This window comes from Ascidia mentula, chromosome 6, assembly GCF_947561715.1.
Source record: "Ascidia mentula chromosome 6, kaAscMent1.1, whole genome shotgun sequence".
Classification (NCBI taxonomy): domain Eukaryota; kingdom Metazoa; phylum Chordata; class Ascidiacea; order Phlebobranchia; family Ascidiidae; genus Ascidia; species Ascidia mentula.
The window spans coordinates 12,869,713-13,104,855 of record NC_138571.1 but is presented as its reverse complement, the minus strand read 5'-3'; the positions used below and the strand labels follow the sequence as shown (position 1 = coordinate 13,104,855).

The window sequence follows — 235,143 nt, the reverse complement described above, 5'->3', positions numbered from 1 at the left end:
TTACGGACTACGAATTATCCACCCGTAGTGGAAACTCTGAGCGAATAGGCCAACGCTTATATCCTCAGTTACCCGGATGTAGTTAATTAATAAATCGGACATTCTTGTAAATATGCATGCGTTCCTTTTGAACATTTTACTGCCAGTTTTTCATTTTACACAGAAAAAGAAACCGCCGTGACGGCTTGCGAACACGATGAAAAAAAATACAGACGATGATCAGTTAAACAATCAGCCGACTCAACTCGATTCACAGCACAACAATTTAACGACAAGACGACATTGGATTTCGGATAGAAACTATCAATCTTTACAAGGAAGGGACATGCGTGGCAACACGCATGTTTTCCCTGGCCTAGTTCTGAACACGCCGCATGTTTCCTGAAATTCAACACTGGAACACTAGACGGAAAGGATGCAGGCGGAGCTAAGCCTTCCTGCAGAGTTAAAATCAACCTGCTGATACCCTGCTGGACACCCACGTTTTTCCTCTCTCGTCCCTGTTGTTATTCTCGCCATCGCGCTGTAAACGTTCGCATGTGCTTTTAATAGTTAATTCGCTGCAATTCAGTCACGTGTTAAACGCGCTTGAAACAAATTAAACTTACGCCATCTGGTATTGCAATCGTGTCTTTCAATTAATAACAAGTCTGCCACGGAGTCGAACTTAGTAACCTATACAGCAAGAACACTGTTGCGACCTACTATGCCAAATATGAGTCTCAATCCGGGTCTTAACAATTATTTATGATTGATGGGAAATCCTATTTGATTAACGCATTTGACATAAGATCGCACGTGAGTTCTAATTGTTGTGTTTTCCTAACCTGACTTTAATTAACTCTCGATGCAAGCACTACACCAATATTTATTTACCATGAACAATTTTGGATATGAGATTAACACACGCAATTATACCAACGCCAAACTGAGTGAATTTACGCCCAAACGTCCAGACAGAGTTGAACAAAACCGAATCACAAAATAGTAACTACTAACTCACACTGCAAACCACGCACACCCATTATATGAAGCGAGAATACAAAAGACCAACGGTCAGCGGACAGTTTAACAAAGACAGGTCGTTTGAAAGACGATACAGGACAGTCACACAAGAAAAACGTCTAACGTCTCTAAGCTACCAAACCAAACACTTCAAACTAGCCAATGAAATCACTTGACAACGCAACAGTTGCTTGGAAACTACACATTAATATGACACCAAAACAGTTGAGAAACAGTTGGAAAGGACACATAGGACACAAATCACGTGAATACACAACCGTTGCTATCGCTACACTTTGAAATGAACACGCCTGGCAAGACGACCTACTTATGACTTTACCCAAACCAAATGATGAGAAATTCCGAACAATGACATACTGGCCATGCAACCTACTTCCATAAATGCAACGTTGATATGTAACGTAAAATTACGTTACAAACCCGCAAGCAGACTTCAGCTTTAGCACAGCAGCAAGCCGAAGGAATCAATTGGTACGCTGCACCCCCCATGTCCTGTATGTTTTAGAACAAACTGTCGCATTGTGCCATTGTCATGCCGGCTTTGATGATTTGTGCTGCTTTACCCAGCAATTGCTCCACATTAACACACGTTTTATGTTTGATCCGATGTTTATTATATCACGCAAGCACAACTACTTCACTATTGGTGTTTCTGCAAGGCCTCAAGAGCTAAATGTGTGCAGCCGATGTGACCATCGCATATTAGTCGCCCACGAACACCAATGTTTGCTTTATAACTAAGAAGGGGTTTCCATCGGAAAGGCTGGAAAAGATGTTACTCATTTGTACCATAATTTGTGTTTAATTAAATGAATAGGTGGCTCGTGGCAACTGTACATGACTTTGAAGTATTACTCAACAGAATTTAGGTTGGGAACCATTGATATAAACAAAACAACGACGCTGCGCGCCAACGTGCAAACAGCGTCAAACATTAAGCTTTTCTAACCTCGCCACAATATGTCCACATTGGTGCCTGTTATTTTGCGGTACAAAGACTTAGTTTGAAGAGACGACAACATTTATTTGCGGCAGATAAAAAAGGCGGCAAAGGCAATGAACCATCGCTGAATGTCACGTCAGTAGCTTTGCATCAGTAGCTTTTGCTATGTAGCGTGCACAAAAGTGTTTGAGGCGTGCTGAAAGTTAGTCAGTTGAACATGGACGCCGACACCAAAGCAAACATCCAAGAAGGCAGCAAACTAACCGAAGCAAATGACGTCACCGTCGAATACGCCGTTAATCTTGAGGCCAAAAACGATGTAAGCATGTTTTTTTACCTCTTAAAGCCAAGTAGTTTTGAAACGGTTGGGTTTTACAGGGATGTTACTTGAAAGTGCGACACGTGCTAGCCGTCATGTGCTTTTCAGCCATGTTCAATGTCTACGCCGTCCGCAGCTGCTTGAGTGTGGCCATTGTAGCCATGGTAAACTCGACAACGCACGAAGCCAAGGAACACCAGCAGAATTTAACCTCGGAATGCCCGAACCGAGGACAAAACGCAAGCAGAGGCGAGTCGTTTTCTGTAAGAATGCTTTTGCATTTGATCTCAATTTTAGAATATTGAAAGTATTGTATAGCTGACGGGCGCATAGATTAAACGAGAATTAATGATTTCTTATAACTGTATGCAAGGTTGTTGGCAGTGTATTTTTTGCTTGTGTTAAGGCAAATGCCTTTGGTTCTTTACCCATTTTGAACGAAATATTCGCGCTTGCATGCCAGCATACGTATCGTACTGGGTCGATATAATATAACTACAGACCAAACATAAAAAGTAGTGTTTGTAAAAGCAGATGCTAGGCAAAGCGACCTATTCGTTAGAGCTGCCATGTCGCACCATACTTTCCTTTGTTCATTGATGCAAGGAAATGATGAAGGGAAGTAACAACAGAAGGGCAGAAAGGCGGCTCTCTCTCCCTCTTTCAGTTGCAGTGCCGTCGCATTGTTTAATTGCACTACACCAATGTATACTTACTCTATACCGCCCCGTTGGGAAAAAATTGCTATGACGTAAAGGAAAAATATGTCGATGACATAAGTTAGTTGCATACAAAAAGTAGATGTTTTAATTATCAGCACTGTATTTTGGCCAATATACGTTTCAGGTTTGCCAAGTACACATATTCAGTTTGATTTTTACACCTAGCAAAAGGTGTTACTTATATCAAGCATATATATTTCTACACCTAAAATCGACGAATCCGCATTGAATTTAAGTATGGTTCATCTGTTCTGCTGGGTTTGTTTCATGCCTTTCAATTCATTAAGGAAAGTACGTATGGTACAAAATGTCAACAGTTTCGATAGTGAAAGTATCAACATTGAATTGAACTGGTTTGTGGTGCAATATACAACCGAACCTACTGCATGATATTTTTAGAACGGCATTTTCAATTGGGACGCAGCACAACAAGGACTTCTGCTCGGCTGCTTCTTCTACGGTCCATGGATGTCAACTTAAATTCCTGCAACAACATCCTCGGTCCATGGATGTCAAGGCGCTTCGGGTTTAAACGAGTTATGGGTTTAGCCATGATGTTTTCAGGATTATTCACGGTCTGCATTCCCCCAGCAGCTCACTCTAGTTTCGGCCTCCTTGTGGTCCTGAGGACCTTAACCGGATTTTTCCAGGTATTTATGTGATTGTTGTGTTTATTCGTCTCTTCAATGGGTGACATTGTACGCATATGCATATGAACGTGATGTCTGAAATACGGAAACTGCATAAACCTTTTGCCGCTGGGCGTTATTTTTTGGACTTTAATGTTGTGATCTTTCGGTTTTCGAATTTTGAATGTAAACAATGGATTGGAATTTTGTTTGCACCAAATTTGTCAACGTCATTAAGCGTCTTTTCGACTAATAGATAAAATTTTAAAAATATTTTTGGTTATTACAGATTAACAATGTTTAATATTTTTCACCTGAATTGCAAAACGCTGCTGGGCCTACCTGTTACTGCCTCTGTCCGCTGCTATTCCGGTACTTACTTATGTACTTATCACGTAAACTTAAAGGAACAATACAAACACGCCTTAGCTTGTTATTCCGATGGCTTCTTTACGTAGAGAGGAAGTAGCCTAACGTTACATTAATATCCATAAATTCAAGATAGAAGTGTCCAAGATCCAATTATTTACCAAGCTAAATTTCAAGCAAATCCTGTTTCCCATGTGAACCGTCAATAGTTCATAAGATAGTGTGAATCGTTTCCTCTGCTCTTGGCTGTCTGCGTTGCAGTCTGGTGTTTTGGTCATTCTAGTCCGATTCTATTTCATGCGAATTCCATGTGATGCTCAATACAATGCTAACTCTGTAACGTATACTGTTTGGATTCACAAGGCTTCAAGAAATTCACATATTTTGATCAGAACGACTAAGAATATTATATTACCGAAGAAAGTACCATTTAGCCGGGTCTGTTGGCCCGAGGCTAATTTTCCTTAAAGGCAGAAAATAAACTCTAAAGTGTGGTCCACTAAGCAACTCTAGGCCTAAGCTAGTTAAGCGCGACCTATTGCATTTATCGCTGCAAGGGCGGGTGGCGCCAGAGAGCGTTTACCATTTTGGTTTATTTGTTGCGTAGCAATGACAAGTGAAATACATGTGCAAAAAAGCCATAATATTGGCGAGCTGCAGACAGGGTGTGTACACGCACTGTTTCGACCTGTGTGTTTTCAAACGCGCGGGTGCAACACTCCAGTGTCCAGAGAAATTTTAAATACCTAATTGTGCTGGAGCAGAGCTTCATTTGCAAAACACTAAAGTGTTACTTACTACATACGAAAGCACTTCAGTGATCTTTAAATTTTATTATTCTGTGACCAAAATTAGTTTGTTTTTAAATATGGGCTCCAAAAGTTTCACTGCGTGCTCCAAAGTTTCAAGAAAAAGTTGTAGCTAATTTAAGATCACAACACATTTTTTATACCATACTGTAACACGAGAGATTAAAATTAAGGTTGTAATTTTAAAACCAGTATAGGACCTATATGGGTATTAGATTGGGGAATCCTGTGTTCAAGGCCCTCGGCTGTAATGCATCTAGCGACTGTTCCGCTTGTTTCCCAATGACCGTTGATGGGTCTTGTGACTTACATAGGGACCTAAAATTCTACAAAGTTGAAAAAAAAAATTTGCTCCTGGATGAGACTGTACAGAGTAAGGACTTGTTGGGCCTCCTGGAAGATCATATGACCAACAGGGGAGTATACCCAGCCCTTGGGGGAGGGCTTTGACACTTTTTCAGCAACTAAATTTGATGCCATCGCATAGAGAAGAGTTGGAACTTACAAAAAAATGCAAATGAGTGGGTTGTTGAACGATTCATTTTTCTGCAAAATCCAGTTCCATTTTTTGTTGCTCTTTTAACCAAAATACTGAGTAACTAGGGGGGCAAATGGCCCTAGGGGGTTGGCTAAACCTTTTTTTCGGAGACTAATTTTAATCAAACTTTGTAGATATGAAATGGATCTTTCATAAAATCACAAATGATTGGACACTTAAACGATTCATTTTTCCATAAATACAGCCTGATTTTTTTGCTCCATTTTCAACATAATTTTCAGCAGCACCCACCAGCAAGTTACTACCTAATTGGAATAGCCCAAAACCCCACTAAAACTGCCCCAAACACCTTAAAATTCGCCATGACAACAGCACGCACATGTGCGCTCATTCAACCGTAAATTTAACTCAATTGCGTCACTGCTTTGCTTGGTGATGCATAACTTTGCATTGTGACACAGGTCTACACGGTGGGCATTTCCCAGCACCAAAACTAATTTTCATAGAAAAACCAATATGCGTCCTATAGAGTAACGGTTAACCTCCGTGGCCGGATAAAAAAGTTCATGTCCCACAGTTTGTGTACCAATGAATTATACTAAAGCTTTCGAAACCTTTTTTCATGTAACCCATTAGATTTATTGTGGTGTAAGCTGCGTGATTCATTATCATATGTTGTGTAAATCTAAGTATGAAAAATGTTATGTAAGCGCCTGTATGTTACCTCCGCAATTATGACTGTAATCGTTTTTGTCTTTTTAGAAAAGTTCAATATTTGGTGGACGGTTGGTGCGTATTGTGTACATGATGCATTGGATGTCCTGACAACTTTTTCCAGGAAATGTGATCAAAGCCAATGTGCACTTGTGGGAAACTACATCACTCGAATATTGTGAACATTCAGTTACTAACATTGGCAGTGGCGCACTATAGTGTTGATTTGGACCCAACAAAAATGTCGAGTTGGTTAATAAAACAACTCAATGCAAGTCACTTGCCTAAAGTATTGTGTTTTTTGGAGGAGTTTTATACGAAGAAGGAAGTGGTTCATAAACTAGCCGCAATACCGTACGAAGTTTATGTTCCTTATCATAGAGAAATCGCAAAATCTTCCATTAAACAAGAAACTTGTCTGGGATGTTTTGATAAAAACGGTTCATTAGTTGGAGTTACAATGGGACGGATTTTCGAAAAATATGTATCAGAAACTGAGTCTGTAGTCGTTCCTGCAAATATAGACAATGGAACATTGAAAAGATTAATGGGAGCTGCAAAGTTTTTCGACAGTTTGGATGAAGAATTCTGTGTGAAGTTAAAGGTACCGTCGTTTGCTGTGGTTGGCCCCATCTGTATTGCACCAGACTATCATAACTTAGGCATTGGGCGCCAGTTGATCTTACAATTGGAAGATTTATTACGAAGCAAAGATTGTGACCTTGCTGTTTGTATTACAATAACCGACATATCTGCGCGTTTGATGCAGTTGTCGGGCTACAAGCTGGTAAAGTCAAGAAAATACAAGGATTGCTTCACTGCAGGAAATCTCAAAGTGTTTCCGAATGCAGTTGAACACGCCACAGAAGCTGGTTTCTATTACAAAATACTGAATCGTGGCAAGCAATCACAGGAAGATATATCTTCCTATTTCTAAAAAACTTTGGCAATTTGTGATTTGATAGTGGAACATAAAACTGATCAATTCTTGGTGCGTATTGTGTGCCATGGTGTTATTGTTATGTGTATAGTTAGGATTCCCTTACGCGTGCTCATGTTTTCGAGAAATGTAAAATAAAAGTGTGTTTGTTTTAGACTTGCGTGCTTTCTTGTTTAAATGTTTTACAACGAGTTAAGAACTATAACTTGAAGCAACACTGCAGGCAATTATCGATGCAGTCAAGCAACAGCGTTTAATGTAAAGTATGGGCTTGTTTAGGTTAAAAACTAGAGACTGATTGTCCGATGGCCGAAATTTAGCATCCAGTAATAAAGTCGATGACAATAGACAACGCTTATACGTAATGTATAGATTTATGAAACACCCGTTTAATGCACATCAGTGTGCCGCGCGTTTCAGGCAGTTTAGAAAACCCTGTGCTAAATGATTTCCACCCCGAAGGTTTCGTCATTACTTTTGAAGAGGGAATATAAAAAGCAGAAGGTTCTGAAAGTATATACGATAAACTATATCTTGCAGATCAAGTGAAGTTTTCTCCCGTTTTGTTTCTCGTGCGATCCATAACTAAACCACAAATTGCCAGCGATCCTTTGTAAAGTAATTTCCAACCTTTCTGTATTCACAAACCCCTGTTAAAAAACCATCACCTGTAGTTCTGATGATAAAGGCTACTAAGGTGTTTAAATGAAGAAATGGGTGTGAAACAACACATACAAAAAATCAGCAACCAAAATTTACTTAACATTACCAATCAAATTACACAACAAACAAAAAACAACAAAAAAAGGCTACAGAAAACGGAAAGTTATGTTTACATGTAAATAAGCAGGTAGTTCGTACTCATTCCCGCCCGTGGCATACAATGCGGAACAAGAATGGATCAGTTTTGTATTTCACTATCAAATGACAAATTGGCAAAGTTTTTTAGAAATATGAAGATATATCTTCTTGTGATTGCTTGCCACGATTCAGTATTTTGTAAAAAAACCTAGCTTCTGTGGCGTGTTCAACTGCATTCGGAAACACTTTGAGATTTCCTGCAGTGAAGCAATCCTTCAATTTTCTTGACTTTACCAGATTGTAGCCCGACAACTGCACCAAACGAGCAGATTTGTCGATTATTGTAGTTAAAACAGCAAGGTCACAATCTTTGCTTCGTAATAAGTCTTCCAATTGTGAAACTAAGTGGGGACTAATACCTAAGTTTTGATGGTCTGGTGCAATACAGGTGGGGCCAACCACAGCAAACGAAGGTGCCTTTAACTTCGAGAAAAATTCTTCTTCCAGGCTGTCCAAAAACTTTGCAACTCCCATTAATCTTATCAACGTTCCTTTCTCCATATTTGCAGGAACAATTGTAGACTCTGTTTTTGATACATATTTTTCGAAAATCCGTCCCATTGTCACTCCAACCAATGAACCGTTTTTATCAAAACATCCCAGACAAGTTTCTTGTTTAATAGAAGATTTTGCGATTTCGCCATGATAAGGAACATAAACTTCGTACGGTATTGCGGCAAGTTTATGAATCACTTCCTTCTTCGTATAAAACTCCTCCAAAAAACACAATACTTTAGGCAAGTGACTTGCATTGAGTTGTTTTATTAACCAACTCGACATTTTTGTGTGGTCCAAATCAACAACACAGTGCTGCACTGAACACGCCGCATGTTTCCTGAAATTTCAACACTGGAACACTAGACGGAAAGGATGCAGGCGGAGGTAAGCCTTCCTGCAGAGTTAAAAATAAGCTGCTGATTCCAATCGCGCTGTAAACGTTCGTACGTTCTTTTAATAGTTAATTCGCTGCAATTCAGTCACGTGTTAAACGCGCTTGAAACAAATTAAACTTAAGCCACCTGGTATTGCAACCGTGCCTTTCAATTAATAAACAAGTCTACCACGGAGGCAAACTTAGTAACCTATACAACAAGAACACGCAAGCAGACTTCAGCTTTAGCACAGCAGCAAGCCGAAGGAATCAATTGGTACGCTGCACTGGTGAACTTGCCCGACGTGATCACAATTGCTCTTACCAGGTTGGTTTGTTCCGTTTATTTCTGTAATGTTCTATTGCATTGTATTGTGTGGTTCTCACGAAATTTTACTTGTTTAGGAGAAAATTTCGTGGTGGATAATAGAGAATGAATCTTTGCTCTATAACCACGACTGACGCACGACAAGTTGTATCATTTTATTAATTCTAATCTTAAGTCTAACGTAGACGCCGACATGGGTTACGTTGCCAAGACTGCACAGAACGTGGTAACAAATGTTTTTATCTCAGCCATCAGTGAGATTACAAACCCCATCCTATGTGGTATTTTTACGATATTCTTCTTTTTAGCTTTGATATGGGGTGGAGTTTTGACATTCTGGGCATCTAAGTATTATGTTCCCATAGTTTGGAATGCCATTGGAGATAAAGTCCGCAATTATAGAACTGCACCTAACCAACCGCCTGAGGAGTCGGACAATGCTGTAAATGATATTACGGACTACGAATTATCCACCCGTAGTGGAAACTCTAAGCGAATAGGCCAACGCTTATATCCTCAGTTACCCGGACGTGGTTAATTAATAAATCGGACATTCTTGTAAATATGCATGCGTTCCTTTTGAACATTTTACTGCCAGTTTTTCATTTTACACAGAAAAAGAAACCACCGTGACGGCTTGAGAACACGACGAAAAAAAAAACAGACGATAATCAGTTAAACAATCAGCCGACTCAACTCGATTCACAGCACAACAATTTAACGCCAAGACGACATTGGATTTCGGATAGAAACTATCAATCTTTACAAGGAAGGGACATGCGTGGCAACACGCATGTTTTCCCTGGCCTAGTTCTGAACACGCCGCATGTTTCCTGAAATTCAACACTGGAACACTAGACGGAAAGGATGCAGGCGGAGCTAAGCCTTCCTGCAGAGTTAAAATCAACCTGCTGATACCCTGCTGGACACCCACGTTTTTCCTCTCTCGTCCCTGTTGTTATTCTCGCCATCGCGCTGTAAACGTTCGCATGTGCTTTTAATAGTTAATTCGCTGCAATTCAGTCACGTGTTAAACGCGCTTGAAACAAATTAAACTTACGCCATCTGGTATTGCAATCGTGTCTTTCAATTAATAACAAGTCTGCCACAGAGTCGAACTTAGTAACCTATACAGCAAGAACACTGTTGCGACCTACTATGCCAAATATGAGTCTCAATCCGGGTCTTAACAATTATTTATGATTGATGGGAAATCCTATTTGATTAACGCATTTGACATAAGATCGCACGTGAGTTCTAATTGTTGTGTTTTCCTAACCTGACTTTAATTAACTCTCGATGCAAGCACTACACCAATATTTATTTACCATGAACAATTTTGGATATGAGATTAACACACGCAATTATACCAACGCCAAACTGAGTGAATTTACGCCCAAACGTCCAGACAGAGTTGAACAAAACCGAATCACAAAATAGTAACTACTAACTCACACTGCAAACCACGCACACCCATTATATGAAGCGAGAATACAAAAGACCAACGGTCAGCGGACAGTTTAACAAAGACAGGTCGTTTGAAAGACGATACAGGACAGTCACACAAGAAAAACGTCAAACGTCTCTAAGCTACCAAACCAAACACTTCAAACTAGCCAATGAAATCACTTGACAACGCAACAGTTGCTTGGAAACTACACATTAATATGACACCAAAACAGTTGAGAAACAGTTGGAAAGGACACATAGGACACAAATCACGTGAATACACAACCGTTGCTATCGCTACACTTTGAAATGAACACGCCTGGCAAGACGACCTACTTATGACTTTACCCAAACCAAATGATGAGAAATTCCGAACAATGACATACTGGCCATGCAACCTACTTCCATAAATGCAACGTTGATATGTAACGTAAAATTACGTTACAAACCCGCAAGCAGACTTCAGCTTTAGCACAGCAGCAAGCCGAAGGAATCAATTGGTACGCTGCACCCCCCATGTCCTGTATGTTTTAGAACAAACTGTCGCATTGTGCCATTGTCATGCCGGCTTTGATGATTTGTGCTGCTTTACCCAGCAATTGCTCCACATTAACACACGTTTTATGTTTGATCCGATGTTTATTATATCACGCAAGCACAACTACTTCACTATTGGTGTTTCTGCAAGGCCTCAAGAGCTAAATGTGTGCAGCCGATGTGACCATCGCATATTAGTCGCCCACGAACACCAATGTTTGCTTTAAAACTAAGAAGGGGTTTCCATCGGAAAGGCTGGAAAAGATGTTACTCATTTGTACCATAATTTGTGTTTAATTAAATGAATAGGTGGCTCGTGGCAACTGTACATGACTTTGAAGTATTACTCAACAGAATTTAGGTTGGGAACCATTGATATAAACAAAACAACGACGCTGCGCGCCAACGTGCAAACAGCGTCAAACATTAAGCTTTTCTAACCTCTCCACAATATGTCCACATTGGTGCCTGTTATTTTGCGGTACAAAGACTTAGTTTGAAGAGACGACAACATTTATTTGCGGCAGATAAAAAAGGCGGCAAAGGCAATGAACCATCGCTGAATGTCACGTCAGTAGCTTTGCATCAGTAGCTTTTGCTATGTAGCGTGCACAAAAGTGTTTGAGGCGTGCTGAAAGTTAGTCAGTTGAACATGGACGCCGACACCAAAGCAAACATCCAAGAAGGCAGCAAACTAACCGAAGCAAATGACGTCACCGTCGAATACGCCGTTAATCTTGAGGCCAAAAACGATGTAAGCATGTTTTTTTACCTCTTAAAGCCAAGTAGTTTTGAAACGGTTGGGTTTTACAGGGATGTTACTTGAAAGTGCGACACGTGCTAGCCGTCATGTGCTTTTCAGCCATGTTCAATGTCTACGCCGTCCGCAGCTGCTTGAGTGTGGCCATTGTAGCCATGGTAAACTCGACAACGCACGAAGCCAAGGAACACCAGCAGAATTTAACCTCGGAATGCCCGAACCGAGGACAAAACGCAAGCAGAGGCGAGTCGTTTTCTGTAAGAATGCTTTTGCATTTGATCTCAATTTTAGAATATTGAAAGTATTGTATAGCTGACGGGCGCATAGATTAAACGAGAATTAATGATTTCTTATAACTGTATGCAAGGTTGTTGGCAGTGCATTTTTTGCTTGTGTTAAGGCAAATGCCTTTGGTTCTTTACCCATTTTGAACGAAATATTCGCGCTTGCATGCCAGCATACGTATCGTACTGGGTCGATATAATATAACTACAGACCAAACATAAAAAGTAGTGTTTGTAAAAGCAGATGCTAGGCAAAGCGACCTATTCGTTAGAGCTGCCATGTCGCACCATACTTTCCTTTGTTCATTGATGCAAGGAAATGATGAAGGGAAGTAACAACAGAAGGGCAGAAAGGCGGCTCTCTCTCCCTCTTTCAGTTGCAGTGCCGTCGCATTGTTTAATTGCACTACACCAATGTATACTTACTCTATACCGCCCCGTTGGGAAAAAATTGCTATAACGTAAAGGAAAAATATGTCGATGACATAAGTTAGTTGCATACAAAAAGTAGATGTTTTAATTATCAGCACTGTATTTTGGCCATTATACGTTTCAGGTTTGCCAAGTACACATATTCAGTTTGATTTTTACACCTAGCAAAAGGTGTTACTTATATCAAGCATATATATTTCTACACCTAAAATCGACGAATCCGCATTGAATTTAAGTATGGTTCATCTGTTCTGCTGGGTTTGTTTCATGCCTTTCAATTCATTAAGGAAAGTACGTATGGTACAAAATGTCAACAGTTTCGATAGTGAAAGTATCAACATTGAATTGAACTGGTTTGTGGTGCAATATACAACCGAACCTACTGCATGATATTTTTAGAACGGCATTTTCAATTGGGACGCAGCACAACAAGGACTTCTGCTCGGCTGCTTCTTCTACGGTCCATGGATGTCAACTTAAATTCCTGCAACAACATCCTCGGTCCATGGATGTCAAAACGTTTCGGGTTTAAACGAGTTATGGGTTTAGCCATGATGTTTTCAGGATTATTCACGGTCTGCATTCCCCCAGCAGCTCACTCTAGTTTCGGCCTCCTTGTGGTCCTGAGGACCTTAACCGGATTTTTCCAGGTATTTATGTGATTGTTGTGTTTATTCGTCTCTTCAATGGGTGACATTGTACGCATATGCATATGAACGTGATGTCTGAAATACGGAAACTGCATACACCTTTTGCCGCTGGGCGTTATTTTTTGGACTTTAATGTTGTGATCTTTCGGTTTTCGAATTTTGAATGTAAACAATGGATTGGAATTTTGTTTGCACCAAATTTGTCAACGTCATTAAGCGTCTTTTCGACTAATAGATAAAATTTTAAAAATATTTTTGGTTATTACAGATTAACAATGTTTAATATTTTTCACCTGAATTGCAAAACGCTGCTGGGCCTACCTGTTACTGCCTCTGTCCGCTGCTATTCCGGTACTTACTTATGTACTTATCACGTAAACTTAAAGGAACAATACAAACACGCCTTAGCTTGTTATTCCGATGGCTTCTTTACGTAGAGAGGAAGTAGCCTAACGTTACATTAATATCCATAAATTCAAGATAGAAGTGTCCAAGATCCAATTATTTACCAAGCTAAATTTCAAGCAAATCCTGTTTCCCATGTGAACCGTCAATAGTTCATAAGATAGTGTGAATCGTTTCCTCTGCTCTTGGCTGTCTGCGTTGCAGTCTGGTGTTTTGGTCATTCTAGTCCGATTCTATTTCATGCGAATTCCATGTGATGCTCAATACAATGCTAACTCTGTAACGTATACTGTTTGGATTCACAAGGCTTCAAGAAATTCACATATTTTGATCAGAACGACTAAGAATATTATATTACCGAAGAAAGTACCATTTAGCCGGGTCTGTTGGCCCGAGGCTAATTTTCCTTAAAGGCAGAAAATAAACTCTAAAGTGTGGTCCACTAAGCAACTCTAGGCCTAAGCTAGTTAAGCGCGACCTATTGCATTTATCGCTGCAAGGGCGGGTGGCGCCAGAGAGCGTTTACCATTTTGGTTTATTTGTTGCGTAGCAATGACAAGTGAAATACATGTGCAAAAAAGCCATAATATTGGCGAGCTGCAGACAGGGTGTGTACACGCACTGTTTCGACCTGTGTGTTTTCAAACGCGCGGGTGCAACACTCCAGTGTCCAGAGAAATTTTAAATACCTAATTGTGCTGGAGCAGAGCTTCATTTGCAAAACACTAAAGTGTTACTTACTACATACGAAAGCACTTCAGTGATCTTTAAATTTTATTATTCTGTGACCAAAATTAGTTTGTTTTTAAATATGGGCTCCAAAAGTTTCACTGCGTGCTCCAAAGTTTCAAGAAAAAGTTGTAGCTAATTTAAGATCACAACACATTTTTTATACCATACTGTAACACGAGAGATTAAAATTAAGGTTGTAATTTTAAAACCAGTATAGGACCTATATGGGTATTAGATTGGGGAATCCTGTGTTCAAGGCCCTCGGCTGTAATGCATCTAGCGACTGTTCCGCTTGTTTCCCAATGACCGTTGATGGGTCTTGTGACTTACATAGGGACCTAAAATTCTACAAAGTTGAAAAAAAAAATTTGCTCCTGGATGAGACTGTACAGAGTAAGGACTTGTTGGGCCTCCTGGAAGATCATATGACCAACAGGGGAGTATACCCAGCCCTTGGGGGAGGGCTTTGACACTTTTTCAGCAACTAAATTTGATGCCATCGCATAGAGAAGAGTTGGAACTTACAAAAAAATGCAAATGAGTGGGTTGTTGAACGATTCATTTTTCTGCAAAATCCAGTTCCATTTTTTGTTGCTCTTTTAACCAAAATACTGAGTAACCAGGGGGGCAAATGGCCCTAGGGGGTTGGCTAAACCTTTTTTTCGGAGACTAATTTTAATCAAACTTTGTAGATATGAAATGGATCTTTCATAAAATCACAAATGATTGGACACTTAAACGATTCATTTTTCCATAAATACAGCCTGATTTTTTTGCTCCATTTTCAACATAATTTTCAGCAGCACCCACCAGCAAGTTACTACCTAATTGGAATAGCCCAAAACCCCACTAAAACTGCCCCAAACACCTTAAAATTCGCCATGACAACAGCACGCACATGTGCGCTCATTCAACCGTAAATTTAACTCAATTGCGTCACTGCTTTGCTTGGTGATGCATAACTTTGCATTGTGACACAGGTCTACACGGTGGGCATTTCCCAGCACCAAAACTAATTTTCATAGAAAAACCAATATGCGTCCTATAGAGTAACGGTTAACCTCCGTGGCCGGATAAAAAAGTTCATGTCCCACAGTTTGTGTACCAATGAATTATACTAAAGCTTTCGAAACCTTTTTTCATGTAACCCATTAGATTTATTGTGGTGTAAGCTGCGTGATTCATTATCATATGTTGTGTAAATCTAAGTATGAAAAATGTTATGTAAGCGCCTGTATGTTACCTCCGCAATTATGACTGTAATCGTTTTTGTCTTTTTAGAAAAGTTCAATATTTGGTGGACGGTTGGTGCGTATTGTGTACATGATGCATTGGATGTCCTGACAACTTTTTCCAGGAAATGTGATCAAAGCCAATGTGCACTTGTGGGAAACTACATCACTCGAATATTGTGAACATTCAGTTACTAACATTGGCAGTGGCGCACTATAGTGTTGATTTGGACCCAACAAAAATGTCAAGTTGGTTGATAAAAGAACTCAATGCAAGTCACTTGCCTAAAGTATTGTCTTTTTTGGAGGAGTTTTATACGAAGAAGGAAGTGGTTCATAAACTAGCCGCAATACCGTACGAAGTTTATGTTCCTTATCATAGAGAAATCGCAAAATCTTCCATTAAACAAGAAACTTGTCTGGGATGTTTTGATAAAAACGGTTCATTAGTTGGAGTTACAATGGGACGGATTTTCGAAAAATATGTATCAGAAACTGAGTCTGTAGTCGTTCCTGCAAATATAGACAATGGAACATTGAAAAGATTAATGGGAGCTGCAAAGTTTTTCGACAGTTTGGATGAAGAATTCTGTGTGAAGTTAAAGGTACCGTCGTTTGCTGTGGTTGGCCCCATCTGTATTGCACCAGACTATCATAACTTAGGCATTGGGCGCCAGTTGATCTTACAATTGGAAGATTTATTACGAAGCAAAGATTGTGACCTTGCTGTTTGTATTACAATAACCAACATATCTGCGCGTTTGATGCAGTTGTCGGGCTACAATCTGGTAAAGTCAAGAAAATACAAGGATTGCTTCACTGCAGGAAATTTCGAAGTGTTTCCGAATGCAGTTGAACACGCCACAGAAGCTGGTTTCTACTACAAAATACTGAATCGTGACAAGCAATCACAGGAAGATATATCTTCCTATTTCTAAAAAACTTTGGCAATTTGTGATTTGATAGTGGAATATAAAACTGATCAATTCTTGGTGCGTATTGTGTGCCATGGTGTTATTGTTAAGTGTATAGTTAGGATTCCCTTACGCGTGCTCATGTTTTCGAGAAATGCAAAATAAAAGTGTGTTTGTTTTAGACTTGCGTGCTTTCTTGTTTAAACGTTTTTGGACGAGTTAAGAACTGTAACTTAAAGCAACACTGCAGGCAATTATCGATACAGTCAAGCAACAGAGCTTAATGTAAAGGATGGGGTTAATTAGGTTAAAAATTAGAGACTGATTGTCCGATGGCCGAAATCCAGCTTCTAGTAATAAAGTCGATGATAATAGACAACGCTTACGTAATGTATAGATTTATGAAACACCCGTTTAATGCACATCAGTGTGCCGCGCGTTTCACTTAGTATAGAAAACCCTGTGTTAAATGATTTCCACCCCCGAAGGTTTCGTCATTACTTTTGAAGAGGGAATATAAAAAGCAGAAGGTTCTGAAAGTATATACGATAACCTATATCTTGCAGATCAAGTGAAGTTTTCTCCCGTTTTGTTTCTCGTGCGATCCATAACTAAACCACAAATTCCCAGCGATCCTTTGTAAAGTAGTTCCCAAACCTTTCTGTATTCACAAACCCCTGTTAAAAAACCATCACCTGTAGTTCTGATGATAAAGGCTACTAAGGTGTTTAAATGAAGAAATGGGTGTGAAACAACACGTACGAAAGATCAGCTACCAAAATTTACTTAACATGACCAATCAAATTACACAACAAACAAAAAACAACAAAAACAAGGCTACAAAAAACGGAAAGTTATATTTACATGTAAATAAGCAGGTAGTTCGTACTCATTCCCGCCCGTGGCACAGCCTACAATGCGGAACAAGAATGGATCAGTTTTATATTTCACTATCAAATGACAAATTGGCAAAGTTTTTTAGAAATATGAAGATATATCTTCTTGTGATTGCTTGCCACGATTCAGTATTTTGTAAAAAAACCTAGCTTCTGTGGCGTGTTCAATTGCATTCGGAAACACTCTGAGATTTCCTGCAGTGAAGCAATCCTTCAATTTTCTTGACTTTACCAGATTGTAGCCCGACAACTGCACCAAACGAGCAGATTTGTCGATTATTGTAGTTAAAACAGCAAGGTCACAATCTTTGCTTCGTAATAAGTCTTCCAATTGTGAAACTAAGTGGGGACTAATACCTAAGTTTTGATAGTCTGGTGCAATACAGGTGGGGCCAACCACAGCAAACGAAGGTGCCTTTAACTTCAAGAAAAATTCTTCTTCCAGGCTGTCCAAAAACTTTGCAACTCCCATTAATCTTATCAACGTTCCTTTCTCCATATTTGGAGGAACAATTGTAGACTCTGTTTTTGATACATATTTTTCGAAAATCCGTCCCATTGTCACTCCAACCAATGAACCGTTTTTATCAAAACATCCCAGACAAGTTTCTTGTTTAATAGAAGATTTTGCGATTTCGCCATGATAAGGAACATAAACTTCGTACGGTATTGCGGCAAGTTTATGAATCACTTCCTTCTTCGTATAAAACTCCTCCAAAAAACACAATACTTTAGGCAAGTGACTTGCATTGAGTTGTTTTATTAACCAACTCGACATTTTTGTGTGGTCCAAATCAACAACACAGTGCTGCACTGAACACGCCGCATGTTTCCTGAAATTTCAACACTGGAACACTAGACGGAAAGGATGCAGGCGGAGGTAAGCCTTCCTGCAGAGTTAAAAATAAGCTGCTGATTCCAATCGCGCTGTAAACGTTCGTACGTTCTTTTAATAGTTAATTCGCTGCAATTCAGTCACGTGTTAAACGCGCTTGAAACAAATTAAACTTAAGCCACCTGGTATTGCAACCGTGCCTTTCAATTAATAAACAAGTCTACCACGGAGGCAAACTTAGTAACCTATACAACAAGAACACGCAAGCAGACTTCAGCTTTAGCACAGCAGCAAGCCGAAGGAATCAATTGGTACGCTGCACTGGTGAACTTGCCCGACGTGATCACAATTGCTCTTACCAGGTTGGTTTGTTCCGTTTATTTCTGTAATGTTCTATTGCATTGTATTGTGTGGTTCTCACGAAATTTTACTTGTTTAGGAGAAAATTTCGTGGTGGATAATAGAGAATGAATCTTTGCTCTATAACCACGACTGACGCACGACAAGTTGTATCATTTTATTAATTCTAATCTTAAGTCTAACGTAGACGCCGACATGGGTTACGTTACCAAGACTGCACAGAACGTGGTAACAAATGTTTTTATCTCAGCCATCAGTGAGATTACTAACCCCATCCTATGTGGTATTTTTACGATATTCTTCTTTTTAGCTTTGATATGGGGTGGAGTTTTGACATTCTGGGCATCTAAGTATTATGTTCCCATAGTTTGGAATGCCATTGGAGATAAAGTCCGCAATTATAGAACTGCACCTAACCAACCGCCTGAGGAGTCGGACAATGCTGTAAATGATATTACGGACTACGAATTATCCACCCGTAGTGGAAACTCTGAGCGAATAGGCCAACGCTTATATCCTCAGTTACCCGGATGTAGTTAATTAATAAATCGGACATTCTTGTAAATATGCATGCGTTCCTTTTGAACATTTTACTGCCAGTTTTTCATTTTACACAGAAAAAGAAACCACCGTGACGGCTTGCGAACACGACGAAAAAAAATACAGACGATGATCAGTTAAACAATCAGCCGACTCAACTCGATTCACAGCACAACAATTTAACGACAAGACGACATTGGATTTCGGGTAGAAACTATCAATCTTTACAAGGATGGGACATGTGTGGCAACACGCATGTTTTCCCTGGCCTAGTTCTGAACACGCCGCATGTTTCCTGAAATTCAACACTGGAACACTAGACGGAAAGGATGCAGGCGGAGCTAAGCCTTCCTGCAGAGTTAAAATCAAGCTGCTGATACCCTGCTGGACACCCACGTTTTTCCTCTCTCGTCCCTGTTGTTATTCTCGCCATCGCGCTGTAAACGTTCGCATGTGCTTTTAATAGTTAATTCGCTGTAATTCAGTCACGTGTTAAACGCGCTTGAAACAAATTAAACTTACGCCATCTGGTATTGCAATCGTGTCTTTCAATTAATAACAAGTCTGCCACGGAGTCGAACTTAGTAACCTATACAGCAAGAACACTGTTGCGACCTACTATGCCAAATATGAGTCTCAATCCGGGTCTTAACAATTATTTATGATTGATGGGAAATCCTATTTGATTAACGCATTTGACATAAGATCGCACGTGAGTTCTAATTGTTGTGTTTTCCTAACCTGACTTTAATTAACTCTCGATGCAAACACTACACCAATATTTATTTACCATGAACAATTTTGGATATGAGATTAACACACGCAATTATACCAACGCCAAACTGAGTGAATTTACGCCCAAACGTCCAGACAGAGTTGAACAAAACCGAATCACAAAATAGTAACTACTAACTCACACTGCAAACCACGCACACCCATTATATGAAGCGAGAATACAAAAGACCAACGGTCAGCGGACAGTTTAACAAAGACAGGTCGTTTGAAAGACGATACAGGACAGTCACACAAGAAAAACGTCTAACGTCTCTAAGCTACCAAACCAAACACTTCAAACTAGCCAATGAAATCACTTGATAACGCAACAGTTGCTTGGAAACTACACATTAATATGACACCAAAACAGTTGAGAAACAGTTGGAAAGGACACATAGGACACAAATCACGTGAATACACAACCGTTGCTATCGCTACACTTTGAAATGAACACGCCTGGCAAGACGACCTACTTATGACTTTACCCAAACCAAATGATGAGAAATTCCGAACAATGACATACTGGCCATGCAACCTACTTCCATAAATGCAACGTTGATATGTAACGTAAAATTACGTTACAAACCCGCAAGCAGACTTCAGCTTTAGCACAGCAGCAAGCCGAAGGAATCAATTGGTACGCTGCACCCCCCATGTCCTGTATGTTTTAGAACAAACTGTCGCATTGTGCCATTGTCATGCCTGCTTTTATGATTTGTGCTGCTTTACCCAGCAATTGCTCCACATTAACACACGTTTTATGTTTGATCCGATGTTTATTATATCACGCAAGCACAACTACTTCACTATTGGTGTTTCTGCAAGGCCTCAAGAGCTAAATGTGTGCAGCCGATGTGACCATCGCATATTAGTCGCCCGCGAACACCAATGTTTGCTTTAAAACTAAGAAGGGGTTTCCATCGGAAAGGCTGGAAAAGATGTTACTCATTTGTACCATAATTTGTGTTTAATTAAATGAATAGGTGGCTCGTGGCAACTGTACATGACTTTGAAGTATTACGCAACAGAATTTAGGTTGGGAACCACTGATATAAACAAAACAACGACGCTGCGCGCCAACGTCCAAACAGCGTCAAACATCAAGCTTTTCTTACCTCGCCACAATATGTCCACATTGGTGCCTGTTATTTTGCGGCATAAAGTCTTAGTTTGAAGAGACGACAACATTTATTTGCGGCAGACAAAAAAGGCGGCAAAGGCAATGAACCATCGCTGAATGTCACGTCAGTAGCTTTGCATCAGTAGCTTTTGCTATGTAGCGTGCACAAAAGTGTTTGAGGCGTGCTGAATGTTAGTTAGTTGAACATGGACGCCGACACCAAAGCAAACATCCAAGAAGGCAGCAAACTAACCGAAGCAAATGACGTCACCGTCGAATACGCTGTTAATCTTGAGGCCAAAAGCGATGTAAGCATGTTTTTTTTACCTCTTAAAGCCAAGTAGTTTTGAAACGGTTGTGTTTTACAGGGATGTTATTTGAAAGTGCGTCACGTGCTAGCCGTCATGTGCTTTTCAGCCATGTTCAATGTCTACGCCGTCCGCAGCTGCTTGAGTGTGGCCATTGTAGCCATGGTAAACTCGACCACGCACGAAGCCAAGGACCACCAGCAGAATTTAACCTCGGAATGCCCGAACCGAGGACAAAACGCAAGCAGAGGCGAGTCGTTTTCTGTAAGAATGCTTTTGCATTTGATCTCAATTTTAGAATATCAAAAGTATTGTATAGCTGACGGGCGCATAGATTAAACGAGAATTAATGATTTCTTATAACTGTATGCAAGGTTGTTGGCAGTGTATTTTTTGCTTGTGTTAAGGCAAATGCCTTTGGTTCTTTACCCATTTTGAACGAAATATTCGCGCTTGCATGCCAGCATACGTATCGTACTGGGTCGATATAATATAACTACAGACCAAACATAAAATGTAGTGTTTGTAAAAGCAGATGCTAGGCAAAGCGACCAATTCGTTAGAGCTGCCATGTCGCACCATACTTTCCTTTGTTCATTGATGCAAGGAAATGATGAAGGGAAGTAACAACAGAAGGGCAGAAAGGCGGCTCTCTCTCCCTCTTTCAGTTGCAGTGCCGTCGCATTGTTTAATTGCACTACACCAATGTATACTTACTCTACCGCCCCCTTGGGAAAAAATTGCTATAACGTAAAGGAAAAATATGTCGATGACATAAGTTAGTTGCATACAAAAAGTAGATGTTTTTATTATCAGCACTATATTTTGGCCAATATACGTATCAGGTTTGCCAAGTACACATATTCAGTTTGATTTTTTCACCCAGCAAAAGGTGTTACTTATATCAAGCATATATATTTCTACACCTAAAATCGACGAATCCGCATTGAATTTAAGTATGGTTCATCTGTTCTGCTGGGTTTGTTTCATGCCTTTCAATTCATTAAGGAAAGTGCGTATGGTACAAAATGTCAACAGTTTCGATAGTGAAAGTATTAACATTGAATTGAACTGGTTTGTGGTGCAATATACAACCGAACCTACTGCATGATATGTTTAGAACGGCATTTTCAATTGGGACGCAGCACAACAAGGACTTCTGCTCGGCTGCTTCTTCTACGGTTACGCCTGCAACAACATCCTCGGTCCATGGATGTCAAAACGTTTCGGGTTTAAACGAGTTATGGGTTTAGCCATGATGTTTTCAGGATTATTCACGGTCTGCATTCCCCCAGCAGCTCACTCTAGTTTCGGCCTCCTTGTGGTCCTGAGGACCTTAACCGGATTTTTCCAGGTATTTATGTGACCGTTGTGTTTGTTCGTCTCTTCAATGGGTGACATTATACTCATATGTATATGAACGTGATGTCTAAAACAGGGAAACTGCATAAACCTTTTGCCGCTGGGCGTTATTTTTAGGACTTTAATGTTGTGATCTTTCGGTTTGTGAATCTTAAATGTAAACAATGGATTGGAATTTCGTTTGCACCAAATTTGTCAACGTCATTAAGCGTCTTTTCGACTATAACAGATAAAATTTTAAAATTATTTTTGGTTATTACAGATTAACAATGGTTAACGAATTTTAAAAATGTAGTCTACTGAAGCACTTGCAGGCTGAAATTTAGATTATAAATTGTAGCACATAATCACCTCCCGCCATTTCAATCGCAAATTAAAGAAAACTTTAAAAACTCATTTTAGGGGGTATTCTCCCCTTCGATAGTGGGGGTGTGGGGCGTTTGGGGGCCACAATTGGAGCGGAGCGCCTTAACTTCGTTCAGTTTGTCCGGCAGCTCTGCAGGAACTTTCGTCACAATGCCTTTGGCCGGGTTGATGGCAGAAAAACTTGGCTGGGAATCGGTTTTCTATGGAATAGGTTGGTTGTAGTTGAATCAATTTGTGATAATCAGCTAAGGAGCAGTTCTTTTATTGTTACACTTGTTATTGCCATCAACTTTTCATCATGGCCGCAATATATACCATTATCGTAATAGTTGGTTGCACATTGTGATTAGTGTTGTATTCTTCAGTCACAAACAGTTCAAGTGTATTGGTACAAAACGGTGCACAGGTTTTGCAGGCAAAGCCAACACGCAAATAACGCCAGGAACGCAATTATTAGCCACTGAGGTGCGCAGTAAATCCACAGGCGTAAGTCGCATTGCCAGACACGCTGATTGCGCGGCGAATCTAAAGCGCCGTTTTGTTAGGTCAACTTTAGGACACATAATGTTACAATTACACAACAAATAGAGTAAACAAACCGAACACCTCAAAATCATTGAATCTTTTGTGTATTTTATACCCAAACTGCTTTTCGCGTTTGTTTTACGGTTTGACAAGTTTTGACTAAATCTCTATGAAGAGTAATTCAACCACATTCTCTACAATACGCCCTACATAAGGCATTGGCGTCAATACTAAACTCTTGTAAACCTTATAAGGAGGATTATCGTTGCTGTGGTGTGTAATGTGGTTCGCTTTGGTCCACGATTCTCCCGAAAGTCACCCGAGAATATCAGAGCGAGAAAAACGCTACATTCTCGGAAGTGGGAGTGAAAACGATGGGAAACCTCCACTGTACAAAGTACGATATCTCGGTTACTGGATTTAATTGCGATTCAAACCACTTATGCTGGCGATTCTTATTTAAATACGGAAATTATGTTTCATACCACCTTTCGTTGTTCAGGAAAAACACTTAAAAACTCCGTGGAAATCAATACTGACTTCACCGGCGCTCCTGGCAATCCTTGCTGGCATTTTTGCAAGCGGTTGGGGAATATTTACGGCTCTTACACTGCTTCCAACCTACTTGGCCACAGTACTAAAGTTTGATGTTGCTACAGTAAGTACAGAGTAGGTGAAATATGATTGTCATCTAGGAAAATAGTGTCAAAAGTATCCGTTTTGACTCAAATACTCCTATATGCGTTGTATGTATACAACTAACATGACAAGCATATCGTAAACAGTCTTTCATTTCATAGTAAGAAGTTATGAGTCTTTAAAAGTTAAAAAGTTTACATACAATAATTAACCAATTTTGATACTTCTGCCTGTTAATTTTGTTTGAAAATAAACCTCTTGTTTAAATGCTTCCGATGAAGATCATAAAGTTACGTCAAGTAAGATAACGTTTTACCGCTCTAACAAAATCGCTGAATATACAGAGTGGTGCGATCGTTGCCCTACCCTATATTCTTCAATGGCTTCTCACAATGATCGGGGGATTCGTAACTGACGTCATCAGGTCCAAACGAGTGACGTCAACCATCGTCATTCGAAAGATCAACACGATTCTTGCGCTGGTTGCAAGCAGTTTGTTTTGTGTTCTGGCCTCTTACGTCGGATGTGACACAACGGCTGCAATCACCTTTTTCTCTGTTTCCGTGGCGTTGGCGGCACTTATTGGTATGTTATGCGTTTACTGTCCTAGGAATTACGAAAGATTTGTAAAATTAATTTTTACAACTCGTGGGACGATATGGACTATTGAGTTGTGGGCGAAAATATCTACAATATTTATAATTTTAAGTTTAAAGCGAGGCCAGAAATTCGTTTCTTTCATGGTCAGGACTGCAAAGTTATGTTTAGTAACTTCAACTAATAGGAAAGTACAGCTGATATGAATGTTCCAATCTTTAGTTCCAGGTTGCACTTCTAACGCGCATGACATCGCACCACAGTTTAGCGGAATAATATATGGAATCTCGAACACTCTCGGAGGTATCGCGGGTGTTCTGGCGCCGCAAGTGGCCGGCTTGTTGCTAGTCTCTGACGTAAGTAGAGGAATAGTGCCTGGTCTTCATTTGCGTGGTCAGTTAACAATGTTTTGGACATTTTTATGTTTAGAACTCAATAGGTCGGTGGCAAATAGTGTTCTGGATTTCGGCCGCGGTTCAGATTTTTTGCACTGTGATCTATTTGTTGTTCGCATCCGGGGAAGAACAGCCGTGGTCCAAAGGAAAAGTTGGAAAAGAATCCAATGGCGATCCCCTGAATGGCGATGAAACAGAATAACAACAATAATGCGCTTTATGGGGCGTGTTTATAGGGATGTTTCATTAAGTAGTCCTCTAGCTCCACCTCGCGGATTTTTTTTGATATAGTTCTATATCTCCACCACGTGGTTGTTATTTAAAACAGTCCTCTAGCTTCACCACGCGGTTGTTTCATAAAGTAGTCCTCTAGCTCCACCTCGCGGATGTTTTTTTTTAATCAGTCCTGTAGCTCCACCACACGATTGTTATTTAAAACAGTCCTTTTGCTCCACCCCCCCGAATGTTGTTAAAAATAGTCCTCTAGCTCCACCACACGGATGTTTTTGTTTAAATAGTCCTCTAGCTCCACCACACGGATGTTTTTGCAAATAACCGTAGGTGTTTGTTAACATTAATATAATGATTGTGAGAGAGAAAGCTATGCAATAAATGTTTTATCATATTTCGGCTCAAACACGCCCAATCCTAATGCATTTCCCTGAGTCTTCGTCTTGGTCCGAAATTTCCAGCACTATCCAAATCTCCAAATCAGTGCGTTACTACTCTTTACCCTATACGCCCAGACTTGGACCCTATACGCCACAACGTCACACATTTTTCTTGCTTTTGCTCAGTTGCCTTTACAACGGTTCTAACACAATTTTGATCACATGTCAAAAAACCTTGACCCTGTTAAACTACTTTGTTCGTCAATTTTTATTCAAAAAAAATCAGTTAGTTTTCTGCGCGATTTTGTTTATTTCGAATTTCCCCCGTCATAGTCGCCATAACAACACTCTGCTGCTCCACAGGTCATGGGAAAACTACACCAGAAGTTGCCTGATAAATTACAGCAGAAAAAGTCGTTAGGTCGGGTCCACACTCACGCTTTGCGCCGGCGGATTCTTTGTTTGTTTCATTATACGCCGGCGTGCGGGCGTACGCTCGGGACATTAAAACAAACAAAGAATCCGCCGGCGCAAAGCGTGAGTGTGGACCCGCCCATAGACTAATATTTTTGTAAGAACTTTCCGCCGGAATAAGATTTTTTTTCGTCAATGCAATTAAAATGCGCTGTGGAATAATTACACAAAATCATGACCCCTGTGTTTGATAAACCAATTAAAGTGTTGGTAATTCGTTACTTACAACACCCAAGGTCATTTGACCCTGATTCAAGTCGGTTTTAGCCACGAGTAAGGAGAATGTACGACTTGGTATCATCTAAGAACGAATGTCCAGCACCTGCCAGAGATTATTAGTTCACTGACATGTATACGACGCATTACAAACATGTTGTCCTTTTAACATTGTACTCGCTTTGCTTTGCCAAAACAATACAAAGAATTGACTTAAAACACTGTGGGCTCGTTTCATCGTTGCGGTAACGATATGTTGGTATGCTGCCTTAAATTATCACTGGCGTGCAATGATTTATCTTGATATTTCGTACCATTCGATTACGTGCTACAACTTTTGTTAAAAGAGTACCTTTTTTCTCAAAGCACCGGTTTTTAGGTTACGAAATTACTTTAAAATGTTTCCAAAGGAAGTTAAACTGCCGAAAAACAGAGGCTATATTATGAGGCGTGTCATCTTCTCAACATAAGGCGTGTTAAATTTGACATGCCTGAGCGATGTTATGCAGATTTCTTAATCAATCACCACTTAAAAATTTGCGTGAAAATAAGACAGAATTTAAACCAAACTGTATTTTTTTTTATTTTTAGATCACTAACAGGCAATAAAACAGTGCTTATACATAACCAAAAATAACAATATAGAAGCACACGCGTCAAAAACAAAAACATTTGCTACACTTGTATTTATAAACCACGCACCCTAATAATTATTCAGGTAGTGTTTTTACATCACTACCAACAGTCAACGGATTTTTTTATCGTCAGCACAAACATTCTACATTAAACTTGATAATCAGGAGAATATATTAACAGATCACGTCATGCCCTTTGGCTTGAAATATGGCAGAAAACCGTCATGGCAAGGCACTTGGTCTATACAAATGAAAACAATGTCTAAGTTGAGTGGCCTGAAATTATTGCAACAAGCAAAGGCATTTGTCTGGCTGCAAAGTAGTGGTGATACCTAGAGATATTCAAAACAGAATTTGTGAAACTATGTACCCTGGAAGACACATGAGTGAGCTCAAAATTGGGACACTCAACTAGTCTTACGCCTTTTAACAAAACTTCTGTTTTTCCAGGCTTTGCAATGAAACATTAAAGCTTAAGGTGCATATGAGCGGTAATGATATTATGCATAGCAATTTAAAAAAAAATGGCAAAATACATATCGACGACAAAAACAAAGTTGTTCCCAAGCTCAGACGAGTACAGGCAGACAGATAACAGGTTACATTCATGCATGAAGCAAATTCAAGTCAGACAAACAAGAGTTGTGTTGTTAATAGTTCGGAATACCGAGGCAGTGGGTCAAGTCAAAAATTATTATCAGAAACATACACCAATCTGTTTCGAAGGTAAAAGCTTAATTTTGTATGTATATATTTGTTCAAGGGGCTAAATTTCAGTGAAGCTGTCTTGATTGTAAATAAAACTTCCCTAAAACTAAAAAAACGATTAACAATCATATGTTTTTTTTTTAAAACCAATCGATTCCTAGTGGTTATGACCAGCTAAATAGTCACTGATCAATTCATATGTGAAAAATATTAAACCAGACGTTGCACAGGACTTAAGAATGGCAGCATTGAGGCCCTTGTAAAAACCTCTGACACCTTCTTGCCTCCAGATGCTTATGATGCAGTGACGAAAATTGTTGTAGTTTATCACATCACTAACTGTAGCCTTGCTAAACCCCTGGACCTGTTGAAGCAAAACTATGGTAAAGAAAAATGGAATTTGTAAACTGAAATTAACAAAATTTAACTGTACGCTACTTCTGTAGAGTCTGTATAGGCTTGTTTAACTGCTTTGCTAATATAATGGCACATTAAAAGCAAAAACAAAATAGAACATTACCTGTAGTCGCTTTTTGGTCACATCAAGGGGATAAACTGTACTTTTGCCAATAATTCCTGCTCCTGAGCCACAAAGCAGATTCGCAATTGCACCTGTAATTAACCCATTACCCATACAACAATTTTGGTGGCTATACATGTCAATCATATTTCAAAATATATGTGTATACCTTCTTTGAGCGATGATTTGCGCCACAGTGTTTGAAGCAGTGAATACGCAGCAAACTGAATTCCTGAGTACGGCATAACTTGGATCAGAGCAGGGGTAAGTCCCTTATAGAAACTTCTGGGGCCCTCATTGCGACACATGTCAGTGGCAGCAACCACAACGCTTTTGTAAACCTAAGCAACACAAAAAATACTAATAAAATAGATAATGGGTACCTTGATGGGTCATTTACATTGTTAATTCAGAGCAAGTTTGACATAATGCCATATTTAAATGAAAATTTTGTCATATGTCCTACATTACTTTGTTGTGAAAAAATTTTTGTCACATGTCCTGCAAAAAAAGTTGGCAAATACAATTCTTTTTATGGAATTTTACTTTATTAAAATATATTAGCAACTTGGGAGGTACAAAGTACCTTTGGTTCTTTTTGTGCAGCGAATCTTGTTCTCAAAACATCCACAGGGTGAGCGGTAAAAGTAGCTACTGCACCCGAGAGGCTGCCACAACCATAATGTATAACTGCTCGTTCAACATAATCCTCTTTGGTGTGTGGATAAACGGCATTTGCAAACTTCGTAAAGTATTGAAATGATCCAAACTACAAAAACACAGTTCAATTATTTAAACAAGTAGTAACGCAAAAGCTAATATTTTGATGATTACAATAACAAACCCAATTAAATAACCTTCTGCAAACAATTTAAATTAAAAAAACATGCATAATATCATGACATAATACCTGCATTCCACCATATATCATAGAAAGAAATTGTGCAGGAACATGTCCCTTCCAAAATGCAAACAACCCCTCTTCCTTCCATATTGTTTTGGTGGCTTGTGTTATTCCTGTATATTTTAGCTTATGGGCATGCTTTTCTGGTTGTAGCTACAAAAAGGTTTTTAGCTTTTTATCCAGCATAAATCCTGTTTTCCCAATTTGTGCAACATATTACTTGCAAATGAACTGCAGACAGTGCACACTCATTTTTATTACTTTTGAATGGTTTTGCTTGGTTATTACAAACACATATGAATTATCAAGGCCAACGTTTTTCAATTTACCTGAAATCTTATTTTCAGCACATCCAAGGGCGTTACAATTGCCCTGGTAACTATACCCCCAAGCACACCTGACAGAAATGACTGGGACAGGCCTATCTTCTTGTGTTCGTCATATCCAACCATAACGACTGTGTTTTCATCCCAGCAACAAAACTGGCTCTTGTCCCAGTTAAATAAACTACCACGATCTGTATGCTAGGGACAGTACTACCGTAACATCAAGTCATGGCTGTATTTGGCTGCTCTTGCCTGTCGTGAAATATGAACAATAAAATGTTAGTTAATGATACGAAGCAACTGTATGTCAATTCTGCGAGTCAGGCGCAGTAACAAGAGGGGCTGAGCAATTAGCAGCGTGTTGCGCAGGCGCTATTCATGTACACAGGGCGATGACACCAAGCGACCTTTCATTGTAAGTTTGTACAGTTCGTTACTATATCCGCTTACACACAAATCGTTTTCAGAATAATCTTATTTAAACTGGGCCACCTGTATTTCTGCTGATAAACCAAGGCTGTATTTGAACAAGGCGATTATTTGCGCGATTAGCGAAGCTAATCTAACCGGTCGACCAACAGTGTTGTATGTGGGAACTGGGAACTACAGCCTGCCATAAAAAGTTCTACAATCGTATTCGTATTTAATCAATACTAAACAGAATATACCACGATTTACGAATGCATGTTTGTTTTCACAGGAAGTGTTGTAATTACCAGTCAAGCGGAACGGGATAGTCGCCAGTTAAACAAGCAACGCAATGGCCGACATCGTTATGTTGCATCGATTGGGCTGCATCACAAATATCTAGTCTGTCCAGAGTTAAGTCAATGTCTTTATCGTCTCTCTCTTTATTTATAGGGCGTAGCGACTTCAAAAGTCCTTTCACCGATAGATAGGCGAGGGAATCAGCATCCAGAAATTTGCGTGTTTCTTCCAGCGACATTCTGTTTGCCAAGAGCTCGTCGCTTGTCGGTATGTTGATGCCCATGAAACAGGGATGTCGTACAGGGGGCGACGCAATGCGTATGTGCACTTCTCTGGCGCCACCTTCGCGCAGCATGCGAATAATTGAACCCATCGTGTTGCCACGTACGATGGAGTCGTCGACCACAACTATTCGCTTACCGCGGACGTTTTCGGCAAGGACGCCGAACTTCTTGGCCACTGCCAGCTTGCGAAGTCGGGTGCTAGGCTGAATAAACGTGCGGCCAATGTACCGGTTTTTGGCCAGCACTTCGTCGTAAGGTATTCCACTTTCAAGAGCAAAGCCGAATGCAGACGGCGTGGCGCTCTCGGGGACTGTGCTGATGATGTCTGCCTCGACGGGTGCTTCTTTTGCAAGTTGAACGCCGCATCGTTTACGTGCTGAATACACCATCTGCCCTTCGTGTATCGAATCGGGCCGAGAAAAGTAAATGTACTCAAACACACAGAAAGCCGGTTTCTTTGAATTTTCCCGCCTAACAACACCCATGGACGTGACGCTGTTGCGATCCACGCGTATAATTTCGCCAGGTCTAACTTCGCGAATTAATTCAGCCCCCATCGATTGGAATACGCACGACTCTGACGACACAGCCCAACCCTCAACCACTGATGAGTGCTTTTCGTCGGGATGTATTGACACCAACTGTCCGACACAGAGTGGACGGTTTCCGTAAGGGTCGCGGGCTGCGTACACAACGCCGTCATGCAGCATTACAAGGGAATAGGCCGTCTGAGTCCGTTCCATTAGTTTTCGTAATCGACCAGTCCAGTCCGGGCCGTCTTCTTCTCCTGATTCCAACGGCAGGCAAAGTAGCTGCGTTATGAGTTCACTGTCCGAACCGGTGGACAGACCAACACCGCGGTTTAATATCTGCCTTCTTAAACTTTTCTTATTGACAAGTTCGCCGTTGTGTGCCACTGCTATGTAGCCATGCTGGGTGTCGACCACGAACGGCTGACAATTTGCAATGGACGAGGCGCCATGGGTGGAGTACCGCGTGTGTCCGATGCCAGAATTTCCAGTCAGTTGCGAGAGAACTTGTGCGCTGAATACGTGACTCACTAAGCCCATTCCTTTGTGTGTTTTAAAGTGATCATCGTCACCACATATAACCATACCAGCACTTTCCTGTCCTCTGTGCTGAAGGCCGATTAGGCCCAGGGAAATTACGTTAGCTACGTCAAGTTCAGTCGGGCGTTTTCCCTTCGATACACAAGCGAACACGCCGCACTCGTCGTAAACCTTATCTTCAAACTCGCACATGGTTCAAGCAAGTCGGTTCGAACTTCTTTCTAATGTTCTGGCGGACTCACAAGCAGAATGAACACAATTTAAGATGGCGATGGAAAGGGCGCAAAAAAGGTCGAGGTGAAAACAACAGCTGCTGGTAACCTAATTGAATATCCGCAATGCCTGAAGAAAGCGTTTAGGTTAATTGTCAGTTGGATTGACTTGCAGTAGAGGAAATAGCCAGCAGTCAGCAATTCGACAGTTCTGCAGTAAATCTTTATAATTAGACCGGTATCTTTAGAAGCCGCTACCGCATGTAATTGAGTAGGCCAAGTTACCTGAAATTAAAACCAATGGCCTTCTGGGCATTAAACAATATTACAGCCAGGTTATTTCGCTACTTTTATCTGTCTGAAGTTCGTTAAAACCCTTAGCTAGCTGGCTGATCACTCGCTTTTCTTTCGAAACAATGCTGGTCACGTTGTGAAACATTCGATTTCTTCTTGTCCTGAAGGCGGCATGATCATTATGACGTCACTGTTGTGGTGTTTTGCGTTTTTCTTTTTATTGCAGTTGTTCAAGCGGAACAATAAAGTCGCGAGTTCATTTTGGGGCGTTTCAGGAATTTTGTAATTAATGAACCCTTGGTACGAACTGAAGGGTAAAGAACCGGAAGGAAATGGTGTAACGTTTTCTACAAGAGTCCTTATTACATGTACAAACAACATCAACAACATATAATGTACTCAATGGTATTGAGGTGCAAACTTGCAAGATCCAAAAGCAGTTTTTGGCAACTTCGCATATAATCACAGCAATACTTACGTTTGTTTTACTTTTAGAACAAGACCAGCGGACTGAATAGTTAGTTGCAAGTAATGAAATGCCCTAAACAAAACTGCTGACTGGCACAAGTGTAACTGTCCAAAATAAAAAGATGGCTGCAGGAGTTTTGCCATTTGTCAGAGGTGTGGACCTAACAAAGTATGATTTTAAGGTAATGTATTTATTATATATATTTTGTATAATTTCTAACTTTACAACATCATGTTGCTTGCCAATATATACTTATCATTTCAAATTCAGTCATACAGTAGTGATATTTGTTTGTTTTTCACAGGGCAAAGATAAAAACAACACTTTTGAAATCATTGATTTTATAATAATATATGTTAAAAATTTCAGGGTGGTCTCTTTCCCGATCGCACTCGAAACATGACTGGTTTGCGCTGGTTGAAACTGGATCATACTAGAATGTGCTACCTGCCCGAGGAACTGGGTGGCCTGAAAAAATTGGAAGAAGTATCAGTCGCACATAATGAGCTAACAACCCTGCATGGTGACCTGGGCTCCTTGCCTCGCTTAAAAGCGATTAATGCAAGCTATAATCGCTTGAAAGATGCATCCATACCTTCCAATATTTTCGGTCTGGAAGATTTGTCCACATTTGTGAGTTTTTACCACCATTACACATTTAAAGTCAAACTGTGATGTGTAAAATATTTGATTATGTAGCATAGTTAAATAAAATGGCATTTAAACATCATCAACCATAGTGTCATGTTGGCTTAAATGCAAGAGCTGGATAATTCCCAAAACAATTAGTATAGTAAGTCCCATCAAAATGATGTCATGCTTTTTAGGATATGAGCCACAACCAGTTGACAATCGTTCCGAGAGATCTTGAAACTTGCAAGACAGTGCTGGTGCTGAATCTAAGCCACAATCAGTAAGTGCTCATTATCATAGTTAAGTGTGGCCTGGTAAGCAGTTTGTGTAGTATAAATGCCATTTAATCAACAGTAATTCTAGAGTGACCAAAGTAACCTCAAAATTGCACATTGTTTCAGAATCGAGTTAATTCCACCGCAACTGTTCATCAATTTGACGGAGTTACTCCATCTTGACTTGAGTCACAACAAACTTGATTCTCTGCCTCCCCAACTAAGGAGATTAGTGCATTTAAAAACCCTCATTCTGAATGAAAACCCATTAATGCATGCCCAGATGAGGTATATATATATATTGATTCAATTCAATGCCTGTATGTTTGGCCGGATAAAATATTTTGGTGTTCGTTTTTTTGCAAAATATATACTTAAAGTGGGTATTTTTATTTTGTACTTACTGTTTGATTTTGTATGACTACTTAATATAGATAACTGTCTTGTTTTGGATCATTTTTGTGGCATTTTAAACAATTGTTTACAGTCAATATACATTTGTATTGTTTAATTTTGCTAACTTTGAGATTGACTTATTTTACTTCCAGTTTAGGTTTTCTTATCATATAAAATACCAGTGCAGGAAAATTCTTCTTGTAGTTTTAATAATAACATACAGAAAATACTTTGTTTGCAACAAAGGGTTTGCATACAGTGGGCCTGTTTTTTAAGGCTGAGCAAAGTCAATTTCATGTTGTATCACAAAATCACAAGTTATGTTTGTGTGAAGGCAACTCCCGTCCATGGTAGCATTGACCACCCTACATCTGCGCAATACACAAAGATCGGTGACAAACTTTCCCGCAAATCTGGAAAATCTTAAGTTTCTGACTGATGTTGATTTGTCATACAATGAACTGACCAGGGTGCCTGAATCTCTGTATTCCTTATCAACATTAGAGCGACTGAATCTATCCAATAATGAAATTCAAGAGCTGTCGCTTCTAATTGGTAAGTCACAACTAATATATGGGTGTTCAATATAGCTCTCGCAAAGCGGATGAAAACTGTATCGCAAGTTTTGTATTCAAGATTGAGAGCAAGTCATTGATTAATAATTAGGTCTATGGTACCAACCAACCACTTTTCTTGATATGTAATAAAATGATTAACAAGTTGTGTTCCTGTAATTTATGTAATTTATTGATATTTCGGTGGTTGGTTTGTATTGTGGGTAATCCGTTGTGTATATTACCCACAACTTTCTCCTATCGCGTAAGCCTAAATGAAATACACAATTATATGACACTCACCCACCTCTGCTGTGATTGCCACCAATTAGCCATAATTCACTTTGTCTGGCAAACGTTTGTGACGTTGTAAACTCCATTACCAAGCTTGTTGTGGTGGAACGGATGTATTTTAGTTCATTGCTGACCTTGTGTGCCCAGCAAACAGTAAAGACAGATCTTCATTAATTGTTTATTGCTGCTGTTTAAAGATACATGGACAAGAATGCAGTCGCTGAATTTGTCCAACAATCAGCTTACTTCTTTACCAGTGAGTGTTCAATTTTGTTTGCTAGGCCAGTTTTTCTTGCTACATGTATAGTCCTTATTTTTACTTGATGTGTAATAAGGTGTGTAATATATTCAGACAATACTATTGCCCATTTAAATAGGGTAATCATGTGTAGATGGTTGGCACTATTAGGCAGACCAGGCTAATTCATGTATTATCCTGACATTTTTACCCACTATAGATAGTTAAAAATACAAATAAAAGTTTTATCGTACCTAAAGAAGCGAGTATAGCTCGCAAACATTTGTACTTTAAAAATTGTTTAGAAATTCAGCCAGTCAAAGTGCACCAGAAACTATAGCAGGTAAGAAACCAAAGAGTGATATGGCTCACTGCAGAATTTTAAATAAAAGTTTGTAGATCAAAACACCACAGTAGGCAATAAAAATTTGCAGTAAAATTTCATAATTTTAACTTGTGTTATTTGTTGTAGACCTCATTGTGCAAACTACAGTCCCTGAGAAGATTGTTTGTAAACGACAACAAACTTGACTTCGAAGGAATCCCGGCCAGCATTGGTAAACTAGTCAACCTCGAATGTTTCTGTGCCTCCGATAACAATTTGGAATTGATACCAGAAAGCATGTGCAGGTATTGCATTGAGCAATTCTTTGGCTTTGTCATTGCCAGTTGTAATACAAATATGTTGCTGTTGTGTCAGGATAAAAGAAAGACATTATAATTGCTTGCACGTGGTGGTTTCAAACCAGGATGCAATTTATTCAGGTGTTTCTTGTAATCTATTGGTGTCAAATTTGTGAAGTAGTTCGATTTTTTCTACTTCACTTTTTTAGGTTCAGAAACAGAAATGCTAGTCTGTGTGACAGCTTTTTATTATGTAATAAATTATTACAACACTGTTTTATGCTCCTTCAAGAAACTGCACAAACTGCAACACATTAAAACATTGAAATTTTTTGAAACACCACCAACTACCACATTGTTCAATTTAAGTGTTCTTGGTTAGTTGGTATTCCGGTTTCTTAATGGTGTGATGTGTTTGATGTAGGTGCCTTAAACTGCGGAAATTGGTGTTGACTGACAACAGGCTTGTGACACTTCCAGACAGCGTCCACCTCCTGGCAAAACTGGAGTTACTGGATGTTAGGGGAAATCCCAATCTGGTCATGCCCCCAAAACCAAAGCTGTGTAAGTGACAATTTCCTTCATTTAGAAGTGCATGTTAAATACAATTACTTGCTATGATTTTCATGTTTCAAAAATCTACAGAAATAAAAATATTGATTATAATTTCTCAGAAACAAATAGAGTGTGTTTTGACCTCTTATGTAAAAAAGGGATTTTTTCTGCATAGTTTGCCTGAAACTGGCTTATTGAAAAGACAATGTTGATTGTTTTAGCTTCAGAGAAAGATGGTGACAAGTTGTACGACATCGACTTTTCCCTTTCCAACCAACTCCGCCGCATAGGTGTCGTTCCTCCAGGGAGTGAACAAAATGCTGCAAGTGAGAATGCATTTAAACGATCAAAATACTGTACAGTTTAAGAGCAAGTTTTGCACCGTAATTTGCCTTTTATCAGTTAAAAGAGGTGTCATTTTTATGGCAACAATAGTCTATAACGTTACTTGGCAAAATAATTTAACTGAATAACTCACAAATGAACATGTTTGCGTTCTCTCAGAGGACACGTCAAAGGATCCGATCGCACGTCGGTTACGTTTAAGGCGCCGTCGAGAACAGGAGGACTCCAAAGCGGAGACGGTGTTGAAGGCGATGTCTGACGTTACCCAAGATAAAAACAAACACGCCGATACTAGTTATGACGATGTAAGTTTACCAAATATGCCGTTTTTGTCGCCCAGAAAATCGATTTAAAGATTTCTTTCCAATTTTTTGAGTAGATAAAATCGTTACCGTTAACTGAACTCAGGTGTCCTAATTTAAGGCCAAACTTTAAATTTAACCCATAATTATGAAAACGTCACAATTTCGTCATAATTACTTCACATGAATTATACAGTATTAGTGTGGAAAGAACGGCATTGTCGCCAAATCAATTTTAATTATTTAAAGTAGAAGTTAACTTTCAGTTTAAATTTTATGAAATAAATTCGCAAAGCTAACGTAAACTGCGCAGATCAAATATATGTGTCCGTTTGGTGCTTTACTCGTCTAAGTATTTCAATCAACCGTCCACGTGTCATACGTAATCCCTTTCGCAGGAGGAAGAAAGTGACGTCACAAAGTCAGGAAAGCGATGGGATGAAACACTCCACAAACCTGACCTTAAATATGGAGAAATATTCAGCGAGGAGGTAAGTTGTGACCATTCGCCTTAGAATTTCAAAGATATTGTTTGGCTTCATTAAGTAACGTTAGAATTGTGCAACTGGCAACACTTTTCCAAAGCTACTGAAGTGGTTTCCATGCAAACAAAGTCCTGCGTGGCTTTTCTGTGGCAATTTTGTCTCGTTTTGGCGTGTGCGGAGTTTGGTATTCCCAATGCCACAGTATCATTATAAAACGAACTATAAATTCGACATTGCCAGAAAGGCCTTCGCGATTGGACGATTGCACATACAGACATGGTTATATAAAGAATAGACCTACCGTTGCACACTGTCTACAATGCTTTTGTTTATCGCCAGGTCGGCCATTTTCCTGGGCTCACCGTGTGGCAGATCGAGAACTTTTACCCCGTCTGCTTAGAGGACTCCACCTACTATGGAAAGTTCTACGTCGGCGATTGTTACATAGTTTTACACGTAAGTTTTTAAGACTTTTGGCGTCTGCGTTATACGCCAAAGTTTAGAGAGGTTGTTTTGCAAATTAACCTAAATGTTCTAAAGCTAAAGATTCACAATGATGCAAAACAGCAACCAAAATAGCGAATTAGTTACAAGTTAACTTAGGAACATAACTAACGGTTTTGTAAATCTTTAATATGAACAGAATAGCCAATACGGTGCTGGAAAACTTCATGTGAACGTTTCGATTGTTTCTACAACCATTATCAATACAAATGATACAAATCAATACATCTACATTTGTATTGATAATGGTTGTAGAAACAATCGAAACGTTTACATGAAGTTTTCCAGCACTGTATTGGCTATTCTGTTCATATTAAATAGTTACAAGTTCTGTCTATCGTAAATGAACCGTACATATCCGCCAATTGAGTTCCTGGTAATAATTGTGCCACGCAAGCGCGACAGTCAGTGAAGCAAAAAACAACATACGAAAAAGACATTCAGGAGAGTAATTCTCCCGAACAATATCAAAGCTACAATGTTGCTATTAACAGACATATGCAAAACAAAACGTCTCAAACACTCTTTCCCTGTGTTAATCAACACTGTAAAATAATACCTCACTGATTTAGCCAATCACATTAGCAACCATTCAGTCGCATTAGGTCCTAATGTTCAAAATTACGTTACCAGACGGAAATGGACGACTCCAGCAACCTATCGTGGAAGATATATTACTGGATCGGCGAGTCGACGTCTATAGATAAGAAAGCATGCGGCGCGATCCACGCCGTCAACCTCAGGAATATGTTGGGGGCGACCGGACGCACAATGCGTGAAGAAATGGGAGATGAGAGCGAAGAATTTCTCGCAGTAAGTTGTTGTTCTTGCAGGCTGTCGCTATGAAAGGCTGAATGAAATTGGTTTAGGGTTAGGTTACTTAAACAGTGTTTATTAAATTGATATACCAACGAGGCTATGGATGTTCCAAAACTGAAGAAAAATCGGATTCGAATACCCGAAATCGATATTTGACCGAATCTGAATGTTTGACGTCATAAATTTCATGTATTGAAATGTTTTTTTTTTTTAATTTGTATTCATTCAACAAAAATTTATTCGTTGTTTCGCGTAATCCGAATTTCATACGAAAGTCATTCCGTGCAACGACAATGTATAATTCCATAGGCGTTGTTAAAATTTTAGGTTTTAATCGCTTATTTTATTGTGGATTTTTTTGTCAAGATTCGGATTCGATCTGGTGTAAAATCCAAGCGTGGTCATAAGATGTTTTTAATGCAGCAATTGTGACCACCAACAAATCTCTTTTTCTTGTCTGTTACTGGGTCTTACAAAATCACAAATAATTTTCATTGCTTTTACTTTATATCCCTTTATGTGTTTGTTCGTAGTTATTCAACAACGACATCGCATACATTGAAGGCGGCAATGCGAGCGGTTTCTATTCGGTCGAACACAGAATCTACCCAATCAGGTGCGTTATTTATTATTTCTATTTATTGAATATTGTTTCTATGTAATATCGTTCAGCCGTTTTTATTTGTCACTACCTTGCTTTGTTGAACAATTGTGGTAGTCACTTAAACGTACAACACCCGACAGGTTGTACGGTCTTCACGGTGACCGCACGGTGACGCCCTTCCCCATACCCATCGATACCTCGTCTTTGAATCCACGCGAAGTTCTAATTCTCGACAACGGTATGACTATATTCGTGTGGGCTGGAGCTCACTCCAAGGGTGTGAAACGATCAAAAGCAAGGTGGGTGGAAATGTTCCGTGAATTTGATAATTCGAACACGAGTGCTTATAAAAGCCATCGTATATCCTAACGCATGCTTATTGCATTCTATATTGTTCAGTTCAAACATAATGTTCCGTTTTTTCTACACAAACAAGTACATTTAAACAAACAGTAAGCAGCAGTTTTAGATAGCGGTTACCTTTTCCCGAGTTGCAATAAACATATTTATGTGTATATTTTCTCCCTTCCAAAAAAAATGCTAAACTATGTATTAATTTATTACATTGACAAACTATCGCTATACGGCGTGTAGACAAACCAGTAAATTAAAACACTTTCCGTCAGACTCATCGCCGAAAAAATTAACAAGTACGAACGAAAAGACGAGGCGGAAATAGTAATGGCTTACCAGGGTTACGAAGAGGCAGATTTTTGGCAAATTTTCGGAGGTATTCCGGACGAGATTGAACCGCAAGATGTTTCAAAGTACATCGGCGGAAGACCCTGCCTCTATAAGGTAAACAAAGGCCATCCATCCACCGAGTACCTCAATTCAAATCCTTAGTTTACCTTCCCTCAATTTCCAACCTTTAAACATGTACTGCAAAGGCTTAATGTTTAATAACTTTGGAAAATAGATTAAGTTGCATTTCAGAAAAAAAATAAATGTTTTGCCTGAAAGCCAACCTTTGCTTTGTATGGCCTTTTAAGGTAAACTTGGGAATGGGTTACCTCGAATTGCCGCAAGTTAAATACCAGCTCCTTACCGAACATGTCACCAAACCTCCACCCGAGGTTCATCCGGCCAAGAGGTTGATGCCGACCCTGCTCGATACCAAGAACGTGTACATTCTCGACACCCACTCAGGTTGGTTTTTGCCGGTTCAAACCGGTTACGAATTCGTGGCATTGCTGAACTTGTACGTTTTGTGCTGCACTGCTTTGCTACCATGACTGTCACTTGGCAATATGGCACGTACAAGTTATTAGTTCCAAATTTAGCAACGGTAAACCAATACACCCGTCGTTCACATGCAGATGTTTTTGTGTGGGTTGGTCGAAAGTCTCCCCGTCTGGTCCGTGCGGCGGCGATGAAACTTGCCAACGAAGTTTCCGCCATGATTCATCGGCCAAGCTTCTCTATCGTCTCTAAACAATTGGAAGGAACCGAATCTGTGGTACGTACGTTCTGTAGTTGAAATCTCAACGTCCAGACACTGTTATTAGGAACCCATTGTGCCTGTTAGCCGCAAGTTGCCGTTTCGGGCGATTGGGAACATTGGTCAGTGCGCCCGACCCAGCATATACCAAGTAGGAAACCTGATATTCTTGTTTAGGATGAACCGGATAACGCGGGTTTGAATCCCGGTGTGGTAAAAAACAACTTACGGTTGTTGGTTGCGTCTTGGTTGTGTAGTTACTTAACACATAAAAGGCTGTTATGGCAATACTTATTGATATATTTCAACGTTTCAGTTATACAACAACCTTCATGGGGACGTACGACATGTACGTACTTACACATATGAGTAATACTTGCTGATGAAGGTTGTGTGACATCCGAAACGTCGTCATAGAATAAAGTATTGGCCGAGAGCCATTTTGTATAGGTTACTTCTTGCCACTGTCGGTACATAAAAAAACTTGCCACTGTTGGACGCAATTTGACGATGCAGGGTACATTATGACGTAGAGAACATCCGTTTGCCGTATTATGACGTTTAACCGTCGTGTAAGTTGCATATTGGCAAAGTCCACATTGCCTATCCATTCCAGGTCTTCAAGTCGTGGTTTAAGAACTGGACCGACGTGCTTAAAGTGGACTACACGAAGGCAGCCGAAAAGGTGCATAGCGTTGAAGTGAAGAAGGACGCCTCTGACAACAAGATCGACCTCTCGGCCATTTTTATGCCCAGACAACAACCCATGCCCGACAGCGAGGTGAGGGAAGTCCCCTTTAGGGGAAAGTTGCCTTTAGAAAAATATGAATGAAAAACTCAGGTTTTGAAATGCATCGCTTACGATTTTGCATGTGACTCGAAACTTTGTTGCAAACTAACTGTAGAGAAATGATTACAACAATGAATGGAAAAACTAGTCAATGCCTTAATACTCATAATATTCTGTTATTGGATGTATTTCTTAATCGCCGCATGAAAGCATGTCTGTTCAATTGAACGAAATGACGAGTACGTAACCCCATTTGCCAAAAGCAGTCAGCTGAAACTCTCGTATTGATGTAGGCCGTACAGTTGATGGAGGATTGGAACGAAGACCTCGACGTGATGCAGGGATTTGTGTTGGAAGGAAAGAAGTTTGTCTCCCTTCCACAGGAGGAGTTTGGGAAGTTCTACACCGGGGATTGCTATGTCTTCCTATGCAGGTTAGACTAAGAGATGTTTGAATGCTTTATTAATTGACGCATTATTACAACGTCAATTAATGGTCACACTTCGAAACCATGTCAACTGGTGCGTGCTATACGGTTAAAAATCGAGTTTAGAAAACTTGTTTTTGAACATCTGATTGAAAGAAAAGACATTGGCATTTAACTACAATGTGTTCATTCACTGAACTTCAGTACAATCTTAGAGTAAGATACTCCTCTAGGGTCCATTTTAACCCGACTATTTTTACCTTTCCAGATACTGGGCTCCTCCTGATGCAGACGAAGAGCCACCAGAAGACGAGGATGAGGATCAGATGGACGACACTCAGTGCATCGTCTACTTCTGGCAGGTTGATATTTTTCGATGTGGATTTTTTTCTTAACTTCAAAATCACTTCCGGTTACTTCTCTGTGCTCAGGGTAGGGACGCGACGAATATGGGATGGCTCACTTTTACATTCACACTGCAGAAGAAATTCGAAACTCTATTTCCGGGGAAGTTGGAAGTGGTGAAAATGAAACAACAGCAGGTATTGATCCCAATATTTGCTTCCGTGACGTTCTTGATGCTGCCAGGCAGATTCCCAATTCAAAAACGCTCTTCTGAAAAAAACTGTTTATTGCTACTGACGTTTCGATCGTCGGTGTTCTGAGTTGTTTTTGTAGCTCATAACAGTGGCGATGTCTGCAAGCTGGAGACGTGTATCGGTCGATTTAAGATACATTCTACCATTTTGCACAGAATGAAGTCTAATATAATTTTGCCTTACAGTAGTTATCGTTACTACACGCATTTGAATCGCAAACAATTCATTCGCATTTATTTAAAGGAAAACCTCAAGTTCCTGTCCCACTTTCACCAAAAGTTCGTCATTTCCAGCGGAAGCCGAAAGAAAGCCTCATCCGTCGATGACAGGATCACTGAGGTATGAGCATTTCTATACAAAGAAAACTATGTAAAACGCCACCGGCAGAAGTACGATCCGTCTAATACTCGTACTTTGACAGGACCCGACCCAGTTCTACCACGTACGTTCCAACGGTGGTCTACTGAGCACACGTTGCATTGAAATCGAGCCCGACGCCCGCCTATTGAACTCAGAATTCTGCTACATTCTAAAAGTGAGCATCTGCGGTTATGCCTTGATGGCGAAGTAGTCACTACAGACTTGATATCTATACAAAAACCGGTTGAAACCGGTTCGAACAAGAGACCACTTAAGTCTCAATTTGTTATGGTATCATTCAATCAAATTTTTAAGTCCTATAAAATTGCAGCACTATGCCACAATATTAAGTGTACTGTAGACAGTTTTGACCTATCCGGAAAGATTGAAATGCAATTTGGTTACCAATATATTCACGGAGGCTGCAAAGCCGCAAGGTTTGGCCAGGAAATGTGAACAACTGTCTGCAGCTCACTTGGCCTATTTAACAGCAACTGAATTGTAACGCCCATAACAGCTCATTTGTAAAGCGCAGAATAAAAACTGGTTCCTGTTTTAGGTCCCATTCAACAGTACGGACAGTGCTGGGATTGTGTACGGTTGGATTGGTCGCGTCGCTCATCCCAACGAAGCTAGACTGATGGAAGACCTCATCTCCTTTATGTTCGGTGACGAATTCAGTGTTCAGGTATTTTCCAAACAATTTCCATTGTGATCTGTAGCTTATGTTTGTATCTTAACAATCAAATGGTGCGTTTGGAATTTAGTTTAAAACTGTACTTGGCCAAAATTCCAAAGATTCCACTGTGCAAAAAAATCAAAGGTGATGATTGTTTAACGGAATAAGACATTCATATTTTTATTGCATTTTTACACCACCTATTTAATATTTCTATGAATGCGGTGTACACTACCAAATCTTCGCACATACGATCTTTTAGTGTCACAAACTCGGGTTGTTTCGCTTATTATCAAATTGAAACAAAAAGACATATCAAAAAGTCCGCTAAATTAGGGGCGTTCCTTTCAAAGCAGGCGACAGACCTATGCCCCGATAATCCAAAGCTATGCCCGGTCATCATGAAAACGCACATTCCCACGCTAGAGCCACGACCTCCAGTTTGCTATCAAACCCCTTGTGCGCAGATTCTTAACGAAGGCGAAGAACCGGAGAATTTCTTTTGGGTCGGTCTCGGCGAAAGATGTGATAATTACGACGAGGACGCCGACTTCCTTCGCCACGCACGACTTTTCCGCTGCTCCAACGAGAAAGGCTTCTTCTCAGTATCGGAAAAATGCGCTGATTTTTGTCAGGACGACCTCGCAGATGACGACATCATGGTGTTGGATAACGGCGAATTTGTGAGTGCTGTTAACGTACTGTGGTGGTTTAAAGGCCCTTTTTCGTGCCTTCAATAATGCTATGGATGTGAGACCGAAAATAAGGGCCTCTGTTGCTAAAATAGCTTGTAAGGACGACCTGTATAACACTTCCGTCTGCAACCTTCGTATTGAATTTTACGTTCAACACATTTGCAAACTTAGTTTTATTGCCATCAATTATTATAAAACACCAGCATATCTCTGCTTTGTTACTACATATTTCAAACCTCACCGGGAGCCTGATTTTTCAAATCTCGCTCCGACTTGTCAGGAAAAGGTGGCTGATCCAGCTAGGCTGCATTGCCTGGGCTGCCAAGCCCGAAAACCTCATGATCGCGATACGTTAGCTGTGATCGCCAAGGAAGGACCTGCGCAGTGGGGCGATCCTGCCAATCATGCCATGCATGAAATATTACTGCGTTATTTTCTGTTTGTTCCACAATCTCATAATACAACCAAGATTTCCACGTCGATTAAAATTGTTTTGTTGCAGGTTTACTTATGGGTTGGAACCCAGACGAGCCAAGTGGAAGTGAAGTTGGGTCTTAAAACAACCTCGGTAAGTTACGCCCCCTAGAGGGCACACTTTAAAAATAACATCTACGTGTATGAAAATAACAGCTTGGGCGTGGGGCAACTACTTCAACGTTTAATCTTTAATAACATTTTTTACCAGGTCGAGTAACGGCTGCAAAAAAATGAAAAAAATGCCCTCAAAAATTTGAAATTTGTACATGGTAAATTTTTCCATATGCGTCAAAAGCGATAAAGTTTGAAACCACTGGTCTACAGCATTAGGAATGGAATAAAGTTGTCGGAACAAAAGCTTTTTAATCAGTTCAAATACAACACACGTTTGACATCGATCAATACCGAGCGGGTTTAACGTTTGCAAACGAAAATGAAGCTGTTAAGTTTGAAACATCACACCAAGTGCATTATGTTTGTTGTTACAAACCTTACCCATTACGCCATCGCCTTTAAACATTTTTGTCCATCGTCAAACAATATGGTCGATATAGTGGCCCCTGTATGCATCTCACTTAAAACAACGGTGGTGTTTTTTTGCCAGGTCTACATACAACACCTAAAAAGCAAGGGAATAAAACGACGTCTCAAGCTCGTCCGCAAAGGCAACGAACCTCGCGCGTTTACAAGATGTTTTCACGCTTGGACGCCTTTCAAGAAATGATCGACTTTCGTGAAGTCACCAGTCACGTGAGAAATACGAGGTCCGACAACGTTTTTGCGATTTTTCCGCAAAGAAGTTGTCGTTCCGGGCATTCGGGTTCTACTGATGTAGTTTTTGTTTGTACTTTTTGATTGCGTTGTGTGTTTTTGCACCAGTCTTGTGAACGCCGTGAAAGCGAGAGAGTGTACTGTGTACGTTTAAAACAATCCAAAATGTCGCAAGCAGTAGCGCACAGTCCGCGCACACAAAATTTACAAACTATGTTAGCGACACTCTGCAGAAGCCATTGTATACAATGCAACGCGTGCAACTATCGCCCTAAATTCATCAGCTGCTACTATTTAGCACCGCGCCACGTAATTTGCTGCTGATATAGGAAATCGCATTAAGACGCCATGTATAACCACACGCTTTTTTGCTTTGTACTTGTGATCAAATTGTCTGCGGCTTTTTCTGTCTTAATTCCATGATGGGCGAAAACTCGGAACAGTATATCCACGGAACCTTTCTAGAATAGTATTTTCAAGACCTATTCTAATATTCGTTGATTTTTTTCGGATCCTAGGTCAAAAGGATTAATTCACAAACAACGCCAAAAACTGGTATGTTGTAGTGATGGGACTGAAATAAACTCATAGTATGTTCCCACCAAAATGATAATTAATTACGAAATTATTACGAGACAATAACTGGATTCTTAATTGCCCTGTCCCCAATTTAATTCCATTGCACCAATAATGGAAATCGTGATTCTTAAATCTACACAAGAAAATCAATTCTATAGGTCTGCCAGGTTAGGAGCATTTCGTCCAAAACACGCCTTTCCAATGCAGGCGAAATACGCTTGCCCTAATAATGCAAGTCATGCCCGGTAAGCAGTACAGCGTACGTTCCCGTCTCGCGCCATGTATTCTCTTCAAGTTGCTATTCAAATCTTCGTGTATTTCGCGGCGTCATTTATACCCTGTTTTCATGCGCGCTCACGTCTCGTGCCTCGCTATACGAATTCCTCTGTTGCATACTGTGATGCATTCGCCGCTATACCGCGTCAAGTAAAGATTATCTCATCCAATCAGCGGCCTGTCTCTTGTCACGTGACTTCGAATGGTTTATTGTTGATTACCAGGCAGTGGCAGATAGCCTTCAGTACGTTATGCTTCCCTTATATTAACGGTTTAATGAAAGAGGCGATTAAAAGTTACAGAGGAGGATTCAATACAAATAAAGGTGCAAGCATAATACAATGTGCTGACAACTAATTGTACCAATAAGCGAGCTGGCCAAGCGTTGAGATACAGTTTAAACTGATATTGTGATTATATTGTATTCATGATGTATAACACTCGGCAGAAAATCCCAAATACAGACGCTTAAACACCGTTTTTCAATATCTCACGCCGAAAATACTTGATCTCGAAATCACTTCGCAAGCCAAACACATCCCCCACAATGCCCTCAACCTCTTCGTCCGAAGTCACTTTGGCAGTGGCCACTATGCGGTCAGCGGCGGGCCCGCTCGGCACGGAAATGGACAACGTGCTCACCACGAACTTGAACGACATTTGGTCGGTGTTAAGCAACATACGCAGATTATTGCGAAGGTAACTGCGAGGGTTGTAGACCTGGGCACGGTAAGCCGACTCGAATGCCTCCATCGGGTGCGGAACTGGAGAGAAACGGAAAGCTGGAGTCCAGTGAGTCGTGTCTGGTTCGTAGCACTGGGAGTCGCATTTTCCTTCGGCCAATTGCTCACCACCGGGTCCTTTTTTCAGTATCTTACCTAGGTTAAAAAAGAATAGCCACGTTGATATAATGACCATAATATTGTTATTGCATGTCCCAACAGAACTAACCCAACTCTTAGAACATGTACCCACTGATAAAATGCTGCAGTTTAACTTTGATTAATATTCATCACACCAGCAGGCTTTTGTTCGGCACAAGGCCATTTTCGATTCTCGCGTTTAAAATCGCAATTAATGTGTCATTAAATAGTTAGATTTGGGTCGTAATTTTTGGAAGAATGGTCAAGCGCGATGTGTTGTAGTTCATAATTTCATGCCTTACTTGTTACAACTAAATATTTTGCCATTGTGTATTCAATATTAAAAAATAAACTATACAACCCTACTTCGCGTTTGAGTAATTGTGATCATTTGCATTCAACACAAAAAGCATATTTACGTCATTAAAGTGCCCTCGAAAACCATCTTGATCCAGTCAGTGTCTGACCAAAAACAAACCTGTCAATCCCAACACAGTCTTCTTGTGCCTTTCAACGTAGTAACAGTCCGAGTTTTCAGAATCCACTTTCACGCGAAAAACACCTTTGGGTTGAACTTGCATCGGTTTGTGGTCAATTTTTAACGGCAGTGCATCGGAATAAGCGAGGTTGACCACGTATTTGCCTTCATTCTGCGGCTCATCGATGGTAACCTATAAACCAATAATAAAGCATGCGTGTTAGTATGTTTAAATTGTATGTAGTTGTGTAATAGAAAAACCATTTTCCATTTTTTTTACCACACCGGGATTCGAACCCAGCAGATTATTCAGGTCTTATTGGAAAAGAATCCCTATTAGGTTTTCTACTTATGGGTCGGGCGCATTGATATTGGGTCGCTGGACAGCGGGTGATTCGCAACATCGGTCAAGCGTCTGACCCATACACCCAAAAGAAAACCTCATCGGGATTCGTGGCCAGAATGTCCTGGGTTTAAATTCCGGTGTGGTCAAAAAAATAAACTTTGTGGGTAGCGTCAAAAGGTATTTGTGGACTCCTGTTCTACAGTATGCGGGGTAAGGGTCGAGCCCTGACCGAAGTCCACTTAGCCTTCTCCTATCTAAAAGCAGAACTCACCAACAGCGCCATGTGGGTGAATTTCTCGCCGAACTTGTTGAGATCGCGAAAGAAAAATCCGCTCTGGATCATTTCGGAGTGGAATCCGAGCTCGTTGAGAAGCCAGTTGAACAGACTGTTCACCTCATAACATATCCCACCTCTGCCACGACGCACCACGAACTCGAAGATGTCATCCAAGGAGAAACGCCGCACAGGGCCCCCGAACGCGTCCACGTTGGTCGATGGAATGGCGCGTCTGTGGGCTCGAAACAATTGGTTCAGATTGGCCAATGTGGGCTCCGTGGAGCCGGTGTAGCTGATCCTCTGGAGATACTCTTCAGTATTCATTTCCAGAGTTTTGTAGTGTGCCTACTTGCTATATTCCTTTAAACAAGAAACTGTCACAGTTACCAACTGAAACTTAATGTGACGCAATAACATCGATTTTGGGCGCTCAGCAATTAAGTATACCCATTTCCAAGACAAAAGCACTCTTACGAAAAACAAATCAATTTTGACAAACAATTTTTTGTCTGCCACTTGCACCACAAAATCATTGCAATTTAACGGAAACACGTTTAAACTATTGTACTGAACATAAATTCCAAATGGACACTATTCGCAAATGCAGATGTAGGGTTGGTGAATTGCGGGAATTTAGGGCCAACGAGACACGCCCAAAATACGCAAAAGCGCGGAGTCATTCTTAATTTCCGCGTTCGTTACTTACTACTAGCTGCCGAAAGCTGAATCTCATAATGACTAGAGGTTTTGTTTTGCTGCCCGAAGCGATAATTTTGAAACAGAAATTACTTCATAATAAAACTTGTAAAATGTAACGTAAGTTTATAGTAAACTTGATATGTAGGCTACAAAGCATGGAACTGTAAAAGCAAGTTGTCAAATCAATTGTGTTTGTATATTTGTTTTGATTTTCAAAAAGTCACCTCTCAGCAAAAGTGTTTTTGCTCTCAGGAGCCAGAAACAATACAACCCTTGGCCAACATTTCACAACTGTATTATGCGTTGAACCTATTTTTCACATAACAACCTATTTATCACATTACAACCCATTTCGGAAAAAAGTGACCACTTATGTTTGTAATATACCATGACATTCATTTGGGCTGGACCTTTTCATTTTTTTATATTAAAGTTTTATAACTTGTTGCTTCGGTTTGTTTATGCTTAGCGTTAAGACTAGCGGCCCACTTAGAATAATAACTTCGTGGATGTACTGTGGGCAGCAGCCTACTTGTTAGGAAACACTAATTTAAACTGCAACATGTTAAATTTAGGTTGACTGACTACCACTCATTTGATGCAAGGAAACTACGAATGCGTACACCCGGTAAAACCTGCAGGACATTTTGGTGTGCGAATCATTTTTGCAAACTTGTAGATGCAGATGTATCGTATATGAAGGTAGAGAATGGACACCCCAAGAGAAGATTTGAGCATGCAATTTGAACAGGGTATGTTGTTTGACCTGGCTAACATTACATATCAAACTACTTGAACTATTGGTGAAAATGGTTATGCCCTTTTCCTGTTTGGCTGAACTTTCGTCTGCATCGCTAAATAAACGTTTTTGGTTTCAAAAGTTTAAATATGTTATATTTTGCCAAAAACATAAAATTGGCTTGAATACTCTTATCCGGACAAAAATTGTTTCATTATAGCATGCAAACATACGACCCAACCAACTGTTTCATATGAAATGCCCTAAATCTAAGTATTAAAATTTTTACCTCCATCGTGAGACTGCACCCTGGCCTAAATGCAACCACATCTGCAGAAACAAAAGTAAAACCGGTTTCAGTCAAAAAGATCTGCGTATATTTCACTCTTTTGCAAATCGTCTTGCTGGGTGCGTGTGCGCTCGGATTCTTCCTTGGCGTACACAGAGTCTACGAACCTGTGGTAAGCATTGCTGTTAAACGACTTTATAGGCAGAGGTATTTTTGCTTATTTTTTGCATTTGTTTTGCATTCCTGAAACTGAATGGATGAAAAAAAGTAGTCTTTTATTATGTCTGTGTTAAAAGAGCATTGAATGGTGCATTCGACAACACCATTATTTGAAAGATGGTTGCCTATATGCGGAGACATCGACATTTTGTCTCCTTCTGATCATTTATTTTTCTTGCTGTCGTTCCATAATTAAATTATTGTTTTTACACAGAAACAACCATTCAAATATTGTAACCAAACCAACTCGAAAGGTAAACGCTTATCTTTTGTGAATAAAAGCACTAGGTCGCTGTAGAGTTGTACAATAAAATAATACTGCTTTTGTGTTTAACCACGGTGTATTGCAGTTATATTATTTTTAGTTTGCTTTGCACCCGCTGCTCCGAATAATTCGAAGCTAAGTACGGAAACAAAAAGTAATTTTACCAACGTGGAAGAAACCAGTTTCCAGTGTAATCAGGGATTCCGTCTAATTGGTGACGGAAAATTATTGTGTGTAAATGGCAGTCAGTGGCGCCAAGTAGGGGTGTGCGTGGAAGGTAAGCAAGCAACTTAACTAAATAAAATAGGCAAAAACCACACGAATTGAATCTGGTCAACAGAACACGAGACTGAAAGTTGCAAATCACCCTTGCAAAATAGCACTCATTTATTTGAACTCACAAATAACACTTATGCCCTCGGTGATGAGATTGACTTCCAGTGTGTGGTTGGTTACCAATTAAACGGTGATGGAAAGATGGTTTGTGCTAGAAATGGAAGATGGCGGCTGGCGGGATATTGTCGTTTACAAAGTAAGTTACATACAGGTTGTTTTAAAATAGAGAAAGGGTACATAATTTTTTTTAAATCCACGTAAAAAGCCAATTTATTCAGGTGGAAATAATTCTTAGCATTAATTGATTTTTCCGGTGTTAGGTATCCAGTGCAATCCGCCCAATAACACACTAAATGGAAATTACCAGCCAGTGAAAGAGATATACAATGTAAATGATGCCGTTATTTTTGCTTGCAACAATGGATACGGAATTGAGGGCCATTACTTCCATACATGCCTACAAAACGGTTCATGGAGTCACCCAAAACCCAAGTGTGCCGAATTAGGTAAAACTAAACCTTATTTTCGTTCCCATACTTCTGTGTCTGAACCTCAACAATTCTGATAGGTTTACGAGCGACGGATAGAGTTGGTTACCAAATATAGTTTTCTTTAAGGATTTTGCATAAAATGTGTTGACATTATTGTTAGAGACTTTGTCATATGTTAATTAAGGTGAATTATGTTTCTTTTACCTTATATAAACACACGCCGAAAGTCACTTTGGCAAACTCAAACCAGTACTGCAGAATCGTTATCAGTTGGTCGTAATTTTTACAGCAAGCCATCAGCAGAAATGTGTTGCACCAATCGCACCAAACAACGCGAATTTTAACGGGATTTTGCAAACCAATTACACTCCGGGAGATGAAATAGACTACCAGTGTAACACTGGATATCAGCTAATTGGTGATGGAAAGATGGTTTGCGTTAAAGGCAGTTTGTGGAGACAAGTTGGCCACTGTGGCCCATCATCCGGTAAAGATTGTTTAGTAAACTTTGTACTCTGTATGTTAATCGCATTGGACACGTTTTATAATTTCGATATTATGGAATACTGTTGAGGTCATTTTAGTTTTATCTAATTGTAAATAGTTTTTCAGTAAAATGCAAGTAATTTTGCCTTTTTATTCTTTCTTTCTGCGGCTCTGCAATTTCCTCGCCCCGGCTCTCTTATTTGCAATATTCATTTAAATACGTTGCCACAATCCGGTATCTTACAACATAATATCAGTTCGGCAAATATAATTATTACTCTAACAGAATTAAATAGAAACCAAGAAAACAGGTAAGTTCGGTAAAAAAATATTAAATTCTAAGCGATCCAGAATTTTCCGGCTTTAGGTATTCGGTGCCAACCTCCCAACAACACAATAAACGGCAATTTCCAGCCAGTGAAAACGATGTACGATGTGAACGACACAGTGAGCTATTCCTGCAACTCTGGGTACGGAATTGAGGGCTACTATTTCCTTACCTGCCTCCAAAACGGTGCATGGAATTACCCAACCCCAAAGTGTATCGAATTAGGTAACGAAAACATTAAGTTCATGCTCGTAGTGTGCTTCAAGCACAGCCATGAAGCCTTGAACCTCAACGTTTCATATTGGTTCTAGCGTGATGAATTTAATTCTGTAAACATTATATTGTGCTACACGACTAAAATATGTTGACATCCCGTTCAGAGACTCCACAGTGCGTCAATGGAAGTTGGACGATGTATTTTTATCCTTTACTGAACGTACGCGAAGGAACCTTCGCCAATATTAACGAGTACTGCAGGAGTTTTCCGGACATGTGTCCTCAGAAATTGCCCAGCGCCGTTGACGTAGTTTACGAGGAAAATAAGCGACTACATCATTATCGCTTGAAAAAGCAGATCGTCCACCTTGACCCACAAAGAGGCCTCACTTGCTTGAATTCTGAGCAAATCGACGGTCGGCTGTGCTACCGTGCTTACGCCGTGCGGTTCTGCCTACCGGTTCCCGCAGGTAGTTTTGATGTAAAACAGTGAAGTGGAAGAATGAATCGCGTTAATATAAGCCAGCAAATAGTCCATAAAAACCTTCACAGTTTGAAAATGTTTTGTTTTTGTCGCGGTTTGTTTGGAATAAAACACATTAAAATATTCAATGCCAATATTATTTGTTGGGGGCTGGCGTTTAATATGTTGGGTCAACATTGGTTTTGAGCATCGCTCATCAACTTATGCTATAATATATTCCAGATGCTCCTTTATGCAGTCAACAGTGGACGCGATTTTTAAACCAAGATCATCCGAGCGGTAACGGCGATTTCGAAGGAATGATTTTCGGCGGACAAACCCTTTGCCAAAACTACCCAACCTCAATCGATGCTCGACTTGTCCATTCTAACGAAGATGTGCGAGAGAGTGGTCGAAAAAAAAAGACAACGGATATTGTCCTGACATGAAAGTGCGCTACTGTTGTCAAGGTAACTTTAAAATAGACATGACGTTACGGTAAAGGCAATGTTAGAAGAAATGTTTCGCAAAACGTATGTTTTTTCGTTAACGTTTTCAGAGATCACCTGCCCGTCAGGAAAGTGGACACAGTTCTTCAACCTCGACTCACCGGACGGAGAGGGAGATTACGAGATGATTGTTGACGCAAGGAGAAGGCATCCGACCCAAATGTGTAGCGGAAATGTAACGGCTATTGATGCTCGGAATGTTAATGGCGGTGGAGAGGGTTATTCACACCACGCACGACCGGTCCACATGGATACTAATGTTGGGTTTTGGTGCTTAAATAGTGAGCAACCCCTAGAACTTAAAGATTGTCGCGACTACCGCGTTCGCTTTTGCTGTTAATGATTTTCCCGAGCTTAATCGTTTACTTTCATGTTACTTTGGGTTATATAACTGTATTGAGAAGGTTTTTCGCACATGTAATGATATTTAATGGGGATAAAGGTTAGCACGTCGTGAAAATTGTGGGAGGACGCGCGGCGAATTATATGGGTGACAAAGCGTACATCAATAAAACACAAAAAACATTTCAACCTCCAAACACACATGGGCCACAATTCCAAAGTAAACCTTTATTGCCTTTTTTTTGTTTCTTTGTATTTGTTTTTCGAACGAAAATGATAAAATAAAAAAGGCATACGACAACACACGCACATTTACGGTGCAGTAGTAGTGATATAAGTGGTCGTACATAAAATACAACACAAAAGTACCAATAACGTTGGTAACCACGCTGGTGAGCTTGCGGCACATTTTACATAATTCATGCGGCTGCTCCATGCAAGCATGTCATCGAGACGTGATCACAACGATATTTTTTATAGGACTGTCGAACGCAAAAGGGTCTTTTTCGTGTTTAAAATTAGGAAAAGGAAGGTAGTGAAGTGGTATGTTGAACCTATACTGAACCGAGCATTTGCAAACAACTGCAATACAATCATAACCCAACATTTTTGTTATCTTTGATGTGATCACTTGGCGACAGAAATGTGGACTTTATTCATCAACCTTGAGATTACGATTTGTTTTTTCATACAGCGCAACGTCATTTTCGTGTCGTTCACAGTAATTTGTACATTGGTTGTATCTTCTTCTTACTACTGCTAAAATCATACGACAGTTAACTAAATCAAAAGTGTATTAAATAATGTAAGCATATACAACATATACGCCAAGTGTAACGTACATTAACACAAATACCCGCTTGTATTTGTATTTAATCCCTATCTAACTTGGCTGAAATGCCTTGTTAGTGATTGCCAGTGAGCCTTACACCAATTTAAAAGTAATTTCCAAATAAACAAGTGCATATAATAAATCTCCAAAAGGTAGTTGAATTTTCATCAAGAAGCTAAGAATCGATTTGCGGAAGACCATATTTGGAGGTTAATTTAGGTGCGGCAGCCTTGCAACGTTCGTGATAAACTCCAAAACAGTCTGACGTTGCACGTGCAATGGACCGAAAAAGTCTCAAAACAGTCTGAATTTGCACGTGCAATGGACAAAAAAAGTCTCAAAACCGTCTGACCTTGCAGTGGCAATGGACCGAAATAAGCTCAAAACAGTCTGACGTTGCAGTGGCAATGGACCGAAATAAGCTCAGCACAGTCTGACGTTGCAGTGGCAATGGACAGAAAAAAGTCTCGGAACGAGTTAAGTTACACAATTCGGCGAAAACTCTTGGGCAACTTAGAACCTCTACGTCGGTGGTAGTTGAAGTGGATTTTTAAGGTAAGCACGTTGTGAAACATATTTTTTTATTGTGAAACGCACGAAAGTCGCCAAATACTTTCGAACATTAGTGTGTGCAATGTACATATTGCTGGAAGCCAGTTCTCAGAGTGGATGCAATCTGACGTTCAGAACTAAATGAAATCAAAATACCTTCGCGTTTCTGCCAAAAATATCGGCTGAGGTTTAGCATGCTCCGAATCAGGAGGTTGCGACGTTACAGGAGGCCGCACATCGAATTTTTTTTTTTTTTTTTGAAATTGTGCATTAATGTCGCATAAAATACATTTTAACCTCCAAACACATGTACCTACATTGTATTTGTAGCTCATATATATTTATAATATTCGTATGTAACATACCGCACAAAAGTAATAATAACGTGGTCAGCCACACTGGTGAGCTTGTGGCACGTTTCACGAATCGCGGGGCCGTTACAAGCAAGCACGTCATTTAGGCGTGACCACGTGCAGAGAGTAACTCAGAACTTACTCGGATTGTAATAAGGTGAAGAACAGTGTTTTGTCTCATACATGAATCGTGATATAGACCTGAGCATTAAGCCTTGCATTTGCTCTGCAGTCGCCAGTTCACTGAAACATATACGTTTGCAAGACAACATCTCTCGCGCGTGTTTGAACCCAGAAGCTAAGAAAGCCATTTCAGTTAATACCAACGGAAAATAAGTACAATGTCTAGAAATAAATACGATCAGATTCTCTGAGACACTACTGGTTAAAATATAAGAACATATGATAGCATTGAACAGAAACAGACAACCTCGGATTTTCTTCAGCAGTCATTTGTTTGTTAAAGTTTTTTCGAAATGTTTTGTATTTTCCAAGGGTGAAACTTAGAACAACAAAATGGTTACAACCCTCCGACTGTTGACGGCTAAGGACGAGGCAAATATACGGAAAATACTACTTGTGTATTTACAAGTAGAACCAACTTCGAAATGCGTCGGATTGTCACCTCGAGAAAAAGAAAAGTTTATTCAAGCCTACTTGAAGGTATATACATTACAGGTGCTTATATTGAAAGCGAAGTAGAATATTATACCCAGTTAACATTCTCAGATATGCACACGAAGTAATGTTTCATGCAATGGCATGGCTGGAAGGATCGCCCCACTGCGCAGGTCTTTACTTGGCGATCACAGCTATAGTATCGAGATCATTAGGTTTACAGGCTTTGCAGCCAAGGCATTGCATCCTATAGCTGGATTGACCGCTTATTCCTGAAAAGTCGAAGCGAGATTGAAAAATCTCCCAGTGAGGTTTGAACGCACGATCCTGGGATAACCAGGCCTAACGCTCTACCAACTGAGCTACAGGAGCTCAGTGGCTTCACGGGGTGTATTGTGGCCAAGGTACACAAGCGCACAACTTGTCAGGCAACTTTTATACACGTAGGGGATCTTTACCATAATAAGACTCAGTAATGTCTCGCTCTCAGGAAAAACCTAATGGTCCAATATGATAGCTGTGATATCCAAGTAAAGACCTGCGCAGTAAGGCGATCCTGCCAATCATGCTATTGCATAAAACATTACTGCATATATAAAGATTAATTTTCTCACCTGAGAATAATTACCATAGTGTTTGCAAGTCAGAATAAATCAGCTTCACGTCTGTAAACGCACCCAAAAACAGACCGACGAAAATTCGTATAAAACAGTATGTTAAAAAGTGCTGCACACAGAATCCGTCATCGCACAAACGAATAACATTATTCAAAGGGATATATGACCAATGTTGTTAATAGTACAAACAAACAAGTTTATATCCATACTTAACTGCATTAGCATCAGCAATTGCTTAATGGCATGCACTGACATAGCCTTTCCGAAATTTCAAAATTGGAGAATTCTTAAATGTCTTCTACCTTCGTTTGCAGAAAGTTGTTCCACAAGGTTTATCATGGGGTATATTCGAGACAGAATCGGATGAGCTGTGTGCGTGTCTTTTTGTTTCTGACGGGATGAAAATCGTAGCTCCCGGTGACCTTGGATTGGATGAAAGTACTCCAGCACTGAATAAATTGGCCACGGTAAAGTTAAACTCTCCATATCAAACATTACATGATGTTTACTATCAAAGCTAATAACGCAAGAAATTCTTTGGGGCTTGTATTCTTGAAGAATAAAAACTAGGCAATGATTATAGCGACAATTCAATTTCGTGTTTTAACCAAAGCAATAAATAAAATGACTTAGCCAACTTTGTCAGGCCAAATTCTACGTGATCTCTGAACAACATTCGTATTTGACAACAAGAGAGATTCTTGTTTCCAACTTTTCCAACCACTCTAAACAAATTTAATTGACCAATATTGAACTCAATCAACTTATTTATGACAAAAAATGCACAGTTTGATGCATTTATGGAAAAGGAAGTGCCACAAATAGTTCAGAATCAACGATTCCGCCTATTGGAAACTTGCATGGTTCTTCCCCAGTATCAGAGATTGGGATTTGCCTCCGCATTAGTGGAGAGGTATGTTTCTAACTACTTACTGTTTGCTTTATTTTTTGTAAACCAAAAACTTAATGTCTAAGATGTTGTTCAGAAAACAATTACCAAACTCCTTCTGAGAAAATTGTCGGTCCACATTGGTTAGTTTGAGGCACGTTGGTCCCAATTTGACCCAGGGGGTTTTGGGGGGCACACGCGCATACATTTTTATCTATTTTGGTGAAATATAGGCCCTATATACTACTTTCTAGTCGAGTCACGCGTTTCGTAGCACCAGCCCTGATTGTGTTTTTTTACCTGGGACCGTTCTGGATAGGACATTGTACTTCACCACTGTGGTTTTTTATTCAACTAAACTACCGCAAATGGGTTTTTCTTTTCATTCAATCGTTTCCTGTCATCCAAATTTTAACACATTGTTTCTTTTCGTGGTTTATAGAGTTTTTTATATTTATTAAAGGATGGATAGAAATTGCAGCCCTAATTTTTCCCCGTCTCATTCACCCATTATGTTTTACATTAGGCAATAATAACTTGTTTCAACAGAAGCGAAGAAATGGCCATTGAAGACAATTACACGATGTTAGTGCTGGTTGCAACCACTTGCGAGACAATGTTGATCCTTCACAGAAAGTGCGGGTTTAACTTTTACAGTGAGGTTGCGTACAAGGATTATGAAGATCCAGTGAGCGGTGAACGAATTTTCAAGAATATTGGAGCTTCGTACATCAGCGCTGTTGTCGGTTATAAACAACTACCAGTGAAGCACTAACTATAACAGACCAAAAATGTATTGTTGCAATCACCTATTGACCCCAAAACAAAAAATACCGTTCTGTGTTAAACATTGCTGTCGTACAAATTATGACAACAAGGGAAAACAGCAACAAATTTCCCCCCGGAATTTGAAATGAGATTGTATTTTATTGGTAAGCTGCAGACAGGGTGTGTACACGCACTGTTTCGACCTGTGAGGTCTCATCAGTGCAGCTGTTGCAGTGGCACTGTGCTAGGTTTTACACTAGCAGGCACACTAGATTCCACTTTGTGGTACCTGTCCGGTCAACGTCGATCTATTGGGTACCCTATACTGAGTACCAAACAACAGAGATTGTATTTTATTTGTAAAATATTGCCTGATCCATAAAAGAACAACCAGCAGATTACCGTTTAAAAATTGACTTAAGAACAAGTCATTCCTCAAAATTGGTTGCTGCAATTCAAATTGTAAGAGTTTAGGAAGTACAATTTAACATTGGTTCAAAGGTACTGTAAAGAAGTACTTTTCACCAATTATTGGCCTTTATCCTAAATCTGCAGTGATCATGCTATGAGAAGGGTTTTGGAAAATCCAAACCAGACTAAAATTTTCTTATCATTTCAAGTTTCACAGTGGTAATGTTTTTACTTTCAATTGCGATTAAAATATACATGTTCTGCTGATTTGTAACGATCAATGTTATGGTCTATATCCAGGTGACGTTTGTGAGCCAACTGCAGGCAAGTTTTTATGGGCAATGTTAGTCAAACAGTAGGTTTGTAACCCCCAAAAGGATGATAACAGTTTAGTGTTTGAAACGTTTGTACTAATAATTTCTTTACGAGCAGCTAGCTTTGGCCCTTATATTCAAGTGGACCAATATTTGGACATTATTTCAATGCGAGGCTAACATTTATCATTTGCCTAAGTGCACAAACCTAATTACAAACTATTATAACGCAGAAGTAATGCCATGCTTTCGCATAGCAAGGCTGATTACGGTGGTGGAGATCCTCTACGCATGTGAAGGTCACCTGACAAGTTGTGCGCTTGCGCACCAGTGTACCTTGGCCACAATATACCCCGTGAAGCCACTGAGCTCCTGTAGCTCAGTTGGTAGAACGTTGGGCCTGGTTAGCCCAGGGTCGTGAGTTCAAACCTCACCGGGAGCTTGATTTGATTGATGTAATTAATCTCCCAAAGGTAGTTGAATTATCATAAAGAAGCTAAGAATCGATTTGCGGAAGACGATATTTGGAGGTTAATTTAGGTGCGTCACCCTGGCAACGTTCGTGATAAACTCCAAAACTGTCTGACGTTGCATGTGCAATGGACCGAAAGAAGTCTCGGAACGAATCAAGTTACAAAATTCGGCGAAAACACTTGGGCAACTTAGAACCTCAATGTCAGAGGTATTGAAAGAAGTAATACCATGCTTTCGAGGTTTTACCAGGTATTGAAGTGGAATTTAAGATTGGCACGTTATGAAACCTCTTTTTTTGTTGTTTTTTATTGTTCTATTTTATCGCCAAATACCTTCGAACATTAGAGTGTTCAATGTAGATAATTGAAGCCAGTTTTCAGAGTGGGTGTATTCCGTCGTGCAAAACTAAATGAAATCAAAAAAACATAGCGTTTCTGTGCCAAAAATATCGGTTAATATTTAACATGCGCTGAAGCAGGACTTCACAAACTCTAGGTTGCGACCTTACGGGATGTCACACATCGATTTTTTTGGATTGGAAAATTGTACATCAATGTCGCCGAAAATACATTTTAACCACGTGTACCTACGTTACAATTGTGTTAGTTCTTCGTATGAAAACAATAGAACAAAAAGTTTGTCCAGCACACATACATTTATAGTATTTGTGTGTAACATACCGCACAAAAGTAATAATAACGTGGATAGCCACACTGGTGAGCTTGTGGCACGTTTCACGAATCGCGGGGCCGTTACAAGCAAGCGAGTCATTGAGGCGTGACCAGGTGCAGCAAGAAACTCGGAACTCGTAATGTAATAAGGCGAAGAACAGTGTTTAGCCTCATGCATGAATCGTGATATAGTCCTGAGCATTTAGTCTCGCACTTGCTCTGCAGTCGCCAGTTCACTGAGACGTAAACGCTTGTAAGACAACATCTCTCGCGTGTGTTTGAACTTAGAAGCTAAGAAAGCCGTTACAGCTAATACCAACGGAAAATTAATTCAATGTCTAGAAATAAATATGATCAGATTCTCGGCTATTCTTCAGCAGTCATTTGTTTGTTAACGTTTTTTCGAAATGTTTTATATTTCCCAAAGGTAAAACTTAGGACTGAAAAATGGTTAAAACCCTCCGACTGTTGACGGCGAAGGACGAGACAAATATACGGAAAATACTACTGGTGTATTTGGAGGTAGAACCAACTTCAAAATGCGTCGGATTGTCACCTCGAGAAAAAGGATAGTTTATTAAAGTCTACTTGAAGGTATATACATTACATTACATTACAGGTGCTTATCTTGAAAGCGAAGTAGAATATTAAATCCAACCAGTTAACAGATATTCACACAAAGCTTTTGTGCATGATAAATAAATAGGTTTGGTAAGACAACACAGTAATGTGTCATGCAATGGCACGATTGGCAGGATCGCCCCATTGCGCAGGTCCTTACTTGGCGATCACAGCTATCGTATCGAGATCATTAGGTTTACAGGCATTGCAGCCTAGCTGGATTAACCATTTTTTCCTAAAAGGTCGAAGCGATATTCCAAAAATCAATCTCCCAGTAAGGTTTGAACTCACGACCCTGTGCTAACCAGGCCTAAAGCTCTACCAACTGAACTACGGGAGCTCAGTGGCTTCACGGAATATATTGCAGGAAATGTACACTTGTGCGCACAACTTGTCAGGCAACTTTTATACACGTACAGGATCTCTACCATCATCAGACTCAGTATTGTCTCGCTCTGTCAGGAAAAACCTAATGGTCCTATATGATAGCTGTGATTGCCAAGTAAGGACCTGCGCAGTGGGGCGATCCTGCCAATCATGCCATTGCATGAAATATTACTGCATATATAAAGATTAATTTACTCGTTTGAGAATAATTACCATAGTGTTTGCAAGTCAGAATGCATCACGTCCATGTCTGTAAACGCACCCAAAAACAGACCGACGAATACTCGTATGAAAAAGTATGTTAAAAAGTGCTGTACACAGAATCCGTCATCGCACCAATGACGCCAAAGGGATAAATGACCAACGTTGTTGATAGTACAAACAAACACCAACACTTTACTGCATTAGCTGCAGTATTGAAATTCGTGCATCGGCGATTGCTTAATGACATGCACTGACATAGCCTTTCCGAAATTTCGAAATTGGAGAATTCTTAAATGTCTTCTACCTTCGTTTGCAGAAAGTTGTTCCACAGGGTTTATCATGGGGTATATTCGAGACAGAATCGGATGAGCTGTGTGCGTGTTTTTTTGTTTCTGACGGGATGAAAATCGTAGCTCCCGACGACCTTGGATTGGATGAAAGTACTCCAGCACTGAATAAATTGGCCACGGTAAAGTTAAACTCTCCATATCAAACATTACATCGTGGTAAGGATGTTTACTACCAAAACTAACGCAAGAAATTCTTTGGGGCTTGTGTTCTTGAAGAATAAAAACTAGGCGATGATTATAGCGACAATTCAATTTCGTGTTTTGCCAAAATGCAATAAATAAAATTGAACTATAGCCAACTCCGTCAGTCCAATTTCTACGTGATCTCACAACATGATTCGTATTTGGAGAGAAAAGAAATTCTTGTTCCAATTTGTACAACCACTCTAAACCAATTTAATTAACAAATTCTGAACTGAATCAACTTCTTTATGTCAAAAATGCACAGTTTGATGCCTTTACGGAAAAGGAAGTGCCACAAATAGTTCAGAATCAACGATTCCGCCTCTTGGAAACTTGCATGGTTCTTCCCCAGTACCAGAGCATGGGATTTGGCACCGTATTAACAGAAAGGTATTCTCATAACTTACCGTTCGTTTCATGTTTCACTGTAAACTAAAAGCTTGATGTCTAAGTTGTATTTCAGAAAACAATTACCAAAAACCTATCTGTAGATGTCAGTCTTGTTAGAAACTTGTTAAAAGAACCCTAAAACCGGTTTACCACGTTGGCTTACTAAAAAATTTGTCGGTCCAAATTTTTACAGAAAAAAAATAATTGTCTGCAGGGTCTGTCCCATACGCACATTTGATCGATTTGTCCCAATCTGACCCAGCGCATTTTTAGGGCACTCGCGCATCCATTTTATCTATGTAGATGAAACACAGGCCGTATATTATTTTTTAGTCGGGTCACGCGTTCCCTAGCACCGGCCTTGATTGCGTTCTTTTGCCTATGACCGCTCTGGATGGGGCATTGTTCTGCAGCACTTAGATTTTTTTAGTCAACTAAACTACCACAAATGGGATTATTTTCTTTTCATTCCATCATTTCCTGTCATCCAAATGTTATCACGTTTTCAAAAACAATTTTGCCATCGTCTCGTTGGGTCATTAGGTTTTACTTGGGGCAACAACAACAACATGTTTTTACAGAATCGGGGAAATGGCCATTGAAGACAATTGCACTATGTTGGTGCTGGTTGCAACCACTGGCGAGAATATGCTGTACCTTCACGAAAAGTGCGGGTTTAACTTTTACAGTGAGGTTTTGTACAAGGATTATAAAGATCCAGTGAGCGGTGAACGTATTTTCCAGAATATTGCAGCTTCGCACACTGGCGCTGTTCTCTGTTATAAACAACTACCAGTGAAACACAAACTATAGCAGACCAAAAATGTATTGTTGCAACCACCTATCGACCCCCCCCAAAAAAAATAAATACCGTTCTGTGTTAAAAATTGCTTTCGTACAAATTATGACAACAAGGGAAAACAGCAACAAATTTCCCCCCGGAATTGGAAATGAGATTGGATTTTTTTACGAAGTTAACTTATATTTGACACGCTCTTTTGCACACAATCTCACGTGCAACTGCAATAAAATGCCACTATCTGGGAAAGCTTTGTTTACTAATCTTAATTGTTTACTGACGCTTGAATCATATTGTTTCATTAACATGTGCGTTCAGTGTATGCCCAGCACGATTTTTTAATCTTTGAAAAATAAAGAATGACATTAAATATTTGTGCAAAAACAGCCATAATAATTTTATTGGTAAGCTGCAGACAGGGTGTGTACACGCACTGTTTCGACATGTGAGGTCTCATCAGTGCAGCTGTTGCAGTGGCACTGTGCTAGGTTTTACACTAGCAGGCACACTAGATTCCACTTTGTGGTACCTGTCCGGTCAACGTCCATCTGTTGGGTACCCTATGCTGAGTACCAAACAACAGAGATTGTGTTTTATTTGTAAAATATTGTCAGATCCATAAAAAAACAACCAGCAGATTACCGTTTAAAAATTGACTTGTCATTCCTCAAAAGTGGTTGCTGCAATTCAAATTGTAAGAGTTTAGGAGGTACAATTTAACATTGTTTCAAAGGTACTGTAAAGAAGTACTTTTCACCAATTATTGGCCTTTATCCTAAATCTGCAGTGATCATGCTATGAGAAGGGTTTTGTAAAATCCAAACCAGACTAAAATTTTCTTATCATTTCAAGTTTCATGGTGGTAGTTTTCCGGACATGTGTCCTCAGAAATTGCCAAGCGCCGTTGACGTAGTTTACGAGGAAAATAAGCGACTACATCATTATCGCTTGAAAAAGCAGATCGTCCACCTTGACCCGCAAAGAGGCCTCACTTGCTTGAATTCTGAGCAAATCGACGGCCGGCTGTGCTACCGTGTTTACGCCGTGCTGTTTTGCCTACCGGTTCCTGCAGGTAGTTTTGATGTAAAACAGTGAAGTAAAAGCACGAATCGCGATAATGTAAGCCAGCAAATAGTCCATAAAAACCTTCACAGTTTGAAAATGTTTTGTTTTTGTCGCGGTTTGTTTGGAATAAAACACATTAAAATAGTCAATGCCAATATTATTTGTTGGGGGCTGGCGTTTAATATGTTGGGTCAACATTGGTTTTGAGCATCGCTCATCAACTTATGCTATAATATATTCCAGATGCTCCTTCATGCAGTCAACAGTGGACGCGGTTTTTAAACCAAGATCATCCGAGCGGTAACGGCGATTTCGAAGGAATGATTTCCGGCGGACAAACCCTTTGCCAAAACTACCCAACCTCAATCGATGCTCGACTTGTCCATTCTAACGAAGATGTGCGAGAGAGTGGTCGAAAATTGCGACTTGTTGCAACCCTAGTATCTTGCTTCCATGCTGACGACAACGGATATTGTCCTGACATGAAAGTGCGCTACTGTTGTCAAGGTAACTTTAAAATAGACATGACGTTACGGTAACGGCAATGTTAGAAGAAATGTTTCGCAAAACGTATGTTTTTTCGTTAACGTTTTCAGAGATCACCTGCCCGTCAGGAAAGTGGACACAGTTCTTCAACCTCGACTCACCGGACGGAGAGGGAGATTACGAGATGATTGTTGACGCAAGGAGAAGGCATCCGACCCAAATGTGTAGCGGAAATGTAACGGCTATTGATGCTCGGAATGTTAATGGCGGTGGAGAGGGTTATTCACACCACGCACGACCGGTCCACATGGATACAAATGTTGGGTTTTGGTGCTTAAATAGTGAGCAGCCCCTAGAACTTAAAGATTGTCGCGACAACCGCGTGCGCTTTTGCTGTAAATGAAATTCCCGAGCTTAATCGTTTACTTTCATGTTACTTTGGGTCATATGACTGTATTGAGAAGCAATAAATCGTTTTACTACATGAAATCTACCTAACCAGCAGCATTTCTTTCACGTGACACAAGTTAACCATCAATTCAATTTTTAATGTTACCGTTCGGCAAGTTTTATCGTTTTTTCATTTTTTGCGTCTAACTATGTCTTTTCTGTTTATTTTGTTTGTAGAACTGAAGATGCTTTAATAAAAAGCGAAACATGTTTTATAAAACCAGAAGCGTGGACACAAAGTTGTTCCAGTAACATTTAAAATTGTATTGAAATGGTTTTTCGCACATGCATATATGTAATGATATTTAATGGGGATAAAGGTTGGCATGCCGTGAAAATTATGGGAGGACGCGCGGCGAATTATATGGGTGACAAAGCGTACATCAATATCACACAAAATACATTTCAACCTCCAAACACACACGCTGGGCCACAATTCCAAAGTAAACCTTTATTGCCTTTTTTTGTTTCTTTGTATTTGTTTTTCTAACGAAAATCATAAAATAAAAAAGGCCTACGGCAACACACGCACATTTACGGTGCAGTAGTATAGTGATATAAGTGGTCGTACATAAAATACAACACAAAAGTAACAATAACGTTGGTAACCACGCTGGTGAGCTTGCGGCACATTTTACATAATTCATGTGGCTTCTCCATGCAAGCGCGTCATGGAGACGTGATCACAACGATTTTTTTATAGGCTGTCGAACGCAAAAGGGTCTTTTTCGTGTTTAAAATTAGGAAAAGGAAGGTAGTGAAGTGGTATGCTGAACCTATACTGAACCGAGCATTTGCAAACAACTGCAACACAATCACAACCCAACATTATAGTCGTTGATGTGATCACTTGGCGTCAGAAATCGGGACTCATCAACCTTGAGATTACGTTTTGTTTTTTCATACAGCGCAACGTCATTTTCGTGTCGTTCACAGTAATTTGTACTTTGTTTGTATGTTCTTGTGAATATATCTTCTTCTTACTACTGCTGCAATCATACGACAGTTAACTATATCAAAAGTGTATTAAATAATGTAAGCATATACAACATACGCCAAGTGTAAGGTACATTAACACAAATACCCGCTTGTATTTGTATTTAATCCCTATCTAACTTGGCTGCAATGCCTTGTTAGTGATTGCCAGTGATTCATACACCAATTTAAAAGTAATCACCAGCAAAACAAGTGCACATAATAAATCTCCAAAAGGTAGTTGAATTTTCATCAAGAAGCTAAGAATCAATTTGCGGAAAGACCATATTTGGAGGTGGATTTAGGTGCGTCACCCTGGCAACGTTCGTGATAAACTCCAAAACAGTCTGACGTTGCACGTGCAATGGACAAAAAAAGTCTCAAAACAGTCTGACGTTGCACGTGCAATGAACAAAAAAAGTCTCAAAACAGTCCGACCTTGCACGTGCAATGAACAAAAAAAGTCTCCAAACAGTCTGACCTTGCACGTGCAATTGACTGAAATAATCTCAACACAGTCTGACGTTGCAGTGGCAATGGCAATGGACAGAAAAAAGTCTCGGAACGAATCAAGTTACAAAATTCGGCGAAAACACTTGGGCAACTTAGAACCTCAATGTCAGAGGTATTGAAAGAAGTAATACCATGCTTTCGAGGTTTTACCAGGTATTGAAGTCGTATTTAAGGTTGGCACGTTATGAAACCTCTTGTTTTGTTGTTTTTTATTGTTTTATTTTATCGCCAAATACCTTCGAACATTAGAGTGTTCAATGTATATACTTGAAGCTAGTTTGGGTGCATTCCGTCGTGCAAAACTAAATGAAATCAAAATACCTTCGCGTTTCTGACCCAAAAATATCGGTTAATATTTAACATGCTCTAAAGCAGGACTTCGCAAACTCTAGGTTGCGACCTTACGGGAAGTCACACATCGAATTTTTTGGATTGGAAAATTGTACATCAATGTCGCCGAAAATACATTTTAACCACGTGTACCTACGTTACAATTGTGTTAGTTCTTCGTATGAAAACAATAGAACAAAAAGTTTGTCCAGCACACATACATTTATAGTATTCGTGTGTAACATACCGCACAAAAGTAATAATAACGTGGATAGCCACCCTGGTGAGCTTGTGGCACGTTTCACGAATCGCGGGGCCGTTACAAGGAAGCGAGTCATTGAGGCGTGACCAGGTGCAGCAAGTAACTCGGAACTCGTAATGTAATAAGGCGAAGAACAGTGTTTAGCCTCATGCATGAATCGTGATATAGTCCTGAGCATTTAGTCTTCCACTTGCTCTGCAGTCGCCAGTTCACTGAGACGTAAACGCTTGTAAGACAACATCTCTCGCGTGTGTTTGAACTTAGAAGCCAAGAAAGCCGTTACAGCTAATAACAACGGAAAATTAATTCAATGTCTAGAAATAAATACGATCAGATTCTCGGCTATTTTTCAGCAGTCATTTGTTTGTTAACGTTTTTTCGAAATGTTTTATATTTCCCAAAGGTAAAACTTAGGACCAAAAAATGGTTAAAACCCTCCGACTGTTGACGGCGAAGGACGAGACAAATATATGTAAAATACTACTGGTGTATTTGGAGGTAGAACCAACTTCAAAATGCGTCGGATTGTCACCTCGAGAAAAAGGAAAGTTTATTAAAGCCTACTTGAAGGTATATACATTACAGGTGCTTATTTTGAAAGCAAAGTAGAATATTAAATCCAACCAGTTAACATTCACAGATATGCGCACGAAGTTTTTGTGCATGATCAATGAATAGGTTTGGTAAGACAACACAGTAGTGTTTCATGCAATGGCACGATTGGCAGGATCGCCCCATTGCGCAGGTCCTTACTTGGCGACTACAGCTATATCGTATCGAGATCATTAGGTTTACAGGCATGGCAGCCTAGCTGTATCAGCCATTTTTACCTAAAAAGTCAAAGCGAAATTTCAAAAATCAATCTCCCAGCAAGGTTTGAACTCACGACCCAGGGCTAACCGGGCCTTACGCTCTACCAACTGAGCTACAGGAGCTTATTAGCTTCACGGGATATATTGTGGCCAAGGTACACTGGTGCGCACAACTTCTCAGGCAACTTTTATACACGTCGGGGATCTTTACGTAGAGGATCGAATCTTTAGTAATGTCTCGCTCTGTCAGGAAAAACAGTAGGGCGATCCATCCAATCATGCCATTGCATGAAGCATTACTGCATTTCAAAAGATTAATTTATTCGTATGAGAATAATTACCATAATGTTTGCAAGTCAGAATAAATCACCTCCACGTCTGTAAACGCACCCAAAAACGGACCGACGAATATTCGTATGTTAAAAAGTGCTGTACACAGAATTCGTCATCGCACCAATGACACCAAAGGGATAAATGACCAATGTTGTTGATAGTACAAACAAACAGGTTTACACCCAAACTTAACTGCATTGACTGCAGTATTGAAATTCGTGCATCAGCGATTGCTTAATGACATGCACTGACACAGTATTTCCGAAATTTCAAAATTGGAGAATTTATAAATGTGTTCCTCCTTCTTTTACAGAAAGTCGTTCCACAAGGTTTATCATGGGGTATATTCGAGACAGAATCGGATGAGCTGTGTGCGTGTGTTTTTGTTTCTGACGGGGTAGAAATCATAGTTCCCGACGACCTTGGATTGGATGAAAGTACTCCTGCACTGAATAAATTGGCCACGGTAAAGTTAAACACTCCCTCCATATCAAACATCGTGGTAAGGATGTTTACTACCAAAACTAACGCAAGAAATTCTTTGGGGCTTGTGTTCTTGTAGAATAAAAGCTAGGCAATGATTATAGCGACAATTCAATTTTGTGTTTTAACTAAATGCCATAAATAAAATTGAACTATAGCCAACTCCGTCAGTCAAAATTCTACGTGATCTCACAACTAGATTCGTATTTGGAGACAAAAGAAATTCTTGTTCCAATTTGTACAACCACTCTAAACAAATTTAATTAACAAATACTGAACTGAATAACTTGTTTATGTCAAAACTGCACAGTTTGATGAATTTGTGGAGAAAGAAGTGCCACAAATAGTTCAGAATCAACGATTCCGCCTCTTGGAAACTTGCATGGTTCTTCCCCAGTACCAGAATATGGGATTTGCCACCGTATTAACAGAAAGGTATTCCCATAACTTACCGTTCGATTCATGTTTTACTGTAAACTAAAAGCTTGATGTCTAAGTTGTATTTCAGAAAACAATTACCAAAAACCTATCTGTAGATGTCAGTCTTGTTAGAAACTTGTTAAAAGATCCCTAAAACCGGTTTACCATATTGGTTTACTAAAAAAATTGTTGGTCCAAATTTTTACAGAAAAAAACTAATTGTGTGCAGGGTCTGTCCCATACGCACATTTGATCGATTTGTCCAAATCTGACCCAGTGCATTTTTTGGGCACTCGCGCATCCATTTTATCTATTTAGATGAAATACAGGCCTTATATTATTTTTTAGTCGGGTCACATTCCATCATTTCCTGTCATCCAAATGTTAACACGTTGGTTTTGGTTTATTTATGGATTTAATTTTGCCATCGTCTCGTTGGGTCATTAGGTTTTACTTGAGACAATAATAACATGTTTTTACAGAATCGAGGAAATGGCCATTGAAGACAATTGCACTATGTTGGTGCTGGTTGCAACCACTGGCGAGACTATGCTGAACCTTCACGAAATGTGCGGGTTTAACTTTTACAGTGAGGTTACGTACAAGGATTATGAAGATCCAGTGAGCGGTGAACGAATTTTCCAGAATATTGCAGCTTCGTACATCAGCGCTGTTGTCTGTTATAAACAACTACCAGTGAAGCACAAACTATAACAGATCAACAATGTATTGTTGCGACCACGTATCGACCCCAATACAAAAAAAAATACCGTTCTGTGTTAAACATTGCTGTCGTACAAATTATGAAGGGAAAACAGCAACAGAATCCCCCGGAAATGGAAATGAGTTTGTCTTTTATTTCTTTTATTATTGTCATATCCATAAAAGAACAGCAGATTACCGTTTAAAAGTTGACTTAAGAACAAGTCATTCCTCATATGTGGTTGCTGCAATTCAAATTGTAAGAATTTAGGAAGTACAAAGGTTGGTTCAAAGGTACTGTAAAGAAGAACTTTTCACCAATTATTAGCCTTTATCCCAAATCTGCAGTGATCATGCCATGGGAAGGGTTTTGGAAAATCCAAACCAGACTAAATTTTTCTATTTTGTATGACCAACGTACTTTTCATTACAGGTGTTGCAAAGTAAATGCTATAACTTGCACAAGTTAGATGTTGCGTTAATTTGTATTCTTTACCTGTTTTCGTCGTCAATGTTTTCCATGCAACAACCGTAGATTTATGGTTACCATGGTGTCCGCACATTGCGCACCATCTGCAAGAGTAACTGCCCGCGGGACTGCAGCGGTCTGTTTGCAATGCCAGTTGCCGGCAATTGGTCAGAATATTTCCCAAAGATGGCGGGGGTTTGTAAATAATTCTTGCTTGGTTTTTAAATTGTTTCTTTTTATGTGTTAGTTTAAGCACTTGAGAAAGGCGGTGCCCCAAGCAATCATTTCAGACTTTATCCTTTTCGGTGGGATTACGAAAGCGTTGTGTCCAAGTTCGTGCCTCTGCAATATTTGCATCAATTGCGTTCTTCGAGAAACCCGATTTTCTACACTTGGCCATGGCCACTTACCTGCAAAGCCTGAATAGACTTGTAGAAAATTCGAGAAGCCCGACTTGTGTTCACGTCATTCGCCCATGTTTTTTATTCAGGCGACGCAAACGACATGCTTCACCTAGGATAATAGATCTATAAACATGTCCGGGTTGGTAAGATATCCCATGAAGAAAACAGCGCTCTTCCTGAGGCAAATAATAAATAGACTTGTGATCGTTATTGTCATTCTGCCATAATTCAAACCAATTGCAAAGAAAATTCACTTTAGAGAAAGCTCATAAAGGATGACATACATACAGTTACGCATTACAAGATCTGTATCGTTTATATCTCAGCAGTTAAGCCAAGTTACATCCTTGTAAGGTTTTTTTTGACGGGACCGCTCTTACCCACTGCTGATTTGCTTTGCCTAGGACATAATGCCAGTTTTAATTTATCTGGGTCACATAAAATTGGTTAGTTTCATACGGATCTTGAATGCAAACAGGATATTATTTCATACACGTTAGCGAAGAAATACAGATAAGATTATTCAGGGCATCTTTGGGGCTATGCATACACAACAACAAGTCGGTAACTGCAAAATGTGCAATGCATCATGCGATAGGATGTGCAATACTCGTGCAATGTTGCCAATAAGGCATTGCGTCAAAATGTTCATGGTTTGTAATAGTGGGTGTTACATGTCCATCGTTTTGGAAATCTATTTTTAATCTGACCAACGTGCTGTTCATTACAGGTGTTGCAACGTAAATGTCATAACTTGCACAGGTTAAATGTTGCGTTAATTTGTATTCTTTACCTGTTTTCGTCGTCATTGTTTTCCATTCAACAACCATAGATTCATGGTTACCATGATGGTGTCCGCACATTGCGCACCATCTACAAGCGTAACTGCCCGCGGGACTGCTGCAGTCTATTTACAATTGCAGTTGCAGGTAATTGGTCAGAATATTTCCCAAAGACGGCGGTCAATTGTAAATACTTCTTGCATGGTTTTTCAATTGTTTCTTTTTTTGTGTTAGTTTAAGCACTTGAGAAAGGCGGTACCCCAAGCAATCATTGAGACTTTGCCCTTTGTGTTGGCATTGCGAAAGCGTTGTGTCCAAGTTCGTGCCTCTGCAATATTTGCAGTAATTGCGTTCTTTGAGAAGCCCGATTTTCTACACTTAGCTTGAAGTCTATCCAGGCTTTGTAGGTAGTGGTCATGTTTTTCATCCAGGCGACGCAAACGACATGCTTCACCTAGGATAATAGATCTATAAACATGTCCGGGTTGGTGAGATGTCCCATGAAGAAAACAGCACTCTTTTGCTTCTTCCTGAGGCAAATGATAAATGGACTTGTGATCGTTATTGTCATTCTGCCATAATTCAAACCAATTGCAAAGGAAATTCACTTTAGAGGAAGCCCATGAATGATGACATACATACAGTTGCGCATTATATAACACATGTATCGTTTATATCTCAGCAGTTAAGCCAAGTTACTTCCTTGCATGTTTGACGGGACCGCTGTTACTAACTGCTGATTTGCTTTGACTAGTACATAATGCCATGTTTTTTCGAGGATAGGTTGATGGCCTTTGGTTTCGGAAGACTGAGCACACCCAATAGACCAGGCTTACATGGCGGGGCATGGGCTATTAAAACCAGTATGTAAATGGGGAGAAAGGTTAACTGTATCTTTGACCATGTTATAACAACTTAGAAGCCATCATACAATGGATTCAAGTGGATTTGGACAGAGCGACTAAAGTAACTGGCGTCATAACGCAGGGAAACAACGGTTCTACTACAGGTGAATGGGTTACACAGTACCAGATTAAGTTATGGGTCCTTTCGACAGTGACTGGATAACAGTGACGGATTTTTCAGGGAGCAAAGCTGAGGTAGGATTCTTCGAAAGCTGTTGATTAATCACTATAGTTCTAACTGATATTACAGTTTTCTAGTTTTATTGAGTTTTGTCTTTAAGCTGGTACTGTCTGAAAACACTTGTTTTATTAAACACTTCAGGATTTCCAAGGCAACAGCGATACGGACACGAAGGTGACCAACATCTTTCACTCGCCGATGGTTGCAGTGAAACTTCGTCTGGTCCCTGTTGCGTGGAATAACCATTGTAGTTTGCGTCACGAATACTTGATATGTTCTGAAATGTAAAATGACAACAGGCTACCATTTATTTAAACGTAAGCGGAAAGTGTTATATTTACCATTGTGATATTGCAGTCATTTTGTTAATAGCGTATATTAAACTGTCAAGTCTGTCTTCGATGACTTTTATGTCAATCACACTCAAAGCAAGCCACTTGAGGCGTAAATGAGCATAGGATGATAACAGTAACAAAATATATTATGTTTGTCAATTGTTGTCTTGGCATTTTTAAATGTGACGTTATTTTGTGCCCACGTAACCATAATTGGCTGATTAACAAACATGATTGATAGACGAGGTAAGTACAGCGTTCCTATAAAACCAAAATCATTCGTAAACCACAATGAGTATGCCTGTTTCAGGCTCTCGCATACAACTTCCGTTTACAATTCGTTATTCTTTTGCATTTACGTGTGTGATATTGGTTGTTTTAAGTGAACGAAAACCTTGTGGTCGATGACACGGGAATGAAAACAAGAATGCCAGGGGTTTCAAATCAAATTTCTCCATGGGCCAAATTAAAACTTGCGAAGCAACTCCAGGGCTGCACTATGAATGTCAATAACAATAATATATACCAGGAATGCAGTTCGCAACGATTCATTCTGTCTCACTTCATATTATCACATCGTAAACCTGAACTCTAGCGGCATTGAGATTCTTGGTTGCACAAGCATTTTTGCTATTACTAAACCTTGCTGTGTACTAATTGCAACGGCAGCCAATTGATCCCTTTGAAAAATAATAGTTACAAGTGACCACAAATAATTCATTCTCCAGTAAATTTCTTATTTCCTTTTATACATCAAATCCCACTCAATCGTTTCACAATTTTCTAGTTCCTTTATTGCAAATTTTAACATGGAGCGGTGCATTTTGTTTTGAAGATCAATTGGTGGTCGACAATCCACGTAGATCTGTTATAATTTGTGCTTCACTGGTAGTTGTTTATAACCGAGAACAGCGCCAGTGCGCCAAGTTGCAATATTCTTGAATATTCGTTCACCGCTCACTGGATCTTCATAATCCTTGTACAAAACCTCGTTGTAAATGTTGAAACCCCATTTTTTTGTTGCTGGTCTTGATTTGTCAGTGTTTGCAACCAGCACCAACATCGTGCAATTGTCTTCAATAGCCATTTCTTCGATTCTGTAATAACGGTTTATTATTGCTTAATGTAAAACCTAATGAGGCAATGAGAGGATAGGAAGAACACGGCTGTAACTTTTTCCAAAACCATAATATCCACGAGGGCGTCAGCATGACGGATAAATCGTTCGAAAGAAAGTTTACAAATTTCTTGCAGCGCAATTTAGAATTGCTGAATATATTAAATTCAAATTAACCGAGGTTGAATCTATTTTGAAAATCTATATTTGACCGATCGTCTTTTATCCAAATAGTTTGATTTTACGGTGGTAAACGAGCGGACATTGTTCACAGCTTTTAGCCTTAACCCCACTAAGCTTACAAACATTAAATTTACAAAAAATCATCATTACCCAGCGAACGGTAAGTTATGAGAAATATACCTCTCCTCGAATGCGGTGGCAAATCCCAATCTCTGATACTGGGGAAGAACAATGCAAGTTTCCAAAAGACGGTATCGTTGATTCTGAACAATTTGTGGCACTTCTTTCTCCATAAACTCATCAAACTGTGTATTTGTCATATATTAGATAACTCAGTTCAGTATTGGTCAATTAAATTTGTTTGAAGTGGTTGCAAAGGTTGGAAACAAGAACCTCCCTTGCAAAAAATACGATTATAAACACACACAAGTTGTTTTGTTGCTGTGTTTTTCTAAATGAAAAAATTCTTCCAAAAGCAGAACATATGCATGAGCGTCAACAGAAACAAAATCAAGGATGCAAAAAATACTTTTTTGTGTTTTCTATTGTGTTTCCAACATCCCGCCCTGAAAACAATGCGTTACTTTTTTATTTTGCAGTTGAGGAGGAGCAAAATGCCCTCCCATGCCCCCAACTCCCTGTACGCCGAAGAACGCAATCCCCAAAGACATTCTTGCGTCAGTCCTAATGGTAAACATCTTTACCACGATGTAATCTTCGATATAGAGGGTTTAACTTTACCCTGGCTAATTTATTCAGTGCTGGAGTACTTTCATCCAATCCAAGGTCGTCAGGGACTACGATTTTCATCCCATCTGAAACAAAACCACATGCACACAGCTCATCCGATTCGGTCTCGAATATACCCCATGATAAACCTTGTGGAACAACTTTCTGCAAAAAAGGAGTAAAAAAAGCAGTACTTGTAAACGGCAATATTAATATCAGTATTCATATCATCAAATCAAATTAGTTCGGTTTGATGTTAAAAATTAAGTTCGGTTTGTTGTTAAAAAATATGAAAATATGTCGCAATATATTTATGTGAATTTTGCAGAAAACGGAATCATTAAAGTGGGCTTATACGCGAATTGAGGTTTAGCTTTTCTCATATCGAAATATGTCACTGGAAAGTTGCCGTGGCAACCCCAAAAGAGTTTTATTTTGCTGTTTGTACCTTTTAAAACAGCAGTCACTTTTTTTCCCATTTTGGACAATATTTGTCCTTACGCCCCATGAGTTACCGACTGAAAATATTGTTTTTGAACAGAGCAGCCAAACAATATATGAGCAATTGAATCAAGTTTTTGACTGACCGTTTGGCGAGCAAGATCATCATTATAGTCACCAAGCTGCACTGATGAAACATGATAGGTGAAACAGTGGATCTCCAGCTTTCCTCCAGACACACTTTCGCAATTGAAGTTAAGATACAAGTCTTTGCGCAGCTTACAAAATTCACACATCTAAATAAATCTTTCGCGACAACGCGTGGTCGGGTTTGGAACGAAGGTGGCTGTCCATAGGATCGGTTTCAGTCCGTATGAGCATACGCGCGTAAAAAAGTTGTTTGTTTCGACCCTTTGCGATGGCGTTGTTATGCACAGTGGTTAACGTCCGAAACGTCCGTTTTGTCTTTCAATACATGGAAAGCAATCATGAAAATAGGAAACAATTCGTTGTTAAAAAATATCCTCTGTTTAATATTTACTCTAGTTGGTTTGTAAGTGGAGCTGTGCGTTACATAAGTTAACCGCAGACTGCCAATGACGTGCGCAATCAAGCGGAACATCGTACCATGACAAATTCTGTGTGCTGTGCGTTACATAAGTTAGCCGCAGACTCCCACTGACGTGCGCAATCAAGCGGAACATCGTACCATGACAAATTATGTGTGTAGTGTCTTTTAACGGATGGTTCTGAATTACTGTACCTTTACCTGTATATTATCCGTTTTCTGTTGCGTTTAATGTACGTTAAAGCGCCACACACATATATGAACTTGATGTTATTACAGCACTAGCCTCTATTAACGCAAGTGCTGGCTTCTATACAGTATCTTTAATCTAACAACGAATCAAAGATAGATTAAATTGTACTGTTAATATTTCATTTAATTACCTTTTTCAACACGCTAATTCCTATGTACGTATTGCGTTAATAAAATAACAACCGGTTTGATTTGGTATTTGACTTCAAGTTCAACATAGGTGCAAGCGATATTTGTACCTTCAAGTAGGCTTGAACAAACTTTTCTTTTTCTCGAGGTGACAATCCGACGCATTTTGAAGTTGGTTCCGTCTCCAAATACACCAGTAGTATTTTCCGTATATTAACCTCGTCCTTAGCCGTCAACAGTCGGAGACTTAACACCATTTTTCTGTTCTAAGTTTCAACCTTCAAATACAAAGCATTTCGCAAAAATGTTAACGAACAAGTAAATGCTGGGTAAGTGTAAAACTAACTGCTTCAGACTTATATCATATTCCACACATGTGTCTAACACGATTCTCCGCATTATTATATTCCGCGTGAGATTTCTCGCAACATTAGAAAATACCCAGCTCGCATTGACCAAGTTCATTTCTGTGTGCAACCCAAATTGCTAGTTACAGCACTCTCGCGTGACCGCAACGCGCCTGTGAACAAATATTGACTTGCTCTTAGTTACGGTTCGAGCAGTAAAGTGCAAATTATTTATTTCTGTAACTTGATACAAATATAGGCGAAATTACATTACATTTAATCAAAATAAATAGTCCTTGGCTCATATGCAAAGGGCTCCGCATAACTTTACCATATAATGTGCCATCTTTTTTTCAAATGAACCGAAATAGCAAGTTACATTAAGCGAATTAAACTTGGTGATGCTCTGGTGAACCGCCAACCACACAGTCCACGAGTCGTCTGAAATTCGGCATGCAAACAGGGCGAGAACGCTGGAAGGCGTTTTTCTTATCAAAATAGGAAACGTAGTCCTAGTGGCGTGGGACAGTCTTTGGGTAAGGGGGAATGTGGCGAAAACGTCAAATTGCACTAATACTTTTTTGTTTTGTTTATTTAAGACAAACTTTATTAATATGCGCACAACACAACGCACCATTCATTTGCTTACATCGGTTTCCTGCACTACTGCACCTTTTATCAATTTCCTCTTCGTATTTATTTCCGCTCTGCAAGTCTTTTTCTATGTTATGCACTCCCTGCAACGTGCCATTGATTCGCGTGTCGTTCGCTGATTGGTTCACGGTTTTATTAACAAGACGCCCATTTAGTGAAAGCAGTTTGAGGTACTTTCGCTTAGTAGTAAGTCGTTATTACAGGGTCCAGGACCTTTTCCCAATTAGGGGATAGCGTTAGGGTAGGGATCATAATTGAGGTTCTAGTGTTGTGTTTTGTGGTGAGGGCAGAACCATGCATTAGGGTTATTTGTGTCGTATTATTAAAAGGTGAAATAATCGGATACTACAATTCATCGTTTGCTCTTGTGTTTTTATGTATATCGTGCTTCTGCTTTTAAACTTTTTGTTACACTTTGGTATCGTATACGCATGATTGTCCCGTCGCCAAATCTCTTGAATATAACCAAGCCTACTTGCTATTTCAGTTCGCAGAGCTAACTTGGGTCAAATGAACCAAGGACTTCAAACGATATACAATTAACATAGGCTTTGATGTTTTAGATGTAGGCTATGGATTTTGATTAAATGTAATGTATTTCATCACATGAAAATTAAATAGTCCCCTACTACATTACACCTATCATTACATGAAGCTGGCAAAGTTTGCAAAAAAAATATAATTTTCTCGTCACTGCTGGAACCGCACGTATTATTGCATTTCACTGCTTGTTCACCGGAGCGTTATTGTCACGCATGAGTGCTGTAACTAGAAGTTTGGGTTGCACACAGAAATAAACTTGGCCAATGCGAGCTTTAGTGGAACTTGTGTTGTTGGCGTATAAGTCACACTCTAAATAGGTGCAAATGCCAATTTTTTGATGAGGCGAGGAAACATACACAGAATATGATAATACGGTGAATCGTGTTAGACTCATGTGTGGAATATGACATAAGTCTGAAGCGGACAGTTTCACACTTGCCCAGCATTCACTTCTTCGCTATCATTTTTGCAAAAAGCTTAGTATTTGAATGTTGAAACTTAGAGCATAAAAATGGTGATAAGTCTCCGACTGTTGACGGCTAAGGACGAGGCAAATATACGGAAAATACTACTGGTGTATTTGGATGAAGAACCAACTTCGAAATGCGTCGGATTGTCACCTCGAGAAAAAGAAAAGTTTGTCCAAGCCTATTTGAAGGTATATACAACGCTTTCGCCTATGTTGAACTTGAAGTAAAATACTAAATCCAACCAGTTGTTATTTTATTAACGCACTACGTACATAGGAATTAGGAAACAGCGTGACAAAAACATAAAAAGGAAATTAAATGAGATAGTGACAGTGGAATTCAATCTTTGTCCTGGATTCACTGTGACATCCTACATACTTTATAAAAGCAAGCACTTGACTTAATAGAGGCTAGTGCTGTAATAACATCAAGTTCGTTTTGCGCGGCGCATAACGTACATGGAACGAGCTGAAAACGGACAGTATATATACAGGAAAGGGAACATTAATCCCAAACCATCCGTTGAAAGGCAATACGCACAGAATTCGTCACCGTACGAGAGTTGCGCTTGGTTACGTACGATAAATAAGAGTCTGCAGCCAACTGCTACAAACATGTGCTGCTCCACTTACAAACCAACCAGTGTAAAGATTTAAAAGAGTATATTTGATAGCAACCAAATGTTTCCTATTTGCATGATTGCTTTCCATGTGTTAAAAGAAGAAATAATTTACCGTTTGCCAGTACTCCTTTTTTGCAGAAAGTCGTTCCACAAGGTTTATCATGGGGTATATTCGAGACAGAATCGGATGAGCTGTGTGCGTGTGGTTTTGTTTCTGACGGAACGAAATTCATAGTTCACGGCGACCTTGGATTGGATGAAAGTACTCCAGTACTGAATAAATTGGCCACAGTAAAGTTAAACACTCTTTGTAGATTATAGTGATTATTTTGTTGTTGCTGGCAACGACGGCCGAGACCCCAGCTCACAGAGATTCCAAAGTTACATTAAAAAAAGTTTGTTCCCCTGCCTGTTTTTTGACGGGCCCCCTTGGGTATGTTGTGTTTTCAAAATGAGGATTGCTTTCTTCGATTTAAAAACGGAAAATCCAAAAAAAGCAAAACACTGCTATGAGTATACGTTAAAAAACACAATTTCGTGGTTTAATAAAATAGAATAAAACAAAAAGTATTTGTTAAACTCTTCCAGTCCAAGTTGATCATGATCTCGCAACAAGATTCGCATTGTAACTTATTTCTACTGCAAGAGATAAACTTAGTGTTTCCAACCTGTCCGACTACTTCAAACAAATTTATTTAACCAATACTGAACTGAATCAACTTTTATATATCACAAAAATGCACAGTTTGATGAATTTATGGAGAAAGAAGTGCCACAAATAGTTCAGAATCAACGATACCGTCTTTTGGAAACTTGCATTGTTCTTCCTCAGTATCAGAGGTCGGGATTCGCCACCGTATTAACAGAAAGGTATTTTGCTAATAACTTAATGTTTGTTCTTCGATGTTTTTTGCAAACTACATAGTCTTGGTTGGTTTTGAAAGCTTAAAGCTAATAACGATGTATTTTCGTTTACAAGTCTAAACACAAAAATTTGGCGTAAAATGTATTTTTGAAATAAGGAATACAGGAACCCCCGTTTAGTTAGAATTCGGTGAACCTTCGCCTAATATTGACGAATTTGGAATTAGGTTACAAAGGATTTGTGATCATTTCCTTCACTGAAACTCTGAGAAAATACATAATTATTTTTCTGGGTCTTTGCCGATTCCAGATAAAAGTTGCTCTTCTAACATCTCCTTATCCGTATTTCGGTTTTCCTGCTTCAACTTCGCATACGCACACCGTACCATGTTTCTGTTACAACCCATTACACGTTTTACAATGGTCAATAAAATCTTTTTTTCACAGAATCGAAGAAAGGGCCATTGAAGACAATTGCACGATGTTGGTGGTAGTTACAAACACTTACAAATTAAGATCATTGGCAAAAAAGTGCGGGTTTAAGTTTTACAGCGAGGTATTGTACAAGGATTATGAAGATCCAGTGAGCGGTGAACGAATTTTCAAGAATATTGAAATGTCACACACCAGCGCTGTTGTCTGGTATAAACAACTACCAGTGAAGCACAAACTATAATGGACCAACGTATGTTGTTGCGACGACCTATTGACCCCCAAAACAAAATGTATCGTTCCAAGGTAAGATTTGCTGTCGCACAATAACTACAATAATAAAGCAACTAGAAACGGTGAAATTGGATTTGATGAGTAAAGGAAATAGGGTATTTACAAGAGAATGATATATTTGTTGTCACTTACGTCACGGGCATTTTCTTTTCAGTTTGCGTCAAAGAAAACATTTTGTCGAAACTTTTCGGTAAAAAAGATATTGCAACTAATAGTTTTTAATGGTATAAAAGGTTTTGTGGAAAATATCTAGTCTATATATGGGGGCATAATAAACAGCCCATGTGCTCAAGCAATTTTCCAGCAATCAATTTCATGATCATCACTTTTAACAAATTTTGACAACAAAAGTAGCTTAAAGCGGACCCCGGCGAAAGCGATCGTGTGAAAGCGACATATTTGTTGCGTTACGTCACAGAAAGCGCTAACGTAGTCATGCAGGAACTGTCAACGAGCTATATGCTGGAATGGGAAGCATTGCGAAACTAACTCATAGCAGTTTTGCATTAAAACAAGGAACAGGGCAACAAGTAATAAAACTGTTACTGCGACATGATATTTTTCTGGTGAGACGAGGCATTTATAATTGGTAATGCTACGCATATCCTTTAAAAAAGACGACTCAACGAGATCACAGGGAGCAGTTATTGGTTTATTTATCACGCCACTTAGTTTTTATTGAAAGATTGTCGTTTTGTCTACTCCCGGAAAAAGATTAAAGTGATTATTTTTTTGTTGCTGGCAACGACGGCCGAGACCCCAGCTCACAGAGATTCCAATTACTACTTTGACAATATAGTCCCAACGGAGTGGGACTGTCTTTCAGTTGGGGAGAATGTGGCGAAAACGAAAAATTGCACTAATATTTTTTTTATGCTCTTCTTTATTATCTATCTTGTTTATTTAAAGCACTCTTTATTACATTTGCACACAACGCACAGCACCATTCATTTACTTACTTTGCTTTCCTGCACTCACGTTTGATCAAATTCCCTTCATATTTATTTCCACACTGCAGTCTTTTTCTATGTTTGCCACTTTCTGTAACGCGCCATTGATTTACGTGCCGTTCGCTGATTGGTTCACGTTTTTATCAACCAGACGCTCATTGAGCGAAGCCAGTGTGAGGTACCTTCGCTGTGAGCCGTTGTTGCATGGCCCAGGGCTTTTTCCAAATTAGGAAGACACCGTTAGGGTAGGGATCATAATTGAGGTTCTAGGGTTGTGTTTGGTGGTTTGGGAAGAACCATACAGTAAAGTTAGTTGAGTCCTTAATTGTCATCAGAAGGTGAAAGAATCAGAAACTACTTTTATCGTCTCCTCGTGGGTATTTATATAAACCGTGCCTTTGCAAGTCGTTTTAAGACTTTGGTATCGTTTACGTATGATTGGCCCATCGCCAAGTCTCCAGAATATAACCAAGTCTACTTGCTATTTCGGTTTATTTTGTGTGAAATAACACATTTTGTAGTATAATTTTGCGGGCATTTTGCAAGCGCAGAGCTAACTTGGGTCAAATGAACCAAGGACTTCAAACGATGAGCAATTAACATAGGTTTTGGTGTTTTAAATGTAGGCTATGGATTTTGATTAAATGTAATGTATTTCATCACATGAAAATTAAATAGTCCCCTACTACATTACACCTATCATTACATGAAGCTGGCAAAGTTTGCACAGAAAATATAATTTTCTCTTCACTGCTCGAACCGCACTCAATATTGCATTTCACTGCTTGATCACCGGAGCGTTACTGTCACGCATGAGTGCTGTAACTATAAGTTTGGGTTGCACACAGAAATGAACTTGGTCAATGCGAGCTTTAGTGGAACTTGTGTTGTTGGCGTATAAGTCACACTCTAAATAGGTGCAAATGCAATTTTTTGATGAGGCGAGGAAACATACACAGAATATGATAATACGGTGAATCGTGTTAGACTCATGTGTGGAATATGACATAAGTCTGAAGCGGACAGTTTCACACTTGCCCAGCATTCACTTCTTCGCTATCATTTTTGCAAAAAGCTTAGTATTTGAAGGTTGAAACTTAGAGCATAAAAATGGTGATAAGTCTCCGACTGTTGACAGCTAAGGACGAGGTTAATATACGGAAAATACTACTGGTGTATTTGGATGAAGAACCAACTTCGAAATGCGTCGGATTGTCACCTCGAGAAAAAGAAAAGTTTGTCCAAGCCTATTTGAAGGTATATACAACGCTTTCGCCTATGTTGAACTTGAAGTAAAATACTAAATCCAACCAGTTGTTATTTTATTAACGCAGTACGTACATAGGAATTAGGAAACAGCGTGACAAAAACATAAAAAGGAAATTAAATGAGATAGTGACAGTGGAATTCAATCTTTGTCCTGGATTCACTGTGACAACCTACATACTTTATGAAAGCAAACACTTGCCTTAATAGAGGCTAGTGCTGTAATAACATCAAGTTCGTTTTGCGCGGCGCATAACGTACATGGAACGAGCTGAAAACGGACAGTATACAGGAAAAGGAACATTAATCACAAACCATCCGTTGAAAGGCAATACGCACAGAATTCGTCATCGTACGAGGGTTGCGCTTGATTGCGCACGTCAGTGGGAGTCTGCGGTTAACTTATGTAACGTACAGTTCCACTTACAAACCAACAAGAATAAAGCTTAAAAAGAGGATATTTTATAACAACGAATTGTTTCCTATTTTCATGATTGCTTTCCATGTATTGAAAGACAAAACGGACGTTTCGGACGTTAACCACTGTGCATAACAACGCTATCGCAAAGGGTAGAAGCAAACGACTTTTTTACGCGCGTATGCTCATACGGACTGAAACGGATCCTATGGACAGCCACCTCCGTTCCAAACCTGACCACGCGTTGTCGCGAAAGATTTATGTAGATGTGTGAATTGTGTAAGCTGCGCAAAGATTTATATCTTAACTTTAATTGCGAAAGTGTGTCGGGAGGAAAGCTGGAGATCCACTGTTTTACCTATCAGGTTTCATCAGTGCAGCTTGGTGACTATAATGACGATCTTGCTCGCCAAATGGTCAGTTAAAAACTTGATTCAATTGCTCATATATTGTTTGGCTGCTCTGTTCAAAAACAATATTTTCAGTCGGTAACTCATGGGGCGTAAGGACAAATATTGTCCAAAATGGGAAAAAAGTGACTGCTGTTGGAAAAGGTACAAACAGCAAAATAAAACTCTTGTGGGGTTGCCACGGCAACTTTCCAGTAACAAATTTCGAAATGAGGAAAGATAAACCTCAATTCGCGTATAAGCCCACTTTAATGATTCCGTTTTCTGCCATATTCACATAAATATATTGCGGCATATTTTTATAAATTTTTAACAACAAACCGAACTAATTTGATTCGATGATATGAATACTGAAGTTGCCGTTTACAAGTACTTCTTTTTTGCAGAAAGTTGTTCCACAAGGTTTATCATGGGGTATATTCGAGACAGAATCGGAAGAGCTGTGTGCATGTGGTTTTGTTTCAGATGGTATGAAAATCGTAGTCCCTGACGACTTTGGATTGGATGAAAGTACTCCAGCACTGAATAAATTAGCCAAGGTAAAGTTAAACCTCTATATCGAACATTACATCGTGGTAAAGATGTTTACTATTAGGACTGACGCAAGAATGTCTTTAGGAATTGCGTTCTTGGGCGTCCAGGGGGTTGGGGGCATGGGAGGGCATTTGCTCCTCCTCAACTGCAAAATAAAAAAGTAACGTATTGTTTTCAGGGCGGGATGTTGGAAACACAATAGAAAACATAAAAAAAGTATTTTTGGCATCCTTGATTTTGTTTCGGCTGACGCTCATGCATATGTTCTGCTTTTGGAAGATTTTTTTCATTTAGAAAAACACAGCAACAAAACAACTTGTGTGTGTTTATAATCATATTTTTTACATGGGAGGTTCTTGTTTCCAACCTTTGCAACCACTTCAAACAAATTTAATTGACCAATACTGAACTGAGTTATCTAATATATGACAAATACACAGTTTGATGTCTTTATGGAGAAAGAAGTGCCACAAATTGTTCAGAATCAACGATACCGTCTTTTGGAAATTTGCATTGTCCTTCCTCAGTATCAGAGATTGGGATTTGCCACCGCATTAGTGGAGAGGTATATTTCTCATAACTTACTGTTCGCTGGTTAATGATGATTTTTTTGTAAATTTAATGTTTGTAAGGTTAGTTGGGTTAAGGCTAAAAGGTGTGAACGATGTCCGCTCGTTTACCACCGTAAAAACAAACAGTTTGGATAAAAGACGATCAGTCAAATATAGATTTTCAAAATAGTTTCAACCTCGGTTAATTTGAATTTAATATATTCAGCAATTCTAAATTGCGCTGCAAGAAATTTGTAAACTTTCTTTCGAATGATTTATCCGTCATGCTGACGCCCTCATGGATATTATGGCTTTGGAAAAAGTTACAGCCATGTTCTTTCCATCCTCTCATTGCCTCATTAGGTTTTACATTAAGCAATAGTAAACCGTTGTTACAGAAGCGAAGAAATGGCTATTGAAGATAATTGCACGATGTTGGTGTTGGTTGCAAACTCTGACAAATCAAGACCAGGAGCAAAAAAATGGGGTTTCAAATTTTACAACGAGGTTTTGTACAAAGATTATGAAGATCCTGTGAGCGGTGAACGAATTTTCAAGAATATTGCAGCTTCGCGCAATGTTCTCGGTTATAAACAACTACCAGTGAAGCACAAATTATAACAGATCTACGTGGATTGTCGACCACCAATTGACCTTCAAAGCAAAATGCACCGTTCCATGTTAAAATTTGCAATTAAGGAACTAAATAATTGTGAAACTATTGAGTGGGATTTGATGTATAAAAGGAAATAAGAAATTTACTGGAGAATAAATTATTTGTGGTCACTTGTAACTATTATTTTTCAAAGAGATAAAGTGACTGTCGTTGCAATTAGCACAAATGCTTGTGCAACCAGGAATCTCAATGCCGCTAGAGTTCAGGTTTACGATGTGATAATATGAAGTGAGACAGAATAAATCGTTGCGAACTGCATTCCTGGTATATATTATTGTTATTGACATTCACAGTGCAGCCCACGAGTTGCTACGCAAGTTTTAATTTGGCCCATGGAGAAATTTGATTTGAAACCCCTCGCATAAATTCTTGTTTTCATTTCCGTGCCATCGACCACAAAAGTTTTCGTTCACTTAAACAACCAATATCACACACATAAGTGCAAGAGAATAACAAATTGTAAACGGAAGTTGTTTGCGAGAGCCTGAAACAGGCATACTCATTGTGGTTTACGAATGATTTTGGTTTTATAGGAACGCTGTAATTATCTCGTCTATCAATCATGTTTATTAATCAGCCAATTGGTTACGTAGACACAAAATAACGTCACATTTAAAAATGCCAAGACAACAATTGACAAACATAATATAAATTGTTACTGATGCTGCCAGGCATATTTGTTGCTTAATACTGCTCTTCTGGCAAACTTTATTGTATTTACGTTTCTCGACGAAATCGTCCACTGTGGTAGACTTAGATACTTCCTCCTGATGAAGGCTGTTGCATAATAGCCGAAACGTCGAGAAACGTAAATACAATAAAGTTTGCCAGAAGAGCAGTATTAAGCAACAAACATAATATATTTTGTTACTGTTATCATCCTATGCTTATTTACGCCTCAAGTGGCTTGCTTTGAGTGTGATCAATATCAAAAGTCATCGAAGACAGACTTGGCAGTTTATTATACGTTTATAACAAAATGACTGCAATATCACAATGGTAAATATTACTTTCCGGCTTACGTTTAAATAAATGGTAGCCTGTTGTCATTTTACATTTCAGAACATATCAAGTATTCGTGACGCAAACTAATATGATTATTCCGAGCAACCGGGACCAGACGAAGTTTTACTGCAACCACCGGCGAGTGAAAGATGTTGGTCACCTTCGTGTCCGTATCGCTGTTGCCTTGGAAATCCTGAAGTGTTTAATAAAACAAGTGTTTTCAGACAGTACCAGCTTAAAGACAAAACTTAATAAAACTAGAAAACTGTAATATCAGTTAGAACTATAGTGATTAATCAACATCATAGGAAAGAATCCTACCTCAGCTTTGTTCCCTGAAAAATTTGTCACTGTTTTCCAGTCACTGTCGAAAGGACCCATATATTTAATCTGGTACTGTGTAAGCCATTCACCTGGAGTAGAACCGTTGATTCCCTGCGTTACGACACCGGTTACTTTAGTCGCTCTGTCCAAATCAACTTGGATCCATTGTATGATGGCTTCTAAGTTGCTATAACATGATCAAAGATACGGTTAACCCTTCTCCCTATTTACATACTGGTTGCAATAGACCAGGGGTGCACAACCTTTTTACTATTGCCGGCCGCAACACACACAATACTGTGTGCTAACGGCCGCCACTGAATATACTGCTTTTTCAACGATATACTACTGATAATTACGACAAGTTGACGTGAGCAATATAAGAAAGGAATGGAAATGATTCCATACCTGAAAAATGTGCACTATTTATTATTTACATTTGCCAAAAATTACGTATATTACAATGTAATGAAATGTCGAATTATTCAATGACTGCCTTGTTCTTGCACGCTACGTTCACGTCTCCATCATAAAATAATCCACTTCCCATTTGGGATTAAACGCCCTTTTCTCTTGTTTTAACAACGTTTTACGTTTCAGCGACATGACTGAGCGATTCCACTGATTAGCTTTTCGACAACTGTACATGCGTACATAACAATTCACCGATATACTATTGATGTTTTATGACGTCACCATCCATATTGTTGCGCTTTGTCTCGGTTGCGGTGGCTGCACCAGTTACTACTCGCTACAGCGAACGAATGTGTATGACGCGGAAATGGAAATGGGCCTAATTAAAAGCTTAACTCTTGAGACCGCTAGAAAAACAAGTTTCAGAAGCAACGACGGCCGCCAATGCTTATATTTTGATATAAATGTGCAAGGCCGCAAAAAATAGCGTCCGCGGCCGCATGCGGCCGTACGGCCGCAGGTTGTGCACCGCTGCAATAGACCATGCCCCGCTATGTAAGCGTGGTCTATTGGGTGTGCTCAGTCGTCCGAAACGCGGTTCATGTCCTCTTAAACTGCTTGAAGCTGTTATGGCGTGATTCGACACTTTTCCAGACTTCCCAGCGTTCTTGGTAATATTTAAGAGTTTATATCGCGTAACAATGCGACTACTTATGCATTTATTTTCAACACTCTTACCGATGTTTCCTGTCGTTGCCATGGTTAATGTTGATCCAGTAAGCAATTTTTATCTTTACAAGTTGCTTACAACTCCGGGTTAGGTCTTTCAGCGACAAAAAAAGCACTTTATACTTGTAAGCGATACAACAGTTAATTTTACTCCAGTAAAGCTAACTTATTTATTTGTATATGATACCAAAGGTCACCAACCTATCCTCGAAAAAACATGGCATTATATCCTAGGCAAAGCAAATCAGCAGTTAGTAACAGCAGTCCCGTCAAAAAAACCTTACAAGGAAGTAACTTGGTTTAACTGCAGAGATATAAACGATACAGGTCTTATATAATGCGCAGCTGTATGTATGTCATCATTTATGAGCTTCCTCTAAAGTGAGTTTCCTTTGCAATTGGTTTGAATTATGGCAGAATAACAATAACGATCACAAGTCCTTCATCTAACATTGTCATTTGCCTCAGGAAGAAGCAACATGGGCGAATGACGTGAAAACAAGTTGGGCTTTCCGAATTTTCTACAAGTCCATGCAGGCTTTGTAGGTAAGTGGCCATGGCCAGGTGTAGAAAATCGGGCTTCTCGAAGAACGCAATTGATGCAAATATTGCAGAGGCACGAAATTGGACACAACGCTTTCGTAATGCCACCGCAAAGGGCAAAGTCTCAATGATTGCTTGGGGTACCGCCTTTCTCAAGTGCTTAAACTAACACATAAAAAGAAACAATTGAAAAACCATGCAAGAAGTATTTACAAACGACCGCCATCTTTGGGAAATATTCTGGCCAATTGCCGGCAACTGGAATTGCAAACAGACTGCTGCAGTAGGCCCGTGGGGAGTTACTCTTGCAGATGGTGCGCAATGTGCAGACACCATGGTAACCATAAATCTATGGTTGTTGAATGGAAAACATTGACGACGAAAACAGGTAAAGAATACAAACTAACGCAACATCCAACCAGTGCAAGTTATGACATTTACGTTGCAACACCTGTAATGAAAAGTACGTTGGTCAGACAAAATAGAAAAATTTAGTCTGGTTTGGATTTTCCAAAACCCTTCTCATGGCATGATCACTGCGGATTTAGGATAAAGGCTAATAATTGGTGAAAAGTACTTCTTTACAGTACCTTTAAACCAACCTTTGTACTTCTTAAATTCTTACAATTTAAATTGCAGCAGCACTTATGAGGAATGACTTGTTCTTAAGTCAACTTTTAAACTCTGCGGTTCTTTTATGGATATGACAATAATATAAGAAATATCATTTCCATTTCCGAAGGACTGTTTTCCATCAATGTCATAATTTGTACGACAGCAATGTTTAACACAGAACGGTATTTTTTTTTTTTTGGGGGTCGATAGGTGGTTGCAAGAATACACGTTGCTCTATTATAGTTTGTGCTTCACTGGTAGTTGTTTATAGCAGAAAACAGCGCTTATATACGAAGCTGCAATATTCTGGAAAATTCGTTCACCGCTCACTGGATCTTCATAATCCTTGTACGTAACCTCACTGTAAAAGTTAAACCCGCACTTTTGGTGAAGGTTCAGCATAGTCTCGCCAGTGGTTGCAACCAGCACCAACATCGTGCAATTGTCTTCAATAGCCATTTTCTCGATTCTGTAAAAACATGTTGTTATTGCCTAATGTAAAACCTAATGACTCAACAAGACGATGGCAAAATTGTAGGGCTGTAATTTTGCCACGGCTCTCCTAATACCTAAGACAACGTTGGACATATATGATGTTTTATTACTATTAACCATTAATTGGATGACACGGAACGGTGGAAAGAAAAGAAAATAATCCCATTTGTGGTATTTTAGTTGACTGAAACTTCTGCGTTGAAGTACAATGACCAATCCCGGGCGGTCCTAAGTAAAAAAACACAATCAGGGAAATGCGTAGCACGACTAGAAAACAGTATATAGCCCCTGTATTTCACCAAAATCGATAAAAATATATGGGGCTGATTGGGACAAAACGGTCAAATGTGTAGAAAATGTGAACCGACAAATTTCTTAGCAGGCCAACATGATAAACTCTATTTGCGTCCGACATCTACAGATAGTAGGGTTCTGGTAATTGCTTTTTGAAATACTTTTTGGTATTTGTTTTCTGAATTACGTTACTTTTTGGTAAAAGTTTTTCGAATTAATTTTTAATAATTGTTTTCTGAAATATAACTTAGACATCAAATATTTAGTTTAAAAAAAATAAAACGAACAGTTAGTTATTAGAACATACCTTTCCGTTATTGCACTGGCGAATCCCATGCTATGATGCTGGGGAAGAACCATGCAAGTTTCGAAGAGGCGGAATCGTTGATTCTGAACAATTTGTGGCACTTCCTTTTCCATGAAGGCATCAAACTGTGCAGTTTTGACATAGAGAAGTTGATTCAGTTCAGAATTGATTAAATAAATTTTGTGGTTGTACAGATTGGAACAAGAATTTCTTTTGTCTCCAAATACGAATCTTGTTGTGAGATCACGTAGAATTTGGACTGACGGAGTTGGCTAACTCATTTTATTTATTGCATTTTGTTAAATCACGGAATTGTAATGTCGCTATAATCATTGCCTAGTTTTTGTTCTTCAAGAATGCAAGCCCCAAGGAATTTTTTTGCGTTAGCTGTGATAGTAAACATCTTTACCACGATGTAATGTTTGATATGGAGCGTTTAACTTTACCGTGGCCAATTTATTAAGTGCTGGTTACTTTCATCCAATCCAAGGTCGTCGGGAGCTATGATTTTCATCCTGACAGAAACAAAAAGACACGCACACAGCTCATCCGATTCTGTCTCGAATAGACCCAATGATAGGGCAGATGTATTGCAAAATAAAATTCAAATTTCCTATGCAACATCTTCGTTACATTTACCAAAGATTAAAGCAAGTCATGTTGGAATCATCGTCACGGATGTCATTAACTTTCTATCTGTCTGTCACATTTTTTTTTACTATGAAATGTTCGGTTCCCGAAAGCTCCGCAATCGTGGTGTTCGTCAGAACTGTTTTTAACAATCAATTTGTCCGTCACGTTTGAATAAGAACCAACCAAATTATTTCTGCCACGAATCATACCCGACGCTGCATAACAGATTGGTGGGTGTGCAAATTTTGTGCAGCTGAATATCAGTTGTACACACATTGTGTTCTAGTTTTTATTGAGAAACCGCCCCAGTTCCGGCGTGTTGGTGTCGCGACCCGATGGTTGACTTGTATGGAACACAATTGTGTGTTGTGTTTCATGAGATGGATGACGATCTGTGTAACATTTTGAACCTCTTTGCAAGTAATTTTGCGTGAAAAACAAGGGAAATACTATGTGACCTGTGTAGTTACCGAACCAACTAAAAGACTGTTTGTGACACATTATAATGTTGCAGTGTTCAAACAACCCGACTCACAGAGTTCATTTCAGCGACCCAAAATCCTTGCGTCGGCGAGAGACGTATCGTCTCCTGCTCATGGATTCACTGCACAAACAAACTTCTTGTAAACCTTGTTTCCTTGTAACATTGGTGCTCAATATTTGGTGGAAAGATGTCGAAAGAAATGTTTTTCCATGTTTGGCACAGCTTGAAGTTCGGTGCCCGTGCTATTTTTTGTGGTGTTTCTAATCGGCAGTACCTACATTGAGTTGCAATTTCAATTTTTCCGGTGCGTTGCTGTCGCTTCCTCCTTTATGTTCTATATTGGACACAGTTGTGTGTTGTGAAGGTCTGGGAGAAGTTTTGAAGCGCGTTTGCAAGTCATTTGCATTGAGACATAACGGAACTGCTGAATTCGCACGAATTCGGATCGCAGAACAGATTAGTGAGTGTGCAAATTTTGTGCAGCTTAATATTAGTTGTACACACATTGTGTTCTAGATTTTATTGAGAAACCGCCCCAGTTCCGGTGTGTTGGTGTCGCGACCCGATGGTTGACTTGTATGGAACACAATTGTGTGTTGTGTTTCATGAGATGGATGACAATATATGTGACATTTTGAACCTCTTTGCAAGCAATTTTGCGCGAAAAACAAGGGAAAATACTGTGTGACCTGTGTAGTTACCGAACCAACTAAAAGACTGTTTGTGACACATTATAATGTTGCAGTGTTCAAACTACCCGACTCACAGTGTTCAGTTCAGCGACCCAAAATCCTTGCGTCGGCGAGAGACGTATCGTCTCCTGCTCATGGATTCACTGCACAAACAACCTTTTTGTAAACCTTGTTTCCTTGTAACATTGGTGCTCAATATTTGGTGGAAAGATGTCGAAAGAAATGTTTTTCCATGTTTGGCACAGCTTAAAGTTCGGTGCCCGTGCAATTTTTGTGGTGTTTCTAATCGGCAGTACCTACATTGAGTTGCAATTTCAATTTTTCCGGTGCGTTGCTCTCGCGTCCATCCATTATGTCCTATATTGGACACAGTTGTGTGTTGTGAAGGTCAAGAAGAAGTTTTGAAACGCGTTTGCACGTCAATTGCATTGAAACATAACGGAACTGCTGAATTCGCACGAAATCGGATCGCAGAACAGATTGGTGGGTGTGCAAATTTGGTGCAGCTTTAATATCAGTTGTACACACATTGTGTTCTAGTTTTTATTGAGAAGCCGCCCCAGTTCCGGCGTGTTGGTGTCGCGACCCGATGGTTGACTTGTATGGAACACAATTGTGTGTTGTGTTTCATGAGCTGGATGACAATATATGTGACATTTTGAACCTCTTTGCAAGCAATTTTGCGTGAAAAACAAGGGAAATAATATGTGATCTGCGTAGTTACCGAATCAACTAAAAGACTGTTTGTAACACGGTATATAATGCAGTGTCCAAACTACCAGACTCACAGATATCAGTTCAGCGACCCAAAATCCTTGCGATGGCGAGAGACATGTTTCGTCTCCTGCGCAAGGATTCACTGCACAAACAACTGTTTGTAAACCTTGTTTCTGTGTAAAATTGGTGCTCAATTTTTGGTGGAGAGATGTCGAGTGGACAACTTTTGTGTAGCTTGCTATCAGTTGTACATTTGATTTGATTTGATTTGATTTTTGATTTGATTTTGTATCCTTAGAATTCGTTTTTAGTTGTAGCGTAGATAGATTCTAGACTTCTTGAAGTCATGTCGAAGTATTACTTGCAAGCTTTACAATTCCTGCTATTTTATGGGCAATATCCAAGTGAATGCAATTCGATGATAGGTAAGCTGTGTTTTTAAATTAACCGATTAAACAGAACTTTTCAAAAAGTTTAGCATTTTAATCTGTTACTTTTTTTGCAATGACGCAGCATCGTGTGCCACAATGTTGTCAGATTTAAATCACTCAATTTCAAAAGTAATCTGCCCACCGAACTGCAGGAAAAAATATTCGGATTTATGTGGAAGTGATGATTACGCAAAAGGTCCTCTTTGTCTAGCTGCAATACATGCAGGACTGATGGATAGTAAGTTTATCAAAAATAGTTGTCATTTCATTTACGCCACCTGATGAAGGTTGTACGGATTTTCTTTGATATAAGATGATACCAAATTTCATTTACATAGATGATGGAGGCTACTTTGAAATATATAAAAATGACCCAATACATGAATATAAAGGAATAACCAGGAACGGAGTGACGAGCGAATCTTGTTCGTTTGCAGGACCCTCTTATACATTTGAAAGTATGTGCATCGGGTAGCGGTTAAGTTTAAAAAATATTTAATGTTGTCATTACTATCAATTCAGTGAAATGCAGCACGAAAGGAAATACCGAGTTTTCTGTAACTGATGTATTTTGTCCATCTGGTTGTTCGACCAACTACGTTTGTGGGACAAATTCGTACAACATAAATTCATCCGTTTGTGCCTCTGCCATTCACTCTGGAATTTTGACGCGTAGGTTTTCGTATTCAACACGTTGTGGTTTGTTTGCATTAACAATAAATATCTCAGAGATTGGAGGTTATGTGACGGTTTATTTAAGAAACGGAAGACGCTCATTTAGTGGTTCGACCAACGGTGGTGTTACCAGTCAATCCTGTGGGTCATCAAATCAATATTTTTCGTTCAATCGTAAGTGAACAAAGCACTGCAAACGTGAAACATATCACGAGCCAAACAAAACTTGCTCACTAATTAATATCTCAGATGAAGATTGTTCGCGAACTTGTTCAAACAACGGTGAATGTTTGTCCGGAGTTAATGATCAGCATTGTTCTTGCAAAAGTGGATGGATCGGGCCGGATTGTGAAATAGGTGAGAAATTGGCGCACGGTCCATATTGATGGTTATATTTTGTTATGACATAGTAATTTCTGCTCAACTCCCAAAGACACCGTAACACTTATCTGTACTCACAAACAAAAAACAGATAAAATTGTTTTCTTCAAAAATTACGATGGTCCTTCCATAATGATAAATTCTCATTTTATATTTAGCGGTCGTTGACGGCTGTGCTGTAACTTTCGAACAAATTGCCGTTTTATGCGATAATCACGACCCGTGTTCACCAGACTTCCTTTTACAATATTACACACTGAAGAAGTTCAAAAATGTAAAAGTTGCAGATACGTCTCCAGGCGCTGTTTAGTTTATATTCCATGAATCTTATGTTGAGATGCAAATAAATGCGAAAAAGTTCTGTTATTAGGATGCAACTTACACAAACAATGTTTATCTTTGAACAAAAGCAACGCATTACTGAATAAAATAATCCATCACCAACACCAAAATTATCGATTTAACATTAATACGATATTACATTTTAAATAGAATGTCATTGATTTATACTAACAAGTTTCACGGTGTTCGAAACACAGGCAGTTTTTCATCTTGCAAGGACGCATTGCAACATGGTGTTACCAAGAGCGGAGTCTACAATTTGACGTCCCCTCGGCCTTACCAAGGATATTGCGACATGGAAACAGACGGTAGTGGTTGGCTGGTTAGTTTATGTCTGCAAAGCAAACAAATATCTCACGGATATGGCACTGGAACTCAATCATTTTCTTGTTATTGCCAAATATTTAACAGGAGTTAACTTTTAATTGAAAGAACGGGGTTTAAAGTTATGAAAAAGGGTTAATGGCACCGAAGCTGCAAAAATACGTTTTTTTAAATCGATTTGTATAAAAAGCTTGTCGGGAAAAAGTTGCTGATCAAGCTAAGCTGTAACGCTTTGGCAGCAAAGTGGGTAAATAATGTTGATACGATAGCTGATCGCCATGCAAAAACCTAGTAAAGGTTAATCCTGCCTGTAATACGGTTCATGAAACGTTTCCACAGTCGTCTGTTGTAATAGTGGAGATCCCCTACGCACATGTGAAGGTTACATGGCAAGTTGTGCGCTTGCTCACCAGAGTATTTCACCACAATGTGGACCTTTGGTAGAGCGTTGGGCCGTGTTTGCCAAGAGCTTGATTTTTCAAATCTCTCGCAGACTTGACGGAAAAAAGTGGCTGATCCAGCTAGACTCCAATGTCTTGGCTGCTAGGCCTGTAAATATTTGTTACTACTGCAAATGTACCTTACCAATTATATTGCGACACAATAAATAAAGGCGGTTAGCCGATGGAAATATTAAACAAAAACGCGCTTACTGACAAAACAAAACGTTAATTGGTTTTGATTTTCATTTTCAGGTTGTACAGAAAAGATTTAATGGTTCAATTGATTTCTATCGGGACTGGAGAGAGTATGAAAAGGGATTTGGTTCCTTGACTGGAGAGTTTTGGTTAGGTATTGCGACATGAGCATCATCCACATTAAAATCAATTGTTTCTTTTAATTATTTAGATTTTGCAAACTCCTAATTTGGTTTCGTTCTTTAGCGCCTTTAGCGGTAGTTTCATACACGAACAATGGTAGATAGGCTTGTGTGTTAGTATTTTATCGTCGTCACGATTGTGATATTTTGGGCTGCGCATTAGTGCAAGCAAAGCTACTCATTTTCAAACACCAACAACATTTGCAAAAACATAAACAAATAACACTTAACGATTGTTGATTTATTAAGGCTTGGAGTTGATGCACGAACTTACAAACTGGAAACGTCAAGAGCTTCGCGTTGACCTGCAAAATTTCGATAACACAACGTATTATGCAAAGTACAGGTAACTACATGCGTGTGTTGAATGCCAAGTTTTTGAGTTCCTATTTGTACCATCTTGACAGCAACTTCGGCATCGGTTCATCAGGGGAGAATTACCGTTTGACTGTTGGTGGGTACACTGGTGACGCAGGTAAGTGAGCAAACATGTTTAAATAAATTAGCTTAACACTAAGGAGGTTTAATAGATTCTCCAACTCAAAGGCGCACAACCATTTTATTAATATCAGCCGCACCACACATACCAGCCCAGTTAATTTTACCAACAGTCGCCAGTGAGTCCAAACTGATAATTTTGCGTTTATTTATGCTTAAAAGTGCAATAAAAGTGAAATTTTACATTTAACAATATTTCTTACGTAAAAATAAAAGATTTTATTCTGTTTTATAACAAAGACTTACCAATTCAATAAGCCAAACATCCAAGCAAACCTGTGAAGTTTTTAACAATACACAGCCGACATACAAATTTTCTATAAAGCATGTGTACGGCCGCAGGTTGTGCACCCCTGCTCTATCGTGGGTGAGTTACAAACCTCATTTAAGGATGCGTTCTAAAACATTTTATACTATCCTGTCGCGTGCCTCCTGACAAGATTTTTTCCTTATCTGGTGACCGTTCACATCCTACAAAAAACTGCGAGGTCTTTTTCAAGGCTTGTGTTGGTCAAATAAAAAAATATTTTACGCGTGCCATTTTCAAATTCATTACGTGCTAAATTTGAATCGTATGCCCTTTTTTATGCAAGACTTTTCCATAGCAGTCCGCGTACTTTTTTTTAAATATACAAGCCAATCACTTGTGTGGCGGTTGATCAACATTTTTATATCATTTGTAAAAATCGCTCGCCGCCAAAATCGAAAGTTTAAAATAAATCGATAAAAATGTCTCCAAGAACTAAAATTCCAATTATACGAAGTCTCAATGCGCAGTGATAAAATTTTGGAATTCAAAAATAATGTGTTTCGCAATTATATGTGTTATTTGCCCTTTAGTCTATGTTACTTACAAAATGCGTGAAACTTATATATATTAACATACACTGCTTTCATTTGTATGTCAGGTGATTGGCTGGTTAACATCTAAACCGCAAACTAAACTGTTAAAAAAAAATTATACTAATAGGTGATTGGTTGGATTATCACGATCAGATGCAATTCTCCACATACAACCAAGATCACGATCCATACTTTAGCGGAAACTGTGCTGTTAGTGCTCATGGAGCATGGTGGTATAAGAGTTGTCATCAATCCAACCTGAACGGAAGGTATTACAAGGATGAGTCAAGATCATACGATTCGAACCGTTGGCTTGCGGTATCACGTGAACGTTCGGAAATGAAAATAAGACCTGTGATGTAATAAAGGACAAAACAAATCAATGGAATTATTTGTTTGATTTAAAAAAAAATAATGCGAAATCATCGAAATTAATGGAAACGTTTTTTCGTTATTCTTACGCTTATTACCACCACGATTGCATCGAATTTACAAGTGTTTTGCTTGATGCTGTAAATATTTTGTAAATACCTTGCCTCACAAATCATCACATATACCATTTGCTTGTTGTGTCATTGTTCTGAAAAGCGGAAGAGACCTTCGGGTCACGGATTAGCGTTAAAGTGCATATGACATGAAAAATTAAAATCAAAAATAACTTAAGTAGAAATGATCAGAACTTCTACAATTTTTAGTGAAAAAGGTAGCTTGATACGGTCACAGGTTTCTAAGATACAGCCGATCACACTAGCGTTTAAACCGTTGCGAACGTAATCGTGCGAAAGCGAGATTATTGTTGCGTGACGTCATGCAAGGCGATTCATTCGTGCGGGAGCTGTCAGCGAGGTTTATGCGCACTAATGAAAAACATTGTTAAACTGCTAGTTTGGTAATTTTGCATTAAACAGGAGCACAACAAGTGAATAATGGGTTAGGGTTAGGCTACTGCCAGACGTCAAAGACCGCCGAGAAAAAGCCACAAAACTAAGATGTATGGAACACAGATATCTTATCGTAGAAATACTTTTTGTCTGGCAGAAGCGTTGCCTACGGGTTTGCGTAACATCTTAAATGATTCGATAAATTTATCCGAATAAATTCGTGGTGCTCAATAATCGGATTCGGTCACAACTTAGTTAAACGATGAGGTACTTTGCTGGTTATTGTTCAAGTTCATTATCACAACAAAATTCGCCGCAATCAACTATTAAATCACTTTTCGCAATGCAGTTTGTAGCTAGAAATGTTAAAAACATCAGATTACGTCATCACAAAGGTGAGGTTAAAGTTATGACATCACAATCCAAAATTATGTCATGTAATGTCTCTGAGCTAAGAAACGCACCATCCCCATGTTATTGAAGTAAAGAGTAATGACGTTGTTGCTATACCTTTCAATTTTCCGATATTCAGAGACAAATAAGCCTTGGGTTTGTAACGTAACAGTGACATAATCTTGTATGGTGTCCCAGCTTGCACCGACCTATGAGGTAACGTATTTTATAGGTTCTCCTATGTTTAAAATTATTCCATATCTACAATATGAGACTGCTACTTTTAGTGTAGTTTTCACTTTTTTGTTGAATTGCAGCAGTACTTTAGAGGAATGACTTGTAGGGTCGCAGATGATTGTCGGAAGGTTTAGACGGAATTGCATTACCGCGAAACAAACATCTGTCAAGAAAGTTTCAGTCTGACACCATGCTGACAGCAGTCCTGTCAGAACAAAACCGAGATCTGTGCTGGTCGATGAGACCAAAAGCCAAAATCTGTGAGATCACATTGTGATACCGCAAGCGAGATAACCAGCGATGGCATCAGAAAGACAGGGTGTAAATATAAAAGATTAGAAAGCAGTTTCAAAAGACCAATTTAAAACAAAATATTAAAAGGTTATGAATTATAAAACGCCAAATTCCCTACAGACTTGTTTTCAAGTTAGTTTTTAAACGATAATCTGCTGGTTGTTCTTCTATGGATCTGACAATAACATAAAGAAGAGAAAGGCAATCTCATTTCCATTTCTGGGGGAAGCTGTTGCTGTTATCCCTTCATAATTTGTACGACAGCAATGTTTAACGCAGAACGGTATTTATTTTTTTTGGGGGGGTCGATAGGTGGTCGCAACAATACATTGTTGATCTGTTATAGTTTGTGTTTCACTGGTAGTTGTTTATAACAGAGAACAGCGCCAGTGTGCGAAGCTGCAATATTCTGGAAAATACGTTCACCGCTCACTGGATCTTCATAATCCTTGTACAAAACCTCACTGTAAAAGTTAAACCCGCACTTTTCGTGAAGGTACAGCATATTCTCGCCAGTGGTTGCAACCAGCACCAACATCGTGCAATTGTCTTCAATGGCCATTTCCCCGATTCTGTAAAAACATGTTGTTGTTGCCCCAAGTAAAACCTAATGACCCAACGAGACGATGGCAAAATTGTTTTTAAAAACGTGTTAACATTTGGATGACAAGAAATGATGGAATGAAAAGAAAATAATCCCATTTGTGGTAGTTTAGTTGACTAAAAAAATCTAAGTGCTGCAGAACAATGCCCCATCCAGAGCGGTCATAGGCAAAAGAACGCAATCAAGGCCGGTGCTAGGAAACGCGTGACCCGACTAAAAAATAATATACGGCCTGTGTTTCATCTACATAGATAAAATGGATGCGCGAGTGCCCTAAAAATGCGCTGGTTCAGATTGGGACAAATCGATCAAATGTGCGTATGGGACAGACCCTGCAGACAATTATTTTTTTTCTGTAAAAATTTGGACCGACAAATTTTTTAGTAAGCCAACATGGTAAACCGGTTTTAGGGTTCTAACAAGACTGACATCTACAGATAGGTTTTTGGTAATTGTTTTCTGAAATACAACTTAGACATCAAGCTTTTAGTTTACAGTGAAACATGAGACGAACGGTAAGTTATGAGAATACCTTTCTGTTAATACGGTGCCAAATCCCATGCTCTGGTACTGGGGAAGAACCATGCAAGTTTCCAAGAGGAGGAATCGTTGATTCTGAACTATTTGTGGCACTTCCTTTTCCGTAAAGGCATCAAACTGTGCATTTTTGACATAAAGAAGTTGATTCAGTTCAGTATTTGTTAATTAAATTGGTTTAGAGTGGTTGTACAAATTGGAACAAGAATTTCTTTTGTCTCCAAATACGAATCATGTTGTGAGATCACGTAGAAATTGGACTGACGGAGTTGGCTATAGTTCAATTTAATTTATTGCATTTTGGCAAAACACGAAATTGAATTGTGGCTATAATCATCGCCTAGTTTTTATTCTTCAAGAACACAAGCCCCAAAGAATTTCTTGCGTTAGTTTTGATAGTAAACATCCTTACCACGATGTAATGTTTGATGTGGAGAGTTTAACTTTACCGTGGCCAATTTATTCAGTGCTGGAGTACTTTCATCCAATCCAAGGTCGTCGGGAGCTACGATTTTCATCCCGTCAGAAACAAAAAAACACGCACACAGCTCATCCGATTCTGTCTCGAATATACCCCATGATAAACCCTGTGGAACAACTTTCTGCAAACGAAGGTAGAAGACATTTAAGAATTCTCCAATTTCGAAATTTCGGAAAGGCTATGTCAGTGCATGTCATTAAGCAATCGCCGATGCACGAATTTCAATACTGCAGCTAATGCAGTAAAGTGTTGGTGTTTGTTTGTACTATCAACAACGTTGGTCATTTATCCCTTTGGCGTCATTGGTGCGATGACGGATTCTGTGTACAGCACTTTTTAACATACTTTTTCATACGAATATTCGTCGGTCTGTTTTTGGGTGCGTTTACAGACATGGAGGTGATGCATTCTGACTTGCAAACACTATGGTAATTATTCTCAAACGAGTAAATTAATCTTTATATATGCAGTAATATTTCATGCAATGGCATGATTGGCAGGATCGCCCCACTGCGCAGGTCCTTACTTGGCGATCACAGCTATCATATAGGACCATTAGGTTTTTCCTGACAGAGCGAGACAATACTGAGTCTGATGATGGTAGAGATCCTGTACGTGTATAAAAGTTGCCTGACAAGTTGTGCGCACAAGTGTACATTTCCTGCAATATATTCCGTGAAGCCACTAAGCTCCCGTAGTTCAGTTGGTAGAGCTTTAGGCCTGGTTAGCACAGGGTCGTGAGTTCAAACCTTACTGGGAGATTGATTTTTGGAATATCGCTTCGACATTTTAGGAAAAAAATGGTTAATCCAGCTAGGCTGCAATGCCTGTAAACCTAATGATCTCGATACGATAGCTGTGATCGCCAAGTAAGGACCTGCGCAATGCTGCCAATCGTGCCATTGCATGACACATTACTGTGTTGTCTTGCATGGAGCAGCCGCATGAATTATGTAAAATGTGCCGCAAGCTCACCAGCGTGGTTACCAACGTTATTTTTACTTTTGTGTGGTATTTTCTGTACGAATACTTATATCACTACTACTGCGCTATAAATGCGCGTGTGTTTTGGCATTTGACTTTTATTCTATGATTTCGTTCGAAACAACAAATACAAAGAAACTAAGTGGCAATAAAGGTTTAATTTGGAATTGTGGCCCAGCAGGTGTATTTGGAGGTTAAAATGTATTTTGTGTGATACTGGCATATATACACAAACGAAAAAACTTCTTTGTACAGTTACACGACCCAAAGTAACATTAAACTCGGGCAATCATTCACAGCAAAAGCGAACGCGGTAGTCGCGACAATCTTTAAATTCTAGGGGTTGCTCACTGTTTAAGCACCAAAACCCAACATTCGTATCTATGTGGACCGGACGTGCGTGCTGCGAATAACCCCAGCCACCGTCATTAACATTCCGAGCATCAATAGCTGTTACATTTCCGCTACACATTTGGGTCGGATGCCTTCTCCTTGCGTCAACAATCATCTCGTAATCTCCCTCTCCGTCCGGTGAGTCGAGGTTGAAGAAGTGTGTCCACTTTCCTGACGGGCAGGTGACCTCTGCAAAGGTTAACGAAAGAAAAAAGCATATGTATTGCGAAACATTTCTTCAAACATTGCCGTTACCGTAACGTCAACACTATTGAAAATTTACCTTTACAACAGTACCGCACTTTCATGTCAGGACAAGATCCGTTGTTGTCAGCATTTACGCAAGACACTTGGGCTCCAGTTTGTCGCAATTTTCGACCACTCGCTCGCACATCTTCGTTAGAATGTACAAGTCGAGCATCGATTGAGGTTGGGTAGTTTTGGCAAATAGTTTGTCCGCTAATTAAAACTATTCCTTCGTAATCGCCCGTGCCGCTCGGACGATCTTGGTTTAAAAACCGCGTCCACTGTTGACTGCATGAAGGAGCATCTGGAATATATTATAGCATGGGTTGATAAGAGATGCTTAAAACCAGTGTTTACCGAACATATTAAACGCCAACAAATATTGACATTGAATATTTTAATGTGTTTATTCTAAACCAGCACTCTGCTAGAAAACAAAACATTTTCAAACTGTGAAGGTTTTCATGGACTATTTGCTGGCTTATATTAACGCGATTCATTCTTCCACTTCACTGTTTTACATCAAAACTACCTGCAGGAACCGGTAGGCAGAACCGCACAGCATAAATACGGTAGCACAGCCGACCGTCGATTTGCTCAGAATTCAAGCAAGTGAGGCCTCTTTGCGGGTCAAGGTGGACGATCTGCTTTTTCAAGCGATAATGATGTAGTCGCCTATTTTCCTCGTAAACTACATCAACGGCGCTTGGCAATTTCTGAGGACACATGTCTGGATAACTCCTGCAGTACTCGTTAATATTGGCGAAGGTTCCCTCGCGTGCGTTCAGTAAAGGATAAAAATACGTCGTCCAACTTCCATTGATGCACTGTGGAGTCTCTGAATAAGACGTCAACATATTTTATAAAGTCGTTTAACAAAATATGACGTTTACTGAATTAAATCCATCACGCTGGAACCAATATGATTTTTTGAGGTTCAAGCACATTACGAGCACGTATGTATTTTTTTCGTTACCTAATTCGGTACACTTTGGGGTTGGGTAATTCCATGCACCGTTTTGGAGGCAGGTAAGGAAATAGTAGCCCTCTATTCCGTATCCAGAGTCGCAAGAATAGCTCACTGAGTCGTTTACATTGTACATCGCTTTCACTGGCTGGAAATTTCCGTTTACCGTGTCATTAGGAGGATTGCACTGAATACCTAAAGCCGGGAAATCCTACATTACCAAGAATTCTTTTATCTGGAATTTATTTCAATTTAAAACTTTTCTGTTTTTTTGTCTTCTGTTTATATTCAGGTAGAGTAAATTTGTTATTGCAGAAACTGATGGTGTGTGATGTAAGAAATAGGAGTGTTATAACGTATTTGCATCACATCTAGCAGGATGACCGGTACGGTGAAAATACTGAGCCACGTTCGAAAAAGGGGAATAAAAGTGCATGTATTTCACTAAAAAACTAATCTCAATTAACAAAAGCTAAGGTAACCTCATCAGTATTCGGTGATGTCCAAATAAGTACAAAGTTTATTTAACCATCTTTACCGGATGGGACACAGTGGCCAACTTGTCTCCACAAACTGCCTTTAACGCAAACCATCTTTCCATCACCCATTAGCTGATATCCAGTGTCACATTGGTAGTCTATTTCATCTCCTGGAGTGTAATTGGTTTGCAAAACCCCGTTAAAATTCGCGTTGTCTGGTTCAATCGGTTCACCGCATATCTCATTCCGAATCTCTGCAATACAAGACGTCTGCGTGAACAAGTAAAACCTTGTGTCGGCGTTCTTGGTGTCAATGGAGTTATGAGAAAATTATTTTTTAAACCTGCTGCCTTCCTATGTTCCAATGTTCGTATGGTTGCGAGTTGGTGTTCACAAACAAACATTTACCGCGGTACAACAAGAAACTTACTTTGTAAACGACAATATCCCGCCTGCCACCAACTTCCGTTTCTTGCACAAACCATCTTACCATCTCCCACTAATTGGTAACCAACCACACACTGGTAGTCGATCTCATCACCCAAAGAGTAAGTGTCATTTGAGTCTTGAAATAAGCGTGTGTTGTTTTTTTCCGAAGGGGCTTTGCAACGTTTAGTATGGTTTTCTGCGAATTAATATTTTTGCGTTGTTTTTGTGTGTAATTACCTTTTTCAATGAATTGTTACCAACAGGGATATTGTAATCGAACGTGTTAAATATAACAGAACAATACTTCAACTACATTTTGGACAACAAACCGTTTAAGCGACAGTGACCAAATTGTCTCCACTGGTTGCCTTTAGTGCAAACCATACTTCCATCACCAGTAGGATGATATCCAGTATCACACTGGTACTTTATTTCATCTCCCAGGGAATAGTTGGTTTGCAAAACCTCGCTTAAACCGCTTAACTCGGCATTGTCTGGTGCAACTGGTGCATCGCATTGCGCCGTATGATTTACTATGGAAAATACAACTTACTCATGACAAAATGCTAGCAAAGATGTTGGCGTTATGTTACTTAGAGTTGCTTTAATCCAAGTTTTTGAAACAGTGTTATCGTAATCCCAATTGTTTTTGCCTTGTTACGGTGTAAACAGCACATGTCTCATAAACAATTTTACAACTTACTTAGTAAACGACAATATCCCGTCTGACGCCATTTTCCGTTCCTTGCACAAACCATCTTACCATCTCCGATTAATTGGTAACCAACCATACAATGGTAGTCAATCTCATCACCAAGATTATAAGAATCATTTGGGAGTTTAGAAAAATACGTGTTGTTTCTTTCTAAAGGAGTTTTACATCTTTCCAACTCGTTTTCTGCAAAATAATAAGTTGAAGTTATTTTGTAATCGAGTTTATAGGCAATTGCCAAACAAAGCAGAAAAAAAAGTGTTTTGTAGTCTTGTCAAAAACATTTTTGTATAACGAGGTTGGCACAAATATGGCATAGTTATAATATGGTTTGATAACTTTTTGAATGGTTGGAACACCAAAATGTATACACTGACAGTAACCAACCGTTTGGACGACATCGACCAACTTGTCTCCACTGGTTGCCTTTGGTGCAAACCAATATTCCGTCACCAGTAATCTGATATCCTGTGTCACACTGGTAGTCTATTATATCTCCCAGGGTGTAGTAAGACCGCAAAACATCAAAGAAAGTTGCGTTGAGTGGTGTAACTGGTGTTGAGCATTTTTCCGAAATGTTAGCTGTAAAGGAAATAAATTTCAGTTATTGCAACACTCGGTCGTGAAAATCAGGCAATTCCACACACAATCACGAAGTCAGTCATTTATAATACAACAATACGCAAGTCAGGCAATAGCAACGCACATTTACGAATGTCAGGCAATTGCAACACACGAACACAAAAATTAGGCCTTCTAGCATTAATTCGCTATGTGCCTCACCTTTGTTAATGCAAAACCCTTTCTTGACCCACTGACCACCAGCCACGCACGTCAATTTCTCATCACCAAAAAGATGGTATCCGTAAACACATTGAAAACTGGTTTCTTCTCCCATTGTAAAGTTTCTATTCGTTTCTTCAATTAGCTTTGAGTTTTTCGGAGCCTCCGGAGCAAGGCAATGTATGGATAGTCGAACTGCAAAGTGATCAATTTATTGCCGTAAAATAAAAATCACTTAAATGAAATGTAATTATCCCTTCGTAGATTAAGATCAGCTTACAACCGAGACACCCGTGTATGGTAAACATAATTCACCTTTCGAATTTCTTGGGTCACAGTCTTGGTGAGAATGTTTCTGTTTGAAAACATTTTTTGAACACAGATGTTTTATGGAGGTTAAGGTTCAAAAATAAGTTAACATAATTTGCCTGTAGCCTATGGCTTAGGAAAAGAGACACTATTGCTAAAAACGTATTTGTGCTGAAACATTTTTCTAACCCATCAAAGTCTTGCTGGTTTAGGCATGTAAAAGTAACAAACTTTAATGCTTACCACAGGGCCGTAGACTCGGTAAGCACCGAAGAAGAGTCCAACCACACAAACTGATAGCAAGGTTGCTTGCCAAATAGTAAAATATAAGCAGACCCTTTTCATTGGCATTGGTCTCACACTTTTTCCTGAAATAAAATGTAAACCAAATTCAGTGTTTCCACCAAATTTTGCGTCTAAGGGATATCGGGCTTTGCGGAATTACAGGATTTGCAAGTTTTTTTTTAAATACAAATGTAGTTGCAAGCGTTATAAACATTTGCTGACAACATCCTAACTTGATAAACAACCTTAATTACACATTGTGATGCCAGAAATCCTAAAAAGAAATGTCGCCAGCTACTAAAAACAACACTTACATATATTTTTTGACATTATTGGCAAAGATAGGTCGGAAACAACTCAGTTAGTGTTTAAACAATGTTATTGTAAACATTTTTAACAATTAACCTTGTTGCAAATTTACGTTGAAATCTTGTCGGTTCATCTGAGCGTCCGCTACCGTGCTACAACCGGTAATTTTACTGTTTGTGTCTTGACGGTCCATCAAAACTGGTGACTTTGGGTCGTGAATAATCCGTATGAAATGCACTTTAGACAGGGGGCGAAACTATGGTTAATTAACGCTGAAAGACCAAACCATACAAACACAGTTACAATCCGCGTTGTACGAAAACTAAAGCACGTTAAATGAACAAAGAGTCATAACAGTCAATGAGAGCTGCAGTCAGGTGTACACACTGTGCGCTCCACGTGCTTCGTCTCTGTTGATTGGTATCTAGTTTCGTAGCAAACGGATCGACCATTGGCCGAAAGCTACCACAAAGTGGAAATCTGCGTGCCTGCTGGTCTACCAGCTTGCCTGTTCTAAAGCGCGTTGTTTTCCACACTTTTCGTAAAAGGTTGAACATCTTGCCCTGGAGAAAGTTGTACTGGCAGCATGATTAAGAAGTCAACATTTAAATGCGGTTTCGATAAAGGAATATTTTGGGAAAGCGAAAGTCCCTGTACGTGTTTCCCAAAACATTCTCGTACCCTATACAATGAAATGGAAACTGCTGTTACATTCAGCGCTTTGTTCAGTTTCTTCTTGCGGTTAGGATTAAGGGTGAGGCAATATATTCACTGCCATTCCTTCGACACGATAATGCGTCTAAATACCCCATCAGGGTTTTTTGCGGGATCTGTTAATATTCGTGTTGCACGCAAAGGTGTGTTAGACTGATGTATTACTGATCTACAGAACACATGTAATTTCGAGGATTTTCGATTGCATTGTAAAGATACACTGTTGAATCAATTGAAAAAAATACAGGCACCACTTGCTCTAATAAACCGATGTACATTTATTTGGTTTATAAAACATTCGTCGAACTGTGCCAAGTGATATACTCTGTTACAAGGACGCACTATTTACACCATGGGTTTCAGAAACGCTGCTTGACTCCGGCACGATACGGGGCTTATAGCTCGTGTCACTTAAGTTTCACTCATGCTTGAAGACCAAAGAATAACAAATTTATAGTAACTACCTCACTGGTAGATTACAATTTTATAATGTCATTGGGTGGCATAAAAGACGATAGCGCTACAAAAGAAATGTAAATAAAAACATTGATTATCGGGTCCCACGCAAAATCCATAAAGGTTATTAACTGGCCCTCAGCGCTGTATTAGTTTTACACCACAGATCAGCGCCATACATTTCAATTCACCTGAAACCGCACGATTCTGAACCTTAAAATATAGCTGTGAGCTCAGAAATCGGTTGAATGCCCAAACATGGGTGGCCAGAAATAGAATGTAATGACAGAAATAGGTCGAACTATATATATCGCAGGAATCAAAATAAGAATAACATCTATTTTCAACACGCATATGATTTATGTACGCCATAAAACCAGATAGAACCACCTTTTAATGCTAATGAAGGCATTAAGAATAATTTCATTTTGCTTTCCAAGTTTACAACAACTTTTTAGTGATCTAATCGATGGTTGTTTTGTTCAACTTGACGCAAAATGTGGTTATGACAAACAATATACGGAACCAATACATCATACCAGCAGTTCAACAATCAACAGCTTATGCATAAGTTTCAACATTTAATATAAGATTCAATGCTTTTCTTAAAGCAGACGGGCATGGTTAGTTTAACACATTTTCAGTGATAGTCAATTGGTACAGGCTGTTGGTAAATTTATTTTAAAATATGAAGCAAAAAGTCGATAAATTTTGCTGGAAAAAAATCGTGCACACGTATATGTAAATAAATGTATTAACTTCTTATGTCGAAATTGATTGCTGGAAAATTGCTCAAGCCTTTAATAACCCCAAGACCTAATTTCAACTCAGTCGTGTCGCCATTCCCTTCATTGTTGTAATTACTGTACGGCAACAAGTTATAACAAGAACGATAGATTTTGTTTTGAGGATCAATAGGTGGTCGTAACAATACACGTTGGTTTATTATAGTTTGTGCTTCACTGGTAGTTGTTTATAACCGAGAACAGCGCCAGTGTGCAAGGCTGCAATATTTTGGAAAATACGTTCACCGCTCACTCGATCTTTATAATCCTTGTACAAAACTTTGTTGCAAAAGTTGAAACCGCACTTTTTTGCCGTCGATCTTGATTGGCCAGAGTTTGCAACCAGCACCAACATCGTGCAATTGTCTTCAATAGCAGTTTCTTCGCTTCTGTTAAAACATGTCGTTATTGGCCAATGCAAAACATAATGGGTCAAAGAGGCGATGGGCCTGTGACTGCGTGGAACTGTATGATATTGTATTACTATTTATCTTTAGTGGACATAAACACTTTCAAAATATACCTTGTAATCACACAAAAAAGCAGTAGTTTTTACTACCGGATCAGCCTGGCTTTTTATTAGGAGTATATATTTTGCCCCACGGGCATTAGGAAACTGAAGTGGCCAGTTGGGCGAAATATATATTTCTAATAAAAAGCCAGGCTGATCCGGTAGTAACAACTACTGCTTTTTGTGTGCTGATAAGAAATATACCTTTTTACTAATGCGGTAGAGAATCCCAATCTCTGATACTGAGGAAGAACAATACAAGTTTCCAATAGGCGGAATCGTTGATTCTGAACTATTTGTGGCACTTCCTTTTCCATAAATTCATCAAACTGTGTATTTTTGTCATATTGAAGTTAATTCAGGTCACTTGGTAATTAAATTTGTTTGACGTGGTTGGAAAGATTGAAAGCCAATGCGAATCTTGCCGCGAGATCATGACCAATTGGGACCGGTAGATTTGACTGATTAATTTTTATGTATATTTCATTTTGTTGAAACACGAAATTGTATGGTCGCTTCCATCATAGCAAAGTTTTCGTTCTACTTTTTTTCTGTAATTTTAACGATAAAAGTAATCATCATTCTAATAACACAAAATATGTATTCGGCGTAAAAAATTTTTTGATTGTAAACATTTTTTCTACAATGTCATTTTTGACATGGAGTGTTTAAAACTTTACCGTGGCTAATTTATTCAGTGCTTGAGTACTTTCATCCAATCCAAGGTCGCCGGGAACTATGATTTTCGTTCCGTCAGAAACAAAGATACACGCACACAGCTCATCCGATTCTGTCTCGAATATACCCCATGATGAACCATGTGGAACGACTTTCTGCAAAATAAAGCCGATGACAAGTAATTTTAATTGTTATGCGCGTACTCCAAAAAACAATTGGCGATACAAGAGTTTAAATATTGTGGTTGGAGCTGTGTTGTCGCCGTTTTAAACAAGCCATGTTTCAATGGACTAGTAAATTCATACAGGTTGAAAATTGTTAAAACATGAAGCAAACGATTTGAATTATCAAGTAAATAAAATCGTTAAAGTGGACACGCATATGTGAATAAATTTGATGTTCATTTATCCCTCTTTCGAAATTTTTTGCCAGAAAATTCGCAACCCCACAAAAATTTTATTTATGTGCCGGATACAACAAATTTTTTTTTTCTCTACCAAACATTGCTGTTCGTACCATTTACAACAGTACTCATTTCTCCCTTTAATTAATGTTAGTCAATCTTGCGATGACGGATTCTCTGTTAAGCATCTTTTAACATATGGTTTTGTTTTCGTCGGTCTGTTTTCGGATGCGTTGTGCGTGCGTCGACGCAATACGCATTCTGTGGACCGTGGGAAGAAACTTAAACTCTACAGAACTACTGAATGGCAAACACCATGGCAATAATTGTTAGACGAATCAATTAATCTTTATATTAAACTGCAACTTTGTCAATTCTATGGAGTACACTTGTAAGTAGTCAAATTACCTCTATGGTATGGAATGTGAGGATAATATACACAAAGCACTTGCTTAAATAGAGGCTAATCCTGATGTAATAAAGCGAGTTCTTTATGAGTACATCTGTAAATGGTGCTTCAATAAGAAAACGACTGTTTGGATTTACGAATTTTTATTTCAAGTTTAAAACATGCGCAAGCAATGTATATACCTTCAAGTAGGCTTGAATAAACTTTTCTTTTTCTCGAGGTGACAATCCGACGCATTTCGAAGTTGGCTCTAACTCCAAATACACCAGTAGTATTTTCCGTATATTTGCCTCGTCCTTAGTCGTCAACAGTCGGACGGTTTTAAACATTTTGTTGATCTAAGTTTCATCCTTGGGAAATATAAAGCATTTCGCGAAAATGTCAACAAACAACTGACTGCTGAAGAAGAGCCAAGATTGCCTTTATAAGCTCATTTCTATAATATGTGCTTATTTTAACGATGTCTATTATACTTTTCTGTATTACCTAACATAGTTTTTTGAGTGAGCAACGATTTGCGTGCAAAATAATTATACGTCACCATAGCCAGCATGACCCGGCTAACACTAGCATAAGCGCAGTTTAGTCTTTTTGAACTGTGTCCCACGTCGCTACACATTTCCTTCCTTTCGATCGATTTGCAAGGTCCGCGCATGGTGCCTGCCTTGTGTTTGTTTGTTGATTCAGTGACTGTAGTAGGTTTCACACAACTAAACGTAGCGGAGTCTAAACACAAAGATATAAATTTGTTAGTTTCACCTACCGTTGAGTTTCAAAATACAACACAAGGCTGGAAATATCACATAGGATATGTTAAACAATACGTGATATTTACGGATAAGAAACACAAATGCAGTTTAATTTCATATATATTATGATTTCTAGTAGAGTTTAAATGTTGAAAAATTGTGATCTGAACCAAAAACTGCAAATGCTGGCCTAGAGATCGCTCTGTAACCTAATTCCGTAATGGTAATATGCACATAGCGCCCCAGTGTTTGACAACAGGATCAGCCTGGCTGTTGTTTCGAATATATTTCTCCCTGTGTGCATCTTCAGTTCCCTCGTTACACACAAACAGAGAACAGCGCCAGTGTGCGAAGCTGCAATATTCTGCAAAATTCGTTCACCGCTCACTGGATCTTCATAATCTTTGTACAAAACTTTGTTGTCAAATTTAAAACCGCACTTTTTTTGCTGTTGATCTTGATTTTCCAGAGTTTGCAACGAGCACCACATCGTACAATTGTCTTCAATAGCCATTTCTTCGCTTCTGTTAAAACAGTTTATTATTGCTTGATGTAAAACCTTATATGTCAATGAGTCGATGGAAAGAACGTGGCCGTAAGTTTACTGGTGTCATAATATCTATGACGGCGTCAGCATGACGGATAAAACATTCAAAAGAAAGATCACGAACTACATGCAACCTAATTCCAAATTCGTCCAATTTGGCGAAGATCCGGATTCACCGAATCAGAAATAACCGAAGTTTACTTTATTCATCGTTTCAAATAGACTGGTCGTCTTTTATCCAAACTGTTTGTTTTTACGGTGATAAACGCACGGATATCGTTGTCAGCTTTTAGCTCTAAACCAACTAAGTTTACAAGCATTAAATTGCCCAAAATCATTAAGCAACAAACAGTAGGTTATGATAAATATACCTCAATCTCTGATACTGGGGAAAGACAATTTAAGTTTCCAAGTGACGGTATCGTCGATTCTGAACAATTTGTGGCACTTTTTTTCGCTTCGCACCATTGTGTAGTTCCTATTGAAATCGAAATGACCAACATACCAAATTTTGCATCGTGTAAAACCACTCTACAGGTGCCAAATCAACTTAAATCCCAATGTAATATATGTGCAAAAAAAGCCATAATATTGCAAAGCTGCAGACAGGATGTGTACACGCACTGTTTCGACCTGTAAGGTCTCATCAGTGCAGCTGTTGAGTGGCACTGTGCTAGCTTTCACACTAGCAGGCATGAGACCTTACAGGTCGAAACTGTGCGTTTACACACCCTGTCTGCAGCTTTGCAATATTATGGCTTTTTTTGCACATATATTACATTGGTGTTTTTTGCCTTTTGCACTATCGGTTACCAAGCAGTTCCGTTTGGCCATAGTGCGCTCCACAGTGGTTCGTCGTCTCTGTTGTTCGGTACCTAGTATAGGGTACCCTGCAAATCGAAGTTGACCGAAAGGTACCACAAAGTGGAGATTAGTGTGCCTGCTAGTGTGAAAGCTAGCACAGTGCCACTCAACAGCTGCACTGATGAGACCTTACAGGTCGAAACAGTGCGTGTACACACCCTGTCTGCAGCTTTGCAACTTAAATCCGTTTGTTGATTTTTTGAGCAACTTGAATCGATTGGTTTGAATCATCTAAATTTTAACGATTAAAATTCTCACTTGTCAAAACAGTAATTGGAATGTTTCCCATTTACATACTGGTTTTAGCAGCCCATGCGCCGTATGTAGATCGGGTCTGTTGGGTGTGCTCAGTCGTCCGTAACGTGATTCATGTTGGCCGTTCGAGGTACGGTAGCCCACCACGAGCCGTCTGAAATTCACCCGAGTGGAATGAGCGTTTTTTTTTAAAAAAAAGGAAACGTAGTCCAAACGGAGTGGGCCATTCTTTAGGTTGGGGGGAATGTGGTGAAAACAACATATTGTACTAAAACATTTCTTGTGCTTTCCTTTATTATCTGTCTTGTTTATTTCAAACAAACTTTATTAATATGCGCACAACGCACCGCACCATTCCTTTGCTTACATCGGTTTCCTGCACTTACGTTCAAATTCACCTTTATGTTTATTTCCACTCTGCAGTCTTTTTCTATGTTTGCCACTTTCTGTAACGCGCCATTTACGTGCCGTTCGCTGATTGGTTCACGTTTTATTAACAAGACGCTCATTTAGTGAAACCAATGTTTGGTACTATCGCCTAAGGGTGAGCCGTTATTGCTTGGTCCGTGGCCTTTTCCAAATTAGTAAGGCAGCTTTGAGGAAGGGATCATAACTGAGGTTCAGGGTTGTGTTTGGTGGTTAGGGTCAAATTCTGACTAAACTCAATTCCCGAAACAATTCCGTTACAATAGCAATACAGATGTTTCGTGTAAAACAAAAGAACCATAATTAGGGTTAGTCCATGTCATACGAAGTTGAAATGATCAGAAACTACGTTCATCGTTTCTTCTGGTGTTTTTAAATACACCGTGCCTTTGCAAGCTTTTGGTCGGTATCGCATGTTAGACTGGTAGGTATCGCATATGGATATTTGGCATCAGACGTTCAAATATTGCGTCATGATAAGGAACTTTGCCAAGTCTCCTGAGTATAACCAAACCTAACTTGCTATTTCGGTTTATTTTGAGTGAAATAACACATGTTACGGTAAAGTTAGGCGGGGCCTTTTACACGCGCAGAGCCAACTTGGTCAAATGGGCCAAGGGCTTGAAAGGAGATGGGGTTGACATGGAGTATGATGTTTGAGGTGCATAGGCTATGGATTTTGATTAAATGTATTTCATTACATAAAAATTAAATAGTCCCCTACTGTATTTCACCTATATGATTACATGGAACTGGCAAAGTTTGCAAACACAAGAAAATATAATTTACTCTTGGATTCGCAAGTAATAGCTGTTTACTGCTTGATCATCAGGCGCGTAGGGGTAACGCATGAATGCTGTAATTAGCAGATGCACACAGATATGAACTTGGTCAATGCAAGCTTTTGTGGAACTTGTGTTGTTGGCGCATTAGTTATACTCGAAATAGGTGTAAATGCCACATTTTTTGGTTCTGATATAGCCAGAAAGCTTACACGGAATAAGATAATGCAGAGTATGCGTGTTAGAGTCATGTGTGGAACGTGATATACACCGGAAGTGATCAGTCTCGCACTTGCCAAGCAGTTATTTTTTCGTTAACACGTTTGCTTTGTATTTGAAGGTTGAACTCAGAACAGCAAAATGGTGATAAGTCTCCGACTGTTGACGGCTAAGGACGAGGCGAATATACGGAAAATACTACTGGTGTATTTGGAAGTGGAACCAACTTCGAAATGCGTCGGATTGTCAACTCGGGAAAAAGAAAAGTTTATTCAAGCCTACTTGAAGGTATATACATTACAGGTGCTTATTTTGAAAGCGGCTTAGAACAATAAATCCAACCAGTTGTTATTTTATTGACGTAAAACGTACATAGGAATTAGGAAATAGCGTTACAAAACATAAAAAGTAAATAAAATGAGACAGTGGCAGTGTATTTCAATCTTAGTCCTGGATTCACTGTAAGATCATAGCGTTAATATAGGTTAATCCTGTAATAATATCAAGCTCGTTCAACGATATCATCAAGTGCGCTTTAACGAACAAAAAAGGGCAACAGAAAGCTGACAATATACAGGAAAAGGATCATTAATTTCGAACCATCCGTTGAAAGACACTGCAAACAGAATCTCTTATAATACGGCATTACGCTTGGTTGCGCACGGTGGTTGGTGTCTGCGGGCAACTGCGGAAAATACAGCTCCACAAACTGGACATGGTCGTCCTATGGCCTTGCGTTTATTGCACGTAGTTTCGGACGTTTTGCATCGTGCATAGGAACGCCATCGCGAGGGGTTAGATCGATTTTTTACGCGCGTTTTCTCATACGGACTGAAACGGATCGTATACACTCACATTCGTTCCAAACCTGGCTTTGTCACGAATGATTTATTTAGATGTCGGAATTGTGCAAGCTGCGCATCTTAACACTTGAAATCTAATTTAACAGCAAGAGTGCAAACCTTCAGATCCACTGTTTCACCCATTAGGTCTCATTAGTACAGCTGGGTGACTACAGTCACGATCTTGATCGCCGAACAGCCAGGTGAAGGCTTAATTGCTCTCATATATTGTTTAGCTGCCCTGTACGAAAAACAATATAGTTACTGCCTGTAGCTCATGGGGCGAGAGGACCGATGTTATCGAAAAGGAAAAAAATGACTGCTGTTAAAAAAGGTATAAACAGCACAGTACAACTCTAGTGGGGCTGCTACGTCAACTTTCCAGCAATAAATTTCGAAATGAGGAAAGCTAAACCTTACTTCTTGTATGTCCATTTTAATGAATTTGTTTTATCCGAAATTCACATCAATTAATTGCTTGATAAATTTTGAACAACAATCCGAACCAATCGAATAGTTCAAGTAAATTACAATGACACTGAAATTCCCAATGCCTAGAGAGGTTCAATGATATAAATATTAAAATTGCCGTTACAAGTACTCCTTTTTTACTCCTTTTTTACAGAACGTCGTTCCGCAAGGTTTATCATTGGGTATATTCGAGACAGAATCGGATGAGCTGTGTGCGTGTATTTTTGTTTTTGACGGGGTAGAATTCATAGTTCCCGGCGACCTTGGATTGGATGAAAGTACTCCAGCACTGAATAAATTGGTCACGGTAAAGTTTTAAACATTCTACGTCGAATATAGGCCTAGATGTTGGCAGTCATGACTGACGCAAGAATATCTTATATCTTTTGGGTTGCTTTTTTGGTGTCCGCACCTGGAAAACCAAAAATTAGCCCATTGTTTTCAGGGCAGGGAGTTGGAAACACAACACAAAACATAGAAAAAAATATTTTTAACCTATGATTTTTTTCTGCTGGCGCTCATGCATATGCTTTTCTTTCAGAAAAATGGTAATTTTTTTCGTTTAATCAAACAACAACAAAACAACTCTGCTATGTATAAATAGACTGGCCCATATTGCTATTAACACTGTCATGTTAAAGACGTTTCGACAAAAACTTTTGTCATCATCAGTTTGACTGACGCGATTGGTAGAGCTCCATCAATATAAGGAGCTGACCTGACCGACAACTCTGCTATGATTATAACCACAATACAATTTCAAAATAAAATAAATTCAATTAAATTAGCAAACTCCGTCAGTCCGAATTGTACGTGATCTCACAACAAAATTCGTATATTATACAAGAGGGATTCTTGTTCCAATCTGTCCAACCAAGCAAATTTAATTAACCAATACTGAACTGAATCAAATCTTATTTACGATAAAAATGCACAGTTTGATGAATTTATGGAAAAAGAAGTGCCACAAATTGTTCAGAATCAACGATACCGTTGCTTGGAAACTGGCATTGTTCTTCCTCAGTACCAGAGATTTGGATTCGCTACCGCATTAGTAAAAAGGTATATTTCTAATAATTAACTGTTTGTTGGTTAATTATTTTTTGTAAATTTAATGTTTGTAAGCTTAGTTGATTTAAAGCTAAAAGCTGACAACAATGTCGGTGCGTTTACCACAATAAACAGTTTGAATAAAAGACGATCAGTCTAATTTAAATAATACAGTAAATCTCGGTTATTTCGGATTCGGTATATCCGGATCTTCGCCTAATTGGACGAATTTCGAATTAGATTGCAAGTAATTTGAGAACTTTTTTCAAATGTTTTATCCGGATAATTTGTTGCTGACTCCGTCATAGATATTATGACATCATTAAAGTTACAGGCATATTCTTCCCATCGCCTCTTTGACCCATTATGTTTTACATTAAGCAATAATAACATGTTTAAACAGAAGCGAGGAAATGGCCATTGAAGACAATTGCACGATGTTGGTGCTGGTTGCAAACTCTGACAAATCAAGATTTACAGCAAAAAAGTGCGGTTTTAAATTTTACAACAAAGTTTTGTACAAGGATTATGAAGATCCAGTGAGCGGTGAACGTATTTTCAAGAATATTGCAGCTTCGCACGCTGGCGCTGTTCTCTGTTATAAACAACTACCAGTGAAGCACAAACTATAATAGACCAACGCATATTGTTGCAACCACCTTGACAAAAAAATAATATTTAGTATTTGTCGCTGGCATTTTCTGTTTATTTTACGACAAACAAAACATTTCCTTTTTTCTGTTTTGAAAAAGGATATTGCAACTAATATTTTTTAAAGGTAAAAAAGTGACTGCTGTGAACACAGCAAAAGGTTATGTAATAGCAAAAATGCTTGGGCAACCAAGAATCTCAATGCCGGTGGTATGTTAAATATGTAAATATATATTATGTAGCGATTTTGTGCGTCATTATGCGTGTGTATTCATGTGTGTCCATGTGTCTAATGATGCATGTCGCTGTGTGTCGCGCTAATGATCAAGATCGGTCAGAATGTGGTTGAATAAAGTGGCGAGCTATTGCAAGGAGTATTTTGAGAGCAGTTATCAGCTACATTGGCGAGCACGCCAGGACAACGTGGGATTTTCTAATATGGACGTAACACATTGTGCCTTACAAAAGGAAATGATTTCTGTAAAATTGGAGAATCTAAACAGGCGAAGAATTGCAAGCTCGAGTTTCGGAGTTAGAAGAGATGTTTTCGATGCGAAACAGACTTCCAAAACCTAATCTTAACGTGACTGAGTTCTTTTCTAACGGTCCTGGAATATATTTTAAAAACTTATGTATGGTCAATGATAGGAATACAAACGAGAATTCATCTCTCCGCTTGTTTACGAGGCCCAGCATTCTTAATACAAGACCTAATAGCCACAGAGTTGCTATGAGGATCTTTGTGTCGCTTTCGACAATAATTTTCCGCATACAAATTCGCCACGAGCAAGAAGCTTGTTTCACGCGGCAGTGAGAAAACCTGACGAATTTGGCAAACGATTAAGACATTTACTTGAACAGGGAAATCCACAAGAGCCAGATACATGTGAAGAAGAACTTTTAGTTTAACGATTTATCGCCCGCTGCGATAAGCCTCATTTGCAAAGTAGTTTGCTAGTGAAAAACCCAAAGTCCAAGAAGCTGTGGATTTGCTAAGTGCTTCGGAAGCCTACAACAATAATACGTCTAATCAGCGGCAGACAGCCACGCCATGCAAGAGTTGCAGGAAGTTGGGCACCGTAAGTGGGATTTCAGCCAATGTTCGCTTCAACGTAGGAGTTTCCGGGCGAGTGATTGGAAACAAGGCGACTCGCAGCAACAACGACCTGCAAACCGCCGCTAGCTGGTGTTTTAACTGGCACACCAGTGATGACTGATGCGGCATTGGACAACAACAACGTATGGTACGCACACTTCTCTGTTGATAATTTCGTTATATCACAATCTTTTGTTACCGATAGAGGTTCAATGGTGTTGTTGTTAGATAAACATTATTGTAACATGTCAAATCTGTCGATATGTTCGACCAAATTAAATGCTGCACTGGGACTTGAAAATACTAAGCTGTTTTAATAGAAGCGAAAAAATGGCTATGGAAGACAATTGCACGATGTTGGTGCTGGTTGCAAACTCTGACAAATCAAGACCAGCAGCAAAAAATGCGGTTTTAACTTCCACAACAAAGTTTTGTACTAGGATTATGAAGATCCAGTGAGCGGTGAACGTATTTTCAAGAATATTGCAGCTTCGCACAATGAAACTTACTTAAAATTAACAGAACAAATTTATTTCTTTGTGTTCAGACCCCGCTACGTTTAGTGGTGTGAAACCAACTACATTCACTGAATTAATCAACAAACACAAGGCAGGCACGTTAACTTGTTACATGGCAATTGACGTGGCAAACACGGAGAATAGAAGGCCATGGACCTTGCAAATCGGTCGAAAGGAAGGAAATGATTAGCGACGTGGGACACAGTTTAAAAACACTAAACTGCGCTTAAGCTAGCGTTAGCCTGGCTATGGTGACGCATAATTAAAGCTATTTTGCTCGCAAATCGTTGCACACTCAAAAAACTATGTTAGGTACAGAAAAGAATAATAGATATCGTTAAAAAAGAACAACATATCATAGAAATGAGCTGATAAAGGCAATCTTGATTCTTCTTCAGCAGACATTTTGGCGAAATGCTTTAAATTTCCCAAGGGTGAAACTTAGAACAGCAAAATGGTTACAACTCTCCGGCTGTTGACGGCTGAGGACGAGGCAAATATACTTAAAATACTACTGGTGTATTTGGAGGTGGAACCAACTTCGAAATGCGTCGGATTGTCACCTCGAGAAAAAGAAAAGTTTGTTCAAGCCTACTTGATGGTATAAACTTTGCTTTCGCTTGTTTCAAACTTAAAGTAAAAATTAGTAAACCTAAACAGCTGTTTTTTTTACAAGCATTTACAAATTTACTCATAAAGAACTCGCTTTAATCCATCAGTATTAGCCTATATAATAAAGCAAGTGATTTGTGTATATTATTTTCACATTCCATAATAAAGGTAATTTTTTTTAAAGACGTAGACTACTTACGATTGTACTCAATAGAGTTGACAAAGTTACAGTATAAAATAAAGATTCGTCTAACAATGATTGTCATAGTGTTTGTCATTCAGTAGTTCAGTAGAGTTTCTTCCCACGGTATACAGAGTGGGTATTGCGTGAACGCACGCACAGACCGACGAATATCCGTATCAAACCGTATGTTAAACAATGCAGTACACAGAATCCTTCATTGTACGGATGACCAACATTATTCAATACTGTTGTAAATGAACAAACAAAAAAGTTAGGTGGAGAAAAAAAATGATTTTTGTAGCACATAAATACATTTTTTGTGGAGATGCGAAGGCAATTTTCTGGCAAAAAGTTTCAAAATAGAGATAAATGAACATTAGACTTATATATATTTGTCCATTTTAACAATTCTATTTACTTCACAATTCAAATTGTTGGCTTCATGTTTCAGCAATTTTTAATAACAACAACCTGTATAAACTTAATATCTCACCAAAGAATGACTTGTTTAAAACGGCAACAAAACTGCTCTAGCTACAATATTGAAACCCTTGTATTACTGATTGCTTTGTGGCGTGTCCAGGTACTGTCGAACCACGAGAACGCTTTAAAACTTAGAGAATTCTTAACGGTCGTCTGCCATATTTTGCAGAAAGTCGTTCCACAGGGTTTATCATGGGGTATATTCGAGACAGAATCGGATGAGCTGTGTGCGTGTGTATTTGTTTCTGACGGGGTAGAAATCATAGCTCCCGACGACCTTGGATTGGATGAAAGTACACCAGCACTGAATAAATTGGCCACGGTAAAGTTTTAAACATTCTATGTCGAAAATTTCGTTGTAGAAAAAACATTTACCATTAAGGCGCAAAGTTTTGTTTTGGGGTTGTGTCCATGGGCGTCCGCAGAGTGGGGTTGGGGAAAATAGGCGTTCGACCCTCTTGCCAGGAAAAAAAATAATGACAAATTGTTTTCATGGCGGGGAATTTGAAACACACAAAAAAAATTGCTCTCTTCTTGTTTTTTCTGCTGTCGCTCATACATGTTTTGTGTTGTAAAAATGATGATTAAGTTTTTTTGTTAAAATAACAGAAAAATTTAATCAGTCAACTCTGTCGGTTCAAATTGATCATGGCGTTGCAGCAAGATTATATTCTACTGCAAGAGAGACCAAGCAGGGGGCGATTGTTTGTGTGTGTTTAAAAGTTGGGATATGTTAATATAGTTCAGATTGTACTACTACTACTACAAGAGAGAATCTCAACCTGCCCAACCACTTCAAACAAATTTAATTGGCCAATACTGAACTGAATCAACTTTTAAATATGACAAAAATGCACAGTTTGATGAATTTATGGAAAAAGAAGTGGCACAAATTGTTTTGAATCAACGATACCGTCTTTTGGAAACTTGCATTGTTCTTCCTAAGTACCAGAGATTGGGATTCTCTACCGCATTAACAAAAAGGTATATTTCTCATAACTTACCGTTTGTTCGTTAATGTTTTTGCAAACTATTTAGTCTTAGTTGGTTTGAAGGTAAAGATGAGAGGCCCCCAAATTCAAAAATACCGCAAATGGGATTATTTTCTATTAGTGATGTCTTAGGCCGGATCCGGGTACCCGGCCAAATATTGACCAATTATCAATACCCGTACCCTGTCGGATATACTTCTTAATGTAACCGGATAGTTGGCAATGCAATTTTTGTCCTAAAAACAGACAAACATTTCGCAAATTACTCGTTTTGGGGACCCAGCTGTCATACTCGCCGACTACCGATTTTTCGGTTGTTTGTTATTAAGGTATTTCGTGATGTGTTATACCATAATTAATAAATATCCACGTTGATTTGTTCCACTCATGATAAGCTAAACTTAACATAGCATTCTGTTTAGCAATCAAACATTTTTGCCATACCGGTACAATAAACGCTTGAATTGGTGTTAACAAACTGCCGGATCCAAATTATCCGGCCCGATTTGATTAATAACTATCCGGATCCGGCCGGGCCGGATAATTTGGAACTGAGAACATCACTATTTTCCATTCATTCCATTGTTTCTTGTCATCGAAATTTCAACACCTTATTTCTGGAAGTTTTTATGTTCACTAAAGATGAATATAGTAATACAACATCATATAGTTCCAACGCAGTCATAGGTAGTATTAGGTAAGTTACAGCCATATTCTTCCCATCGCCTCATTCACCCATTGTGTTTTGCATTAGACAACAATGACTTGTTTCAACAGAAGCGAGAAAATGGCCATTGAAGACAATTGCACGATGTTGGTGCTGGTTGCAAACTCCGACAATTCAAGATCGACAGCAATAAAGTGCGGGTTTAAATTTTACGACAAAGTTTTGTACAAGGATTATGAAGATCCAGTGAGCGGTGAACGCATTTTCAAGAATATTGCAGCGTCGCACACTGGCGCTGTTCTCTGTTACAAGCAACTACCAGTGAAGCACAAACTATAATAGATTAACGTGTATTGTTGCGACCGCCTATTGACCCCCAAAACAAATTGTATCGTTCTTTGTTGTAATTTGCCGCCGTACAATAATTACAACACTGAAGGGAATGGGGAAACGACTGAGTTGGATTTAATAAGTGAAATGAAAAAAAGGGAAATTGCAAGAGAATAATATACATGTGTTGTTGTCATTTTTTGTCGCTGGCTTTCCTAAAAAAGAACCTGTAAAAAAAATAATGCAAGGTCTTTGGGGCCATTAAAACAGCCCATGTGCTTCAATTTCGAAGAAGAGATTACATTTATTCACATATACGTGTGCACTTTTCAAGCGCTGTGCCCAATTGAATAAAGGTGGTCACATAAGTCAAAGTTGGCTGGAGCATTTGTGCTTTTTATCAGATAGTTGTGAATCAACTTCTTAAGAATTGTGTTTGACAAATAGTTTGATGTACGTGTAGGCTATAGATTTTGATCGTATGTGACATAATTCATTACCAGCAGACCAAATAGTCACCCACTATATTCCACCTGTAATTGACACGAATAAGGAAAAAGGTTTGTAAACTCCTGGGGCAAACACAAGAAAATATAACACACGTTTCAACATCAGCAAGTTTTCACTGCTTGTTCACCGGCGCGTTGCGGTCACGCATGAGTGCTGTAACAAGCAGTTTTGGTTGCACACAGACATAAACTTGGTCAATACGAGCTTTGTTCTTGGCGTTTAAGTCATTGAACTACTTTCTCTCAATTGGTATAAATGCGACGTTAGTGTTGATATTTTCTGATGTAGCGAGGTAGCTTATACGGAATATGATAATGTGAATCGGGTTTAGCCTTATATGTGAAACGTGATCTAGTCCTAAAGCGTTTAGACTCTCACTGGTCTGGCAGTCGCCTGTTCAGGTTTCCAGCACCTTGCTCATTAAAATAAACACAAATCGTGGACATAAGCAGAAAAAGGCAAACTAGGCTAGTCATTAGCAAGACCAGCATTCATTTGTTTGTTAACATTTTTGCGAAATGTTTCGTATTTCCCAAGGTTGAAACTTAGAACAGCAAAATGTTGATAAGTTTTTGACTGTTTACAGCTAAGGACGAGGCAAACATACAAAATATTACTGTTGTATTTGGAGATGGAACCAACCTCGTAATGTGTCGGTTTGTCACCTCGAGAAAAAGAAAAGAATGTAAAGGCCTACCTGAAGGTAAATACATTGCTTTCGCTTACTTTAAACTTGAAATAAAAGGAATGGACCTTGTATAACACCACAATAAATAGGACACTCAAACGATTCATTTTTTGTAAAACCCAGTTACATTTTTTGTTGGTCTTGCACCCCAAATAATTTTCAGTGGGGATCAAATTCACCCAGGGGTCAAAAGTGGGTAAAACCCAAAATGACTGGGCCTTTAAAACATTCATTTTCTGTAAATCAAGTCTGAAGTTTGAGCTCAATTTTTAGTTAAATTTTCTACAGCACCAAATAACTACCTGATTTAAAACGCCCAAAACCTATTTTTGTTAAAGGTGCAATTATTGCATCTTATTGTGCAATTTGTTGTTTCGCAAAATGTCAAAAATTACCAAAAGTTTGTCAGGTTGGATACGTTTAATGGATAATGACTGAATGTCGCATACATCTGGTATCAACAATTGAACGTTTTGATCATTGCAAACGGTGCAAAACCCCAGCCGTATAACTATTAATACCGCATACAAAAGCAAAAAGACTTGTTGCAAATTCCTCCGAAACCGTCATTTCTCAGGTAATATGCCCAGTGCCATTTCTGCTGATATGTGCAAATTGTTTCTAGCTAGAATTAGGCAATGTTGTCATTCTTTGTATTCGTTGAACCATTGCAAAACAATGGAATGAAAAACAAAGCTTACGCCTTTAAAGGGTAGGTAATTGCACGAAAATAGCGCACACACAAATAGAATAGTTGCGCAGAATGCATTGCGGCACATTCCGCAAACCACGCGGCTGTGGCATGCAAGCGCAGCGTTGCTGTCGTGAATATGTAGTCAGGCGTGACCACAACAGGCTATTTCTAAGACTTTTTATTGGAAGGGATTGCGTTTTCCGACGGATTTTCTAGACTGCTATTTAAATCATAGGTCAAATTCTTCTGCGCGGTCAACTTGATTCAGTGAAGGTTTTGCAAAACAAACTTCTTTGACGGCGTGTTTCATCAGAAACTTTCCGTTATTTGCCTTTTCGTTACTACGGGTGAGTGACTTTGACATTTTACCTTTCACCATGCTTTTCGCATTGTCATCTAAGGGAGTTTGTCACGTATGCTGTGTGTTTGTCGCATCTAATTTTTAACACTAAAAATTACAAAACCAACTGTTTTTTGCGAGTTTAATACTTAAGCTTGTGTGTTTGGTGTTTACTTTTAAAATACTATTTTTATGGTTCCGACTTTCCGTCAACAATGAGTCTGACGTCACAATGCTGCAGGTCAAGATTGCCCAAAATGCATTGGTTTAGTTTAGATAGTTGTTCTCAAACCTATTGGTCGCGCCCTTCTGATGTTAATAACCAAATCGCAAAAAACATGGAAAAAATCGACGACAACTGTTTTGTCTAAACGTAAAATCTTCCCCAAAAAGCCGCGCTGCACGTGTTTTATTGAAGAACACTTGTCTAAATCAAGTTTCTGCGAATCTTTTTCTGCACCACTGTAATGTCCGGCCCATTGTTGACGCTTTCTTCAACCCATTTAAAAGTAAATTAAAGTTTCGACAATCGTTCGTTCAATCTTCGTCAAAACTGACGTTTCAAAAGATAAGAAGTATATAAATAAAGCGATGTTTTTCCCACCAGAAGTTGTGAACACGACGTGTTTATATCCATCACAAACATGGATTCATCACGCACGCACTTTGAGGTTTGGAGTTTCCCAAGCATTTCTGCCGAATCATGCACACTTTGCCCCCAAAAAGGGCACCAGGCATAAGGTTGAAACCCAAAACTTATTTTTAGATAAGGGTTGTTTTGAAGGGCTTGCTATAGGTCTGATATTTGCGTCACATTTTTTAGACTTGAAACGTAGGGTCGCGCAGCTAACCTGCTTTAGTTAAAGTGACGAACTAAAAACGCATTGCATAATTACACAAGAAAAACAATATATTACAATTCCTTATGCATTTGGAGGCTTGTGAACCATAAATTTAAAATAACCTATGAAAAACATTTATCTTTGTGCGTACAGGTTACTTATGATAAACATCCATGTAAATGCACAAACTTCCCTGTTGTGACAATGCTTTGAGTTTTGATATTGTTTTAAGGGTTTCTTACGCCAAACTGTTTGTGTTTGCTTACATCAGCCAAAGTCCTTGGAAAACCGCGAAACTTCATGCTTGCCGATACTGGCAGGGAATTTTCAAAGCTTTCATCAAACGTAGCCTTGTGAACCACAAGACTCTTGAACATCAGACAGTTTGTATCGTTGAAAACACCCACGCGGGTGTATAATTGGACATATAATACCTTTACGAAATCAAAATTAGTTTGCATTCTTTATTTCAATATATTATCTTTGTACAGTTGCACTTAACAAATTGACAAGAAGCGCATGATTTGTCACGACGGTAAGAGAAACTTACTTTCTTACGTTGCCAACACCTCGTTTAAAACGTCTGCTTCGTTAACAACACAAATAACTGTGTACACAGATTTTAGTTAAAGCCATGGGAAGAAATGCCGCTCAGGTTGCGTTTTTTCGTTAGTTTGCACCAAACTTTTTCCCTTTATGGGTTTAAAAGCGCGTGGAAGCTGTGTAAAATTTATTGGTGAAGAAATCTCGTGTGGGCGACTACGTTTGAAGCGATGTACGCTTTAGGAGCATTTGGGGCTTTGCTTTACATTTTAAAATTAAGCGGTAAGTCAGTTATACCTTTGAATTTATTAAAGTTGTTATTTTTCTATGAGGTGGACAACACAAGGCATGACAAATCCATCGCTTGGATTGCGTCAAAGCGTAAAATATTGCGCCACGCTTCACTTACATAGTTCGTTGAGTTTTTTACTGATGTTAAACACCGTAGCAATTTATGTTTTACTAATCTGTGCTTCTGGCGGAATTAACGTGACTTTTATTGTCAAACTTTTTACCTGCTGTTCTGTTAGGCTTGATCAGGGTATTGGTGTTTCACACAAACAAGCATCAAAAAGAGGAAGCCTAGCTGACGTCGGATAATAAAAAACTCGTTAATTGTGCCAGAAGGACACATTATTAACATAATAATATGCCTGGCAGTAATAGTAATATACTATAGTAACTACTTCAACAATATGGTTTCGCAAACAGCCGCGTAGTAAAAGATATTTCTGGCACGTTTCATCATTTGTGGTGTGCACCCCGACTTTATTTTATAAAGAGGCGACAACTAGTTTTTACTTACTGAAAAAAAGGCTTTTAAAGTTTTTTTTTTGCTCCTTGATTTTACGACAAATCGCTGCTGTAACCAACAGACAGCGTGAATTAAAAAAATGTTTCACTAACTTAAAATTATATTTCGCGACTTCCATTTGCAATAAATAAGTTAGGTCACCTTGTTGGAACCTAGTGTTTTCCAATCGTGATTCGTTTTTGAACTCCTGCAACGTTGCTGTCTATCACTTACATGTTTTTAGAAACGAATTAGAGCATCGGTTGCATTTTATTGGTACTGTAAGGGTTTAGCCGTGTAAATACATATGTATTCAAACTCTGTATTACTACTTACAATTTTCACAGCAAACAACCAGAAAAAATGCGATGCTCCGGCTGCACCAAATAACGCAAAGTTCGGCGTTGTTTTGCATAGCAATTATTCACTGGGAGATGAAATAAATTACCAGTGTAACCATGGATATCAGCTTACTGGTTATGGAATATTGGTTTGCACTAAAGGCCATCGGTGGAGGCAAATTGGTTGTTGTGGCCCATCCGGTAAGCTGTCAAAATTTTAAAAGCTTTATTTGCTAAGGTAGTTAACGTATGTTTTCTTTACTTACAGCTTAAGACACTTAACTTTAGTTTGGGTATTGACAATTTCCGCATTAATCGTCTTCTGTCACATTCATGTTTATTAAAATACATTGCAACAAAAACCTTACCCATTCCAACTAAATCAAAACTTAGATGTACTCAATGGCCAGTTTTCGTGTTCTTTTTAAACTTGCAACACCAACCTGCACAAAGACTATCCCACGTACAAATGCCCGGAAACAAACTACTTTTATGAAACCACACAAGCCATTTTTATTAAGGCGTTAAATTATAGCCAAACAAAGCATATAATTGATATTTAATCCTTGCTCATAATGATAAATCTTCCCATTTCAGGTATTCAGTGCAACCCTCCAAACAATACAACAAACGGGGTCTACCAGCCTGTGAAGGAGATGTACAATGTAAACGACTTAGTGAGCTATTCTTGCAACTCTGGATATGGAATAGAGGGATACTATTTCCTTACCTGCCTCCAAGATGGAGCTTGGAGTTACCCAACACCCAACTGTACAGTGCTGGGTAAAAATCGTTTTGGTTTAAAAACATGTGGTTAAGTTCAGTCTGAAATTTGCACGATATATTGATGTTGAACATCTGTAGTTTCATTTTCCGTCTGTTATGATACATCGAAAATTTATAACTCAAATTGTAATTCAAAAAAATACTTCGTCAATTCAACAATATGGTTTCACAATCAGCCGCATAGTAAAAGATATTTCTGGCACGTATCCTAATTCATGTTGAGCAGCCCGACTTTATTTCTTTTTACTTAATCCAAACCATGCTTTTAACGTTTTTTTTTGCTCTTCGATTTTATGAAAAATCGCTCCTGTAGACAACTGAAAGTCTGAAATTAAAAGTTGTTTCACGATCTTCGAATTATATTTCGCGATTTCCAATTGGTCAGCAATAAACAGGTTAGGTCACCTTGTTGAACCCAGTGTTTTCCAATCGTGATTCGTTTTTGCCTCCTGCAACGTTGCTGTCTATCACCTGCATGCTTTTAGAAACGAATTAGCGTTTCAGTCGCATTTTATTGGTACTGTAAGGGTTTGTCCGCGTAAATACATATGTTTTAAAACTCTGTACTTACCCTAACAGTTATGGCGGTTAGTTATAACATCATTTCCAATTACCATCATTAGTCACTTACAATTTTCACAGCAAACAACCAGAAACCATGTGATGCACCGGCTGCACCAAATAACGCGAAGTTCGACGTGGTTTTGCAAGGCAATTATTCACTGGGAGATGAAATAAATTACCAGTGTAACCATGGATATCAGCTTACTGGTTATGGAATATTGGTTTGCACTAAAGGACATCAGTGGAGGCAAATCGGTTATTGTGGCCCATCCGGTAAGCTGTTTATTTTAAAAGCTTTAGTTGCCAAGGTAATTACTATATGTTTTCTTTATTTATAGCTTAAGACACTTTATTTCAATTTGGGTATTGACAATTTCCGCAATAATCGTATTCTGTCACATCTTTATTAAAATACATTGCAACTAATTAATCAAAACTTAGATGTACTCAATGGCCGGTTTTGTGGCTTTTAAACTTGCAACACCAATCTGCAAGACTATCCCACAAATTCGAACGAATGCCCGGAAACAAACTACTTTTATGAAACCACACAAACCAATCATATTAAAGGCGTTAAATTACAGTCAAACAGAACATATAGGTTAAATTTTATCCTTGCTTATATTGATATGTTTTACCATTTTAGGTATTCAGTGCAACCCTCCCAACGACACAGTAAACGGAAATTTCCAACCAGTAAAGGAGATGTACAATGTAAACGACACAGTAAGCTATTCTTGCAATTCTGGATATGGAATAGAGGGATACTATTTGCTGACATGTCTCCAAAATGGAGCTTGGAGTTACCCAGCACCCAACTGTACAGTACTGGGTAAAAATCGTTTTGGTGTGGTTAAGTTTAGTCAAAAATTTGCACGATAGATTGATGGTGAACATCTGTAGTTTCATTTTCCGTCTGTTATATTACATCGAAAATTTATAACTCAAATTGTAATTCAAAGAAATGCTTCGTTACATTCCTAATTAATTTCAATGATGTTGAAACTAACGCAGTAATATTTCATGCAATGGCATGATTGGCAGGATCGCCCCACTGCGCAGGTCCTTGCTTGGCGATCACAGCTATTGTATCGCGATCATTAGGTTTGCAGGCTTGGCAGCCCAGGCATTTGCCACTTTTTGCTTACCAGTGAGGTTGATTTTTCAAATCTTGCTCCGACTTGTCAGTTAAAAGCTGATCCAGCTAGGCTGCAATGCCTGGGTTGCCAAGCCTGCAAACCTAATGTTCAAACTAACTTTTTATTGTTAATATCAGAGACCCCGCAATGTGTTAACGGCAGTTGGACGATGTACTTTTTTCCCTACATTCGATCAAGAGACGGGACTTTTGCCAACCTTAACCAATACTGCAGGAGTTATCCGGACATGTGTCCCAAGCAATTGCCCAGCGCCGTTGACATAATTTACGAGAATAATAGAATGGCGTACCATTATCGCTTGGATCGTCAGATTGTTCACGTTGATCCACAAAGAGGTCTCAGTTGTTTAAATTCTGAACAGATCGATGGTCGTGTATGCAACATACAATACGGCGTGCGATTTTGTCTTCCGATTCCAGAAGGTAAGGAATTAAATGTTTTAACTTAGCTCTTAAATATTGGCTCTAATGTGATTCAACCGGTACAAATGTTTTACGGGAACAAATTCTTTATAAAAACAGGTGTGAACTGGTACTGACAAATAAGGGAACAACCAAATACGCAGAGCCCCGGAGAGCAAAACATGTGCCGGTGCGATTGTTTGTGTTTTTAAAGATCATATAAATATTAGGCGAACACAGACTTTACAAACAAAATCCGTAAGTTTGTCGGCAAAAAAACGGTGTTCTAGGGCCTCGTTTTACTATTTCCACGCTCCCTGGTGCTCTGCAACCCTCTCTAGTGGGGCCTGTTGGTACAAATTAAGCAGTCTTCTCTAGAGACGTACATTAATTACAACTTTGAATCATCAGGCCCGCCGCCTTGTAGTCAGAAATGGACACGATTCTTAGAACAGGACAATCCAAGTGGCACTGGTGATTGGGAAGGAATGGTTTTATACTCTACCAGAGGAGCTCTTTGCCAAAACTACCCAACATCAATGGATGTCCGACTTGCTAATTCTAATGAAGATTACCGCGCGAGTGGTCGAAAGTTGAAACAAGTCGGAGCACACGCAATATGTATTAATGATTACGAAGGAAGACTTTGCCCGGACCTCAAAGTTCGATTCTGTTGTCAAGGTAACATCAAAAACGCTTTAATAGTTTGTTTTCGTATAATATACCCTTACTGTCTTGATCTTTTTTATAAATAAAGGTCGTGGAGAAGCATTCAGAGCACCGTTTCTGTACAACTGCTATACAATCATAGTATTTTGTGCCCATTTGTAGAGATCGCGTGCCCGTCAGGAAAGTGGACACAGTTCTTCAACCTCGACTCACCGGACGGAGATGGAGACTACGAAATGATTGTCGATGCAAGGACAATGTACCCGACCCAAATGTGCAGCGGAAATGTAACAGCTATTGATGCTCGGAATATTAATCTCGATGGCTGGGGTTATTCGTGGTATGCACGACCGGTCCACATGGATACGAATGTTGGGTTTTGGTGCATTAACGACGAACACCTTCATTTTTCACCGTGCCATGACTACCGTGTCCGCTTTTGTTGTGAATAATTTTTCCGAAATTCTGTACATAATAGTCGAACATTAATCCGGATCGTGTAAAGTCCTTTGTTGTTACGTATGCATATTTGAAATAAAGCGTGTTACCTAACCGCGTGCATTTTGAAGAGATAAACAAGAGTCACATTATTACGAGTTACCTGAGTTCAAGCGACAACTGCTTTTGCAAATTTACAAATCTACTCGTACAAGTGTACAAGCAAATTTCTGGTGCAAATTCAGTAGGGTTGAATGTTACCGAAAAATAATTAGGAAGCATGCCATATTTAAATGTTGCGTCGTTCTTTCGTTAAAAAAATTGAACGCTGATACTGGGGATGCGTGAAGAAAATTTGATAAACCTTTGTTCAATTTTCAAGAAAAAGGCTCTGTGAAATTGCATATGTTTTTGTCAGGTGCAACCTGGCACTAAACAAACACTTTTTACCCAGAAAAAGAAAAAAAGAAAATCAATGGGTGTGGAAAAAACCGACAGTAGTAATAAACGTGTCAGCAATACACTCAAGATTAAAAAACCTTCACAGCTGATAAAAATCCTTACAGATTTCATTTGAATCTTTATGTTGAAAATAGATATTAAAACATCAGTTTCACCAAAGATTCTGCCAAAATCTTTGAGCACCGTAAAATGTTGTGTTGAGAATGCAAGCAACAAATACATAATGTAAAGTTTTGAGGCGGGTGAGTAAAAGACGTTACGTGATGTTGCATAGCACTGTTTGTATTAAAAGCACGTGCAACTTGTATTAGTGGCTTTGCAAAACCCCTTTCTGGCTGACGTGCTCCATCGAAACTATTGTTTCCATTACTTCGGGTGCTTGAAATTCGCCGTCAGCGCATGCCTTTGGCAATTCGTAAACGTTAGTCCTATCAACAAATTTTCGGTCCATTGTTCGTAAAACGTCGAGGTATTATTGAGATACCTAAATCAGGGTTTAACTACAAAGGCAGAGTGCCTTAAAAAGCGATGGCTTCCACTTATGACCTTCCACAAACAGTCGGTAAAATGCAAGGAAAAACCATAGTGCCTTGACAAAGTTTGTTGCTGCGCTAAGTCGACCGCGCATGGGCAAGCGGGTAATTGTGCAATTATACGTTACACCTTAATTAAGGTGTTTAAGTATGTTATATACAATCTCTGCATTTTTTTAATCATAAAAGTATATTTTATTGCGATTGCTGTGTCATAGCGCACCTCTAAAGAAAATATTAAAAGTTATACATGGCGACAGGAATTTAAGAAACAGGCGCCGTTTACTTCGACGCAATGATAACTCTGTTGCTGCGCAAAAGGACCCGCCTTGATTTTTCCCGCTGTGTTTTAATGTGAAAAACAAAGTACTGTCTTCATGCACTGCACAAATCGACTCAAAAATATCATTCACTGCAATAGCGCACACGGTAATCGCTGCATTTCTGTCGTGTTGTTTGGAACTTAAGCACAGCAAAATTCAAGTTCCGCTGATTATAGGATATACATGTAGTAATATTTCATGCCCTCGCATGATTGGCAGGATTATTGTGGTAGAGATCCTTACATATATGTGATGGTTGTGCGCTTGCGCACCAGTGTACCTTGGCCACAATATACCCCGTGAAACCACTGAGCTCCCGTAGCTCAGTTGCAAGAGCGATGGGCCTGGTTAGCCCACGGTCGTGAGTTCAAGCCTGGCCGGGAGTTTCGACTTGTCAGGAAAAGTAGTTGATCTAACTTGGTTGCAATGTGATTCTGAGGATATACATGCGTTTAGGGAGCAGCATTTGTATAGTCGATCGGTTATCATGTTATTCGTTATTCCGATCGAAATAATTGATATAGTGTTGGGTTATGATTACATCATATTTGTTAGACATTTTCAGTTCAGTTTATATTTGCCATACTACGTAACTTTACCTTTTCTAATCATTTGCATAAAATAATTTTTCCGCGACCTTGTCGAGTTCGACAGCAAACAATTTTTAGATAGTTCATTAAAACAGAAATTAACGACGAAAAAATAACCGTGACTTGAAATTAATGTCGGTTTCAGGTGACTTGAAATAAATGTCGGTTTTGGGTGACTTGAAATGAATGTCGCTGATCTGGGCGGTAAATCTCATTTAGCGCTGAGGGCCAGTTAACAAATCTGTATGGATTTCGCGTGGACCCGAAAATCAATGTTTTTATTGGCATTTAATTTGTAGCGCTATACGTCCTTTATGCCACCAAAACGTCGATGTCAGACCGTGACCGCCAAATATAACGCCCGTGGTGCATATAGTGAGAATCCCAAGTGTTTAAAGGCCAACGAAGTCGGGCGATCCTTCCATATCATACCCTTTATTCATTAAACACTTCCGTGTTATAGTATAAACGCATGTCTCATTTCTTAAATTTCATTATGATGTAGTTTCTCTTTTAAATTGTCACCGAAAACCTTTAGTCATTGTGAAATTTTGCTTCCGGCAGCTAGTAGTAAGTAACGAATGCAGTAAAATCAAGAATGACTTCGCTCTACAATTTCTTAATGTATATTCCATCATTTTCAATGTTTTGCGGACATAAACATTGAGAGCAACAAGAGGAGACATGAAATTATAGCATGAACAAAGTTTAAGTAAATAATATGGTCTTACTGCATATATGCCATTTTATGTGTATAACCGTACACACCAACATTCATATTTCTTGCAGCTTTAGCCATTACGTTTTCGTATGGGACCGATGTCAGACCGTGACGGCCAATATAACGCCTGTGGTGTATATAGTGCATTATATTTATTTGGGATTTAACTTTTTCAAAAAAATGATGGCAACTGCACTGGTGTTAAAAAAAACTGCAAAAAATAACAAAACATTCAAAGTTAGCGACCAAAATTCCCTGTACATGATACTACTGTACAATTGATTGTAATGCTTTGTGCAAATTACGGCAACGAACTTTAAACACAGCAGAAGCGAACGCGGTAGTCGCGGCATTGTTCACCGTGGGGCTGTTCGGAGTTTTTGCACCAAAACCCAACATTTGTATCCATGTAGACTGGACGGTAAAATTGTGAATAACCCCATCCTCCAACCACATTTCGAGCATCAATAGCTGTTACATTTCCGCTGCACATTTGGGTCGGATGCAATCTCTTTGCATCAACAATCATTTCATAATCTCCGTCTCCTTCTGGTGAGTCGAGGTTGAAGAATGGAGTCCACGTTCCTGACGAGCAGCTGATCTCTGCAAATCACAAGACCCGTTAAGAAAAATAGCATTCAAACATTTTTTGACGCAACAGTTCACTTTTCAACACACAATACAACAAACAGATAGTATTGCTAACCAAATTATCTACTATAGTGCTAATACTGCAAAATGAATTACCGACACTCAAAAGACACTGGCATGACCGCTTTAAGAGATTTCTTTAAAATTACCTTGGCAACAGAAACGCACTTTGAAGTCCGGACAAATTCTACTTTCAAAAGATGTCACGCACGCTACGGAACCCCCCAATTGTCGCAGAATTCGGCCACTCGTACGATAATCTTCCCCGGAGCTAACAAGTCGGACATCCAATGATGTTGGATAATTTTGACAAAAGGTTTGCCCTCCACGAGAAACCATTCCTTCGTAATCGCCTGTACCACTTGGGCGATCTGAGTTGAAGTATGGGGTCCATTGCTGGCTGCAAGACGGGCCATCTAGTAATACACAACCAACTGAAAATTCAAAATCATTTGAAGGTTTAATAATAAGGCTGAATGGTTCACATGAATAGCTTTGCTTTAGTGAAGAATATCCTCCAAATAGCCTATATGTATATTCAACTAAATACAGATTTCGAAACTATCCCTGATGATATTACAGCTATAAGAGTAGGACTGTTGTGTCAACATAGAATTCATTAATCGTTGTGAAACGTAGAACCATGAATGTTTTCAGCTTTCGCGCCCAGGAAATTTTGTTGCTTCCAACTTTTGCAACATACATACCTGCGGGAATCGGAATACAGAACCGCACGGCGTAATGACGGTGACACGGTCGACCGTCGATTTGTTCTGAATTAAGACAGCTTAGACCTCTTTGTGGGTCAATGTGGACGATCTGTTTGGCCAAGCGATAATGGTAATGGATTTTGTTTTCCTCGTAAACTACGTCAACAGCGCTGGGTAATTGCTTGGGACACATGTCGGGATAAGTTGTACAATACTGGTCCAGATTGGCAGATACACCTTCTCGTTTATTCAAAAAAGGAAGAAAGTACATCGTCCAACTCCCATTAACGCACGATGGAGTCTCTAAATAAAAATGATGAATTCGCTGATGTACTTGGCAAAAATGTTTACACAAACCTAATACTGTACAGTCAGGGGCTGGGTAACTCCAAGTTCCATTTTGGAGGCAGGTAAGAAAATAGTAGCCCTCTATTCCATATCCAGAGTTGCAAGAATAGCTCACTGTGTCGTTTACATTGTACATCTCCTTCGCAGGCTGGTAGACCCCGTTTGTTGTGCTGTTGGGAGGATGGCACTGATTATCTAAAAATGGAATTCTTTTAACATCCTGAGCATTTTCCCAACATCGTAGCATTTTGTTCAGCGATTGTGCAGCCACAACGACAGACAAGCTGCACACATATTTTGTCTGGGATTTTTTTTTATCTAGGACCTTTGGCATTTCATGTTCTTCAAAATGCTTTTAAAACAAATCACTGACAGATCTTTGGGTGCAAAATGATTCTGTAGCCTATAGCTTACTCACTCATTACACTATTGGACGGACGTATTGCTTGTTCGTTCACATGCTGTTAGAGATAACGGCAGCAGTTTAACTGGACATGTTTTGTGAAGGGTTAAATATGTAGTAGGTACTTGAAAAGCATATGGTGCAGTATATATTTTAATTGTGTAGAATCGACCACTTACCAATTTGGCGGCATAAACCAACTCGTCTCCACATATTCCCTTTAACACAAACCATCTTTCCATCCCCAAAGAGTTGGTATCCAGTGTCACATTGGTAGTCTACCTCATCTCCCAACGAGTATGTGGTGTGCACAACCCCATCTAACTTTGCGTTGTCTGGTGCGATCGGGACAACACATTTCTCCTGATCGTTTGCTGTGAACATTAGAACTAGGTAATATTCATTTTTATTTAAGTCGGTCGAGGTGTTTAGCAATTGACATATTATAATTACTTGAGTTGAAACAGCGACCTTGAAACAAAACACCGACGTAACTTTCGTACAAATATGCGGATACATAAATTTAAACCTTCTTACCTTTTAATTTTAAAAGCCAAAGCAAAGCCCAAACTGACCCGGGATAATACATTGCTTTAGCGTTTTTGTAAACACTACTACTACCAAACAATAAATTGCATCCTACTTCCACGGGCTTTTTTATCAGGACATGATGCCGGGGTGGGGTAAACGAAAAAGGTAGAAGAAAACAGGGTAATTTCGTATCCAGAGTTGCCCTTATAGCTCACGGCATCATTCACATTTTACATCTCCTTCACAGACAGGTTCGTCCCTTGCATTGTTTGGGAGCTAATTTTCTGAAATTGGAGTTATTTTTGTATCCAGAGCCTCATTGTGCTTTCTTCGGTTGTGACTTTGTAGAGTTTTTCGTGTCCGGGCTTCCATTGAATTTTTGCAGAATGTGGGATAGTCTTTTTACGTTGTGGTGTTTTAAGGGTTTCTTATTATTCGTCCATTACGGTTAAAGTTTCGGGCCAAAAAGTCATATCTTCGGGAAGATATAAATGAATTTCAGAACCCGAGAAGAAAATAGCCTATAAACTATTCAAAGTGTTTGTGTGTGGGTGTGGATGTGTGTTTCTTAAAATCTGTCCTTTGGCCCCGTTTTTTTGAGATCCCGCTGATCAAAGCCACCGATCGTGATCGTGTGAAAGCGAGATAACTGTTGCGTGGCGTCATAGAAGGCGCTGTAATCGTGCTTTATGGTGGAATGGGTAGCAGTGTAAAACTAGATCATATAGTAGCTCTGCATTTCATCTGGGACACATCAAGAGGTTAAGTGTACATTCATCACGTCAATTAGTGGTTATTGAAAGATTGTCATTTCGTCCACTCCCAGCAAAAGATTAGTAATTAATTTTTTTGTTGGCAACGACAGCCGATGCCACTTTTAAACCCACTAAACTAAGATAGTTTCTTCAAAGCAAATTGAGCTTCCGCTTGCTGAAATGAAACGCGTGGCTGATTGCACTGACATCGTAGGAGAATTTCCTATACCAGACTCTTAAGCGAGTGGATAGCCACAGCGACGGACAAGCTCAACACATTTATTTGTTCTGGACTTAATTGTAATATTCGATAAATCAACTTTATTATCAATTTTTCGTGGTCATTTATGCAATTTGCGCAGTTTTTGTTGTGCAAATCTATACTCACTTGTATAGTTGTTGCAAGATGGTAACTTAACATTCCATTTTCCTGAGAAAAGACACTTCGCAGATGAGTTGCCTTGCAAAGCTTCGTTAGGTGGGCAAGTGAATGATACTGTTTGGTTCCAAGTGTATCTGTTTCTTGATGGATTGAACAGGGCGGTTGCATTACTTGGCGGTTCACATGCTGTTAAAGACAACGGACATTATCGTGGCAGGTTACAAATGCAATGCCTGAAAAACGTATGGTACAATCGGGTGTATAAAAATGACCTACTGATTTGGCGACAACGACCAACTTGTCTCCACTGGTCGCCTTTCGTGCAAACCATCTTTCCGTCACCAGTAATTTTATATCCAGTGTCACACTGGTAGTCTATTTCATCCCCCAAGGAGTAATTGGTTTGCGAATTCCCGATTAACTTCGCGTTGTTTGGTGCGATCAGTGGAAAACAATGCTTATTTCGGTTGGCTGCAAAAATCACAATCAGCCAATGGCGTTCTTTTATTGGAATGCCTACGAAAGTGTTAACTAACTTGTTGGGCAATATTAGAAAACAACCCTTAAACATGCTGCATTTAAACCAATAATTATACGTTTTTTAGTTGGTGTTGCCAAAGTTATTCACTCTGGTACAGCCAATAACTTACTTCGTAAACGACAATATCCTGCTTGTCGCCATCTTCCATTTCTCGCACAAACCATCTTACCATCTCCGATTAATTGGTAACCAACCATACAATGGTAGTCAATCTCATCACCGAGGGCGTAAATGTCATTTAAAACTTCAAATATATGAGTGTTGTTTTGCTTCAGAGGAGCTTTGCAACTTTCAGGTTGGTTTTCTGTGAAGCATTACATCCAATTTTATGACTTTCTGTTTGTTTGCGTTGTTCGTATTCGGCCACATAACCCATGACCAAGATAAACAGATGGCAGTAATCTTTAACTAACCTTTTGTTATTAAATTTCCGTGTACCAAAGTTGTCTAAACTATGTCATGATTTTTATCATGCAGAAAGACATTTTTTGGTTTGTTCACGTTTCTTTATTCCGTACTCAGTTGTAATAATCCAGAAGTCAACTTTATTTTCAATTTTCGTGGCTATTTTTACAATTTACTCAGTGTTTGTTGTTCAAATCTATTCTCACTTGTATAGTTGTTGCAAGATGGTAACTTAACATTCCATTTTCCTGAGAAAAGACACTTCGCAGATGAGTTGCCTTGCAAAGCTTCGTTAGGTGGGCAAGTGAATGATACTGTTTGGTTCCAAGTGTATCTGTTTCTTGATGGATTGAACAGGGCGGTTGCATTACTTGGCGGTTCACATGCTGTTAAAGACAACGGACATTATCGTGATAGGTTGCATATCCAATGCCTGAAAAACGTATGGTACAATCGGGTGTATAAAAATGACCTACTGATTTGGCGACAACGGCCAACTTGTCTCCACTGGTCGCCTTTCGTGCAAACCAACTTTCCGTCACCAGTAATTTTATATCCAGTGTCACACTGGTAGTCTATTTCATCTCCCAAAGTGTAATTGGTTTGCGAATTACCGCTTAACTTCGCGTTGTTTGGTGCGATCGGTGCAAAACATTGCTTATTTCGGTTGGCTGCAAAAATCACAATCAGCCAATGGCGTTCTTTTATTGGAATGCCGATGAAAGTGTTAACTAACTTGTGCAATATTGGAAACAACCCTTAAAACATGCTGCATTTAAACCAAAATTTATGCGATTTTTGGTCTGTGTTGCCAAAATTATTCACTCTAGTACAGCTAATAACTTACTTCGTAAACGACAATAACCCGCCCGACGCCATATTCCGTTTCTTGCACAAACCATCTTACCATCTCCGATTAATTGGTAACCAACCATACAATGGTGGTCAATCTCATCACCGAGGGCGTAAATGTCATTTAAAACTTCAAATATATGAGTGTTGTTTTGCTTCAGAGGAGCTTTGCAACTTTCAGGTTGGTTTTCTGTGAAGCATTTCATCCATTTTTGTAACTGTTTGTTTACTTAGGTGTTCGTATTCGGCCATATAACACATGGCCAAGATATGGTAGTAAATTCTAAAACCATTCATTTTTTGGGTTTTGTTGAAATACCACAACAATAACGCAACTTCATTGACTGCAACTAACCGTTTCGGCGACACCGACCAATTTGTCTCCACAAGTTGCCAGATATGCAAACCATCCTTCCTTCACCAGTAAGTTGATATCCCGCGTCACACTGGTAGTCTACTTCATCTCCCATTGAGTAATTGGTTTTCAAAACCTCGGTGAAATTCGCATTGTTTGGTGCGATCGGGGCAACACATTTCTCCAGCAGATGGTTTTCTGTGAAAATAACACCTGGTCAATGACTGTTTTAATATGTTGGTTGAGATGTTGACTATAATTTATCCATGCAGGCTGTTTTTTTTAAATCCTGGTTTATGTCACACACTTAACAACTTGGTGTAATTGGTTTGGCAAACTTAAATGAAAATTTATTTATTTAGCGCAAACAATATATCCAAACCAAAATTGTAATCAACTTTTTAGTGTCAACCAAGACGTAATAAATCAATTGACTTAACTGCGGCCTTTAAACCTATACTCATACATGTTATCTGCTGTTCACAAGAAACCACTTCTCCGAGCAATGCTCACATAGTCGAAGTGCAAATTAGTCATTTAGGTGCAATATATTTAGAAACAATTGAACGAAAAGTAGTTGCAAACCCACTACTCTGTAAATCAAATCTCCCACTTGTATTGTGCAAAGCAAAGTAACACGATTTTGAGGTAAACTTTATTTACCTTTTGAGTTTCTTTGGTCGCTGTCTTCATGGGAATGCTCCTGTGTGAAACAACAAAGTGTATTTCGTCTCATTGGCTGGTTGTGGAAGGTCAAAGTGCCAAACGCCAATGCTTACCACAGTGTCGTAGACTCGGTACGCACCGAAGAATAGACCGATCACACAAACAATGATCAAGGTAGCTTGCCAAATAGTAAAATATATGCAATACTTTTTCACTGGGAACGCTTTGACACTTCTTTCTGTAAATATGAAGCATGAGAGTGCAATCATACCACTTTACAACATAATAATACTTTTTTTAAATTCACCCTGGTTTCTGCAAATTTCTTTAATATTCTAACATGACAATGTAGGCAAATCATTTCAGTCTGCAGTATTGAACATCCATGTCAGTAAAACACTTGAGGCAAAAATATAAAACACTAGTTTTATTGTTACCAATATTTTACAAAACGACGTTTTTTTGACGAAGAATGGTCAGCCAAACTGCAACCGAAACTGTGGGACAACAATCTAGTTCACATTGTATTCAATTAACGAATAATTAACTTCTGATCATCTGAAACATACCTCGGTCTAAATGAACGTTAAAAGATTGCTCATGGCTGGTCCAAGAATCCGCAACTGTGCTGTATGTATTGGTCTCACTGTTTTCGTCTTGACTTTTCATCACGCGTTTAATCACTGTGGTTTTTGATGATACAGGTCGGTACAAACGGAGGTGTCAAATTCTGTTAACCTTAGCCTATAATACATAGTAATATAAACGACGTTTGTTTGTATCAAAATCACACGACTCTTAAACTGCATGCTATTGAACTAAATCAAGCATTCTGTATGTTTACGTCACGAACTTGCTCCAGTGGGGGTCATACTGGCCAACGGAATACAGAAGTCACCATTTAAATGTTGTTGAGATAATGAAGTATTTGTGGTAGCAGCGAAACCCCTTTTAAAGGTACCCACAACATTTCGTTCCTTTTTCGATTTCAATTGAATGGAAAACGCCGTTACTTTTAATGCTTTGTGTGGTTTCCTTTTATGATTGCGATCAAGGGCGAGGTAACACTCTTCCGTATAATCGTAATGCCTATCTGAAGGATTCTGCGGAGTTTTAATCTTCGCATGGCACGCCAAACAAACAATATACTCGTATGATATTAATCATCATTTTTGAAAGAAAAGATACCAGAGATGAGAGATTATCACGTGTAAAAGCGGCATCTCTTAAGATCATTTATTCCATCCTACAGTTTATCCATTTGCATAGTATTTACAATAAAGGACACGACGGTTTAAGAGGCAGTCAAACATGGACGGGGACCCTAATAAATCCGCAATGTTTTCATAAGGCGGTGCACAGTGATACATGTTGCACGATGTGGAGTGCTGCTCTCCTTTTCATATGAAATCACCCGCTTCCAGAGGTGTTCGACGCTAGAAATATCTTCGGGGATGAATAAGAAATTCTGAGCCGCAACTCGCGACGGATGGTAGAAAGAAAAGGATACAATAATCAGTAACGACTTGTTTCCATCTATTTTGGGCGCTCAATCTCCGTAAATCCGTAAACGCCTGCTACAAATTAAAACACGTCAGTTCGAAATGATATAGAGCATGTTTAGTGAAATATTTTGTGTGCCAAGTCGTGGTAACTATGTGTGACGTTTGATACACTAAAACGTCACAGCCGCTTTTATTTCAGTTTTTAAAACTCGAAGAGTCGATGTAAACGTTTGACGTGAAAACATTTCGCTTCCCAGTGTAAATAGTTATAGACTCTAGTCTGCGGAAGCAATCTCAACCAAAGTAAAAACTGTTGTTTGTCGAATGCCCGCATGTGTTTATGTAGATACATATGGATACAAGCATTGACGCAAGCAGGATTATCGGGCGGTTCTTCCATACCACGTTACACCATGCTCCCAAATAATTTAAATTATGAAAATTACTTCGCAATGCAGTGGTTTTTTTGAAGGAAAAAATGCAATTTCGCTGTAATTAAGTTACTGTGATATAAGACGAAAGTGATTGATTGTATACATTGACAAAAAATTTGCGATGTGAACGGACAATTTTTATCGCAAGTAAGTTTTGTGATCTCATCATGCGATACGGGTTGATGTCTTTGGCACAAAAAATATCAATAAATCGAGGACCCATTGACGAATATTTTAGTAAAGTATTTGTAAACTCTCGTTAAACCTATTATATGACAACGCAGTAATGTTTCTTGCAATCTCATGACTGACAGGATCGCCCCACTGCGCAAGTCTTACTTGGCGACCACAGATATCGTATCGGAATTGTAACGGTCGCTAGTTCAAACCTCACCTGGAGCTTGATATTTTAAAACGTGCCTTAACTTTTTAGGAATATGTGGCTGATCCAGCTAGGTTGCGAAGTCTGCAAACCTATTATTTGGTTATCACCATTCGCAACTCATGTTATCTTGATCCGCTATAATGCAATACCGACGGACAATGCAAAATTGTGCTTTTGGTTCAATATATAACAGGGTCTCTTACACTTGTTAAATAAAGATATTTGGAAAACTCTGTCTCTTCTGTATACGTTGTCCAACCATATCAGATTGTAAATAAAGTATACTACAAAATAAATTTTGTGATAAAAAGCGATTTGTGAAGCCCGATACGTTTTTGTGCGAAATCATATAGCGTTTGTAATTTGCAGCAAATGAAAACTAAATTCAATTCAAGTTGAACAAAACAATCATCGATTAGGCAACTAAAAGGTTGTAAACTTGGTAAACAAAAAAATTGTATTCTTAATACACTCTAAAACAGTAACATAGCCTGGTTCCATAGCCTACAAAAATCGTTTGCGTGTTGAAAATAGATGTTATTTTTATTTCGATTCCGACGATATATATAGTTCGACCTATTTCTGTCACTATATGTTCTATATCTGCCCACCTATGTTTGGACATCACAGCCGATTTCTGACATCACAGCTATATTTTAAGCGTCAGAAATCGTGTGGTTTCAGATGACTTGAAATGAATGTCGCGGATCTGTGGGCGAGTCAATAACCTGTATTTAGCGTGGACCCGACAATCAATGTTTTTTTTTACTTTTCATTTGTAGCCCTGCGTCCTTAATGCCACCCAATGAAATTATAAAAATTGTAATCTACTGCTAAGATAGTTACTATAAATTTGTTATTCTTTGGTCTTCAGGCATGAGTGAAACTCACGTGACACGGGCTATAAGCCCCGTGTGGGGCCGAAGTCACACCGTGACCGCCAATATAACGGCCGTGGTGTATACAATGCGACATCGTAACAGTGTATATATCATATGACACAGCTAGATTAATAATATGCAAACCAAATAAGTGGGGATCGTTTTAAAGGACCAAGTGGTGCCTGTATTTTTTTTGAATTGATTAAACAGTGTACAATGCAATCGATAAACCTAGAAATTACATGTGTTCTGTATATAATAGATCAGTCAAACACACTTTTGCGTGCAACACGAATATTAGCAGACCCCGCAAAAACCCCTGATGGGGTATTTAGACGTATTATCGTGTCGAAGGATTGGCAATGAATACATTGCCTCACCCCTAATCCTAACCGCAAGAAGAAACTGAACAAAGCGCTGAATGTTACAGCAGTTTCCTTTTCATTGTGTAGGGTACGAGAATATTTTGGGGAACACGTACAGGGACTTTCGATTTCCAAAAATATTCCTTTATCGAAACAGCATTTAAATGTTGACTTCTTAATCATGCTGCCAGTACAACTTTTTCCAGGACAAGTTGTTCAACCTTTTACGAAATTCAACCTTTTACGAAAAGTGTGGAAAACAATATATTTGAGCACAGGCAAGCTGGTAGACTAGCAGACACACAGATTTCCACTTTGTGGTACCTTTCGGTCAATCGTCGATAGGTTGGGTACCAAACTAGGCACCAATCAACAGAGACGAAGCACGTGGATCACACAGTGTGTACACCTGACTGCAGCTCTCCTTGACTATTATGACTCCTGATGAAGTCTCGCCACATGGCAGACGAAACGTCGTAAAAATACAGTAAAAATACTTTATGCCTGAAGATCAGTACATTTTAATTACAACGCGGATTGTAGTTTAATTTTTAAATGTGGTTATTTGGTTTGGTCTTTCAGCGGTATTTAACTTAGATTCGCTCTCTGTCCAAAGTGCATTTCATACGGATTAGTGACGACTCAAAGTCAACAGTTTTGATGGAACGTCAAGGCACAAACAGCAGTGAAATTACCGGGTATAGCACGGTAGCGGACGCTCAGATGAACCGACAAGATTTCAACGTAAATTTGGAACAAGGTTAATTGTTAAAAATGTTTACAATAACATTGTTTAAACACTAACTGAGTTGTTGACCACCTATCTTTGCCAATAATGTCCAAAAATATATGTAAGTGTTGTTTTTAGTAGCTGGCGCTATTTCTTTTTTAAGAATAAATGAATATTTAAAGGTTTCTGGAACCACGATGGGTAATTATAGTTTGATTTTATGTTTTCCGAGTTCGGATGTTGTCAGTAATTGTTAATAATGCTTGCAACTACATTTTTATTGAAAAAAAAAACTCGTAAAAATCACTAATTTGTGCTAAAGCCCGATATCCCTTAGACGCAAAATTTATTGTTTACATTTTCTTTCAGGAAAAAGAGCAAAACCAATGCCAGTGAAAAAGGTCTGCTTGTATTTTACTATTTGGCAAGCGGCCCTGCTATCAGTTTGTGTGGTTGGACTCTTTTTCGGTGCTTACCGAGTCTACGGCCCTGTGGTAAGCGTTAAAGTTTAGTACATTTACATAACCAGACAAAATTTGATTGGTTAGAAAAATGTGTTAGCACAATTACGTTTTTATCAATAGCGTCTCTTTTCCTAAGCCAGCGCCTTAGAAATTAATGTCTCCAGTTTACCAATAAACTATAGGCAAATGATGTTAACATATTTTTGAACCTCAACCTCCATGAAACATCTATGTTTAAAAAGTATTTCAAACAGGAACATTCTCATCAAGACTGCGACCCAAGAAATTCGAAAGGTAACTCTACGAAGGGATAATTACATATCGTTCAAGTGATTTTTATTTTACGTCAATAAATTGATCACTTTGCAGTTCGACTATCCATACATTGTCTTGTACCGGTTGCTCCGAATAACTCAAAGCTCATTGAAGAGACGAAAAGCAACTTTACCATAGGAGAAGAAACCAGTTTCCACTGTGTTCACGGATACCATCTTATTGGTAATGGGAAATTGACATGCGTGACAGGTGGTCAGTGGCTCCAAGAAGGGTTTTGCATTAACAAAGGTGAGGCACATAGCGAATTAATGCCAGTAGGAATTCTCATAATATTGGACTGGTTTTCAGAGAACCGGACGGACAGTTGCAAAGCTCCTCAGAGGCCAAACAACACTCATATATTTGAAGTCTTAAACGACAACAATGACGCTGGCGACGAGATTGACTTCCAGTGCATGGTTGGTTACCAATTAATCGGGGATGGAAAGATGGTTTGCGTTCGTAACGGAATATGGCGCCAGGCAGGATACTGTCGTTTACAAAGTAAGTTTCTGGCTATGCCAGAGTAAATCTCGTATTGAACACCAACTGATATAAGCACAAAAGCAATAGATTTGGTTAAGTTGACACAAATATTCATCATAGTCTAGCATATAACATCAGCTGTTTGAGACATGAAAGTAAGTTTACCATGAAAGTAAGTTATTGTTTGGTTTTATTTACATTCCTTTTAACAAATTCGTCTAAATGTCCATGCAAATGTGAATCGAGTGAAATAAAATAGCAGAAAGGGTTTCGTCACATATCCCCATTAACTGAAATTTAATTCGTCTACAGCCAACATTGCGGAAAAATGCTCAACACCTGCTACACCACATAACGCAACTTTCATTGAGGTTTTGCGAACTAACTACATCCTCGGAGATATAATAGAATACCAGTGTGACACTGGATATAAGGTTACTGGTGATGGAAAGATGGCTTGCACTGAAGGCAACCAGTGGAGACAATTTGGCCACTGTTGCTTAAACGGTTGGTTGACTGTTGTGTTGTTTTATCAATGCTTAGGGCATATTTGTCCTATATGTTAATGTTGCAAGAAAACGTTTCAAAAGGGAATGTTTTTAAGCTCAAGAGTTAAAACACAAAAACAAAATAACCCTGAATTCACAGAAAGTCATTCTGAAAATTGCAACGCTCCTTCGGAAGAAAACCACACACGCTTATTGCAACCCTCCAATGACACTTCATATGCTCTCGGTGATGAGATTGACTACCAGTGTATGGTTGGTTACCAATTAGTCGGAATCGGAAAGATGGTTTGTGCAAGAAACGGAATATGGCGTCTGGCGGGTTATTGTCGCATACAGAGTAAGTTACTGGTTGTAACTGAGTAAATGTTTTTCTGTGCACACCAACCAACAAACGCACAAACAATGATACGTATGAAAGCGGGATCGTTCAGGATTTGTATGGTTTGCAATTAACACAAGTACTGAGCAAATCTATCTTCGTGCTTGTGTAGTTTCCATTCCAATAATATGTTTCATACACTTCGTCAACAGTTCTTTGTGAATTTTACAGCAAACCCCCAGCAGAAATGTGTTGCACCAATTGCACCAAACAACGCGAATTTTACCGAGGTTTTGGAAACCAATTACACTCCGGGAGATGAAATAGACTACCATTGTAACACTGGATATCATCTTTCTGGATATGGAAAGATGGTTTGCACCAAAGACAACCAGTGGAGACAAGTTAGCCACTGTCAAAGAAACGGTTGGTTGCAGTCATTAGATAGCTACCAATGACTGTTCTTACTTTTCCAACAACAATTTCCAACGATTTATAAAAATATGGTGCTCCATGGTCATATAGTTACGCCAACCAAGCTATGCAAGATATTTTTTTTTAGAACTGGCAAAATCTTCCATTTTCTTGTCGGTTTAATTTTAACAATTTCATAACAAAAACAACAAAAATTTACGTAATGTAATTCGTAGAAAACAAGTCTGAAAGTTGCAAGACTCCTTTGGACAAAAACACCATGTATTTTTCCGAAGTCCTAAATGATACTTTCAATATCGGTGATGAGATTGACTTCCAGTGTGTGGTTGGTTACCAAATAATCGGGGATGGAAAGATGGTTTGCATTCGTAACGGAATATGGCGTCAGTCAGGATACTGTCGTTTACGAAGTAAGTTTCTGGCTATGCCAGAGTAAATCTCGTTTTGAACACCAACTGATGTAAATATAAAAGCAATAGATTGAAGAAAGTTTTCACAAATGTTCATAATCCAGCATATAACATGAGCTGTTATGCACCATAAAAAAACAAATTTATTGAAATTACACTTCCACTGGTTTATATGTGCCATAAACTTGGTTTCAAACAATCGTAAGTAAACTATAAAGCCAATATTTGTTTGTAAGCTGAAGACAGGGCCACCAAAGCTGTATTGATAAAACCTATTAGGCCGAAACAGTGGCCTTGTCTGCAATACTGAGTCGGTAATTTAGCGTGAACCTCTCCACTAACATTAAAAGATCGTCATGAGCAAGTTGTATCTTGTATAGCAAACCAAATGACGCAGTGCGATGCACCAATCGCACCAGACAACGCAAGGTTCAGCGAGATTTTGCAACCCAATTACTCTCCAGGAGATGAAATAGGTTACGAATGTGACACAGCATATCAGCCTACTGGTGATGGGAAGATGGTTTGCACTGGTTGCAACCGGTGGAGACAATTAGGCCGATGTCGACAAAACAGTAAGTTCAATATAGTTTTATATTATTGTTTGCATGTCACGTCTACGAAACTTGTTAATTTTACTCAAAATAAATATACGATTGTGATCCGGATATTAAATACTTACCCTTATAGATACATCGTGCCACCCTCCAAACGACACGGTAAGTGGGATTTACCAGCCAGTGAAGGAGCGGTACAACGAGTCTGACACAATATGGTACTCTTGCAAGAATGGATATGCAGTCGAAGGCAATTCTGTTCTTACCTGCCTCAAAAATGGAACATGGAATTCTCCAAGCCCCAACTGCACTGTAATAGGTGTGAAATCTGAATAAAGTTTACCTAAGCAACCTTTGCCACATTCGTGTCAGCATTTCATGCTTACATTCTTGCACTGTTGAAAAGAAACATATTTGCAAAATTCACTTGCAAAGCAAACACACCTAAAATTACAGTTAGAATCAAAACACGAACCAAAATTACAGATTGTTGACCATTTTAATGTCAATGCAAATATCATCGTCAATAACCATTGCTTGAAAATGAAAATTTTTCGCTCATACGTCTTTTTTATAGACAACGTATGTGAGTCAACAACGTGGACTCAGTTCTTCAACCTCCACTTACCGGACGAAGAAGGAGATTACGAGACGATTGCTGATGCAAAGAACTTGCATCCGACCCTAATGTGCAGCGGAAATGTAACAGCCATTGATGTCCGAAGTGTGGTTGGAGCGAAGGTACTTTTGGAAAGTTACGCTGCAGTCCGGATGGATAGAAATGTTGGATTTTGGTGCATAAACGCTGAGCAACCCCAAGGAGAATCATGCAGTGACTACAGTGTGCGCTTTTGTTGTGAATAATGTTTATTTTCCGCACTTTGATTCCGCAAAGGTTTTCTGTGTGTACGTGGGAATCTGCTTTTGTAACGTACCGTTTAAAGACATTAGTTTTAGTCATCAATATTGCATACAGGGTTACAACATTTAGTCATCAATATTGCATACAGGGTTACAACATTTAGTCATCAATTTTGCATACAGGGTTACAACCTGGGAAATTGGAGACAAAAAATCAGTTATTAATAAACAACGTCCAATGCCATATATCTGATCTTTGGGTTACTAAACTTATCCTATAACAATGTGCAAGGTGAAAGCGGCGTATTCGCAATCATTTCAAACTTTTGAATATCCTGTTTGTAAATATATTTAAATGCATGCACTCACATTTTATTTTGTTTGTAACAAAAACCTAAACTAACGCAATCAGTGTGTACAGTGATAAGGTCTGCAATAAAATCAGGCCACTTCTTATAACATATGACAGATGCTAAATATACATACCAATAAAAAAAAGATCTTTTTAGGCTATAATATGGAACTGTGTACATGCTTTTGATTAAATCGTCACACTGCCTAGAAAGTTACGCATTAATTTTTTCTACTTTCTCGCGACAAAATTACCAGAACAAATTTATGTCTTTCCTTCCATTTCTTCCAATAAAATTTTTTTCAGTACAACTAACTTTTACATAACGAATTGACATTGACTTGAAATAAAAGCATTTACTTCGTTAGCACGCCACATTGTACCGTATTTGTCGTTGTCCATCAGTTTTGTAGTCTTATAAGTATTATCAAGGCCATGATCCTAGAACTCAGTCAAAGGATTGGGCCCTGGAAGTTCCAATGTTGTGAGTTCAAACTGCACCGAGAGCTTGACTTTTATTATCTCCTTCTCCCTCGTCGGAATATGCGGCTTTGATCCAACTTGGCTTCGACTCCAGGAAACCTATTGTGACGATCAAGGTTTGGTAATTTTTTTACCGGTTTCCAAAAATATATCCTTTTCATATCAAATGAAATTCTCCAAGTAAAGTGAACGCTTTCGCCCCATTAAATATTTTATTTTATCAACATGATAACATAAATCACCGGACCGTGAAAGTTGTTTGAAACTTTACTGGCCGGCAAATGCAAAAAGGCTGAGAACCATACAATCTACATAAATTATCCTTCAAACTGATATATTTTATGTGGGTGATTAAGATTTATTAAGATTTTATCCCCGAAAAAAGCCCCAGAACCAGCACATAACGCCACACCTATTTGGACTATTGAAACGTGTCGTCGTTGTCAGAAGATTGCACACAAATGCGGACCTCGCCCGAAATCGCACCCACAGAAACCCCACAAAGATCCAGTTGTTGCTGCGTTCTTCATTCGAATGACATCAAATAGGAGATGGGTTTTATTTGGGGGATGAAGGGTTTCGCCTTTTTTCAATGGAATTTGTTATGGCGAATGCGTTTGAACGGCGACGTCCCTGTTGCCATTGCCAGAAAGATTACCACTAGAACAAGGCGTGACACTTGTTTTGAAAAAAAGTCTAGCGTGTTACAAAAAGGCCTTCGTATGCAATTCTAAATAGACAGTTAAACTGTAATTTAATTGTGTAAGCTGCAGACAGATGGCCACTGTTTCGACCTGAAAGGTCTCATCAGTGCAGCTGTAATTTAATTGAAATTTAAAAACGTAATCGGAATTGCTACGAGTTGAAATTAGGTTGGCAGGCATGTCAGTGCTTTGTATGCCGAATTTTATCAAGAAGGATAATCAAGACACTGCAGACAGTGAAAGTAATGTATATAGCACACTGGCTGACGTTCAGACCGACTATCAACGTTATTTCAACATACCGTTGAACCGAGGTTAGTTATATTGTGTGATTTATTGTTAGTTCTACTTGTCTTTAACCAAATTCTTGTCGAACTATGACCTTCTCGTGTAGGAGAAAGTGTGAAAGGAATGTCATTGAAAAAATTCTGGGTATATTTTACTATTTGGCAAGCAACCTTGCTATTTGTTTGTGTGATCGGACTCTTCTTCGGTGCTTACCGAGTCTACGGCTCTGTGGTAAGTATCGAGTTACAAATGCTTCGAAAATGCGCAACCAAGAACCTATTTCATAACTCCACGGATATTTTACGAAAATTGCCCGGATTCTCCTCGATTATTTTTGGTATTGACTAAAGGCGTTTTAATGATTCACACAGGAACAAGCTCATCACCAGCAAGACTGCGACCGAACAAAAGGTAAAATGTGTACGACTCAAAACCATACACTGTACAAGTTCAATAAATGTACAATCGTGAGTTGTAAAACACAACACCGTGAGAGGACTATCCCACATTCTGGCAAAAATTCAATGGAAGCCCGGACACGAAAAACTTTCCAAAGTCACAACCGAAAAAAGCACAATGATGCTCTGGACACAAAAATAACTCCAATTTCAGAACATTAGCTCCCAAACAATGAAAGGGACTAACCTGTCTGTGAAGGAGATGCAAAATGTAAATGATACCGTAAGCTATTATGGCAACTCTGGTTACGGAATTACCCTGTTTTCTTCTACCTTTTACGTTTAACCCCACCCCGGCATCATGTCCTGATAAAAAAGCCCGTGGAAGTTGGATGCAATTTATTGTGTGGTAGTGTAATAGCAGTGGTGTTTTCAAAATCGCCAAAGCGATGTATTATTCCGGTTCAGTTTGGGGTTTGCTTTGGCTTTTAAAATTAAAAGGTAAGAAGGTTTAAATTTATGTATCTGCATATATATACGAAAGTTAAGTCGGTATTTTGTTTCAAAGTCGCAGTTTCAACTCAAGTAATTATAACATGTCAAATTGGTAAGTGATCGATTCCAAAGAGTTTTTATTGCACCAAATGCTTTTCGAGTACTACATATTTAACCCTTCACGAAATATGTCCAGTTAAACTGCTGCCGTTATCTCATAACAGCATGTGAACGAACAAGCAATACGTCCGTCCTATAGTTAAATGAGTGAGCAAGCTTTACCGAAACCTTTTGCACCAAAAGATCTGTTAATGATTTGTTTCAAAAAAAAAAAACATGGAAAACATGAAATGCCAAGGTCCCAGATAAAAAATAGTTCCAGACAAAATATGTGTGCAGCGTGTCCGTCGTTGTGGCTGCACAATCGCTTAACGAAATGTTAAGATGTCGGGGAAATGCTCAGGATGTTAAAAGAATTCCATTTTTAGATAATCAGTGCCATCCTCCCATTAACACAACAAACGGGGCCTACCAGCCTGTGAAGGAGATGTACAATGTAAACGACACAGTGAGCTATTCTTGCAACTCTGGATATGGAATAGAGGGCTATTATTTCCTAACATGTCTCCGAAATGGAACTTGGAGTTACCCAGCCCCTGACTGTACAGTATTAGGTTTGTGTAAACATTTTTTCCAAGTACATCAGCGCATTCATCATTTTTATTTAGAGACTCCATCGTGCGTTAATGGGAGTTGGACGATGTACTTTCTACCTTTTCTGAATAAACGAGAAGGTGTATCTGCCAATCTGGACCAGTACTGTACAACTTATCCCGACATGTGTCCCAAGCAATTACCAAGCGCCGTTGACGTAGTTTACGAGGAAAACAAAATCCATTACCATTTTCGCTTGGCCAAACAGATCGTCCACATTGACCCACAAAGAGGTCTAAGCTGTCTTAATTCAGAACAAATCGACGGTCGACCGTGTCACCGTCATTACGCCGTGCGGTTCTGTCTTCCGATTCCCGCAGGTATGTATGTTGCAAAAGTTGGAAGCAAAGTTTTTTCCTGGGCCCAAAAGCTGAAAAAAAGGTTCTACGTTTCACAGTGGTTAATGAAATTCTATGTTAACACAACAGTCCAACTCTTATAGCTGTAATATGACCAGGGATAGTTTCAAAATCTGTATTTAGCATATACGTATAGTATATATATAGACTATTTGGAGGATGATCTTCACTATAGCAAAGCTATTGATGTTAACCATTCAGCCTTATTATTAAATCCTCAAATGATTTTGAATTTTCAGTTAGTTTTGTTTTACTAGATGGCCCGTCTTGCAGCCAGCAATGGACCCCATACTTCAACTTAGATCACCCAAGTGGTACAGGCGATTACGAAGGAATGGTTTCTCGTGGAGGGCAAACCTTTTGTCAAAATTATCCAACATCATTGGATGTTCGACTTGTTAGCTCCGGGGAAGATTATCGTACGAGTGGCCGAATTCTGCGACAATTGGGGGGTTCCGCAGTGTGCGCGACATCTTATGAAGGAAGAACTTGTCCGGACGTTAAAGTGCGTTTCTGTTGCCAAGGTAATTTTAAAAAAGATCTCTGAATTGTTCATCAGAGTGTATTTGAGTGGCGGTAATTCATAATACCGTAGTAGCACTAAAGTAGATAATTTGGTTAGCAATACTATCTTTTAATTGTATTGAGTGTTGAAAAGTAGACTGTTGCGTCAAAAAATGTTTGAATGCAATTTTTCTTAACGGGTCTTGTGATTTGCAGAGATCCGCTGCCCCTCAGGAACGTGGACTCAATTCTTCAACCTCGACTCACCAGAAGGAGACGGAGATTATGAAATGATTGTTGATGCAAGGAGATTGCATCCGACCCAAATGTGCAACGGAAATGTAACAGCTATTGATGCTCGAAATGTGGTTGGAGGATGGGGTTATTCACAGTTTTACCGTCCAGTCTACATGGATACAAATGTTGGGTTTTGGTGCAAAAACTCCGAACAACCCCACGGTGAACAATGCCGCGACTACCGCGTTCGCTTCTGCTGTGTGTAAAGTTTGTTGCCGTAATTTGCACAAATCGTTACAATCAATTGTACAGTAGTATCATGTACAGGGAATTTTGGTCGCTAACTTTGAATGTTATCATATTTTTTGCAATTTTTTTAACATCAGTGCAGTTGCCATCATTGTTTTGAAAAAGCGAGACCCCAATCAAATATAATGCACTATATACACCACAGGCGTTATATTGGCGGTTACGGTTTGACTTCAGCCCCATACGGGGCTTATAGCCCGTGTCAAGTGAGTTTCACTCAAGCCTGAGGCCCAAAGAATAACAAATTTATAGTAACTATCTCACCGGTAGATTGCAATTTCTATTATGCCATAAAGGACGATTTGCTGGCATATAGGACGTATAGCCCTGCAAATGAAATGCCAATAAAAACATTGATTGTCGGGTCCACGCGAAATCCATACAGGTTATTAACTGGCCCTCAGCGCTAAATTAGTTCAGCAGATCAGCGACATTCATTTCAAGTCACATGAAACCGCAGGATTCTTGATCATAACGGTTATTTTCGTCGTGTTTTAATGAACTATCTAAAAATGGTACGCTGTCGAACTCGACAGGTTCGCGAAAAAAATATTTCCTTTAAATGATTAGAAAAAGTAAGGTTACGTAGTATGGCAAATATAAACTGAACTGAAAACGTCTAACAAATATAATGTAATCAAAACCCAAAACTAGTTACTGTTTGAACAAATAAACTGTCCGTCTCGACTCGATGATCGCAGAGGGAGATTACGTTTGTTGATGCAAGAAAAATCCATGTGACCCAAATCCGAAGCGAAAATGTAACGGTTAAAGCTGCAAGAAATATGAATGTTGGTTTGTAGGGTTATACAGATAAAATGGCATATATACTGCAAGACCATATTAATTACTTTAATACTCTTAAGTCTACTCTTATTTTTGAAATGCAATACTCTTATTTTTATAATGCATTAAAAGCATCGAAATGTTTTACCATGGGATGGTTTTAATAAAGGTAAACGTCTAAAATCAACCATTAAAATCAATTTTATATGTTAATGCAGCAAACAATCATTGAACATTTTTAGTAACATGTTTGCATCGCCACAAAAAGCTTTACTATACAGAAGATACAGTATCAAAATTAAGAAAAATTTTTGGGGTTTGTCACTGCCTAATTATGTAACACATCTACTAGCCTACGTTAGGACAAAGCAAAAGCATTGATAAATTTTATTAGCTATTGTAACAGATCTTCGTTTGCAAAGCCCGCTAGATAGCGTCATGTGTTAACTATTGGTGGGACCGAAGATCGTGATTTCTGGTCAGAAAATCCTGGGTTCGAACAAAAGTTATAAAAAATCTGTTGGTCTACTTCATAGGAAAGCACAGTTGCCCGATTCAATCCCAAATAGTTGAGAAAAGTTTACCGTCTGAAACTATTAAAACTCTCCGGCTAAAATCTTAACTGATACCTCCATGCAAACAACCGGTAGGCCTATATAGCGGGTAATTTTGTAGACAAAAGCAAAAGTTTAAATGACGATTCAGCGGCATATCTGATTAACATTTTGTCAACAAAAATTGGCAACATTTTCGGACATGTGCATCCCAGGAACAGTATCCACATATTTACTTGCAATTCAGAGCACAAAAAGTCATGACCGCAATAAAGTAAACGTCGACATGCAAAGTTCTCGTGTTCAGTAAAAGACGCGGAGGGGTTACCTTGAGGGTTAGAATGAACTGCTTTGTTCGCGTCACTAATAATACAAGGGTGACGTCATTTTTCGGCGATATCGGACATACTTACGACAGCGGAAACGCGATCAGGACCACGCAGTACAGGGGAGTGAGTCACAATGAAATAAGCACAGTTAGTCATTAAAATGGTGTATAGTAAAAGGAATGTGGTTTTCATACATTGATTGAAATTATTTCATTTGAGAAACGGTTAAAAAGCTTGCGGTTAAAATGAAAAATACATGTTCGACAACTAAGTGTAGATCTTCACCACTCAATGTAGGAACACCTAACATTTCTTTGACAGTTTTCCCAAAAATTTCTGCTAAATCCACATCCCTCATGTCTTCCTCTGCTACTCCCCCCTTGCTTTTAAGTATTTTTATACGTTTTAACTCCATGTGAAGTGGGTAAATATCATTCGACCGAAGAAGGCCTTTCGCTGTGGCCAGAGTTCAATTCTGCTTCGGTTGCTTCACTAAAAACCGATTTTTCTTTTCTGAAGGAATTTGTATGAAAATATTCTGGTATTTGAGGAAACATTCTCTGCGCTTTTCCACGTGCTCATCCTTAAATCCTAATATTGCCTTTTTCGTAAGACCGTTTTAAACCCGTTTTTGTGCGTCCCATTCACAAAAATCACGGGTGGAATCTTCTGCATCATTTTGTTTATTATTCCAAAAAGTTCGAGAATCGAATTATTCAGAAATGCATTGAAGAACACACCCGTTTGTACAAAAAATCCAACCAACCTTTAAAAACCATTTTATCTGATAATCAAACAAGTATTAATCAAGTATATTTTTAGCAACATGTTTGTAAAGCCACAAACAGCTTTTCCGTTCAAAACTATGGATTCATGAAAAATCAAAATAGAGAAACTAGTAAAATGTTTAGGGTTCGTCATTGCCTAGTCATGTAATTTATCGACCAAGTTAGGCCAGAGCAGAAGCATCGATTAAATGTTTTGTGTTGGTAACAATGAACATTCGTTCAAAATGACCGCTAGATGGTGTCCTTTCTTGATAGAAAGGAAGATCGGGTTTTCTCGTCGAAATATTCTAGGGTCGAAAAACGGCGTAAATGAAGTGGTTTGCAGCTTGCGAATTGTCACAAACCTTATGACGTAGACTGAAACAAATTGGCAGCGGCGACTAAAACTAAGTCCAAAACGCAATGAAAACAAACCAGTATTTACATCTTTACTTAAATATTGTTCTGCAATTATTGTGCTTTGTTTTCTTCCCACTTCCCGCTTTTTTCATACTTTAATTCGGAAACATACTTCTGAAATTTTCATGTTTCCATGATATTAGTGCCAAGTGGTGCTGGCGGTAAATGTGGCATTTTTGTGTCGTCTAGTCAGCATCACCCTCTGAATGGCAATGTTCACCAAAAAAGTGCGTCGATTTATTTATTTGATTCGCGGAAAATAAACTGACTGATTGACTGCTGACTCTTTGCATTTTTATTTAGTTTAGGCCTGGCATTTCGTCATAAAACGTGGATGTCTATGGTTGTCTAAAAAATAAACATAAACCAGTCGTTCTTTTGTTGCCATTTCAAAGTTATGTCAGTTAAATAGTTTGTTGACGTCACCAAATCAACCGTTCTGAATGTGAACGGTGACAGATTGGACACAACACTGACTGGTTGTACTTACTTACCTGGGATTTCTGTTTTTTAACTAAAAAAGTTGGTTTAAAGCACAAAATTAAATATAGAAAAATATCTTTAACAAGCTGTAAAGACACATTTAGGAAGTAAACTGTATGTATTTGGCGTTTGTTTATTTCAGATAATTGAACTTGACATCTGTATCAGCCACAAATGTCGTGGTTAAATATTGGGGTAGTTCTAATAGGCATTTAACGTCAGTTAAATCAGACAATTAATTGTCATTGGAATTTACTTTTACTAGTGACTGCATGCAAACGTAAAAGTATAGGAGTTGCGACTATTTTAGGTATTTTGTTTACTGGGCTAACCGTCTTTACTCACTGCAAACGTCAAAGTAGAGTCATTAAACGTAATAGCAAGTTACACAGTATTTGGCGTGGATGGATATGACGTGAGCGTTGGCGGATAGATTCACTGCTTAATAAACTCGTCTACACTGTTACAGCAGTTCTATAATTATATTGTGTGAAGCAATACCACGTATATAATTCCACTTTGCGGTGACTGTACAATCATCGTCATCCGTAGGGCACTAAGGTGCAACCTTACGGAGAAAACAAGGTGGAAACACAATGCAAGCAATGTTCAACCAATAATACCGTTATAGGCCACGTTAAATTTGATATTTTAATGCAACAAACAACCATGGAGTATGTTTCAACATATTTGTAAAGCCACAAGTAGCTTTTCTGTTCAAAACTACAGAACCATTAGATATTAAAATCATGAAACCGTTCAAATGATCAGGGTTTGCTTAGACATGTATAATCTACTACAAAATAGTGCGTCGATTTATTTATTTGACTGCGGAAAATGAACTTTCGAGTTTATCATTCTTTCTTGAAATGTTGATGGCTAATAAGATTGTCTGAAAAGGAATATAAACTAGTCGTGCCTGTGTTGCCACTTTAAAATTATATAAGTTGAATAGTTGGTTGACCTCACCAAACCAACCGTTTTGAATGTGAACTGTGACAGATTGGGCACCGGCACTGACTGGTTGTATATATTTATCTGGGCTTTTTGCTTTTAAACTAAAATAGTGGACAATTTCAGAGCTTCAAGCACAAAACGTTATGTGGAAAGATACCTTCAACATGCTGTAAAGACACATATAAGAGGTAAACTGTATGTATTCGGCGTTCTTTTATTTTTGATAATTGAACTTGACATCTTTATCAACTACTAATGAAGTGGTTGATATTGGAGTAGTTCTAATATAGGTATTTATCGTCAGTTAAATTAGACAATTATTTGTCATTGGAATTTACTTTCATTAGTGACTGCAAACGTAAAAGTTTAGGACACAGTTGCGACTATTTTAGGTATTTTATTTGCTTGATTAACAGTCTTTACTCGCTGCAAACATCAAAGTAGAGGCGTTAAACACACAGTATTTGACGTGGATGGATATGACGTGAGCGTTGGCGGATAGATTCACTGCTTAACAAACTCGTCTACACTGTTACCGCAGTTCTGTAATTATAATTACGTGCTTCTATACCACGTGTATAAAAGAAGGCAATACTTAAAATGCCATTTAGTATCGCTTGTTTTATGTTAACTGACTGATAATGAGAAGCGGTTGTTAGAAAATAAAAAAATACTAAATAGGTAGCAAAATATGTAATAGAAATACTATTGTAAAACGCAGTTGCTCTATTTTTTGCTGTTTTTTCAATTGACTTTTACCTTTTGAATTGATTTGATTTTCTAATACACTGAGGACAGTTTGGATTGTGTTGCTTAGTACAAACAAACTGGGCGCATAGGAAACTAAGGCATTTATCGAAACATCAAGTTTATGAGAAGCCTTATTGTAAATATAATATATTTGAGGATTACTACATCTATAGTATTTGAGGTAATGGTTTTGTCATCTGATATAAGTTACCAATCACGTTTTGATTTGGAACTGTAAATTTGCCACACGTTTCAAAAGGTTTACCTGTTGGTGTCATCAAAATTTAAGTTCTTAATGTGCAGTATGAGTATTTGAATGACCAAAAATACGTTGGCATGTATGGTCTTTTGTTGTCAGTGGTGTTGGCGTAGGATTCCAATCACTGAACTGTGACTGAAACACTGTAATAATGATTTTGAATAGTTTGCATTTCTCCAGCTTCTGATGTCCAACAAAACTCATTGCAAGTCGGCTCGACAATAGTGGCAATTTCGAGCAAATTTATCATTATAATTATTTAATGTTGTTACTATACTAACAATGCAAACATGTTCATGTAATTTTAGGTCAACAATAATCGCAGAGTATAGGCCTATATATTGGTAGATGACTTTTAACTCACGAAACATGGATGACCCTGTGTGTTGTTTGACTAACGAGAACCTTGAATTTCAATACGGCAAACTGGCTTCAATCATCGAAAAGTCGAACCTGCTTGATGTTCCAATTGTTATTTATTCCATTGCTGGACCCGAGCGAACTGGAAAATCGTTTCTTCTCAACGTTTTCTGGCACTTATTGAAGAAAGCTGATGGTAATGTTTCTGAGAAGGTAATCTGAAATAAAAGTTGAGCAATTATTTTGCAAACATTTTCTAACACAAACAAACCTGATGAATTTAGGAGACAAACAAGCAAACCCTACTTCCGCGAATATTTGATCACAAACACCGCCTAGAAGCTGTGACTAGAGGCATTTATATGACAACCAAGCCCATCATATTGACAAAAAATAAGACAGAGGTAAGTCTTGTAGTACCAGAATTACACGGGGTGGGTTTACCGGGTCGGATCGAGCTATAAGTTTAAAATATAATTCGGAATTTCAGATGTGCCAAAACTGAAACGTCAGTCACGTCAGTCACGTCAGTCACGTCAGTCACGTCAGTCACGTCAGTCACGTCAGTCACGTCAGTCACGTCAGTCACGTCAGTCACGTCAGTCACGTCAGTCACGTCAGTCACGTCAGTCACGTCAGTCACGTCAGTCACGTCAGTCACGTCAGTCACGTCAGTCACGTCAGTCACGTCAGTCACGTCAGTCACGTCAGTCACGTCAGTCACGTCAGTCACGTCTTGACAATTTACTCTTTTGTACTGTTTGTCAGGTCGCCGTGTTTCTTATGGACACGCAAGGGATTAACTCCGGCGACAGGGTCGAATGCAAGGAAGGCGACATTTTCACCTTAAGTTTGGGACTCAGCTTTATGCAAATTGTCAACGTGGAGAAACGTTTGAAATACCCGGATATCGATACATACGCTGTGAGTTTGCAAAATATGTTTTTGCGTTGTTTATACACAAGTATATACTCTTTCGTACAGGCCCTCACACTCTTTGCCCAACATGTAAACAGTGTATCCAAAAACCAGAAGGTAACTACTTTAGACTTTATGGTGAACTAAACTTAAACAAATGGTTGTTTTTTAGAAATTGATGCTGTTGGTTAGGGATTGGAATTATACAGATGAATATGACCATGGCTACGACGAAGGAACTAAATACTATGGAGTGAGTAAAGTGAACAAAATGGACACAAAAATGTTAAACTCAATGCCTAATCTAAATATTTTTCAGAAAATTTCACAAACACACAGCATGCAAAAACAAATCGAATGTCTGAAAAGTTTCTATGCAAAAGAGGAATGTTTTTTGATGCCTTACCCCGGCAAAGAAGTGGAAACACCGAACACGAAATTACTGAGTGGTGGGTGTAGTTATATAACCTGAATAAGTAATGTATATCATCCGACTATCAATGAATCTTCTTTCATTTTCTTTCAATCTTCGTTAACAGACATAAATGAGGAGGCATGGCCAAAGTTTGTGGAATTTTTTGAAATTATCTTTTCTTCATCTAACTTACAAGAAGCCTGCGCCGTTGCACCAAAAGGAAAGGACTTTCTCCAGATGGCCAAATACCTAGAGGAAAAACTCGCCCAAAGAGACAGGCTGTCAGCACCAAATGGCTGTTTTAAGGTGAAAACGTTGCACCAAAAGCTCCCAGTTTGCAAAATATCAATAAACGTGTTGCAATGAATACTACGTTCACAAACTTGTAATGAAAAATGAGGCTAATTTTCTTTTGGAAATCTATCCATCAGTTCCATCCATTTTGTTTGCAGGATTTTCTTGACTTGGTCATGCAAATTAAAATAAAAAAATCCTGTGCAGTCTACAGGAGTTACATGACAAAAGTAAGATGGTCTGCAAATTAGTGTGGTATAATTAAACTAATTTGTCAAAATCCCTAAACAATTTCAACCTAGAATACTCAATGAAAGTAATGTTTTTATGTTAAACTTAGCGATCATAAAAAAGCGAGGAATACTTATATACATGGACAGCTTACAAGTTACCCACATTTAGCAAAGGCACGCAAACTATAGTTTACACTGCCACTCATAACACAAACCGAAGTGTGCAGATGATAAGAAAATATACTTGCATTCGTAAGTTCAAAGACAAACAAGGAAATGAATTTCAAAGCAAGCACAAAGGTGGAGTTGAAATTGCTACGGAAGCATTGAAAGAAAAAAGTTTAATCGATGACATGACTCCCCATGTCAACTCTCTGCACGAACTTCTTGAAAAAGAATATGAGGTACAGGGATTAATTGTAATTCCGTTTAAAATTTTCGGAATTTTCGTAGATTTACAAATAAAGATTTAAGGTTTTGAAATCGAAAAAATAACTAGATATAAGAGAATATTTCACATCTGTGAACTTAATCTTTAACAGTAAAACCATCAGCATAACTCCACACAATAAAGTTATCTGCATGAAACTGAAATGAAAACAGCAACTCTTTCTTTATAGGATTAGGCATTATATTCTTTCAGTAAAATACTCCGCACCAGCTAATTACACAATTTAATTTTAGAGGTTGTTTGAAGTAGTAATGAAAAACCAAACACAAGAATGTGTTGAATTCTACAAGGAACAGATGAAAAGTGTAAGAACTTTAAAACTGTCCCGAAATTGCATTGATGCAAAGCAGCGATTGCTTTTATGTCTCCAGTGTAAATGCTTGAATGGACACTATTTGAAGAAAAGTCATGACGAAAAAAAGGATGCTACAAGAACCAAATTGCTCAAGCAAAACCCAATTGAGAAGGATTCGACGCACATCGGACATTTGCAAAATGATATAGATGTGGTGTATGAGGTACTTTTGTCAATTTTGAGACGGCATTTAACACATAGCAAAAATATAAACCACATAACACTTGGTATCATGTATTTCAGACTCTGTTTGACGAAGTTATGAAAATCCAAACCAATCAGTGCCTTGAATACTACAAGCAACGTATGCATGATGTAAGTACTGATGCAGTTTCGTGTATAGTTTTCGTATCAATATTATCATGCCGCAACAGGCATAAAAAGGCTTTAATCTAAATACTAATGTTCATGTTTTCAGTGCACAGATTTAACCGGAAGTGATTTAAAGAAAAAACATGAGAAAGAAAGTTGTAAAGCAATATCTAAATTGTTGGAGGAAAATCCAATTCAGGAAGATTCTACGTATATCAAACGTTTGCAAGACGATATAAATATGGTGTATGAGGTACCTTAAAACCATATTTGTTCATTCAAAAAAATCTTCCAACAAAAAAAGTTATTCTCAGCTTTATTACATATCTATGTCTCACATTGAATTACCTTGATTGACATTTTTAATATGATATTGTGGCATACATATTTATTTTATAACTTCTATTTTATAAGTGTTACAGTATAAGTACTAAATCCGCTGTAAACAACCTGCTAACTCTCCGAATAACTGTCTTTAGGTTTTGCTCAAGACAGTCATAGAAAATCAAATCGACAAGTGTGTGAAACACCAGGAGGAACTTATGACTGATGTAAGTATTTCAAACACGACTCGTGGTAGGTATATAATTATTCTTTCAACGAATATCCTATGTTCTACGAAATTCCATACATGTTAAAATGATCTCAAATTTCAGTGTACGCATTTGAACGGAAACCAGTTAAGAGAAAGGTTTAACAAGACAAGCAATGAAACAACAATAAAACTCGTGAGGGAAAATCTTATTCCATTAAATTCGGTGTACGTTCAGCGTCTAGAGACTGAAGTATATTCGATGTATGAGGTATACTTACAATGTCCAAAAGGTGTTCAAAATGTTATAGTTTTCGTAAAACATTTTTTTGTTTTATGTTGACTTTTATTATTTACGCCAATAACTCAGATATTACCAAACTACGTAGGGAGGACTTATTCTGGCCAGTTCGTTCCCTTAATCTGGCTGGCCAGTGGTTAGTACAAGAGTCACTTTAATAACACTGTTCATGCAGTGGATAAACAAACGTTTAGTTAACTTCTTCCACTTGTTGTCGCATGCAATGATCATTGGCCGACTTTGTAAATTGTAAATTTGTTGACAGTTGGAGTAAGAACCGACTTTATAAATTTTCATTCTTCCTTTGAAATTATAATCTTTTTGGCAGCAACAGCAACAGTTACATAATGTTTTTTAAAGCCACCATAAAAATCCTGAAACAGCACTTTAAATGATTTCGTGAGACCTTACACTGCACAAATGAAATACCGCGTTAATAACTTGATATAACTCATGTTGGTTTTGTTTGGAGGAGAACACTACGGCAATTAAAACTAAGAAATAATTTACATAAGTGTTATCGTGTGTTTTAGACTTTGTTAGCCGAAGTCAAGGAAATCCAAATCAGTCAGAGTCTTGAATACTACAAGCAACTTATGCATAATGTAAGTACTGATGCAGTGCGTTGTATAGCTTTTCTACAATTATTATCACGCCAAATCAGGAGTAAAAAGATTTACTCCAAATACTAATGCACAAGTTTTCAGTGCACAGATTTAACCGAACGTGATTTAAAGAAGAAACATGACAAAGAAAGTGCTGTGGTAGTATCTAAATTGTTGGAGGAAAATCCAATTCAGGAAGATTCTACGTATATCAAACGTTTGCAAGACGATATGCATGCGTTGTATGAGGTACTTTAAAACACTATTTGTCTATTCAAAAAAATATATACTCCCAAACAAGAATCATCAAAGAATTGAATTTTACACAAAACACTACGGCAATTAAAACTCAGCAATAATTTTAGATGAGTATTATTGTGTATTTTAGACAATGTTTGCCGAAGTCATGAAAATCCAAACCAATCACTGCCTCGAATGCTACAAGCAACTTATGCATGATGTGAGTACTGATGTAATGTGATTGTAAAGTTTTCGTAAAAATTTGCTATGAAAAGTCTTTCCCATATAATTAATGTTTCTGTTTCAGTGTACAAACCTCAACGGAATCGATTTAAAGAAGAATCATGATATAAAAAGAGAAGAAGCAACATCTAAATTGTTGGAGCAAAATCCAATTCAGGAAGATTCTACGTATATCAAACGTTTGCAAGACGATATGCATGCGTTGTATGAGGTACTTTAAAACACTATTTGTCTATTCAAAAAAATATATACTCCCAAACAAGAATCATCAAAGAATTGAATTTTACACAAAACACTAACGGCAATTAAAACTAAGCAATAATTTTAGATGAGTATTATCGTGTATTTTAGACAATGTTTGCCGAAGTCATGAAAATCCAAACCAATCACTGCCTCGAATGCTACAAGCAACTTATGCATGATGTGAGTACTGATGTAATGTGATTGTAAAGTTTTCGTAAAAATTTGCTATGAAAAGTCTTTCCCATATAATTAATGTTTCTGTTTCAGTGTACAAACCTCAACGGAATCGATTTAAAGAAGAATCATGATATAAAAAGAGAAGAAGCAACATCTAAATTGTTGGAGCAAAATCAAATTCAGGAAGATTCTATGTATATCAAGCGTTTACAAGAACATATAGATGCGGTGTATGAGGTACCTTATACATTCTACAACACTATTTGCATTAATAAAATATCAACTTTAAAATCATAAAGAATTAAATTGCCCCTCATTTTTTATGTCTCAAATGCTGTTGTGTAGAATATCTCGTGAGAAAGTATTACAAGCGTTTGTGTATGTCCATATCTCGTATTCAATTACCTTGACTGAAACTTTTCAAACGTAACTGTTTTGATCACACCCCTAGCATAAAATAAAGTGACAAAGTACAACTAAATTGGATGAAATCAACCTGATATGCTAAGCCTCAGAACCAATGTGCTCAGGTTTTGTTTGTTACTGTCATGCTAAATCAAGTAGACGAGTACCTGCAATACCTGAAGGAAGTTATGAATGATGTAACTATACTGTCACGACTCGTGGTAAGCCTAATAAATCTATTTGGCAAATATCAAACCACACGTTAGGCTGTAAATAAAAGTGTTGGTTTAAACTTTAATTTCAGTTGGGGCGCATGAACGGAAACCATTTAAGACGAGGATTTGCCGTGATAAGGAATGAATCAACCTTAAAACTAATGAGGGAAAATCTTATTCCAATAAATTCAGTGTACGTTCAGCGTCTAGAGACTGAAGTATATTCGATGTATGAGGTACACATACAATATCCTAAGCGTGTTCAAAATGTTACAGTTTTCGTAAAACATTTTTTTGTTTTATCTTGACTTTTATTATTTACGCCTTTAACTCAGATATAGATAAACTACGTATCACGGTCTAAATCTGGCCAGTTGGTTCCTATAATCTGGCTGGCCAGTGATTAGTGCAAGAGTCACTGTAAGAACACTGTATATAGTGGTTAAATGAATTTTTACTTAACTTCTTCCTCTTGTTGTCGCATGCAATGATCATTGGCCGCCTTTGTATACTTGTCAAATACTTGACAGTTGAAGGAAGAACCGGCTTTATAGATGTTCATTCTTCCTGTGAATTTATAATCGTCCTGGCAGCAAAAGCAACAGTTGTATAAAAAAAATTTAAAACCACTCTAAAGAATCCTGAAACAGCACTTTAAATGATTTCGTGAGACCTTACACTGCACAAATGAAATACCGCGTTAATAACTTGACATAACTCATGTTCGGTTTGTTCGGAGGAAAACACTACGGCAATTAAAACTAAGCAAAAATTTTCGTAAGTGTTATCGTGTATTTTAGACTTTGTTTGCCAAAGTCATGAAAATCCAAATCAATCAGTGCCTTGAATACTACAAGGAATTAATGCAAGATGTGAGTACTGATGCAGTGCCGTAAATGTATTTACACCGAACCAGGCATAAACATACGTTACCCCAAATATTAATGCCCATGTTTTCAGTGCACAGATTTAAACGGAAGTGATTTAAAGAAAAAACATGACAAAGAAAGTGCTGTGGTAGTGTCTAAACTTTTGGAGGAAAATCCAATTCAGGAAGATTCTACGTATATCAAACGTTTACAAGACGATATAGATGTGGTGTATGAGGTACCTTAAAACACTATTTGTTTAAAAAAAAAATCCCAAACAAACAATCATCAAAGTATTGTGATTTACACAATTCTTAAAATCTAAAATGCTTTTTTTGTAGAATATATTGTGGAAACTATTCTCAACAATATTACATATCTATGTCTCACACTGAATTACCTTGATTGACATTTTTAATATGATATTGTGGCATACCTATCTGTTTTATTAATTCTCGTAACATAAATTTTTGTGTTATAGTATGAGTACTAAATTCGCCGTAACCAACCTGTTAACTCTCCGAATAACTGTCTTTAGGTTTTGCTCAAGACCGTCATAGAAAATCAAATTGACGAGTGTGTGAAACACCAGGTGAAACTTATGAATGATGTAAGTATTTCAGGCACGACTCGAAGTAGGTCTATAATTATTCTTTTAACGAATATCAAAGTATTAGCTACGAAATTCCATGCATGTTAAAATGATCTCATATTTCAGTGTACTTATTTTAACGGAAACCAGTTAAGAGAAAGGTTCCACAAGACAAGCAATGAAACAACCTTAAAACTCATGAGGGAAAATCTTATTCCAATAGATTCCGTGTACGTTCAGCATCTACATGCTGAAGTAAATTCGATGTATGAGGTATGCTTACAATGTCCTAAGCGTTTTCAAAATGTTATAGTTTTCGTCAAATATTTTTTTGTTTTATCTTGACTTTTAATATTTACGCCTTTAACTCAGATATAGATAAACTACGTATCACGGACTAAATCTGGCCAGTTGCTTCCCTTAATTTGGCTGGCCAGTGGTTAGTGCAAGAGTCACTGTAAGAACACTATATATAGTGGTTAAATGAATTTTTACTTAACTTCTTCCTCTTGTTGTCTCTCTTTGGCCGACTTTGTAAATTGTAAATTTCTTGACTGTTGAAGGAAGAACCGAATTTATAAATTTTCATTCTTCCTTTGAAATTATAATATTTTTGCAACAACAGCAACAGTTACATAATGTTTTTCAAAGGCACTCTAAAGAATCCTGTGACAGCCCTAATGATTTCGTGAGACCTTACACTGCACAAATGAAATACCGCGTTAACAACTTGATATAACTCATGTTGGCTTTGTTCGGAGGAGAACACTACGGCAATTAAACTAAGCAACAATTCACATCAGTGTTATCGTGTATTTTAGACTTTGCTTGCCGAAGTCATGAAAATCCAAATCAATCAGTGTCTTGAATACTACAAAAGACTTATGCATGATGTAAGTACTGATGCAGTGCGGTGTATAGTTTTCGTATAAATATTATCCGCCGAACCAGGCACAAAAAGATTTACTCCAAATACTAATGTCCATGTTTTCAGTGTACAGATTTAACAGGACGTGATTTAAAGAAAAAACATGACAAAAAAAGTGGTGTGGTAATATCTAAACTTTTGGAGGAAAATCCAATTCAGGAAGATTCTTCTTATATCAAACATTTGCAAGACGATATGCATATGGTGTATGAGGTACCTTAAAGCATATAAGATAAAATGATGTTTGAACATAATATGGTACAACTTTTAATCACCGTCTTCGTTTTTCCTTGATGTTCTAGCAACCTAATGCATATTACAACGAATACAATTTTTTTTACAAATAAAAAACTGAATTTATGTGCATTGAATGATTAATTTTTTTGCAGATATACCACGGACGACACAAAAATGTGGAATATGCAAACAAGTGGGCAACCGAAGTCAAACAGGTTCCATAAGCTTTTCCAATTATAAATGGTAGCTTACAAAGTGAAGGAAGCAATGTTTTATGTACTTTTTAAGGCTGCCTGCCAAATATGTGTGCTTCCGCACCAGTGTATCTTGACCACAATATAACCCATAAATCCGCGCCGGTAAAGCGTTGGGCACAGGGTCGAGAGCTCAAAACTCACCGGAAGCTTGACTTTTGATCCCGCTTTGACTTGTCGGGAAAAAGTGGCTAATCCAGCTATGCAACAATAAGCCTACAAACCCAATGGGAAAAATTATAAGATGGACAATTTTTGGGAATATTGCATGGTGCAATACACTTCTTATATGCTAATACTCTAAGCCCATTGTGGTTTTTTCCATCTTCTTTCAATAAATGCTCTGGAGGAATTTAATGTGTTTATTCTTATCTAGCAAAAGCACATTGCACTGTTTTCCGGCTGATTAGGTTGTGCTCTGTGAGTTTACACGGTGGCAAAATTAAGTTTTCTTCAAAATATATAACAAAACAGCACAAAAAACGTGTTTTGAACTTGATAAAAATTCCTAAAGTTTTTGCAGAAAAGTTTCGACGAAGAGGAGATTTCCAAGTTTTATTTGCAAGAAGGAACAAATCATAATAGTTTGATTAAGAAAGAGCTGAAAAGCGAAGTCTCGCGGAAAGTGGTCTTGGAAGAATTTAACACGATGATGAAGAAAAAGTATGACGAAGAGCTTGTTCGTCGCAAAACAAGTGAAGAACAGGGAATGGCCAGGGCAGTCTTTACCGGTTTGGTTGTAGGGGCTGGGGCGGTCCTGATTCCTCCAATAGGAGTTGCAGCAGCGGCTGGTATTGGTGTAGCTGGTGGAGCCGCAGCGGGAGCGCTCGCCAGGCTTCGTTTTAAGTTTTCAGGTCCCCCTAAGAAAGCTCCGGATTTGAGAGAAAATCCATAAAACCAATACTTTTAATCAAAAAAAATAAACAGGATTAGGCTGTAAACATGGTACTCACGTTCTTGCAACAAAATTAACGTTACGAAATTAAATCATATCTCGAAATTAACCGGAAATACTGTACCAAACGTGGCAAGTTGCTATATAACTAGGAGTCGTCCTATAAAACATGTTTGTGTAGAAATTAAAGTAAAGTTTTAGTTCAGTAAAACAATGTATTCGCATGATTTCTTACATGATCATATTATTTGCTCAACTTTCTTTCATGTGGTAAACATGAGTTTACTTTTGATTTTACCATGATCTGAATATTTTAGATTTTCAATGATAAACTGTACTTGATCGAGTAAATGTATTGATTGTGGTATTACGACAAATTGTAGTATTAATTATTAAACTTCGGTTGCTTCCGCTTATCAGCATACGATTGCGCAGCACTCCACGCGCAGATACTTCGGAAGCTCCAACATTTTTATTGCCGCAATATATCCAGTATCTGATTGCAATGTGGTATCCATGTATCCTTACTTTTATCTGATATATTTACCCCTTGTACTCTTTTTCTGTCGCATATCATTAAGTGAACAAATAAAAACGTAGAATAATAATGTACAAATTGTACGAAACAAAGTCCTGGTGGTCGTTCCATATTTGTCATGCAGCATTTATCGTAAAAGGGCGAGCTTAACCCAGGCAAGTTTTTTACTTCCGTTTGTTTAAGGCAGGGTTGAAAAGAGTTTCTGCTGTTTGCTTACTTGCAATCAATTGTGTAGCCATCGTGAAAATGAGATTGCAGTCAATCGTAACAGTCTTGTTATTAGACTGTGTTCAAAACGTTTGTACGTTTCATGAATTCATGAAACTAAAGTAGAGGATAGCAGGACAGCATTCTACAGCTTTTTTTGAATTGTATACATTTATAAAGACACATGAAAAACAAAATTAGAAATTAGTTCATGTACCAAAATTAAACAGAAATTGAGAATTTTCATGTAACAAAATGAACTAATTTTTTTTTCTTTGGATTAACCTGCTGGCCATGTGACAACGATTTTACGCTGGTGTAGTCATACTGTCAGTTCGGTTTCGGTATCTTAATGTCACTAACTTCTAGAGACAGGTAAAAGCCTTGCGGTCTTTAAATGAACACTATTAACTTTATTTCCTTCTTCGGTCTTGAAGATGTGTGTTAATAAAGTAACACTTGTTGGAAGTTCAGCTACAGTTGTATTGCAAGATAAAGAAATAAGGGACAAATAACGCCGTGGAAAATACATTGGAAGAGGCTGGTGACTGTGAACTTTATCACATATGGTTGATGATATTGGTCGTTGCACCCTGCATCATGGTGGGCGTAAGTGTGGCCACCTCTCTGTTTGAAGACATGATATCGTCATACCGTTGGCATTGTAAACACCGACTGCTTGAATGAGGTAGGACGTCATCAGCAAGCGTAGCTTACGTTTTTTTTTTTTGAATAAGAACTGAAACAAAAACAGTGGTATAGACATGTAGTTTCAGCCTTACAGTTTTAATGATGCCATTTCAGTCAACTGAAGTCATGAACAAAACGTTTAAATAATATTGACCAACAAGTTGCTTATTCTTTTGCACACTTGCAATATTTCAAGAAACGAGGGCACGAAAACGATTTAACAAATTGCAAACAACAAAAATCCGGAATGTATATGTCAAAGGAAATCAGAAAGCAAAAACTGTATAGTTTGTAGTCAGAGTGATCTAAAACCACAATTTTACCATCCTTGTCGGTCTCGCATAAGACTATAACGCCTATGCCAACCTGTTAATTTTAAAATCATTTATATGCAATCAGTATGTGACTTTAAATATGAGTATAGAAACCGCTTATGCACTGCGGTCTGCGATGTGTTAAAACCAAGTATATTGAAGTTGTCGAGTTATAACTTGAAGCAAATCAAATTTCAACCACGTCGTAATTTCTCCTAAATTAAAAATCAACATTATTGCATTTGGTTCTTTAATTTCCTTGGTCGTAGTGAAGGTTTACCGGTTTATACATAGCATAGGTGCATTGCATAATATATTTTTTTACACAACATGACATACAATCCCCGCGTGGTAGATACAACTTTGCGAACGTCTCCACCGACGGTTGCCATCACTGGCAAAGCCTATCGAACAAAATCAACAGGCGAAACATGCGACCGCTGGACTTACGAAAAGTCGGATATGCACAAAACCACGGTAACCAAGTTTTCATTGGTCTGCGGAAGCACGTGGCCCGTATATATTTTATCATTTATGTTCGAAACTTTTGCTACTTTTTTAGCAAACCAGATGTTCACACAAGGAACGATGAACAGAAAACGTTTGTAAACTACAAGCATTTGTGTGTATATAGTCCTTTTCTTCCAGACATACTACCATTCAAACAGGACGTTTCTTCTGACATAAATTAACATAACCACCTTCCTCCTCTGCATCGCGCTCGTTTGGGGGAAAAAAGTTTGCAGCAGCTAAATAGCAATGTAATTCGAGGAGGAAGATATGGGTGTAAGCAGCAGACAGGGTGTACACGTACTGTTTCGACCTGTAAGGTCTCATCAGTGCAGCTGTTGACAGCGTGGCACTGTGCTAGATTTTACACTAGTGGGCACACTGATTTCCACTTTGTGGTACCTTTCGGTCAACGTCGATCTGTTGGGTACCCTATACTGAGTACCAAAAACAGAGACGAACCACCAAAACAGTGCGTGTACACCCCGTCTGCAGTCTCAATTATTATGGCTTTTATGCACATAAGATGAATGTACTTCAACGAAAGTGCGAGCCAAGTGGCTGATCCAGCTATAGGCTGCAATGCCTGGGCTGCCAAGTCTGCAAACCTAATGATCGCGATACGATAGCCGTGATCGCCAAGCAAGGACCTGCGCAGTGGGGCGATCATGCCATTGCATGAAATATTTCTGCGTTGTTGAAAAAACTGTGGTTTATGACTACCAAAATTTGTTGAACAGTTTAACTTGCGATAATTTTCAAATAATGCTTGATCCAGAATATGAAGTTCGTTGCCAAAAACACAGTCACAAACACTCTTCTCAGGTTTTTCGTTTCATCTGTTTACGTTTTGGCAAAGTAAAATTACCCGTTTTAAACCAGAATAGTTGACAAACGTTCACAGTCCCATCTGTCAAAAAATCTTGACTAATTTCGATTCTTCCATGCAAACAACCAGTAGCGGGTAATATTGTAGACAAAAGCGAAAGTTTTAATGGAGTTCCAACGGCATATCAGGTTAACATTTGCCAACAACAATTGTAACACTTGTTTTGGGCATCCCAGAAACATTGTCCAGACATTTACGTCCTATTCTGGGAACAAAAATGATGGACAGCAATACAGTAAACGTCGACATGCTCACCCAAGCCCTTATGCCATTATCGGTTCTGTAAATGGCGCGGGGGGATACATTGAGGGTTAGAATGAACTGCTTTGTTTGCGTCACAAATAATACCTAAGGCTCGCGTAATGGTGACGTCATTTATCGGCGATATAGGACACACTTACGACAGCAGAAACGCGATCAGGACCACGCAGTACAGGGGGGTGAGTCACAATGAATTAAGCACAGTTAGACTTTAAAAAGGTATATAGTAAAAAGAATGTGGTATTCATGCTTTGATTCAAATTAATAAAATCAGAAAATCAGTCAAACTTTCAAAGCACTTGCGGTTAAAATGAAAAATTCATGTTGGACAACTAACTGTATAGATCTTCATCACTCAATGTAGGAACACCTAACATTTCTTTGACAGTTTTCCCAAAAATTTCTGCCAAATCCACATCCCACATGTCTTCATCTGTTACTCTTTCCTTGCTTTCAAGTATTTCTATACGTTTCAACTCCATGTGAAGTGGATACACATCATTCGACCGAAGAAGGCCTTTCGCTGTGGCCAGAGTCCAATCCTGCTTCGGTTGCGTCACTAAAAACCGATTTTTTATTTCTGACGGAATTTGTATGAAAATATTCTGGTATTTGAGGAAACATTCTCTGCGTTTTTCCACGTGCTCATCCTTGAATCCTAATATAGCCTCGTCTATAAAGTTTCGTAAGACCGTTTCAAACCCGTTTTTAGGCTCCCAATTCACTATGGGAATCATTGTGGGTGCACTATAACCGGTTAAAACGAGTATTCCGTCTTTCTTCAGAACTCTTGAAGCCTCAGCAAAAAAGTTTACCAAGACGAACCATTGAGCAGCTTCCGCTGCCAGCAGCAAATCAACACTTCCATCTGCTACTTTGATATCTTCAGCTTTTCCGAGGCAGTACGTTACATGTTGATGTTGTTTTTGTCGTTTTGCCTCTTTTATTTGCTCTTCACTGATGTCTGAAGCCAAGACTTTGACAAATTAGGAGCAAAGACGTTGGTAGCTTGTCCCCCTCCACAAACAACTTCAACCATGAGTTGATATTTTGGTTTCAAACCTGAAACCTTTTCCATTTCTTGCAAAACGCAATCGACTACTTCTTTTCCGTATCTTGGTCTAAACTTACTGTAAGCATTGACAAGCGTTTTGTCTTCGTATAATGCATGGTCCATTCTCTTTCAATTATTCAGCTGTTGTTACTTTGTATCTCTGAACAATGTTTATATTTATCATGAGAAGAATATTTTATCTTAAATATCGCTATGTTACCGAAATAATGTTTTCATCAAAACAATGCTAACAGTAGTCTTCTATGTAACTAAAATGTTACCTTGCAGGTCGAGCTGATCAGAACTCGTCACAAAGCAAGTGGCGCACGCGAGACAAACACTAAAGGCGCTATGGGGTTAAAGTTTTGTAATAATTCACGCCATCCATATTTGTTGATATTTTTTTATTTATTTTTTAACACACCGGGAATTGAACAAAAGATATTCTAACTTAAAATTGCGTGTATTTATTTGAATATACGATATTTATTATTCTTGCTTTTCAGATGTCAACTAGAATGAAAAAAGGCGACAAGGATTTTCAGGATGTAGGAATTTTGTAAAACAATAAAAACGCAATTCTATTGGTGACTTTTTTGTATGTAATCTTTTTAAGACTGTGTCGCATTGTATTGTTTTTTTCTGAACATTACATTTTCACGACAAAATCCCAAGTGCTCCTGGATTTCGTCAAATTTGCTCATCAGTAAAATATTTTGAGTATAGAAAAATGAAAATTTTTGCCTTTGATCATTTGGAAACCGCTTTAGTCTTTACAAGCCGGTGGTACTACATGGGCACAAAGAATTGATTCGCAATTTATTCACAGCTTGCACATGTAATTATTGAATTTACAACATCCAACCACAAACACAACGACAAAATCTACGTAATTAATCTCATAACTATTTTGCAATGAATTTGTGAAAATATTATTCGCAGCAAAAGCGAACACGAAAGTCATGGCACGCCACTCTTTGTTCAGCATTACTGCACCAAAATCCAATATTCGTATCCATGTGGACCGGCAGGCTACGTTTTGAATAGCCCCATCCGCCGTTATTCACATGTCTTGCATCAATAGCTGTTACATTTCCGCTACACATTTGGGTCGGGTACATTCTCCTTGCATCAACAATCATCTCGTAATCTCCATCATCGTCAGGTGAGTCGAGGTTGAAGAACGGAGTCCAATTTTGTGACGGACAGGTGATCTCTATAAATGGTGACACAGATTTAGTGCAGTGCAATTTTTAAGTCCGAAATTTTTGACTTTTTTCAAAAATACACAAAAAAATCTATTTCAGGTTTTTCCTATATTACCTTGGCAACAGTAACGAACTTTTATGTCCGGACAACGTCTTTCTTGGTAAGAATTTATGCATTCTACTAGCGCACCAAATAATATAAGTTTTTTGTCACTCGTTCGAGCATCTTGGTTGGAATCAACAAGCCGGGCATCTATTGATGTTGGGTAATTTTGACACACAGTATTTCCGCTATGTAAAACCATTCTTTCAAAATCTCCATTGCCGCCTGGACGATCCAAATTAAAAAACTGAGTCCATTTTTGGCTGCACTTGGGAGCACCTGGCAAGATATATGGGGTTGTGTATGATAGTCCAATATTTTCAACCAAATTTACCTGTCGGGATTGGAAGACAGAACCTTACACCGTAAAGATCACATAAACGCCCGTCGATTTGCTCGGAATGTAGACATGTGAGGCCTTTTTGTGGGTCAAAGTGGACGATTTGATTTTTCAAGCGATAATGTTGCAGAGTTCTCCTCATTTCCTGGTAAACTACGTCGACAGCACTGGGCAATTGCTCAGGACACATGTCGGGATAGGCTGTACAGTACGCGTTCAAGTTGGAGAAACTTCCCTCCCGTCGGTGCTTGTAGGGGAAAAAGTAACTCGTCCAACTACCGTCAGTGCATTGGGGAGTTTCTAAATTTTACAACAAAACCCTAATCTTGATTTTATTTGAGATGTCATGATATTAACTTCAATATACAGGATCAAGTAGTAAATTTAGTTTACATCGTAGTTGTGGCTTTATTTAAGGTGGGCTGTTAATCAAATAACTAACGTGTACCTGACGTGCTGTTGTATAAACTTTGATTTTTAAATAAGCATAAACTGATTTGCTAGCAACAAAGCAAACAATGGTGTGCCATAAGTCGACAAGTGCACAAAAATGCAGCAAAACCTTTACCCAGAGCAGTGCATTTTGGTGTAGGAAAGCTCCAAGTTCCCGTTGAATGGCAAGTGATGATGTAATGACCCTCAATTCCGTATCCAGTGTCGCAAGAATAGCTTACAGTATCATTTACATTGTACATCTCCTTAACTGGCTGATAACTTCCATATGTTACGTCGTTGGGTGGGTGGCATTGCACTCCTGGGAGGTTTATCGTAATATCCAAGTTAGCAGGAAATTATTGTTAAGTTTGAGTTAAGATTTTTTGATTGTCATGATTTGTTGAGACATTATAGGTCAAAACAGTTTGTACACCAGTCTGTAGCTCTCATATGGTTCTTTTGCACACATATGATTTGTTGAGATTGAAGCGTTGTACAAATTTATAACTTTACCTTTTTGTATTATATTTTTTAGCCAAATAATTTTGCCTGGAAGGTCTTGGCAGCGTGCTGTGTAAAGTCTGGTTTAGTGTAATTGCTGCTGGGAATATCTGGGTCTAAATAGCGGCAAATTAAGATAATTTTTATTTTGCTGAAATTGTAGTGCAACATGTTGTATAATTCTGAGAATAAAGAGACTGCCGAAACGATTCAAACAAATAAAAACTTTGACAACAGTATAGGTCAGTCTCTTTGTTCTCAGAATTATGAGTAAATCCGTAAATAATGACACCATGTTTTCTAAAATTAAATATGTAGGACTAAAAAAATAAGATGCTGTTTACCTTTCGGAGCAGTACATGTTGGTGATGAATGTTGCCACGCACCCGAACTTTGGCACGACGTAACCTCAGGTCCTGCTAACTCGTGGTCGTCCTGACACGAAAACCTCACGGTGTCACCAACATGGTAAGAGCATTGCCTGGGCTCGACTTCCAAGTTATTGGTTAGTATAAGAGCGGGACAAGCTGAAACAGCTTTTTTTGTTGACGGGGAAATACTTTAGTAAAAGTTATCAGTAATAACTTACACTTGGGGTCACACTGGCCGACCTGTATCCACTTATCTCCTTTAACACAAACCATCTTCCCGTCACCAGTGAGCTGATATCCCGCGTCACAGTGAAAAGCAACCACGTCGCCGATGGTGTAGTTGGTTTCCGAGATCCCATTGAAATTCGCATTGGGGGGTGCATCTGGTGGACAACATTTTTCCAGGAGATCCACTGCAAACAAATTTGACAGGATTATTGCAACTACGAACATTAAACTATAGTATCGGAATTAAACAACTACTTTATTCTTGATATCACCAGTTTAAAATCTAGAAACAGAATTTACATAGGGTAACGTGCAACTGACCCCAATAAACACAAACCAAAACCTATGGTATCGTTACTTAATTTAGAGTATAAATTTAACTGAGTACCAACCTTTTAGTCCAGAAAGATATAGCAAAGCGTATAAACCTTGAGAAATCTGCATTGTTGAAACGTTTGTGTTAACGCAGCCCCACTAACGCTGAATAAACTCAGCTCAGCGACCACGGCGATTATAAAGCAGGGCCGGCGTTATACGGCCAATCAGAACCTTGCAAAGCACCTTTATTTCCATTGTTATTTTGGCCAAGTAATCGTCATTCCAGTTTAGTGTTGTAAATTTAGGCGAAGGAATCCTTACCACGTTAAATAACCAATCAGAACCCTGTAAAACACCTTTATTTCCATTGTTATTTTGGCCAAGTAATCGTCATTCCAGTTTAGTGTTGTAAATTTAGGCGAAGGAATCCTTACCAAACGACCAATCAGAACCTTGTAAAGCACCTTTATTTCCATTGTTATTTCGGCCAAGTATTTGTCATTCCAATTTACTGTTGTAAATTTAAGCGAAGAAATCCTTACGACGTTTTACGATTAAACAGAACTTTGCAAAGCACCTAAATTTCCTTTGTTATTTTGGCCAAGTATTTGTCATTCCAATTTACTGTTGTAAATTTAAGCGAAGAAATCCTTACGACGTTTTACGATTAAACAGAACTTTGCAAAGCACCTAAATTTCCTTTGTTATTTTGGCCAAGTATTTGTCATTCCAATTTACTGTTGTAAATTTAAGCGAAGAAATCCTTACGACGTTTTACGATTAAACAGAACTTTGCAAAGCACCTAAACTTCCATTGTTATTTTGGCCAAGTATTCGCCATTCCGGTTTATTGTTGTAAATTTAAGCGAAGAAATCCTTACGACGTTTTACGATTAAACAGAACTTTGCAAAGCACCTAAACTTCCATTGTTATTTTGGCCAAGTATTCGCCATTCCGGTTTACTGTTGTAAATTTAAGCGAAGAAATCCTTACGACGTTTTACGATTAAACAGAACTTTGCAAAGCACCTAAACTTCCATTGTTATTTTGGCCAAGTATTCGCCATTCCGGTTTATTGTTGTAAATTTAAGCGAAGAAATCCTTACGACGTTTTACGATTAAACAGAACTTTGCAAAGCACCTAAACTTCCATTGTTATTTTGGCCAAGTATTTGTCATTCCAATTTACTGTTGTAAATTTAAGCGAAGAAATCCTTACGACGTTTTACGATTAAACAGAACTTTGCAAAGCACCTAATTTCCTTTGTTATTTTGGCCAAGTATTTGTCATTCCAATTTACTGTTGTAAATTTAAGCGAAGAAATCCTTACGACGTTTTACGATTAAACAGAACTTTGCAAAGCACCTAAACTTCCATTATTATTTTGGCCAAGTATTCGCCATTCCGGTTTGCTGTTGTAAATTTAAGCGAAGAAATCCTTACGACGTTTTACGATTAAACAGAACTTTGCAAAGCACCTAAACTTCCATTGTTATTTTGGCCAAGTATTCGCCATTCCAGTTTACTGTTGTAAATTTAAGCAAAGAAATCCTTACGACGTTTTACGATTAAACAGAACTTTGCAAAGCACCTAAACTTCCATTGTTATTTTTGCCAAGTATTCGCCATTCCAGTTTACTGTTGTAAATTTAAGCGAAGAAATCCTTACGACGTTTTATGATTAAACAGAACTTTGCAAAGCACCTAAACTTTCATTTTTATAAGCAAAGTGGAGCCAATAATATGAAATGTGTAAGCTGCAGACAGAAGGTCTTATCGGTGCAGCTGGTGTGACTATCAGGCGACTATGCCTACCAAACTGCACTGACGAGACCCTCCAGGTCGAAACAGTGGTCATCTGCATGCAGCCCATAGAAATCATACTATTGGCTCCACTTTGTTTACTTTAGTGTTTTGTTGAAGCACCAACAGTGTTATGAAAGTTACAGTATAGGAATGTCCTATTTTACTCGCTAAAATCGTCTGCTGATATCTCTATTCTGGGCTATCATTGCCATTCTTTGAATAAATTTGCTTTTAAAACTAATACTGTGACCGCTCTGTATTTCTTAACTTTAATTTCAGGTAACAAACATCTGCTGGAGAAAAACTCACAAAATTGGGAACACTTGCTTAAAAGTTACCGAGAGAGAGAAAGCATTGTTGACTTTCATTCTGAAAGAGCTCCTCGGAATGACTCTTGAACCCCAAACTGCTAAGTTTTTTTTACCTTGTATATGCAGAAACAACCCCATAAATAACAAATTTTGGGGCTTGATAGACATATGTTTACTTTCAAAATGCGTTATAAAACTAACCTACATTCATCTTTACGCCCGTCATGACCAGAGTTTCTGTATTTTGCAACGTAGATAACGGGTTGTCTTTTGTGTTGGTAGTTCTATGTTACACATTCAAAACATCTGCTACCAAACCGTGGTAATGTGCAGCTTCATGCAAAAATCAAACATTTTATTTCCTGGGTCTTTGTTGGTCAGAATGGTTCTCCATACAATATTAGCAATCTATCCACGCGCCTTACGACGGCCCAGAGTTTGTTTGATCAAAAAAAGTATCACGTCAGTCGTCTCAATGTTCTGTGGGGAGTTGATTACGGCAAGACGGGGTCGTGGTTTTTATATTATACAAGGTAGATATGTTGGGACAATGTCCCTGAGTTTGCTATCTAAATAGTGGCGTGCGCTGGTGCTTATGTGAAAGTAAAGGATTGCTAGGAGAATTACGGTTTTGAAACGCGTTGACTCTTACACATTGGCAATTTGAGTAATTTTACGTTGCAAATTCCAACATAATGTCAGAAACGATTGACAACGTACCTGTTTGAATATGAAAAAAAAACTTGCAAGATTTTTTTGACTTGAATAACATGTGTGCTTTTTTAACATTTGCAGTTTGTAAATGTTTGAGTAGGGACGACAAAAAAATTACTGAGGTCGGTTGAACACACGTTTGTCGTTCCATGAGTTTTCTTACAAACAAAATGCAACCAAAGTTTTGTATATATAATTGTATTATAATGTGGTGAGTGTTATCTATCAACTCATCGAAAGTTTGTCATGGTTAGTTGTATTTTAACAAGCCATGTTTTCGGCCGAGCCTATCAGTTGACAAGCCAGACGTTGCGTAGGTAATATCAGACTGAATCTCGGCTACCCTCAAAACCGTAATAATATAATTAAGAAAATTGTAAATTGTTCATTAAAAAGGCAAATTTTGTTGACAGCTTTCGCGAACGAGGAGGATTAACTGCAGAGTGAGCAGAGCCACACATCTAACAGTTAAGTTCATGCACTTGTCACTAATTTGTCATGTTCAGGCCTATTTAGTACTATTATGCAACATCATTGTAAATATTATGACACAGCAGTTTGGGTCATTCTCACAGTTTGTGTTTTGTTCTTGAGGCAGTGAAGCAAACACTATTGTTTTTGAATTCAATGCATTGGCCATTGGCGAACTGATTGTACAAATATGTAAATCTTAAACAATACTTCAGGTTTGGAGAAACTGCATCAAATCATCAGGGCGTCCACTAGATGTCGCCTTCGTGTTGATCTCTGGGATTTTATCCGTTTTGGTCAAGGTTTTACCGAGTGTATAGGTAAGACTATTATTTTACTATGGTTTTACTACATTAAACTTTGACCATAACAGTTCGTGGCAGTGATAAATAACCGTTAAGAACCACTGTCATACATAGTACAGCATACGGAAAGGATACGGAACAATCAAGCAATCTAAAATAAATATGAAATGCGAATAAATGTCACAGAAGTTCACGATGGAATATTTTTTACCATGGCACAAACATGTAAATATCGAAACACTCACACAATACTCGTAATAAATAACAAGACAATTAAACGTTTATGTAATATAATAAAAAAAAGACTATTATTTTAAAAATTATTTTGAATACATTTATCAGCTCGTTTCGCAAAACGGTTTGGTGAATGTGCTATTTTGTTAAGCTTAAAGATGGTGGTGCGTACAATGTGTTTCTCGTTTAATTGGAAACCACTTCAGTTCCGGTGACTTGCTGTCGCGTTCCGCTAATCTGTTCTGAATTCAATACAAAAGTGTGTCATGTGCTGTGTTCTGGGTGAAGGCAATTTCAGAGCGCGTTTGCGGGAAGCGCAGTGTGACGATTGGGGTCAAAAATCGGTAACTTACGTGATGTGATGATTTCCTAATAAATTATTTCATTCATAATAGTCACTGCACTCACATGGAATTCAATGTCTTTTTAAATAAATAATTATGTCTTATTAATTATAAACCTCTCTAGTTCCAGTGTCTTGCTGTCGCGTTCCGCTAATCTGTTTTGCATTAAATTTAAAAGTGTGTTATGCTCTGTGTGCTGGGTGAAGGCATTAGTGGAATTTCAAATCGCGTTTGCAAGACATTTTGCAATGAAAACACGGGAAGCACAGTGTGACGCGTGGGGTCACCGATCAGTCAAATAATGAACCGTGTACAAACAACATATACGATTTATAGAGAAGGTTCTATTGAACACATTGTGAAATCAAAAGTAACTTACATGATTTGATGGTTCCCTAATAAATTGTATTACTCATAATAGTTACTGCACTCAAATGGAATTCAATGTATTGTTAAATAAATACTTATCAATAAAATTAAGCTTGAAATTTGCGATAATTTGCCCAAGAATTCAAAAAAGTCGATTTGCGGAGATTTGTTGATTTTTATTTTATAGGTTCGATGAAATTCTATCGCGAAACGTATGCGATGTGATTACAACGTAATATACCATCACTTCGGTAATATGGTTATTGGGTTTGAAATATTCATGGAGAGACAAGATTCCTTTCTCTAAACGAAACTTGCTTTTATTAATAAACTGTTACTTGCAAATTATTCAAATTCTGGCCGTTTACTCGCAGAACCAAAATGAATGAAATTTCATCGGTCGGTCAGCAATGTATGAATTTAGTCGAGAAAACGATGACGCAGAAACGTTTCAAAAGATTATAAAGTAATTAAAACTTTTACTACTTTAAACACATCATCATGTGATAAAATGTTGGCAGATTTAAATCACAAAATGTCCAAAGTAATTATATGTTGTGTTCTATAGACTGGGTGATGTTCTGTGATGTGTTTTTAGGCGCGTTTGAAACAATTTTTCGTTGAATTGAACAATCGTTTTGCGTCAAATGATTTCGCAAACCAGCTTGGTGAATGTGCTATTTTTATTCAGCTTACATATGGTGGTGCCTACAATGTGTTTCTGGGTTAATTAGAAACCTCTCCAGTTCCGGAGTTTTCCTGTCGCGTTTCGCTAATCTGTTCTGTATTGAATGCAAAAGTGTGTTATGTTCTGTGTGCTGGGTGAAGGCATAAGTGGAATTTCAGAGCGCGTTTGCAAGACATTTTGCGATGAAAAAACGGGAAGCGCAGTGTGACGCGTGGGGTTACCGATCAGTCAAATAATGATCACGTTACAATGTTGCCGGGTACAAACAACATCTATGATTTATAGAGAAGGTTCGATTGAACATATTGTGAAATTGATGGTTTCCTAAAATTATTTCACTCATAATAGTTACTGCAATCACATGGAATTCAACGTCTTATTAAATCAATGATTATCTATAAAATTAAGCTTGAAGTTGCAATAATTTGCACAAAAATTAAAATAAGTTGATTTGCGGATATTCGTTGCATTCTAATTGCGTGGTTGGATGAAATTATGTTACGAAACGTATGTGATGTGATTACAACGTAATATTCATCACGTTGGTAATATGGAGATATTCATGGAGAGACAGGTTTCTTTTTTCTTATCGAAACTTGGTTTTATTATTAAAATATTACTTGCAAATTATTCAAATCCTGACGGTTTACTCGCTGTATCAAAATGAATGAAATTCCATTGATCGGACAGCAATGTGTAAATTTTTTATTTCCGTCGCGTTCCGCTCATCTGTTCTGTATTCAATGCAAGAGTGTGTTATGTTCTGTGTGCAAAGTGAAGGCATAAGTGGAATTTTGTAGCACGGGAAGCGCAGTGTGACGTATGAGGTTACCAATCAGTCAAATAATCTCTATATCACTTTATAATGTTGCCGTGTACAAACAACATCTACGATTTATAAAGAAGATTAGACTGAACAAATTGTGAAATCAAAAGTAACTTACATGATTTGATGGTTTCCTAATAAATTATATCACTCATAATGTTACTGCGCTCACATGGAATTCAATGTCTTATTAAATAAATAATTATCGATAAAATGAAGTTTGAAGTTGCGATAATTTGCACAAAAACTATAATAAGTTGATTTGCGGAGATTCGTTTATTACCAGTTCTATTGCTAAACATATGCGATGTGATTACAACATAATATTTCAAATACTGACGGTTTACTCGATATACGAAAATGAATGAAATTCCATTGATCGGTCAGCAATGTGTAAATTTAGTCGAGGAAACGATGGAAAAGAAACGTTTCAAAAGATTTTGAAGTAATTAAATATATTTCTTCTTTAAACACATCGTCGTGTGTCAAAATGTTCGGATTTAAATCCCTAATGCACAAAGTAATTGTTTGTTGTGTTCTATATTGTGGGTAATGTTCTGGGGTTTTTTTTAGGCGCGCTTTTTCGTTGAATGGAACAATCGTTTTGTAGCAGACGATTTCGCAAACCAGCTTGGTGAATATGCCTTTTTTGTTCAGCTTAAAGGCACCACGTGCGTACAATGTGTTTTTGGTTTAATAAGAAACCTCTCCAGTTCCGGTGTCTTGCTGTCGCGTTCCGCTAATCTGTTGAATGCAAAAGTGTGTTATGTTCTGTGTGCTGGGTTAAGGCATAAGTGGAATTTCGGAGCGCGTTTGCAAGACATTTAGTTTTTGTCGCAGCACCAAAATTAATGCAATTCGTTGATAGGGAAAAAATGATTTAAATTTAGACGAATAAACGATGGAAGAGAACGTTGTCGAAGCTCCAATTACTTTGCTTGCGTTCGCGTGTATTCTTTTAATTTTAAAAGTAATTGTCAAGTCACTGACAACGCTTCATTCTGATTTCTTAGTCTGTATGAGAATGGGTGAGGTAGCAATGGCTGAATGATGAATTGTGAGACATTAAACCTATTCAATATATGCTTGTGTTTAATAATCTTCATCCATTTGAAATATACGTCACGTAAACGAAACTAAATGCTAATGGTTATGCACACAGCGACTGTGCCGACTGGGTGATGATCATTAATAATTTCAGTAAGAGTTAATTAAACCAAAAATCATTATGCCTTCTGAAAGTGGTTTCGTCGTTTCGTCATCTTCATAAACAATTGCAATTAACGGTTAAAGCTTTTTGAAACAAATGAACAGATATCAGCAGGTTGTGGTTTTGCCAGTAGATACGACGCTTTAAATTTAGTGTACAGAGCTTTTTATAAACAGAGGAATATTTTTGAGAAAAAAATACATCGCAAACCCATTTTCCTGGATAAATACGAGATAAAACGATTAATATTGCGATTGCTTGCTTGATGAATTCAAAATATTTGCAGAGAGCTTTTCCCTTATTTAAGCGCAATACAACTTTAACTTACTTTATATCTTTAAGTTTCTTGTTTACTTGTAGCGTATGTTCTGGCATTTTACGTAGCAATCACAGTGTGTTATGTTCTGTGTGCTGTGTGAATTTCGTCTGTAAATGGTTTGGTCGTTTCGTCATCTTTATAAACAATTGTAAATAACGGCGAGAGCTTAATGAAACAAATGAACAGATATCAGAAGGTTGAGGTTTTGCCAATAGATACGAAGCTTTGAACTCACTGTACAGAGCTTTTAATGAACACAGGATTATTTTTGAGAGAAAAAAAACATCGCTAACCCATTTTCGGAAATATATACGAGATAAAACTATTAATATTGCGATTTTTAATTTGCTTTAAACCTTTAAATTTCTTGTTTACTTGCAGCGTATGTTCTATCATTTTATGTAGCAATGATGTTAAAGTATTATTTGCAAGCTTTCCTGCTTTGTTATCTGCAATTCAAGAATCAATGCAATTCGTTGATAGGTAAGCTGCGTTTCAAATTTACTCATAAAATTTTTATGTAGCCTACTGCTTGTAAGTCTACTAAATATTTCGTTTCAACAGCAACGTGCGACACAAAGTTATCAGATTTAAATCACTCAATTTCAAAAGTAATCTGCCCACCCAACTGCTTGAGACAATATTCGGATTTGTGTGGAAGTGATGATTACGCCTCTGGTCCCATTTGTCTGGCTGCAATGCATGCAGGACTGATGGATAGTAAGTTACAGTGACAGAATCCTGGCATGTTTACCGGATTTTCTTTGATATGAACTCAAACCAAATATTTTTGTAAAGATGATGGAGGCTACTTTGAAGTATACAAAAGTGATCCAATACATGAATATAAAGGATTGGACAGGAACGGAGTGAAAAGCAAATCTTGTTCGTTTGCAAAATGGTCGTACACATTTGAAAGTAAGCTATGCTCCGGGTAGCGTTTTGGTTAGAATAAATAATTACTATTTATGTAAATATAGTGAAATGCAGCACGACAGGGAACAGTGAGTTTTCTGTAACTGATGTAATTTGTCCACCTGGTTGTTCGTCTAACTACGTCTGTGGAACAAATTCGTACAACAAGAATTCCTCGGTTTGTGCCTCTGCCATTCACGCTGGTATCTCGTCGCGTAAGTTGGTGTAATTAACACTTTGTGGTTTGTTTAAATCAACCATGAATATTTTCAGGAAGTGGAGGATACGTGACGTTTTATTCTAGAAACGGAAGACGCTCATTTATTAGTTCGACCAAGGGTGGTGTAACCAGCAAATCGTGTGGTTCATCAAGTCAATACTTTTCGTTCACTCGTAAGTTAACAAAAAGCCTTCTAACAGATAAACAGGGATTGAAAGTGAAAAGAAGTAATAAATGAAATAACGCTTGTTTCCCAATATTTTAGATGAAGATTGTTTGAGAACTTGTTCTAACAACGGTGAATGTTTGTCTGGAGTTAACGACCAACATTGTTCTTGCAACCCCGGGTTGATCGGGTCAGACTGTGAAATAGGTAAGAAATTGCCCTAAAAGCTGGAATATTTGGTATTAAGATAAATGCGCTATAGGTAAATCGCAAAATACTCGAAAATCAAAAAACAAACCCTACATAAAGTAAACGCTACAATCACCTGTTTCATGTTGTAATGTTTTTCATGTTTAAGCAGCAGAATATTTGATAGTTCTGAATTTTCGGCCTTACGAACTTTCACTTGTAGCAGTGTTGAAGGTGCTGTTCTTAATGAAGTTCATGCCTCGCGTTTACTTCGGAGCTAAATGCCACTCAGTATGTGACAGTCCACTGAAATTGATCGTAATTATCATGCATTTGTAACCGGTCAGTAGAAAAAAAGAGAAAATTTAATGTCATTAATTTGAGGATGCCACATGCTGTACATGACAACCAGCTAAACGAAAATGCCTCGCGTGCGTGACTGTCAATATCATTGAAATACGGACTAAATAAAACCCACTTTTGAACATCAATTACCTGTGTGTGTGCAGGGCCGTGAAGTCGACTCTTCCCTTGGAGTAAGAATGCAAATTCAGATCATGAAACTTGATTCCTTTTTAGATCCAGATTTCTGTGTTCAAAATCCTGGTATTTGCCAGAACAATGGAACTTGCATGGATACAAAAACCTCCTACAATTGTTCATGTGCCCACGGATACAGTGGATCACATTGCGAAAAAGGTAAGATTTTGTAGTTTTGTGTTTGGTTCTTTTTGAATGAAACGAATGCAATTTATTAACAATGTTCATGGTGTTCGAAACCTAGGCTCGTTTCCAACCTCCTGCATGGACGCGTTACAAAACGGCCTTAACGTAAGCGGAGTCTACAATTTAACTTCTCCTCTGACTTTCCAGGGGTATTGCGACATGGATGGTGGAGCTTGGCTGGTAAGTTTGCCTCTCGAGGCTAGAACTGTATCCTAAGTTTAACTGTTGGGAAGCGTTCGGTGGACGTTTACATGTAAAGTTGTTGTCTGAACACCTTACCTTGGTAAAAATAAATACCAGGTGTTCCAGCGCCGTTATGATGGATCTGTGAGTTTCGATAGAGATTGGGTGGATTACAAGAACGGGTTTGGGGATCTATCAACAGAATTTTGGATGGGTTTGTATTCCAATAAAGCAATCCTTAACTAAACGTCTTACAAGTTTAAATACAAACTAATTACAACTGCTGTTAAATTTTGAATAATAGTTGGTTTTAAATTTAATGCATCTACCGAACATTTACTGAGTGTTACAACTTGCGCACACCAAGTCAAATATACAGGCCTATCAAGCGAAACGTTTCAAGCAAGCTACGTAACAATCCTAGAGTCGATATAACAGCATCAGTTAATCCAATTTAAATTCCAGTGTTTTCAGCGATATTATTACAACCAAAAAATTTTATCAGGTTTGGAGAAACTGCATCAAATCACCAGTGCGTCCACTAGATGTCGCCTTCGTGTTGACCTTCAGGATTTTTTCGGAGGTCAAGGATTTGCCGAGTATAGGTAAGACTATGACTTATTTAACGTTTTCAATTTAATGCCTTTGTTCCAACGATAATTTACCCGATGCTGCCATGTCGTCATAACTAACAAAACTTAAAAGTCATTAGGGGAATACCCCCCTTATTACGTCAGATTCACAAAATTCGGGATTTAAGTTTGAAGCAACACAGAATATCCTTGCTGTGTTTCAATGCATTTACTCGGTTCGGAATAATTATGAAAACAAAAAGTTTAGATTACCGCACACACATAGGGATGGTAATCAACTCGTAACGACCCCACATCACCGCTCTTGAGGTTTGCGCGATCGCTTGGTCGCGGATTGCCGGGACCGAGCTCAGTGGGGCTCGGATTGGGTCGAACGCCAACTTTTTGCGCTTAGAGAATGTGGCTGCAGAAAATTTTCTTTCCCTTGATTCCTAATCTTCTGAAACGTAGGCATCTGGATGACAGTTCAAGTAGAATTAACCATGGCCAAACCAGTAGACAATTGATGGCAGCAATCCAGTGAATATTAGTGCTGTGTCCCGCATCGATATATGGGATAAAAAGATTATTATATTCTCCATCTAACACCCATGCATAATCCAGTGTTTGAAATTTCGATTTTCTGCCCAACATGCTCTGCTCCCAATGTTTTGAATGAGGCAACAAAAATCCCGTGATCGCGACGTGTAAGACACTGGCGCAACTTGATTGTCAGTGTATAAGTTGTATAGTGTAAACACTCTGTGCTCTCTTTGCCCACCCCTGGGTTAGCTGCTGGTCGTTGCGTGGTTGATTGGATATTGTTGGGCCTCTATGCAAGAAAATGGGTGCATTTGCCTGCAGAGTTAATTCCTTTGGCCAAGTGGTTCTTACCCGTGGGAAATTTTAGGGTTGTAGGTGGATAATCAGTCGGTAACGAAATACACAAAAGTAGTCGGAAAAGAAATATAATGATCTGCATTCACTGTGTGTTGTACACTTATTGGTAATTGGTAATGCCATGCGGTAGAAAAAGTTAAAAAAGTTTAACAGATATAGCGAAAATACAATAATTAAATTCTTAGTTAAAAAATGTAAATACCAGTGGGAAATAAGGATTCCGTTTACACTGGAAGTGGGAAATGAGATAAAAAAGGTTAAGAACCACTGCCTTAGGCGATAGTCGCAGTGTTGCAGGAAAGTCTGTTGCCCAGATGAGTTTATGCGGTCGTTGTTGCCCAACTCCTTGTGGTAAAATCTTGAGTGCCAAGTACTGACCTTTGCCAAAACGTTGCATCTTGACTGGAAAGTTAGAATTATCCGCTTTGTTCTTCAGCTACAATAAAGCCTCCTTGTAATCCTCCAGTCGTTTGTAAACTTAAAGTTGAAAAATATCTGGGTTTCCTTCTCAAAACTTCTAATCTCACTCTGTGTTTATTGCTTAGTTGACAAATAATTATCCCACACAACACGACACAATGTATGACACATGTCGTTTATTACGTCATAAAGTGTTTTATGTTTAACAATCATTCCCATGAGCAACAAACCAATGTAAAGCGGATTGATTTAAAACAACAATTTACTCGTTGTTATTTAAATTACTTTGCATTAAATTAAACATTCTGACATTTTTGTTTTTAGTAATTTCAGCATTGGCGATGAAGGAAGTTCTTACACAATTACTATATCCGGATATTCGGGGAATATATCAGATTCCATGGCTGGGCCGCACAGTATAAACGGGATGAGATTTTCAACACGCAACAGAGACAATGATACGTGAGGAATAATGATACAACATGTCTGATTATATTTCTGTTTTACTAACGAAGTAAATCGAGTTGAGTCAAAAAACATAAAATGCATTTTCCTTAAATAGTTGATTTTCGTTGACAAAGTTAACCGCCTACCCTAAATCAACAATTGTGAAAATCAATTGCTCTGAAACAGGGGGTTGCGTTAAAGTTTTAGTTAAACACAAGTTTTAATTGAGTTTAAATAAGTTGTAACACAGAGTTGTTGACAACCGACTTAATTATAATTGCAGGGCAGGAGGTAATTGTGCTGTGACTTGGGGAGCTTGGTGGCATCGTAGTTGTTCACGTGCCACCCTCAATGGTCCGTGGTCGAGAACTTCTACTGCTTACAACACTATGAGTTGGTGGGATTGGAAAAAATCATTGGGCGGAATAATGAGTTCTAAGATGAAAGTGAAATGCGAATAAATGTTGGGGAGGTTTAAAGTGACGAAAATTAACATTGCGTCGTTAGTTACCATGGCAACGTTGTGTTAATTGACAATTATTGACAGACATTGTAAATACTTTTACCTGTTTTGAGAAAGGCTTGAAATCGTAAATAACACGAAAGCAATTATACCGAACCGAATTTATTTCACAAATCCTTACAATTTTTGTTTCAGTAGCGAAAACTTTACCATTTTGCATGTTTGTTATTATCATGGTATTTGTAGGGAGTTGCCTAAAACGTCTACACAAATAATAACACTGCCGTATATCTGACTCCTGATAAAAAGGCTGCTATCAAACCCAAAGTCAATCGATCAGTTTAATGCATAATAAACAAGCGCACGAGGATTAACAATAACACGTTACAAACCACGCGTACAAAAAGTCTTTGTCCTACATGTCCTTTGTCCTCTGTCCCTTCGTATCTTTTTTACGCAAAAGACATGTGGCCTATATAGAAAATGCATACCGGGTTATTTGAATTCGGATTACCACGTGACTCATTTGAAAAGGCGGCTTGTTGCTGGAAGTGTCAACGAACGAATAGCATGTTCACCGTAAATGAGTTAAACTTGGTTTACAGCGTGATAATTATCCGACGTTATTGAAAAAACGGTTGAAGCCAGAAAAACGCAACATAATAATTGCAAATATGACGTCGACACTACTAATAATTACATTTTGTGTGTTTCGGATGCCACTTCTTCCATAGAATTATGTCAACGTGTCAATTAGATATTGACAACATATTCCGTTTTATCATACCTTGTATATCATGTCGTTGTTGTAATATCGCATGCAACCGTCTCCATGCTTTTTGTTGACAACCCATCAGCGTTTGTAAATATTTAGTTGTTGAAGACAGAATGTTTGTTATGTTGACGGTGCAAGTTTTCGAAAACCCACTTGCAAGAGATAAACCCTTCGTAAATGGCATTGAGACGGCCAACGTTATGGATTCAGCAGTTTCCCCGACAAATATTGCCGTTTCTTTTCCTTCTGTAACATCGCCCTGACATCACGACGACCCACGTTGGTTTGTTAGTTTTCGTAAGTTTAATTATTGCTTTACATTCCTGGCAATGATTAGTTGGGTTGGTCAAGTCGCACACTGACCACCACACTTTAAAAATGACATTTTGTCGGTGATCGTAGAATGCGGGGATCCGAAACGCGAGAAATTTCGCTCTATGACAACTATTGTTTTTTGAAAGGTAATTGCTTTGGCCCGTTTAATCCAATGTTATTTCGTACAAGCAGCATCAATGACGACCAAACAGTTATACCCCATGAAATTTAAGGCGTGGTCGACATGAATTCGACTCCATGGTTTCTCGGTCAGCATCCATGGATGTGCGGGAACATTCGGCATCATGTTTTCATGTTTGGTAGATGTACAGCATTTAAGACACATGTCCACAATGTCTCTATCGATGTTGAGCCAGTGCATCACTGTTCCAGTCAGTTCATTCACTGCTTTGCTTGAAATGCTTGAAATGCTTGAAATGCTTGAAACGCTTGAAATGCCTGAAATGCTTGAAATGCCTGAAATGCCTGAAATGCCTGAAATGCCTGAAATGCCTGAAATGCCTGAAATGCCTGAAATGCCTGAGATGCCTGAGATGCCTGAAATGCCTGAAATGCCTGAAATTCCTAAAATTCCTTAAAATTAGTCGGAACAACGATGGGGGTCAACATCGCGTATTCCAAAGTGTATTTTCAAAGTTCTAAAAAGTTCAATTACACTTGTATTCTGACTTTTTCAGTTGCAGAAACGACCGGCATCATCCTCTCTGTCATGAGATAATAAAAACACGTGAAAGTTGACGTGAATTTGTTCACGAAAAATGCCGAACGAGCAGTTCTGTTTGCTACTAACACGGAAGGCTTTTGTGGATCGAAGAAAGACATCAGCAGTCTGTGATCTGCGCTAAGGAAATATTTTGCAATCTTCCAACGAAACGAGTTTAGCCACGTTTTTAGTTGGTGTACAGTGATTTTGCTATCTTACATTCTAAATAATTTTACCTTATACTGATCATGCACATGTCCAGCTCTGCAGGAATCTTCATCTCGTTTAAGTTTGATATTTATTTAAGACCTGGGGAATACCAACTCCTGGAAAACTTGGAAAAACCGGGTAAAAAACAGTGATATAACTACCACAAGCTAAAGTTTTCGATGAGGGTCTTGTTTGGAAGCTGTTATGTAGCGATAAAGGTTTGTGTATGGGGGAACGACAAGAACTTTATCTTCAACAAACTTTCTTGTGATACGATGCAAGACCCTCAATGCGGGTGTGAGTCGCTATGTAACGACGCCGAACCTTATTCGGGTCGCACTGGGCTCAGACAAACCATCTAATTTTTTCAACATTTTGCTTCCAAATGACGGCATTTACCACGTTAATAGCCTGTACGCATCCAAGAATAATTTCAATACAGGACGACGTAAAATCTATGATAAAAATATCCAGTCTTTGATACCACTTGCTCTCATGTCAATTATAATCTGATAAAATAAACTGTTACTATTTACAATCATGTTGCTATACAGCAAGAATTTGTAATTTCACATCGAAAATGATTGTGGTTACAATTGAAACTTCTGTATGAAATTAAATTTCGTAGCAACTGCATAGGCTATATTGCTTGTTTTGAAATTACAATCTGTTTATTCACTTAACAGCATTGCTGCAACGAACAATTTCATCCTTTAGATGTCGCCGTCGTCTTAATGTTAAAAAATATTTCCATGGTTAAGGTTTCGATGAGTAAGATCAGTGCCAACCCCTTTCGGCTCGCAGTTTCATCGGTTTATGTTTTCGCGTTCCACTTTGAGATGCATGCGTCAACATTTTATTACTATGAGATTGGATTTTAACCAGGGGTTATTTTAATGAGCAACTTTGTGTTCACTTCTGGGTTTTAGTTTAGGAATTCAACTCTTTTACCAACGACTTTCAAATTACTATCTGAATGATAGCTTGATCCGCGACCCACCCGAGAGAACTTTGCAGACCACCAGTGAGCCAAGTACAAATATCGGGTTGGGCTATAATTTACATCAGTTTGAAGCAGTTCAAATTAGCCAAAACTAGTGGTTTGCCATAATTGTACCTCTGTCACGATGCAACACAGAACGTTTTTCGACGTATTCAAACGTTTTGTCTCCAATGATAAACAATAAAATGAAAGATTGGATACCGCACACACTTTTATTAAGAAGGTAATTGCAATCAACAAGCCAACACATTTTTCGTTGAGCGGCACCACTGTTTTGCATCAGATCATTTCGCAAAACAGTTTGGTGGGCGTGATACGTTTTGTTGTCCAGCATTAAAACGGTTGTGCGTCAGTTGTGTTTCTAATTTTATTAGAAACACCTCCTGTTTCGGCGAAGTGTCGAGTTCCTATGTTGTCGTTCTGAGAGGAGCGTTACAGGACATTTTTCGTTGAAAACAACGCAGCTGTTTTCTGTTATAATGTCTAACATCTACATTTCCGTATGTTTAGCGTCGCCGAGTGGGATCCAAAACATTTTGCGTTTAAATCAACGGAAGTGCTGTGTGACGTTAGGCGTCTCTAACACGTTGCAATATCGCAGTGTCCAAACAGAGAATATAATTTTCTTTAAAGCTGAAACACATTGTGAAGAATACGAAAGCACACGAGTTACGACCCTGACAAAAAATTTGAACCCTGCATTCAGACGCCAATAAAGCTTCAATTTGTAATTATTCTATTATTTTCCCCGAGTATTAGTTCCTTCAATTAACACGCTTTTAGTTAGCGTATGGCGGTAAATGAATTTTTGCTATTTTGCGTTTCAAATATTTTTACCGGGCATTGACCGTGTCAGTGTACTCGTTTGGTGGAAACTCCACTTAATTTAAGTTTCAGTTTAATAGGGATTTGCCGAACGAACCCAAATATCACAACCGAATTCAAATATCACAACCGAATTCAAATATCAACACCGGATTAGAGATTGGATTCAAAATATTTGCGTTAAAATCAGCGGAACCGCTGCGTGACGTGAAGCGTTGCTAACGTGTTGCGATGTTGCTGTGTCCAAACAGAAAATATAATTTTCATTAAAGCTGAAACACATTGTGAAGAATAAGAAAGCACACGAGTTACGACCCTGACAAAAAATTTGAGCCCTGCATTCAGACGCCAATAAAGCTTCAATTTATAATTATTCTATTATTTTCCCCGAGTATTAGTTTCTTCAATTAACACGCTTTTAGTTAGCGTATGGTGGTAAATGAATTTTTGTTATTTTTCGTTCCAAATGTTTTTCCGGGTATTGACCGTGTCAGTGCCCTCGCTTGTTGGTAACTCCACTTAATTTAAGTTTCATATTTTAGGGATATGCCGGACGAACCCAAATATCACAACCGAATTAAAATATCAACATCGGATTCAAATATCAACATCGGATGCAAATATCAACACCGAATTCAAATATCCACACCGGATTAGAGATTGGATTCAAAATATTTGCGTTAAAATCAACGGAACTACTGCGTGACGTGAGGCGTTGCTAACGTGTTGCAATGTTGCTGTGTCCAAACAGAAAATATAATTTTCAGTAAAGGTTGGACTGAAGCACGCGTATTGTTTGTTTCGAATTCTCATTCATTGTGATTACTGCGTCCAGTTGGAAGGTAAATTTTTACAGAGGAAACATAAGTCAGTGAAGGCAGGCTTGAAATTAAGGAAATTAAGTTTCGGAAAAATCACTTTGTGTTTGTTTTTTCCTAATGACTGGTTGAATAAAATTCTGATGAGACACTTTTCGATGTGATTACTACATACCATATTATTAGTTGTCGGGGCACACGTTTATTTAAGCAACATATTCAGTCAATTTCAAAATATTTAGAAACCATGTTAAAGTATTACTTCCAAGTTTTTCCAATTCTGATGTTCTTTGTCCAAAACCCAAAGCAATGCAATTCGTTGATAGGTAAGGAATTTTATTTGGATGCGTTTACAGGAATTAAATCTATTACTTTAATGCAGCAACGTGTGACACAAAGTTATCAGATTTAAATCACTCAATTTCAAAAGTAATCTGCCCACCCAACTGCTGGAGACAATATTCGGATTTGTGTGGAAGTGATGAATACGCAGCTGGTCCCCTTTGTCTGGCTGCAATGCATGCAGGACTGATGGATAGTAAGTTAAATTGACAGTAACCTGGCATGTGTAACCGATTTTCTTTCATTTGAACTCAAACCAAATATTTTTGTAAAGACAATGGAGGCTACTTTGAAGTATACAAAAGTGACCCAATACATGAATATAAAGGATTGGACAGGAACGGAGTGAGAAGCAAATCTTGTTCACTTGCAAGATGGTCGTACACATTTGAAAGTAAGCTATCCTCCGGGTAGCGTTTTGGTTCGAATAAATAATTGCTATTTATGTAAATATAGTGAAATGCAGCACGACAGGAAACAGTGAGTTTTCTGTAACTGATGTATTTTGTTCATCTGGTTGTTCGTCCAACTACGTCTGTGGAACAAATTCGTACAACAAGAATTCCTCGGTTTGTGCCTCTGCCATTCACGCTGGTATCTTGTCGCGTAAGTTAATGTAATTAACACTTTGTGGTTTGTTTCAGTTAACCATGAATATTTTCAGGAAGTGGAGGATACGTGACGTTTTATTCAAGAAACGGAAGACGCTCATTTATTGGTTCGACCAAGGGTGGTGTAACCAGCAAACCGTGTGGTTTATCAAGTCAATACTTTTCGTTCACACGTAAGTCAACAAAACGCCTTCTAACAGATAAACAGGGATTGAAAGTGAAAATAAATGATCAACGAAATAACGCTTTTTTCCAATCAATATTTCAGATGAAGATTGTTTGAGAACTTGTTCTAAGAACGGTGAATGTTTGTCTGGAGTTAACGACCAACATTGTTCTTGCAACTCCGGGTTGATCGGATCAGATTGTGAAATAGGTAAGAAATTACCCTGAAAGCTGGAATATTTAGTACTAAGAGAAATGTGCCAACTTAAAAAGTATACGCTCCAACTCATATTGATTCTGGCGCCAATAAATTCTTAGCTGACGTCAACCAACAAAATGTTAACTATTTCATGTTTTTTGTGTTTAAGCTACAAAATATTTGATAGTTCTGAATTTTCGGCCTTAGGAACTTTTACTTATAGCCAGCTCTGTTGAAGGTGCTGTTCCTAATGAAGTTCATGCTTCGCGTTTTTTCGGAGCTAAATGTCACTTAGCATGTGTCAGTCCACTGAAATTTATCGTTATTATCATATTCAGACATAAACGAATGTGCGAATGTAATGCACAACTGTCATCAACATGCAACTTGCATCAACACCGTCGGCAGTTTTCAATGTTCTTGCAACACAAACTACACCGGAGATGGCATTGATTGTTGTAAGTTTGACGTCGTTTTTAGAATATTCAAATACTGGGATTCCAACCTCCGGGTCGCGAACTGGTTTGAGTCCGTGATGCATTTGTAACCGGTCAGTAGAAAAGGGAAAATGACGGCCTTCATTTGAGGATGCCACATTCTGTATGACGATTAGCTAAACGAAACTTTTTGCATAACCTATCACCCTAGTGTTCTGTGGGACCATAAAGTCTTCCCTGGGAGAAGAATGCAAATTCAGATCATGAAACTTGATTCCTTTATAGATCCAGATTTCTGTGCACAAAATACTGGTATTTGCCAGAACAAAGGAACTTGCATGGATACAAAAACCTCCTACAATTGTTCATGTGCCCACGGGTACAGAGGATCACATTGCGAAAAAGGTAAGATTTTGTAGTTTTGTGTTTGGTTTCTCTTTGGATGAAAGGAATGCAATTTATTAACACTATTCATGGTGTTTCGAAACATAGGCTCTTTTCGAACCTGCAAGGACGCGTTACAAAACGGCCTTAACGAGAGCGGAGTCTACAATTTAACTTCTCCTCTGGCTTTCCAGGGATATTGCGACATGGATGGTGGAGGTTATTGGCTGGTGAGTTTCCCCTCGAGGCTAGAACTGTATCCTAAGTTTAATGCTTGGGAATCGTTCGGTGGTCGTTTACATGACAAGTTATTCTTTGAACACCTTACCTTGGTTATGATAAATACCAGGTGTTCCAGCATCGTTATGATGGATCTGTGAGCTTCGATAGAGATTGGGTGGATTACAAGAACGGGTTTGGGAATCTATCAACAGAATTTTGGATGGGTTTGTATTCCAATAGAGCAATCTTTAACTAAGCGTCTTACAGGTTGAAATAAAAATTGAGTACAACTGCTGTTAAATTTTGAATAATAGTTGGTTTCAAATTTAATGCATCTACTGAACATGTATAGAGTGTTATAACTTGCGCACATCCAGTTAAATATACAGGCCAACCAAGGAAAACCTTTCAAGCAAGCTACGTAACATTCCCATCAGTTAATATAATAGTATTAGTTAATCCAATTTAAATTCCAGTGTTTTTAGCAATATTATTACAACCAACAAATTTTATCAGGTTTGGAGAAACTGCATCAAGTCACCAATGCGTCCACTAGATGTCGTCTTCGTGTTGACATTCAGGATATACACGGAGGTGAAGGATTTGCCGAGTATAGGTAAGACTAGGACGTATTTAACGTTTTCAATTTATTGTCATTGTTCTAAAGAAAATTTACCCGATGTTGCCAGGTCGTCATAACCAACAAAATCTTAAAAAACATTAGGAAAATACCCCCTTAAAGTTAAAAGTTAAAATCTTTCAAGTTAAAAAAAATATCTGGGTTTCCTTTTCAAAACTTCTAATCCCACTCTGTGTTCGTTGCTTAGTTGACAATAATTATCCCACACAACACAACACAATGTATGACTCATGTCGTTTATTACGTCATAAAGTGTTTTATGTTTAACAATCATTCCCATGAGCAACAAACCAATGTAAGCGGATTGATTTAAAACAACAAATTATCCGTTGTTATTTAAATTACTTTGCATTAAATTACACATTATGACAATGTTGTTGTTATTTTCAGTACTTTCAGCATTGGCGATGAAGGAAGTTCTTACACAATTACTGTATCCGGATATTCGGGGAATGCAGGAGATTCCATGAACGATTGGCAGTACGGTATAAATGGGATGAGATTTTCCAGTCGCAACAGAGACAATGATGTGTGAGTAATAATGATACCACGTGTCTGATTATATTTCCGTTTTACTAAATAAGCAAAACGAGTTGTGTTAAAAAGATGAAATGCATTTCCTCAAATAGTTGATTTTCGTTGACAAAGTTAACCGCCTACCCTAAATCAACAATTGTAAAAATCAATTTGCTCTCAAACAGGGGGTTGCGTTAAAGTTTAATTAAGCACAAGTTTTAACTGGGTTCAAATAAGTTGTAACACAGAGTTGTTGACAACCGACTTAATTATAATTGCAGGTGGGTAAATGGTATTTGTGCTGTGACTCGTGGTGGAGCTTGGTGGCACCGTGATAAAGCTTGTTCACGTGCCAAACTTAATGGTCCGTGGTCGGGAACTTCTACTGGTGTAAACACTATGAGTTGGTGGTATTGGAGGAGAATATGGGGCCAAATATTGAGCTCTAAGATGAAAGTGAAATGCGAATAAATGTTGGGGAGGTTTAAGTGACGAAAATTAACATTGCGTCGTTAGTTACCATGGCAACGTTGCGCTGATTTACAAGTATTGACAGACGTTGTAAATACTTTCACCTGTTTTGAAAAAGGTTTTAATTCTTAAATAACAGGAAAGCAATTATACCAAACCAAACTTTTTTCACAAATCCTTAAAATTTTTGTGTTAATATAGCGAACTTCATCTTTCTGCGTGTTCGTTATTATCGTGGTATTTGTTGGGCGTTAACGTCTACACAAATAATAACACTGCCGTATATCTGACTCCTAATAAAAAGGCTGCTATCAAACCCACAGTCAATCGATCAGTTTAATACATAATAAACAAGCGCACGAGGATTAACAATAACACGTTACAAACCACGCGTACAAAAAGTCTCTGTCCTATATGTCCTTTGTCCTCTGTCCCTTCGTATCTTTTTCACGCAAAAAACATGTGGCCTATATACAAAATGCATACCAGTGTTATTTGAGTTCGGATTACCACGTGACTCATTTGAAGGCGGCTTGTTGCTGGAAGTGTCAACGAACGAATAGCACTTTCGCCGTAAATGAGTTGAACTTGGTTTACAACGTGATTACGTTCGATGCCAGAAAAACACAACATAATAATTGCAAATATGACGTCGACACTACTTATTATTACATTTTGTGTGTTTCGGATTCCACTTCTTCCATGGAATTGTGTCAACGTGTCAATTAGATATTGACAACATATTCCGTTTTATCATTCCTTGTATATCATGTCGTTGTTGTAATATCGCATGCAACCGTTTCCATGCTTTATGTTGATAATCCATGTAAATATAAACATTGATCCATCAGATTTGACGGTTGATTTTTGATTCGAGGATGTCAATAAATTTGATTCAGTTCAGTTTGGCTTTCTCTGATAACTAGTGATACACCGAAAGTTCGGTTTGCCGAATTTATTCGGCCGAAACCTAGGTTTTAATAATTATTGGGTTGGAGCTTTCAGGATGATCTTATGTCCTGTAGGAAAGGCTCCATTTCACCGACTTATGGAAAAGGGTTTATGTGAGGGTAAATTGTGTAACAAGGTTTCTTGTCAACACTCAGGTCCCCATTGCAGCCCAAATGATGACGTCACGGGCATACCTCTGCGCACACCTTGATGCAACTCATGCTTCGGCATGAGTAGCATACCAGCTTTGGCTTTCCTTTACCAATCATTTTCTTGTCACCTCGCAAGGTTAGACCTTATACACTCTTGTATAATAACCAAACTTAACACAGCAGTTTATGGAGGACACAGACGCGTCTGATGCGTCTGTCGGGTGCATTGCATGGAAGAATGTCGATGGCATGGAGAGAGTGAAATTTTGTAGAATTGATTCCTGAAATCGAAATAAACTACTTGATAATAGAATTTCTAGCCACCAAAAACCCTCATTGCAAGGTTTATACACTGGAGCGGAGTATTGAGAGTGGGCGTAAGCGTATATGCCGAAACAAAAAGATACATGATCCTGTAAATAAACCTTATTGGGACGTGAAAGACTTGAAACAAAATTAACGAGACATAAATATTATAACATTAAGGACAATTACACAAAAAAAGAGTTCACTGACACAAAATTAGTCAAATGACTCTTACAATGAAGTCCACAGATGTGCGCTGGGGAGAGAGTTTGCTAATAGTTTTGACTTATTGTCGGAAGATGTATTTGTCTTAAATATTCATGTAGTTACAAATTACAATATATACAATCTACAAGGAAAGAGGAAAAAGACATCGTTAAGATAACGTGGAGAAAGTTTTTGGAGGTGTCATCCGGGAGTGAGCGCTAGAGCGCGGAGCCTGCTTTGTCTCATTGGTTCGGTGTGGCGTTAACATCAGCCAAAACACCCTCGAGAAAGGGGTTGGTCCTGTTCGGTGGATAGCTAGTTTAAAGTGTACAGAGGTTTTGAAGGATGAAACCAAAGGCCGGAAAATGTCATTGATGGGTTGCATGTCGTGTTTAATTTTGTTCTTTGTTTTCCACATAGTGTGTGTAAGTGAGGTGTTAATAAATGCTGCTAACGTTTTTGTGTATGGTGTTGTGTTGTGAAGTTGTAGAAGGGCGATGTGTGAAGGTGTATCAAGTAGAGAAGAGTTTGAGTTAGTTAAAGTTCGAAAAATATTTCTAATTAGGGTGAGAAGAGGTTGAATGGATCGACAGTGGTTTAAGAAGTGAGAAAAGGTTTCGAAGGAGGAATTGCTAAGGTAGCAGTGGGGTTCTTGATCCAGGGCAAGATAGGTTTGTTGACATTTTAACGGGAGGAATTTGAAGGCGATAATTAAAAGTTTTAAGGTAGTTCGGGAAAATAGGATGGTGGATTTGAAAGCAATCGTTGAAATGATGGAGTGAAGTGGATTCGTCATTAATTCGGTGATAGAGAGCTTGAGGGGTCATGAGTTCAGTTTAGGGAGTTTTAAATGTATAAGAAGGTCGAGAATGTACAGGTAGTGGGGAAGAAGGTGTTGTTGTGTGTGGAAAGTAATTTCTAGTACGAAGGTTGAAGAGTTTACTGAGGGGAACTCCAAGATTATGTTCTAGGTTGCGGAGCAGTTGAGGAATCCAAAAGGCGGTGATTGTAATATTTTTTGATAGAATAGAGAAGTGATTGGTCAGCGTAGTGGGGAATGTTTGACGCGCCGTAACCGTCATGGTTACGACGGACTGCCAGGTGGTTATTGGCAAGGTGGGTTTTTTTGGGCCGACGACAAACTTTACCACAATGCCGTCGATCCGTTTTAGCTGTTGGGGTGGTAAGGAGTAAGTTTCAGCAGGATATGATTTGTTTTTTGAAGTAGTCTTTAAGAGGACGTATTCAGAGTCAAAAGTGAGAAACGGCTTGCTGATCGAAGGGTTGCAATCGCTTCGGTTTTGTTGGGGTTGAGTTTTAAACCAGAGAATTTAGCAAAATTATCAATGAGACCGAGGGCTTTGGTGAAGGAGTGCCGATGAGCCACCACTAGAGTAACGTCATCGGAGTAAGCGATTACCTTGGGTCTGTTGCGGCACGACACTGGGGTTGGGATGACAGCGGCAAAGCCGTTTACAAAGGCCCGGGAGTTGGCGCTAGAGTCAAGGGCAGAAAGGTAATTAGTAAACAGGTGGGAAAGGATTTGAGAGTTACCTGGAGAAGTAGCCAGGAAAATGAAACAGAATCGAAGGCTTTTTGGTAATCTACGAAAATGAAGAAAGTGTCCGAATTGATGGAGGATGCGTGGTGGTGTAGATCGCGTAGAAGCGATGTTGCGTCTTAGGTGGAGGAACCGGGAGTAGCGAATTGATTGGAAGAAAGAATTTCGGATGTAAAAGGTTTAAGTCTAAGTTTAAAAGTTCATGGAGAATTTTAAGATCAGTATTTAAAAGAGGAATGGGTCAATAATTATTTAAGAGTGGAATCATTTTTATGTGGATCGCGGTCAGATGGCCAAGGTTGAATTCTGTGGGGGTTGAAAGAGTTAAAATAAGAAAAGTTGAGAGCTTGGTTAAGGTCGTCCCTGATGAAGACCCAGCAAAGCGAGTAAAACTCGATGCTGAGACTGTTTGACCGAAGGAAAGAGAGAAAGTGTTTTTTTTACTGCGTGCTGTGTGATGAGGTTCGATTTGGTTGTGAGGTTTTGATCTGGTATGACTTTAGAAGTAGTTTTTACAAATAAATTAGAAGGGTCGGGTATTGGAAGGTGTTGATCAGAATAAAGAGTTTCGAAGAATTGTCGGTTATGAGAAAAAGGTTCCTTGGGTGAGGGAGGCCGTGGGTGTTTTGAATCTCGAGTATAGGACTGTGGAGGCGTGAGGGTAGAAGTTGGGAGTAAAGAAGTTTTTATCCGTTATGTTTTGGAAGTGGAAGTCGAAAGAAAGAGATTTTAGAACAGAACAACGGGATTTAAAAAGGCAAAGAGTATATATTTTTATTTTTTCGATATATTGGAGAGGACGGAAGTTAGAAGGGGGGTTGGCGGTGAGAATTTGGCGGGCGGTGTCGAGTTTGCTGCTGTAGTAGGTTTGGTCTCGGGATGGTTGAGCCAGGCGTTTCCAGTGGGATTTTATCTTTAATTCAAAATTTAAATTTATTTGATACCCAAAAGTCCATGGGGTTAGAGTGGAAAGGAGCGAGAATTTGCCATAGAGGGTAAAAGCGGTGAAAGTCGAGGCGAAAATGAGGGTCGTCAAGGGTATTAGTATTATTCTTCCTGCTACCTTGCCCGCTGGGTGGGGCAGAGATAAGGTTAACGAAAAACCGAAACTGAATCATAATCCGAAAAAGGGGATGGGGTAAATAAATGTTTAACGGGAAAATTGACGGAGGTTTGGGTGAAAGGAATCCTGTATGATTAAAAGTTGTTGATAATTTTATAAGGTTGTAGCTGGGCTGTCGATTGTGTACTGGGGGATGATTATCCAAGGTAGGGTCAGTTACACTGTTAAAGTCACCAGTAAACACAATGGGGTGGGTAGAAGAATTGTTGGGGTAGTGAGAATCGGAGAATTTGTGTAAGTAGTGATTTGTGCCGGAGGGTGCGTATATATTAACTAAGTGAAAGGTGTGGGTCAGGGTTTGAAATGTCGGCCGCAAAGATGCGACCGTCAGAGTCAGAAACGGAATTAAGAATTCGGAGATTGTAGGAGTTTAGAAGAACTGCGACACCCCCGCAGGCTGGGCTTTTTAGAGGTGACGAGTTAAAGAGGATGGGGACAGAAGTCCATTCGGACTTTCCACAGGGATTGAGTTAGAATGAGTTTCTTTGAGGCAAAAAATGTCAAAGTTTAAAGAGGAAAGATACCGGAACAGGGCTTTTCTCTTGGGGGGTTGGCCGAGGCCGTTAACATGAAGGGTGCAAATCTTTAAATACGACGCCATTGTGTGAAATTAAATAAAACAAAATAAATAAACAAATACGCAATAATATGGTGGAGGTGGGGTTGGTTAAAACATAATGAGTTAAAATCATCGGGGATTACTGCTTTACAGCTGCACACTAATTTCTTTTCCGGCTTAAGGTTATAACATGATCTGCAAATACATCCTATTGAAAGTCGACGACATTTAATGTTGAGACAGCGTGAAGCGCTGAGGTAAACTTCTTCTGGGGCTCAGTTGCCACACCTGACTGAAGGTGCAAACTGCCACAAAGGCTTTAAAACTCTCGCCTGTTGTGTACGCTGTACTGCATAAGGGTGTTTTTTCTATTCTACTAGGGCGTAGATGCTCGTGAATCGGATTTTCCCTTGAGACTGAGGCCTTTTGAATATTTTAACGGGTGTTACATGTTTTTCATGGTAAGACTGAATCGTCCAACTATACAAGCTCTCATAGCGAGGTTCGCTTTATTGTATCAAGTGTTTATCTCTAATAAACACATACAAATTCATTTTAACCTATGCTAACAGAAAATTCATCAGCAACATTTATCCATAATTTAAATGGGACAGTTTTTTCCACTTTTACTCCTACACCAGGGACTTACAAAGACTTTCTCGTCACAACACAGAGACTGTTGAGTCCCATCGACCCGATCTTCTGGGCATCGCGGTTGCTGTTCTTGAAATATTCGATCGCGTTCGGTTTAAGAACGAACCACCGTCGTTGGTGACTCACTTTCTGCTTCTCGTAAGATGTTTTAAGCAACTAACCTTGCTGTATGAAAGAATCCTGGCCAGCCTGGAAGTATTTTAACAATATTTGAAATCGTGGGCGAGCCCGGAGAGTACTCTTAACACAAAGAAAAAATATGTCATGAATTATAAAAGAAAGTGTTACAGACTTTTACTTTCCTAAAAAAGCTGATTGTGTTATTTTCTAAACTTTGTAGTTTTGATTTGTGACAAATTGTGAAGCAATCATTATAAAACCTGAAGTCAAATGGGGGTTAGTTTCTGTCTGTTTATCACGTACCAAGTCGCCAGAACTTGCTGTGTTCTTGCTCTCATTGAGGAAAATGATCCAGTGATGCATTTTCTCACCCGAATCAATCGCGAAAGTGTAAACACGTTGTGATGTCGCCACAGTGAAGGTGTTCGACTTGCCTGCAGTCACAAACCACTTAATATTATTCACATCTAGTCATTACGATGCCACGAGAGGAGTAATTGGTTCTAATGTAGCATCCGTAATGTATAACTCCCCGATACATGAGATTATAATCAGTGCCGGAACCCTCAAAACCTATTTATATTGTAACGTCCTTTCCCTCAAGAGAAACTGACAACTTGCTCAAATACACGACAGTCCTTGAAACGGATGTTGCGGTTGCATAGGGTAAATACGAATGGAAGATATAAAACAATGTTTGAAACAATGTGCTTCTGATTGCCGTCAGTTGGTATATTTTTATAAATTGTGAAAAATCCTCCTGATAGCTACCCTTGTGGGCGGTGCGCATTGGGCGAACACCATGGTAACTACAAATTCATGGTTAACGAAATGTCAACATTAACAACAAAAGCAGGCAAACAATATAAACCGCTGCAACATGTAACGTGTGCGTGTTTCTGCACTTATGTTGTGACGTGCACAACTTGTCATGAACAATACGTTGGTCAAACCAAAAATAAATTTTCAACAAGATGGACACTACACACATTTGTAATTCAGCTAAAGGCAAGTTGGTAAGCAACGACAAGACAGCTCTGCGCCACCATTTTACAAACGCCCACCCACCGGCAGGAACGCGTCTAAGCATTTCAAGTTGTTTTTCGGTGGTATTTGTAGAACAGCCTATGGCCAAAGGACTGGATGTGTGCGAAGTCAAATGGTTGAACCGCAACGCGTCGATTTTTCACAATTTTTAAAGAATAAACCAACTGACGGTAATCAGAAACACTTTGTTTCAAACATTGTTTTATTCCTTCCATTCGTATTAACCCCATGTAGTGGAAGCGTACAAGATCTATGTTAGCTCCTAAACCAGAAACGAAACTGTCATATTGGTCAATATTGATGTAGCCTATCTCGTTTCACAAAGCACACAATTGATTTATAACGCTACAATTTACGTTTACACATAGCATGTTGACGCAACGCTAATTTCTTACTGATATGAAACTTACCAGAGCGGGAACTACTGCAATAACACAGCAGAAAAGTGTACACAGCATTCGGTCAGCAGTAGCCTTGGACTCACGACGAGTTTGCTAAACATGTCTTCATGTCAATATTCATGTTTCTGTTCATGTATTTTCCAACATACTTGCATGTTACAAGGAATGCGGGATAAAAATCAGCGTAACAAAATCACACAGAACGTTTCCTACAACCGCGGTTAAATTTGAACGTATTCCATTTTAGTTTGAATTCTTCGCCATTTTTAGGTGGCAGTGGATTTTTTGTTCTGCTGTCGTAGCTTGTTGAACTTTTCCACAAAATATTTCAAAACACTCTTGCAATTTAGCTAATTTACATTTTGAAATACAAATATCTTGCTACCAATAAGAACAAATTAATCAGTTTTTTTCGGGAAAAACAATTGCATGTTGGTTTCCCATTTGTTTGATTTTTTCTAATTTTTGACGCATAATATTCGTAAACTTGTCATTAACATAGTCCTAAGGCGGTTAAAATCGTTGATCTACGTCGATTTCTATGTCGAAACTTGTTTCCCATTTTGTTGTAATGGCTTTTACTAGCTTAAGGTAGTCTGTGTAATTTTGCTTGAAGGTTTGAACAAACTACAGACTGCGTTCCATGGTAAACCGGATGCTGGGTGTTATCTTCAGAAATAAAGCCATGCATTGGCCTACGCTATCGGTTTGCCTATACCGGGTCTTCGTAGGTACCAACGTCAGATACGATGAGTCAGAAATTCGCAACCCCACCCAAGTCTCTTTGTTTTTAGTGAATATATTGTGCAGTGAAAGAACGACGAATCAGTACGCTAAATCGTTCACAGATTCGGGATGACAGCAGTGTAGAATGGGTGAGACAATACATCAGCAACAAGACAGCATTGGGGCAGTCAGTACAAACAGGGCGCAGTTTAACGCATACAGTCATACAGGGCACGGTCGAGATTTCTGAAGTTCACAGTACCACGTTTCTAAAGGCACTGTGGTGTTAGCTTAGCGTCTAAAACATACAAACATTCATCACAAATTAGCTACGTAGTCAACTGGCTTACAAAACACTGAAAGAGGCCCATGACAGGCCTTTAAGTCTACATAACACTTCACAAACATTGAAAGTATCACTAGAATCGAGACAATGTCTAATCTACATTATTGTCAACGATTACTGTGGCTATTTCCCGCAAGTAAACCAGTGTGCACGCTTTGTAGGACAAAGGAATGCGATGATGTAATGCAAATGTGCACATATAAACACATGGGATCAAGTAACATAGAAATGTCTATAAAATTGTTAAACTGTCCGCAACACTGGGTTTTATGGAAATGTACGCAGTGACGTTTCCACTTACAGTCAGTACAGTTTAAGCTGTTTATTAATTATAAGGGGACACAAAATTTGCCCTGTTGCATTTTATACCGATGTTGATGTTTGCACGCTTCAATGTTTTTTCGGGGTGCTTATTTGGTAAAAAGTGATGATTAAAACTGATTTATGTTCAAAATGGCGGCCTTTGCTTCGCTTTCTGACGCTTACGCCAGCGATTCTGATAGCAACTGTCAAATCTCATGGATCAATGTTTATATTTACATGGATTATCAACATAAATCATACAAACGGTTGCATGCGATTACAACAACGACACGATATACAAGGAATGATAAAACGGAATATGTTGTCAATATATCTAATTGACACTTTGACATAATTCTATGGAAGAAGTGGTATCCGAAATGCACAAAATGCAACAATACCATAATAATAACAAACATGTGTAGTTTCTGCTATTAAAGGATTTGTAGAATAAATTCGGTTTGGTATAATTGTTTTCCTGTTATTTACGATTCAAAGCCTTTTTCAAAACAGGTGAAAGTATTTACAATGTCTGTCAATAATTGTAAATCAACACAACTTTGCCATGGTAACAAACGACACAATGTTATTTTCGTCACTATTAACCTCCCTAACATTTATTCGCATTTCACTTTCATCTTAGAGCTCATAATTTTTCCATAACTGGATTTCCATTTCCACCAAGTCATAGTGTTGATACTAGTAGAATTTCTCGACCACGGACCATTAAGGCGGGCATATCCACAATCACGATGCCACCAAGCTCCACCATTAGTCACAGCACAATTCTCTTCTGACCTCCTGCAATTATAATTAAGTCGGTTGTCAACAACTCTGTGTTACAAATTATTTAAACTCAGTTAAAACTTGCGTTTAACTAAAACTTTAACACAACCCCCTGTTTCAGAGCAATTGATTTTTACAATTGTTGATTTAGGGTAGGCGGTTAACATTGTCAACGAAAATCAACTAAATGCATTTTATCTTTTTAAAAACAATTCGATTTACTTTGTTAGTGAAACAGAAATATAATCAGACACGTTGTATCATTATTACTCACTTATCATTGTCTCTGTTGCGAGTTGAAAATCTCATCCCGTTAATGGTGTGCGGCACCGTGGTCATGGAATCTCCTGCATTCCCCGAATATCCGGATATAGTAATTGTGTAAGAACTTCCTTCATCGCCAATGCTGAAAGTACTGAAAACAACAATGTCATAATGTTTAATTTAATGCAAAATAATTTAAATAACAACGGATAATTTGTTGTTTAAAATCAATCGGCTCACATGAGAGTTTGTTGCTCAAGGAAATGATTGTTAAACATTAACTACTTAATGACGTAATAAACGACATGTGTCATACATTGTGTTGTGTTATGTTGGCTATTTATTTGTCTACTAAGCAATAAACACAGAGTGGGATTAGAAGTTTTGAGAAAAAATCCCAGATATTTTTTAACTTTAAGTTCACAAACGACTTGAGGTCAGTTTTTAAGCAAAAGAAGTTTTTGAAACCTGTTCCATTCAAATAGGATGTCAATCAAACATACAATGCTGACATTGCAAGATGTATTTGAAATATCTTACAAGAGAAGCAAAAGTTGGATGAGTTTTTGCAGAGACTATTCTGTAACACGCATTTAACTATGTTGTTTGTAACAGAATTTCTTAATGTTTCTGATCCTACGTCACTGGCAGGGGACGTGTTATAGGTTAAACGTCCATTTAAGTCGATTACAAAGAGGCTTTATTGTAGCTGAAGAACAAAGCGGATAAATCTAACTTTCCAGTCAAGATGCAACGTTTTGGCAAAGGTCAGTACTTGGCACTCAAGATTTTACCACAAGGAGTTGGGCAACAACGACCACATAAACTCATCTGGGCAACAGACTTTCCTGCAACACTGCTACTATCGCCTAAGGCAGTGGTTCTTAACCTTTTTTCTGTCATTTCCCACATTCAGTGTAAGCGGAATCCTTGTATCCCACTGGTATTTACATTTTTTAACTAAGAATTTAATTATTGCATTTTTGCTATATCTGTTATACTTTTTTAACCTTTTCTCCCGCATGGCATTACCAAGTGCCAATAAGTGTACAACACACAGTGAATACAGATCATTATATTTCTTTTCCGACTACTTTTGTGTATTTCGGTGCCGACTAATTATCCACCTAAAACCCTAAAATTTCCGGATAAGAACCACTAGCCTAAGGAATTAACTCTGCAAGCCAATGCACGCATTTACTTGCATAGAAGCCCAACAATATCCAATCAACCACGCAACGACCAGCAGCTAACCCAGGGGTGGGCAAAGAGAACACAGAGAGTTTACACTATACAACTTATACACTGACAATCAAGTTGCGCCAGCGTCTTACACGTCGCGATTACGGGATTTTTGTTGCCTCATTCAAAACATTGGGAGCCGAGCATGTTGGACAGAAAATCGAAATTTCAAACACTGGATTATGCATGGGTGGTAGATTGAGAATATAATAATCTTTTTATCCCATATATCGATGCGGTACACAGCACTAATATTCACTAGATTGCTGCCATCACTTGTCAAACGGTTTGGCCTTGATTAATTTTACTTGAACTGTCTTCCAGATACCTACGCTTCAGAAGATTTGGAATCAAGGGAAAGAAAATTTTCTGCAGCCACTTTCTCTAAACGCAAAAAGGTGGCGTTCGACCCAATCTGAGCCCCACTGAGCTCGGTCCCGGCAATCCGCGACCAAGCGATCGAGCAAACCTGAAGAACGGTGATGTGGGGTCGTTACGAGTTGATTACCATCCCTATGTGTGTGCGGTATCTAAACTTTTTGTTTTCATAATTATTCCGAACCGAGTAAATGCATTAAAACACAGCAAGAATATTCTGTGTTGTTTCAAACCTAAATCCCGAATTTTGGGAATCTGACGTAATAAGGGGGGTATTCCCTAATGTCTTTTAAGATTTTGTTAGTTATGACGACATGGCAGCATCGGGTAAATTATCATTGAAACAATGGCATTCAATTGAAAACGTCAAATTGTCATATTCTTACCTATACTCGGCAAATCCTTGATCTCCGGAAAAATCTTGAAGGTCAACACGAAGGCGACATCTAGTGGACGCACTGGTGATTTGATGCAGTTTCTCTAAACCTGATAAAATTTGTTGGTTGTAATAATATTGCTGAAAACACTGGAATTTAAATTGTATTAACTGATAATGTTACATTGATTCTAGGATTGTTACGAAGCTTGCTTGAAACGTTTAGCTTGGTAGGCCTGTATATTTAACTGGGTGGGCACAAGTTATAACACTCAGTACATGTTCAGCAGATGCATTAAATTTAAAACCAACTATTATTCAAAATTTAACAGCAGTTGTACATAGTTTTTAATTAAATTTGTAAGGCGTTTAGTTAAGGATTGCTTTATTGCAATACGAACCCATCCAAAATTCTGTTGATAGATTCCCAAACCCGTTCTTGTAATCCACCCAATCTCTATCGAAACTCACAGATCCATCATAACGGCGCTGGAACACCTGGTATTTATTATAACCAAGGTAAGATGTTCAGACAATAACTTGTCATGTAAACGACCACCGAACGCTTCCCAACCATTAAACTTAGGATACAGTTCTAGCCTCAAGAGTCAAACTCACCAGCCAAGCTCTACCATCCATGTCGCAATATCCCTGGAAAGTCAGAGGAGAAGTTAAGTTGTAGACTCCGCTTACGTTAAGGCCGTTTTGTAACGCGTCCTTGCAGGTTGGAAACGAGCCTATGTTTCGAACACCATGAACATTGTTAATAAATTGCATTCCTTTCATCCAAAAAGAACCAAACACAAAACAACAAAATCTTACCTTTTTCGCAATGTGATCCACTGTACCCGTGGGCACATGAACAATTGTAGGAGGTTTTTGTGTCCATGCAAGTTCCTTTGTTCTGGCAAATACCAGGATTTTGTGCACAGAAATCTGGATCTAAAAAGGAATCAAGTTTCATGATCTGAATTTGCATTCTTACTCCCAGATAAGAGTTGACTTCACGGCCCTACAGCACACTATAGGGTAATAGGTTGCGTAAAAAGTAGTTTATTTAGTCTGTAATTCGATTATAACCACAGTTAAGCACCCTAGGCTATTTCGTTTAGCTGAACGTCATACAGAATGTGGCATCCTTAAAAAATGCCATTATTTTGCTCTTTTCTACTGTCCGGTTAGAAATGCATCACGAACTCAACCGGTTCGCGGCCCGGAGGTTGGAATCCCTGTATTTGAATATTGTAAAAACGACGTCAAACTTACAACAATCAATGCCATCTCCGGTGTAGTTTGCGTTGCAAGAACATTGAAAACTGCCGACGGTGTTGATGCAAGTTGCATGTTGATGACAGTTGTGCATTACATTCGCGCATTCGTTTATATCTGAATATGATAATTACGATCAATTTCAGTGGACTGTCACATACTGAGTGGCATTTAGCTCCGAAGAAAACCTGAGGCATGAACTTCATTAAAGAAAATCACCTTCAACACGGCTATAAGTGAAAGTTCGTAAGGCTGAAAGTTGTGAACTATCAATTATTCTGCTGTTTAAATGTGAAAAACAATACAACATGAAATAATTAACATTTTCTTCGTGTTACTTGACGTCAGCTAAGAAAAGATTGGCGCCAGAATCAATGTGAGTTGTAGCGTATTATTTTTAGGCAGATTTTACCTGGCATTTTCAAGTCTTTTGCATAAACATTGTTAATAAATTAAATTCCTTTCATCCAAAAAGAACCAAACACAAAACTACAAAATCTTACCTTTTTTGCAATGTGATCCACTGTACCCGTGGGAACATGAACAATTGTAGGAGGTTTTTGTATCCATGCAAGTTCCTTTGTTCTGGCAAATACCAGGATTTTGTGCACAGAAATCTGGATCTAAAAAGGAATCAAGTTTCATGATGTGAATTTGCATTCTTACTCCCAGGGAAGAGTTGACTTCACGGCCCTACAGCACACTATAGGGTAATAGGTTGCGTAAAAAGTAGTTTATTTAGTCTGTAATTCGATTATAACCACAGTTAAGCACCCTAGGCTATTTCGTTTAGCTGAACGTCATACAGAATGTGGCATCCTTAAAAAATGCCATTATTTTGCTCTTTTCTACTGTCCGGTTAGAAATGCATCACGGACTCAACCGGTTCGCGGCCCGGAGGTTGGAATCCCTGTATTTGAATATTGTAAAAACGACGTCAAACTTACAACAATCAATGCCATCTCCGGTGTAGTTTGCGTTGCAAGAACATTGAAAACTGCCGACGGTGTTGATGCAAGTTGCATGTTGATGACAGTTGTGCATTACATTCGCGCATTCGTTTATATCTGAATATGATAATTACGATCAATTTCAGTGGACTGTCACATACTGAGTGGCATTTAGCTCCGAAAAAAACGTGAGGCATGAACTTCATTAAAGAAAATCACCTTCAACACGGCTATAAGTGAAAGTTCGTAAGCCTGAAAGTTGTGAACTATCAATTATTCTGCTGTTTAAATGTGAAAAATAATACAACATGAAATAATTAACATTTTCTTCGTGTTACTTGACGTCAGCTAAGAAAAGATTGGCGCCAGAATCAATGTGAGTTGTAGCGTATTATTTTTAAGCAGAATTTACCTGGCATTTTCAAGTCTTTTGCATAAACATTGTTAATAAATTGAATTCCTTTCAACCAAAGAGAAACCAAACACAAAAATACAAAATCTTACCTTTTTCGCAATGTGATCCACTGTACCCGTGGGCACATGAACAATTGTAGGAGGTTTTTGTATCCACGCAAGTTCCTTTGTTCTGGCAAATACCAGGATTTTGTGCACAGAAATCTGGATCTAAAAAGGAATCAAGTTTTATGATGTGAATTTGCATTCTTACTCCATAGGAAGAGTTGACTTCACGGCCCTATAGCACACTATAGGGTAATAGGTTGCGTAAAAAGTAGTTTATTTAGTCTGTAATTCGATTATAACCACAGTTAGCACCCAAGGCTATTTCGTTTAGCTGATCGTCATACAGAATGTGGCATCCTTGAGAAAGGCTATCATTTTCCCTTTTCTACTGACCGGTTACAAATGCATCACGGACTCAAACCAGTTCGCGACCCGGAGGTTGGAATCCCAATATTTGAATATTGAAAAAACGACGTCAAACTTACAACAATCAATGCCATCTCCGGTGTAGTTTGCTTCGCAAGAACATTGAAAACTGCCGACGGTGTTGATGCAAGTTGCATGTTGATGACAGTTGTGCATTACATTCTCGCATTCGTTTATGTCTGAAATAAGATAATTACAATCAATTTCAGTGAACTGTCACATGCTCAGTAACATTTCGGGGCATGAACTTCATTACGAAACAGCACCTTTAACATCGTAAAGCCGGAAATTCAAAACTATCAAATATTCTGCTGCTTTTAAACATGAAAAACATGAAATGATTAACATTTTCTCCCTGTAGGTTGACGTCAGCTAGGAATATATAGGCGCCAGAATCTATGTGAGTTGCAACGTTTACTTTATGCAGGATTTGTCTTTAATTTTCCTGCCTTTTGCGATGGCACCAAATATTCCAGCTTTCAGGGCAATTTCTTACCCATTTCACAGTCTGGCCCGATCAACCCAGGCTTGCATGAACAATGTTGGTCGTTAACTCCAGACAAACATTTACCGTTCTTAGAACAAGTTCTCAAACAATCTTCACCTAAAATATTGATTAGAAAACAAGGGTTATTTCATTTATTACTTCTTTTCACTTTAAATCCCTGTTTATATGTTAGAAGGTTTTTTGTTAACTTACGAGTAAACGAAAAGTATTGACTTGATGAACCACACGATTTGCTGGTTACACCACCCTTGGTCGAACCAATAAATGAGCGTCTTCCGTTTCTTGAATAAAACGTCACGTATCCTCCACTTCCTGAAAATATTCATGTTTGATTCAAGCAAACCACAAAGTGTTAACTACACCAACTTACGCGACAAATTACCAGCGTGAATGGCAGAAGCACAAACCGAGGAATTCTTGTTGTACGAATTTGTTCCACAGACGTAGTTGGACGAACAACCAGGTGGACAAAGTACATCAGTTACAGAAAACTCACTGTTCCCTGTCGTGCTGCATTTCACTATATTTACATAAATAGTAATTATTTATTCTAACCGAAACGCTACCCGGAGCATAGCTTACTTTCAAATGTGTACGACCATCTTGCAAACGAACAAGATTTGCTTCTCACTCCGTTCCTGTCCAATCCTTTATATTCTGGTAGTTTGTTACTTTTGTATACTTCAAAGTAGCCTCCATCATCTTTATAAAAATATTTGGTTTGAGTTCAAATGAAAGAAAATCGGTTACACATGCCAGGGTACTGTCAATTTAACTTACTATCCATCAGTCCTGCATGCATTGCAGCCAGACAAAGGGGACCTTTTGCGTAATCATCACTTCCACACAAATCCGAATATTGTCTCCAGCAGTTGGGTGGGCAGATTACTTTTGAAATTGAGTAATTTAAATCTGATAACTTTGTGTCACACGTTGCTGTGGTAACGAAATATTTATTAGACTTATAAGCAGGACAGAATAATTTTGTGAGCAAATTTGAATCACAGCTTACCTGTCAACGAATTGCATTGATTCTTGCATTTCAGATAACAAAGCAGGAAAGCTTGCAAATAATACTTTAACAACATTGCTACATAAAATGATAGAACATACGCTGCAAGTAAACAAGAAATTTAAAGGTGTAAAGCAAATTAAAAATCGCAATATTAATGGTTTTATCTCGCATATATTTCCGAAAATGGGTTCGTTTTTTTCTCTCAAAAACATTCCACTGTTTATAAAAAGTTCTGTACACTAAGTTCAAAGTTTCGTATCTACTGGCAAAACCTCAACATACTGATATCTGTTCATATGTTTCAATAAACTTTAACTATTGCTTACAATTGTTTATGAAGATGACGTCACGACGAAACCATTTTCAAAAGGCATAATGATTTTTGATTTAATTAACTTCAACTGAAATAGTTAATGATCACCACCCATTTGGGGACAGGCGCTGTGTGCATAATCATTAGTTCATACAATTACTTTGGTTTTCGTGACGTACATTTGAACGCATATTTCAAATGGATGAAGGTTGCCAAACATAAACATATATTGAATAGGTTTAATGTCCCACAATTCATCATTCAGTCTTGCGCTACCTCACCCATTCTAATATCTAACACATATAACGGTAATCAGACTGAAGCGTTGTCAGTAACTTGGCAATTACTTTCAAAATGAAGGGAATTCACGCGAACGCAAGTAAAGTTGTAGAGTTTTGAAATCTTTTGACATTGCTCTTTTCCATCGTCTAATCGTCTAAATTTAAACCATTTCTTGCTCATCGACGAATTGCATTCATTTTGGTGCTGCGACAAAAACTAAATGTCTTGCAAACGCGCTCCGAAGTTCACACAGCACACAGAACATAACACACTGTGATTGCTACGTAAAATGACAGAACATACGCTAAGAAACTTAAAGATATAAAGTAAGTTAAAGTTGCGCTTAAATAAGGGAAAAGCTCTCTGCAAATATTTTACATTCATCAAGCAAGCAATCGCAATATTAATCGTTTTATCTCGTATTTATCCAGGAAAATGGGTTTGCGATGTATTTTTTTCTCAAAAATATTCCTCTGTTTATAAAAAGTTTTGTACACTAAATTTAAAGCTTCGTATCTACTGGCAAAACCACAACCTGCTGATATCTGTTCATTTGTTTCAAAAAGCTTTAACCGTTAATTGCAATTGTTTATGAAGATGACGAAACGACGAAACCATTTTCAGAACGCATAATGACTTTTGGTTTAATTAACTCTAAATGAAATTATTAATGACCACCACCCAGTCGGCACAGTCGCTGTGTGCATAACCATTAGCATTTAGTTTGGTTTTCGTGACGTATATTTCAAATGGATGAAGATTATCAAACACAAGCATATATTGAATAGGTTTAATGTCTCACAATTCATCATTCAGCCATTGTTACCTCACCCATTCTCATACAGACCAAGGAATCAGAATGAAGCGTTGTCAGTGACTTGACAATTACTTTTAAAATTAAAAGAATACACGCGAACGCAAGCAAAGTAATTGGAGCTTTGAACTCTTTCGACAATGTTCTCTTCCATCGTTTATTCGTCTAAATTTAAATCATTTTTTCCCTATCAATGAATTGCATTCATTTTGGTGCTGCGACAAAAAGTAAATGTCTTGCAAACGCACTCCGAAATTCCACTTATACCTTAGCCTTTCAATTGCATTCAATACAGAACAGATTAGCGGAACGCGACAGCAAGACACCGGAATTGGAGAGGTTTCTTACTAAACCAAAAACACATTGTACGCACCACCACCATTAAGCTGAACAATAATAGCACATTCACCAAACTGTTTGGCGAAATCATCTGGCGCAAAACGATTGTTCCATTCAACGAACGAGCCTACAACACCTCCCAGTCTATAGAACACAACATACAATTACTTTGGACATTGTGTGATTTAAATCTGACAACGTTGTCTCCCACGATGATGCGTTTGAAGAAGTAAAAGCTTTAATTGCTTCAAAATCTTTTGAAAGGTTTCTGCGCCATCGTTTTCCCGACTAAATTTACACATTGCCGACCGACCAATGGAATTTCATTCATTTTGGTACCGCGAGTAAACCGTAAGGATTTGAATAATTTGCAAGTAACACTTTAATAAAGAAACCAAGTTTCGTTTAGAAAAAGGAATCCTGTTTCTTCATAAATATTTCAAACCCAGTAACTATATTGCCAAAGTGATGATATGTTTACTTACCAATCGAACCTTCAATATAAATCGTGGATGTTGTTTGTACACGGAAACATTACAACGTGTTATAGACATTATTTAACTGATTGGTAACCACACGCGTCACACTTTTTCGAAAGTGCCCTAAATAAAGTGTAAAACTACCTACAAGTTTGAAAAAATTCTGCTTGTGAGGAAAGTTCAGTGTTTGATATTTACCGTAATATTATTTTAAATACCTGCCAGTCATCTTCAAAGTAAACTTCTTCTCTAGATCTGAGAATTTGACGCCCTTGCATATGGGTGGTGTTGCAGGATTTCGGGCCAATGACCAATGCATTGAGATAAAAAACTTAGTGATTGCTTCACTGCCTCAAGAACAAAACACAAACTGTGAGAATGACCCAATATGCTGTGTCAAAATATTTACAATGATGTTGCATAGTAGTACTTAGTAGGCCTGAACATGATAAATCAGTGACAAGTGCATGAACTAAACTGTGTAACAGTGGTTTATTATGTTGCGAATTATGATGGGTAATGATAAAAGTACGTGCAATCCCATTGAAAAACCTGCAAATGTGGATAATACAATGGACCCCCAAAAATTGCACATAAATTGTAGCAAGGATGACAAAAGCTACGATAACAATGTCAATAAATGTTACAGTTTTAAGTCCTCATGCAATTTTACAACGTCTCGCCGACCGAAATTGGTTGGTTTGTCTGCACTTCTGTGGCCGTCGAGGATTTGGTCTCACATAGTCGGCCGATCAGGGTCCCTAGTGGTCTGGTGTGTTTGGCGACAAATTCCTCTCCTTCTTCTATCGTTTCCAACAACGGATGGTTCGTGGTTTCGGGGAGAGTAAACATTAGCACCCCTGATTCATATCGATTGAAACTTATTTATATGATTTCTATTAAAATAGAGTTAAGTTTTCTATTAAAGGGTCAAGAAGAGATGTTTATTTCCATGGTTACGTTTGTTCGTATGGCTCTGGATGTATAATTTAGAGCCACGTGACACAGTTTCTGTTTAACTGCACTTGCATAAAAGCTCAAAAAAAATTCTAAAATAAAAAAATGGAAAACTGTGAACATACCGGATACAATAGACACGGTGGCAAATATGGCGTATGGTAGACTGGGGGCAAAGAGACCAATCATTGCTATCAAGGGTGACGCAATTCCACCAACACGAGCCCAAGCGCTGCACACACCGACAGCCACACTTCTGAAAAAAAGTATTTACCTTTTAAGTTTATCCTGAAAATACTCAAAAATGTGATTTATCTTCAGCAAGTCATTGTTACAGATAGTGTAGCCAGAAAAGTTCAAAACGCTGGCTTAAAGTTTTGCTATTTTCTAAATTAATTTTGTATCATAGAGAAGGTATTTCCCACACATATACCCAAATATGCAAGATTTAGAATTGCTTTTATCGAATCTGAGGCGAGAATATAGCACAGCCATCAGGTACTTTAAAAAAAAGTTTAATAATAACAAAATTCCAATGTTTGCCAATGTTCTCAAATCAGAAGGTTAAAATCTTAATGTCCTGATGCTGTATTACCTAATGGTCGTTGGGTAAAGTTCTCCCGTATGCAGATACATTACACTGAACGATGACGCAATTGCGAATTTCCCGATTATGGAACAAACGATTAGAAGCCATCCCGTGTCTGTAAACAGATTAATTTAAAACCGATATCTGTGATTACGCCGGCAAGTGAGTTTAGGACGTTTAGAAGAGTTTCTTTATTATATTAGGCTATATATCGGTGTTTCATTGGCGCATATTCAACATAGTTAAAGAAACAATTATGTACGAAACACTGTAATAAGCTATTTCCATAGTACATATACAGGTTTGTTCTTCAGTATAGTACAGTTCTTTTTAATTCGATCTGTAACCTTTTGGAATAACAAACAAAATGATGCAGAAGATTCCAGCGGCGATCTGACTCGCTCCCGAAAGTGTCCTTCTACCGATGCGGTTCAAAATTTGAATTACCAGGAGTACCGCTATCGACTCCGCCAAAGCGTTGAAAAATAAATTGACAAATGGATTTCCGCCCAATTGGGCCGCGTTCAAAGTCAAACTGTAGTAAACGCATGAAACGGAAAACCTGAGAATAGTTTTAGTGAGTGTGATTTCTCCAACGAACTTCGTAACATGCAAAAAAAACTATTTTTACAAATTTAACCCTTTAGAGCCCCTGGGTTCATCAGTGACCCTAACATAAAAGTGTTTTGTAAGCTATATCTAAATATGTACAAAAACGATTCAATTGGTGTACAATTTGCAAATAAAGTTGGTAATCCTTGAGCTAAGGCCTTGTATGGTATCTATGAAAAAGATAGGTATCCGTAGCACGTATTTTTAAGAAACGACAAACCTAATAATTTTATGGTGTCGTGTATGGGACATAGGACATTGGTGACAAGTACGATGAATTTTTAAGAATCATGTTTTTAAGCTTTTCAATGAATATCATTACATAACAGCACCACATGATACTAGAAATAATACGTGCATCATCTATTGTCTCAATTTCGGGTCAGGTTTATATATTATGCACGATAATATAGCTATTTGCGTAGTTTATTTCAAATTTTATTGGTATAAATAATCATTGACCAATAAAAGTGGTCAAATATTGCTCTTAAAACTTAGGCAGCATCAACGCGGACCTAAATAAGGCGTTATTTAGTTTTAAATATTGAAACATAAAGTTTTCTGCGCATATGAACCTGGGAAACACGAAAATCACACGTAGTGCGGGTCTAAAAATTAGTTGTTTGACCAAACATAGTAAAATATTACCTCGGTTACATTCAGGTTGTTACTTATACTACTAAATAAATACATAGCTTCCCTAGTTTCAACAAAATTAGAAAGTTTATTTTTTTCATTGTGTATCCTCCAGAGCTGAATGGGTCACAGGTGGCCCCACCAGAAAATGGGGGTTGACGGTCAAACATCTCAAACTTTCTTTCAGCTTACCACTGGAAGGAAATAATCATTGACATAGACCGCAGTTTTTTGCGTCTGTATATTTCCATAAACCCGACACTATGGGTGTTGTCGTCATTTGACGCTGGGTCGACATCCGTTGAAGGACATCCACCTTCCTCCTCCTCATCTTGCTCGGTCATCGGAACCTCTTGTGCCGCAGCTGAATGGAAATGTAATTGTTGCGCAAGTTTTCACTACATTTACTTACTACTTTTGATTTTAAAAGAACCGGAGAGACACAGGTCGAATGGTCGAATATTCGACGAATACGAGGACGAAATAGTATACGAAACTCATTGGGAAACGGCAAAGTTACGTGCGTTTAAGGTCTTGTTGAAAATACATTTTGTCGACCAGCGTCTCGACAAAATTTTTAAACATGCCGTTTAACATCAGCTTTGCCGAATAGCAAACTCAAAGAATGTTTGCCAATTCGAATGAATGCATCTTTTCATAGGCATAGTAATGCAGCCGTAATTTTGGTAAAGTTATTTTTAAACAAGGCAGTAGTTTCATGTCAGGACGTTAGACCGGTTCATCTTACCCTGTCTATCGTTTTGTGCAGCATTATTGCTGCTGCCGGAATAACAGCACAGTGAAGTTGCATTGACTCGTTGTATCTTCGTCATCACTTTCAAAGCCTTTCCTCGTTTTCTGTTGGCAATCAGCCATCTTGGCGACTCCGGAAGAAACCTAGCAAGAAATTCAATGTCTTATTAACCTTCTTGCAGATCTACCAAAAAGTTAATTCATAGGGTGTGGCCGAGGAGGCGCGCAAGCGCTCAATTTATCAGTCAACCTTCACATAGGGGATCTCAACCGCACCATAGTCAGACAACGCAGTAATGTTTCATGAAGTGGGATGTATGGCAGGTTCGCCCCACTGAGCAGGTCCGTGGCGATTACAGCTAACGTAACGCGATCATTAGGTTTGCAGGCTTCGCAGCCTAGGCATTGTAGCCCACCCGGATCAACGACCTGTGCAGGGTGGATCGTGCTAATCATGTCATTGCATAAACATTTTTGCTAGTCAATAAATGAAGCTACAACTTCAATAAACCTGTCTTCTGTTTACGGTGGATACCAACAATGTTTAAAATCACTCACCACCACAGAATAAGCGACAATCCACACGGAATGGACAGACACAGTTGTAGCGACCTCCAGTGTTGGGTGATGTACGCCATGGCAGTGAGCACCATGTAACCAACAGCAAATAAAAACTGGGCGTATTGTGCGAGGACTGCCCGGCGACGTGCTACGATGAGTTCCGATACTGTAAGTTTTAAAGTTAAAACATTTGCGAGAAAAAAAATACTCTTAAAACTGTAAAAATGTAGCTACTACAAAAGCTACTGTAGTTAAAGGTAATTAAAAAATAGCAGCAGGCCTTTGACCAATTTATTTAAATGTAATTTTTGTTCGATACAATTTTTGCAACATTTTCGTCAAGCTATGTTTGTTGTAATAAAGCAAGTGGCATATAATGTTATTTGTTAGTATTGTGATAATCAGCTCCCAAGATGAAACGGTCTTACATCCAGGTACGCCGCACAATTTTAATAGAATAATTTTTTGCCTCAACATTGCGTTTTTCGTTGGACGAACAACTACCCATGTGAATAAAATTTAGAAACTAAAAAAATTATTCTCACATTGTTTGGACAAGACGGGAAAAGCGTCGTACAGGAAAAGAATAATTTCTGCTTTAATAGGGCTTATATTAACAACGCAAGGGGATTAGTACGGGTAATGCGTTTTCTGATTGGACGACTACCAACCACGTGCCGAAAACAAATATCAAGTCATTATCACCCACCAAGTATGAACAAGATGGGAAAGATGTTGTACAAAAAAAATCCGAAAAAGCATCTCAGCACAAGATATTCGACGTAAGTTCGAACGAATGCCGTCGCAACTCCAAAGGCAAAGGAACCGATTCCAAACAAGAGGAAAGTACGTCGTCGTCCCCATCTGAAACAATGGTTGCATATTGGGTCAATGTACGCGTGGCGATCGCAACAGTGCTTAAATTTTTTTAGTAGCTTATAGTAGCTTATTTCATGTTTTGTGATGCATGGGTGCCCTGGATATCGCAATACAAATATGAGGTCCAATTGTGGAAATGTGCAAAAATGCTTTTAAAAGCACGCTTCGCCATTAAATGTCCAATCACTGCAACAAACAAAGTTTTCGTGGGGAAGTTTTGGGAATCACAGACCCACACGCTCACTTTTAGGAAGATACTTGAATATAAAGAAGCGGTAAATTAGAAAATACGCGTGGTTTACAAATCAAAGTCAAATCCAAAATCATGCTTATTCTGCACATAAGGCTTCAACGTAAATGCTTGCAGTTTACAAACGTTTGCAGTTAATCGTTCCTTGTGTCTACATCTGGTTTGCTAATAACGTTACAAAAGTTGCCAACCTCTCTGCAATCCATCCCATTGCAATACTTCCCATCAGCACGCCGAACATAAACGATGATTGGGAAATATATCCAGCCCACGTGCTTCCGCAGACCAATGAAAACTCCGTTACCGTGGTTTCGCGCATATCCGACCGGTCGTAAGTCCAGCGGTCGCAGGTTTCAAAGTCTGATTCAGTCAAGAATATGCGGCTGTTGTTTTTGTTCAATTGACTTTGCCACTGGTGGCAGTCGACCATGGAGACGTTCGCAAAGTTGTATCTACCATGAGGGAATAGTATATCATGTTTGTTTGAAAAGATTAACTGTTCAATGCACAAATATATGTAGGAACCGTTTAACCTCCAATATAAATACCGAAAATGCAGAACCAAATGCAATAATGGTGAGTTATAATTTAGGACAAATAACAGTGTGGTTTAAATTTGATTTTCCCTGAGGAATAACTTGATTACGCCATTATGTTTGGTTTTAAGACTTCAGGCCGCAGTTCACAAAAGTTCCTATGTATATTTCCGAGCCACAAACTGATTGCATGTAAATATTTTTTAAAGGAACGGTGATACCAATAATGCATCTATACACAAAACTATACAGTTGTGTAATTGCAGCTATTTAGGTTTTGACTTTCTTTCGTTTGACATATCAAAACTGGAGATAGTCACCTGAAACATTCCGGATTTTTGTTGTTTTTTAGTTGTTGAATGGTTTTCGTGATCTCGTCAATTGAAATATTGCACGTCTGCAAAAAAAAATTAAATACTATATATATAGCTGGAACTGAATGTCTCTACCATCGTTTGTGTCTCAGTTCTTATTTAAAACAAAAAGTAAAAAGTAAGCCTTGTTGGCCGATGAAGCCCTACCTGATTCAACCAATCGGTGTAGTTTACGTCACAACGGTATGACGGTATCATGTCTTCAAAAACAGACGCGACCACATTTGCTCCCACCATGATGTAGGGTACAACGACCAATATCATCAACCATATGTGGTAAAGTCCACAGTCGCCAGCCTCTTCCAATGCCTTTTCCACGGTGTTATCCGTCTCTTTTTTGTTGCCCATTTTTCAGTTATTTTCTCCGCTTGTAGCTTGCTATACAACTTTTTGCTATCACTTTTTACTTTATTAGCACAAATCTTTATTAGCCAAAGAGGAAATCATGATGATTGCTTTGAAATCCACAAAGCATTTGTCTGTCTCAGAAAGATACTGCCCATTATGGTACCTAAACGGACTGACTATACATGACTGCACCAGCGAAAATCGTTTTTACGTGCCCATCAGGCCAGCCCATAGTAAAATAATCAGTTTCATTCTGCCACCCGACAACCCGAAGTTTCTGTTTAATTTGGTACCTGACCTGATTTCTGATTGCAGTTTGTCGTAATATCAATGTATCCGATTCAAAATAAGTTGTACAATACGTTTCGCGCAAGTCTAAACATTGAACCGTTTCGGACACAGCCTTATAAGTAAATTCGGACCTCCCGTTAAGATTATCTTAAGGATTATCAAGTGTTGAATCGGCTGGTTTCAGACATAAGCGCTAGTTAAACCGATTACATTGGTTTTGCAAACGGGACGTAATCCTAACTCGCTTTTTCCGCTGACTTCACAATTTTCCTGCGAGTAAACAAACAGGAACGAACTCTTTCAAACCCTATCTCGAATTGCAAAAAAAAACACTTGTCTGAGTTAAGCTCGCCCTTTTACGATAAATGTTGTAAGTACATGCACTATTTAACAAACGTTTGTTAATAAAGTAAAAGCAGTAGTAGCAAGCTACACAGAACTATTTTGCGGAATAATTTTTTTCCTGAAATGTCTCTCGTTTTCTCGTGCTTATGGTACGACCACCAGGACTTATGTTTCGTACAATGGTCACATTATTATTAAATTATAAGTTTTCATTCGTTCACTCATTTGTCTATGGCTGAAAAAGTGCAAGGATCACTGAATGTAAATTAGATTAAATTAAAGATATATCAACAAATTGCAATCATTACAGACGATACAGTATTGCAGTATTGACAACGAAAATGTTAGGGGAAAATCACGAGATTTTGGCGCTATTGCAGCTGGACTGCTGCACAATCGTATCCTGATAAGCGAAAGCAACCAAAGTTCAATTAAGCAAAACGCTATTTGCCGTAATAATGCAATCAATGCATTGCCCATTTTGCAGTCAATCAAACACTGTTTAGCACGGACTGGAAATCTACAATTTTCAGATTATGGCAAACTCAAAGTAAACTCATGTGGATACTTCGGAAAATTGGAATTTTACTTTAACTTTCTCACACACTCCAGGCAACTATTACAAATCATGTTATATAGGACGACTTCGAATTTGCATTTTTTTCAGCAATTTAATTAAAAAGTTCGTAATTAATTCATTTGCAACAACGTTACCATGTCCAGTTTGTAATCTATGTTGATGCGTTTGTTGTCTAGTATTGGTTTTGAGGCCTCTGTGTCAAATCTGGAGCTTTCTTAGGGGGACCTGCAAACCTAGTAAGAAACCAGGCGGGCATTCCTAGTAAGACACCACCTGCAGCACTAAGGCCACCAACAGCATATGCAGAAGCCGCTACTGCAGCTCCAATTGGAGGAATCAGAATCGTCAGAGCCCCTGCAGCCAAACCGCCAGCGACTGCCACGGTCATTTTGGCACCTCTTTGATTTCTTCTGCGACGAACAAGCTCCGTGTCGAACTTCCTCTTCATCATCGTGTTAAATTCTTCCAAGACGACTTTCCGAGAGACTTCGCTTTTCAGCTCTTCAGAAATCAAACGATTATATTTTTTTCCTTCTTGTGAGAAAAACTTGGATATCTCATCTTCATCGAACTTTTTCTGCCAAACGTTTAGGAATATTTATTAACATCAAAACACGTTACGTTTTATTACTTTTTGAATTAAAACTTGTTTTGTCGTATTGCATTTTCAATTAAACCTTATTTCAAAAACTAAACATTGTGAAAAATGTTTCCGCAAAATAAAATGTACAAAATAGGAGAAAAATACACAATAAAGTGCAGATTTCTTTACATTCTTTTAGAATAAAGTGCAATATTGCATGGTGAGAGTAAACTACACTTCCTTTAGTGTAAAGAGGGACAAGAGTACCAAAAGTAGTGCATTAACTTAAAGAAGAGAAAGAACAATGCATTTTTGAAGTGTAGTATATTCTCACCATGCAATATTAACACAAAATATACAATATTCTGTTTACATACTGCGAATATGTTCGGTTGGAAGTTAAAACATTTTGTTTAAAATGGAAAATAAAAATAAATTAACACGTATATGTGAAGGTTGCCCGAAAAGGTTGATTTTTCAGATTATGCTCCGACCTGGGGGGAAAAAGTGGCTGATCCAGCAATGCTGCAATGCCTGTAAACCTTGTGATAGAAGATAATATTCTAAAAAGGAAAGCTAGAGCTAAAATGCTGTTTATCATATAAGTAAGAGTTCGAAACGTCCACTTATGATAAACAGCATTTTAGCTCTGGCTTTCTTTTTTAGACTCGTCAACTCCAGATATTTCGCACCGAAGATAATATTGTTACACGTTTTTGAACAAGCCAAACACTTTTGAACTTTATAAGCTAGCATTTAGTATTGCAAAGAGTTGTGGAACCTTTTTGACATCGTCTGCCCACTTGTTTGCAAATTTCACGATCAGACGTATTCCGTGTTGAATCTGTAGCAAAATAGATCATTCGAATGCGCATAAATTCACTTTCTTAACTAGTAGCAATTTTTTATTGGTTATAATATACGCTAGGTCGCCAGGACAGCGAGAAAAAACATGCAAGGTATTATGTTTAAATATCAATTTATCTTTCACTATCCCATTAAGCGTTGCAGTAAACTCAAAACAAGTCGTCTATAACAAGAGAGGTTTGTCAAGTAATACATGTAGGTGTTGTAACATGTCACAGAAACCAGTGATTCATTTCGTTGGCAGCATTGTACAAGCATTTGCAAGTCCGTTACCAGATGTATTGAATATTTCGCAAGTTCCGACCTAAATGATTAACCCATTGAGTGTTCTCGAGTATAGGTGATTCATTTAATATACTGGTTACCACATAAAATATTCTTACAGGATACATATTTATCCTTGTATTAAACTAATCACTTGAATGCGTCCCAGATAACACGCGAAGAATCACCTTCCGTAAGTGTTGCATCAGAACGTTTTCACCAATGACTCTCCAGCACACGTGAATCACCTATATCCGGCTTACATATAACCTCGATGTCTCCTGGCTAACAATATCCTTATTTATGTTCTTGTATTATATTACTTCAAGCGACTCGTGATATCACGTGACATTATTGACCAATTAGCGCTCAGTATGAAGAGCTTTGTAAAGCCCAGTATGTACCTGTAAATTCATTCTATTCGCTTCTATTCTATTCTATTCTATCGTAATTCTATCGTATTACAGTTATACTGCTTATCTGATATTAACTGCAAGTCTCTTTCAACCAGGTAGAATCAACTTTCCCATTGCAGAGTCGTAATGAAGCTGGTAACAGTTTTCAACGCAGTAATTACTCGGGAAATTATCCATCTGGTTGCTTTACAGAACGAGGTAGAAGCAGGTTTTACAACCCAAGAAGCTCATCTCGCGATCACGTTATCGAGGCACTTTTAAATATCTCTTAGACACTTTTTAGAGTTATTTACAGCCAGACAGATTACAATTCCTTTGGGAGTATATTAGTCTTCAAAGGTATCAAGAATAACAGTCAAGGTATAACAAACACAAATAAAAACTTTGGATATTGTAAATGTACCTCATATTTTGAATTCACTTCAGCCTGTAGACGTTCGACGTACACGGAATGCACTGAAATTGGATTTTCCCACAGCAGTTTTACGGTTGTTTCACTGCTTATCTTGTCAAACCTTTCTTTTAGTTGGTCTCCGTTCAAGTGCCAACACTGAAATTAGAGATCGTTCCGTTTATTTTCTTCGTAACTTATGTTTGGGCATTTGTCAAAAATGTTTATTTTGCCTATCCCGAGTAGTATCTGTATACTTACACCAGTCATATGTTCCTCGTTGTGTTTCAGGTGCTCGTTTATTTGATTTTGCATGACAGTCTCAAACAAATCCTGAGCACATTGGTTCGAAGAGTTAGCAGGGTGGTTTCAACCAATTCGGTTCTACCTTATCGCTTTAATATATATGCTATAGAACAGTGAATGAAACAAAACTGCAAGAAACATGTTAAACAAGTCAATTCAACGCGAGATATGGGCATAAACGCTAATAATAGTTTCTCCCGAAATTTTCTACTATATTCAACATTAAAAAGCGTTTCAGACTCAAAGAATGACTTGCAATTAAATTTTTTGTGATTTTGATTTTTATATTTAGGTCAAGCCAATAGTGTTTTGAAGTACCTCATACAACGCATGTATATCGTCTTGCAAACGTTTGATATAAGAAGAATCTTCCCGAATTGGATTTTCCTCCAACAATTTAGATACTGCTTCACCACTTTTTTTGTCATGATTTTTTTTAAATTCGTGTCCAGTTAAGTAGGTACACTAAAAACAGATACGTTAAAGTCTTTTCATACGTGGTTTTATCGTGATAAAATGTATACCAAAACTATGCACATCACTGCGCCAGTACTTACACCATACATAAATTCCGTGTAGTATTCAAGGCACTGATTGGTTTGGATTTTCATGACCTCGGCAAACAAAATCTAGAATGCACGATAACACCCATGTAAATTATTGCCCAGTATTAATTGCTGTAGTGATATCCTCAGGTATACCCAACATAAGATATATATCAACTTATTAATACGGTATTTTGTTTGTGCAGTGTAAAGTTGCACCAAGTCATATAAAGTGCTGCATCATGATTTTTAAATTGACCTTGAAAATAAATATATTGTGATTGTTGCTGCCAGGAAGAATAAAATTTCAAAGAAAGTATAAAAGTCTACAAAACAGGTTTTTCCACAAGCTGTGGGCAAATTTACAAATTTTAAAGACGTGCCAGTGGTCAATGCATGCGTGTATAAAGTGTGTGGAGTGAAATTACCATGAACCACGGTATGAACAGTGTTCTTAAAGTGACTCTTGCACTAACCACAGGTCAGCCAACCTAAAAGAACCAACGAACAGATTTGGCCCGTGCGCCGCTGTTTGCCTATGTTTGCTATAAAGACATAAAGAATAAGAGTTTAATTTAAAAAAAAAACTGTTTTAAATGTAGACTTACATTTCGAAAGACCGTAAGACATTGTAAGCATACCTTATACTTCGAATTTACTTCAGCATGTAGACGCTGGACGTGCACCGAATCTATTGGAATTAGATTTTCCCTCATGAGTTTTAAGGTTGTTTCATTGCTTGTCTTGTTAAACCTTTCTTCTAATTGGTTTCCGTTCAATTGCGCACACTGAAATTAGAGATCATCCCAACATGTTTAGTTCTTCGCAGCTTGTGGTTGGATATTTGCCAGAAACAAATTAGTTTGGTTTATTAAGCCAATCCCAAATCGTGTCTGTATACTTCCATCATTCATAAGTTCCTCGTGATGTTTTAGACACTTGTAAATAACTCTAAGGGTCTCAGAGATATTTAACAGGGTCTCGATGGCCTGAGCGGTTATTAAGTCTCTTTGATGGTTAAACCTGCTTCTGCCCCGTTCTATAAAGCACCCAGAACCAAGGTCTCTTCCCGAATAATTGTATTCATTTCTGATATCTTCTTCATTACGACGGTACATTACAACTTTCAATACAACGTTATTAGGATGCCAGCAAAATAGAATCAAATAGAATGAATTAGAATAGAATTAGAATGAATTTACCGGTCTAACCTGGGCTTTTTTACGCTCTCCATTATGAGAGCTGATTGGTCAATAATGTCACGTGATATCATGAGGCGCTTGAAGTAATATAATACAAGAACATAGGTGTGATGTGACATAAGCATAGGAGAACATTTTATGTGGTAAACAGGATGTTGAATGAATCACTTTACTCGAGAATATTCGATGGCTCAATCATTTGGGTCACATTGTGGGATTATGCAGTACATGTGCAAAGCTGCGCGCAAAACATTACGCAATACAAGCACTGGTTTCTGTGACGTATGTTACACACGCAAAACATTACGCAATACCAGCACTGCTTTCTGTGACGTATGTTACACACTCATCTACTTGATTTTGTGTGGCAGTCTCAAACAAAGCCTGAGGACAGTAATTGTGAGAGTTAGCAGGTTAGTTAGAACGAATTCAGTTCTACTTTATCACTTTTACTTTTTAGTAGAGTAAATAAAAGAGATAGGTATGCCACTGAGCTATGTTAAAAATGTCAATCAAGGTAACACAATGCGAGACAAACCAACGCTGACAATAATTTCTCACGAAATATTCTACATGAAAGCATTTCAATATTAAAGAATTATGTGCAACGTAATTTTTTGCTATTTTTAAGTTTTTTATTAGGTTAAGCCAACAGTGTTTTAGGGTACCTCATACACCGCATGTATATCGTCTTGCAAACGTTTGATATACGTAGAATCTTTCTGAATTGGATTTTGCTCCAACAATTTAGATACTGCTTCATCGCTTTTTTTGTCGTGTCTTTTCTTTAAATCGAGTCCGTTCAACTTTGCACACTAAAAAACTTTTTATGTCTGGATTTGTTGTGATAAAATTTTCAAAAATACTGTACACGACACTGCATCAGTACTTACATTATGCATAAGTACTTTGTAGTATTCAAGGCACTCATTGGTTTGGATTTTCATGACTTCAGCAAACAGAGTCTAGAATACACGATAACACTCTTGTAATTTATATTTTTTGCTTAATTTTAATTGCCATAGTGTTCTCCTCTGGACAAACCCAACATGAGTTATATTTTAATTGAAAAGTTCTTGGAATACTATGCGCGGCATGTATTCTATGAAAAGACTCTGTCGCATTTAAACATGAATTTAATCATTTGCTTGCTACTATTTTTTCAAACTTATGTTTAGATTGTAGGTACTAAAATGTTTATTTGTCGTTTATTTGAATGTTGAGAATATTGATTTTATAAACTACTGTTTGTTGCTGTACACAAAGTCAATATTTACAATGGTACCTCATACACTGCGTCTATATCATCTTGCAAACGTCCGATGTACGCCGAATCCTTCTCAATTGGATTTTGTTCAAGCAACTTGGTTTTTGCAGCATCCACTTACTCGTCATGATTCTTCTTTAAATCGTGTCCATTCAAGCGAGCACATTGAAAGTACAACTAAAAATATTCGCAGCTTTGTGTCAATAAAATTACATTTGGAAGTTTTAAAAAATTCTTTGTTCTGTGTTTTTTTAATTTTTACTTTGATGTAAAATTTTGTACTTCATTGTTACGTGTTTATAATTTAATACTACGCGCCACTGAATCAGTACTTACGCCTTCCATCTGTTCCTTGTAGAATTTAACACACTCATTTATTTGATTTTTCATGACCTCTTTAAACAGCATCTAAAATTTAAATTAGTTATGTAAACAGCTGGTGTGGAGTATTTTATTGATAGAAAATCATGCCTTACTAAACACAGAGTTGCTGTTTTCGCAACAGTTTCATGCAGATAACTTTCATGTGGTGATAGGAATTGTGCTGATAATTTTACTGCGAAAGGTTTATTTCACAAATAACAAAAAAAAATTTTTTATTATCTGGTTTTGCAGTGTAAAGTTGCACCAAGTCATATAAAGTGCTGCATCATGATTTTTAAATTGACCTTGAAAATAAATATATTGTGATTGTTGCTGCCAGGAAGAATAAAATTTCAAAGAAAGTATAAAAGTCTACAAAACAGGTTTTTCCACAAGCTGTGGGCAAATTTACAAATTTTAAAGACGTGCCAGTGGTCAATGCATGCGAGTATAAAGTGTGTGGAGTGAAATTACCATTAACCACGGTATGAACAGTGTTCTTAAAGTGACTCTTGCACTAACCACAGGCCAGCCAACTTAAAAGAACCAACGAACAGATTTGGCCCGTGCGCCGCTGTTTGCCTATGTTTGCTATAAAGACATAAAGAATAAGAGTTTAATTTAAAAAAAAAACTGTTTGAAATGTAGACTTACATTTCGAAAGAGCGTAAGACATTGTAAGCATACCTTATACTTCGAATTTACTTCTGCCTGTAGACGCTGGACGTGCACCGAATTTATCGGAATTAGATTTTCCCTCATGAGTTTTAAGGTTGTTTCATTGCTTGTCTTGTTAAACCTTTCTTCTAATTGGTTTCCGTTCAATTGCGCACACTGAAATTAGAGATCATCCCAACATGTTTAGTTCTTCGCAGCTTGTGGTTGGATATTTGCCAGAAACAAATTAGTTTGGTTTATTAAGCCAATCCCAAATCGTGACTGTATACTTACATCATTCATAAGTTCCTGGTGATGTTTTAGACACTCATCTACTTGATTTTGTGCGGCAGTCTCAAACAAAGCCTGAGGACAGTAATTGTGAGAGTTAGCAGGTTAGTTACAACGAATTCAGTCCTACTTTATCACTTTTTATGCAAGTAGAGTAAATAAAAGAGATAGGTATGCCACAAAGCTATATTAAAAATGTCAATCAAGGTAACACAATGCGAGACAAACCAACGCTGACAATAGTTTCTCACGAAATATTCTACATGAAAGCATTTCAGTCTTAAAGAATTATGTGCAAAGTAATTTTTTGCTATTTTCAAGTTTTTTATTAGGTCAAGCCAACAGTGTTTTAAAGTACCTCATATACCGCATGTATATCGTCTTGCAAACGTTTGATAAACGCAGAATCTTTCTGAATTGGATTTTGCTCCAACAATTTAGATACTGCTTCATCGCTTTTTTTGTCATGTTTTTTCTTTAAATCGCGTCCGTTCAACTTTGCACACTAAAAAAGTTTTTATGCCTGGATTTGTTGTGATAAAATTTCCAAAAAAACTGTACACGACACTGCATCAGTACTTACATCATGTATAAGTGCATTGTAGTATTGAAGGCACTGATCGGTTTGGATTTTCATGACTTCAGCAAACAGAGTCTAGAATACACGATAACACTCATGTAATTTATATTTTTTGCTTAATTTTAATTGCCATAGTGTTTTCCTCTGGACAAACCCAACATGAGTTATATTTTAATTGAAAAGTTCTTGGAATACTATGCGCGGCATGTATTCTTTGAAAAGTCTCAGTCGCATTTAAACATGAATTTAATCATTTACTTGCTACTATTTTTTCAAACTTGTGTTTAGATTGTAGGTACTAAAATGTTTATTTGTCGTTTATTTGAATGTTGAGAATATTGATTTTATAAACTACTGTTTGTTGCTGTAATTACACAAAGTCAATATTTACAATGGTACCTCATACACTGCGTCTATATCATCTTGCAAACGTCCGATGTACGCCGAATCCTTCTCAATTGGATTTTGCTCAAGCAACTTGGTTTTTGCAGCATCCACTTTCTCGTCATGATTTTTGTTTAAATCGTGTCCATTCAAGCGAGCACACTGAAAGTACAACTAAAAACATTCGCAGCTTTGTGTCAATAAAATTACAAGTTTTGAAAAATTCTTTGTTCTGTGTTTTTTTAAAATTTAATTTAAGGCAAAAATTTTTGCGTGTTTATAATTTAATACTACGCGCCACTGAATCAGTACTTACGCCTTCCATCTGTTCCTTGTAGAATTTAACGCACTCATTTATTTGATGTTTCATGACCTCTTCAAACAGCATCTAAAATTTAAATTAATTATCTAAACAGCTGGTGTGGAGTATTTCATTGATAGAATGTCATGCCTTACTAAACACAGAGTTGCTGTTTTCGCAACAGTTTCAGGCCGATAACTTTCATGTGGTGACAAGAATTGTGCTGATAATTTTACTGCGAAAGGTTTGGTTCACAAATAAGAAAATATTTTCTCATTATCTGGTTATTATCGCGATTTATAAAACCATCAATCTATATTTCTAAATCCTCAAAAAGTTTTAAAAATATCAAACGCAATTAAATTAATCACTGTACCTTATATTCTTTTGCAAGTAGTTCGTGCAGAGAGTTGACATGTGGAGTCATGTCTTCGATTAACTTTTTTTCTTTCAATGCTTCCGTAGAAGTTTTAACCCGATTTTCGTGGATGCTTTGAAATTCATTTCCTTGTTTGACTGTGAACTTACGAATGAAAATATATTTCTTATTATCTGCACACTCCGGTATGTGTTATGTAGCGGCAGTGTGCCTTTGATGTAGCTCATAAACTACTCAGGTAATGTTTTTTCTCACTGCTCCTAAAAGAGCTAAATTGTATAAAGTATGTCGCACGATCGACTTTTCCTATATTTTCAAAATAAAACAAAATGTATATTTTTCATTTCAAAATTATTATCACAAAAATTAGGTAAACATTGTTTAGGGATTAGTATCTTACGAATATACTCTCCCGTCGAGGTTTTAAAAAATGAGTTTAATCACAAAACACTAATTTGCAGACCTTCTTACTTCTGTCATGTAATTCCTATAGACTTGACATGACTCCTTGATTTCGATTTCTATGACCAACCCAAGAAAATTCTGAAAACATAAGTTTAAATAGATTGATGGAATTGATGGCCACAAGAAAATTAGCCTCAGTTTGTATTTGAAGTTTATCAACGTAATATTCGCTGCAACACGTTTAGTGATATTTTGCAAACTAAGAATTTTCGGTGCAACGTTTTCACCTTAAAACAGCCACTTGGTGCTGCAAGTCTGTCTCCTTGGGCGAGTTTTTCCTCTAGGTATTTGGCCATCTGGAGAAAGTCTTTTCCTTTTGGTGCAACGGTGCAGGCTTCTTGTAAGTTAGATGATGAGAAGAGTACATGAAATAATTCTTTAAACCTTGACCATGCCGCCTGATTTATGTCTGTTAATGAAGATTAAAAGAAAATGAAAAAAGATTCATTGATAGTCGGATGATATACATTACTCATTCATGTTATATAACTACACCCACCACTCAGAAGTTTTGTGTTCGGTGTTTCCACTTCATTACCGGGGTGAGGCATCAAAAAACATTCCTCTTTTGCATAGAAACTTTTCAGACATTCGATTTGAAGTTTCATTTCCTGTGTTTGTGAAATGTTCTGAAAAATATTTGCTTTTCATAGTAGGCATTAAGACCTACTGAAACAAATTTCCATTTAAAATTTGCGTGTCGATTTTCTTCACTCGTTACTTCAAAAAAAATTCGCCTAAAATGCGCAAGAGTGTTTTCAAATAAGCCCCTAAAAGTTAATTTGTGTAATCAAAATCTATGTCGTAACGCTTTGGCTTAACTCACTCCATAGTATTTCGTGCCTTCGTCATAGCCATGTTCATACTCATCTGTATATTTCCAATCCCTAACCAACACCATCAATTTCTAAAAAACAAACATTTATGTGAGCTTAGTTTGCCATAAAGCCTGAAGCAGTTACCTTCTGTTTTTCGGATACACCGTTTACATGTTGGGCAAAAAGTGTAAGGGCCTGTACGAAAGATATTTGAGTATAAATAACGCAAAAACATACATTGCAAACCCACAGCGTATGTATCGATATCCGGATATTTCAAACGTTTCTCCACGTTGACAATTTGCATGAAACTGAGTCCCAAACTTATGGAGAAAATGTCCCCTTCTTTGCATTCGATCTTGTCACCGGAGTTTATGCCTTGGGTGTCCATAAGAAACACGGCGAGCTGACAAACAGTACAAACAAAGTAATCCTGGTGAAACTGACCATTTGGTCGGCAAAGTCGTCTGGAAGAGTCACACCAAGCTGCACTGATGAGACCTTATAGGTCGAATTAGTGGCCATTTGTTTGGAGCTCACAGAAAGTAAACCTTGGTTGTGTTAGTAGGGGACCTTTCTCACATCTTTGTTTTCACGATCGTGTTAACTCAGAAAAATGCTCCATAGTGCAAATTTATTTATTTTGAGCAGATGTTTCAAAACTTTGCCTCTGTATGAGGA

The 235,143-nt window shown here is 38.4% G+C and overlaps 25 protein-coding genes across 40 annotated transcripts; 15 read left to right on the top strand and 10 right to left on the bottom strand.

Moving 5' to 3' along the window:
* Window positions 1-2,147: 2,147 nt before the first annotated feature.
* Window positions 2,148-3,490, top strand: LOC145907227 (sialin-like). The gene is made up of 3 exons (XM_082994657.1): window positions 2,148-2,288; window positions 2,348-2,551; window positions 3,410-3,490. The coding sequence occupies exons 1-3, from the start codon at window positions 2,187-2,189 to the stop codon at window positions 3,488-3,490; spliced, it is 387 nt and encodes a 128-aa protein (XP_082850783.1). The 5' UTR covers window positions 2,148-2,186.
* An 8,139-nt stretch (window positions 3,491-11,629) lies between these two features.
* LOC145906641 (sialin-like) lies at window positions 11,630-15,650 on the top strand. Of its 2 annotated transcripts, XR_014402844.1 has the most exons (4): window positions 11,630-11,770; window positions 11,830-12,033; window positions 12,892-13,142; window positions 15,561-15,650. XR_014402844.1 is itself a non-coding variant. In XM_082994093.1 (3 exons), exons 1-3 carry the CDS (start codon window positions 11,669-11,671, stop codon window positions 12,970-12,972), a joined length of 387 nt encoding a protein of 128 aa, XP_082850219.1. In that variant the 5' UTR covers window positions 11,630-11,668; the 3' UTR covers window positions 12,973-13,719. The 2 variants fall into 2 exon arrangements, 1 of the variants encoding a protein (XP_082850219.1); XM_082994093.1 differs by lacking the exon at window positions 15,561-15,650 and having other exon boundaries at window positions 12,892-13,719.
* Window positions 15,651-21,117: 5,467 nt separating this feature from the next.
* Window positions 21,118-26,198, top strand: LOC145906126 (sialin-like). Its single transcript, XM_082993536.1, has 9 exons — window positions 21,118-21,258; window positions 21,319-21,522; window positions 22,379-22,612; window positions 23,023-23,197; window positions 23,766-23,908; window positions 24,014-24,169; window positions 24,495-24,735; window positions 24,970-25,103; window positions 25,177-26,198. Exons 1-9 carry the CDS (start codon window positions 21,157-21,159, stop codon window positions 25,342-25,344), a joined length of 1,557 nt encoding a protein of 518 aa, XP_082849662.1. The 5' UTR covers window positions 21,118-21,156; the 3' UTR covers window positions 25,345-26,198.
* Window positions 26,199-27,008: 810 nt separating this feature from the next.
* LOC145905344 (mitochondrial thiamine pyrophosphate carrier-like) lies at window positions 27,009-29,808 on the bottom strand. Its single transcript, XM_082992516.1, has 6 exons — window positions 29,540-29,808; window positions 29,217-29,363; window positions 28,893-29,075; window positions 28,476-28,647; window positions 28,307-28,398; window positions 27,009-28,150 (listed from the first exon to the last, which is right to left on the bottom strand). Exons 1-6 carry the CDS (start codon window positions 29,660-29,662, stop codon window positions 27,944-27,946), a joined length of 924 nt encoding a protein of 307 aa, XP_082848642.1. The 5' UTR covers window positions 29,663-29,808; the 3' UTR covers window positions 27,009-27,943.
* A 389-nt stretch (window positions 29,809-30,197) lies between these two features.
* Window positions 30,198-32,189, bottom strand: LOC145905343 (amidophosphoribosyltransferase-like). The gene has a single exon (XM_082992515.1). The coding sequence runs from the start codon at window positions 31,788-31,790 to the stop codon at window positions 30,249-30,251; it is 1,542 nt and encodes a 513-aa protein (XP_082848641.1). The 5' UTR covers window positions 31,791-32,189; the 3' UTR covers window positions 30,198-30,248.
* A 307-nt stretch (window positions 32,190-32,496) lies between these two features.
* LOC145906847 (protein flightless-1 homolog) lies at window positions 32,497-46,457 on the top strand. Its single transcript, XM_082994319.1, has 29 exons — window positions 32,497-32,517; window positions 32,600-32,754; window positions 32,943-33,206; window positions 33,401-33,486; window positions 33,608-33,769; window positions 34,212-34,432; window positions 34,923-34,981; window positions 35,436-35,593; window positions 36,012-36,151; window positions 36,364-36,468; window positions 36,647-36,792; window positions 37,188-37,280; window positions 37,614-37,730; window positions 38,412-38,591; window positions 39,131-39,213; window positions 39,342-39,500; window positions 39,828-39,999; window positions 40,194-40,350; window positions 40,521-40,660; window positions 41,259-41,423; window positions 41,726-41,865; window positions 42,128-42,221; window positions 42,291-42,401; window positions 42,702-42,797; window positions 42,880-42,993; window positions 43,378-43,506; window positions 43,965-44,180; window positions 44,695-44,760; window positions 45,274-46,457. The coding sequence occupies exons 2-29, from the start codon at window positions 32,695-32,697 to the stop codon at window positions 45,391-45,393; spliced, it is 3,753 nt and encodes a 1,250-aa protein (XP_082850445.1). The 5' UTR covers window positions 32,497-32,517; window positions 32,600-32,694; the 3' UTR covers window positions 45,394-46,457.
* Window positions 46,458-46,763: 306 nt separating this feature from the next.
* On the bottom strand, window positions 46,764-48,583 carry LOC145907226 (arylamine N-acetyltransferase 1-like). The gene is made up of 3 exons (XM_082994655.1): window positions 48,254-48,583; window positions 47,637-47,829; window positions 46,764-47,173 (listed from the first exon to the last, which is right to left on the bottom strand). The coding sequence occupies exons 1-3, from the start codon at window positions 48,581-48,583 to the stop codon at window positions 46,764-46,766; spliced, it is 933 nt and encodes a 310-aa protein (XP_082850781.1).
* A 1,087-nt stretch (window positions 48,584-49,670) lies between these two features.
* LOC145906848 (coagulation factor XIII B chain-like) lies at window positions 49,671-130,889 on the top strand. Of its 5 annotated transcripts, none has more exons than XR_014402871.1 (11): window positions 49,671-49,710; window positions 50,034-50,158; window positions 50,420-50,459; window positions 50,571-50,747; window positions 50,811-51,002; window positions 51,127-51,312; window positions 51,587-51,784; window positions 128,762-128,947; window positions 129,392-129,697; window positions 129,797-129,866; window positions 130,088-130,229. XR_014402871.1 is itself a non-coding variant. In XM_082994320.1 (11 exons), the coding sequence occupies exons 1-11, from the start codon at window positions 49,695-49,697 to the stop codon at window positions 130,795-130,797; spliced, it is 1,986 nt and encodes a 661-aa protein (XP_082850446.1). In that variant the 5' UTR covers window positions 49,671-49,694; the 3' UTR covers window positions 130,798-130,889. The 5 variants fall into 5 exon arrangements, 4 of the variants coding, with proteins under 4 accessions (XP_082850446.1, XP_082850448.1, XP_082850447.1 ...); XM_082994320.1 differs by lacking the exon at window positions 129,797-129,866 and adding an exon at window positions 130,508-130,889 and having other exon boundaries at window positions 130,088-130,357; XM_082994322.1 differs by lacking the exons at window positions 49,671-49,710; window positions 50,034-50,158; window positions 50,420-50,459; ... (3 more) ...; window positions 51,587-51,784; window positions 129,797-129,866 and adding exons at window positions 123,103-123,227; window positions 124,142-124,253; window positions 124,857-124,987; ... (3 more) ...; window positions 128,194-128,388; window positions 130,508-130,889 and having other exon boundaries at window positions 130,088-130,357.
* On the top strand, window positions 54,892-58,881 carry LOC145906293 (uncharacterized). Its single transcript, XM_082993707.1, has 5 exons — window positions 54,892-55,028; window positions 55,874-56,041; window positions 56,928-57,080; window positions 57,402-57,526; window positions 58,052-58,881. The coding sequence occupies exons 2-5, from the start codon at window positions 55,895-55,897 to the stop codon at window positions 58,275-58,277; spliced, it is 651 nt and encodes a 216-aa protein (XP_082849833.1). The 5' UTR covers window positions 54,892-55,028; window positions 55,874-55,894; the 3' UTR covers window positions 58,278-58,881.
* On the top strand, window positions 60,595-63,438 carry LOC145906134 (uncharacterized). Its single transcript, XM_082993544.1, has 4 exons — window positions 60,595-60,734; window positions 61,669-61,821; window positions 62,151-62,275; window positions 62,857-63,438. The coding sequence occupies exons 2-4, from the start codon at window positions 61,753-61,755 to the stop codon at window positions 63,086-63,088; spliced, it is 426 nt and encodes a 141-aa protein (XP_082849670.1). The 5' UTR covers window positions 60,595-60,734; window positions 61,669-61,752; the 3' UTR covers window positions 63,089-63,438.
* LOC145906337 (uncharacterized) lies at window positions 67,579-69,917 on the top strand. Its single transcript, XM_082993756.1, has 4 exons — window positions 67,579-67,725; window positions 68,614-68,766; window positions 69,094-69,218; window positions 69,686-69,917. Exons 1-4 carry the CDS (start codon window positions 67,579-67,581, stop codon window positions 69,915-69,917), a joined length of 657 nt encoding a protein of 218 aa, XP_082849882.1.
* LOC145906144 (uncharacterized) lies at window positions 73,784-76,675 on the bottom strand. Its single transcript, XM_082993553.1, has 4 exons — window positions 76,511-76,675; window positions 75,023-75,175; window positions 74,462-74,586; window positions 73,784-74,078 (listed from the first exon to the last, which is right to left on the bottom strand). The coding sequence occupies exons 1-4, from the start codon at window positions 76,655-76,657 to the stop codon at window positions 73,850-73,852; spliced, it is 654 nt and encodes a 217-aa protein (XP_082849679.1). The 5' UTR covers window positions 76,658-76,675; the 3' UTR covers window positions 73,784-73,849.
* On the top strand, window positions 78,441-80,607 carry LOC145906133 (uncharacterized). The gene is made up of 4 exons (XM_082993543.1): window positions 78,441-78,602; window positions 79,175-79,327; window positions 79,782-79,906; window positions 80,348-80,607. Exons 1-4 carry the CDS (start codon window positions 78,456-78,458, stop codon window positions 80,574-80,576), a joined length of 654 nt encoding a protein of 217 aa, XP_082849669.1. The 5' UTR covers window positions 78,441-78,455; the 3' UTR covers window positions 80,577-80,607.
* LOC145906131 (uncharacterized) lies at window positions 82,660-117,135 on the top strand. 2 transcript variants are annotated; one of them, XM_082993541.1, is made up of 4 exons: window positions 82,660-82,833; window positions 84,057-84,209; window positions 84,645-84,769; window positions 116,885-117,135. In XM_082993541.1, the coding sequence occupies exons 1-4, from the start codon at window positions 82,687-82,689 to the stop codon at window positions 117,111-117,113; spliced, it is 654 nt and encodes a 217-aa protein (XP_082849667.1). In that variant the 5' UTR covers window positions 82,660-82,686; the 3' UTR covers window positions 117,114-117,135. The 2 variants fall into 2 exon arrangements, with proteins under 2 accessions (XP_082849667.1, XP_082849668.1); XM_082993542.1 differs by lacking the exon at window positions 116,885-117,135 and adding an exon at window positions 85,154-85,493.
* On the bottom strand, window positions 97,982-110,503 carry LOC145906336 (uncharacterized). The gene is made up of 6 exons (XM_082993755.1): window positions 110,459-110,503; window positions 100,393-100,545; window positions 99,939-100,063; window positions 99,236-99,374; window positions 98,343-98,480; window positions 97,982-98,044 (listed from the first exon to the last, which is right to left on the bottom strand). Exons 2-6 carry the CDS (start codon window positions 100,459-100,461, stop codon window positions 97,982-97,984), a joined length of 534 nt encoding a protein of 177 aa, XP_082849881.1. The 5' UTR covers window positions 100,462-100,545; window positions 110,459-110,503.
* On the bottom strand, window positions 101,515-106,585 carry LOC145906498 (C4b-binding protein alpha chain-like). Its single transcript, XM_082993927.1, has 13 exons — window positions 106,417-106,585; window positions 105,970-106,094; window positions 105,733-105,772; window positions 105,418-105,612; window positions 105,022-105,216; window positions 104,626-104,820; window positions 104,252-104,455; window positions 103,924-104,118; window positions 103,553-103,747; window positions 103,024-103,209; window positions 102,580-102,885; window positions 102,085-102,351; window positions 101,515-101,990 (listed from the first exon to the last, which is right to left on the bottom strand). Exons 1-13 carry the CDS (start codon window positions 106,511-106,513, stop codon window positions 101,698-101,700), a joined length of 2,493 nt encoding a protein of 830 aa, XP_082850053.1. The 5' UTR covers window positions 106,514-106,585; the 3' UTR covers window positions 101,515-101,697.
* A 2,744-nt stretch (window positions 130,890-133,633) lies between the features above and the next one.
* On the bottom strand, window positions 133,634-136,154 carry LOC145907225 (uncharacterized). The gene is made up of 6 exons (XM_082994654.1): window positions 136,062-136,154; window positions 135,704-135,898; window positions 135,131-135,316; window positions 134,771-135,076; window positions 134,213-134,497; window positions 133,634-134,015 (listed from the first exon to the last, which is right to left on the bottom strand). The coding sequence occupies exons 1-6, from the start codon at window positions 136,111-136,113 to the stop codon at window positions 133,729-133,731; spliced, it is 1,311 nt and encodes a 436-aa protein (XP_082850780.1). The 5' UTR covers window positions 136,114-136,154; the 3' UTR covers window positions 133,634-133,728.
* Window positions 136,155-136,770: 616 nt separating this feature from the next.
* On the bottom strand, window positions 136,771-140,680 carry LOC145907224 (sushi, von Willebrand factor type A, EGF and pentraxin domain-containing protein 1-like). Its single transcript, XM_082994653.1, has 8 exons — window positions 140,581-140,680; window positions 139,346-139,543; window positions 139,046-139,180; window positions 138,615-138,809; window positions 138,345-138,524; window positions 137,903-138,037; window positions 137,199-137,378; window positions 136,771-136,799 (listed from the first exon to the last, which is right to left on the bottom strand). The coding sequence occupies exons 1-8, from the start codon at window positions 140,678-140,680 to the stop codon at window positions 136,771-136,773; spliced, it is 1,152 nt and encodes a 383-aa protein (XP_082850779.1).
* Window positions 140,681-144,168: 3,488 nt separating this feature from the next.
* On the top strand, window positions 144,169-149,387 carry LOC145905362 (complement component receptor 1-like protein). 2 transcript variants are annotated; one of them, XM_082992537.1, is made up of 12 exons: window positions 144,169-144,341; window positions 144,681-144,805; window positions 145,030-145,069; window positions 145,145-145,231; window positions 145,484-145,594; window positions 145,889-146,083; window positions 146,225-146,422; window positions 146,636-146,830; window positions 147,055-147,249; window positions 147,630-147,824; window positions 147,940-148,125; window positions 148,384-149,387. In XM_082992537.1, exons 1-12 carry the CDS (start codon window positions 144,242-144,244, stop codon window positions 148,668-148,670), a joined length of 1,914 nt encoding a protein of 637 aa, XP_082848663.1. In that variant the 5' UTR covers window positions 144,169-144,241; the 3' UTR covers window positions 148,671-149,387. The 2 variants fall into 2 exon arrangements, with proteins under 2 accessions (XP_082848663.1, XP_082848662.1); XM_082992536.1 differs by having other exon boundaries at window positions 145,145-145,339; window positions 145,400-145,594.
* An 892-nt stretch (window positions 149,388-150,279) lies between these two features.
* On the top strand, window positions 150,280-153,643 carry LOC145906523 (uncharacterized). Its single transcript, XM_082993955.1, has 7 exons — window positions 150,280-150,520; window positions 150,601-150,725; window positions 150,866-150,905; window positions 151,876-152,061; window positions 152,116-152,421; window positions 152,718-152,984; window positions 153,181-153,643. The coding sequence occupies exons 1-7, from the start codon at window positions 150,385-150,387 to the stop codon at window positions 153,465-153,467; spliced, it is 1,347 nt and encodes a 448-aa protein (XP_082850081.1). The 5' UTR covers window positions 150,280-150,384; the 3' UTR covers window positions 153,468-153,643.
* Window positions 153,644-159,134: 5,491 nt separating this feature from the next.
* On the top strand, window positions 159,135-169,432 carry LOC145905828 (uncharacterized). 9 transcript variants are annotated; one of them, XM_082993124.1, is made up of 31 exons: window positions 159,135-159,388; window positions 159,460-159,579; window positions 159,944-160,099; window positions 160,160-160,210; window positions 160,266-160,346; window positions 160,413-160,542; window positions 160,633-160,814; window positions 160,961-161,032; window positions 161,293-161,439; window positions 161,720-161,791; window positions 161,858-162,004; window positions 162,085-162,156; window positions 162,260-162,406; window positions 162,633-162,704; window positions 162,810-162,956; window positions 163,520-163,591; window positions 163,694-163,840; window positions 163,980-164,051; window positions 164,139-164,285; window positions 164,426-164,497; window positions 164,585-164,731; window positions 165,025-165,120; window positions 165,204-165,350; window positions 165,915-165,986; window positions 166,075-166,221; window positions 166,522-166,593; window positions 166,702-166,848; window positions 167,397-167,468; window positions 167,570-167,716; window positions 167,893-167,955; window positions 168,518-169,432. In XM_082993124.1, the coding sequence occupies exons 1-31, from the start codon at window positions 159,164-159,166 to the stop codon at window positions 168,887-168,889; spliced, it is 3,813 nt and encodes a 1,270-aa protein (XP_082849250.1). In that variant the 5' UTR covers window positions 159,135-159,163; the 3' UTR covers window positions 168,890-169,432. The 9 variants fall into 9 exon arrangements, with proteins under 9 accessions (XP_082849250.1, XP_082849251.1, XP_082849253.1 ...); XM_082993125.1 differs by lacking the exon at window positions 161,858-162,004; XM_082993127.1 differs by lacking the exons at window positions 161,720-161,791; window positions 161,858-162,004.
* A 15,430-nt stretch (window positions 169,433-184,862) lies between these two features.
* LOC145906335 (uncharacterized) lies at window positions 184,863-189,736 on the top strand. The gene is made up of 11 exons (XM_082993753.1): window positions 184,863-184,938; window positions 185,020-185,175; window positions 185,254-185,373; window positions 185,436-185,585; window positions 185,644-185,763; window positions 185,856-185,963; window positions 186,115-186,236; window positions 186,455-186,644; window positions 187,360-187,459; window positions 189,071-189,208; window positions 189,477-189,736. Exons 1-11 carry the CDS (start codon window positions 184,863-184,865, stop codon window positions 189,652-189,654), a joined length of 1,458 nt encoding a protein of 485 aa, XP_082849879.1. The 3' UTR covers window positions 189,655-189,736.
* A 4,798-nt stretch (window positions 189,737-194,534) lies between these two features.
* LOC145906333 (uncharacterized) lies at window positions 194,535-198,313 on the top strand. Its single transcript, XM_082993751.1, has 11 exons — window positions 194,535-194,652; window positions 194,709-194,864; window positions 194,943-195,062; window positions 195,125-195,278; window positions 195,337-195,452; window positions 195,548-195,655; window positions 195,982-196,101; window positions 196,366-196,485; window positions 196,573-196,683; window positions 197,203-197,302; window positions 198,124-198,313. Exons 1-11 carry the CDS (start codon window positions 194,574-194,576, stop codon window positions 198,311-198,313), a joined length of 1,374 nt encoding a protein of 457 aa, XP_082849877.1. The 5' UTR covers window positions 194,535-194,573.
* Window positions 198,314-207,341: 9,028 nt separating this feature from the next.
* Window positions 207,342-216,991, bottom strand: LOC145906331 (uncharacterized). The gene is made up of 18 exons (XM_082993750.1): window positions 216,891-216,991; window positions 216,228-216,337; window positions 214,443-214,544; window positions 214,211-214,366; window positions 214,013-214,132; window positions 213,801-213,950; window positions 213,623-213,742; window positions 213,419-213,526; window positions 212,982-213,101; window positions 212,539-212,658; window positions 212,032-212,151; window positions 211,588-211,707; window positions 211,082-211,201; window positions 210,638-210,757; window positions 210,434-210,552; window positions 209,826-209,965; window positions 207,830-207,970; window positions 207,342-207,570 (listed from the first exon to the last, which is right to left on the bottom strand). Exons 1-18 carry the CDS (start codon window positions 216,989-216,991, stop codon window positions 207,387-207,389), a joined length of 2,271 nt encoding a protein of 756 aa, XP_082849876.1. The 3' UTR covers window positions 207,342-207,386.
* A 350-nt stretch (window positions 216,992-217,341) lies between these two features.
* Window positions 217,342-223,167, bottom strand: LOC145906330 (organic cation transporter protein-like). Its single transcript, XM_082993749.1, has 11 exons — window positions 222,967-223,167; window positions 222,766-222,842; window positions 222,101-222,361; window positions 221,490-221,644; window positions 220,778-220,946; window positions 220,215-220,363; window positions 219,659-219,830; window positions 218,566-218,780; window positions 218,225-218,333; window positions 217,755-217,885; window positions 217,342-217,532 (listed from the first exon to the last, which is right to left on the bottom strand). The coding sequence occupies exons 1-11, from the start codon at window positions 223,165-223,167 to the stop codon at window positions 217,342-217,344; spliced, it is 1,830 nt and encodes a 609-aa protein (XP_082849875.1).
* Window positions 223,168-235,143: the final 11,976 nt, after the last annotated feature.

Coding starts and splice junctions, on each gene's coding strand:
- LOC145907227 (XM_082994657.1), top strand. CDS start 2,187: ATGGACGCCGACACCAAAGCAAACATCCAAGAAGGCAGCAAACTAACC. Junction 2,289..2,347: donor ATCTTGAGGCCAAAAACGAT/GTAAGCATGTTT, acceptor TGGGTTTTACAG/GGATGTTACTTGAAAGTGCG. Junction 2,552..3,409: donor GCAGAGGCGAGTCGTTTTCT/GTAAGAATGCTT, acceptor TGATATTTTTAG/AACGGCATTTTCAATTGGGA.
- LOC145906641 (XM_082994093.1), top strand. CDS start 11,669: ATGGACGCCGACACCAAAGCAAACATCCAAGAAGGCAGCAAACTAACC. Junction 11,771..11,829: donor ATCTTGAGGCCAAAAACGAT/GTAAGCATGTTT, acceptor TGGGTTTTACAG/GGATGTTACTTGAAAGTGCG. Junction 12,034..12,891: donor GCAGAGGCGAGTCGTTTTCT/GTAAGAATGCTT, acceptor TGATATTTTTAG/AACGGCATTTTCAATTGGGA.
- LOC145906126 (XM_082993536.1), top strand. CDS start 21,157: ATGGACGCCGACACCAAAGCAAACATCCAAGAAGGCAGCAAACTAACC. Junction 21,259..21,318: donor ATCTTGAGGCCAAAAGCGAT/GTAAGCATGTTT, acceptor TGTGTTTTACAG/GGATGTTATTTGAAAGTGCG. Junction 22,613..23,022: donor CCTTAACCGGATTTTTCCAG/GTATTTATGTGA, acceptor AACTCATTTTAG/GGGGTATTCTCCCCTTCGAT.
- LOC145905344 (XM_082992516.1), bottom strand. CDS start 29,662: ATGGTTGGATATGACGAACACAAGAAGATAGGCCTGTCCCAGTCATTT. Junction 29,076..29,216: donor TGATATATGGTGGAATGCAG/GTATTATGTCAT, acceptor GTGTTTTTGTAG/TTTGGATCATTTCAATACTT. Junction 28,151..28,306: donor TGACCAAAAAGCGACTACAG/GTAATGTTCTAT, acceptor TTGCTTCAACAG/GTCCAGGGGTTTAGCAAGGC.
- LOC145905343 (XM_082992515.1), bottom strand. CDS start 31,790: ATGTGCGAGTTTGAAGATAAGGTTTACGACGAGTGCGGCGTGTTCGCT.
- LOC145906847 (XM_082994319.1), top strand. CDS start 32,695: ATGGCTGCAGGAGTTTTGCCATTTGTCAGAGGTGTGGACCTAACAAAG. Junction 32,755..32,942: donor TAACAAAGTATGATTTTAAG/GTAATGTATTTA, acceptor TAAAAATTTCAG/GGTGGTCTCTTTCCCGATCG. Junction 37,281..37,613: donor GAGAAATATTCAGCGAGGAG/GTAAGTTGTGAC, acceptor GTTTATCGCCAG/GTCGGCCATTTTCCTGGGCT.
- LOC145907226 (XM_082994655.1), bottom strand. CDS start 48,583: ATGAATACTGAAGAGTATCTCCAGAGGATCAGCTACACCGGCTCCACG. Junction 47,830..48,253: donor TCACCCACATGGCGCTGTTG/GTGAGTTCTGCT, acceptor ATTGGTTTATAG/GTTACCATCGATGAGCCGCA. Junction 47,174..47,636: donor GACTGTGTTGGGATTGACAG/GTTTGTTTTTGG, acceptor TTTTTAACCTAG/GTAAGATACTGAAAAAAGGA.
- LOC145906848 (XM_082994320.1), top strand. Junction 51,785..128,761: donor CCACTGTGGCCCATCATCCG/GTAAAGATTGTT, acceptor TTACCATTTTAG/GTATTCAGTGCAACCCTCCC. Junction 129,698..130,087: donor TTGTCTTCCGATTCCAGAAG/GTAAGGAATTAA, acceptor TTGAATCATCAG/GCCCGCCGCCTTGTAGTCAG.
- LOC145906293 (XM_082993707.1), top strand. CDS start 55,895: ATGGTTACAACCCTCCGACTGTTGACGGCTAAGGACGAGGCAAATATA. Junction 56,042..56,927: donor TTATTCAAGCCTACTTGAAG/GTATATACATTA, acceptor CTTCGTTTGCAG/AAAGTTGTTCCACAAGGTTT. Junction 57,081..57,401: donor CACTGAATAAATTGGCCACG/GTAAAGTTAAAC, acceptor AAAAATGCACAG/TTTGATGCATTTATGGAAAA.
- LOC145906134 (XM_082993544.1), top strand. CDS start 61,753: ATGAAAATCGTAGCTCCCGACGACCTTGGATTGGATGAAAGTACTCCA. Junction 61,822..62,150: donor CACTGAATAAATTGGCCACG/GTAAAGTTAAAC, acceptor AAAAATGCACAG/TTTGATGCCTTTACGGAAAA. Junction 62,276..62,856: donor GGCACCGTATTAACAGAAAG/GTATTCTCATAA, acceptor ATGTTTTTACAG/AATCGGGGAAATGGCCATTG.
- LOC145906337 (XM_082993756.1), top strand. CDS start 67,579: ATGGTTAAAACCCTCCGACTGTTGACGGCGAAGGACGAGACAAATATA. Junction 68,767..69,093: donor CACTGAATAAATTGGCCACG/GTAAAGTTAAAC, acceptor AAAACTGCACAG/TTTGATGAATTTGTGGAGAA. Junction 69,219..69,685: donor GCCACCGTATTAACAGAAAG/GTATTCCCATAA, acceptor ATGTTTTTACAG/AATCGAGGAAATGGCCATTG.
- LOC145906144 (XM_082993553.1), bottom strand. CDS start 76,657: ATGGTGTTAAGTCTCCGACTGTTGACGGCTAAGGACGAGGTTAATATA. Junction 75,176..76,510: donor TTGTTCAAGCCTACTTGAAG/GTACAAATATCG, acceptor CCTTTTTTGCAG/AAAGTTGTTCCACAAGGTTT. Junction 74,079..74,461: donor GCCACCGCATTCGAGGAGAG/GTATATTTCTCA, acceptor CCGTTATTACAG/AATCGAAGAAATGGCTATTG.
- LOC145906133 (XM_082993543.1), top strand. CDS start 78,456: ATGGTGATAAGTCTCCGACTGTTGACGGCTAAGGACGAGGCAAATATA. Junction 78,603..79,174: donor TTGTCCAAGCCTATTTGAAG/GTATATACAACG, acceptor CCTTTTTTGCAG/AAAGTCGTTCCACAAGGTTT. Junction 79,328..79,781: donor TACTGAATAAATTGGCCACA/GTAAAGTTAAAC, acceptor AAAAATGCACAG/TTTGATGAATTTATGGAGAA.
- LOC145906131 (XM_082993541.1), top strand. CDS start 82,687: ATGGTGATAAGTCTCCGACTGTTGACAGCTAAGGACGAGGTTAATATA. Junction 82,834..84,056: donor TTGTCCAAGCCTATTTGAAG/GTATATACAACG, acceptor TCTTTTTTGCAG/AAAGTTGTTCCACAAGGTTT. Junction 84,210..84,644: donor CACTGAATAAATTAGCCAAG/GTAAAGTTAAAC, acceptor ACAAATACACAG/TTTGATGTCTTTATGGAGAA.
- LOC145906336 (XM_082993755.1), bottom strand. CDS start 100,461: ATGAAAATCGTAGCTCCCGACGACCTTGGATTGGATGAAAGTACTCCA. Junction 100,064..100,392: donor CACTGAATAAATTGGCCACG/GTAAAGTTAAAC, acceptor AAAAATGCACAG/TTTGATGCCTTTACGGAAAA. Junction 99,375..99,938: donor GGCACCGTATTAACAGAAAG/GTATTCTCATAA, acceptor ATGTTTTTACAG/AATCGGGGAAATGGCCATTG.
- LOC145906498 (XM_082993927.1), bottom strand. CDS start 106,513: ATGGACCGTCAAGACACAAACAGTAAAATTACCGGTTGTAGCACGGTA. Junction 105,773..105,969: donor ACCGAGTCTACGGCCCTGTG/GTAAGCATTAAA, acceptor GTTTTCAAACAG/AAACATTCTCACCAAGACTG. Junction 103,748..103,923: donor GGGATATTGTCGTTTACAAA/GTAAGTTTCTTG, acceptor CTTGTATTGCAG/AGATTCGGAATGAGATATGC.
- LOC145907225 (XM_082994654.1), bottom strand. CDS start 136,113: ATGTATTATCCCGGGTCAGTTTGGGCTTTGCTTTGGCTTTTAAAATTA. Junction 135,899..136,061: donor TTGGCTTTTAAAATTAAAAG/GTAAGAAGGTTT, acceptor TAATGTTCACAG/CAAACGATCAGGAGAAATGT. Junction 135,317..135,703: donor TGGTTTATGCCGCCAAATTG/GTAAGTGGTCGA, acceptor TTCCATTTTTAG/ATAATCAGTGCCATCCTCCC.
- LOC145907224 (XM_082994653.1), bottom strand. CDS start 140,680: ATGAAAAGTCAAGACGAAAACAGTGAGACCAATACATACAGCACAGTT. Junction 137,379..137,902: donor TTACCAATTAATCGGAGATG/GTAAGATGGTTT, acceptor TGTCTTTAACAG/CATGTGAACCGCCAAGTAAT. Junction 136,800..137,198: donor ATCTTGCAACAACTATACAA/GTGAGTATAGAT, acceptor GATGTGTCCCAG/ATGAAATGCAGAGCTACTAT.
- LOC145905362 (XM_082992536.1), top strand. CDS start 144,242: ATGGAACGTCAAGGCACAAACAGCAGTGAAATTACCGGGTATAGCACG. Junction 145,070..145,144: donor CGACCCAAGAAATTCGAAAG/GTAACTCTACGA, acceptor ATCACTTTGCAG/TTCGACTATCCATACATTGT. Junction 147,825..147,939: donor AGGCCGATGTCGACAAAACA/GTAAGTTCAATA, acceptor TTACCCTTATAG/ATACATCGTGCCACCCTCCA.
- LOC145906523 (XM_082993955.1), top strand. CDS start 150,385: ATGTCAGTGCTTTGTATGCCGAATTTTATCAAGAAGGATAATCAAGAC. Junction 152,062..152,115: donor CCCTGACTGTACAGTATTAG/GTTTGTGTAAAC, acceptor ATTTTTATTTAG/AGACTCCATCGTGCGTTAAT. Junction 152,422..152,717: donor CTGTCTTCCGATTCCCGCAG/GTATGTATGTTG, acceptor TTGTTTTACTAG/ATGGCCCGTCTTGCAGCCAG.
- LOC145905828 (XM_082993124.1), top strand. CDS start 159,164: ATGACTTTTAACTCACGAAACATGGATGACCCTGTGTGTTGTTTGACT. Junction 164,052..164,138: donor ACAAGCAACTTATGCATGAT/GTGAGTACTGAT, acceptor TTTCTGTTTCAG/TGTACAAACCTCAACGGAAT. Junction 164,732..165,024: donor ATATAGATGCGGTGTATGAG/GTACCTTATACA, acceptor CAATGTGCTCAG/GTTTTGTTTGTTACTGTCAT.
- LOC145906335 (XM_082993753.1), top strand. CDS start 184,863: ATGATGTTAAAGTATTATTTGCAAGCTTTCCTGCTTTGTTATCTGCAA. Junction 185,176..185,253: donor GCATGCAGGACTGATGGATA/GTAAGTTACAGT, acceptor ATTTTTGTAAAG/ATGATGGAGGCTACTTTGAA. Junction 185,764..185,855: donor TCAATACTTTTCGTTCACTC/GTAAGTTAACAA, acceptor CCAATATTTTAG/ATGAAGATTGTTTGAGAACT.
- LOC145906333 (XM_082993751.1), top strand. CDS start 194,574: ATGTTAAAGTATTACTTCCAAGTTTTTCCAATTCTGATGTTCTTTGTC. Junction 195,453..195,547: donor TCAATACTTTTCGTTCACAC/GTAAGTCAACAA, acceptor TCAATATTTCAG/ATGAAGATTGTTTGAGAACT. Junction 196,684..197,202: donor TTGCGACATGGATGGTGGAG/GTTATTGGCTGG, acceptor AAATTTTATCAG/GTTTGGAGAAACTGCATCAA.
- LOC145906331 (XM_082993750.1), bottom strand. CDS start 216,991: ATGCATTGGTCATTGGCCCGAAATCCTGCAACACCACCCATATGCAAG. Junction 214,545..216,227: donor TGTTCAGCTTAATGGTGGTG/GTGCGTACAATG, acceptor GTTTACTTGCAG/CGTATGTTCTATCATTTTAT. Junction 207,971..209,825: donor CAAGGATTTGCCGAGTATAG/GTAAGAATATGA, acceptor TGTTGTTTTCAG/TACTTTCAGCATTGGCGATG.
- LOC145906330 (XM_082993749.1), bottom strand. CDS start 223,167: ATGGGCAACAAAAAAGAGACGGATAACACCGTGGAAAAGGCATTGGAA. Junction 218,334..218,565: donor TTTGTTTGTTATTCCAAAAG/GTTACAGATCGA, acceptor ATCTGTTTACAG/ACACGGGATGGCTTCTAATC. Junction 217,533..217,754: donor CACCGTGTCTATTGTATCCG/GTATGTTCACAG, acceptor GATATGAATCAG/GGGTGCTAATGTTTACTCTC.